The following is a 288358-nucleotide window of genomic DNA, read 5'->3' as shown; positions in this document are numbered from 1 at the left end:
CGTAGCTCTCCTCTGGACTTTTTCAAGCTTCTCCATGTCCTTCCTGAATTGCAGAGCCCAGAATTGGATATGGTATTCCAGCTGAAACCTCACCAAGGCTGAGTAAAGTGGGAGGATGACTTTCTGGGTCTTGCTTGAGATGCACTGGTAGATGCAGTGCCAGAGTTTTGTTGTATTGGTAGCTCACATTCATCTTGTGGTCAATCTTGACCCCCAAGTCTCGTTCAGTCATGGTGCTAGCAAGTGTAACACTGCCGAGCCTATAAGTGTGGTGTGCAGTTTTTTCCTCCTGAGGTGGAGCACCTTGCATTTCTCAGTGTTGAATGCCATCAGGTTTTGAGCCGCCCACCTTGTAAGCCTGTCAAGGTCAGCCAGGATCGCCAGCCTGTCATCTAGGGTCACACGTCCCCATAGTTTGATATCGTCAGTGAACTTAGCCAGTCTGCTTCTGACACGAGCATCCAGATCATTTATAAATACATGGAAGAGTACAGGTCTGAGAATGGAGGCCTGGGGGAACGCCACTGGTCACCATGTGCCATGTTGACTATCACTCTCTGGGTCCATCCATGGAGCCAGCCCCCTGGCCATCGGACCATAAGATTGTCAAAACTGCAGTTCCACAATTTTTCCATGAGAACATCATGGAACACCAGGTCAAATGCTTTCTTGAAGCCAGAAATATAATGTCCACCTCTTCTCCTTTGTACAGGTGATGCATCACCTAGTCATAGAAGGAAATGAGATGGGTCAAGCAAGACCAACCTGCAACAAAGCCACGTTGACTCTCTCTCATGATGTCGCCTTTTGATGGGTATTCCTTTGCCCTTTCCCTGGTGATCCTGCATCTTGTCAGGCAGGGTGATCCTCTTGGGCTGATGAAAGACTGATGCAAAATAGTTGTTAAGGAGACTGGCTTTTTCCTGGATATTAGTTATCAGCTGGCCCATTTGATTTTGCAAGGGTCCAATGTTGCCCTTGTTTTTTTTCCCCCGACTTCCCACATACCTAAAGAAGGACTTTTTATTGTTCTTGATTTGTGTAGCTAGTTTGAGCTCGGTTTCAGCCTTGGCTTTCCTGCTTTGCTTCCTATAGGTGTGGGCAAGTGCTGAATACTCCTCCTTGGTGGCATTTCCCATCTTCCATCCTTTACAAGTTTCTGTTTTTAGTTACAGGAGGCCCATTTGTTCCCTATTGAGCCAAGGGGGGCACCCAGCCCTTTTGCTACTTTTTCCTTGGGCTGGAATGGACTTACCTTGTGCTTCAAGGATCACGTTCTTGAGGAGTGCAACTTGTCATGGACTCCTCTCTCTGTCAGATTATGGCCTCTCAGGGCCTCAACAACTAGCATCCTGAGCTTGTGAAAGGCGGCTTGCCTAAAGTCAAGGACTTCCACATTGCTGACTCACCAGCTTTGTGGTATATAGAGAAAGTGATCAGCTCGTGGTCACTGTCACCCAGCTTCCCTTCAATTCTCAGGTCACTCACTAGATCGTCCCCTTTGGCCAGTACCAGGTCCAGCAGCGCTTTGCCTCTTGTCGGCCTGTAGACTTCTTGAGACAAATAGAGCTCATCGATGCAAAGAAGCATTGTGACCGATCGGATTTGGCCAAGTGCTCTTCCCATGAGATGTCAGCATAGTTGAAGTTGCCCATGATAACCATGAAGTGAAAGCATGCAGCCTCAGCCAGTTCCCTAGCAAATTCATGGTCGAGTTCTTGCTCCTGATTAGGAAGTCTGTAGTAGACTGCTACTGTTATGTCCCGTTCACCAGGTTCCCACCATATTTTTACCCAGAGGGGTCTCAAATGGCCCTCTGCCGGTAGGGAAGTGTATTGCTCCTTCACATAGAGCTGTACCCCCACCCTTCCTTGCAACATCATTGCTCCTGTACAAGCCACAGCCATCTATACCTATTGTCCAGTCATAGGTGGAGTCCCACCAGGTCTCTGTTATCCCTATGAGATAGTATTCATTTCTGTTTAGCAGAAGGGCCAGTTCCTCCTGTTTGTTGCCTAGGCTTCTGGCATTTGTGTATAGGCAAGTGAGCTTGCCATCGGAGGTCCTACGCTTCCCTGCACTCCAAGAAGAGCTGTGCTAATTAAAAATGCCTGACTGTGATGTGTATCAGCATCCCCATGCTGAAGAAATGATGGCGGGACACTCTGAACAAAAGCTCATTCAAGGACACGTTAATTCCCGTACTCCAGCAGACTTGATTAATTGAATCTGCTCCAACGTCCTGGATTTCCAGTGCATTGGAGCAGGCTCCCTGCACATACATAGCAGCCCTGCGTGGTTTAGGTTAATCTACTTCCGAAGTGGAATTAGGCAGTAAAAAAAAAAAAAAAGCTCCCCTAGTGAAGAGACAATGTCCAGGGAATACCTAGTGCATTTCGAATTCACTTCTTAGCTTAGTTCATCATAGTTTCACCTGAGATACAAGACCTGAGACCTTGGGCAAGTCTCTGTATGGCTTAGACAGAGTCTGGATTAATGTCTGTAAAGGGCTTTGAGATACTCAAGTGAAAAATGTTACTTAAAAAAGTACAGCACATTCTTGTTACTTCACATGCTAAATTCACCTCAACTTGGTGGCAGTTGCTGGGCAGTGGCGGGGGGACAATGACTTTCCTGGCACTTCCCAGCTCAGGCAGTCACCAAAATGTGTTCTTGGTACTGACACCACTGCTTCCCAAAGAAACACGGGGATAAAATAGCTATCACATTATAACAGGAGATCAACTGCTACCCAAGATGCACGCAGCAAACTAAAAATATAGTTTGTGCCTTTCTACCATCAGGAAATGTATGTATTTAAATTAGCTCATTCTCCAAATAAATGCAAAATCACTAAAAGGCCTAACATGACCATTTTTAGAGATGGCTTCTCAAATTATGGCTGCCATTTGAGAGAGAAAGAGAAGGAAAAAAAAAACAAACCACACAAAACAAACCCTGAGACTCACAAGTGGTGATAATACACAGAATTTTTTTTTTTTACTTTTTTAAAGACACCCTTCACTAGCTCCTTTGGCCTGTAGCGGACCTTACACTAAGATACTATTACCTGGTTAATCACATTCTCTGAAGAAGTAACCTAGCCACACATTAATGGTGTGATAAAACAAGGAACAAGCCACAAAGTCATTACACAAAATGTGTAATAAAACTTTGTGGCTGGTTCCTCACGCATGGCCAGCCACCAGGTGTTCAGAGCCAGGGGCTCTGGCGTGCCTCCGAGGCTGCGAGCAGCAGCTGATCAGGGCAGCCTCAGGTGCACATTGGAGCCAAAGACCCCTGGCAGACGTTCAGTTAAAGGCATGACGGGATCTGATCCACAATCCCTCCCCCCATCCCATAATTGTGCCTCCTGCTGCGTATGCATAGCATAGCAGGAGGCACAATAGCCGAGATGGGACATCAGATCCCACTGCACCTTTACCTGAATGTCTATCAGTGGCCTTTGTTTCACTCCAATAAGAGAAAAGCTTGCAGACGAGGAGAGATTTTTATGGGTCTGTCCGGCAGTTGCCCATCACTCTGACCTTTATTCTTTTTTTCCTCGTGGCCAGAGGACGTGGCTTTGAGACCTGTGTTAAGTTTAAAAAGGCTAGACTCTGAAAACACAGGTCAGTCAGATTTTTTCTTTCCTGATGCAGATAAATGGAGCACTTTGCAGCATATTGTGTAGAGCGGCAGATCTCAAACCTTTTTAGACCCGAGGCACCCTTCACTAGGCTTGAGACATTCCTCAGAAAATGCCAGCTCTCAAAATTTCACTCATTGTTTTGGCTACAGAAAAAAAATAGAGCGATTCTGCTGCTGCAAAGACTTCAGAAAGACCACAATGGAGTCGAATGTTTTTGAGGTTATGGATTCCTCCCTGGTTCATCTTGTGAATCACGTTTGCAAATAACAGTGCTAACATTGCATGGCACGCTTGAAAGGATCTTTGGGTACACCGGCGCGCCACAGCACCCTGGTTGAGAGTCACTGGTGTAGCGCGTCTGTATTGGGGTGAAAAACGAACAAACAAACAGACCAACAAACCCACAACATCCTCAGTCTCCAACACTGGAGGCAGCACTATGGAGACTTACCCAAACCAGCTCACTCTCTATGTGCTAATTCCAGAACCAGAGGCCAACAGCTGCGTTAGTACAGGGTTGTACCCGAGCAAATTAACTCTTCTGAGCAAAGCCTATTAGCCTGGGACTAGAGCCATGCTAACACAGCCAGACTGGTTCCAGTTCTGCAGGTAGGGCCTTCACAGCTAGCTCAGGGTATCTTTGAGCAGGAATTGTGCCCGTAGATAATATTCTTTAGGCAGAGTGACGTGATTGCCTAGACAACTTCATTGTGCTAATGAGAAGACTGATTACTGCTCTGGCATACCGGAGACAGCTGCCACATACATACAGGGGGAAAAAATTCTTGCAGTCCCCAGTCTGGCAAACCTATCACCGACCTCAATGCGAGTTTTGCAGAAATAAAGTTTACAATGATTTGACCCATAGTTTTTAAGGCAGTTTGGGACCCCTTACAACTAGAGCGTGCTGAGAATAAAAATCATTAATAGGTAAATATTTTCCAGCCCACTTACTCTTTCACTCCTACAACTCTACATTTCTGGGTGCATTTCTGCCCCAACCGTCTCTGACCGCACGGTGGGTGGTAGGTCTAGAGCTGACACTCCAGCTGGTGCAGTCTTCATGTTTTTTCCTTAATGATTCTTCCCAATCCCCAAACACTTCCAAACAGCTACACTGGCAGAAAATCTCCCGTCAGAATATGCTGCGTCTCCACTAGACTTCTCTGCAGACCCAACCATACCTGTTGTCAGAGGGGCTCTGTAGCATAGGCAAGCGCTACGCTTACTTGGCTAGTCACGCTACCACCTTCAGTCCAGCTGAACCAATGCATCTACCATTGCTTCCCCACAGCATAAAAGAGCACCAGCTCATCCAAACATCCTAGCCCCAGTCAAAGCACATTGCATTAGAAATTTACCCAACAGGCATATTGCAGCTTTTTTTTTTGCCTAGTCAAAAACAGCCATACTGTATGTAAGACTGAAGAATCCAGTGGACAGGAAGAACTAGCTATGTGATATAAAACCATTTAAAACTCCTGCCTTTTCATTTGCTGGGTAGTTCCCACAGCTGTTTCAGTCAACACCCCGCGAATTAGTCATCCTGATCCACCCCCTCTTCTCCCCACTTCATTACCCATTGCAACCTAACCAGGTGCAGTCCGACAGCTCTGGAGTCACTCATCTGCACAAGTGCAGCCATATGTTTGAGCTGGAAGCTGGGTCGCTACCAACTGTTCAGAAGGCGCATGTACTCGCCACATTCGCACACACATGGGACATTAGGTCACATAAGAGTGGCAGAAACATCTGGGATTTCTGAGCAAGCAGGAAAAAAAATAGATCTGTCAGCCTGAAACAACACTTTACTGCACTCCTGTGGCTCTGTGTACAAAGCCTTGTAAAACCTCCGTCAGGGCTACTTCAAGGGTCAGACAGTATTGCTGGAAGGGGCAGGGGAAGGGAGCGGGGAGGGTGGAAAGAGGGGACCGAAGAGCCTGCAGATCCCTTTCCTGAATCTGACTAATCTGAGGAGAGGGCAGTTTTGCATTCAAATGATCATAATTTGCCATCAGCCAGGAGGGCCTAAGGGCTCTGCAAATATTTTGGTTTTCGTGGGACTTCTCAAGCTTGTGTGTCAGGAGCAATGCAAGAGCGAGAACCTGGAAATGGAAGATTTGGATTTAACTGACTGCAAAGATGTAACAGGTGACAAGGCAAGCTTCCCACCCTCATCTCATCAGCATACGGGAGCCCGTTCGGAGGAGTGTTTACACTACGCATTTTCTCTTTAAAAGCTCTGCGGGAGGGAAGCAGAACAGTGGGAAGTCTTGAAGAGGGGGCAAAAAGAAATGACCTCTTCTTGCCTTGGTCTGCTTAGCCCATGCAACCCTCTCCTTCGCAGCAACCACTTCCAACAAGGATGCTAATTCTCTCTCGTGGGGGTGGTAGCATTTATGATGTGGTGCCCTGACCCTTGAGAGCGCCAGCCAGCAAACAGAGCCAACTTTTAGCTCCTACTGACCAGGGCTACATTTGAAGTACCAAAACAGAGGTGAAACGTTTGCTATTAGTGCCAGTTCCCTAATCTAGCAAACTTTCAAAACTTCCCTTAGAACAGGGGCTAACATCTTAACATGGGAGCTACCTTGCAGTCATCTTTTCTGTGATCACGCATCCCACACCTCATTTCTTCCCTTCCTGATCTCAGAACGTTCTCATGGAAGCTATAGTAACCGCTTAAACAGGGAAGTAGCATTAGGAGGGTAATTAATTTATTTTTAGCTGCCTTTTAATTAAACTGAGCAGCTGGAAGAAGACAAGCATCCAGTACCATGTGACCAGCCCGTTCTCCACTGACCAGATTTTGGAGCCTTTTTGTTCTAGCCTGTCCAAGCTTGTTTGTTTTTAAAACTGAAATAATCAATGGATAGGTACTAACTAGCACCAAAGGGAGGGTGCAAGGGAGAAAGCATCTGAAAAGTTGTTGCACACCAGTCACTCTGTAGTATTAACAAATACTAGAGACACAGCAACAAACTACTCTAACAAGAATATCGGCATTTCTCTCCTCGCGTAACACAGCACAGCTTCGAGAAAGCAGCGAGTGCCTGCTATGGAAAGCAGAAGCAAGGGAGGGGGGAGAGGTTCAGTATGATTATTCAATTTTTAGCCACGCGAACGTCTAGTTTCCATACATACATCAGTGGTTTTCAAAAAGGGACCATTCCGACTCAGACAAAATACATGTAGAGCATATCTTTGCTGGCATAAGGGATGGCTTTAACACATCTATCTTTCATTCTTACCACCCAAGGCCTTCTCAAAGCATGTATTGCTTCCTTATCTTTGTTGCAAAAGTTTTCCCAAGACCTGGGTATAAATGGACATTTTGTGTGTATGCGTTTGCATTACCTTCACATGCGCTATATAGAAGGTGCATACACACACACAGGTACCAAAGACAACAGGAATGTAAATATGTTTTAAGCCTAATTATGGAAAGTACTTTGGCAAGAGGCAAACAGGGACACAAAGTACTATTTAGATTCTTCAAGCTATGGCCTCCATTCAATACACAATCAACAATATTTAGACAGTATGGTCTAGTTCCTTCCTTCACAAGGTAACTTCCTGAGTCTGGCAGGCCTCAAGCTTGCAATAAAATGACCTTATGTTTAAGGACAGTGTCAAATTAAATAAACGGCTAAAGGAAAAGTTTGATCTCTGTCTCGGCATATGCACAGTTGTTTCACTGGTTCCCTTCTGCTTTGTCTTTAGGGTACAGGCAGCTTTTCTCCACTTGAACTGAACTGAAAAGTTACTGAAGCAAATCTTACAGTGCTACCTTGGCAGTACACCAGAAGTGTAAGATCACTCCCTGATCCTGCTGGCCTGCACAACACGCGGAGAAATCACTATGCAGAACAGACTGACAGGAGCTGCACGACGTGCTGGAAATAAAGCTGAAGAACGGATGACACTGCTAACCTCGCGCATTTCTACTGACAAATCAAGCAGCATCCTGGAGTACCGGTTGTCCCCGGTCCCCGGCCTCCCGAGTTCCTCAGGCAACAGCTTTTCTACAACACGACTCCACGTTGATGCTCTGAGCTGCTCCAGCTCAGCTAGCCCGATTCTCTTGTTCACCATTCGGAGTCCCCCCGTTCCAATCTGCTACCTGTAACATTTGGTGCCAGACCCCGTGGCACACCGGCTTCCAAAAGTCTGGCTCTACACCCAAATAAAAGCCTTTTCATTGACACTCAACATTTCTGTGCAGCGATTCAAAGACCTTATTTTCACATCTGACAGAGCTCCCACCTGAATAAATTCATTTTAAGTCCCACTTTTCCATTGGTGGATTATGAAATGTTGGGAGGTCTGCTGCCTCTATGCCTCAATGGATGCTGCAGCCAGGTACCAAAAGGCAATGAACTACACATGACCCGTAATGCTAGTGGTACACACAATCATCACCACTACACAGCATTGCAGGGTACTCACCCAGTCAGCCGCAGGCCTTTGCATTTTGATTGGTAGGGTGGCACATGCAGTGAAATTATGAGTTCAGCAACAACGATCATCCCACGGTTGCCACAGGAAGGATGAAAAAAAGAGGAAACTGATAATTTATATTATAAGTGGAACTCCAGTAGGAGAATAGCCAGCTGAAAATAAAACCAGTAAGGTAACAAACACCTCTTCCTGATCGCAACCTCTTCCCCCCTTTCCCCTCCTGTTCGCATTCTTTTGAAAACAAACTCCTCTGCTTCACCCAAAGTTTGCTCATGCCACGGCTGGAATTTGCACATTAAAATGCTCTGTTATCATGCATGGCTTCCATTGTACTGCATTATAAACTACTGACCAGCCCAAGTTACAAATGCTCCATCAGCTGCAACCTCTTCCAGCCACAAAGTTCAGGTTCAAATTTCTAATTTAGACTTTTGTCTGCTATAGACCAGAATTCCACTGCACTCGAAAATTATATAATGTGCTTGTGTTATACTGCACAGACTACATACGCTCCAAGTACGTATGTCAGTAAACTGATCAGAAGATCTTGCAAACATTAACAAATGCTGCCACTGCTATTTGAAAAAAAGAGCTCCAGCAATTAGTTCTGGGCAGCAGTACTGAAAGTTAGTGGTCTGAAAAACTTAGTCTAATAGAAACAGATTCCCTGGGTAAACCTAGGGATAGAAGTAATCTGGAGAGCTAAATTGGGGTGGGATTACTGGACATATGAGAATATTATCCTTTGTTCCATACCCCATAGGCATCACTGAAGCTGTAGAAAGGACTGAATATAGAGAGTAATTAATCACTTGTGCAAGAGGCAGGGAAGAGCTTAGAGCATAGGTGGTAAGCCAGGAAATGCATGGAAGGAAGGAACTACTGTAATGCTATGTCTGAGCTGCATCCCTGTTGAGTTCAGAGCCGCTGAGGAGGAAGCAAGCCCCACTCGTTCACCACATGTTCTACATGCACCCAAACCCAGTAATTAGGCAATATAAATGGCTTACAGGCCCTGTGCACAGCCCCTACCACTGCTCTCAGTTTTTCCATCCTGGGAGAGCCTGAAAACAGCAACAGTGCAACACCCCCAGCTGTCTATACTACCTAATCATGCAGCTTGGGTGCACACAGAGTGGAAGCAAATAGACAGGACTTATTATCCATGGCTGTGGCCTCACATTTGCCCAGGAGGCAGTGGAGACACAGCCTAAGAGTACACCTACATGGAATAATGCAGAGTGTTGGAAACCTCAGAACTAGCACTATGACCACAACAGTACACCAAGGCTAGCACTGGTGGTAGCGTGCAGGGAAAAGTAAGGGCCATGCTCAGCAAGGGAAACCCGGGCAAAGCTATGTACGCAGCTGAAAGGGAGAGACCTACAATTTAAACTTTACGCCTTCAGGGTCCCAATTCAGCAATGAAAATATAAGCACGTCCACTACTGTCACGCGAAGTCAACAGGACTTCCACACGTGCTCAAGTGAACGTGGGCTGCAAACCTGAAAGCAGTGGGAGTTTTGGATGCGAATCATCAGTGAGTCATTGTTGTTTACTTGTACCATGGAAACAGCAGACTTAAAAATAAAGTAAATCGCCTGGAATATGTAGAAGGGACACGTTACTACAGAGCATCCCCTGGCTGAGGGTCAACAAGGAAAACAACCGTCCGAGCCATGCAGGAACCCAGGGCGATGCATCGTGTTAGGAAGCACGTTAGGTAACGTGATGTCAAACATGACTAAACACATTACGTAAAGAAGGACGAGTCATGTTTCAAAGCCACGTGAGCTGATCATGCTTTGCCCCAGAGTCTGAAAAAAAATGAAGCTTTGTATAAGCCTCTTTCCTCATACAACTGAAGAGGGGTCTCCAAGCCCACCGAGCATCTTCCTGGCTGGAAGGAAACATGCTCAGGTTCACTCTGTCCACACAGGGAAATTTCAAGCTGTTAAAATAAATAGGGGCATTTGGCAGAGATGGTTGCAGCCAGAGTTTTTCCGTATAGCAATGCTTTCACAGTAATGCAGGGCCAGAGGCACTAGGTGGCAAAAAAGGCCAACAGGTCCTTGCTACTTACCTTCTGGAAAGGACTCAGAGGTCTATAAATTTTCAAGTGGCTCCCTCCCTACGGTAGTATTCATTAATAGCCACAGCCTGACGATCACAGTGTAATGTTTCCAGTGAGTATCTGGATGGAAGTCGCAAAATTAGAAAGGAAAGAAAAGAAGTTTTTTTTTAAAAAAACAAACAAACAGTAATTTAATAAATAGCTAAACTACAGACTGCATCTCAGCCACTTAGATTTTTCTGTACTTTTTCCTTTGTGGTAATTGCAGCACAATAAAGAACTAAAATAAACAGCGATCAAAAAAAGTGGATAAAATGGCCTGTATTCCAGATGAGAAACATCTGCAGTTAGAACAATGTAAGCTTTCTTTCCTTCCTTCCTCAGCAATTATTTGGACATCGCCACACTGTCACAGGTAAAACGACCCGCTCCCAGCCTCCCCCGTCTCTTCACAAATAAAGCCGGTATTTGGGGGGTGGGAAGGAGCAAGTCAATGAAGAGTAGTGGCTTAATATGAGAAAAACAAACACACATCAGGATTTGTTTCCATGCCTGAAGTTGAGCAGTAGAGGACACTCATTTGTTTTTGGTTAAAACTTTCCAAGTGGATGCAAAGAAACCAAAAATACTTCAGAATTTTAAAATATGCTGCTCCTTTTCTTTTTTCCATGCACTAAAATGGAAGAGTCAATGACGGGGTTAGACCCATGTATTCACTGTTTAGTTGTAGCACCACACCCAATAGCAGAAAGGAAAAAAGGGGAAAAAAAAGAGAAAGAAAGCATGCCATTAATTATAGGAAGTTCTGCTGCCATCACAGTAATATACTATTATCTGCTTTCAATAAAGTCTTAGAAAGAAACTGATATTCAGCTTAACAAAACACATTCAGAAATGGATCCCAAAACAAATCCACATCTACCTACAAGGAGATGTATATCACCTACGACTGCTCCAGATAGGGCGCAATCAGAAAGAAAAGTTTAAGAGAGAACGTGATGGAAGCTGCACTATTACTTGAGTCCTGCTATTATAGATGGCTTCTGCTCTGCACTGATGGAGTACAGCTAGGGCTCACAATACTATAATTATCTGGAGGTAGAAAGACCAGTATGAATCACCTTGACCTCACTTCTTGGACTCTACTGGAATTTTAAAAAGTGCACTGGTCATGGGTAACTTCCTCAAAGTCGCACGGAAATCCTGTGGCAAAATCAGAAATAGAAATGCAGAATTCCAGACTGGTCATAATGTTTCTTTAACCACGTGCACACGCTTGCAGTCCTATTCATTCATAAAACATTGCTGTCGTTATTGTTGGTGCTGCTATTTGCTTCTGTACCGTGACCTAGCTCCTGGTTGGCAGAAAGTATCAAAACAGCTGCTTGTTTTGAGCAGAAGCAAACATGAAAAATTAGTTTATTAAAAATGTTTTATAAGATCACACAAATTCAAATCTCTCAGGTAAAAAGAACTACTGTGAACAAAACAGCATAAAGGACTCTTTTTTTTTTTTCTTAATGTCAACAAAAAATTGAGACATGCACATGACTTTAGTCTGTGGTTACCTGATTGGGTTTTTTGAGCCTCTTTTTTTTTTTTTTTTTTTTTTTAATGCAGCCCTGGCAAAGCAAACAGCTGAAGAGTCCTCCTTGTGCTTTGATCCTCCCTGTGGAGAAAAAACCATGAAGTGTTTGTTAAAAATCCTAATCCGATTTAAACCTGCTTTTGAATGAGCTAGGGGAGGAAGCGCTGGCTACTGATCTCCCACCCAGCAGTATTTCAAAAGCTGTGTCAGTCTGGTTTTCAAAGGCAGGTATTCTGTTTACATGCGACTGGGACTTAGGCCAAAAACCCAGTCATCCCCCTGGTAAAAAATTGTTCAAAACAGTCAACAGTTTTATTCTTTTTTTAGGGTCCCTTTCCCGAGGAAAGCAGAGGTGGGAACAATAAAGCCTGTTGGGGTAAGCTGAACACTCCTTGCTCAAGGGATGAGTGAGATGTTTTGCTTGACCCTAGAAAGCCTTCCTGGTAATGAAGCTGTTCTCAACTCTGATCCTGGGGTGCCCAGGCTCAAGGTGCCTGCTCCACTAACTCAGCTCATCACCTGACGGCATTTTCTCTCTTAATTCAACCACCCCACTTTGCAGCAAGGCAACCTAGTCCCATACTAGGCGGGTGGTAGAATTGTAGCTCTGAGCCCTTCCCCTTCCCCGTACTCCATGCAGAAGGTAAAACAGGTGAATGGACCCTTAAAACAGAGGCATATCATGGGGTATAGTCACTGTATAGGATCAGACATCCCTATATTTAAGCTAGTTTTGCAACCTTTTGAAAGAGATAACATTGTTCATATTGCCAATATCTGGTCAAGTCCCGACCTTGCTGCTGTGTTGACTTATATGTATAGACTAGTTCTTGTTCCAGCCAAATAAAAAATGGATAACAGTTTTTGCACTATTTAGCAAGCTGTAAAAGCCCAGCCAGCCTGCTGCTATGGTCAAGCTGACCACATGCACAGTTATAATAATTCACGATGAATATTCATTTAGTTATATATACGTATAGATACATCAGGTTCTGGAAAAAGGAGTAGTAACATGATTGAAGTGGTTACAAGACAAGGGGCTGCTAGCAACAACACTGTATTGCATTACATCTAAAATAGACACCGAAATCTATTTTGGACGTAAAGGATGATGTTCTATATAGAAGAATGAAGAAAACCGGGTGGGTTTTTTTTTAAATTGATGTAATTTTCCCAAGCATTTTGTGACATCTTCATTCACAGAGGCCAGGTGTTAACAGAAGGGGGTGATGCCTCCAAGTAGCAGTTAATAGCAGGAAGGGTTGGAATTAACCAATTCACACCTACTGTCCTGGAGGCCTTACTTTGCCAGGTGCTGACTGCTGGAAACAGCTGTGATCAAATTACAATTTGTAAATCTTTTTCTAGGTGATGAAGGAAGCAAACGGTGATCTTGGGAAAACAAGACAGCACAACCATTTATCCTAGAGGGCAACTCTGACTTCATTGTTCATTCCTATTGTATTCGGTGATGGATGCCTGCAAATAGAACAGCCCAGAAGTCAGTAGTTCCTACCAACTGTGCTCTTTCCAAACAAACTGGGGACAGGTTATTTTGAGGTTTATGGAAACAAAGTGAACAAAAGCAACATCTACCTAGAGAAAAACAGCCCCCAGATATGTCTTTATCAGCCCTCATAAGCCCATTTCAGTGTTGATAGTTGCCCCAGTACAACAACATTTGATCCTGACTCCTAGGACTCTTCATAGTTTCATAGTTTCATAGTAGCTAGAGTCGGAAGGGACCTAGGTAGATCATCTAGTCCGACCCCCTGCCTTAGCAGGAAAGAGCACCGGGGTCAGATGACCCCGGCAAGGTGCTCATCTAACTTCCTTTTAAAAATCCCCAGGCTAGGAGCCTGCACCACTTCCCCTGGAAGCTGGTTCCAGGCCCTAGCCGCCCTGACTGTGAAGTAGCGCCTCCTAATATCTAATCTAAACTTACCCTCCGCCAGTTTGTGACCGTTATTCCTGGTCACTCCTGGCAGCGCACGGGGGAACAGGGACTCCCCCAATACCTGCTGATCCCCCCTGACCAGTTTGTAGCAGGCCACAAGGTCCCCCCTTAACCTTCTCTTGTGGAGGCTAAACAGGTTCAGGTCCCGTAGCCTCTCCTCATAAGGCCTGCCCTGCTGACCCCTGATCATACGAGTGGCCCTCCTCTGAACTCTTTCCATATTGTCCACGTCCCTCTTGAAGTGTGGCGCCCAGAACTGGACGCAGTACTCCAGCTGCGGCCTGACCAGTGCCGCATAGAGGGGGAGGATCACCTCCCTGGACCTGCTCGAGATGCATCTGTGGATGCATGACAGGGTACGATTGGCCTTCTTGACTGCCTCCCCACACTGCCAGCCCATGTTCATCGTGGAGTCAATGACGACTCCAAGATCCTTTTCCGTCTCCGTGCTGGCAAGAGGGGAGTTCCCCAACCTGTAAGTGTGGTGCCGGTTCTTCCTCCCCATGTGCAACACCTTGCACTTATCAGTGTTAAACCCCATCCTATTCTCATCCACCCACCGTTGCAACCTGTCAAGGTCAGTTTGTAGCCTATTGCACCCTTCTAGTGCACCCACATCCCCCCACATCTTAGTGTCATCAGCAAACTTGAACAGGGTGCTTTCTACCCCCTCATCCAAGTCACTGATGAAGATGTTGAACAGTGCAGGCCCGAGGACCGAGCCCTGCGGAACCCCACTGCCCACGTCCTTCCAGGTCGAGAAGAACCCATCCACTACCACCCTCTGGGTGCGGCCCTCCAACCAGTTGGCGACCCATTTGACCGTGTGGGCATCGACACCACAGTCTCCCAGCTTTTTGATGAGGACAGGGTGAGAGACAGTGTCGAAAGCCTTCCGGAAGTCCAAAAAGACTACATCCACAGCAACCCCTGCGTCTAATGATTTGGTGACCTGATCGTAAAAGGCCACCAGGTTGGTCTGACAAGACCTGCCACTGATGAACCCATGTTGGTTGCCCCTGAGCATGCATTCCCCCGCAAGGCCCTCCTGGATGTGTGCCAGGATAATTTTTTCAAAGAGCTTACCCGGGATTGAGGTCAGACTAACTGGCCTGTAATTTCCCGGGTCCTCTTTTTTTCCCTTTTTGAAGATAGGGACCACATTGGCCCTCTTCCAGTCCTCCGGCACCTCGCCAGAGCACCACGAGTGCTCATAGAGCCGTGCCAGGGGTCCCGCAATGACCTCGGCCAGTTCCTGTAGAACCCTAGGGTGAAGATCGTCCGGACCAGCGGACTTGAACACGTCCAGCCTCTCCAGAAGTACCCTAACTAACTCCTCGCTAACCCCTGGCCCAGGCGTGCCTCTCTCGGGGCCCGAGGGGGGCCCAGCAGGGAGGTGGCTGAACTGGTCCCTACTTAGGAAGACAGAGGCAAAGAAATCGTTAAATATGTTAGCTTTGTCATCTGGCGTGATGACTAAGTTGCCCATCGTGTCCTGCAGGGGCCCCACATTACCCGGGACCCTCTTTTTACCCCCTATGTATTTGAAGAAGGACTTCTTATTGTCCTTAATCCGGGAAGCTAGTCCTATCTCCAACTCTGCCTTGGCCCTCCTGACTGCCCCCCTGCATCCTCGGGCGACTATAACATAGTCCTTCTTGGCGATGACCCCATCTCTCCATTGGGTATATGCCTCCCTTTTAGCAAAGAGACATTCCCGGATGCTCTTAGTGAGCCATGGGGGTTTATGTGCCCTCCTGCTCCCTTTGACCCTTGTTGGGATTACCTCCCTTTGGGCATGGAGGATCGTCTCCTTAAGGAGCAACCACTCACCTTCGACATCTGATTCCCTTCCCCTCTGGGTCCTCAGCGCTTCCCCAACGATCCTCCTTAGCTTGTTGAAGTCAGCCCTCCTAAAGTCTAGGGCTGTTGCCTTGCTGCAGCCCTTTGCCACCTTACGCTGGATGGTGAATTCATTTCATTTCGAGAAACAGTGATATTTAGTGGTTAAGGAACATGAAAGAGTGAGAAGAGTCAGTCAGTCTAGTCCTGACTGTTACAAACTTCCTGGGTGGTCATGAAACAAGTCATGCCTCACTTGACCCATCCAAACACGTGCCTACATACATTGGTGATGGGGATGTGGGAAGTGAAGGGATACTATCATTTTTTACTGGCAAGACAATGAAACAGAGGTCAGATAAATCACTGTGGGGAAAAGGTTCATGCGCACCTAAAGGGTGCATCTTCTGCCACTTCTTTATCAACTGACAACAATCACAAACCTTTGTGTACGGTACAGGCAGGTAGAGAACCAGTTCATATAAGTGCTGGATTTAAAACAGAATCCTAGATAAAATAGGCCAAATTTCAGGGCACAGTGTTTAGACTCTATAGAGGTACTAGATCTAATGCACATTACCTAAAGCACATTAACTGAACATGTAGACGCACCCTATTCCTTGTAAATATTTTAAACTAAACCAGAAGAAACAAGAACCCTGCTTGCTCATGATAAAAGGCAATACAAAAATATATTAATATGTTAAATGGTTTGGCTGAAGCATTATATAACATATCCAAGGACTTCCCTCTTTTTATATAGCTTTTCTTGGAAAGCCAGGTCAAAAGCCTTTGGATCTTGGAACTCAAGCCCTAGTTTAATTCCTCGCAACACAGCAACTCTATAAAGTGTTCTGCATCCTAAGGAGGGTCAACGCTTGGTGAGAACACCTAGCTACCACCTGGTAGCTAAATAAATAGCACCAGCGCTCAGAATTAAAAAAAAACATTGGGAGAGTTTCCAAGCAGTCTCAAGGTGATCAACAGCTAAAAAACTACTCATCTTAAATCACTTGTGGTTTCTATGTAACCCTACACTGTTTCTAACAAAATCAGTATTACCACGTGTATATAATTTACTCTTATTTTAACAGTATAGCATTAGAATTAAGTTTATTAGAATTTAGTTTAATTAGAATTATTTTAACAGTATAGCATTAGAATTAGTGTGCGCCACTACAGTATGTCCCATAATAACCTTGTTATTGGACGGTATTTTAAAATAACTTGATAAAGCACATTGGGTCTGGAGGGCACGCGGGTGAGGTGGGAGAAGAGCAAGAGGAAGAAACAAACATAATCCCAATGTTCTTCAAGAGGCATTTAAAAACAATTTTACAGGAAACTAGTGCCATATTTTCATAATACAATATATTTCACCCCATCACAATAGACTTCTGAACCACACACTTAAATTTCTTTCAGTAGTTCTTCTTCCTCTTCAGTTCTAAATATCTGTTTTGGGGTCAACCAGAAGTGTCAGTGATTTGTATAACTACAGCTGTCTCTTGGCGGGGGGGGGGGGCGGGGGGTTAGCATTTACTGAAAAATGCAGGTTGGCTACTCAGTGTAGTAACCATCTTAATCCGGAATTTTTGGAATTAATAATAATAATTGTTACTGTAGACCTAAATCAAGACTCAAGAGACTCATGTGTGCTAGGTGCTGTACATAAATAAAGAAAATCTTGGCCTTGGAGAGCTTACAAAGGATTACAGACACAAGAACATCAAGAGCACTGAGATCCAAGCCATCTTTATACTGAAACAAAACGAAATCCTGACCCAGACCTCTATAAACATTGGGCATGTTTGGGCCAGGAGCTAAATTATACAGCTCAGATATCTATAGTCTTGTGAAACTGTTTCTCAGTATATGTTCCATAAAAGAAGTCCTAGAGGCACAGTTTTCACCATGAGAACGAAAGGCGCTATATACAGTGGGATCAAAAACATGCTCTCACTAGGATTACAGAACAGTTGACGTGGCAGAAGCCGATACGCGTTGTTTTTGCTGTAACTTATGGTTTAAAAACCCAACTACAGAGTAGCCCAGAGGAAGTAAGGCTCTGACCCTGCTAAATCAATTTAACTCCTCACACAGGTAAGTCACCATGTGCATTTGCAGAATTACAGTGCTAGTGAGTAGCACAGTTTTGGGGAGAAAGTTTGTCCAACAGCATGGTTCCCGGGGAAAAAAATCCCTCTTCACAGGGATCAAGGAAACCATACGTGTTCCATCACAGCTGTAGCTATCATGTTACTGGTCCCAGTGTGAACAAGGCTTAGAAGTCTGTCATAGCTTGACAGCTCATCGCCATTGTATTATAAATAACTTTCAAAGGCAGGATTGGAGACGGGAACCAAAAAAACATCTCCCCCCGCCCTTGCTCAGAACAATCTTTTCAAAAGCAAAATGACCTTTTCTTCAGTAGGATGTGCACGCATAGCAAGAATGTCATTTGTTAAGGAAGCAATCCCTTTTCAAACAATTCCCGTGCACACGCCCCCTCTGCAAGTCAAAAATCTCTGCTTTACATCACACCCAAGAGCTTTTAAATGACATCTCCTTTTTCCGGGATGGAAAAATCACAGTCAGCATTTGTATATAAATATTATTATACAGTTTGGATCTACAAGCCAGGAAACAGAGCGTGCTGCATGACAATGCGCTAAGAATTCCTGGCTGTATTTTTTTGTTTGTTTGTTTGTTGGGGGAGGGGGGGGGTTAAGATGGGAAAAACCAGAACTATTTGTACAGCAAGTTCACTGTCACACATGACATCCTGCTTACAGCAGCCTGCAGTTCAGACAACAAAAGGGGAGGGAGGGGGAGAGGAAAAACCAAAGATACAGAACAAAGCAAAAAAAACCCCCAAAAAACAGTACTGCTGCTTATACTCTTCAGTATGACAAATTAACTCAAGACAATGCAAATGTTCAGTCCCAGCCAGTGGGGTTGGATAGGTCCTCTCCTCCCACCTCTTGCTGGTAGAGAATGTTCTGCGAATCGTGATGTTTTAATCAGGAGTGTCAGTCATTTCAATTTGTTTAAAAATGATGCAGATGAAGAGTCCATATCCAGCTGCATTCATTGTAAAGTAATCTCTCTCAAGAATAGAGGTACATTGTCCTGAACTACAGGCCTGTACTTAGCCTGTGGCTAAAACCAAGTGTGGCATCAGAGTAATATGTGAAAAATCTTCTTTCTACTTATAAGAGTGGTGCTTAGCAGTCACAGTCCCCTTAGTGACTCACAATAGCATTGGGGGATTCAGAACTTAAAGTCCTTTATCAGGAGACTTTAATCTTCCCTTGCAGGAAGACAGCTGATATGCCAGTACTGTGGGTCTTTTCCCCTCTCTAAATGACAAATGAAACAGCCAGAAGCTGCAAGCTCTTGCTTCCCCCTGTCCAAAAAAAGATAATAGGATTAGAGAGAACTATTTCATCTAATTCTATCTAGTCCTCCCATCTCATATAATTATACTTTTTACCAAATTACTAGAAATTCGTCAACATGTCCTGCTGTAGCGTCCTAGCCATCCATAGATAATGGCTTGCTTTTGAAAGCCACCTATATGTATATGAGCTCACTATCCTATTTAACAATGAAAACAAAACACTTTGGGGGGGGGCGGAGGGGGGAGAAAATGACAGATTACAAATCTGACCAAGTCCCTGGTACCTTGAAAGCCTCCATGTGAAATAAATTCTACCCAGAAATCTTGAGGGTACAAGAGGCAGAATTGTCCAGAAACATCTGTGTAGCCATTTGAAGCCTGGTAACAAAGCTAGAAGATTCACTCCCTGCTCAGGGTTGGCAATACCTTGCCCTGATTGTGTTAAGGGACAGAGCAGCCAGGCTGAGAACAGTGGAAAATGAGGGCTCCAGTGCTGCTAAATGCAATAATCCACATGGGACTCCAACCAGGAAGAAGGCACTCAGGGAGGACTATGGTCATTTGAGAGACTGAGACTTGTGACGTCCATCGTAATCCTAACAAAAGCAAAGTGGATGTAACCATCTGCAATGCGTTAATAAGAGTGTATTGGACTACCAACGAGAGCCAGAGACCTAAAATACTACAAGCAGTGCTCTTTTAAAAGATAAGCCTGCCATGTATTGGACCCTGCTCTTGGTCTTAACTGAACAAAACAGTAAAGCTCCCGTTGGTTTCTTTGATAGGATGAGAACCCATACGCCTTCCGCTTCTCTATTAGCAGCTCAAATCAAGCGCTAGCTGGTACAGCCCAGAAACTATTATAACTGGCAGCCATAAGAGATCTATGCAAAATTAAATTTGGATGGCAGAGGAGGAAGAAAGAAGAGTCTGTCCCACTTTATAGATTTCATAGACGTTAGGGCTGGAAGGAACCTCAGAAGATCATCAAGTCCAGTCCCCTGCCCCAGGGGCAGGAAGTCAGCTGGTGTCAAAGGACCCCAGCAAGATAAACATCCAAATGAGTCTTAAAGGAGTCCAGAGTGGGTGCTTGCACCACCTCTGGAGGCAGTCTGTTCCAAGTCTTGGGGGCTCGGACGGTAAAGAAGTTCTTCCTTATGTCCAGCCTGAAATGGTCTTGGAGGAGTTTGTGACCATTTGACCTTGTCATCCCTTGGGGCGCTCTGATGAACAGGCATTCCCCCAGACCGATGTATACCCCTTGTATATTTATAGGCAGCAGGGCTGTGCAAAACAGCACCATTCTGCTTCAACAGAACAGTGTTTCATTTTTAATTTAGTTTCGACTTGAAACCACTGTTCCGTTTTGTTTCGTCAAAGCAGTTTTGCTGTTCCAATGCTGTTTTGACCATAGGCTATAATGGGGAAGCTCAAAACAGCCTATAAGTCATTTCTGGCCTGCCTTAGATGAAACCTGCAGGAAAGGTAGCCCCTTCTGAGGGGATGAAGCCTGCCAAATGTCAAGGAGATAGGTGCAGGGGTTTCAGGGAAACTGTACCTCAAAGTCTTGAAAGCAAAAAACTCGTGTGATGTGCGTGTGTTAAGGCATTGCAGGGTCAAAACTGCAGGCTTGTTAGCCCCTGCTGAGGCCACAAAGCTGCCAAGTTTCAAGGAGATCGGTGCAGGGGTTTAGGGGAAACTACACCTCAAGCCGCAGACAAGCAAAACTCATGACATGGGTGAGACTGTGTGTGTTAAGGCGCAGCAGGGTGAAAGCTGCAGGGATGGTAGCCCCTGTTGAGGCCACAAAGCCTGCCAGCTGTCAAGGAGGTGTGTGCAGGGCTTCTGGGTTCTGGGGCCCTGCATCTCTAGCCACTGACAGGCGAAACTCATGACACGGGTGGGTGACACTGTGCGTGTGTTAAGATGCATCCTCACTCACCTGACACCAAGGCAGAAAGCAGGGCAGCTCAAACAATGCTGCCTTTTATATAGTTTTTCCATCGCTCCCCCAGAGCTCTGGGATTGGAAGAGACCTCAGGGAAGAGTGACAGCCATTGGCCAGCTACACAGTCAATAACGAGAGCAGTCCTTCCCCCTCCACCCTCTCTCTCCTTACTTTAGTTTCTGTTTCCCTGCAGGCAAGCCCAGCTTGAGCGTCGAAATTTTTGAAATGTTTCGACTTGCCTCATTTCATTTCAAGGCCGTTTCAAAGCTCTCTGCTTCGCGCTCAAAACGAGTAGAAACGAAACCGCCGGCAAAATTTCTCAGAGCCCTAACAGGCAGCCACCGGGTCCACCCCGAGCCTGCGCTTTTCCAGGCTGAAGAGTCCCATGGGTCTCAGCCTCTCATCACAAGGCCTGTTCTCCTGCCCTCTGATCACACGCGTGGCTCTCCTCTGGACTCTTTCAGGCTTCTCCACATCCTTTTTAAATTGTGGAGCCCAGAATTGGATGCAGTACTCCAGCTGCAGCCTCACCAAGGCCGAGTACAGCAGGAGGATGACATCCTGGGATCTGTAGACAGCCATCTCATTCGTTCCTTACTGGCATTCTTAGCAATGACTGCATGGGGTTGAAGGAATCAACCACGACCACTCTTTATGGCTACTGAAGAGTACTCCGTGGGGAAGCTGATGGCCTGAGTAGCCCTGAGACATGCTCTCAGCATAGAGGACTAGGCTTCTAAGTCTGCAAAGGACAGCATGTTTCACAGCAATGGTTTTTAGGGGTGCTTTTTATTTTTAAGCTTGAAGACAAATTGGTAGGGGGAAGGCAGCATTTGCTTGAATGTATATGTCTAAGCAGGGTGGAGTCAGAAGCTCTGTATGTTGAGAAATCTAATTTCTCCTTAAAAAGTTTAAATGAAATTTACCCTCCTCTGCCTCCTTTATTTCTGCAGTAAATAGTCACTTATTAGCAATCACTCTTCATAACACCCAGAGAGAAGGTGGTTTCTAACAATGAGATGGGAGGTGCTGCAGAAGTGACCCTTTCCACTACAGTAAGCATTACTAAAAGGTCAGAAAATGCCTGCGTGAAATTAGTGCACCATAACGGGTTGAAATCCTGTATTTAAAGTGTCAAGCCTGGGTAATTGGGCAACTGGGTGATTGTGAAGTGTGCCTGAAAGCTTGTCTAACATTTCTCCCAACTATATGGTTGGTCCAATCAGAGATACTGCAAACAAACCTTACTTCTTGCTACTTTCCCAGAAGTCATTCCAAGTGACTGATGTCAATACTTTCTTGAAGACCATTCAGGAGACTCCTGATCCCAAATTTCCTTTAATTAAGCAGACAGTAGCGATAGCCATGCCTCCAGCCAAACATGCAACATTGGACAAGATCACAGCCTTCTGGGCAGAATGGCCAAAAGCAGCGGCATGCTTCAGAGTAAATGTCCACTGGCATTGCAGTATAGGCTCAAACAAATATGGATAAGACATTAAGCAACCAAAACCTTTTCCATGACATATCAAACCCCAATGGATACAACACAGCGTAAGTCTAGCTAATCCTCTCACAGAGAAAGACACCACCAGGCAACCACGATTCTCCCTTGTTAGACATTACACAGCAAACTTATTACTTTATACTAGACAAGAGATCAGCCTTCGCCTCACCAAAAATAATAATAATAATAATAGTAATCAGTTGATTTTAGTTAGGTGTCACATGAGACCCAGTGTAAAAGTAGTGTTGGAAAAGAATGCATTCTAGGACATACTGAACAAAACAGAGAGCTCCTGCACAATTCACAGAAAAGAAGGATGCTAATTAGAAAAGTGTTTCTGAGCTAAACGTCCACTACAGTGTGGTTAGAGAATACTGTATCCAATAGCAACTGCGGGGGAAGTTCTAGGTAAACAGACTTTCATTACCCACAGTGGAATTTAACCAGGATTCAAAAGTTAGCAGCAACACTCCTACTCTTATGAAAAGAATCCCAAGTTACTTCATGAATGTGAACAAGCAGGACCGCCGCTGTAAAGCTTTGTCTGAATGTTTTTCCCTCTAGAGAAACTTCCCAGTCCTTTGGAGAAGGGATTGCTGTATCTGTACAGGCTAAGTACATACCATTTCTTTATATGCCCAGTGCCCAGCACCACAGAGCTTTAGTCCCAGGGCTCCAGATCCCAGCACAATAGGTCTATTTACCACTACACACACTCAACGGATTGATCGCCGAGCAAAACACAAAGGCAACGAACACACGTGCATCAGTCAGTCACATTAACGCACACGCACATTCTTCCAAGTCCAAACACCACTTTTCTATTTCAGAGGAAGGCTACTGCTTGCCCGGCATGCTGAATATACCGTCTCCAGCAGAGACCGAGACCTTTGCTTCAGAGAATGGCTCGAACTGACGCCAACTAGAAACAGGCAGGGACAATTTTGCAGAGCTGCACAGCTACGGCTGCCTTCCCGACCCACGCAGGCAAGGTGGAGAGACCGCTACAACTGCGCTGTAGGTGGATGGTTATGAAGCTTATCCAGCCCCCACGTCTCCAGCTACCTAACCTAATGCCCAGCGACTTCCACACGTGAACCACGTCATGTAAAGCTGCATTCCTTTGGCAAGCTAAATTTACCAGCCAATACTTTAATCAAATAACTCCCTTTGTTTTAATGGAAGATGGTGGTAAAAGGAAGTGTTTATTGATTTTCGCTATCCCCTTAAAAAGCTCCTCAATTAAGTCCTCTATAAAACTCTTTTCCAACACAGAGCCCCACCTTTTGTCCTCACTTGTTTAGTGTAAATCTCTGCAGACCTGATAGTCTAGTAGTCATTAGGTCCAGGAAATGGGGCTCCTTTGAACAGCCGCAGGCAGTTGGAGACACGGTGTCAGCTAAGAGCCCTTCCACTCATTTCCTCGCTCCTGTTCGGGTCCTCAGTCCCACCGACAACCGCTCCACGTCCCCTCACCACCAATGTCCACTGCTCTGTGGTGTCTCCCAATACCTGCCGCTCCATTTTATTTAGGAAGCTCAGGGCAAGTGGCATCAGAGAATGGAAACACTAAGATAAAGTTTCCATTTTTATTGATTTTTCTGGGCCAAAACTCTGCTTGGTTATGAAAAACTACAACAGCAGATGTCCCCCAGAAACAGTTTTTTAAACGAACCAGAACAATAAAAGGTTCAGTGAGCAGACTTCAACTCGCTCTCCAATTCTGCAGCACCAATACACTCAGTAAATGCTAGCCCCAATGGTAAGCGTGGGGGCACTCTCCACTACTAGTTTCTTTCCTTTCTGGTGGACAGCTCTTCCGCACAACTCCAGTTCTGCCGACCAAACAACAAGTTGGACTTATTCAAACAATAGTCCCCTGAATTTGAGGAAGACACTGAAATCCAGATCCTAAAGCCAATCCTTCCCAAGGGATTTACAACTAAAAAAACCATTTGTGCTTGGTTATGTGTTCTCCTTAACAGCTCTTTCTGACCCCCGCTCAAAAAGCACAGAAAGCCAACAGAACTTGGCCATGTAGACAAGACCCAAGAGAAATAGGTTTGTTCTGTGCCAGCAATCCTTAACCATGGTGCTGTGGCACCCTGAAGTGCCTTGAGGTCCTTTAAAAGGGTGCCATGCAATAATAGCTGCGCTAACCCCTGCACGCGAGTCACAAGACAAAAGCAAGGATTCCAAAAAGCAATGTTTTTGACATCAGGGATTTTCTCCCAGGTTCTTTGCAACAGAATAGTTATACAACTTTTTCCCATAGTCAAAAAATGGGTGAAAGATAAGAGCTGGCATTTTCCAAGGGGTGCCTTGAGTCTAAAAAGGTTGAAAGCCACTGTCCTATTCAGCAAAGGAAAAAACTAAGGAGACAGAAGCAAAGGGGGTGGTTTCAGGTGGGACAGGAATCTATTGCTTCCATTGATAAGGGAGAACAGAACAAGACATAAACCACAGCAGGAAAAACATGCTTTCAGCAATAAGAAAAATGTTTTAACCCTAAGAACATTTTGCCAACAGGGACTACAGAATCACCAATGCTGGAAATATTCAAGGCCAGCCTAGAAATCCATCTGTTAGTGATGGTTCACGAATAATTAAATCAGTCCTAATCTAATAGGACGGGACAGGTTTGATGGCCCACTGGAGATAAAACTGGAGACATCTTTGGGTTGGGAGGATGCATCTTTCATTGCTTCCTGTAGAGAGGTTTGCCTTGCTCGTATTTTCCCTTTCACCTTGATGTCAGCATTGCATCCAATTATCCAACAGTTTTCACCGACGGAGATGCAGAGCCGAGTGCTTTCTACACACAAAATGGCACAGATTTGCATAATGATTTCATGCACATTTGACCTCACTTTTTTTCTAAATGCAAAGATAGACACTGGATTGTCTCCCTCTGTGCCTTCCATTTACAATCCGTCTTGTGCTCCTGGGCTTTTCCCCCACGTTCTCAGAAAAAAAACATTTAATATATTGAAATGTTAATATAAAAGAGCACGTTAACGTATTCAAGTAAAACAGAAGTTAGTCAAGTTGTCTTATTCTTCATAATCTTATTCTTTGCGTTGAAGCCTTTACGTTTTTCTAGTCAAGAGGATGGCACAGAATTAGCGACTGTATAACAGAACCTGCACCACATTTCTCAAAACGCTGTCACTTTTTGTTTAGTGGGAACCAATATTCTCTTTCAATAACTGCATTAACATCTATTGTACCTTGGAGCAGGATCAGCTAACGAACAGGTGTCCACTGCAAACTATTTTCCTTCAGATCTGCAAGTCACTCGTGCCAAGTTTACTGACAACCCATGCACACATATAGCAGTAGTGTGTAGACCCTCATCAAGATCGCGCCAGTTAAGAATCAATTTACCAAAGCTTGGGTTAAAAGCAAACATGTTCAGTATTTTGCCCCTCCCTTTGCACAACAAGATTCCCCATGGTTCAAGCAAACTCCTGGGGGAGCCTGTGGGATGTCGGCAGAGTAAAGAGGCTGCTGGATGAGGCCCAGGAGCACTTTAATGCAATTCAGATTGACAACATGGTTTTCTTTTTTCAAAACCAAAACAAGAGCAGAGGCTGTAGAAGGTAGCAGAGCTGGGCCTGGTGGAGAAGCGGAGAGATCCGCCATCGACTGGGTCAGACCACCTTGCCCAGTCTGCTGCATCACACAGGGGCAGAGAGATGTCGACAGGGTTTGTTTTCTTCCCCCCACTTTTCCTCTCCCACCTGCAGCCTCCGGCATTTCAGGCCTTCATGCAAAGAAAAAAAAAGCCCTGGCACCTTAGCAGAAGCAGGAGAATAAAAAGCAAGCTCTCTGAGAAAGCAGACGAGGAGTGAGAGACTCCTGTGGAAGCTGGCTGCCTCCTCTGCCTGTGCTGGCTATTTTGGAGAGAGGGAGAAAATTAGTCAGGAAAAGATGGAAGTGTCAGCCCACGCTGAGGCTGTACAAGCAGGCATGGATGCTGCACCAAGGAAGGAGCCCCACTAGGTTTCTCCGACCCAAGGAAGTGGAGGAATGAGGGTGAGGTGACCAGGCTAACAGCTCACCCTGCAGAGGCACAATCTCACCCCCTGGGTCACTGGGCTGGGGGCAAACTCCCAGGTGGCCTAGGATCACACGTGGATAGATGGGAAGAGGGGAGGGCTGAGAGTAAGGTTGCCAACTCTGACTGAAGCTATGTCCAGAGATTCCCCCCCACCAACATGATGTCAGGTCATTAATAGGGGTGCACCAAAAGGGAGTTTTTGGGCTGATACCAATGGCAGATTTTTAACGAGTCATATCAGTCACTAACAATCCAATTGCTAATCTGAAGCCAGGCAGCTTGGAGAGTAGCATCTGGCTGGTAAGTCTGTTGTGGGAGAAGGGACAAGGGGGGAGGGAAAGGACATGGCAGGGGATACAGATTGAGGCCCCCCCGTGGTGAGGGAGGGAGTGAGGCTGAGGCAGGGGCAGGCACTGCACAGCCAGGGCAGAGTGCAGGACGGAGCCACAAGCAGCTCATCCAGGGTGTCCGGGGGGCACTACACACACCCTGGGAGATCATGACGGGGGGCGCGTGCCCCCAGATCTGCACACAGGGTGAGGGCAAGCTGCTGCTGTAGGTGGGGGCCATAAGCAGCATTGAGCTACTCCTGGCAGGGAGGCTGGACTGCACTGCACTGCACTGCACTCAGGGTGGGCAGTGGCGGCACTGGGAAGAGGGGAAAGGGGGCAGCTTGCAGCCACCCCAAAATTCACTGTAGCCCCCCTCCCAGTGCCACCACCGCCCACCCCAAGTGCAGCCCCAGCCCAACCCCCCAGCCAGGAAGAGCCCAGCCCCACCCTGCAGCAGCAGCCTACCCTTGCCCTGCATGCAGATCCATGGGTACACCCTCCTGGGGTGCATGCAGCAGTGGGAGCTGCTCCCCCCCCCCCCACCCCTCAGACAAGCTGCTCGCAGCTGTCCCATGCCCTGCCCTGGCTATACAGCGCCTGCCCCTGCCCTCTCTTCCTCCCACCCCCACTGCTGGTGCCTTGGTCTGCCCCCACCCCCCAAACACCTCGAGGCATTTGTCAGCAACATTATCGACCACATCAGCCAAAAAAGCTGATTGCCAATACTGTCAATTTTCCTTATATCAGTGCTGATCTGATATGGGACTGATGTATCTATGCACCTCTAGTCGTTAACTGTACTGTTCAACCCATTCACAATATCAATCTCCCAGATTGCTTTCAATTGTCACTGGGAGATCGATGCTGATTCCAGTAGACTCCTGGCCAATCCAGGAGGGTTGGCAACCCTAGCTGGGAGTCACTACCCAGGGCAAGAAAGAGAGATCAAAAGTAGATCGCAGTCATGGAGACCGAACAAGTCTAAGCCCCTGGAGCTCAGCTTTCTCCACTGGGTACAAGGAGGAGAGGCTGTTTCACACAAGGTCACATTGGCCTCCCACAACCCCCTCCCAAAGTTATGGACACGGGAGGAAAACAAAGCAGGACTTGCCATTGCCACCTTTCTGCAAAGAGGGTGGGGATTGGCTGGCTGCTGTTGCCCAATGCTTTCCATCAGCAGGGAGCCAGCAGCACAGGCCCTAACTAACCAGGAGGTGGACAGACACATTCAGCAGGAAACATGAATGTGGACTAACCCCCTTCCCAGCATTCAAACAACTGCGCCAGTGGAACTCCCCTTTTCTGCATCATCTTAGGGCCCTGCTACATGTTCAAATTAAAGCTGGTTAGAAATGAGCCATAGAGTTATTGCACATGTTCAAGCACTAACCTTGTAGCTGGTTGGCTCTTTTACAGCTGGAAGGACATTCTTATTGCATGATCATCACTGCATGCATGTAGTTGGTCTAAATTTACTGACTGGGAGATTCACCAGTTAGTTGCATAATATATGTAACATGTAGCAGGAACCTTATTTACAGCTTCCGATTAACCCATTATCCCACAACATGAGACCCTGATCTCTCTCTCGCCCTGTTTTTATAGCACCCTCCACAGTCCATTTTAAAAAAAACAACACTTGTTCAAACAGGAAAAATTTAACATCATGTTATTACAGCCCAGGAAGGAGGCATGGCTTAAACTTGCACTTAATAGCTCCCAGTTCTGCAAGACTGTTAACGAACGTGAACCATATTTCCAATACCAAATGAAGGCACCCATTAAGTTCACACCTGCACACTCCCACTTGGCAAACTGCGGAGCATGGAAGCTGGCTCCTAGCAAAATCCTCAGAAATGCAACAAAGAAATGCAATGGTGGCAAGTAAACCTTTTTTTTTTTTTTTAAATTATGAATTAGCAGCCCTACCCAATTGTTCCAAATTGATTTTCCACTGCAAAGGATTTCTAAAACTGAGAAACTGATATTGAATGGCAGGGGAGAGAGACACTTCCACAAATATCTTTCAATAAATCAAACTGCATTCTAGTAAAAAAGGAGCTACATTTGACAGTTATTTCTGAATGTTGATGTAGACACAAGATTTACTGTGGATGTTGATCTGTAATAATCGGTCATCTCAGCCTAACTAGCTTATGCGTACTGTAACAGGCATGGACTTCTAACAGCTGTGATCTCAGCATTTGTTACAGGGATGAAAACTTCTGAGTTTTATCTGGTTATATGCTCCTCCACCCCACCCGCCAAGGTGTAATCTGATTAGCACTGGGTTGGGGACTGCCTGAGAGTTAAGGGCTTGCTTTACTGTTAACTAAATTAGATTCCTTCTAAACAAGTTCTGCAGTAAAATGTTCTTTCCCCTTTGGAAAAAAGTTAAGGAATTTCTGGGCAAAATTTAATGGGACATAACTTTTAATAAAGGGTGCAGTATTTTTCCATCTCGCTGTCAACAGTTTGCTGGTCTTTTTATGAACTAAAGGAGGAAGGGGAAGGAGAGCAAAAAAAATAATAGCTCTTGTACTTTTCAAGACTTTTCATCAGTCCACAGGTTATTTACTTGTACAGCAATATGAATGCCAAAAGGGTAGTAAAAGGCTGTTTTATATTTGCTCTTTTTGTTACAAGTTCCGCTCATGATGTTATGTTTGTCAGAGAAAAGACTTTCCCCCTCTAGAAACACAGGATTTTTCCTTCCTAAGTTGCAAGTAAAAGGACACAGATCTAACGAAGGACTGATTGTGGCCACCAGTTGAAAATACCCAATTCTATTGCGCAATGCTGTCTCTTTTTTAATGTATTTAAAAGAAAATCCGTAGCCATTTCATGAATTTACTAATCTATTTCTTTAAAAAACAACCCCACAGGTATTGCAAGCAAATCCATCAACTTTACTACGTGTTTCCTTACCCAGGGCTTATCTACATGAAGAATAGCCCGTGCTCACTAGGTCCCTACTAATCTACACCATGGCCATATCTACCCACTAGGCAATGTTGCCACCAGGACTTTCAGCTGCCTCACAGATACCGACCATGCTGTACTGCCAGAGCGCACGCACGCTTGGCAGGTGTCACCAGCGGCAAAAACAGCCGCTATTGTCATATTGCAGAAGGGTGTGGGCCTACTGGCACCTGTAGGTCCACACAGGAAGTTGTGGGGGTCACTGGCTTACCTCAGATTTGCATGCAGATGCACATGCAAGAGACAACTTCTTTCGCTCAAACTTGATCAGGTAGACAGGGCCAAAGAGACCCTTGGTGCAGCTAAAATCAATCCACTTTGGAAGTAGATTAACATAAGCAGCACAAAGGCAGTCTTAACAAGCGTGTCCATGCTGAGAATTGGCACAGAGTATCTATCAGGCACTACGTTCACTTCCTCGCTGTTTCAAACCAGCTTCCCTGCAAGCTCCCAGTGTAGACGACCCTTAAGCAGTTAACTCTGTGAACTCTTTGGGACAGGTACCATCTTTTTCGTCTGCCTGGGTACAGCAACTTGTACCCCCTATTGTAGACTGGGACCATTACAGTAGTAGACAGCATCCCTCCTCATGTCTTTGCATTTGTTAATTTAGTTGCTACAAATGTTTAAGTCACACGAGAACACCTGGGAATTCAGCCCAGGAATTTAGCTTGTAAGCCGAATTGTGTTTCTGGAGATTACCGACTTGAACAGTAAATAAATAGTTGGTGGGGGGGGGGAAGAGTCCCCAAAATAGAGTCATTGAGATGATTGAGACCATTCAAAATAGACTGTGATTTCTCAGTAACCTACCTACCAAGAGTCAAGTCCTGGAAGTTTTTAGTAACCATAGTGCTTTCTATGGATGCTGAACAGATCCAAGTTCAGGCTTGGATTTACCATCAACATCTGAATTTAGGGAAGATCGATTTAAGGGTCAAACTGGCAACACAATGCAGCCCCTCAGCCAGAAAGAGCTAGAGGGTCTTGTCTGCATCCAGCAGTATCCATAAAGATGTCCTTCCATTCATTTCAGCCAAGTAACATCTCTTCTCTACAAGGGACACTAGCTAAGTACAAATCACTAATGTCACAGTGCAGGTAGAGTCCTTCATCTGCAAGGATGACCCCGCACGCGGCTGCCGGCAGCGGAAGCCAAAAGCCAGCAGCCAACCCACCGTGGCCCGGTGGTTGGGAACCTCTGGTCTGGATGGACCAAACTAGGGGCAGGGGGGGAAAAGAGACAAATTTGGGGGCTACCATTTGAGCTCATTGGGAACCAGTTACAGAGCTTCCAGGAAAGTGAACTATTTTTAAAAACAAGCCATTGGCAAAATATATTGAAATTACTGTGAGACCTATTCAGATCGACATATTTACAGGCAATTGGCTAATCTCTTTTGCCAATTAACTTAGAAGTAGGGGGAAGGGAATATGCAGGAGTGCTGAATCTCTCTCACCCTCATAATACTGGCAATATTTTTAAAAGCAGAAGCAGGAAGACAGCCTGCTCAGGTAGGACTTCTAAGATACCAGACAAACCAAATATCTCTCCTAACACCTACAGTTATAATGTCTCCTCCTACAAACCGCAGCCTAGACGGGTAACTTCATACCCATGAAGAATCCTAGCTCTGCCTCCACTTGGGCCAATTCCAGCTGAATAAATGAGCCCAGAGAGTAAAGCTCTTCACGTGATCTTGTAACTGTATGGCCTTTAACGTTATTTGGGGCTCTGAATACAGAGACCTCATTCTGCTCGGTGCCGTGGCAGACGCATGAGGGAATCCATGCCAATGTTTGGAAGCTGGTTGATTTGAACACATAAATAATGGTAAGAGGGAAGCTGGGTTGCTGTCACGCTCTCCTTAGTGGGCAGGAACAGGTTAGGTCTGCTGCTGAATTTCCAGTTGACCTCTGTGAAAATGGTTTTTACTCTCCTGCTTTTGACAAGACGGACACAAAGTGGAAGGAGACAGAGGACAATAAAAGGCAGAGGAAGATGCAGCGCGTGTTGATGTTCTCAGGACACCAGGCAGCTGGGCAGTCATGGAGGGAAGCTGTGGTCTGGCAGGTCAGCCACAACAGCTGGTGCTCTCTAGACCCTGGCAGGTTTCCCAGTCCGAGATCCGATTTGCCTGAGCAGGTCTCTCCCCTTCGCGTTCCCAGGCTGGACAGAGATGCTCATCTCAGCCCACTGCACTGCTGCCATGCAGTGCAGTTGGTGTCAGTAAAAAGCTGCTAGAAGGAAGATAGCAAGAGAGGGGAAAAAACAATGGGGAAAAAAACATAAAGAAGGGAAGGCAAAGCTTGATTTCACGTGCATCAGGCTGGGGTCGTTGCTGGCAATAGCCAGGAGTCCTCATGGTTGAGCTGGTCTGGAAGTCTTGATGGCTGAGGTTCAGAGGCCAGGCAGCCTTTTCTGGGAACGGCCCCCGGGCTCTGCTTCAACATTTGGGTTCCTAAAAATACCCTTTATGGGAAGGACAAACACAAAAACCAGAAAACAAAAAAACCCCACAACTCCAAAATGGGAGGCCAGTAGATGGGACAGCCCCAGCCCCTCAAGACCCTGGTCACCAATCAAGAACAATCTAAGGACACCTATTCGTTTCTTCATTTCTTATTTTATCCTCTTGGTTATGTGTCATAACCTTAAGTCCTTGAGCTACAGGGAAAGTCCTTCTAGATGGGGCTAATATAGTCAGCTTGCTGTTCATGCCCCTTCTATAAACAAGCATTATAAAAGGCAAGCGTAACATTTGATGAACTTTCACTTACTTCCCACAATGACACTGTCAAGGAGGGCAATCTGTAGGCCCCCCAGCCCTCTCCTCAACTATCTAAAATTACTCAGGTGCTTAAGTGCTGGCAGAACCAGATCAATTGTTACGGAAAGCTATGAAGTGCAAAATAAACCCCAAGCAAAAGCTGGGCAACTGCACGGAGGATAATGCTGGGTTATGTTTATACACTAAACTGCATATTATTTTGACTATCAGCACAAGGCCGTGACCTATGGCAGGGATCACATGAAACCAAGGCAAGATGACATGTGCTTTGGAAAGGTTTCCCGTTGCTATAAATGTCTCTCCTGGCAGAGAGCCTCCATCCATCCAGAGAACATGAACATAAAGCTGTGCTGTCCCAGCCTGTGTGTGTAAAATGCAAGCCCTTTGAGCAGGGAAAGGGACACTTGCTTACTTAGTACCATTCCCCACTGCATGGCATTGTGTACAGTTGAGCTTGGGTTGTTTTTCAAAAGCCACCAGGAAGAAACTAGGAACGTGTCCTACAACGCAAATTCCTGCTTCCTCCCATCAGCTGGGTTTTCTGGGGGCAGAGATTCCCCATCCTTGAAGCAACTCCAGTGCAACCAAACCCACACTCCACATTGATTAAGACTCAGGCTTAAAACAGAGCAGGTTTCCATTGTCAGGTATGGCAACAGAGTACTAACTACTGCAAGGGAAGGAAGGAAATGAAGCACAGTTGGTGTTAATTATGCAAAATACGATGTGATTTATCGGATGTGAGTAATGCAAGGATGCGAACAACAGGTGCCTGATAAGGAGGAGGAAACCCAGCACTTCCATGTAGGCAGTGGAGGTGGACAAATGTTGTCTCTCCATTTGCATTGGAGAGATAACATTACTGAGTCACCTCAAAGTGGTTTAGGCTTCATTTCAGGGATGTTTGCAAAGTGTTTTAAGAGCTTCAGATAGGCAGGAGAAGGACTATTGTTACTTCATGACCCCCATGTTATATGTAACCCCTTACCTCCATGCCATGCTACAAGCAGTTGAGAGGGTGCCCATCAGAGCCCATAAGAACTGACAAGCTAATGGATCCTCTGCTGTAAAACTTGGAGGCCCCAACTCCCCATCCACCCTTCACAACTGCCCATGCAGGATGCTGCTCCTACCCAAACCTGTCTGGAGAGAGTATGGGTGGAGACTCCTCACCACGCAAGAATAAATCTGGGAATCGCAGGTTCTAGATCAACAAGTTCTGTGATCTGAAGAGGACGGCACGAGAGAAGGGGTGCCAGACAGAGGCAGCCCTACATCGGCCCACACGCCCACGCGAGTCTCGGCGGTACATTTGTTCAAGCCGAAGAGCTCCATCCAGTCCTACTTCCATGCAGCCGTGACCGCCCGTCTTCTCTCCATATCTATCTGGAGCTGTGGCTGCAGGCTCCAGATCTGTCCATGTGCCAACCTGGCAGGCAGCATTTCATCTCTGCCTCCTGAACAGGCTTCCTGCTGATCATTTTCCCAGCCATAACAGACCTATTATAGTAACTCTTGCTAGCGATGCACGACTACTCTTAACAAGACATTAGCAAACAGACTCTGACATGGGTATGACCAATACATACGATTAGACACACACAGTTAAGTATCTCCAGTTTCACCTATTCCATTCCTGGCTTGAATCACAGGAGCTAGGCAGAGAAAGAGCCTGCTATGGGCTGCAGTGCTCTGCAGCAGAAACGTACTCTCCAGGTGTACAGCTCGGCTTTCAGCAAAAGAGGAGACCACGACCATGTGTTATGGGCCAGAAGCCAGGACGCAAGATGCCTGTAGGAGTTGGGCCATAACATACCACCATCCACTTTCCTAATTTTAATGGAAAGTTTCCATTCTGTATTTTCCCTTCACATAGCATGTTTGGAAAGAGTTAAGTAAAAAGAAACAAGTTTTCAGGATTACATTTGCAACAGATGGCAGAACTGCCCATATGGGCATCTTTTGGTTACCAAAACCAAGACCAGGTTTATTGAAAAAGCTCTTTGCATACTGTTATTGGAGCCCACAGGCACTGAAATGATGCAAGCAAATTCAGGACTGCATACACAATTTGCTCCTTGGATGCTTGGCAGCCCACATACTCCATGTGCACACTAAATCAGCAGAATACCACATACAAAAACTTCCATGAAGGGGCTCAAAACAGAGGCAGGACCCCAACAGGCTAACTCCACACATACATCATGGATTTAACTTAAAGATACAAAGCAAGTAGCCAGAATTTTTCCTGTTGGCTACACATCTGACATGGCTCAGCAGAACAAGTTATGCATTCCCGGGTGAGCTGCACTTTCACTTACTAAACTGCCTTCATATTTGCCTTTTTCAGATGGTAGATTAGGAACTATGCATTTCCTAAAACCACCTACTTTTGGCCAAAGCCCACACACCCTTTTTGGAGGCCTGCCAGCCCACATTCTCACAACACGCAGATTTGGAGATCCACGTTAGAAAACCAGCCGTTCCAAAGCGAACAGCAAAGGAGACTACTGTCTGCTCCTGCAACACTCAGCTTAATCCAAATTCTCCTGGCCCAGAGTCTGGCTACAGAAGGGAGCGGGGAGGGAGGAAGGAAGTGTCTGAACGGACTGACCTCTCTGAACATTAACAAGCATATGGCTTGGTTTACGCGTATGCCTAAGATCTTTAACATGGATTCGGTGCTTATGAAAGGTGTGGGCTGGAGATCAAACAACAGGCAACAATAGCATTAGCTTCCTACACCTGTGCTGCCACTGCCTCCACCACGGTGACACGGGCACGTGTCTGCAGGCCCCAGATCACTAAACATGTTTCGCATACAAGATGGAGCAGGGAGATTCCTCACCCAGGATCCTGTCCCTGGCAATGACCAGTGCCAGCTGTTTCACAAGGAAGTAAAGGAAAGCCCACAGTAGGAAGTTTTCCTGCCACGTCCCTCTAGTCAGGATTGGATAGCGCCCTGGAAAGGGGGGTTATCTCCCTGCCAAGTCCTTTAGTACGTCCTGCACTCATTTTGGCTATCCTTGCATTCATGTGAACGCCTAGTCCCTTTTTAAATCATATTAAGCTACTGGCCTCAGTGGTAGCCAGCAAAAGCCACTGCCCAAGGTAACGGTGGCATTTCCTCCCATCAGTTTACAGGTATGCCACCTTTCATTTTTGTTGAGGGAGCAGGTAAGAAGCATCAAATATCTGAAGGGTGGTTATGAAGAAGATGAAGATAGACCGTTCCTGGTGGCTTCAGGGAACAGGACAAGAAGCAATGGTTTTAAGCTGCAGCAAGGGAAGTTTAAGCTGGAGATTAGGAAGAACTTTCTCAATGTGAGGGCAGTTAAGTATTGGAACAGGCTACCCAGAGGGGTTGTGGACTACCCCTCCTTAGTCAGGGACGATCCTGCCTTGAGCAAGCAGCTAGACTAGATAACCTCCAGACACTGTTCCTTCTAGCCCTACTTTTCTCTGATTCGATAATCTCCAGACACTCAGGCCACACGACCAAAACCTACAGGACAGGCTGTGCTGACGCCGCAGTGTGGATCAGTGGTTCCCAACTTTCTTATGCTGCAGACTGGCAAGCTATCCAATTTACATATTTAAGTTTAATTTGTGTATTTAAATTTAATTTACATGTTTAAATTTAATTTTTATGTCGGGGGCAGAGGAAGAGAGGTTGTGAGGATCGGATCGGGTTGGGGCACCACAGCCACAGGCTGCAGGGGACCCTGCAGGGGTGGGGGCTGCGCAGGCGGTGGGCCAGGGGACCCAGCTGGGGCTGCCGGAGAAGGAGCTCTGCTGCCTTTCCTAGGAGCAAGCAGCAGGGCAGCCTCCCAGCCCCGGGCATTTCCTCACCCGCGCTCCCCAGCTCCCAGCCACAGGCAGGGCTGGGGGGTCCTGCCTGGCCTGGTGTGGTTATGGCAGTGGGTATATGGAGCCAGCTGCCACCTAGCTTTAACCCTTCACATGACTGCCAGCAGTGGAAGCCAAAACCCAGCAGCCAACCTGCCGTGGCCCGGTGGTTGGGAACCTCTGGTCTGGATGGACTGGCCGGGGGGGGAAGACTCATTTGGGGGCTACTATTTGAGCTGCTTGGGAAGGACAGCCATGGTGGTGTTGATGGTGGGTTGTAAAAAGCAGTGCCTACACAGTACATTTGTTTAGCCTTTTAAAACTCCTGACTAAGACTGATGTTTTTCAGATTGACCATGTCACAGGAAACTAGGATTTCAACTTAAAAGCATAAACGAATGGACTGGGTAGACGTACTGCTGTTCAGTGCATGGAGCACTAACATTTTGACTGTTCAAAGGCCAAACTGTTCTTCGTGAACACAAGCAGGTTTAAAAAAAGAAAAAAAGGTAGATCATCTTCACAATACCCTCACAATATAGCAGGACCAATGGGATGATTATGAAATGCTGGTATGTGTCCTATAATAATCTGTCTATTCACTGCTGATATAACCAAGCTTTTTCTCCATTTGGCAACCTCCGTGATGGCCTCCATTGCCATATGGTTTTGGGCAGAGAAGCTTGATGCCAGAAGCCTGCTCAAATGAGACTCAGCAGACTCCACCTTGCTTGAAAACACGTTAGCTACAGCTCCTCCGCCCGAGCCCAACCTTCGCGTACTGGCACATGATGCTTGAATTCTTCTGCATATGCTCCATGCAGTTCTGTCTCTCAAACACACAACCTAGAGAAAGGAACCGGCCAGATGGGCATTTGACGTTTGAACACACCCACTCCACTGGCCGGGAATACGTGCAGCTGCTCAGGCACTTCCTCCTTGACTGTGTGACAGCGCTGTCAGAAACGTGGACCCTTAGTGTGCCTCCCTCACACAAGTGTAGGAGTACCTGTACTTGGCACTTGCCTGAGGATCTCTCTCACTGTGCTGTACAAACATTAACCAGTAATCACTAGTGATCCCAGAAATTAAATCTTTACTTAAAGCTGGGCACAAACTGTCCATTTCAAATAGCATCTTGTAGTCTGTTGTAAGGATCAGGATTAGGAAAAGTAATCCTAAACAGTACTAACAATACTCGAAACTGCATCACCCTTGGGAACAGAAGCAGCAATAGTTCTAGTGTCACGACTGAGCCCTGTGTGATACTTGAACAGGAGGAGGGTCACATTTCTTCACTCGCATCAGGATTGGAGATAAGAATCTGAACACCTCTGAGGATGTGCAAAAGTCCAGGTGAGTTGTGTCCCCCAGTACTCAGCTCTGTGAATTCGCCCCAGAATCTCAGAAGGCAGCCCCAAGTGACCGAGCACTCGCTCAATATCTGCTCTTCTACCTTCAGTTTCCAAACTGAAACGATCAATCTTGCACTAGGTTTCACAAGTTCTGTTATTTCTACCGGAAGGGAGCTCCCCGACAAAACAGGCCCTGCCTCAGCGATGTGCAATATCCAGAAACACTAAGCGGGGTCAACAGCCACTGTGCAAGAAGACAAGTGAGAGAGAAAATGGACGAAATGTGCACAGAGCTGATACTGCTTCAATTAGGGGCCACTCATACGAGGCACCAGTCTGATGAGAGGCTCCTGCAGAAGCCACTTTCTAAGCGTGCCGGCAAATACAGAAACAGGGAAGGAAGCAGAGAAGCAAATGAATAAATGGAATTAACAACAAAACAAAAACCCGACTAGTTTTTCCACAACCCTAACCCCTGACAAAATCCCAGCTGGCATCAAGCCTCATCTCTAGGGGCTTCTCCCTAAAGCCCGCGGCCAGTCCTTTGCTTCATTTGTGTACGCTGGTGGCCCTCGCAGTTTTGCCTCTCCGGGGTGCCATTGCCAAGGCCTTCAGCCAGGATTAGCGCTGGCAGCGCCGAGCCCGCAGTGATGCCGTTGCGCTTCCCGGGTACCCAGGCAGCCCCTGGGCACCTGTGCCGCCCTCCCTTTGCACGCGCTGCAGCCGCGGAAGGCGGGGTCGGGCTCAGAAACGCCTCGTGCGACATCGCAGCCCCACGAGGGACCGAGACCGGGGCCGCAGCTGCCACCGCGGCACTTGGGCGGCTCGCAGCAGGCCACAGCCAGCCCCGGGCTCCTGCCGCCTCCCCTCCCACCCCCCACTCGCCAGTGTCCTCTCCCCCCACGTCACGCGACAGCGAGCCCAGACCCGCCCCCCCGGAGCTGCCTGTCGCTCGTGCCCGCAGGCACGTCCCGGGGGCAGCCGGAGCCTGCGGGGTCCTGCGGGGGCGGAGGCGGCGAGCCGTGCGGTCCCGCGTGGGGCAGCCCCGGGGGGAGGGCGCGGTGCCAGCCCTTACTGCGTGGCGGGGGGTGTGCGTGCACGTGCACGCGCCCTGGCACCACCCAGAGCACGAGTGAGTGGCGCCCCCGCGGGCACACGCCGCGGCACGGCGCCTTACCTCGGGCCCGGCTGGGGACGGTGCGCGCGCAGCTGCCGCCTGCCTCCATTCATAAAAAGCCGCAGCCGGCTCCAACCTTCGCAGCCCGCGACGCGCTCCTTTCCGGCCCCCCATTCATAAAAAGCGAGCGGAGCATGCGCCCTGCGGTAGCGGTGCCCACCCATTCATAGAGTCGGGCGGCCGCGCATGCGCAGAGGGGGGTCCCTACCCTCCCATTCATAAAATAGCCATTTTCCCAGGCAGCGGCGGCTGCAACAGCGGAGCGAGGCGGGCGGGAGGGGGTAGCGGCCGCGGCTGACAGCGCAGCGCAGCGCAGCGCAGCGCAGCGCTCGGCTCCTGCCTGCCCTCGCGCCTCGCGCTGCGGTGGGATTAAGTCGCCCGGTGAGACATGGTCTCGGCTCAATTCCTGCGAGTAAGTGCGGAGCGCGGCGGGCGGGGGCCGCGGAGACCCGCGGGGACTGAGTCCTGCCCGGGGGAGTGCGGGGTCCCTGCTGCCCCGGCACGGCCCCGCCTCGGCACTAGTGAGCAGCAACGCACGTATACACACACACATGTATGTGTGCATATTATATATAGATACACACACACACGTATATCTAAATATACACACACATCTGTGTGTGTTTGTGTGTGTGTATAGATAGATTTTATATAGATATAGATCCCACTCCATGTATGTATCTGTCTAGATTATATCGACCTCTCTGTCTCTGTATATAAAATCTATACGTCTATCTATCTGGATATAGATAGTCTATATATCTGTGTGTGTGTGTGTGTTTCTGATCAATAGTGCTGGAAGGGGTTCGTGTGTACGTGTGTTGGCTCTCTGAAGGCTGCGTGTGCAGTTCTGTCCACGTACATGTGTGTGTGTGTCTGCCCACACGCATGTTTGTATCTGGGATCTACCTATGTATCTCTGTGGCCTTTCGTTATCTAAAGCGGGATTTGCATTCAGGGAAAGAGCAAGAAAGGTCCTGGTTCCTGCAGGATTTGCACTGGCGTTGCTGCTGGTCTCGGCTGAACTCCTGTCCCTGCTCCCCAGCTGCCTTTGGTGCCTGTGCAGGACAGGCGGTTTTTGTCAAGCCAGGGTTTGGGGGGCTGTGGTAGAAATGGCTGGGTGCTGTGGGTGCGGAGTCGTTTTCTCTGTCCCTCGCCGCCCTCATGCTTCCTACACCAAAAGGAGATAAATTCAGGCTCCCCCAGCTTTACCATTTAAGAGCAGCACATACTTCTTCTTTGGCATCTGAGGACAGCTCTTATGTATTTCTTCTCCCCACCAAGCCCTCTCTCCCTCTCGTTAATGTTAAATGGATCCGGAGCTGTCTCCATAATAGGACACTTCAGAGCTGAGTCCCGGGAGCGTCGGATCTTGCTGCATGACCTTTGCTCCTTAGCATTTTATTTCATGCAACTGTCCTGCAATTCCATTTTCCTTTACTTTTTGCTTCATTTGTGCTCTGTTCTGCTCCCCCTACGCCATCCCTTGTGCTGCTGTGGGGTTGTGTTGCTTCAGTTTTTCTTGGATGGGGCTGTGATTTCAAACTGTGGATCATTAATAAAGCCTTGTGTGTAGAATCATGTACTGATAGACAGATATAATGCATGTTACATGGATGGAGCAGAATTGCGTCTTAGGTGCCCTTCATCAACTGCGTAGCAGGGAGAAGCTCAGATTTTTTTTCTTCCGTGGTACCAGTTCTAGCATCATAGGAGAAAGACGAGACTAGAGACTACGTGTTCTGAAAATTCGTTATCAGAGAGGAAATGGAAAAACCAGAAAGGGACCTCTGCACAGAGGTCTAAGCAGAGAGCAGGATTGGAAATGCAGACCTTGGAAATGGCAGTGCAAACAGGAATGAGCATTAATCATGGGAGAAAGGGCTTCGTTCTTTCTTTCTCCTCAAGTGTTCAAAAATAATTTATTGCATTGGCTGCCTGTTCTGCAATATAATCCACCCCCCCACCCCTCCCAAAGGGTCTGATTTCTTAATTTAAATATATTATATGGCCAAACTGCTTCTTTTTTTTTTTTCTTTTTTCTTTTAAGGAAGATAGAAGGAAAACACTCATGAATTACCCAGAGTAGCCAATATCCATTTTTCATTCTTTAGAACTTCTTGTACTGCCCTTATTCCAAAGCAGACTGAGGCTACAGTATGCTAAAAATCAGCTCACAGTCTCCATTCATCTTCCATGATTTGAAGCTGTACATGTTCAATGTTAAGCCCTCCCCCCCCCACCCTGATATGGAGTCAAACAATAAAGCTGCAATTTGTGCACTGAATTGCAATGATCTTGATGACTAGCTTCCCCTTCTCCATATAAAAATGAATGATAGAGGGAGGATTGGTTGTTCTCTGTTACTGGAACCCTACTGTGGATGTCTCATTGATAAATGTGCCATTTTGCACAGGCTGCTGTGTTCTGTTGATAGAAGGGACTCTGTGTTGGTATTGCAAAATAAAAAGGACCATTTCTGAAAGCTGCAGTCCTTTCTTGGAAATTCCTTGTGAGGTGCATTCAGGGAGAAAATGATTTGTTTACCTCTTGAAGCAGAAGCTTTTTATATAAAACTATAATTGATTCCCAAATCAGGTTGGGAAATATTTCTTAAAAAATCATCCCCCATCTTCCAACAAAATGGCATTGACCTCCCTTTTACTCCCATTGCAATGATGTTTAGTTCACTGTATCTCGTTCTTCCAATGTTAACACAAATAGCAGAAAACTCATTAAACATGTTGACTTTCCAAATATGCAGCTTTCCAAGTTCAGCCTTAGTATCTAAAGCTGCCTCTCTCTAGGCAAACAACTGGAGGAATAGCTGTGTTTGACATTTTTTTTTTTTTTTTTTTAGAGATCTAATGCAGTACAATTTCCTACACTTAGCATAAAGCCTTCTCAATGATTGAGCAGCACTAGCATTAGCTTAAAAGAGCTGATTTAGAGATTTCTTATTTAATTCTCTGACCTTAAAATAAATACTGCCGTACAGGGGCAAAACCATAAAAAGCAGAGGAGCTACTGAAGAGGAATTGTAAACCCTAGAGACCAGGAAATTCACGATGCGAATCACTTGCACTGCAGGAAGGGGCAGCTGGACAGGGGCAGCTTTTGGGATGGTTGCAGGTTAATTTTTCCAGCTTTTGACTTTCAGAACCACTGGCACAGATCTAATGCCTCATCTGCAAGAGGCAGGTTTTCCCCACAAAGCTTTCCAGGTTTTTGGGGTGTTTTTTTTGGGGGGGGGAGGTGTTCCCCCCCTTCCAATTCTTCTTGGCGAAAACTTCAGCTATGCTCATATGGCCAAGGGAGGAACATTCATCTGTCTTCTTCATTTCAATAAGATTGAAAGGGTGGTAGGCATTGTATAGAAATGGGAAAAGTCTGTAGGGGGGGGTTTCCTCCTTCATTAATGGGATTTTTTGGTTTATTTTTGTTCTGTTTTAATGTTTTGTTTAGCTTTTTAATCAAATCCATCTCAATGAAGTTTACAGGTATAAAGATACCATTCATAAACCTTTTCGTGTAAATGCGCACACACTAGAGGGTCCTCTTTTAATTTGGTTGAGGACATCCTTCGTTCTAACCAAAGGCAAGGTTGGGATTTGTTCAGCCATCATTCAGCCGTTCCCTTTTGCTGAGATTCAGATCAAACCAGTTCTTCATCCTCCAGCTTTGCTGCCTAGGCAGGCTTAGTTTGTGGTCTCCTTGCAGTAGATGTAGTGAGCAATATTTACCATTCAGAATTGTTTTTGTGCTGTCTACCCTCAGTTCGGGTGTGAATAAGACTACTATTCCTGCATATCCCAGATCACTTTGTATATCTCTTCAATTAACCCCCATATTTTTCCCCACTCTTCACAAAAAGGATTCATTTACTTTGCCCTTTCTATATTTCCCCCCCAGCTGCCCCATCACAGGCCAAGCAGATAATCCAGCTTCGTTTTTAGCCCATATTCCAGGTATTTCAGTCTCTTTTTTTTTTTCTTTCTTCCCTCCCCCTGACTAACGTTGGAGCTATGTAGTCGAGCAGTGGTAAATCTCGGCATTCATTGTTGCTCTGACACCATGGTTATGGTTATGCTCTTGTTGTGCGTGGATGTAAAGATCGGTGAGTCTACAGCTATGGTTGGCCGGGGGGGTTTCTAGATGAATTTCCCTCTACACCATGGTATGACAAACCAGAGAAAAAGAAGGCTACGGTCCTGAGCCCTTCGAGCATAATGCCATATTAGAATGGCAACTACCTTGATAAGGATTCACCATGGGCTCTTACAGTCTACACTTTCTACACATTTTCCTTGATTTTTTTTTTTTGTCAGGGTTTGGACTATTAATCTGTGTTTAGACTTTGCTCTTGAGCTGGAGTTTCTGCTCTCATTGTCCTCCTGTTGCCTTATCTCAAGTTCGCTGACTGTGCCTCAAGAAGAACGAGCACAATTTCAGTGACAGACCGGGTGTGCCAAGGTTCTCTGGTGCTAACAACAGAAGCAATTTGGGTTCCAAAAGTATTTTTCAAATGAGCTTGTAACATGGCCCAGACTTTCTTGTTGGAAGAAAAGGCCTTGCATTCCTATGTGGAGAGCCCAAAAACCCAATAGCTTCTTGCTGGGAATCTGACAAAGCATAATCTAGTGGCTAGATGACAGGACAGGGAATTGGAAAATCTCTGGTTTCTGCTCCAAACACACTTCCCCACTGCATCATCTTGAGGCCAGTCTCTTTCTTTGAAATCACAGTAAGATAAGGATGCTGTTGCAGAGTGGCCAAGTGCAACATCTCCATACCTCGGGGAGTTAGGGATCGTGATGCCTGTAAAGTACTCTGAAATCCTTGAAGGGAGGATCCTACAGAAATTGGAGCTCGCTGTTTATTATGCTCGGAGGGTTGCTACAGGTTATGCTGAAAGGCAGAGAGACGGACCTTGGTCTGCACTAGGCTCCACCCCATTTGGATACTGCCATAAAATGAAAGCCTAGGAAAGGAGCATTTGAAGAGTGAGCAGAGTTCAATGCTGTGAGGATCTTTTGAGTTTCAAAGGAAGCCTTTGCTGTGGGTCAGCACGTAGCCAGAGTTTGAGTCTGGGTCCAGGTACTTGATATGAACAGAGCACTGTCTAAAGATGGTAGCGAGGGTGGAGTGAGCCATGGCAGCATCACGCCCCCGTGCCACACAACAGCCCGGTATCCTGGGAAAGAACCCGTTTGCCTGAGAGGCACCAGCGGAAACCTCCAAGTGACAAGGTGAGTGACCACAGCAAAGTCCCACTCCACGTACCTGTGCAGAAGGCTGAAGACTTGCTGCTGTCTCTGAGACCCCTTATGAAGAATTCTTCCTTTTTATACAGCATAATCTGAATTAAAAGCACTAATTGTAACCCCCCAAATCAATACTTGATACTGACATGGCAGAGAGCTCTGAGTGCCTAACTGCATTACTGCTTTGATCCAGATGGTGATAAATGTATTACTGAATAAGCTCACAACATGTTTAGGGTTTCTCTTTTTAGACTGTATTGATTTAAGGGCAGGATATTTGCATGTTAACAACTGAACCTTGCAAAAAGTGGCCTAGATGCAGCAGTGCTGCGTTGGGCTTGAGCAGCTGCCACTTTTTTGTTGATTTTATAGGATATGTGAGCACTTGGCATCCTTCAGAATAGAAACATTTCAGTTTTGAATGTATAGATGCATTTCTGGGCCATAGTAAATGGGTAGTGGAGACTAGGCTCTTTGTCCAGCACTTGTTTTCAGTATCTTGTTATTCCTACATGCCTGTTACATAAACGTAAGCTAGTGGGTATTAGCTGAATAAGACACTGTATCAAACTGTATATCAGCACTGTATTAAACAATGCAAAGACCATTTTGTTTCCCCCCACAAGCAGAAGAGAAAATTGCCTGACATCTAGAAAATGAAAAATAATTTAATAGGTGTTAAACAAATAGGATTGTATAGAAGGTTGCCCTAAACCTACAGAATTGAATAGAGAATAAGTTTTTTACTGTAGGTTTTTGTGACTTGCCTACAGCCTTCTATAGGAAGACTGTAACTTCTAAATTCTATAAATACATATAATTATTGCAAAAAATTCTGTAGGACTTTTCCATGAGGAAATCCAAGAAAGCTTCCAAGTTTGAATGGGTACTGCAAGAAATGCTATACCATGCTCCATTTTAAAATGATGTTTTACAAACCCTAAAATTTTAGAAAACTATTTTGCTGCACAGTAAGAGTTCAGATACTGGGAAGACCATATATATAAAAAAAAAAAATATCTCTTATCTAGGTGGAGAAATTCAATGTAGTTGTTGTGGTTCAGTTTTGTGGAACTAACATTAACTAACCACAAGGTTAATACTTGGGAAGAGCTTCATATTATGGCCGACTTCTGCTTTTAAAAAAAAAAAAAGTTACAGATCTGTGATGTGGCTATTCATCAAATTTTAAAAGTTTTACGTATCCATATAAAGATGACTTTTTTTTTTTTACTTCTCTGGCTCACGGGAGCTTTCGGTTGACCTGCAGAAGCCAATTTAAATTCAAAGGTTCAACTAATTTTGGGACTATTTTCATTAGATCATTCTCCTGTTGAGTTCAGAAAAAAGCCTGTGGAGTCGGACCTGGTAAGTCTATGCCTGGTTTACTGGCATAGGTACGTCTGCATTGATTATTGATAAAGTATTAACTAATTTTATGCAAGAAGCATTTGCACAGCAGTCCTGAATCAGAACTCGCATGAAATCTTCACCTAGAATTGCATCAGCACCTTAAGAGATGCTGTGGATTTGAAGGCACCCATGCAGCACAATGGGAATACCAGCATACCTCAATGACACACTTGCTTAAGCACCACAGCATCAAGGCCTGAAGGCGGGCCAGTCACTTAATCAGAATGTGAATAGAACCAGCAAGGCACCACTTTGTCTGGGGCTGGCTATATATTAGGTATGCTGTACAGAGAATTAAGTTTAACTTGATACTGTAATTTTTTTATCGAATTATTTTACTGCCTAGTGAACAGAAGTCTTCACAGAGCATCCATCTTACCTTACTATTTCCTCTCTCCTCTCTCCCTTTTTTAAAATACATCACTTTCATGTTTTGCATTACAAGTCAACAGATTTTTCTTTTTTCCTACAACATGCTGGGCCTTCTGCATTCATGTTCATCTTACACAGGCTAATCAACGTGAGTTGTGCATTCTTTTCTGAATACTCAACTGGCTCGGATACCATCTGGAAGAGAGCTATGTAAGCTGCAAGTTGTTTCCTCACTCTAGACACAAAGCGGGGGAGAGTCCTCTCTCTCCTTTTTACGATCGCATCAATCCCTTCCCTGCAGATGAACTGCAGGGTGGGCACCTGCAAAACTGTACATGGTTGTCTAGAAGGCACTTTAACAATATGCAGGGCTGGGCAGGAAAAGAATGAGTGAAATTGGTGTTTGTTAGCAGTGCCCAAAAGATAGCCCTGGATCTAGGAATCTGAGTTTGCAAGAGTCTGACCAGTCCTCTGCAGCTGGTCAATAGGAACCAGCAGAAATGTTCCTTTTTCTCATCACATTTTTAACATTTTCTGACCAATGCTATCTCGGCCTCAAGTAACCAAGAGTGCTTCAAAGGCCAGAATCAAAACGCATCAGTTCAAAAAGCAGCAAAACCTGAGCTGTCCAACGGCACTGACTCATGCATACATCCTCCCCTGTCTAGAGCTGCTTCGCTGCCTCGACACAGTGACCAGCTCCAAGCGATCTATGCTCTGTGCTGAATTAGGTCATCTTAACATTTGAATCCCTGGAGTGACTTGAGGCACAGTTGGCTGCTCAACATGGGCAGAACAGGCTAATTTTAGGAGCGGGGGGGGGGGGGCTGCCTGTGAAACACTGCAGCAGTTCACCCAACAGCAGCTTTGCTTTTCCTTTCAAGGTCTTGATTTTTGCCAAATAGACCTTCTGATTAGAGATGTAGTTACAGCAGAGAGAGCACTTTCTAGGATGCCATCATTTCAAACCATGCATTCTGGTGACTTCCTAGCAGGTGCCCCGAATGGATAATCCATCTTTCTTGGGAAGGAGGAGATGTATTTCTCAGCTCTTTAGCAGAGAACTTGATGCCTCCACATGCTTCCAGTGGCTAAACCCTACATTATATTGACTTGTTACGCAAGATGCCTTTCTTACTTCGCCCCACCACGCTTCTTGGAGCCTTTCATCTCTGTTAATGCCACCTCTAGCTCCAAGTGTAGTTGTTTTGCTTCCCAGAAATAAAACCAAATGGGGAGGGAGGGAGGGGGGAGTTGTGATGGTTGTGGTAGGCTCCCAGTTAAGATGATAAGAGCTCAGAATGTGCCCACGAAGGCAGAAATGAGCTGACTGAAACTGTAGGAAGAAAAACTCCCTCGTGTTGTCTTGATCTGGGTCAAGAAGGTCCATGGATCAAGTCCTGAGCCTAATCTTGGACTCGTATCTCAGTGCTATCCTGTTCTGTATACAGGGGATTGGGTGAAATGTATTGAAGATCCTTCTCGGACCCCCTCCAGGCACTGTCAAAGGCTAGTCATCAAATCTCGTGACAGAACTTGAGTGTCCCGTGCATCTCTTACTCTTCTAATTGCTCTACCTACAAGCAGCTTGTCATCCACAAGGAAGCTGTGCATAACAGCTGGCAAGTCAGAGGCCTGTTTTTCTTTCTCATGGCCCAGTTATTAAAAGATAAGGAGGACTTTAGCTGCCAGCCCTCAGTACCATAGCTGGTAGAGCGCATGCTGGTGAACCAAGCAGGTGAACCAACACAAGCTAAAATTAGCGGATCATAAAATGTCATTGTCATCGCCGGTGATTTTAAATGGTGGTAACCTCCTTGCAGATTGAATGCCACCCAGGTCCATGTCTAGTTAGTCCTTATAGAAGTTCAGTCTTCTACTACTGAAAGGTTTGGTGAGCAGGTGGCCACAGATCATGCAGCAGAATCCTTTGGGGAAATGCCATAGAGATCTCATAAAATGGACTTTGTTCTAAACTTGCTCGAGTGACAACAATTGATAAGACACCAGTTCAGCTAGTACGTTTCTAAAGAATCAGGAGACAAACTAACTCAAACACTAAAAGAGGGTAGGAGATGGATCTGTAGCATGTTTAGGATTAGGAGCTGGGATGTTTGGGTTTACCTTGGCTTTACTGACCAACCTCTGCATGCTTCCATTTCCCCGCCTGCCGGACTTGTCTATCATGGGGCAAGTGATTCGAGGGCATCTGGAAAACGCTCTGCATTGTTGTTTTCAGCCTTGATCATCTTGAAATGTCCAGGAAAGCCACATTAAAAATGTATTCTGACCGCCATAATCATCTCTTTTAATGCTACCTTCTAATGCCTGCCTGCACATGAGCTACTTCTGGGAGTAACACTTGCCGTACCGGCTACAGGCATTACGCCCCGGAAATTGATACTAATTCAGGGGAACACCTTGAATACAACTGGTATTATCGCTAGTTCTGCACAACCATCTCTGATTGGCAGAGCCCATAAGACCAGACTTAAACACCAAAGACGCAGTATGCACTCACTCTTTCCCAAAAAGCATCCTGCTGTTTGCCCTTTGTTAGAGAGTTGCTTTTCCTTGATGTGGTGTGTACACATGCACTGACTTCAGTGGCGCAGGTTCAGGCCTCTAGTTTGCAAAGTGTTTAATGTTCCTCTGGGATTGAAAGGTGCTATATAAATAGAAAAATCATAATTTTACTAACCCTGATGCTGTTTGCACAGAGGGTTGTTAGACACAGCCTACAGGATAAATATGATCCCCCCTTCATCATGTATATTGACACACAAAACACATTAAAATAATGATAATCTGTGGGCCCCACTTAAACCTGCTGTGACTTGAGACAATGCCACTGACTTGTACTAAAAGACGGCTGGGGGCTGAATCAACTCCTGCCAGTTTCTGGAAGCTATAGGTGTACATGCTTTAGCTTACTAAAAGAAAATACAGGCGTGCGACAAACATGCCACTGACGGCGAGATAGGAAGAGACGTAGGCCTGCAGAATTCCACCCCGCTTATACTGGTCCATCAACACTCGGCTGGTCAGTGGTGCTGAAATGCCCAGCTTCCACAAACAAAAGTGCTGCATCTCTCCCCATCAAGCTTTCTAAAAATCCTAGTTTAATCCCAGTTAAAACCCCTGACAGTCACGGAGCTGAACATGTTGTATAATATTGAATTCTTACTTGCAGGTAGCACTTTATAGAACACAATACTGAACTCTAGCAGACAAAATAAAATACCAGTTTTTTTCCTTATTCCCCTAATTACTGGTTATCGCAGCTAAATTTTAACAAACATAGTCCGTTTCAAGCATTTGGTATGTGAGCATTTTATTGCTGGTTCCACAATGTTGGAGGTAAGAACAGGAGTAGGGAATATTCCTTTTTTACTTTCTCTTTCTTTAAAAGAGCACAATTGTCGATTTCTTTACTCTTTTGGCAAATAATTAAGGAAAAGTAACTAGAGACTTGTTGAATGACAAAGGACAGTAGCCTAATGACTAAGCTGCCAATAAGGACCTGCATTATTCTTAGTGGAGAAAGCATTTTTTGTCTTGTTTCTTGTCTTTCAAGCATAACAGCCAACATGTTATACTAATGCATCAGAAAAGGCATAGGCAGACAAGGTTCTTTGGGTAAATGTGATATCTTTTATTAGACCAACTAAATAGTTGGAGAACCTTTTGTTTGCAAGCTTTCAGGCACAAACACCCTTCTTCAGGCATAGGTGGAGTCTGCTGGTGTTTTATGTTGTCCTGGACTGGAGACAGAAGTTGCACATAAACTGGTTTAAACCTGTAACAGAAGAGAAGCTCAGTGCACATAAACCTGGTTCAGGCATTTTGAAACTGGTTTAAGATAAACCTGGTTCAATGTAGTATCAGACTTAACTGATTTAGGTCAAACCAGTTTATGAAACTTGTGTCCCAGACCCCTTCCAGTTCAAGTTAAATCTGAGTCTCCCAGCATGCTCTTGCAGCCCTGGCCTGAGCTGTGAGGTCCCTTCCAGCCCTAAACTTCTGTGAATGTGAGTGAGTGCTATCTGATCCAGAGAGCAGGGCTGGCCCTGCCCTCTGATGCCTAGCTGGAGCAGTGAGGGCTGCTCAGTGGGCTCCCCAGGCAAACCCCTGCTGGGGTCTAGGACCAAGGAGGGGAGTTAAACTTCTCTTCCCCTGAGTATGGAGCCGCCTGCCCTGCCTACTTAGTGCTGGCTGTGACTGTGGATTACAAATCCCAGAGACACCTTGAAGCTGGAAAAGGAAGCGATGAGCAACCCTGCAGAGTCCTGTTTGTTGCGAGTCTGGACTGCAAATCCCAGAGATGTGAGGGGCAGCAGAAAGAGGAAGCGAACACACTGCCCATGTTGGCTATGTGCCAGAGGAGCCATCCTCTAGCACCCCCCCAGCTTTTGGCTTGAGCCACTGCAGGCATGTAGCTGCATTTCCTGAATCCAAAGCGACTGTCTGTTCATTTGCTTATTAGTTCAGTCTTTTGCAGTTTAGACTAACCTGCAAAGACTGAGTCAGTTAAGCCTTGGGCTTTTTGATTGTCTGTACTTAGCCCTGGAGAACCTTGTCTGCCTATGTCCTTAAACCGACATGGCTACAACCAACGCTTCAGAAAAGGCATGTACTGTTCTAACACTAATTGGTGTTCTGGAGTCCAGTTTCACTGCAAAAGCCCTATCCTGCAAGATGCTGAGCGCCTTTTTTGAAGTGCTTAGAGCAGCATCTTCTTCCTCTGATTTCAGGATAGGTTTGAGTGTTCAGTGCTTCAGAATCCAAGTTCAAGTTCTCGGTCAAGAGAATGACTGATTGTTACAACAGCGCTTCATCATCGCTTTAAGACAGATAACTATAGCTTTAAAAAGTTTCTCCTACACAGCTGCTGCTTGTGTATTCATTAGTATTAAAATCAGTGAATGTTTTAATTAATGGGAAATAGTTTGGTAATTGCTGATAGTGTGAATACTTCACACAGTAGTTTTACTTCTAGGATAGTGTTTTGCATGGTTCCGATAGCTTAGTTTAATGTACTTTCCATATGCACAACTTCTACTGACTTCTATCCTCTCCCCCTGACCTTTTGCAGTAAAGGCCAAATAACCTTTTCACACTTTTTTCTAAGCGAATCTTTTCTTCTTAAAGGGAGGGCTTATACAGCTCACTGCTTCCTTTCTGGACTTCAGAAGGCCCCCCTCTCTTTCTACTCCCTCTCAAGTTTTAGTTGCTGCTTTTAACTGATCTCAAATATAATTAATAACTAATATAAAGGTCACTCAAGGAGGAAATGGCACATCTTCTAGAAAACAATATGCACTTTCTAAATTTGAACCGCGTAGTTTCCGTTCTTTGATTTAAGTTTAGTTACTTCCTGTGGTTTCCTGTCCTACACTACAGTTGAGTCTTTGGCCTGACTCCAGTATGAATTGCACTCTTTCAATGAAATTAGAAACTGTAGCAATAGAGGGCTTAGCTGGCCTCACTAGTAAACAGCATTTGTACTAAATATCATTCATGGTGTTTGAAGATTGCTTGGTTACTTGGGTGACATGATGTCTGATCACATTTTCAGTGTCTCGCTGCAGCAGGCTTTACCTGTAGGCATGATCTACCTGTACTTTGCATCCGTGAAATGGTTGTTGGAGCTGTAGGGTATGGCTGGTATAGTGAAGGCATACCCAAGCTAGTTCTCCATTAACAATTAGCACAGGTACCAGTAGCAGTGTAACTACAGAAGGCTGCAAAACCTGCCTTACAAGCTAGGTAATTTACTCGCACAGAGCTGTGCATTTCCACAGCTAGACTGCTACCAGTATCTGAACCAGGCAGTTCTGTCTACGCTGCGATCAGTGATTAGGGTAAACTCAGGCTAGACATCAGGAGGCGCTACTTCACGGTCAGGGCGGCTAGGATCTGGAACCAACTTCCAAGGGAAGTGGTGCTGGCTCCTGCCCTGGGGATCTTTAAGACAAGGCTGGACAATCACCTTGCTGGGGTCGTTTGACCCCAGTACTCTTTCCTGCCATGGCAGGGGGTCAGACTCGATGATCTGCTCAGGTCCCTTCCGACCCTACTAACTATGAAATGCCGTGACTGTGGCTGAAACACCCTTTGCCTGTTTAAAGGTCTTCTTTTCCCTCAAAGAAGATACTGCCTCTAACACAGTATCTATCTAAAGGAGGAAAATTTGGCTCAGACTATTTAAGATGACATTTGGGGACTTTATAGGAGATACCTGGGCTCCAGAATCCAAACTGGTCAGATGCTTCCTTTTCCACTTGTCTGCTCCAAACTCACACCATCCATCTCATCAAGGGAACAGTGGAGCTGGGGGGGTTCAGGTGTGCATGGGAAGAAGGGAGGTTAATGTACCCAGAACTGCAGGTGGCATTTGTGGAGAAAGGAGAATTAAGCACTAGAGATTTTCTGTGGAAAGTGTGTGGGGAGGGAGGCAGAAGAATAGTGAGCTGTCCCGAAGGGCCAGGAACCTGAAACCATCTAAGGATTCAGATTTTGCCAGGCAGCTTTTGGGCGAGCAGCAGCAGGTCGTACTCTAAGGCACAAAGAGTAAAAGCCTCTCTGGCATTTTAAACTTTCCCTTTGGTAGGGTCTCCATGGCCCATTCCCCACCCTTTGCACAGCAGCAGTATCTTAGCCAATTAGGTTGATCCAAGGCACAATTATTGCTAATTGAAAATTTTTCCCACCCTGATATCTGCTGGTTTGGCAGCATCGTTCCTGATGACCTTTCACAATGGCACTGCACTTCAGGTCTGCGGGAGCCATGCTATGTGAACTACATATGGCTGGACCTTGGATTTTGGGGTGTGGTTGGGAGAGGCAGAACTTGGCAACGTCTGCGTTCTGCAACGTCGTCATCTAAGAAGCTACTGCAACTCTCCTGCAGGAAATAATTCTGCTGCTGTCATTAGCTGGCTTGGACCTCTGCCCTGCCCATAAGCCATTCACAGGGAGAGAGATTAGCAGGCAAAGGACTGCCATGACAGCAAGGGTGCACCTTACGGGTGCTAGGTACAATCTACCCTTTAAAGACACGATTGCAAAGGGCAGATGCGCTCAGATCTGTGGATCAGCCTGAATGCCCCATACCAGCTCCACTGGGGCCGAACACTGCTGCTCTGAGTTTGTGCTCAGGGAGCCTGGTAACCCAGCACAACCCAAACTCTTGTGGACCAGCTGTTTTGCCAGTTGAAGCTGTGGCTCTCCTAGCAATTGCTCACATTTGGAGTCAGGGGGTGGAGACTGAGGACTGGTGAGAAAAATAGGTCAGTAACTTTTTGGAGTAGCTTATTTACTAGACGAAGCCTAATTGAACACAGACGGGTAATTCAAGTCGGCACTGCTTGAATCCACTGCTTTTCCTCCCAGCCCAACTATCACTGAGGGACGAAGGCTAGTACAGCTTGGCAAGGCTAGCCGCGGTTGGGAAGAGCTGGGCCAGGATTAGGGGGAGTAGAACAGGGCTACAGGACAATGTAAGCATCTGGCCTTTTTATACAAGAGCAAGTGCTTTATCTCCCCTTGCCCCACACTTTGGGCTATAACCCCTTCCATGCAATGGCAGCTTTGGCAATGAGTGACTGCAAGCACCCAGTTAACTTGGGGACGTGCCCCTTTTCTTCCTTCTCTCTTTCAGGACACGTAAGAGCAGTTTTCCCTACTAGCAAAGACCAGCCTGACCAATGGAGCCCCGGATTCCCCACAACATCACGGTGGTTCCCAACTCTGTCATGGTCCAGCCGCTGCTAGATGGTCGGATCCCCTATGGGAGGCTGCAGCACCCGCTCACCATCCTACCAATTGACCAAATGAAGACGATTCACATTGAGAACGACTACACTGACAATCCCACCCTCGCCCAGCTGGCCACACAGAAGCGCCCCCGAGGGCCCCATGAACCCACGCTGATCAGCCAGCACCTGCAGAGGTGCGAGCAGGATGTCACCCACCCCTGGATCTCTTTCAGTGGACGGCCCAGCTCCATCAGTAGCAGCAGCAGCACATCTTCAGACCAGAGGCTCTTGGATCACATGGCGCCAGCTCCTGTGGCAGACCAGTCTTCTCCAAGAGCAGTCCGGATACAGCCCAAGGTGATCAACTGCAAACCCTTGGATCTGAAGGGACCCATGTCTCAGGAACTTGACAAGCACTTTTTACTGTGCGAAGCCTGTGGGAAATGCAAGTGCAAGGAGTGTGCCCTACCCAGGACTCTGCCTTCTTGCTGGGTGTGTAACCAGGAATGCCTCTGCTCCGCACAGAACCTGGTCAATTATTCCACGTGCATGTGTCTGGTGAAGGGTGTCTTCTACCACTGCACCAACGAGGATGACGAGGGCACCTGTGCAGACCACCCTTGCTCCTGCTCCCACTCGAACTGCTGTGCCCGCTGGTCTTTCATGAGTGCCCTCTCTCTGGTCCTGCCCTGCTTGCTCTGCTACCTGCCAGCAACAGGCTGTGTGAAACTCTCCCAGAAATGCTACGACCAAGTGAGTCGGCCGGGATGCAGATGTAAAAACACAAACAGCGTCATTTGCAAGTCGGTGCCGGATGGCAAAACAAGCAGGCCAGAAAAGCCTTTCTGATCACTTGGGAAGCTGGGGAGAGTGGAAGAGACACCAGGGAGTGGGTTTCTTACAACCTGTGTTCTGAGGATAACATCTAGCTTTTTGCCTTCAGAGAAAGCAGAAGTAACTATTTCCACAAACTGAAGCACTTTGGGTTATTCAGGGTTTCGGAACTGGTGAGCTACAGCTTTGACAGATGGGCCAAAGGAGAATTCTTAACGTTTTACAGAGCGAAGGCCGAAAATGTGCACGTGCCATGAAGTACAGCTGCTTGAAAACTTTTTACTGTCTACTTCAGCGTGCTGACTGCTCAGGGTGCCTGCGCACCGCGAGAATCATTAACTGTGAGCTCGACAGGCACATCGGCAGAAGCAATATTCATTCTCATTCACCGAAGGAGATTTGGATTCACAGTACGATGGGTTTTTTTTCCCTTTCAACTCTGAGTTGTTACCAGCAGCTTGTTAAAGGTGAAGGGTTGATGTTTCCCCCTCCCCCGCCCTCCATTTGACACTTAAAAAGGGCCAGTTGAGTCCAAGATAAATGCTTTAGAACAGGTTTTCGTGCCCCTTTTTAAGAATGGGTTTCCAAACTTTTTATTAAAGACCATTAGTATTTCAGTATATTTCTATTCGCACCCTACCTGGCCATGTTCAGGCTGACTCCCGCCCCCCCCCCCCCCCCCCCCCCCCAGCCCCCTCAAAACTGAAATTGGTGCAATGCAACCTCCCCCCCCCCCACAAGTATAGGCACTGCGATAATGTTCTAATGTCAATTCCTCTTGAAATTCAGACTTAATAAGAAAATGAATGTTGGTTTTGCCAGTAAGCCCAACTTTGTAGCCTCAGATGTCATGTTTAGAGGATTTTTTAAAATGTATTTTTATATCCACACAGAAACCTAACACCATTCCTAAGAAGCTTTGCATGAACCTTACTTCCCCAGCTTGAGTTCTTGCTCAGCGAGACTGTCGGCATTTATTAGAGCTTTTCAACTTATCTCTTCTCCCCTCCTCTCTAAAACTAGGAGGGTTTAAAAAACTGAGCACAATATACATATACATATGTTTTTAAAATGATATATTAGTCCAACAGTCTCTCTCTCTCATGGAACAAGCTGTTCAGATCTACTTTTCCGATAAATATTAAGGAAACTATGGTTTGGTGTTTTGTTTATTTGGGTTGGGGGGAGGGGTTGTTGTGGGTTTTTTGGCAGAATAATATCTGCTTGAAGCATTTCCCTCCCCTATTTCTATTGCTGCTGCCCGTTTTTTTTTTTCTCCCCATTATGTACAATAGTGTGGCTTTGTAAATATATAGAGAGGAGGATTTTTTTGTTGGTGGTTTTTTGTTTTTTAATAAAGTCTATTTTAGTGTTAACAAGTTATAGGGGACAAGCTTGGGGAGGGGAGGGGAGGCATATTTATGAAAACTTGCCCGTGGAGTTCAGTAGCTAGATGAAACGGGCTGTGTCTGTGCACTCATAAGGGCCAGCTCCACACTTCCATAAGATGCAGTAACCCCTTTCTCTTGACAACTGCAAGGTGCTAAATGAAATGTGTGTCCTAACATGCAACAAATCAAATGGGTAGAAAGGTACTTGTTGCATGTTGAAAGCCTATCCAGGCCTCAGTTTGGTTGTTTTTCTTTGGTGGGGGTTCCCCTTCCCTTTTTAATTAAAGGAAATGTACTAGGTAGATGCCCAGCAATGACACACACATGCCATCTTTAATTAGATAAGCAATAAGCCCATGTAGCATTTTCCAGGAATCATATTTGCTTGGTTGTTGTCTTACAATTGTCGTGTATAAAGGTTGGGGGGGGCGGGCGGGAAATTGTATTGATTAGAGTTGTTTTGTTTTGTTTTTTACTTAAGAATTCATTTCATAGCAGGTGACTGGTTTTAGTTGAGTTTTAATTATAGATATTTATCGTGCAGGAATCTTTTAAAAGAAAAACCATCGTCCTTTTATATTTATAACACTTTCTGGCTTGTATATGGTAAATCATAGAAAAAAGGGATACTGTATCCATTACCAGTTCCTGATGCCTGTAGCTTACCTTCACCACAATCACATGGGGACAGGGGAAGGAGAAAAGGCTGTATACAGTCTTGCACAAATCTGAGGAAACCATATAAAGGGGGGGAAAAAATCATCCCAAGCTGGTTGAGTATACAGGGCATTGTATTTAAGAAGTCAATAAAATATCATCTTCAAGTATAAATAGGCTTGGAGATGCAGCAACAAGCACAGAGGTGAGCAACAACCCTTTCTTTCTACCTGTGAACATACACAGTGTCCAGATGGTCTCCACCTATACATTTTCCCTTCTATCCCACATCCTCTATTTAGTGCATAATACTGCAAATTTGCAATAGCAGATTCTATTTGTTGGCTGCATATTACTGAAACGTGGTCTCCACTGTGCCAGTCTGTTGGTGTACATACACACAGGTGATTCTGCCCCCCTCTGCTGTCTTCTTACAAAGGTGGCTTCCTTTGGCTTTCATTGTACATGCTTGTAAACACCTATTTCTTTGTAGGTTTCTGTTTTAATATCTAAATCGGGCTGTGATGTACGCAGATCCCACGCTGGAAAACTCTGAAGCGTTAGTGGATATGTCCATGCCGTGGTAAACATAGCAGAATGAATCTCCTTGTGTTCTTCAGGCCCCTGGTGCAGCAGTCGGCTGGCCTGTTTCGCCAGCTCTTTGCCCGAGGCATAGCAACAAAGTTGTTGAGTTTCTTGTGTAGCATTCAAAAGATTCTGGGTTAGACCAGTTGAGAAGAGCCTTGACAACATGACACTATTCCTTTTGATGCCTTTGGCTGCTCTGCTGACTGAGGATATCTTTTGCCAGCCAACAACCTACTTGTTTTCTCCCATTTCTTTTCTTTTTTTCTTTCTCTACCCCACTCACTCTTTAAGGTACTTTGACCTCATGCTGCTCCCGGGATGTACAAAGTGTAAAGAGATAGTGCAAGATGGTGTTAAGTTGGGCCAAAGCTGGAGCCGTGCCTTCCCTGTCATGTAGTGGTAACATACCCCAACATGCTGCACGATCTTTGTAAGCTAAGTCTCCCTCTCCAGCTGGAACACGGCTGCTGGCTGTGCTGCAAGTGAGCCCAGTTTGGTGTGGGGGCTGCTCTCCCGTCGCTCCTGTGCCCTGCCACAGTGCACACTGCTGCTGCCCTAGCACGAGTAGAAGGAATAAGGCCACTGAGATCACTAGCCTGGCTTTGCACATCCCTGAAAGGGGATCCACTTCTTTTTCTGGATCCCCCTCATACCCAGTGCAACAGAAGAAAGCATTCCTCCAGAGGCGTGCAACTCCACTGGCCTGAACAGGGCTGTGAGGGGGAGAGCAGGGGCAGGACTTGGCACAACACTTGCTTTATGGCCTTTCAGAAGCGGCTTCTCATCACTTCTGCAAAAGCAATTTCTCATTTATTTCTTCAGTACAGGCTTATCTACAGGGGAAGGCCAAGGATGGTGGGACCAGAGAATGACTTAATGGTACAGTAGTTACCCTGCACTGACTCTGTGGACGCTCCTCGTGCACGTTAAGTGCAGCATCATCAACTCCACATCCAAGCGACCTTCCATTCAACCCAGATGCAGAGACAGCCCAGGGAGGGGAGTGTAGTGTAGCTACTGTACCATAAAATTAATCCCTGAGCATTTTATCATCTTCTCCTGTAGGCAAGCTCAGGCTCTCTTCTGCACTGGGCATGTGTATGTATGTGTGTGTGTGATATATATTCACACGTGCCCAGTGCAGAAGAGAGCCTGAGCTTGCCTACAGGAGAAGATGATAAAATGCTCAGGGATTAATTTTATGGTACAGTGTATATGTATGGTGTGTGTATATACATGGGTTGTTGTTGTTGTTGTTGTTGTTGTTTTTTCCCTTTCATGCTCTGGAAAGCTGTTTAAGGTTTCCCTCTACCCTTCTCCCCCTGCCCCCATCACACACTGAGAAGTTACCACAGAAGTTTTCCTTTGTATAGAATATTTATTTTGAAGCTCTATTTTAATAGTATTTATTTTAGAAAGTCTACTATTGTAAGAGTTCTTCTGTTTGTGAAGAAAAACAAGTACTGATGAATGTACTGATCTAGAAATATATATAAATATATATATATATATATAAAAAATATATATTGTTAAATATACAAATGGTGGTTGTGGTTTCTTTAAAAGACAGATGCGTGCAATATTTTTAGCAATTATTCCAGAAACAGCTGCTAATTTGCCTCCTAGGCCCCAGCTCACAGGGGTTAAGTACCAGGCTTACTATTTAGACAAGAATTCACTACAGTGGATGATCCTGCTTTCTGGCTGGACACTGTAGCTACAAAAACAGAAAGTTCAAGGAGAGCCCTGGCCTGAAACCATCCAAAGGCTGAAATAAAGCAGAAGCTGCCAAGTTGTTTTTCCTCTAGCAGCTTCTTATTGTTGTTAGCAAACAAATCCACCCCATGCACATACTCTCATTAGATCACTCTGTCAACACAGATCTCGGAAGAGAATGGGAAAGACTACAGCCACTACCATTTTGTGAGCAAGGAGGAGAGTAGAGAATTTGGGATTTACTGGATTAACTTCCTTTCCTCTCCCCCTATTCATTTTGCTTGGCCAAGAACTTGTTCTGCCATGGCTGTTTCTTGCACATAAATGAACCTAAGGCTAAGTCATGTTACTGTCCGGATCACAGTATTATTATTTTTTTAAATTGAAATTGCTTTGTACTTCTAGGCCAAGGAAGCAGTTGCAACTGAAATCAGTGGTTTCAAATTAGGCTTCATCTGTCTAAAACTATTAAAAAGAACCAGGGGTTTATTCTATATATCCAGTCCCTAAATGCCTTCTGCAGGCAAGGACCCTAGTTGTCTCTGGGGATCTTACTACTTAAGCACTGATATGAGAGAGACAAGTAGGAACCACAGTCCATTACCCACCATAAATGTCAAACAACATCTATGGTTTGCATCCCAGGCACTTTACTGATGCTTCAGCAAAGCATCGGTCATGGTGCCTATTAATGGAAATCCTTCCATTGCCATACTGGAGAAACTGGTTCCCAGGAGAGGGATCAAATGCTTTGCTCTGCTCTTTGGGAAGAAATGGCAAAAACAGCCTAACCATGTACAACTGCCACCTTGGGACAGTGCCAATCACAACAGTAGCAGCAGGGATGCAGTCATATTGACGCTTTTACCTTTAATGTTCTGGGTTGATCATACCCCAAGGGGCATTTGGACACTGAAGGCATCGTGCAAGCTAAGGGTAGAGCCATTTGATTTAGGCGATTTTCCTCCTTCGTGGGCATTCACGTTTAAAATATTTGAGTAATGAGAGAGAGCAAATCCTTCTCCTGGGCTGTGCATAAGCCAGAAAGGATTGTTTTCCTTCTTTTAAAAGAAGGATAAAAAGTAACCCCAAAAACAATGTTAGGAACCAAAAAATAAAATTAAAAAATCAAGCTCTTGTTAATCGCAGCTGTATCTTTAGTATAGAAAAGCTGACTCCACTTCTATACTAAGGATACAGCCGCCTGTCTGCACCCTGAGGTGCAGAAAGACTTTGCTGACATGCATGTTGACAGAGTGGCCTCTCTTACCACCCCAGTCTGCTCTCCCGTGCTGTTCTCCTCCTTATTTCAAATGTAGCCTGGGCCTTTGAACCAGAACAATTATGCATTGAGTTGACTTTAAAATGTACAGTCATGACTGACCAGATTAACATGAGCAGACAACTGTGCGACAGAGAGGGAAGTCAGGGAAAAAGCCAGCTGGGCTCTCCCCCCTCGCCTCTTTGCCCCTCCCCCCAACTGTTTTAAAGTTTATTCATCCAAACTTTAATAAAACAATATGTAAGTGGCCCGAGGCAGGTGCAATTTTCATAATTTATGGGTCTCCGAGACAGGAAGAACACTTCAGGTTTTATTGTGTTTTGCCCGATAAATGGCATTCCAATTGTCTGCATGTTATTCTTGCAGGCTCTGCTGTCTGGCAGGAACACAAGGCCTTTCGGAGCCCACCTGTGCCTGCCAGCCTCAGGCAGGGGATAATTATGAATACATCTGTATGTGTTAAGCAGGAGATGATTGAAAAACTCTTCTCATTTCCACATGTCATTAGAAGGCACTTCCTGTATTGACACCTATATTAACACTCAACAGCTACAGGCTTGAAATAAACTCCCCTTCCTCTCCCTTCAGATTCTTGCCCTTTTATAGTCTCCCTTCCCTCTCTACACAGACGGCTGTTTTCCCTTCCCTTTTGCGTGGATCTCTGGATCCCAGTTCCAGCGTACACCAGAATGGCTCTTGCCCCTTTTCACACGCGCATTTATATACACGGGGCTCTGTTGTACAATACACACAGCTGCTTTCAGACTCCACCATCTTTAGCCACCAGTCTGGTCCGACAAACAGCCAAAGTACAGATCATTTACCAGACGGGTGGAAACCCGTGGGGAAGTTGTGCTGCAGTGGTCATGGGACCATAGGGATGTAGGGAGCAGCATATTCTTACCTATCCTGCCGCTGGTCCAACCCTGATCTAGAGCAGTTGCCAGCCGGCTGCGGGTGTTTAGGCGCTTGGCTCTCTTCATGGGTTTTCGAGCGTTATGGAGGATCTGAGTGAGGAACAACGCACGCCGAGAGGCTGTTCTCTGGGGAAAGAGTTGAGCACAGAACGCCATTGCGTTCTAAATTATTGTCTTTGTGTAATCGCTGTGGATTAGCTTGGCAGAAACAGGACCAACAGCACGCAAGCTTCCCACGTGCAGATCTGGCTGTGGCATCAAGCCTGGTCCTGTGTCCCTCTGGCTTAGTCTCAAGCAAAAGTTTGCTCATCGTATGAAATCTATAAGGGAAAATGTATAATCTGGATGGGGGGGTGATTCAGCACACAGTGCCGCACATGTCCTAGAGGTTTCCACAGACATTATGGTTCAATCACAATTATGGCCCTATGCCCAAGAGGGCCCAAATGCCAAGGAAAGGCTCAGCCTGCAGAAATGCCCTGGGGGATACTGTACTGCTCCTGAGAAACCGCCGAAAAGAACTTGCAGTACCTTTGCAAATTCATGGGAAAAAAGTCCTGACTCAAGAGGAGGATATGGTCATGTAGTCTCATGTCAAACATCATAGAGCATACAGCACAGCTGCAAAGGGGAGAGTAATTATTCATTTGCACCTCTGCAGATCTTCAAGAAGGGACGTGTCATTTCCTATGATTTTATTCATATTTTTCGAAGAAAGTAAAAGGAGCAAAAACATTCCTCTGCTAAGTGCAAACATGGGAACTGCTGAGTAAAATAACTAGGTTTTCACCACAGGTTTCCTCACATGAGGTTTTAGATGTGGAAAACAACACTATAAATATCAGAGAAGGCCGTGTGGTCTAGAAGGGAAAGCCTGGGGCCGAGTGGAGCCAGCACTCTCAGCTGCCAGTCTCAACTTTATCACCGACTCACTCCAGGACTCCAGGCAAGCAACACACTGTACCCAAAGTCCCTCCGCTGTACCAAGGAGGATAACACCGGCCTCCCTCCCTCTCTGGGATAACAAGGTTAAAATTGTTCCCATTTGTAAAGCACAATGAAAATGATCAGTGCTGCAAAACAGCCTCTGCAGAGTCAATGAAGAAATCTACAGTTGATGTCTGAATAGCTTACCCCATCAGGACCAGCAGTCCCATCCTGTCATGCAGGCAACTGTGGTTTCACTGAAAAGGAAAGGCTCTTTCCATCCCTACTGCTCCATCAGCCTGACCTTCAGCCATGAGCAGTGATTTTTGGAAGAGGTACGTGCCCCCCATTAACCTCACCTGTGCAGTTCAGAGGCAGCGTGCGCCACCTGGCTCGGACCAGCAGCTCCACCGCAGAAGCAGGATGCTCCCGGGGAACAAAGGCACCGACTTAGGACGTTCCTGACTCCAGCATGAAACTAGTTCCCCACAGAACCACCCCTGGCCAGAAACAAGAGGGATGCACAATGTCCAGCAGTGGACTTGGATTCAGTACAAACTTTTAAGAAAACCATCAATCCCACCTCTTGAATTCAGCCCCTTTTTTAAAAAAACTAAGAGAAGCTTTGACCTTAACAAAAATCTAACTACCTCTCTTTTGCCGGGGGGGGGAAGAAATCTGAGATCTGTCATCTTTCCTCCAAAAGAAAGCCCCACTTCTCCTCCTCCCAGATCAAACACCTCTAGAGCTAAGTGCCCTTGCATGAATGCTGAGCAATGACGACAAGATCAAAATGCGTGTGAGAGACTTTAGGAGATGGATTCAACACTTTGCCCACAGCTGCTTCATCCCAATCTCCCTTCATTGTAACATGACTTAGCCTAGAGTTGTTTTCAGTGCTTTCTTGGGAAAGATGATGAACATGATAAACAATGTCATGAATTCATGAGGCCAGAATGACAACATTACTATACAAATCCCATACAAGGAAAGTCTTGGTACTGCTCAAGACAAAACCACATGCAAAGGAAGGTCTGTATCATTATTTCCATTTTAGAAACAGAGAAACTGAGACACAAACATTTTTTGGAAGACTATTTGTATGGACACTGGCTTTCCTAAAGGCATCATAAGGAGGCACTGTCTGCTTGATAAAGTCTATACCATTTCCTAGATAACCAATATCATATTTAGATTATTAAAAATGGAAGGGATTGTAAAGATCCAATTTGATTTTCAGCATGCACATTGTTTATTCACACCGGCTATTTAGCTCAGTGAAGGAGTTTGTCGACTCCCTACATTGATAAAAAAGATCAAGTCTATATGATCTAATGGCCCCTTCTGTCCTTGGGTCTGGGGTGGGAAATCTATTAATTAAATTTAAACTTGTTATATTTAACATATTTTGGAGAGTGAAATTTGATTAAATCAGGATTCTCAGCAGGACGTAGGAATACAGATCAATTAGAACATTGGGCGTCACTGGAGTAACGTATAACTGTTAAAGCAAGCAAGCTAAGATTTGGGACTTAAGTTGCATATATTTACTTTCACTGTTGCAAATTTTTGCAGCACCTTAAAGAACTTGACCTTTATTTTACACTAGGCTTGATCAAAACTCAGCTGAAAGGGTTTCTCTAGTGGATAATACAAGAACAACTTGCAAACAACTCATGTTGAAAAGGAAAACACAGCTGAATGTTCTCAGCCCAGACAGACTACATAAATCTGAATTTCAGTTAAGCATATTGAGGTCATCTTCATAGTACTTTTAAAATATTAATTTAACATCCACATCCCAAGTGGAAACTAGCCAACAAAATCTTGCTGATACTATGGGGTAGATGTTAGCATGATAATGTTTCCATCAAAATTAGTATCCATTTTTAAGACCTTTTCATGAATAACCAAGGGGACATCAAAAGCTGGATGAATAATGGATTTTGCAACTCAGTTGTGATTCCAAAAAAATAAAGACATGATTTGCTTTGGGGCAAACAAAAAAAAAAGCCCCAAATTTTCTGTGAATCAAGATGTCAAACAAAATTATTTGCGCACATGCACACACACATATATGCACCCAAAATGAAAGGAGTCATTTGGCAGTCTTCCATTTGGTGAGCAATTTCTGCTCTGTTTATATTGAAACTTGATAAGAAATTCAGGGTTAGGTCCTCCTTTGCCTTGGAAAAGTTATTTTAAAGGCTGCACATTGACATTCATATCTTCCTGCTGGTACCGAGAATTTTCTTTCGTTCACCTCTCAAACTTCCAGGTAGCAAACCAAGGACAAGGTCCCCAAAATGAGGGCTGTGTACAGAGCTGTGACACAAGAAGCTTTGAACTAGTTTGGTTTCCGCTTCATAACAGGGAACTGAAGCTGTAGAAACTGGAATTCCTAAGTCACCACCTCCCTTATAAATCATTTCTAGTCAAGCTAGCGAATGCCCAGAGACATGTGGGATGGAGTGACATCTGGGGTGACGAGAGGGTGACTACGCCCCTTGTGTGAGAAGTAGGCTTTACTACTTGCACAATTCAAGGCCAATACATGGTGGCCATGAGAAAAGCCAAGGTTTTCTTTTTTTGGTTTTTTTTTTTTTTTACGAGCCAGACAAATGGTTCAGATAAAGATAAATTGCCTTTGCATTTTGTTTTACTTCCTAATGATGACAACCTCCTGTGCAACACACTGAATCACTCCGCTCTTCCCCTGAGAGTCACAAAACTTTACAGATCTCAGTTAAAGTTGAGAGCAACAGCTTCCACTCCAGGGGCACCTGTGTTTGCATACGAAGAAATGCTTCCTTTTCAGAAGGTACAGGGGAGGAAAAAAGTCAGTCAAGATAAAGTATTTCAAAAGGGAAAATACAGGCCATAAACAGATATCATCTTTGGAGCATCTTTGGCAAATGCTTTTTGCTTTACTGTCATTTACAGATGTCACTGGGGCTGTTGTCCCACGGGGTCAGGTCCCTGCCACTCCTGGGGCTTCAGGGAACCAAATTTGTGGGCAGATGTGCAAATTCCCCAGATTGGAGATGTGCCCTTGAGTCAGGGTGCGGCAGCCTGACACGCACACTGCAGAAATGCCCTGCACTGTGGGAATTCCTGTGGCACACAGTAAGCAGACACCTTCCCATTTAGGGCGTCAGAAGCCGTGACTTTGGTCACAGCAACATTTCTGGGCGCTTGGAGAGCAATAAGGGGGTAGGACATCTTGTTTCCTCGCAACTTGTGCCATAATAAGAATTCCCATGGGGGCACAAGAGCAACGTCTGCTTGTACCCTTGGTTCTCGTGTTTAGTTTTCTGTACTGTTACTTCCATGCGTGGTCTGGGACAAGTGATGATAGAAAAGTTTGTACGCTAAGTATATAAAAGAGCAGAATTACTCTAGGAAGAGACCACAAGTTGCATCACAATGGAAAGGAAGAGTCAAAAATCTACCTTTTTCACTATCATAAATGTTCTGGATACCCTCAGACCCAAGGTTTCAAAGATTAGACTCTTGAGTCTTAGTTTCCTTACTTTCCAGGTGTTCAGCTACACTGTGCCACAGATAAAACCATCTTTTCATAAAGCTACTATATAGTCCTTTTTGCAATATAGCAGGGCCTGATCAATGTGTTCAATGGGCTTTGGATAAGGTCTTTGGTTTGGTTCCCAGTTTCAAGATTACTGAATTTATTTCACATATGTCACTAAGCAATCATCAGCTTGTAATGACCTTTCAGTGACTTCTGACCGGAGCTTCCAGGCACAATAGGTTCTATAATTCATAACTCATGTGCTGAGCCAGCCAGACAGCCAGAATAGTATGTTCACTTTCTCAGTAGCAGAAGATGGACTAGAAAGTGTACTAGGACTCACTTGGATGTTGCCCAGCTCACTTAAAGTAAATTTGCCAAGTCTGTCTCCTCTACTGCACAGTTGTAATGCAATCACTATTTACTTTGGAGGTCATCTACAGGCTCCCCAAGTACAGAGACCCCATAACCAACTGCCAATGCGCTGCCAAGAGTAGCACTGTGAACAATACCAACTTCCCCCTGGTTTTGTCCACCAAACTCTTGGCACAGTGGCTTATCTATTCACTGATAAAGGGTTTCAGTGTAACACCTGACATTTCACATCCAGGTTTTGGAAATGTGTCTTATTCAGATGGGCCTCCACATGCTCCCCCCACCCACCGAACCAGCATGCTCTCCAAATTCCTGGCAGCGCTCACATGAGTGCTGTCCATAAACCAAAAGACTGAGACTTCACACTGAATCTTTTCCATGCACACTGGCCAGTAGCTTTATCATTAGTGGAGTCACTTCTCCATCATGCAGAACAATCTCTCTCATTCACCACAGATTCTTCACTTTGCCTCTAAATAACACAGCATTTCCCATTATTATAATCAGTGCCAGAGAGCTGGGGTGCAGAGCACCACAGGGTGCTGCTGGCACCCCCCCCCAATCCGTGCACAGAACTAGTCCCCTGCCCCAGCTATGCTTATAAATCCAAACAGTCTCCAAGACACCCTTTGCATCCAACTAGAGGTGTTAAACCAGATCCTAATCTGGTATAGCTTCCCTTCAATTAAGCCATGCCAATTTACACCTACTGAAGAGCCAGCCCATTCTGTCAAACTAGAATTCTTAGTTAGAAAGCATCTCACTTACAATAAAAATTAGTTATCCAAGGCATTACCACAGCCTTTGCAGTATCTCCCATCCTGAGCAGAGCACAAACACTGCAGTGAAAGTCAAACGCTGGGGTACAATTAGCACTGATTTTTTTTATGGCATCCACCACATTTAAAATATCAGACAAAAAAATTTTTTTTAAATATTAAGATGATGAAATCAAGTACTGAAAACTAGAGAATGCCAGGTTAGCAGAGAATTAAGATTCATTATAGCTAATCAACAGGACTGAGATCTTTAATTCAACAGTGCAGTTCCTAATGTCGGCAAGTCTTTACTGAGCATGTATGGACCAAGATTGTCAGAGCCTTATTGCTTGGTCAAAGTCTTTCATGGAATGAGAAAACTCAATTTCTCATCATCATCCACTCATACTCTTTTTTCTCCTAAATTTCAAGTCCTTAGTCCAAGCCTGGAGGGACTAGAGCTTCCCAAGAAAAAAGGCTGAATCGCTATACATAAAACAAACACAGATAAGAAAGAAAAACATAGATATCTTTCTGCCTATTCTTGAAAATGGCAGGTCCATTTCAACAGAAAACGTTTAAGATAAATTCAACCCAATGAAGACACCTGACATGGAAAAAAAAGTGTTTGCCAAAACGCAAACAGTTTGGATAACATTTACATCAACCAAGAAAAGCATAGTCTTCTCATAGAAAGTATTCAGCAACATTAACTATAGATGGCACTGCCTAGGTTGCCTATAATACAGAGAAGAATTCACAAAGAACTTGATTTACTGCTAAAAAAAAAAAAAAAAAAAAAAAATCAAACAAAATGGAAGCCCATCATTCTTACTGAATTGGAAGCAGGGAGGGAAAGGGTTCAAGGCAGCTTTGTTTTCTGACTGCTCTTTAGCACTGCAGTTTTCATCCCCATGCTTCTCCCTTTCAAGGTATAAATAGAAATGCATGCATAAAGAAACCCTAATGAATAAATCATAAACCAACTTCCACTGAGCTCTAGGTATATTTGTGATAATGTTATATGATTACATAACTACTTTTTCCTAATCAAAAACATTATATTTTTCTTGCAGCATAGAACTGGGACATTCTGCATCACGTCCCTTGCTTTTAATTCTCCCATTTAAGTGTCCATATCTGTATAGAACAAAAAATACTTCTCATGCACTGTAGTCACAGGCACACAGAGCTGCTCAGTAGTAAAAGGTCAATGGTTAAATTTCATCTTCCCAACAAAGCCCTCTTTGAAATGGGTTCAAAAGATATAAACATCCAGTATTCCTTGTCATAGTGTTTTGTTACAAGGAGTTTGCAATACTGTAGTACCACTGGTCCTGCATTTCATATTGCAACAGCCAAATCCAAAGCCCATGGAAATCAACATAAAAATTTAATTTGATTTAAATAAGCTTTGGATCAGGCCTTTGAGTATTGCCTAGCACATGCCAACTCTGCTTGCATTACAGTCAACAGTAACATGAACATGTTGCATTACAGTCAACAGACATCCATGAACTCCAACAAACACAGGGTTAGGTCAATGCTGAGAGGTCTGAAAATCTCACGATACTTATATGCGAAGGAAAAGCATTACTAGAGCAAGAATAAATGTATATATTTAATTTACAAAGTCTGATAGAGATTTCCATATTTGAAGGAGGAGAATTATTGTTCTGTTTTAACCCCACTATTATTGCTATTCAATTACAAAGACAATAAAAGATCGGTGTCTAGACAATGAATATATTCCTAGACTCAGTTCCAACTGTTGTAAAATGACATATTATGACCCAAATTTTCCAACTAGTGTCCACAGTTCAGAGATTCTGATTTCCCACAACTTCCATAGACTTGAAGAGGTGCAGGTGGCCTCTAAATATCAGAGCATTTGTATTTAGGGACCTTGATATATTTGATACATGCAACAGAGGGGGTTTCTCAAATCCTAAGCCAACATGAAAAGTCTTCAGGATTAAGACCAGTTATTACCCTTCCAGTTTTATAAATTACTTATAAAAACTAGGATAGTGATTTCATTTGCAGCACCAGAAAGTATCATCTATAGACCTGGCTCAATTTAAGAACATGGGCTTAAGAAAGTGAAACTAGTGCAGGGGTCCATCCTAAAGCCATGCTCAACCAATAGCCTGAATGTCACCTTTTCCTGGTACTTTACCTTCCAGCTGATATAAGAATGTGCTTAGAAAGCTGTGTCCAACTGTGAATGGGAAATGGGGAGGTATAACAAGGACAGAGAAGGATCATTGGGGTCCAAGTTAAAAAGACTAAGAAAGACCCCATGCTGCTGGGAAATGACAGAGCTTTGCTTTATATCCCAATGAAGCAAATGGAAAATGCTGGTTAAGATTCCAGCGAGGCAGTAACATATTTGAACAATCCCTTGGCCACCTCCTTTTCAAAAGTAGCTCGGCTGGATGTTGTAAACTGCAAAAGGAAGCCCAGAGTCACAAACAATTGTAGGAACCTGACAACACCAAGTTCCTGTGGATTCCATGGGAAGTGCAGTTTTTAACCACTCCAACCTGTCTGTCTGAGGGGAAGTGGGCAATAAATAGCCGCCTAGTTGTTATCAAGAGGATGCGAGTTATTTATAAAAATTCTTGGGCTTTTTGAACTCTGTTTAAAGAAGCAATATCCTTCTTAGGTAATTAGGGACTAAGATGCTAAAGCAAACAATTACTCAGGCACCGTTGGGAAATTTTTAAGATTCATCAGGTTACAGCAACAGACAAGCAAAGGCTAGAAACCTCTGGTCTGTAGCAGCTGCTGTCTCGTATATAAATCCGTGACCAGTCCCTGGACAACTGAGAACTGGTCTCAGCATACACGTGAACCATCAACCTGCTATTGCCAAATGCATGGCTGCCCCTTAGTTAGTTCATGCAAAATATTTTACTTGTATAGGATGCTTTTCCTTCTCAAAGACTCAATATCCAACATGGTTAACAGTAGCAATCTTGGGGACTGGGTAAGCAGCACACCACTGTGAAGAAGGAATATTTGGCTTAAGGTACCATGTAAAAAACAGACTTACAGACCTGGTTATTGCCAGTAGGTCTTTAATGTCCCCACAGAGCAATGAGTTTTAGGATCCCCTCTCATCCCTTCTATATGCAAGAGGCATTCAAAAAAAAACAGGAAGGCTCTCTGCCGTTTTTACTGGGAGAATAGTAATGTCTGTGTCACACAGAAGCAAAGCCCAAGCCAGGCATCAAGTGCAAAAGTGGAAGAATGCTTTTCAGGAAGATCAGCCCTGCAACGAGGCACATAAGCATTAGAATGAGGAAAACCAAGATCTCCAAATCCCTTAGTTGTTCAGTCCACCCTTTTATAGTGAGTGGGGAACCAAAGCTTGGAGTTTGCACTTTTAAACCCTCAGATGGAAGGCACTATGGGCCCAGATCCTGAGCTATCAGAAACTTAGTGTGGTGCCACTAACCTCAGTGGAGCTGCTCAGCTTTATGCCAGCAGAGGCTCAGCCCAAGTAGTGCGAGGTCATGAAACTGCTGTCAGGCATCGAGAAAACATTTAACCTTGCTCCCGTTCACTGTCCCATGATCAGCGGGTCAGGATGTGGTGCAAGACCAAAACCTAAATGGCTTCCATCGCCTGCTTTTTTTATTTTTAAACGTACAAGGATCAGCCATAAGGCAGACAACAACATTTCTCCTGTGTGGGAGCCACACACAACGATGTCCTGACAAAATGATGGCATGGTCTAAAATACACAAACATGCTCAAAAAGAAGGAAAACCATGAAATTCAGGATAACAAACAACAAAGAGAAACACATACATAGAATCTGTTAGCATTTGTGAGTCACCAAGACCTTCCTGTCTCATCTTATAAATTGTGGGAATCCACACAGTGGTATGTCCTCCCTTTAAACCACCGAGGTGCTATTTTCTTCACATACCAAGCGCCTGGGGTGAAATGCGGGGGAGGGCACCTTTTGCAGGGGGGGGCAGAAAAAAGAGATTTTTTTTTTCCAAAGTGGGAAACCAAATCGGAAGAGCAATTGCTGCAAGGCGCATAAACAGAGGCAACTGCACAAGCCATCTCGATGAGATCATTGACTGTTCTGGCTGAGTACTGTTTTCCAGCAGAGGACTTAACAATGGAATGGATATGAAATGCCAGGAAAACGTTTAGAGTACTTTGGATGCAAATTCTTTGTTAATGTCTATTCTTTACGATTAACAAATGATTACCCCACCAAGGACACCATTTTTGTTTCCTTATTGGTTACGTTACAGAAAATCCCTAGAATGCTTAACAGAACAGCATGACTTTTCTACTCTGGTTAGGTTCCTCTGCCTTGTCCATCATCAACAGGCTAGGAAGCAAAACCCTGCCTCTACATTCCTAGGATGAAATCTTGGCTTCATTGAAGTCAACAGTTTTGTCAGGCTTCAACAGGATCGAAGTTTCCCTCTCACATTTCTGGTGAAGTTTCATAGTTTCTAGGGTCGGAAGGGACCTGGACAGGTCGTCAAGTCTGAACCCCTGCCCTGGGCAGGAACGAGTCCTGGGATCATAATACCCCAGCCAGATATCTATCCAACCTCCTCTTGAAGACCCCCAAGGTAGGGGAGAGCACCACCTCCCTTGGGAGCCCATTCCAGAGCCTGGCAGCCCTAACCATGAAGTAATGCTTCCTGATATCAAGCCTGAACCTGCTCTCAATCAGTCTGTGGCCATTATTCCTTGTTATCCCAGGTGGTGCCTGGGGAAACAGAGCCTCACCTATTTTCCACTGGTCCCCCCTGGTGAGTTTATAGATCAACCAGATCCCCTCTCAGCCTTCTCTTGCGGAGGCTGAATAGATTTAGGCCCTTTAGTCTATTTTCGTAGGGCCTGGCCTGCTGCCCCCTGTTCAGAGTCTCTACAATGCTCCCCCACCATCCCTGTGGGTCCTGTCCTAGCACCCCCGTCTCATTGTAGAGTCGAGAGGCTTGCCTGGTTGGGTGCACAAGAACCTGTGCAAATATTTTCTTCCATGTTGATCCCTTCCCTCCCAGACACATTTTGCTGGCATTTTCAGTTCATTTTGAATATATCGAAATACAGGGAGTGAAATTAAGTTTAAAGAAACCCACAAAGAGACACACTTGTATGTTTTCATGTTAAAGCTTCCCAAAATACAGAACTTCGGATGGTTTCCAGAAAGAAACAATAAATTGTCCAGGTTTGTGCAAAACAAGGTCAACATTTGAGAGTCTGATCCAAGTTTCTAATAAAAACTCTACACCAAGCTTGTTTATATACTTAGATCCTTCAGGGCCAAAGATGAGTGCAGATGAAAACCTCTAAAAATTACACCAAAAGCTAAAAATAATAATGGAGCCAAATATTCGAGCTTCAAGAAAAGAGTTCATAACTCATGAAACTTGGATACTACAAAGATAGGCGTTACAGAAAAAACGAGATTGAATGGAGCCCAAACTCAAACCAGCTTGATCATCACATTAACATCTAATGGGGGAAAAAGGCTGACTCCAAAATCAAACATTTGTGAAGCTGAAAGGATGGTTTCAAAATCTGACTAAGAGATGGTACCCGGATTCAAATCACAGCAGTCTCAGTGTCCTAAGGCAGCAATTTAATAATGTCCCATTGGGAAGGAAACACAGGGCTCCAGTATAAATACAGGGCCAGATGCCAAGTGCTGAGCCAATCTGATGAGAAGGCAACATGAATTGCAGATGGTCAGAATCTATCAGGATTACACAAGAACAGTAGTAAAGGGAAAGGGCTTTTATATAGGGATGTGTGGTACTTTTTCAAACTGAAGGAGGTAGCATGAAGGTGAGGAGAGAGAAATCAGTAGTTGCTGTATTTAATACCATCCCTCCGTTTAAAAATTCCCATTCACCTACCATGCAGTCAGTTAAAAAAAAGAAAAGAAAATGCTTTTCCTGCTGCCTCTGGGTTTCTTGGTTTGCATGCTATGAGTGTTAGAAACAAAATACTGTAATAATCATCATATAAAAAGAAGGGCTCCCCCAAAAATTACATATTCTGGAGGAAATGGAGGAATTGAAAACCCTGAAACACCAACCATAAGTGATATAATGCTATGTTTGCTCTAGCTTGGGGACATGCTTCAGCAGCGCCTTTCAGCACCAATAACGTCTCACTCTCTTTCCACGAGTGGAGCAGTCATCAGAGCACGCAGCACAGCCTAGTGCTCCAGCTCAGATGTCTAGATGAGAGACAGCAGGTTGTAGCAATGACAGGGCCCCTGTTCCTGAATGTGATTCACCCAGCAGCTGCAAGTGCTGGCCAGAAAGAAGATTTGGATTCAACGCTGGCGACACGGGGGCAGCTGGAAAAATCAAGGTCCTGATCCTCCTATGTCTGTTGCTAACATGTGTCATCACTACCTGGCTCCACTGTTCTCTGCTGGTCATTTTCTATGGGCAAGTGCAGCACCAGATGCAAACCAATGGAGAATCAAGGCCAAGGCCAACCTGTGCCCTGCAACTGACTCACTGGATGACCTCTATCAAGTCACCTCACCTCTCTGCTTCAACATCCTCTTTTTAAAATAGGAGTGCTAATACTGATCCATCTCAGGTTCAGCAAAGTTCATATTCATAGAATGCTCCAGCCCCAGGGAAAATGGCAAAAGGTCTTCTCAAGCCTGCCAGCCCATGCGGTTCATGTGGTTATTGCATGCCAATGTCTGTAGCACAGGGGACAGTGATATGACTGGCGACAACTCTCCATCTCCGACTTCTATCAAAGGCTGGTTATTTGAAATTCAGATGTGTTGAATGAAGCAGCTTTTGGCACACACCCCGAGTCGGGCTGAAACTCATACCAGTGGAGCTATTGTGAGATGCCTTTACTGTTCTGCCATCAGGCCCCGGGTTGATCAATGCTAAAAGCATTTTGATGCTATAGCTGCATAAGTATACTAGGCTGGTAATATACTTCCAATATGAACCCAGCTTAGAATAGTAAAAGCATCATTTTCCCAGTACAACAGAACCCATGCACAAGGTTTTCAAGGGTGTTTTTTTTGCTGACCCAACCATGTTTCTCACAGATCCCATTCTTGTCCCTCTATGCCAACAGCCATTCATACTATAAACCCAGCCTGAATAGCAACTCAATCATCTTTTTCCTCCTCCCCCATCTTACCTGCTTCCCTCAGTCTTCTGTTCCATTCACATTAGTTACACAACCTTCCCACATGCCGCTCTATCAAAGGCAACCACAAAGTTATGTTTTCGCTCGATCTGAGCCTTCAAGAGGCCGAGAAGCGATCACATGCCTTCCCTGAAAGAGGCAGCCAGCTCCATAGTGTCCCATGAGATGGAGAAGAGCTCACAAGAATATTTGTAGGTAGGCCTCCAATGCACCTGAAGCAGACTCCACACTCCCTACTCATTCATATGTCCCTTTCAGAGTATAAACAAGTTATTCAAACAGTCTTCAGTGGAGAAGCACTTCAAAAATTACCCGTCTACTTACGAAGCTCATCAGGGTATACTGCACACCACAGAGACTTCTGGTCCTCTTTAATTTCTGTGTTCATGGTTTTCTTTCCATACTCTTACAGATGAGTAAGCAAAATATCGTTTGTGGGTTTTGTTGTTTCAATAAAGCACATAGAAGACTGTTTGAATAGTGCTGTTAAGTGCAGTCTACGAAGTCAACAACCTGTTGTAACCAACAATTTCTGGGCATGATCAGTATTGGGACACAGTGGCTGATGCTTTAAATTAATCCCAGCTGCTATGGCACGCTCAGCAGTATTCGACAGAGACATCTTTGGAGTGGAAGGAGAAAGACTTAACAGGCACCAAAGTCCAAAACAAGTTGTTATCCTGTTTGTAGCTCCTGCTCTTAACACACTCCCTCTGCCTTTGATGTTTCCTTTACTACTATCAGTAGAAATCTTACTTCCAGTCTCCCTATTCTCTTTTGTCACATGTATGGTTTGTGTCCATGTATCCCCCTCGCCCTACTCCAATGCCTTTATTTCAAGTAGTAAGGGAATAATGGTTTACAATATTCTTAACTTTTCCGTTTTCATGCAGCCCGCAAGGTAGTTGTAATCATTCATACTTCTTCTCTTCCTGTTAAAGTGAGGCACTGTACGAGAAGTAACCAGTCAAGGACATATCCTCAAGCAAGACATTCCATATAGTGTTGCAGTTCATATTTCAAGTTCTGCCTGCTCTGGACAAAGAATATTTCCGCAAGCAAAGGGTGGGGGGGGAATTAAAGTGTCAGTGCAAAACTGCATTGTAAGAGGTAAAGTTCTTATATGATTTTGTTCCTCTCATTTTCAAGCATATCTAATAATTTGTTCTATTGCACTTAACATTGACGAAGTGTATTTTGTCTCTGCCTGAAAACCATTTCTGAAATGCTTAGCACATCCCAAATGAAGCAATGATCTTTCTCTCTCTCTTTTTTTTTTTTTTAAAGCAGGCCTCTGAGGACACAACATGTACTTGACACAGTTCACTTTGTCTAACCTCCTTAAAAACATGTTAGACAATGCAATTTTTTTCCAGCATTGAGTCCCACCTGTACTCTACTGCCAGACAATGGGAAAAGCAATCTTAGCCAAAATTAAGGTTAAATATGGTTCCCTGCACACAAGGGTAGGACTGATTTACTTTTTCTTCATGATAAACATAACCATTGCCTCCGTTTCCTCTTGGTGACTGGACAGTCTGGCCCTCCAGCAGGGCCTATCACAGGGGGGCCAGGAGGGCCATTTGGCCCGGGCCTCTCATTCACAGAGGGCCTCAAATTTAGACTTTTGATGTTATCTCCAAATGAGGTTATACATACAGACACAGAGATACACTGACAGGATTGAAAGAAGATGTTCATCATACAACTTTAACCTTGTGACCCATTACCAGGCCACACCACCTGTGGTGCACTATGAATTAATATTTTTTTTTAATATACCAGGAGCCTCAAAAAATGGAAGTGGCCCAGGCCTCTCTCGACCTCTGAGAGGGCCTGTCCTCCAGCTAAGCCAAAAAGCTTCTCCCTTTTTCCCTGCAGCACCTACTCACGGGTCTTTGAACTCCTGCCGTCCATGGTATTCTTCAGTCAACAGCTTCCTAGTCCGTAACACCAGCAATTCCTCAAAACACTACCACTTTCCTCATCCCTGTTTCGATTCTTCTAGAGCTGTACCCAGACTTTTTCAAAGCCCCATCCAGGCACTTTAGATCCAGATCTTTTTAGTCATAAAGGACCATAATTAATGTTTTCTCTCTCTCTCATAGCCCCCATGTTACTGGAAAATGAGGAAGTACTATTATATCCCTGTCCCCTTTCCCAGCACCTACTACCACCCATCTACTGTTACCAGCTCAACTTCTAACACCAAGCAAGAGTCCATGGAAGGAGACATTTTTAATTGCTTTATACCAGAGATAAAATGTGGAGACCCAGCAGCAGAATCCCACAATATTGTTGCAATTACAGAAAAATGAAGAAAGCCTGTTTTGTCTGTGTATGAATTCAGATTCATGTCAAAGCTCATCCAGCTGGAAACATGCAAACGTGTCCTATACTTTGCAGGTTCTTACCATTGTCATATATGCAGCTGATAACCCTATCCTGCTGTGGAATGAAATCCTGTGCAACTTAAAGCAGGCCTATTTGTGCTTTTAGCCTCTCTGACAAGATTTTCCTCATAGCGAAGAACCACATCAGATAAGTCCAGATAATGAAGCATAACGTTGGCTGGTATATGCTTCATGAATAATTGGAAAGCGTGCACACACTTCAAATCTCAGTGCATCTTCCAAATTGACGTACTGAAAGCAGCACTGTGCTATACAGTGCTAAACATGAGCCATCTCTGCTAAGACTTCTAGTTTGTATCATCATTATGCCTGAGGATGGTTTTTGCCATGCATTTCATTCATCCATCTCTGTTCCTCTGTTCATTAGTTTTTCACTGACACGTATTAGAGTGCACATTCACTGCTATACAGATGTACCAAACACCAGAACAGCCTGGAATATCTTCCAGCTGTCCCTTTACAACATTAACCTAATACTACTCTAATTCTTTGGTGCATCTCTACTCAGGATCACATCAGTAGCTGTTCTTCTTGATCCCTATACAATACCACCCACACGTTCCTGAACGATCCACTTCGATTTTTAGCTTCAGCTCCATGGCTTTGCTACTCCACTCCGTGAAGATACCCTGCACTTATCCCTGTAGGTACAAATATGCACAAGATTTTTAGAGTTGGAAATATAAATTCTTCTCTCATCTCCATATCGGGTACTGAGCAGGGAGCCCCAGTAGAGCTCAGTTGCACCTCAGGCAGATAACCTTTAAAGGTGAAGGGATAATCGAGTCTTCCTGGCCCTTTCAATGCTTAGCGAAGGCGTTGGCACCCAAACAAGTTATTATGAGGTAAAACAGGGCAGGGATTTATAGTGTATCAGCTACTCTACAAAAGCAGGCCAATAAAATCAAAATTAACCCATAGTAGCTTTCCATGGGATAAGGGAGTATGAATAGGACAGAGCACCATGTATGTCACCGCTGGAAATAAGTTCAGCCAGCCCGAGACTATCATTTTCGGCAGACAAATGCATGACAAAATTAGGGCTGGGACCACTGAAGACAGCAAGAGAAGATACAGCTAGGTTAGATTTCAAACAAAAATTCCTACTGTAGGAACACTAGATATTTCTGTATTGAATGGTCATGAATTTCTCCATATTATGGGAAGCTGAGATGGTTTGGGCATGTCAGCAGGACCAGTCCCAGATGTCTGCCAATGTAACTATTACTAAACAGGATGCCAGCTGGAGCAGAAGGGCAGACGGACCCAGAGAGGGCTGGCTTGACGAATATGAACAAGATTGTAACCAAGGCCACCCTGACCACCAAGGGAACAGAGATTGCTGCCTGGGGCAGGAAGCTGTATCATCTGCTGTTTAAGAGTCACACTCTCCCCAGCACAGCTGTCATTTGGGTCTGAATACATTAAACCCACCTTAAAAAAAAATAAAGGCTCATCATTGTCATCAAGAGAGTTTCCATTAGGCCAAGTGCTTCACTCATAGGACTTAAGAAAAAAAAGAAAGAAAGAAAGAAAAAAAAAGTCCATCAAACTGCCTGGCATCAGATGCACTGCCACTGCATTAGTGTCAGGAGACCCCCAGTCATTAATCTAAATCCCGTTGCACTGGGTGATGTACAAACACAAAGCAAATATATGTGCCAAAAGGGACTGTTCAGCCAACACCTTGGTTTGGGTGTTGTTAGTTCTTGTTCATTTTCAGATGCCCCAATTTTACTTCAAGTTCTTTGTTTCCTCCTTGTAACATCAAAGCCAACAACTACTTACTCCTCCCTGAATACACTGTAGGCATAGGAAAGGTGGGGATACCAGGGTGCCATAGTAATAAAAATACATGACAAGAACCTGATCAGAACCAAGAAAGTCAACCTCCATTTTGTACCAATGTAAGTGACTGCGTATAATGCCGAGCACTGGTGGTCCAGCCCTGTTGCATTTAATTGGAGATTTTATCTCAGTGGGACAAGTTAAGAAAGCTGAGTTCTCAGGAACATGAAAACTTCCAGGAAGATCAACATTTTACACCCAGGCCACTTGATACAGAACAACTGGGTCTGATTTTAGATATGAAATATACAGTATATACATGCCAGCATGGTAGAGAGAATCTGTAGCAGAAATGAGAATCCAGCCCTCTATCTACACAAATAAACTGTCCAGCTGCTTTAATTGCGTTATACTTGGCAAACGATCAGTGGTCACATGGGCACGGCAGTAGCTTATAAAGATACTATCAGCTTTATGCTGGCTACCAATTATTAGGGAATTTTACTGGAACATCTGCATCTCCCCAGATGCATCAGGGACATATTTCAAATGAAACCAAAGTAGTTTCTTGGGAGGTTCGTATGTAGGACAGGCTGCTCTATTTCGGTATGAATTCATGGCTGCAAACACACCATGTGGCATATCAGGAATATACACGTTTCCCGGGGAAATTGTATGCTGGTGTAACACCATTTTGAGGCCACTTAAGTTACAACAACAGAAAATTTTGCCCAATATTATAAGCAGTTTTCCAACAAGGCAAACATACATGTAAGCACATGCAGCCCCTGCATGCTACAGCATCCGTATTTTGACTGTCAGACCCAGTTCCTCTTAGCTGATATCCCCTAGCCAAAATTCCTGACCACCTTTGAAAGTAACTGGTTGATTAAATGCTCTTTTGCATCATAACTCAGAAAAGACTTAGCACACCCAGTCTGAGGCATTGTAAGTGCTTTTTTAGAGGCAACGGGCCTGCTCACATGTCAAGTTATACACACACTTAAGTGTTTTTCTGGATGAGGTCATAAAAATCTGAGCCAGAACCCATGAAATCCAATGAAAAGCCTCTCCAGTATTCATTAAGGACTATTATGTTAAGATTTCACAGTGGAGGTACTGAGAGGGAAAAAAGGAAGTTTTATGTAAAGTACATTCTATTAAAAAAGCAGTTACATCAAAATAGATGCAATATGTCCAGACAGAAGTGCCGCACACAACTAGGTAGGGCAAGTTTCAAAACAGTTGGCCCAGCTTGCATTGAATTACGTCACTGGGGACATAGAGTCTAGGAGACTTTAATTTGAAAAGCATTACAGCATCCAACAAGACATTTCCAGTTTGCTGGATATCCTCTAGTTTGTTACTCTGTTTCATTATGTAAAACTTTTACCAATAAAGAACAAGTCTCTACAATAATAGAAGTCTGAAAAGGACTAACAGCCAAGTGTACCAGCTCTCCCTCTTCCTGACCGTAGTACTACTGTAACAAAGAATACAATTTGCTTATTTTATAAAAGAAAAATTAAAACAGGACTTTTTACGAAGTGAATTAAATTTGTAGTGTTTGGGTAACCATGATATCTGTGACGAATACTGATGGGCTCTATAAAAATACAAAATAGATAAGTTTTCAGAGATGGCAAAACAGAAATCCAGAGAAGTAATATAACTTGCTTAAAGTCAGGCAGTAAGCTAATGACAAAGCTGAAAACAGTGCCCAGGGGTTCTGGTTCCAAAGCCCCAGCTCCAACATCTAGACAACTCCAAAATACAGAGGAGCTTCACAATCGTTAAAAGACGCTTAACAAATTCTAAACAAATGCGTACAAGTGAAACTCTTTTGAATCCTGAACTGCCTGAAATCTAACAGGCTGATAATAAGGCTGGCTAAATATTAGACTATCAAAACATTATGTAGTGCTTTGCCTTCACCTTCAGTATAAGAAAGCATCCCAAACGGTGTTGTTATACCATACCATTATTGCTCTATACACTTCTGGAGCCTCTCTAGATTTGTATGTCTATCGCCAGAGTACCTGTGCGACAGGCTTCTCACAAATGGCTGTATAATACAAAGGAGAACAAATCCACTCTGGGAAAAGTGGTAGGTATATGCATGATTTGATATGTTGATGCAAAACCAAAATGTAAGGGCGTAAGTGAACAGAAAACACAATAGTGTGAATAAGGAGGGGCCACAGAGTGAATGCGAAGTGTTACAAAACCCAATCCCACTGCTAATGAGAGCAGAGGTAATCCAGAACAGAGGCTTCCTACTAATGATGGATGTGAATTTGTAACTGTGGAGAGCTCCTTGTTCCTTTTTTCTGCCTTCCCAAGCAGCAACAGTGGGAAACTGAGCAGTGAAAGGGGCACAAACTGGCACTGGCAAGTACAGAAAACAGATCATTTCCCTTTCATATACAGCCAACACAGAGCAGAGATTGCAAAGGAATAATCCTGAGCCCTCCTCCACTCCCGACCCTACTTTCCTACATAGCAAGCTTCTCACCTTTATGCAGCTTAATACTTTACTCTTGCAAAAAATTATTCTTTTCTATTTAACTCAGTTGAAATACGACTCCTTTCAAAAGAACACTGGACCCCTCTTCTAGGAAAGCCAGGTTTTTCATAGCACCATTTCTCCCTAAGCAGAGATTCTCCCAGACAAGAAACACAATTAATCCATTTCAAGTCACTGGAAGACTGTGTGACACCTACTCTATTTGAACAAATGCTAGAGCAAGGAAAATTCCCTTAGGCTTAGGTGAAAATTTACACAGACACTGGGTTTTGAACTGCAGTGGATGTAATTCAGTGTGTGGAAAAAACACAGGAAAGAGAAGAAAACAATGCAAAGAAATGACAGCAGGTGAAACACAAGCAAGGGGATGAGTCTGAGCCCAGGAAGAGGTGTTTCTTTTATTGTTGCCATCTTGGCCAACACACTGGGGATTAAACCAAGGCCCTCCTCAGAGCTAAAACCCCAACCTGGACCACTACATTCATAGGCTTCATATGCTCTGCGAGTCAAGCACAGAGACCTGCAAGTACATTTACCAGTGGCATACCCTTGTACAGCTGAGCCCTCCTTGAGGGCATAAACACAATCACTTTGGTCAGCAATTGGGGCCCAAATAGGCGCTCTGCAGCAAAGCCCTTAAAATGCTCTTGTCTTCATTGCCTATTCTTGGCCAGAAAGAAACAGTGGGATGACTGAAGAAGTCATAGCTCAGGTCTCATACTGTGGTTTTGGCTAGCCAGGGTCAAACTATCTGCTGCCAGGCAATTCTGCTCATTTGTCATTGGTTCTCCAGTGCAGAGTTGTTTTAACAGTACACGTGTAGAAGAAGGGAAGTCCCAGAGCTGAACACTCCAGGGGGTCTCGGCCTCTAACTCCTCACTGTCAGAAGTCTGGAGATTACTGAAAAACATGAGTGATGCCTTAACTGGAATTACCTTTAGTGCTTTAATTTGATACCTGTAGTAAGCACCACAGATGTCATTTGGTATTGCACATTTTATGGAAGCAGCTCCTACATGGGTAACATAGAACAAATATGACAGAGGGCTTCCCCTCTTTCTCCCCCCACCTGCCATTTTGTCTTCCCCACTCCCCTGCCCCCTCTGATCATACCATGCCTACCAAGTGCCTAACACAACTTTCTTCCACACGTCTACCAAATCCCTTAGCCTTTGAGCCCCTTCCAAAATGTGCTTCCTGCAGAAACTCAGCTGGATTCCCTCCTAATAATTAACATGTTTGCATAACCAAAACTGGATCCTTCTATTCACTCCCCTTACAAGTATGTTAATTACTGAATAATGAAACAAACCTTTTTGCCCAACTAGGGATGGATCTGCATATGGGGAAGTTCAGGACAGGACAGGAATTCTGAGGTCTTCCTTGCTGCAAAGAAGAAATAGGTCAATGAACCAGCCCACTAATATACAGGCAGGGGACAGATAAAGCAAGCCTCAGTCACAAAGTTGCAGAAGTGTCCAACAAGGTGCTATGGCTACCCAGCTTGTAAAAAAATTGTTTCCTGCTTATTTGGTTTCTTCCCGTCACCCAGCAGACCCCATTGCCGATAATCCTATAAGAAACAAAGGTGAGACGCACCTTGCTTAGATTTCTAGCCCCTCTCTAGTCTGGGATGAAAAGCACTTTAATTTCATGTAGAGGAGACTTTTCCCGTCTGTTATGAGTATTAGCCTTACCAGAAACTACTGTGGTCTTCACTGAGGTTCCAAAACACCTTTTTAAATTATTAGAGCATAATGCTTCTCTTGTTCTTCTCTCAGTCACAGCCAGAGACAACAGTGCTGTCGACAGATACAGTACAAGGCAAGCTGCTTTTATACATTTGCTTATTTTATATTTTATATGAAGCTATAGGAATACACACCTGTTCTTTAAAAGATGGATAGTGACTGCATTGTTGCACAACACGTTCAAGGTTGCCAGACACTTAAGCCAAGGTTTTGAACTTATATGTTATTTCCAGGTTATTGGGAGCTTCTTACATCAAACCCCAGAGACCTGACATCCAAGTAGCTACCTATGGGCTCTTCTGGTCATGTCTGTACTGCACTGACAACCCTCTGGCATTCATGAAACTTCCCGAGGTCTCTGCTGGGATTTACTGACTCAGTGAAAATATCTAGTACAGATTCTACAGGATCTGTCTCTTTTTTGCTTGTTCCAAGGCTCTGAGCAATAGTGGGGAGTGGAGGGATGCAGGATGCCAGATGAGCTGGATAACTTCAGAACATTAATAAGGATAGAAGGGAGTCAGCACATTACTGTGATACACAATACTGCAACCTTGGCTGAGAGCTATAACAAATGATTAGTACCAGCTAGGACATGGATAGCTTCCTTGCACAAGGCATTTCATTTCCCTTGAAAACAAAGAACACTCCTCTACATCAGGTGTCAGGGAATCTTGTTTTCCTTGCCCAGTACAACCACACAACCTTTTTCTTTTACATTTTTGCCTGATGACTTGCATGACAAGCCTAATAAAAGCTTAAACAAATAACCCAAAACACACAGAATGCAAGACTGTTTTACATTAACTTCCAAAGCACTTTGCTGACCATAGGAAGAAATTATAATAAAATATTAGAACAAAAATAAACCACGTATGGAAAGAAAAACAAAATATAAAAAGGCCCTCTTAAAAATGGTTCAGTACTATTGAGCTCATAACAACACACTGAATCATTGTGCAGGGCACTTGCCTGCTCCCAAAGAATACTTAGCTAATGAAGTTTTTCTCTCTTAAAAGACCATATTTTACCAAGCTGCTGCTGCTTCTCACAGGCATTATCAATGTGCAAAAGCCACTTGACTGAAAAAACAAAACAAAAAAACCCCCCAAAAAACAACCCTTAACTAAGTTATCCTTTGAGGGAGAGTTTTTCTGGCACTAGTCACCAATATTTGGAACTGGGTTTCTATGGTTTTATGGGAACCTTTCACTCTAGTCATATTGAAATCCAATCAGCTCCTAAGAGCAGGATAAAAGATTTTGCATTTGCAGACTGAACAAATCCAAAACTAGTGTCCATTGATAGATTCCAAGTCAAGGACGAGCCATCACTGGAAAGGTGTTTGGAGGTATTTTGGAGACTGTCAAGGACAGAGATAGCCCCATGTATTTGGGGATATCAAACCCTTCTCGCTTAAGAAGATACCCTCCAAGATTAAATGGAAGGCAATTTTGGTCCTTGGACATGGTGTAGTGTTGGGAATGGACACTGTAAATTGGAAAGGATGAACTGGGTTTTCTTAAAACTGTGAATTCCATGCTGGAGATGGGATGAACTACCCTGGACAAATGCTGCCAGATGGCTCTATGCTTACAGCACTAGACTGGGGTTTGAGAGACTGGATATCTAACTTCCCCTCCAAAACTCACTTGCTCTGTGACCTTGGGCTAGTCACTTTAAATTCCCCATGCCTTGATTTTCCACCTGTAAGCTGGGGGAAATAGCCTTGCCCCACCCAACATCGCCCAGAAACCCTGGCAATGGAGGCTCCACACATACCTAGACAGCAGAAAATAGTGAAGTGAGCCTCCCCTGCCCGAGTTCAGCTTATTCTTGCTTGCCCCATCCTCCTCTCTTACGGAAAGGAGGAAAGTGCAGCCAGAAGCATAATCACTTAAAATAATTTGTTGAATAACTGCTTGTGTGAAAGCAGCAGCTCACAGCTCCATTCAGGATGGGGGAGCGCAGATGGGCTGAACGGGGTAGACAGAGACCACCCTGTCTAGGATGTCTTCAGATTTACAGTCTGCAAAGAGCATGGTGCGATGCTCCCGAGTTAGCTGGGGTGAAATAATCCTCTTAAAGAAAAACAAAAAAAGTTAAGGCAAGGAAGGGGGATGCAAGAACCACCAACTCTCAACTCAGTGCAAGAGAGGATTTTCTAGAGATTTTTCTTGGCAAGACCTGGTCAATATTTCACTTCCTGGCTGATTGAGGGAAAGCCTCCCCAGGGGGACACTTAAGGCTTCAGGGACTGTGCATCCTATTTCATTTCCTGCCTTCGAGCCTCATGAGACTCCAGCCTTGTCAGCAGAGCACAAAGTTTATTCAGAGAGACACGCTTTAAAAAACTATATTGTAACAAGGAAAACAAATAATTGGAACAGTTTTAAACTCAAATTCCCCCCACCCCAAGCTAATTATAATCTTCCTGAGGGGACTTACAGGCTCTTTGTTGACTCATGCCTCCAACGGAGTTTGGAAGTAAGCAATGAAAATTTAACACCACAATATACATCACAGGCTAGAGATGGATACAGATTCTTATGCAGATGGCAAGAGTCCTTCACAGAGAAGGGAGCAGATTGAAAATGTAACCTTTCAAATTCTGATTGTGCTGCGCAGCTGCCAAAAAGAAATACCAGCAGGAATAGAAAAATGTTTCCACTTATTTTACTAGGGCTTGTGCCATCAGCCCAAAACCTGGAACTGGGGTGGGGAGAAGGGAATTCCTCCTAGAAATAAGAATAGGTGTTTGGACAATTCACTTGCTCATTACATAAACTTTGATTAAAAGCACTTACAGAACTGTTTGCACCCTGACCAGCCTGATGCAGGGCATCCCAATGTCATTACGGCAAATCAGTTTAATATATGGAAAGCGGCCCCCCACTCTGCAATGCATAAATGAAAAACTAAACTTTAAACCACTTCCTCGGCCTAGTAACAATACACAGAGGAATTTCCACAGATCCCGAGGCTGTCATAACTTCCACGTCTAGACTTGGAAAAAGAAATCCCGGGACATTCCTTCGTTGTTCCAGCTCACTCCCTGCTTGATCTATTTTTCTTCAACTGAGTCAATGAAAGGATTCCAATTTCCCCTGGAAAAAAGCCTAAACTGGTAACAAACAGCCAGTTTGCTTTCCTGATTTTAACGGATTGTTTTTGAGCTGAATCAAAACCTGATGTTTTGTTTTGGTCACAGCGATTTAATGCTTAAACAGTACTGTGGCCAGGGAAAACACAAAAGGGGTGAAAGATGCCTTTATGCTCTATCCCTGTCCTATAAACAGAGCATGGCAATGCTTCTTTTTATTTCATTGTGACTCTTTTGGATCTCAAAAGCAGACTGCAAGATTTCCCTCCAACTGTGCTGTGCCTTAATCTGTACCCAATAGCCCTCAGCATACTCTAATTCATGGGCCACATTCGAGCAGCAGAATTCATCTGCTGTCACCTGCTTCTGTTCACATAACAGCGCAACAATCCTAGCTTCCGTGGAGGTATGCTATTCGGAAAGAGTTCAGGCATTTTGACTCCAATAAGCATTTTGTCTACTTTGAAAGTGTTACTTTCTCTCTCCCGTCCAGTGTTTCTCTCTTCCTCGTGCAATTTGCATCATCCTCTCCCCTTGGTTATCTTTCCCTCTTACATGCCTACGCATATCACTTGGCTCTTCTTTTCCTTCCTCCCCTAAGTCTTCCTCCCTCACAGAGAGCTGGTGGCTCCATTGCCACTAGTGTTTGTGTTCAAAGAAGCCAGCTGCCACAGTGGAGACTTACCAGCTGGCTCATCCTCTTTTCCAGCTACTCTTACAGGTCTCCAAGCTCTTCTCTGAAACAACAGATCTGGGAGCCTGTACCAATAAATGAAAAGGAGGCCAGCATCTTCAGGGAGCTGCCTGCTCATATGACTACCTATGGTTTGGGAGCCAGTAGTCTATTGTGTAAGGAGCCCAGTAGTCTATCAGCTGATCAAGGGCTGTTAACGCTGCAGGGACCAGCATGCTGATGGCCAGTGGGTATATTACATCATAATCCCATGCTAGCATGCAGTGCTAGTTTCCTTGAGGCTCCATCTCTCCCATTACTTCTGATACAATCCTGCAAGGAAAAACTCCCAGTTCTTGGACTTCCACAAATGCCATCAACATTGTTCCTATACTCAAAACAATAATATATGGAAGTTCTTAGATAGCCTCTACTTTACTGTAGCAATTTATATACATGCACACCTGCTAGGGAAACCTAGGCAGAGATAGACAGCCAGCTGTTTAACAATATTAAAACACCTAAATCCTATCAAAAGTATAGTTCTATTGATTTCAGTTGGATTTAGGTGCTTATTAACATCTGGCCCCAAGAGACTTCTCCTGGGTTACACAGCTAGGGAGTGTAAGAACTAAGCTTTAATTAGAAACCAGAAAACCCACAAGCCATTGAACCAGAAACCAAACCACAAACTAAATAGCAAAACCAAAAGAATATCTAGTGCCTCCAGTATAAGGAAATGTCTCAACTTCAGTCAGGAAGAAAGAGAGACACGAACCTTGAACTTGAAGAGGAAGGACTGAGTTCCTGTTGTTCAACTGGAGTAATGAATTTCATATACTTCGAGAGAGAGGCCAAGAGAGGAAGTGGGTGTTTTTCATGTAAAAAGTCAGCAGCAACTCAGCGCTGCAGTAGACATTAGTGGCTGCCTTTCTGGGGAAGAAGCCACCATCCAGATAACGCATATACTTATTATAGTTGATTAAAGTTGAACACTGAGAGGCCCTTGCTATTTTGGGTCATTAAAATTCTCATTGCTTTATTCAGAAGCACATTCTTGTTAACTCCAATCTCCTGACGAAAATCCCTATTCATACCTGCCGACGTAATATCCCATTACATTATTAGTAACATGAGATTCTATTCCTCCTGTCCCAAACAGTTGCTGTCCTGCTTTGTGCTGTAGAAAAGCTGCTGTGTACTACTCTAGATATACTTTCCTTGCAGCAGCAGATAGAAGGACACCAGTGTAGCCATCCTGGTGCTATGGATGTTATAAGCCTCAGTTCAGATTTAAAATGTTTTGAGATTCCTGGATAAAAGGTACTATACAAATTGGGAGAGGGAGGGATAATCATAGTCACTGTTAAAACAAACATCCCCCAGCTCCAACTATTACATTCATTTCATCCAGCTGGATTTTACAAATCTGCTGCTGAATAGCGTTAACTTGGGAACTAATAGCAAGAGCCTCCAAAATTGGAGTTTGGCCTAAAGTAGGCAGCTGATCTCTTGGACATTTGGGTCCTGGATCATCCAAGTCTTTAAAGATAGTCTCTGAGACAGGAACCCAGAAGTGATCAGGAAGCAAGTACCAAGGCTTGGAGTGCAGATGTAATGTGTTTTCAGGCACTTGCCCCTTGCTGATACTAAGCAAGTAGCTGGAGTCCCCAGGTAGACCACATGATTGTGTTCTGGAGGAGACCAAGATGTGGGCGACTGTTAGGGAGAACAACGGCAACTTTCTGGCTGGCTATGCAATGTGAAAGCAAGTACAGATTCCTGCTGCAACTCAGCATCCCCCCAAAAAACCAACAAATCAAAGAGGAGCCTGGGCCTGAGAGCTATTGTGAAAAGAGTCTAGAATATGTCCTAAATGCTTGCTCAAGGCTTCTCCTACCAATAGTTTTCACTTGTGTCTTGCCCTCATTGAGCTACAGCCAATTGTCATTTATTCAGCTCCTCATTCAGTTACAGAAAGGGCGAGTGAAGAAAGACTGCAGAATTGGAGGAAAAGAGATGTACAGGCATGTCTATATTGCTAGCTTACTCTGGCAGGTGGCATCCTGAAGCATATCACTACTTTGGGCAGCTCCTATTTTGGTAGCAAGGTTGCTGCATTCACATGGCACTGCAAGTTGTACAATTGGCTCTGACCAGTAAGTTAGCAACATAGATACAAATGCCATGGGTAACACTACAGTTCAAACATCATAGCCTTTCCTCAGGGCTTTTCTGAACTCACTGTTTCAATATGAAAGTAGAGGGGATCCCAGCACATGAATTCCCAATTTCACTCTGATGAAATGCTTCCATTTAGTTTTGCAGCGAGGCCACCAATATTCCCAAGCCCAGGCTGCCACCAGCTGCTGATAAGACCCATGCTGATTTCCTTCTAGTGACAAAATCATCAACCACCCCGGTACCACGGCAGATTAACAAGGGTGGAGGAAATCGCTGGAATCCAAGGGTTGTTAGATGCTTAGTGGAATTTTCTGCTCTATGATTTAGCTGAAGCAGAGACCTCTGTCTCTTTGGTAAAATCTTATCACACAGGAGCTCATTAGCCAGGAATTCTTCGTGCTGTTTATTTTCCATTTGTCCATATGTTCCCCACAAATCCAGCCTCGCCTCCGTTTTAAGTTTATACTTAGAAGCTGTAATTGGAGCAGATGAACAAAGGCTTGAAGGAAGGCAGAAGCAACACAAATGGAAACAAACTTGCCATATGTTTCAGATTCCTTCCTTCCCCAAGAAGTGGGATCCTGTGAAATACTCCAATGTTTTGATCATGTCATTGTGAAATAAGAAATTGCTCCAGGAAAATTCATTCTAAATCACTCAAGAGTGACTGGAAAACAGGTTTCATGGCAGAGTGCAACTGGCTTCACTTTTGATCGGGGCCATAGAAGTGATGGGTTAGAACGGCCAGGTAGCAGTGAAGAGCTGGCGTGTGGTCTTCACACCAGGAGTACGGAGCAGCTACATTGCCTGGTCTACAGAAGCGCTCAGCATGGTAACGTGGCTAATTCAGCCCTGGGACATTTCACAGATGTACGTCAGGGAAGAATCTGGCTTTGCATATCAAGGCCACTAGACCAACACTTACTACTCAGTGTGCACAATGCCTTTGTGAGATGGATAAGAAAGTATGATCTGCTTTGCATGTAAACTGAAGGAGTGAGGTAGCACCTGTCCAGTGCCGTTCGCCGTATTGTTAGCAGAACCAGCATTAGAGCACAGGACTTCTGGATGCCCCTGAGTGTGCTCACTCCTCTACATCGTACTGGCTTCCACATATAAAGCCAAGGAAGGCTCTGTGCCTGTGATACGTCTGTCATCTCCAAAGGCAACAAGGGACAAGGCTTTCAAGAGTGGTCTGTGACTCTGCATGTCCCAGTTTCAAGGCACCTGATTTTGGATACTTTGTGAATGGCTTTCAGAAGTGCTCAAAAGTCACAGCTCCTGGGGGAAATCAGTTGCAGCTGAGAGATCATCAGCACCTCTCAAACTCAGGAGCAAGGTACTTTTGACGCTCAGCCCTGCAACTGATCCACATTGTGTGAATGACAGGAGTAAGACAAAGGTAGCTCTGAGCCATCTTTCCATCTTCCCCAATCCTAAACCAGCCTTGTGTGTAAGTCAGCATCACCTGGGAACTCTTCTTGAATGCAGCAAGCCCTCAGTGGCCCAAGATCATTCCACCAAGATTGCCAGACTGTGATGAACTTGAGTCTCCTGGCAGCCCAGCACACCCACAGTACAATGTGCTGTACTGCCCCACTATTATCCTCAGTTATTGCAACTCTACACCAGTAGGTTAGAAGAATCCTTGCTAGCTCCTTTGTTGTGTAAGAGCAGCATACAGCAGTGAGCAAGAAAGGCCAAGGATCTGCCCCAGTATCGGTCTGGGCATTCAAAAGAGAGAGGCCAAAAGTGGGAGAGCTCCTCTGGAATACTGGACACGTATCCAGAGGTTAAATGTGGAAATACCCCTTTTTTTCTAGCTGAAGACAAATTCTAATTTAATTCCACCACTAACTAGTATAAATGCACCGGAACAGCAGCATGCGGTGTAGCTTACTAAATATGTAATGGTTACCATATTTACTTGTGTGGTCATGTTTTCTATGGGTAGAAATTTGACATATATATTCCCAATGTTCTTGGAAATGCCACGTATCCAACATACTACCCTTCCAGTGCATTACACTGATTTAATATCTGATAGATGGGTCGCACCTCATCCTGGTGAGAGAAACTTGCTCTATCAGTCTAAGAAAACAGGAGCCCTTAACTTGGTCTTAATCCCAGGCCTCAGAGATTCTCTACACACTCAGTTCTCTCCACTTCCACTCCCAACCCTCTTCCTTCCAACTCCTTTCTTAGTGCTTAGAGCAGAGGACTTTCCAGGACATATATTCAAACCCAGTGCTACTCATTAGTTAGGTGGATGCTGCTGATTGATGCAATTGATTTCCTTCGGGCTAAATGTGTTTTCTAGGCAACATCCCCAGCACCCCCTGGCTTACAGAAGAAGAGTCAGTCTTATATTAGGGCCTAGTGTTTGAAATCAGGCAAAAGAAATTCACCCAAATGGCCCTGCCTGTGAAAGAACAGTGGTCAAAGGTACTAGGCTTGGAAAGATCAACTGTGGTCCTTTGTACTAAGGAATTACCTTCTTGCTCATGCGAACAGGGAAAAGGCTACTGTAACCATACTAAGGAGTCATGCTTCCACCTTCTCATTGATCAAGGGGCTGTATCAGGAGCAAAGTTCACTAGCTTCTTATCTAGACAGATACCCTCCTGCATGCTGTTTTCAGACAGGCCTGGAGGGCACACTGCCAACTCAACTATCTTTCACCCGCAGAGGGTGACACTAATTTTATTAAGACTAGGAATTAAAATCAGTTTGGGTTAAAACGGGCAGAAGCTTCTCAGAGAGCATCCTTATTTCAGTTCATGGGTGGTTTATTCTATTATAATTGAGAACAGATTTAAACTCAACCAAAACAAATCAGTCAGAATCTGAAATAGTCCTTTGCCCCAGTTAAATGAAACCAGGATGAGTCTATACGTAGACAAGAACTTATTCTTCTCTTTAGCGACACAGAAATTGCAAACACAATGTGTTTTGGGCCAGCAATTGGATACTATAAGGAGTGGTAAAAAAATGCTAACAATAGTATACAGTTCAAGTGGCACAGGAGCTTCTGGTAGTATGGAGAAGATGGCATTTACATTACGGTTAGCATTTCTCTCTCCTCTTCAGCTTGTAACAGCAGTGATAGACCATAAGATTAATGTGAGGAAAAAACTGCAGCCACAGCAAATAGAAGTGACTCATGCCTGACTGATGTTCTTAACTTCTAAACTGAAATAGTAATTTTCTACTGGACTAGATTACAAATATTTTTCATATTGCTGAGATTGTGGTACAGAACTACTCAGCATGGCCCACTTTCAGGGCTCCAGAGATCATCTGTGTTTCATAAATGAATACACCCAGCAACCAGGTTAATCCAAATTCTACCTCAACAATGCATCAGAAAACACAAGCTAGAAAAAAAAACGGGGAAAACAAAAAAGCCCCGACAAAACCCTACGGGGAGATTTCAAAAGCAACAGAATCATCCAAACCACCAAACAACTGCAGGCTTATAGAAATCATCTGAATGTATGAAATTAATTAAAGGGAAAGACTAAAAGCAGACTAAATACTGGAAATCAGGAACTGGAGCCCAACTCACATCATGATCGGAAAGGGAACTTCCCAATTTGATTGCAGAAAGCAATTTACTTCAATTAGTAGGGACATAAACAGAGTGATTGCTTAATAGAAGTATTGCATTTTCAAAAAAAAAAAAAAAGAGCTGCCTTAATTGCATCCCTTCACTTGGTGTTTGCAGAACTTTAAAATATACTTCTGTGTGAGGAAAGTAGGATTAACCGTTTGATTGTCACTCACAGCAAAGTGGCATGAGCATAGCATGACACCTGCACAGTCATTTGGATCATGTGATCTGTTTTACAAAATGAAGCATGGAAATAAGGGGTTAGGAAAGAGCCATCAGAAAGAACTGTGTACCCTTAAACTGTACAACGCAATCCATCAGATACTGTCAGCTGTTCATGATCTCTGTTTAAAATATGTATGAGGTAATTCACAGTAAATTCAGGAAGTTTGGGCCTATAAAATGCTCTTTCCTCTAGATTTCCAGCTGGAGAGTGTTTGGGTAATGGATCATGCTTGTGTGATAAAGCACTTGCTGCAAAACAGGCAACAATAGAGCAGCCAAAAACAGTCAGTTTATGCTGCCTGCCTCATGCACCCTCACGTCCACTTCACTTTTCTTTTTGCCAATTTCCATCTCTGGAGTTTGTACCAGAAGGTTTTTGGAACCCACTCCAGCTTCTCAGATTTACAAACTCAAAAGGCAGTGACATGGTCCCAGTGATTTAGGAGCTTTGTCCCAAACAAACTGTAATCAGGAGGGGAAAAATCACAGTGAAATGAACACAAGCACAAAAAAGAGTACACATTATAGTAAAAAAACAGTGCGAACAACTTACCAAAAGCAGGCAAAGCAAGAGTCAGAGCCAAAAGGGGAAGGTCTTTGCTACAATCTTTTTTTAAGGTAAACTATAGTTCTTCCCTGAAAAGTGGGTCTTCTTACAGTGACACAAGAGTCTCAAGTTTGTCTCTTACTACCCCCATACCTAGCGTACTCAACTTGTCATTAACTATCAGCCAAGCAAACCCCTTCTAGCAAACCAAGCTAGGATTTGGGCTCCTCTTTCTGCATCTCCAAGAAAAGGAAAAAAAAAAAGCCTTCTCAGTGACTTCGTCAAATGAAGCTCCCACCTGCACCTGTGCAGCCAAGCTGGGGGTTTAGGCAGATGTAACCAATGACTTGATTCGGAGAGGTTGGAGACAAGGGACCTGCATAAGTGAGGGTCTAATTTGGCTAATGTAAGAAAAGAACCCAGCATAATTTTCAGATCCCACAGGGAGGCTATAAGGTTCTTGACTGAAAAGGATGAGGACCCTCCTTGTGCCAGGCCTCCACTTCTTTGGAATGAACCCAGTGAAGTCAATAGCGGGAGGAATTTTATCTATTTATTATTGAAGTCTCAGTTTCGCCTCTCTCAGTTCTGTCAAGCTTTTCTCTCCTCTTCCCCCAGGCCCCTGCCCCTGTTTTCTGTCCAAAGGCTCAGGCTCCTCACCAAATTCCACAAACAAGAGGCAGTATCAAAACCCTGTCTGTCAGCGCGGAGCAGCTGCACAGATCCACGGCCCTGCTGATCCAGCTGCAGAAGGCAACCCATGTCAGAGACTGCGGGGAGAGGAAGGTGGTTTCCCCTGGTCTCCTCTCTCAGTTTCCAGTGAGATTTTTCTCCGTTGTGCTATGGCAACTGGACAAGTCACTTAGGGTAAAATCCAATAAAGGACTTAAGTGTATGCAGTAGACCTTAGGCAGAACGTAAGTACTTAAATCCCAAACTGCAATCCTGAAAAATCCCCCTCAGCTGCCACCTAATCCTGGACTCCACAGCCCCAGCACCTTTGGACCCTAAAGCTTCCCTGGTGCCTAACATCCCGCTTCTTGGCATGCTCAGAAGCATCTGGGAGTCACAGGCTATGCGCTGTAGAGCCCTCTTGCCCCTGAGGGATAGCCAAACTAGGTGCTCATCTGCCTTGGTCCATGGAGGAACTCCATCTAGAGGCCTGCTCACAGCCCAGCTAATGCACAGGGAAAGGACTGGCCTCCACGCAAAAGGGAGGGGGCAGGGAGCTGCTTTCTTCTAAACTATGAGTGAAGCCATCAGTATTCCCTTTCATTTACAGTCACCTAGTGGTTAGAGCACTTGCTGCACATGTCAGAGACTGCCATTCGGTTCTTTCTGCTGTTTGGGGGAGATGTGAATCCGCAGGTTTCCATGCCACGGTCACTGGATGAAATATGCAGCCTGGAACCCGGGCCTCCCTCTAAGAGGTGTAAAGAGCACCACAATAGCCTGTGCCCTGGTGGGTAGAGCATTCACCAGGGAGATGGGTTAAACATCAGCATCAAGACAGAGGAGCACAGGTTAGGGAGCTCGGCACCTACATTTTTGTAGTTAAAAGTGATGCTTGTTAACTTAGAAATGTAGATGTTGCCCCAAGGTTTCTAGCAAGCGGCCAAAGCAGCTTTTGCAGTCTAGTGTTCAGGCACCCTGCCCTATTGAAAGCCCAGCTATAAACCACTGACTGGAAGGAAATCAACCAGCAGGTGGTCCTGGAAGCTCTTGGATGCTATTACACATAATAGTAATAGTTACACAGAGCTCTGTCCACTTGCTCATAAAAATTGTTAAGAGTCCAGCTCGCCACTAACAGTTGAACTACTAAGCAACTATAAAAAGCTGACTTACTGGTTCCATTCACAACTTTTTTCCCTAGCGGTGCTCCTGGACGTCTTGGAGAGTTGGGCCTCAGTATATCCTGGTAGGTACCATTTCTAGCATAAGCCATCAGGGAAAGGCTCAAGACAACATACCAAAGAAAATGAGGGCATGACATCACTCATTCTAATCCATAGCTACCAGTTCAAACCACATTCAACCCTGGTCCAAGCCACAGACCAGCTTGGCAATACCACTGTCCTCTTATTGTTACATAAACGTTTCAGTGAAATACATTCAAAATCATCTTGAACAAATTTTAAAGGCCAACAAAAAATGACGTTAACACCAGGCCAGTTGTTTGGGCTGGTGATGCTGTGTTGGAGTAGAAGGACTGGTCAGCACAGAGATTTCATAGACATTAGGGCTGGAAGGGACCTCGGGAGATCATCGAGTCCAGCCCCCTGCCCAAAGGGCAGGAAGTCAGCTGGGGTCATAGGATGCTGAGATATTCATATGGAAGCCAGAGGCCACTGATGCAGAGCTCACTAGGCTCCACAGCTTGTGGACTGCAACCATGACGTGGTAGGGAGACTTGTGTGAGACCAATGACCTTGAGAGCAATGCTGTCTGGAGTTTTGCATTCCTGTAGGGTCACCCATGGCAGCAAACTCAAGAGCGAAGTTCCCAGACTAATAGTGATCCAAAAATAAAAATAAAATTTCTCAGAGGCGGAGCAGGCAGATGAAGAATGCTTCACAGTGGCTGCCAGGGCACTGAAGGCTACAGCAAAATAGAAGGATGAAGGCTACGGCAAAATAGGAACCTCCCTCCAATCTTCTAGGTTTTCCTTGCCATTGGATTAAGGTCTTCTTCCCACAAAGCACAGTGTTGTTGCTGATGTGCAAAAGCATCCCCATGTTACAAGAAGACATGTCCTCTTGTTTTCATACTGAGGGACTGCCAACAATGATGACAGCTTTCCAGTTTCCTGGGAGCACTGGAGAGGCTTCACACCCACTCGCAGGCAGAGCCTCGAAGTGGTGAGCTGACTCGGCAGAACCCAGCTATAGTCAGCAAGGTCTTCACAGGCGGGAGGGTTTCTCACAACATGAGCAAGATAGAAAACAGAAGATACCAGAGACTGGGGCTCATTCTAGTTGGCTGACCACACTAAGCACAGTATCCTGGCTGCAATATGCATAGAAACCTTTTTTTCCTATACTGTTTGCAACATTATAGGACTCTTGTCTGCCTGCTATCCCCCCAAACATGAACAACTCCTTTCCTTCAGAGGCTACCAGAACTTGCAGGGCCAAACTAGCAGGGTCAGCTCATGCTTGGTCATCTTGCAGCTTAGTGCTAAATGCATAACTCAGCTAGGAGTGGGGCTTATACTGCTGTCATGCCCTCCACACTGCTTCCAGTGGCAGAGCACAGGTGCCAATTACTGCCAGTTTTACCAGCTGCAAACACGAGAGTCATGCTCAAGCACTTGCTGACAATCAGTGAAATTTCTAATCAGGCTAGAACCATTCATCTTCCCCATCCACTGCTTCAGGTGACAGAACCAGACTCCCTGAAACCAGAGGCGAGTATTAAAAAGATTGATAGTATTTTAGCATGTAAAAAGTTGATATCCTTGGCTAAATGTTCCCACAAAGGGCATTACCCTGTTCCATTAATAACGGCAAGTCAATCAAATCAAATACAATCAAAGTATGATTATTTCAAATGCTCAGAAGACACCCAACTTGATGACTAGACCTATGATTACAAAGTCCTTTTATTTTCTGTATCATCTCCTGTGCAAACCCTGCAGAGTTTAATCTGCTCTACTTACTGAAGCAAAATATTAGATAAAAGGAGAGAAGAACTAAATATAAGATCCTATTCTACCAGAGGCATCTAAGGGTTTCCCTTAGATACCTGTCTGTTGGGCTTTCCTCCTGACCACAGCTCCATTATCAACAAAATGAGGCCCAACCACTTGCTCCCACTGAGTCCAATGGAAACCAGCAATTAGAACAGAAGATGACCCTGAGCCAGCCTGAGACGTACTAAGACACTGTGACCTGGGAATCAGCAGATGGGACTGCTGCCCCACATTTAAGGGAGCTGTAAGAAACTGTCCAAAAGAAAGGCAAATGCAAGCCAGCCTAGGAATCTGAATGCTCTAGGCAGGGACACACTTCCACCAGGTACTATTCAGGAAAAGGGCATAAAAGTGGAAGAAACACAGCTTGGATAGAGGAGAGTAAAAGCCTATGAAAAAGGACAGAGAAAGAAGCCTAGACCCAGCCTAAATAACAGAGGAGTTAAACCTAAAGGCTGAGCGTTTGAGTGAGAATGCAGGCAGAAAAGGGTTTGAATTCCCTCTGCTGTCAAGGAGCGGGTACATAAACAGATTGCATCAAAAGCACCTGACTTCAACACCAGCTTCTCCTAATAGGAGTGACCTCCAAGACCCTGAATTTTAGCTAGGGAACCTAAGGGGGCATTACTGAGTATGGATTTCAGACAATACAGAGTTCTAACAACAAACAAGGAACTTCCCCTAAACGGTGTCTCATGCACAAGTCACAAGCGTTTAATGGGGATTTCAGCTTCCAGAGTCCCCATGACAAATAGCAGCAGCACATTCATTAGTATTTGTTAGTTGTGTTGTTGCAGCACCCAGGAGCCCCAGTCCTGGACCAGAACCCCTCTGTTCCAGGAGCTGCTCATTTCTGTCCCCAGAAGTGGTTAAAGGGAGAAATGACCATCTCCATCTTTAAACATCATAGGCCATGCTTTCATCCTACATCCACCTGCTCCTCTAGCTGGCATTCTCAAGAAAGGTAAATAGGGCTAGTTACCCTGTCTGCACAGGCCAGTGAATCAGGATGTGGAACAATTTCACTTGTTTACATCAGTGATTTTCAGTCAAGGTTCCCTGGCACCCTCAGGTGCCTTGGGATCCTTTGAAAGGTGCCGTGGAGTGCCGTGCAATGTTAGCACTGTTAGGTATGCAAACACAAATCAGAAGATAAAGCCAGAGATTTTGAATGGGAATCCATAGCGTTAAAAATATTCTGACTTCTTGTGGGCTTTCTGAGTTTCTGCATCAGAAGAATTGCTCTAGTATTTTTCTAAAATTAAAAAATGAGAAAAAACTAAAAGCTGGCATTTTCCAAGCGGGGACTCAAGCCAAACGAGGGGCAGCCTTGAGTCTCAAAAAGGCTGAGAACCACTGGCTTATGCAAACCATGGTCCTGCATCAAACTATATTCCTACCTTTTGGGAGGAGGTTAGTGTCAATGTCTTCTTGCAGTCCATGTGCTCAGGTACTTGCATGACCACACTTGGATGACAAGTGGGAGAGGCCCATATGGTCATCATTACACCCTTAAGAGCAGGGGTACCCAACCAGCAGCACAGGTGCCACAAGCGACATGGGCACCTTCTGCAGGGCATGCAGCAGATCAGAGAGAGGACAGGCAGCACAGTGGCAGATAGGACAGGCAGCAGAAAGTAAAGCAGGAAATTGGGCAGGGAGCAGAAACAGAGCAGCAGATCAAACAGGGAGCACGGGGCAGGGAGCAAAAAGCAGAGCTGCATCTTCATCAGGGAGCATGGGGCATGGGGCAGAGCAGAAGATGGGGCAGGGAGCACAAAGTAGGAAACAGGAAGAAGAGCAGCAGATGAGACAGACAAAGGGGATCGGAGCAGGACTTAGGAAGGGTGCAGGGCCAATTTGTAGCACACTGGCCCAAAGGGTTTCCCCCCTGCTCTAGAAGTGGACAGGGGCATAAAGCAAGATAGATCCCAAGAACACAGGACTGAGAAGAGTTACCCAGGGCCTTTAATCCAGTCTCTTGTATTCACAGGTAACTACATTTTAAAAGGGCCCACAGGAACCTCTACTCTCCCACACCACAGCCACAGGGCAGCCTAAGAAACCCCCCTGCAATGCACCACAGGTAAAGAACTAAAGAGCAGGAAGGGGAACAGTACTGCCAATGCCCTGTTGCCAATGCAGCAACAGGAAATTAGTTAGGTTAAAATATGCTCAGGCAAAGGCAAAGTAGTACAACAGGGAGCACTGGGGCAAAGCGCTCACAGCCTCCGACAGGAACAAGACCTGGTCCCAAGTGATTAAATGTAAACATATCATTAGAGGAGCTAGTCCTTTATAACTCCTTGCCTCAGACTGGCCCAGGGCAGTGGCTGCTGCTGAGTTTGTTTGCACAGATTGCTCCAGCTCAGCTGATCTCTAGCACTGGTAAAGTAGGCAGCCTGCATGCTGCTGTGGGGTCTGTGTGGGATACAGGAAGGCCTGGGGGACTGGCTACTTGCTGTTTGTTATGGGGTGAAAAGGAAGCTCTAAGTGGTCTTCTGTCCTCTATTAACAGCAGGATGGAGTCAGGATGGAGCCAGCAGGCTGCAAAGTCAGCCTTGTTTTTTAAACACACATGGCAGGGCCAAGCCTTTTAACCCTCCAATACCCCTTGGTTCCTTGAATAAGAAAACAGTAGCCTTTGGTCTAGAAGCTCAACAGCTGGGTGTAACTCAGGGCATTTCTCTGCTAGTACAGAAACAAACAAGAGATAAGATTATAATGCGATAGAAGGAGCCACCCTTGCATTGGGGGGTTATTAAAGGCAGGCAGTCTGGACTGTATGTCATGCTGTGTACTCTGATCTCTTCTCATACTGGACAATTATCTCAGAAACAAAGCCACACAAGACCGTAATCTCATGACAGGGTCAATCATGCATCCGACTGTCAGGAGAGCATGCTATGCTCTATAATAGCATTTCTCTGGTTTCAGATCACCAGTGCTTTGCGCCAAGTACATGGATGAAAGCACAGCAGTGAGCCACGATGTTTCTTCTACCACATCAGTTTTACCTTCAGGGAAAAGGGCATGGTTTGGGTTGTACAAGTCATTGGGCTCAGGAGAGGCAGCCAGGTTCTGCAGGTCAGGAGAGATGATATTGTCTCCCCGCCTGGCACCGACTCACTGGGCAAACTTCATTGCTTTGTGCTTTGGCATCTTCAGCTGTGGAGTGGAAATAATTCAGTTGACCCACTTGATTAACGGTGTAGTATCAAGAAGCAGACTCACTCTGCCTAATTTGGAAAGCCTGAGTAGGCACAGCTCCTAGAGCATCACATAACCAGCTCAGCTCAGGCACAGAGTCCACGGTGAGAAGAGGAACCAGGAGAGAGAGAGAGTGAGGGATAGAAATTCCAACCATGATGCATGAGCAGTCTGAGAGTTGGTGTTTCCTGGCCAAAAGTCATATGGCCTGCCCTCACTCTCTTCCAGGGCAAGAAGCAACATCCCTCCAGCCGCAACACATGGTTAGGATGCAATTTTGCACTTCAGCATTAACAAACCATTCTTGTCTTCAGGATGGCAGCAACCAAGGGACTGGCAGTCACAGGGTAGGACTATGTCTTGCCTGCGCAACTTTTGTCAGCTCCTAGCTGCTGTTGTTGCTGTGAGAGCACTGGGATGCTTCCATGAACAATGCACTCTCTCATTGCAAGGGTTTCTCCCAGCTGAAGACCTGGCACACGGGGGTAGAGCTTTGGGCTTACAGCTGCCAACATGGCCGTGTTGCTGGAGCGCATGTTCATGGGCTTTTGCTGGCAGCATTTGATCAGACAGGGCAGGTGTCACCTGGGTGGTGGCTGTACTCAGGTTGTAGAAAGGCTGGATTTTGTCAACATACATCAAAATGTGTGCATGGAGGTTACGGACCAGCGGCAACAGGTGAATTCTGTTGACAAGCAGTGCGAGCCAGGGCTTGGGCAACTCCCGTTCCACTCAAAGGCAGCAAGCAGCACACTGGTCACGTGTCTAACTTGGACGGACTGGTCAGCAGATGGGAGTTTAGCTGACTCCACGCCAAGAGATCTCTGCTTCTCTCATTAGCGGGGATTCTCAGCCTGATACTAAAGGGTAATATTATACTTTCCTGAGCTAAAAACCTGCAGATACAGATGGGAAGCCCACCAGGCCGTGAGCGCAGCTTCCCAGACATAGATATAGTTCCCCGATTCCTGTCAGGTGGATCCTTGTCAGGGTCTGGGCCCTCCACAGTAACGGCTGCCCCATCCACATCCTTGGCTCCCTCTAATGCCACGCTGCTGCTGCCTGCTTTTCCTGCTCCTCATTATACAAGGAGGTGCCAAGTGCAGTGCTCATTAAAATAGTTCCAAGAAATAGTCGATTTTACCCAGGCCCTGAAGAGTGCATACTGCACATGGCAGCAGTTCCCTCAGGCCCCAGCTCCCAGGCCTGGACATTGCCATGCAACCAGGGAGAACAAGACACCTCTGGGCTCCCCAGCCACCCCGTGCTCATGAGTGCACAGGGGAGAAAGGGAGCATTGGCCTGCTGCTCTGAGCACATCACGAGCCTCTTCACCCACCAGCCCAGGCTATTACCCGAGTCCAGAAAGGCTCAATCCTCAATTTTTTGCTGACACAGCTTTCACTGGCTTCAGGGAAAGCAGAGCGTTTTTAGCCCTCATTGCACATTTCCATGGAGAATTAACAGCCCCTATAAGCAAAGGCCTGCACTGCTTGGTGAGCTGAGGAAGTCCAGCAAAGCAGGGAACAGCACCAAAGCATACAGGACTGGAGCATAGCTTTTGTTTTGCTTTTCTGGCTGCTTCTCATGCTATTAGCATTAGGAAATGATTAACTTTATCACAAAAGCAGCCTGTCTCTCCTAGACATTTCAGAAACATGGTAAGTTTCCTGCTTGCCAGGGAGATACACAGTACCTGCGGATCCCACGGCTGGCTCCTTTCTGGCACTGGATTCTTTAGTGCTGGCAGAGGACTGTTATTATTTTTGTTTCTTTGACATCTGCAACAGGAAAGGCGGCTTTTTGTTATTATTCCTTTTAAGCACACAAGCTGAGCCAATCTCTCTAGTGAGGATTTTGCACTCGTGACCAAGGTGCTCAAAGATCAAGGGCCTGATCCAAAGAGATGACTGATTTCAGTGAGCCCAATCCTGCATCTCTGCCTTTTGTAGGAACTGCAGATTTTTAGCCCCATTCAGGATCAGCCCAAAAAATTAACGTTTTCGAACAAGTGATTACATACGTTATTCTGAGTGGACTGGATTTCCCATGGTGATGATTCTAATATTATGTCTGAAGGAGTACACAGTACCTTGCAGACATCACAGTCCTGCTCACAACCAACAGGCAAATTATTCAGTGTGTGACGTTATCAAACCATCTGAGAATAGTTTGGGAGTGGGGTGTGGGGTAAGAGGCTGAGGGGAGATGCAACTTTGCAGGGGAAAGACATTGGCAAAGCTGCTTTGATGAAAAGAAGCAGCAGAGTCCAAAAGGTTGCAACCTCTTGCCTATTGAATATGGTACATTTTAATCCAGCAGTGGGCAGGTATGGGAGTGGGATCAGAGAATGGCTAAGGCGGGGAAGGCCGAATGGAAGAAGGGAAAGCATTTGAAAGAATAAGTCACTAGCAGCATAAGAGGAAGGGACTATTCCAAACATGGTGGCATGAGGAAGAGAGACGAGCAAGACTTAAGTACAGAAACTAAACAATGCTGAGCTTATTAAGGCATTGGGGGGTGGGTACTGTTTCTTTCTCAGCCTCTTTAAGGCAAATCCTATGTTCCACCGCAGATTTTTTTCCCCTCTGACATAGAGGTGCAAAAAGGCAGACAGGAAAGCCCAGGAAATACACAGCTTTCCCTATGACATCATTTTGCCCAGGGCCACAAGCGACAGCCATACCTGGGCAGGACGTCACTGCTTCCAAACCTGGCCAAGCTCATTCTGGGTTCAGTGTTCTCTACTGGTAGTCTCCAGTGTGAAGCTGGGTTTGCATTTCTTTCAAGAGCAACTCATCCTTTCTGGTTACAGAACAGGGTTCTGACATGTCACCTTCCTAAAGCCGAGACCATTCTCAAGAGAAGGACTGTTCCCTTCCACAGGTCTAGCAGCAGTGACTGCATGAACATAGAAGTCAGAAAGAGCTCTAAAACCAAGGATGTTAAATGGATAAACACGGTGCATAGTTTCTGTTAGCCTAAGCAGTAATCCTACCACAAAAGAACTTTTCAGTGCTCTTGATAGAAGACTGAATTTTCTGAGCTTTCCACTTTGTCATGGATTTTTTCAAAGCAGGAGTGCTCAACCCCTGGCCCACCAGCCAGATCCAGCCCGCCGGGTTCCCCGTGGGTTTGAAAATTTGGCAGTGGGAAAGCAGTAGCAGCTAACTGCCATTCCTGCTGCCATATTTACAAACCTAGGGGAACCCTCCAAGCCAGATAGCATAGCCCTGCACGCTAGTTGAACAGGCAGTGCAAATCCGGCTGGTGTGGGGCACTGCAGGGCAAAGTGGGGGGGGGGGTGCAGGGAGAAGGAGGGTACAGAGTGGCACAGGGCCAAGCAGAAGCAGCATGGGGCCTGATCCTGACATGCAGAGCCTGATCTGACCTGCAAACTGGCCCCATGCCACTTATCCAGCCTGCAGGGCCAAAAGATTGGGCACCACTTGTTTAAACCAAAGAAAAAAGATAGCATTTCCAGAGCTGCCTTCTGTTACTTCTTTTCTCTTTACACTGCCCAAACTTCCATCCTGACTGCTGGTCTCTTTGCCCTGTCCTTGTCCCCATGCTTCCTTTTTTCCTTGTAGCATAACTTTTCCATGAAGCCTTTTAATGATTTGCTTCCCAGGATGTGTCCAGAAATCCAAGTTGACATCACTGCCAAGCAGGTCTTGCCTATTGAGTTAGGCTAAGTTACACGGAACAGGAACCTTGAAGTCTTCTGAATTTACCTAATTCCTCCAGGTGAAGTCAGTGAAGTAGTGCCAAGGGACTGCCTGGTCACTACTGCATTGTGTATTTTGCACAGTACAGAGCAGTCAGCGCCTAGCAAATAAGTTCCATAGCTTGATATCCACTAACCCTAATGATTCTCAAGGGGAAAAACCAGATCTCTTGTCCCATTGCCAACAAGCCCCTTAAACCTTTTTTTTAGAATGGAGGTAATTGGGTTGGACATAGGTCAGTGGCAGAGTGCAACCTTCTGGCAGTTAAATGAGATTAGAGGTTCACCTCAGCAGCCTCTGTTTCTTTGTCTGTCATAATTTGTTAAGCCTTAGTCTTAAGTAGCTGAGGCAGTAAAGAGCTGCAGATAAACACCAGCAAGCACCAAAAGGTGGAGAATTCATAAAGAGACTAGATAATGAAGTTTTCTGCTCCTTATCTTGGGAGGGAGCCGTACAAAGAGGTGAACTGCTTGGAATGGACCCGGGCTGCAGATGGCATTAGCCACCTTAGTTTCTCTCACTTCACTCCAAGGGTTTTAGGTTGAGATGCTACCGGTTTGGAAAGCCTGCTGCTGTATGCAGGCTGTGATTCAGGCTGCCAGGCTTTTTTATGCCCCTAAAATGGGGTTGCTGCAGTTAAAGTGAAGCCTTTTTGCTTCTCACTAGACTGAAGAGCAAGTGTCCATAGATTCATAGGTGTAGGGTCGGAAGGGACCTTGCAGATCTTCTAGTCCGACTCCCTGCCCTGGGCAGGAGAGAAAACTGGGCTCACATGACCCCAGCTAGATAATAGTCAAGCCTCCTCTTAAAAACCTCCAAAATCAACACAAAAATTAACCTTGTGGGAAGATTTCTCTCGTCTCTATCCAGGAAAATCCTGATGTTTCTCAGTGGGTGAAACAAAGGCCTGTGTATGACTATTAGTAATGCTTATTCAAGTGGTGCCTAAAAGCTGAAAAGGAACAGGGCACCATTGTGCAAGGCACTGTACACAGAGGAGTAGACAGCTCCTGCCCCAAAGATCTGACAGTGTTAATAACTATAGCAAGGCCTCTCCAGAGGATTCAGGAAAGCCATGGCCTTTTCCTTGGCTTTGTCTTCACTGAGCCTTCTTTTCCTAAAGAAAGTTGCTCAGCTGTGCTCTCTTTGGTGATGGCAGTGGTGGAAAATCTTGTTGTAACCAACCTTAACAGCAACTGGCATTCTAAATACAGTCATCTCCATTGTTTTCCATAGCAGGACCACCACAGGACCCCTCGCCCCATCTAATACTTAGCAATATGCAAAGGACAGGGAAGACATGACCTTATTACACAACAAACCAGATGAGACTCCCCTACACATTAACTCTATGGAAAGGAGAAAATGGTGGCAACCCTATGTTTTAAACCAGCCTGAAGACATGGTGGTTATGAAGCCAGCACTCTGACTACATTGATGTGCTACTGTTATTGCTAACAGTGAAGTGTCATGGCCGTTGTAAATATAATCAGTATACAGTAATTGTCAGATTTCTCCATTTCCTCACAGGGCTATTAATTAAGCAAACACTAGGCTGGGTCTATTGTTTTCATGCTTTGTTCTTTTATTCTCTACTCTAACTTCACAAGCGTTCAAACTCATGACCTTTTGTTTCAATTTATGTAAGACAACCATGTTGTATAAGTACCACAAATGGGAAGTCCGTGAGCTTTGCTGCTTTCAGCTGGCCATGCTGATAGTCACAATGCAATTGTTTTTACAAACTATCTTCAGCTCAAAAGTGTACCACTGACCCCAGCAATTTACACACATTCACAGTCAATGTACACAGAAAAGGCAAGTCCAAAAGTTGCAAAGGTACACTCTTAGCTTTGCACACTTAGCCATGTCTAGACTTTGCACAATATGGTTCAGACTCCTGCCAACCAGGGGCCTAAGCTGGTACCTGGCTCCTATAACTGGTCCAAGACACTTTTTGCTGACCAACTGCCCTGGCCAGATGTGTGAAATCACTCTGGCTAGCTGTCTGGCTGCCTGTCTTCTGAGCTCTAGGAAATGCTGGAGTACACTGCCTCATGTACCACTCAGTTATGTCTCTCTCAGGTATGACAGGGCAGCTGTCATGTCAGTCTATTAATTCCTGAAAAACTCTTTGAGGTCTGCAACTGGAAGATGCTATGGAGTCAGGGTTATATCAATTCAGCCCCTGAATATGTTTGAAGATCAGCAGGAACTTAAACTTCCCCAACACTATTCATTGCTACATCGCTGCATTAAAGCATACAAGTAATAAGGGGGTTTTGGCAACATCCTTTTATTGGGCCAACTGTGCACTTGGGAGAGGTGTCAAAGAAGCTTTTTGGGCACCAGAAGAAAGGCACCTTGTACCTGAAAGCTAATCTAACACCTCTCCCAACTACAATCGATCCAATAAAGGACACTGCTAAAACCCCCTTGCTTCTCCCACGCTGCCTGCACCATTACAGCTACAACTCTCCAACCCTCCATTAAACCATGACATTCTTCCCTGTCCCTGCATTACTCAGCCCAAAGGAATCTCAAATTCAGACACATTTACATTGTAATAGAACGTGTTTCCTGTCACATGCTGTCCCTGTACAATAGGTTTGGCATTAAACCCTCCCCAATTTGCTGCTGACAGCGGGATTGTCAGTAACACTGCACTCAAGTCCAATTGCAGCAGTTGCTCACTGCTGTCCCGGGATTCACTTTCTAACACATTCAAACATATGTTTTTAAGTAATGCTGTTTGTGGTCTCTCTACTTTCTTATCACTCCTGTGACCTTTGCTTGTTACAGATTAGTGGCTGGAGCCAGTTGGATTTGTTTGATTTTTGTTGATGGTTATTAGGAAAAGGAAGTGCCAGAAGGGATTTTGACCTTGAGTTTAAACCCATTCCCGATTACAGCCACTGGGCCTTTAATTACAGATCTCTAGCTGCTTTGGTCTGAAAAAGGGCTGGTCCAAGACGGATTTCTTTTTATCATTCTCCAAATCTTCGGCACACACAGGAATGTTTTGTCTCTGCATTGTGTTATTGTAAACTCAGGGGATGTTCAGTTAATATAGCCTTTGCCTGCTAAATACAGGGTAGGTTAGCAAGAATGAGCATGAGATGGATTGAAAGAAGTATACTAACAAATTCAACCATATAAGTATGAACTTGAGCTTCCAGTCTAACCCAGCTGTGATCAGCCCAAGGCTGAGTGAAGGCAGCCAAAGGTGTTTTAACCCACATTTATACTCCTTTGACCCTATCGCCCGCTGCCCCAATGGGCTGCTACTGCAGCTGGACACCAGCAATACTCCGTCATGCCTGTACACCAGACACTGGGCAAAGAGTCCACCAACCCTGTGGGAAATTCCAAACTTTTGGCTTTATAGCAGCATATTCAGTGGGGCACAGGACCAGTCATGATCTTACAAAGCAAACACACACACTCACAAGAGAGGGGGCTTCTTCACCAAGCTAAGATCTCAACTTCTCCCAAGTTCAAGAGATTTTGGAGGGGGGGTTGTATCAAGGATACCCTTGCCCTCTTCTTCAGACATGACACTGAGGTGTTATTTACAGGGAGTACAAGTTGGGGTGCCCTCCCTGCTTTGATCCAGCTTCTATCTGATTTCTCAGCATCTCTCCCTGTGGGATCCAAACTTGCTCACCTGACCAGGAGGTGAAGGAGTGACCGGCACTGAGGTGCTAGTCACCAGGTGAGCGCTTCATCCCAGCTCACCCCCTCCGTCGTACAGCAAATTACATCGAGTGGGTTTGTCAGCAGCTCCCTTCCAGCTGAAGGCAAAAGTTGTAACACTGAGAATTAATCCCTCCCGGGCCTGCACAGACGGAGGGGGCCAGAGTTAGATTAATGATAGAGCTGCAGTCCAGGGGATTACAAGAAGCAGAGCTCTCAGAGCTCAATTGTGGGGCAGAGTCGTAGTTTCCAAAACATATCCTCATTAGTTCACTTCCTGACTAGAGAGATGCACAGAGAAACACATGCAGACCGAGAGCAAGCACATCTGGAGAACAGAGGCCCTCTTCCTCTTCCCAGGCCCCATCCAACTGGCGCTGTAAAACTGGAGGTGCTTCCCCCTCCCCATCCCACACAACTCCAGCTGTGCTTAAGCATAAACAAGAGATTTCATTACTTAAATTAGGGCTGGTTCCCAGGGCCAGCACTGACTATTTTGCCACCCTGGGCAAAATAAATGCTGCTGCTTCCTCCTTGACACACAGAGCTAACTGCAGTGACCTGTCAGGTGCCACTGAGCGCTGGCTAGCTCTAGAAATGCCACCCCAAGCAACTGCCCGATTAGTCCAACCATCTTCCTGCCAACCTGAATGGGCACTGCATCAGACCCTCTAGCAGGTAAGGCCAGAGGATAAAATCACAGCTAGGCCATTTGGCAAAGCTAAAATATAGCATCCTTTACAATCAAGACAGTCCTGCATTAGCTTATGCCACATTTGGTACCATAGCTCTTTTGCTATGATGACCTTGGATTCCTAAACAGAAGTAGAGAAGACAATCACTAACAGAGAAATGTAGGGCTCCCCCATTAAAGGACCCTCCACTAATTTCCTTTCAATGTAAGGAAAGCACTTTTCACATAGCTAGGACAAAATCTCCAATGCTCACTCAGAGCATAATTTCATCCCTGCTCCGTAACAGCATCAGTCTTAACACTGTGTTGCTTTCTTTGATATCGCTTCCTCATAAAGTGAAAATTTTACATCAGTCCAAATGTTTCCCACCTTTAATATCATAGAAAAGAACAAGACTCAGAATAGAACATACCTCAGTCATAATATATGAAATTTTAAAAGGGCATGAAGTTTAGCTAACGTATATGGCTTATATGTGCATGGGAAAATGATAATAAGCTTAAAATGTCTATACTGAAAGACAGCTACATGGCTACCTTTAAAACAGGCATTCTGACTAAGTTTCTCCAGGGTAATGTATCCTTGGCCTCTATCCACTCTTAATCAGACACATGGGGTCTCCTACGCTGAAGCAGTAACACTAATCCAATCCTGGAGATTAGTCAGACTAATGTGAAAGATGTCATCACAAGAAGGCCCCAACGCTGCACTGGATCAATGAGACAGCTTCTGCGAGTAAGGATTACCTGTGGAGGTAAGAACAGATCATTCATAATGCAGTTCAAACAGCACAAAGTAAATAATGGTTAAGAAAGTCTACAGATTCAAGATCCCATGAGAAAATAACCCAAGCACCTACAAACGGTGGGATAGCAATGAAATATGTATTCCCACAAGCTCCTAATGATAGGACAATCCCATCACATACGATTACAATTGCTAATGCTTCTCCCCTTCCTTCAGAGCTGTGCTGCCCATTATCAGCACTGGCTCTCTCAATGCCATGGTTAGGTAATTGTTAACACAGTCCAAGTATTATAGTAATTCATATAAAGCAAGAGAATCCACTATCATGAACATACCTTGCTTTGAAAAGGCTAGTACCTCATTGACTTCTCTCTCTTGACACCAAGATACCATAGGAATTGGTGCTCTATACCTACCTGAGATAGAGAAAAGGCATAAAGGGACCGCTATAGGCTGAGAAATAAAAAGTGTTTTTGAAGTGTTATGTTCCCACCCTGTGTAATTCCCACCATGTCACATATTACATCATATACTTGAACATCTAAATGTACTTGTCAGGGTCTGTATCAGTCGCTTGCTCTCTGCCCTTCACTCCATTTGAACTATGGTGATGGGTTAGTCCATTTGACTGGCCCACAAGTTATTAATCAGTGTCACGGACCTCAAGCAATGCCCTAGTTCTGCAATGGAGTCCCGGGCTTTTGTTTTAAAGTTTAAATAAAAACAGCTCTAGCAACATCAGGTTTAGTAACAGTAGTTTTGTTTAGTTAAAAGAAAATGTAAATTTGGGCTCGTTGCTGCTTCTGTACGAGCCAGGGCCAGAGCATGCCCTGCCCAGCTGAGGCCACAGGCACACTCCAGATGTGGAAGCTTTTCAGTTAGGCTTCTCCAGAGATGTCCTACCTAAAATGTATAGCCAGACTAAGGGCTCTCCAGAGGGAACATCTCCCTTCCACCAGGCACGTCTATTAATTCAAAGGAAAACAGCACCATTTCAACTCCATGCATCCCTGAGAGCCGATGTCCTACCTTGCTGCATAACCACTCATCACAAACAGCCCAACAGCTGTTTTGTCATAAATCCTTCTTTCCCCTCCCATGCACTATTTGAAACCACAGGTGTATCGGACAATTTAACTGTTTGTTCACTGGAAGAGGGCACACTTTAGCAGCCAGCATTTTTTTTTTTTTTTTTTCCTTTTGCAGGGAGTAGCATGAAGTGTTACACACATATCAAACTATGTAGGGGAAGGTCAGCCAATATCATCCAACTATACCTGCTCCTTGGAGAATTCATTGTGGCAGAAAACTCATGCAGTTAGGAAACAAAAGCTATGGACCAAACTCTGTATCCTTACTCAAGCAAAACTCATGTTGATGTCAAGACTTTTATTCTATGTATACTGTACTCTGCACCCTTTGGAGTCTATGGGAAAAAACCCGGACCACCAACTTTGACATATATCTGTTGTCAGGAATAAGGTAGTAGAAGGAAGCAGAGAGATCAGTATTTGGGATCACAGAACCCAAATTGTAGGAACAGTTTGGCGAGAACTTCCATCACCTTCCGAACATGTTAGGGACTTGCACATGATGCAGTGTTGTTAGAACTGTACCAATCCCAGAGTTTGAATCTTTGAGAATGGAGACAGTCCCATCCACTTGCCTTACCAAGGGTCTGAAACCACCAGAGATCAGTCCAAAATAACCCCATGGTTTTAAACCAAGTTAAAGTATATCAGCACAGGACTATGAGTTTACTCAGTGCCATCTGAATGCTCATTAAGTGGTAGATCTGAATCAGTGAAATTCATGATTTCCATGCATGTATCTCTCATACCCTAGTGCTTTAAGAAACTCCCTATTAAACCTGAGAGATTACAGCTGTGGAGTTGAATGCCAGACTAGCTAAAGAAATGCTCCATGTTCCATAGGGATTCTAGCTATGCCAAAGTCCAAGCTCAACTGAGTGCCATGAAAGAGCAACTCCATGCTACAGACATGATTTGTGGGCAGCTAACACTCATTACAAGTGCAGTCCCAGGCAGTCATCTTATTTTCTTTGTGCACCTTCCCACATTGACCATTTGAGCTAATTAGTCTCCAGTGACTATAAGCATGTTCTCAAAAATACCACAGCTGTGTAGTTAAGTAAACCAACCTTGCTCCCCTGGCTGCATGACAGAGATTGACTCCAGCAGCACTGAAGCCACATCCCCGGGACACATTTGAAATTTCAAACTTTGCAGTGGCGTAGGAAGGTAAACTCATGTGACTGATGAATATGTGCGAATAAACATGGTCTCAGATAAGGCACTGATACCATGTGCTTGTACTTCCTCCAGGTCTATTTAAACATCGATAGAGCCTGACAAACAAAAGCGCTTTTGTGCATCTACAGTTACCAGAGCCTGGGGTTTTTGGTTTTTGTTTTCACACTGTCCAGCTTCGTGCTCAGCAAAAGCAGACTGCCATTGTGTCCATTATCCCACCTTGTGCTTGCACACGTAGAGGTCACCACATCACTAAGACTGAAGACTCCACCCCAGCAGGAGGAGACATTCTTCTTACTAACCATCTTCTGCCCATTCTCGATTCTGCAGGAAATGGGACAGGACTGTATGGCCTGCCCCAGTCCACCTGGCTTCTTCTCCAGCATAGAAGGCAGCCCTATGAGGTCCTCCTGATCGCCACTGGGGGACTAGTTTTGAGAAAGGAGTGAGAGCCAGAACTGGGCAGATTATCCAGCTATCTCCATTCATAAAGGAGACTCGAGAATGAGGGCTGAAGGACAGCTGAACTCCAAATAGAACCACGTTGTAAAATCCTCCTGAAGAGACTTTGCATTTTCCTCTTGGTAAGCATAGTTCTAAGCCTCAATAAAGCTTGACCAGGATTTCAATTACCTGGGTTATCTTTGTGTATTTGCCTCCAGTGGACATATGAAAATGACTGCTGTCCTCTGGAGAAGCCCCTAATTATTTCCTGTATCCTTTTTTCCATTATGCTTTCCCAAGTACTATAAACGTTATTTTGAGGCTGGAGGCATTTCTTTGTTTCCAGCTGGCTGTAATTTCACATCAGGCAGCAAAAACAGAAGCAGATGTGAAATATTTTATACATATATATGAAGAACCAGCAAGACAACTATAGCATGGAAGTTCAACCATCTTAACATTTTTGAATTTGCTTACCAATTGTGTGACCTATTCTACAGTTGCTGCAGACCCTTCTCTTCCACTGACTATACAGACAGTACATCTCAGGAAGCGTAGAGAGCCACATACGACAAGAGCCTACAGTAGAAGCAGATGTAATAAATAAGGAGGCAGAAATGTTTCATAACACTAAATTCTGCTTACCCCAGTTTTGTTCAGTTTCTACTTTTAAGAAACTCACAAGAGTAAAATAGCCCTGGTACATTTTTTTTAAGTATACTTTCTTTTATCATAAGACATACTGATGAGGGGACAACTCTACTCCAAGTAGAACTTGAAAGAAGTTTTATTCCTGCCTAAATCGGTAATAACTAATCTTTCCTGAAATATATAAAAATAGAATTCATACAATTGTACTTCTTGTTCTGTAAAAGTGGATACAATTATTTTCCACATGAAAAAAGGGTATGCATTGGAAGGAAAACCACTGCTTCCTTATTATGCAAGTTTTTTGGAGACATTTATTATAAGTGATTTTTAATATCTTTTAAATCATGAGAATATTTTAAGACACTAATGCCGTTTTTAAAACAGTAGATGTTGAGGCACATGCAGCTGTCCACCTATGTAATTCTATCTACATAATCAGATAGTGAGATGAACACTTTGTTTGCATAATGAATTTGCACCCAGTTAGCATACACATACACAAAATGATGAAAAATACATGCTCAAAAAAACAGGTTTTTTAGATATCCAAATGCAAATGAAACAGCTAGCTTTCAATCTGTACTTGCTATATCGTATATGGAATGCCATTAAAAAAGCCACATATTATCAGCATTTTCACACAGAAATGTCTGATATAAATAGGAAAAAATGTTTTAAATCTATGCAGTAACAGACATAAATTGTAATTACCTAAGGAAAATTGTGCAAAAGCAACAAGTTCTGGCTCCAAACTAAAAACTTAGGTACCTCCTACAGTCCAACAAAAATAGCAAGCCTGAGAATTTCATCTTAAACCTATTACTCTAAAGAGAACATGCTTGACTTGGTCATTTCAAAGCACCAGAACTAGTTTAGCATGAGGATTAAGTAATAAAGTTGTAAGAAACAATTATAGCCTGCACCTACTTTCCTGTTAGGTAAAAGAGAAGAGTTGACATTTGTTGCTTGTTCTGAAAAAAGGCCCAAGAAACCATTGATTTGTTACTATGTACAGCTGCTATGGTTAAGATAATCTTATTAACCAGACAAGTCAAAGGAGATGAAAAGTAAGGAGACTTCTACTAGGGGGATAATGGAGAATGCAAAATTAATGCACAAACCAGTATTGCCAGGAATGAGTTATGCAGTTTATGACAAAAGGGAACCCAGCGATGGAGTATCTGCAGAAGGCAGGCATGTTTGTTAGTGCTCACATTGCTACTACTAAATATAATTTAAATTTTTGATACAGTAATACCTGCAATATTAGCTGTTTCTATCACAATTTTTGTAATACAGGTAGGCCAAAGGGAACTTGTGTATATTGGTAAATTGCTAAGCAGCAAATACTAAAAGGAAGAACAGTCCTGTTCATTTCTTGGGCAGTCAACATACTCAAAACAGTATTTTATGAAGGAACTACCCTGAATGAACTTAATGACCTTTTCCTGTTCCCAACATTGCTAAGTGTTTTTATATAATGAGTAATGTGTCACCAATAAAACTCAGCCTTGTAAATACATCATATTCAAAGAGTTTTTAAAAAGGCTCTTTAATTTGACTGCTACTAGATTTGGCTTATTGTATGTATTTTCTGTAACACATTTGTTTATCTTTCCCTCTAATTAAACTGTACTGTGCTCCAAATATGAAGCAATAAAAAAACTAGGTGTTATTCAAGCCTATTTCATGATGTAATGAGATGGCAGCAAGGCCCACATACTCTCTAGATATGATCTAAAATACAGAAGAGCTAGACACATTAAACTACCATAGACTAAACTGCTGTTTAACTTTTCCCAACTAAGTTATAGGCCTATATCTGTGATATACATCTCCTGCATGCCCTCAAATTCCACTGACCTCGAGGGCACATGGCACTTCACAGAATCAATGCCAAGGTGGTCTTAAGTGATCATGCTATGTGATATTATAAAATAGGCCAAGACACAGTGAATTACTTACATGAAGGCGGCCAATAAAAACAAGTGAAAGTCATTGGTATTGTGGTGGCCAAAATGTAATGAATTCAACTTTGAGACATCTTGCAAGTAGAGAGGCCTTTGGGTGAAAGCAGAGAAACCTATGAAAGGTTATTCTTTTTCTTTTCTTTTTTTAAAGAACTAATAGTTCGTCAACCACTTCTTGGAAACATAACTGTTAAAAAACAAACTCAGCTGGACTGAAAGGAGGAAAGAAAATTTCAAGCTTTTTAAGCAACTGGGAGGTCTCTCACGAACTTGTTTCACTTCTCAGCTTTAATCCTCTTTATTTCATGCGAAAGCTATGGACAATTAGCACCAACCTTTTCATGTGAAGCTGAACTCCTATTAGAATAGGATGAAAGGACACAGGGACAGATTTCATACAGTCTCCCCCATGACAGTCCTCCATTCTTTGTAGACAGATTTAATTTCCTCCAACACATGGTGTTCTCTCTCTCACCCCTCATCCCCTGCTTTTCCTTTCCTCTTGGGAACCGGAAATAAGACATCAAGGAACAATTTTCTAAAATAGCTGGAAAAAGAAAACTCCAAGCACAGCTTGTAAATGGTTGCAAAGAAAACAGTGAATCATACAAACATTTCTAATATTTGGACCAAACAGGAATTACTTTTCTTCAGCATTGCCTGGTCTTTTTGTATAAAGGCTCATGATGGAAATATTAAACCTATTACCTTATTAAAGATGTGCAGTGAAATAATCTTTTGGTCAGAGCAGAGAACTGAGCCAGGAAATCCTGAATCTAATCCCATCTCTGCCAAAAACTCACTGTGCAACCTTAAACATGTTAGTCTCTTGTTTCTTAACCTGCAACGTGGCATGGGCAACACTTGGTCATTTTAATCCTACAATGAACTGTTAGATAAATGCAAAGCACCAACAACCATAAGGAAAGGCCCGGAAATCTCCAAAATAAAAATCCTAGTTTCACCTTCAAGCAGAACAGTTTGGTTCCTGAATGGAACAGACTGGGCCAAGGAAATAAATTAGACCTCTTGAGAGACTAAACAGTAGAGATTGGCCCAAACACCAACACCCTCAGACTCGCGAAGTCTGGAGTGGTGTTTTGTGGCTGAGGTCCATCAGTACTAAATGATACACATTGGTTTTATTTCAAGAACTTTGCAATTAAAATATCATGGAAGACAAAAAAAAAAGTATTTTAGGCGCTAGATACAAAGCTGAAGAAGTTCCTACTGAGACAGAGATTATGTACATTTTTTTCAAGCAACCTTCAACAGCTCCAATTAAAGGTTGCCCACAGTTTCACCCTTTGAGATTACATTAAAAACTGGATATAAGGAGAAATCTCCTATTGGAAATCACAAGATTTAACCCGCCATTTGTGCAAGTAAACTCACACTCTTACTCTGGACACTTCAATAGGTTTCTAAAAGCTGGATGCCATTGGAATCCATTTTAATGGAAGGACTAATTAAAAAGATTTACAAAATAAGGCCTAATTCCTACAATCACTGAAATTCACAATCTCAATTATAGGACCATCCCTACCAGCATCACCAAGACTAGGGGGAAAAAAAAGGTCATGTCTAAGGCATTTTAAAGTCTCTTCTAAAATTGGTAAAATAAGACTAAAGTAGTTGCATTTGGGAAAAATATACTAAAACTTTATGTATATTAATCCCTCTCCTGGAAACAGCAAAATGGATGTCTTCATAGAGAGAGTCTGAGATATTAAAAATACACTTTTACAATGACTACAGAGTCATTTAAATTGTACTGTGACTTCAAACTGACATTTTAAGAATGGTAGCAGCTCTCTGCAAATTAAAGGAACTCAGCTTCAACAGGCGGATCAAATACCATTGTCAGAACCTCACTGATACGATTCTTTCAAACAGCTCAGGAAATGACCACAGGAAGAGAGGATGTGACACCTTTCTGGAAAAAACCGCAACTCTATGCCAGGTGACAATTGTAAACACAGCTTCCTACAACATCCTCTTTTTCAATGCATCTTTGTAAGAGGGAGAAAGATGTTTCATATTTCTGATCAAGACTGCAATTTTTGTTCTAGTATAATGTTTTCAAAGGGGGGGGGGGGGTGCAAATTTTTAAAGAAATATCATTCCTTATATAGCCTTTAGTACAGGCAATTACACTGGCATAGATTTCTTGTACCAGTAAAGCTTAGTCCAGTTCCCACAAAATCTGCCTGCTGTTTGAACCTGTCCAGGTCTTTAGAGTATTAGGAGAGTCCTGGTTGGCAAATTGTAGGTTAGGAAAACAAAAGGCATTTGGTGAATGAAAATTATCACCTGATTCTATGTGGTATGAAATGGTTTAACTCTCATGAAAGCTAAACTGTTTCTCATTTGAGCTTGAAATTTGGAGAAGTTGGCTTGCCTAGTTTTAAAAAAAAGTCCAAACAATTCACCCATTTTTACAGAACATCCCTCTGCCTACCACATAATGAAATTCCTTGAAAAAAGCAGTCAGAATTACTATTTGAGAATAATAATTGAACTGTGGGTATCTGATAAGTCTTTAAGACACCAAACAGAAATAGGAATGCCAAATATTCCAGTAGTCTGAATGCACAAGACCAAATAAGGTCCAAATGCCAAGAGAATAAACATAAGGCTAATCTACCAAGTTTGGGCAAATGTGATTTAGAGTTCTCCAATGCTACAGATTTTGCTTTACAGCATAAACCTAATAATTCTCCCTGTGCAGTCCTATTCCTATTTAAAAAGGAAGTCTGTATATAACCTCCATAGATATTTGCCAGTCCAAATGCTTATTTGTCAAGCCTGTACAGTTTTGAAGTTCTGCTGTGCACCAAGATTATGAATAAATCATTTTGCAAACAGATGAAGAGGTTATACATTCAAAACTAACCAAACAATTTAAGATTGTTCACACAATCACTTGTTTCTAAGCTGCCAGAAATATTGGTTAAACTGGTCATTGCCTGAAGGACTTGATAATGGGTTATATAATGAGAGAAAAACACCTTGAACTGAAGAACAGATGAGATTTGCATTAAACTTTCTTCTACAGAAAATTTCAAATATCCAAATCAGTCACAAATCAGTCTGGAAGACATTAAACAGGCTGCCTGTATAATCAATAGCCCTATGCTGATTAAATTTACATTCTAAATTAAAAACTGACCTACAACATTCGCTACATAAGTGACATTTATTAATGTTCTGCTGTATTTACACTTTTATCACAGTAAAACTCCAAGGTGAATTACCACTTGGCTGAAAGCACAAAAGTGCACATTAAGTCTACACTTATAATGCATCATAGTTTCTGCTAACACAAATTATAAAAGCAACAATTACAGGTATGTTAAGAATCATCTCAAAAGTCCCAAGCCAACTGAGATAGAAGAGAGAAGAGGGGAGAGAGAGAAGAGAACCTTTGTTTTGCAAGGTCAGATGTCTTTTATTTTTTTTTATACAAAGTTGCATTGTTATCTTTGAGCTTTACATTACCCATGTGCACTGTGAAAATCCTGATATAGTCCCAAGTGTATGCAGTATGAAAGTAATATATACCCCAAGGGTTCAAATAAAGAGTATTAACTCCCCCGCCCCCCACCAAATTAATACTTCCGCCACCTTCAAAATAATATTCTTTCATATTAATCATGCCTTAATAATCTGTATTATATATGCTGCCTTTACTTTCAGGCATAGACAGAACAGGTTATTTTCAATTTAAACAGCAGATAGATATTATGTGCAGAAATGCAGTCATAATAAAACCATCTTCTAAACTTTTGAGAACACCCCTTCAAAACCGTCAGCATTATACATATTATACACTAAAATATCAGATTCTGAATTCATTTTTTAAGATGGAGAACAAAATAAACCAAGACTGCCCCCTACTGACTACAGGAGCATGGTTCATGCTATTCAAATGACTACAAATACTATAAGGCTTTATTAGCACATCACAGACTTGATTGCAATAGCTTTTTCAAACATTAGCCACTAATGATTCAATGATTACAGAATTCTGCATTAATTATTAAAATTTTACACCTAGAAACAAATAGAAAGAAATGCTTTTCTTTTTCAACAGTACTTTTATTTATTTATTTTAAAGCGGATGATTATTTTTTCTTCTGTGTTCAGAGTCTTGATTCACTTCCTGCAGGTGTCCTGTTATTCTTGCGGGAGAACTCATATCTTAATGCAGGAAGATATTTGCCAGAAAACATCTGTCAGAGAAGGATATTGAATATTGAAACTATAGTTAGACTGCTATTTTAGATTAGAGAAGGATGTAACTCACAAAAAGGTGCAGGATGTCTGAAGACATACGAAATGCAGTTCAGCATTAGTTATGCAATTACAGCAATGGCACAATTACACAGTAGTTTTATGCACATTTACAAATGTAAAGCGTTCATACCCTTTGGAACATTAAGCAACAGAAAAAAAAATAGAGCAATGGGCCAGAGTCTGTTCTCACTTATGCTGGCATAAATCCACAATAATGCCAGTCAAGTAACTCGAGTTAAACTATTTGCACTTGAAAAATGGAACAGACTTTGAATACAATGCTTGGTGTGCCCTATACTCATCCCTATCCTTACTTCTATCATCTTAGCTCCCAGAAGCCCTAGTCAGAAAACAGGATACCACTGCACAAACACAGAACAGAAAGCTCTTCTAAGCTCAAATGCAGGGAACGTGGAAAAGCCAACCTTATGAAATTCTCCATCTTGGTAACACTGGCTGGAAAGTTTTACATCCCTGACAGTATAAAACTAGTGCACTTACCACATAGCTAATGCTTTCTGCTTAGACACTGCTTTACTCAGCCAATTTCATGCCATTGCATACAAGAATGATTTCCAGCAGTGATAATGTCAACCATTTAAGTAGCAAATGCCCAAGCTTTGAGCTAGGTTAATTTAATCACAAACTACTTTTGGCTTTTTATAAAGCATTCCCCTATTCCACATCTCCTTTTAAACCAAAAAAAATCACCAACATAACAGTGACAAGTTTCCAGATGTGCTGTACACTTCCAGTGCTCCCCTAAAATGAAGCGGGTTTTATGCAAGAATAAGTCTACTCATTTATTCTTTTTAAGCAGTGGTTCTCAACCATTTTAGACTCGAGGCACCCCTCAGAACATGCCAGCTTTTAAAGTCCACATACTTGTCCACTTGAACTTCTGTATGATGATACTTGATGCATCTGTTCTGTAAGTTTGAGCCAAGCTTTTAAATTTGTTTTTTCTTTTATAGTTTCCCCTCATTCCCTCTTTTTGTAATATCAATTAGTAAACACATGTTTGCAGAAGAGCCCATCATCAAGTTTAAATAATATAATTTTAAAAGGAACTGCTCATTAAGGAAAGGTAAACACAGAGGATGTCTGGTTCCCATAATGTGTGGGAAGTGGACTTTCAAGAGAAGTCTAATAAGTAACATTTTCCTTTAGTCACTGGTCAGTATTTCTCACAGCAATCGACTCAAATGAAAGTAGATCATATACAATTAACATGAGCAATTTCAGAAAGTGACACAGACAACTGAAGATCTGACGTTTGTTTCAAAAAGCCACCTTTTCCAATCAGACGTGCATGTACACGCAGAGAGCTCAGTGCCATATGGGTATTCACTGCAAAGCATGGGAAAAAGAAAAGAAAGAATGGAATGAGGCTCGATCAAGGTAGGTATTTCAGGGAAGGCCAAAGAATCCCTTGCTTTTTCCAATGCAGCAGAAAGAGTTGGTTTCCATTTCTACCTGGAACTGATTACATTCATGCTATAATAATTCACAGAAGCATACAATGCAGTCAGCAGAGCTGCCTCCCAAATTGGCTCCTACCACTGAGGGCAAACCAGCTCTAGCCCATCCTTAAGAGAACATTTTGGAGAACAATGAAGGAGGTCTGGGGAGAGGAAAAAGCATGGAAATAGTTTCTCTATTGCTTAAATTATCAGATGAAGGTGTGTGTAACCTATGTATTATTTCTTGTTATTTTTACTGGGTGAAGAGCAATTAACTATTACTGTTAATTACACTGTTCTACAAGTAACACCATGTGTCCTAGAGTTTTTGCATAGGTGCTTTTTAATTTTTTTTAAAAAAATCAAAACAAGTAAGCCAAAAAGACAAAAGTTTAACACAAGCCTCTCAACCCAATATTTGAGGGCCAGATCATGAGTCTATTTGAAGACAGAATGCTTTAAGGCACAAGGAAGTGTCAAAGCCTTAGTTTTTGTGAATGACTAGTGGTTTTAGCTGTGCAAATTGAGACATTTTTTAAAGACTTGACTTTTCTGAAAGTGCTGAAGTCACATTTTGAAAATCAAGGCCCTCTAAAAAGTCTCTAGTGGGGCACCCAAAAATCAATGCAGCCAAAAAAAACCCTATGTAATCAAAACTCATTTCAGGATTCAGGTCTTAAATCTTGTGCAATCAAGGAATCAAGTAGTTCCCATAAGAAATGAGGAGTTACTTTTAGGAAAGAAACAACTAATTTGTTCAGAAAGAAGAACGGAACACAAGTTGCTGTAAGTACAGAAGTCTTTACTGATCACATTTCATCTATGTAGCTCTTCAGCTGATGGCAAGCAAGCCCTTCTGTAACTCTGTGAATTTCAAATGCTACACTGGGAAGAGGACAAATGAAAAATTACAGTATAGAAATTCTTTTTTTTTGCTTTTTGCAGACTGACTTTTCTTCCATGGTCATGTAAATTCCCCTTGAATATAACCCTAAAGCCATGAGAGTTTTAAAGTTCTTTATTAAATGTTTAATGTTCTTAATTTACGCCATTCCTAGCAAAAGGAAAATGGGACAGGAAAGCAAGTCTTAGTTGAGGGGGCTAAATCTAACTGATTGCAAATTTTGTTTTTCTGCTCCTGTCTCAACTATGACTGCTTCAGGCCTGTCCTAAGGAAATCTAGCATTGTGCTAATACTTTAAAAGGGATCATCACCAGGGATCCGGATATTCTGTTTCCCATGTAAAAACATGGAAAATCTGGATTTTCCCCACAGAAGTGGGAAACCATGGGTTTCCCCTTGCAGGCTGGTACAGTTCCAGCCTTTAAGGGGCTGCTCAGGGCTGGGGGAGCAGGGGAGGACGACTGGAGGTAGGGGGTGCTGCATGTGTGTGCACATGCACACACATGTCCAGAAATACAGCCAGGCTGAATGGCAGGAGCAGCCCCTGTAGCTGGATAAAAATAAGTCTATGGGATGGGTGGAGGTTGGAGGGCCAGGACTCGGGAACCATCCAGGCATTCTATTAGTGATGTGTCGGATGGGCATGGGGGGGGAACCTGCACAAACAGTGAAGCGTGGGGCTACAGCCCGGCTGGATTGGCACCAAGCATGAGCCACCTCCGCAGCCCAGTGGGCAGGACCTTGCATGGGAGGGCAGAGCACAGCAAGGAGGTTCAGTGCTGTCGCCACCACCACCACAAGCTATGCGGCAGCCACACTGCCAAAGTGAGATGCTCCCTGCCCGGCCGGCAACTCTATGCTGCTGCCACCACCTCTGCTGCAGCCAGGTGGGCGGGGGGGCCTCACCACGGCAGCTCAGCTGGTATGGGGTCCTGGCAGCAGCAGCACTGAGTCTCTCCACTCCACTCCACTCCGCCATTGTGCACCAGGTCCTACCCGCTGAGCTGCAAAGGCTCCCAGGAGGAAGGCAGCAGGGTGGGGAGCCCACATCTTCCCTCCAGCCAGATTGTGGGGTAGGCTGGGTGTTTGCACTCTTCCCTCTGCTCTGGCAACAGCAGCTACCACCTCCCATGTCCAGCAGCCCAGGCTCAGGCACTGCTAGCTGACTGCAGCTGGTGCCTGCGGAGCAGGAAGCAGGGAGCGGGCAAGATGCAGCTGCCTTGTCCCATAGCCCTGGGGAACCCCTCTGGCAGGGCTGCGGGGCAGGGCTGCAGGTCAGGAGTAAGGGGGAACTGCAAAGATGGGGGCTGTGGGTCAGGAGTGAGAGGCACCGGCAGGGCTGGGAGAGGCAGGGGACTGTGGGTGAGGAGTGAGAGATTTTGGGGTTCTTAAATCAGAGAATTCTGGATTTTTATCAGAAAAAAACAGGATCTCTTATCACATACCACTCAAGCGCCAAAGAAACCTCATGCTTACAGATATTTCCTTCCCCTCATAGAGGGAAAGTTAATTCAAACCATTATCTATTAGGAGGAGGAAATGTACCAGAAAGAGGCAACCACTTAAGCTTCCTTCATTAAAGTCCCACAAAAATCCAAAAAAAAGGGCAAGAAAAAGGTAGCTTGTTCATGTGCAACCCACAAGCAGGGGAATTTTGCACCTTAAAGAAAGACCTTAAGTACTCAGGGTATTACAATATGTTACAGGCACGCAAGAGCAATTTCCAAGAAAAAGGAATATGTGTAGGTCGAGTTTCTCCCAAAACTTGGCAGAAAATTTGAGCAATATAGAAAATCCACACAAATTACTGTTTCTGGGACATAAGCCAAAGACACTGGTACATACCTTTGCTTTGGCTACGTCTGTGACCTTAACTGATGTTAAGGATATGCCACATGTTTCACACAAGTACTAGTTAAATGATACATCCTTCAGGGTACACAAGGAAACCAAGCAATGGGATCTGCTCAAGTACTCCAAATCCTGGATTTACAAGACTCTAAAATTCTCTATATTAAATCCTGAAACAGATATTTGATTTTTTATGGTATGTCAAATAGGATACTTGCTCTGCTGCCACAAGGAAGCTAGACCTAGAAGCATGTAGTGTATGCAAAACACAAAAAGTAAACTATCCCCCACTTCCTTATTCTATGAAATCGCAGCAGAAAATACCTTCCCTGAAGAAGGTGCCTGATAAAGAGGGGGGAAAAGATTTACCTTTAGTAAATAAAGAGAACTCTGGTCCTTGGAAGAGTAGAAAATGTATCTGGCATCTTCCGAACCTTTGCATAATTAATAAATCCTCTGAGAAACAGCAGAAAGCCTAAAAGGAAAAAATGTTTTTGTTCAATTAAACTAAATCTATGCAATTTCCAAAATTACTGCAACTATTATTACTAATACTGCTAGAAAAATGTAATTTTAAAAACTTCAAAGCATCCAGAAGTCAGCTAAAGAAATTTTAACTCTTGATCAGGACATTTTTTTTTATAATCAAGTCAATCTAGAAAAGATAATTCCATGGGAGAATAATATTTTTTATGAAACTGAGTTATGTATTTTGAAAGTTTTTAATTATGCCACTAAATATTTGGTACCAGCTGAAAAATGTACAAAACAAGCAGAAACATATTTCATATTTTAATATATGTTTAAAGTTCTACAAATGAAAAGTGCTATATAAGAAGTATCTACTATGTTTTGGCTTCAGAATTATGCTGTATGAATTACCTTGAAAATAGGGGTGTTGGATTAAAATATTATAATCAGAAACCCTGCTACTGAGCAATTTGCCAAGGAGAAATGTCCAGGAGGATCCAGGGCCAGATCCCAGAGCCTCATAGATTGTAGGGGACTGAGGAAGGGAAGGACCAAGGTCAATTAAAGAACTATCACAAGATGACAGCCCTCAAAAAGGCCAATTCTAGGGTATACTTTCAGTACAGACAGAGAAGTACTAGTATATTTGCACAAGGCACTGTACAGTGGTTTCTGTACAAGGCACTGTTTTTTCTTACTTTCTTCCTATGGCAATGCAGTATTTTGAAGTTTTAAAATCAAGTGGTTTGAGGCTGTGGTATGTGAGAGGGGCTAAGTGGACATACTGTCAGCCTCTTGGCAAACAAAGACAATCATACAATAAATGTTTATTAAGGACTCCACTCAATGGCCTGAGAAACCCCTACCAGCCCCTAGGTTCCTAATAAAGAGGCACTATGTGTTTCTGCTAAAAATGGTGACATAGAATTTTCAACTTTATCCATCTTTCAGAAAAGAACCATAGAGTTTTGTACCCAAATTACTTTAAAGTCAGATTACTGTTATGTGAAAGAAAGATTACACAGTATTATTTATTTGTTCAACAGGAAATGCCACTACGTTTTTTATATGTTTTAATGACTTCCCATGTCATTAGAATTAACTTTTTTTCTGCTTCTGTTCAGGAAGAGTTAGTCTAGTGATATTTCTAAAGTTCTTGAGACCATCTGATGAAAACACGTGGTTCTAAGTAATATCGCTTTACCTCCTTTGCATGCAACAAATGACATTTCCACTAGATGGCAACACATGCACCCCAAGAATTCAGGAAAATGTGTCTTGGGTAAACATTTTAAAAGCCAAGAAAAATCAGCTGCTAAATAGCTGGGCAAAAAGGTGCAGCAGAATTGTGCTGCACACATATGGGGGTTCTTTGGGTGGTCTCTTGAGACACTGGGAGGCTAAGATGGTCATTTGTAGAAGTTTAACAGGCAGTCCTCAACTTACACTGTTTTGAGTTGCAACATTTCGCACTTGCAACATTTATAAATTGACACCCTGTTTCAATTTTAGGACCTCAGTTTTGACTTTACAACACTTAATCCAATGCAACACCATGCTAGCGAACAAGTTCGCTGCGTCACTCATCTCCCTGGAGAACATCTGTCCAAACTTCCTTGGACACTTTTTTAAGAAAGCAGACATGACTCCAGAAACACCTGCAGCCAAGACTCCTGAGAAGACTCCAGCCAAGAACCCGTCAAATAGTCCAACCAAGAGCCTTTCAAAAAGTCCAGCAAAGTCACCTCAAAGAAGTCCTTCCAAATCAATATGATTGCTATTTACAATATAAATACATTAATGTAGCTCTATTACTCATCTATAATTGATCGCATACAAAATTCTGGGGTATTTTTAGTGAAAACAGAGTATTGGGCCTTGGTTCAGGAACCAATCCCCCATTTATAACATTGTTTCTTCTGAGAAAATTGGTTCTGAGTTACAATGCTTTGACTTAAGAAGCTGTTTTCAGGAACCAATTGTGTCGTAAATCTGATAACTGCCTATATTATCATTTTATCCCATCATGTAAGTATAGGGAGAGAGTAGCCACAGAGTTAAAGAACAAAACTGCTCAGTGTGTTACACCTCTAGAGGCTTGTTTAAAAAGAAGGGTTACAGCTGGACACTTTGAAATAGATTTCTGATTGATACGCAGATGACAGATATTTCAGTGCTGCAAAGTTTGTCATCTTTAGAGGGTTAATGCATCTAAAAGGTCCTCCCCCACAGGTCCTTATGATGGTCCCAAGACTATGACTCCAAATGTGATTGGTTCAATAACCTATATTTCTTGCTTTTAAGTCACTTATAAGAGTTTCTCCTGTAAGTTGTAGTACAGACTGACATCTGGCAGCTGTTAGATCAATTCCAGGCAGTTCTGCTGATCTTTAATACTTTTTTTACTTTGTAGAGGTATTCTTTCCCATACTTACCTTCTTGAAGGCAGCAGAAGAATGTAGATGTTCACATGCACCAACCTAGAAGATTTGCACTACCAGAATGAAATTAGTTATAAAAGGTAACTTTTTGATTTCATTCCGCTAGGCATTTAACAACCAGGAAAGTAATATCACATTTTGCTTAAATGTAGAACATTGTAAGAACTTACCTAGCACAAGGAAAACCCACCAAAGCCAGTACTGACCATCAAAGTAACCAGGGAAATAGGTGGAGAACTACAAAAGGAAAAAAAATTAAAAGTACTTGATGCTTTCTGGGTCAATCCTAGTTCTACTGATATCTGTGGGTACCTAGATCATGGCCTTTATGGAGAAGAATAAGTGGGATTTGTAAGGTTTGCCTCAGAAATGGGATGTAAACACTGTTCCAGGAATGAGCTGAAGTGAAGCGTTTTCATTTTACAGCCCTTCCCCACAAATGCCACATCCAAAGGTACAACTGGATGCCTGAATGTCGTGGGTGGCAGCACTATAGCTGCTTCTATTTTTGCACCTCCTGCACGCCCCTCAGAGTCAACATCTGGCCCTGGTGCCCCAATCACCCCTCCCCCTTTATTACGCTCATGGCCAAACCAACTGCTCTGACAATGGAGAAGCAAGCAGATCTCTGGCACCTATCTCCACCAATCCTAAAACAAGCTTATAAGGGATGACAGTACTGAACAACTGAGCTTTCCACTCTTTTGCTGATTATCAGCCTCTGCAAATTTTGCAAACAATATACAAAACCAATGAGGCTGAAGTAAGGCCATGAAGTAAAGTAAAAAGAATATTCAGACAGGAAGATCTCCAACTGGGAAAACTGTTTCCTATTAAATAAGACATGCCCTTGGCACTGACTTTATTATAGCATCAAATTTCATTATTTTGTCAGTAGTAAATTTAATTTGATCTTTTTCCATTTTTTTGAAGTTTGTATCATGCAAATGATAAACTCAGTATTAATCAAATCCCCAGTTAAGGCTGACTGTCCTTATCATTTCCTTTTCATATTCCAGTAAATAGCATATAGGACCACTGTTACAAAGATGCCTGAAAAATTTAAGTGTTGTACAATGGCACAAGTTAATTAAATACCCTGTTGGCAATACCTCACTCCTAGCACAAGCAGATTAAGGATGAAGTGACAGCCTTACACTGAACCCTTTTGCTTCTACTGATGTGCTGGTAAGTCTTTAATTTATTTGGGTTTTATAGAATAGGCTCCTTTTGCATGTCTATGTGCCATTTTTCCCAACACATCAGCATCTCACAGGCTCCACACAAGAAGTATTTGCCACGGCAAAAATGGGTTTTACACGTTCAGAAAAAATACAGGATTAGCATTACATATTTCTTTTAGCCTATACTTCTCTTCTGTGAGAAGCAATGATTTATGTGTGTGAAAGCTTTAACTGGACCAGATGCCTGGTTTGGATACTAACAGACAAGCTTTCAAATGCAATTCATTCTTCTTCAGGAACCTGAAGCTTATCTAAGTCTATTCCAACAAGGCAATTGGTCCAATAAAAGATATCACACACCAAAATCCTTGGCTCTCACATTTCCTGGACCATCACATCTACATCATTCCAGCACTGTGTGCAACTTCCTTGGCTATGTTATTTTCAAGATTATTTTCTCACTACAAAAAAGTAGAGGGTCACACACTTTATTACTTATGTATGTTGAGTTATAGGACCAGCTGAGTCCCCAGTACCAGCTGGCCCACACAACCAGGTCTCTTTTTTCAACCGCACTTCACAGCTTGGTTTACATGGGCAAAGAAACATGCATTCCTCTAGTAAACTGCTGTGTATGAAATATGGAAAGAGCAGCAGAGGGCATCAGAGAGCTCATTCTGTCTGTAGCAAGAAATGGTTGTTCAGTGGGCCTGACGAGAGTCAGGCCTTCTTGATTTTCCAATTTTCCTGAAATGAATAGGGCTCTATCTATTGATGCCTAGAACACTGCTTACTGTAGTCATATTTTGCACAAGCTATTTTTTTCTAATGGGAGAAGGATGTGTTTACAAGGTTGGGAACTGTCAGTAACATATCTGTGATAAATGAGGATGATCTACCAACAAGGTTAATCCTAGTATCTGACTGAATAACAGGACAGTGCCACAACACAAGCATGAACTGTAACAAGTGCCACACTGGGAAGCTCTAGCTCCCCTTCTCATGGCAGACTCCTATTGGTTCTATAGCAGGATGTTTATGGTTTGGGATAAGGCCAACACAAATAAGCAAAAAGGTGGACAGAGGCCCTGAGGAAGGTGATACATCGTGCATACAGTAGCCCCCAAACCTTAGGTAGGAAGCAAGAGGCTGCTGCTGCTCACACAATCTACTGGCTGCTGGGGGAAAGGAGAGGTGGTCACAGACACATGCCCTCCCCCACACCCCAAGGGTTGGGCTAGGACATAATGCAATCATTCCTCAACCCCTGCTTCACACCTAGCACAAAACCCAATCACTCCGGCTTTACAAAGGATGGAAAAATTTTGCCCTTAATGAATAAGCCACCTCATTGTGAATGGAGATGAGCCATTATTAAGTAATGTACCAATACACTAAGTACTTAGGTACATGCCTGAACATTTTTTTCCACTGTCTAACTTACCCTGACAATAAGGATCCACTTAATGAGAGAGAGACCAAACCCTGAAATGGCTCCATATCGTCCTGCAGCTGAAGTGGTCAAACAGAAAGACAAGAAAAAGCCAATCCAGTTGAAGAGGAATGCCACTGAAAAAGCAAAAGGTAAAACCATGGTCAAAGTCTTTTTATATTTTAGGTTAATACCCATAAAATAAATTCTTATTCCTTTAAAAAGCTGCTAACATTGAACTCTAGTCCCAAGTGCATAGCATTTCTCCAAACAATGTGTTGCACAATAATGAAGAGTTGGTTCTCTCTCTCTCTCTCCCTCCCTCTCTGTCCTCCCTGCCCCCATCAGGAATTCTTCACAAATCTTTAACCGCAGATTTAATAGCTGATCTCCATACATTCTCTTCCCTCAGTCCCCCATTTTCCCCTTTAAACTTAGCTTAAGTTCCTTCTAGAGTAAGACAGTTTTGCTATTTTATATTTTTTAAATTTTAGAAGGAGCTAGTTTGTTTAATGTTAACCCACTGCTGGCTAAATTCTAAATTTGTAGTATTTCAAACTGAAAGCAAGGGTTCATTTTATATATATATCTCTTTAAATAAGGCAAGCCCATATATAACCTCAGCAATAAATACATAAATAAATAATTGATTTTAGTTAAAGGCAGGCAGGGTCTTTGGAGCTCTTTCAATAGCTTGCTCAGCAGCATAAGTGGGTGAACAGCAGGAGGAATCCTGGTCATTAAATCAGATAGGGTTAGGAATGATGCCTTCCACAGCTACTTACAGGGGAGGAGAAAAACCAAAATTTAGCAGCCACATGGTGCAGTACAGAGCAAAAATGCTTGGCCAGCATCCCTCTTTCACTGTTATGGTTCTGTAGCTAAAATTTTCAGCTTGTATTAAAATGGTTATACACGACAAAGGCTGGTATGATAAAGATGATAATGAAAAATGAAGAGATATGCCTCTACCTCGTAAAGATGAACAGCTCCTCACAATATATCAATAGGTTTAATAAGCAAAAGAAAATCAAGTTCAAAGAGAAAAAGAAAAGAAGGAAAGCTTGGATTTGTAATGAAACCCTGGACGAACCTGGAGAGAGTTTAATGTGCCTGATTTCTCTCCTGGGAGGATGAGAAATCCTTCACATCCCTTCCCCCATCCCAGAAAAAGAGCATATCTAGTTTTTCCTGTAGCTATGAAAATGGAAATGTTAACATATTTTTGCTACACAGGACCTTTCATTGAGAATATGGCCAAGACTGCACAGGTACTTACTGAAGAAAGTTAACATGAAAATTCCATCATTTCCTATCCTCAGCTGATCAGTATCATCAAAATCATCCCGTGCCACAAAGTCATCCTCCTACAATGAAATTGAGAAAGGGGTGAGGGGAAGTCAAGTTTAATTTGATCTACGTCACACAACAAGCCTGAGCTTAGGAGCTTACACAGGCTTCACAGCAAATGGTCATGAAATAGAGTTCTCAAACAGTAATGTGCCTTGTACAGTGCAAGGGCACAAAACGCTAACTTCCCATTTAAGAATTCCCTAGGCACAATGACATTTCTGCATCTTTAAGACATCAGGTACATGGGAGAGGCAATTTCCAAAAGTAATACAGGACATGACATATTGACTTGTCAGGCTTGAGACTTTTGCAGATAGCCAAAACAAAGACACTTCCAATATCAACTATAAACCTCCCTTCCTGATCTAATATTTTCCCTCAAGGCTTAGATCAGGGGTCAGCAACCCCGGGCACATGTGCCAAGCATGGCGCACAAGGCCATTTTGCTCAGCATACCACTGCCAGCCCGGGCTCTAAGCAGCTGCTGCCAGCCACAGAGCCCAGGCTGCTCCCTGGGAGGCTGCAAGCCCTGCTGCAAGCAGACTGGGCTCCGTGTGCCAGATGCAACTACGAGGCTGCAAGCAGCTGCTCCGGGCTCCGGCATGTTGGCACGCCAGCACCTTCTAAGGTAAACATTGTGTTTTTTTCGGCACTCCGGCCAAAAAAATGTTGCCTACCCCGGGCTTAGATAATCTCAGTGAAAACTGGAAGAAGAGAAAAAAAAAATGGCAGATACTAGACATCTGATGCTGGTAATTTATTAACAAAGGCTAACTGGGGTAGAGAAGCATTGGGGACAACAACAAAGGAGGAAGAAGAAATCTATCCTGTCAGACAGTGGGTTTTATTATCCTCAGACCAGAAGGGCTGACCTCCAAAAAGATCAGTAAATGGTAGGAATGAGGAGTTAACTAACCCGAGAGGGGGCAAAAAGTTGGACTATGACCTCTTACTTTTCAAGTTTTGTCCTTATGTGGTTGCGGGAGAAAAAACATGGCTGACAGATTTACAAAGTGAGCCTTGACCTCTAAGACTCTGCCAACTCAGCTCTACTCCCCGTGTTATAACAACACTAGCACCTGAGCTCCAGGAACTCCCTTAAAAGTTTAGGTGCTTTGAGATCCCTCATGGGAGGTATTATGGAAGTGCAAATTATGATCAAGTCTTAAACAATAAGCCTGCAGGCATGAACATTGCGACTATACCCGAGTCCCACATTAATCCAAATGGCATATATCAGTTTTACTAAAAAATGTTACATCATGCCAGCTGGTCAGATAAAAAACTATTTGAAAAATACCTTGGCCCCTTTTGAGGAAATGCTATGGTGGCACGCACCAAAAAATAAATAAATAAATAAAATCAAGAGTTTTGATTAACAAGGTATTTAGGTTTATTTAGATGCAACAAGTTCTCAGAAAAGACTTTTAGGAACATGCAGGTAAACAAGTCAACTTACTCGTCCAGGAACCAAAGGAATGGTAGCTTCAGCCTTAGTTCTCTCTGCTTCATCATAACTAGGCAGTGTTGTAGCCACATTATAAGAAGGGGGCTTGGGAAAGCCCGACTCATCTTTGTAGTCAAAATATGCTACAGAAAAGAAGAAGAAAAAACCCCCTCACATTAACATAGGATACAACATGCCTCCAACTGCTGATTTGAGGAAAGCCACCACCAGCAAAAATAGCATGTAGAAGACCATACCCTTAAAAATTACCATTTTGTAGTGAAACACTAGTTTAATGTCACATGTATTAGAAACTGAAAAATGCCATCATAAAAGTAGCAAAACAAATGTAAGCAGTATGCTAAGAATTTTAGAGGGTGAAGGGATTTCACTCTAGAGAAAAATCAGCAGGATAGTCCTCTTGAAGCAGGAAGACTGAAAAGAAAGCTGAAACCATGTTAAACACATCCCTGCCACACACATATTCTTGAACTTTTTCTGAGAAAATACAGTGGTTCTTCAACTGGAAAGGAACAATATAGAAAGCACCAATTTAACTGGGTCTACCTACGCTCTCTAAGACAACACAGCTAACACATACATTCCAATAAGAGACATAGAAACTTTTACATTTTCAAACTTCAAATTGTTCCAAGCCCTCTGAAGTCCTTCAAGCTAAAGGCAATCAATTTGTCAGAAAGGGGCCCAGTTTGCTTTCTGAGGGGTGAAAAAGATAGTGGAATAAAGTCAAGTGTGCTATAACTGTGTCCTGTTCTCTCAGACCTGTTGAAGAGTTAGACCATTCAGGGCACCTTTATGGGTATAGCACTGAATATAGTATGTTTTATAGATTCTCTAGGAAGCACCACTCAGAAGCATGGCAGATAGCATTGAATAACCTCTCCCCAGAGTGTGCTGGTTGCTTGCAAGATCTGTGACCCTGGACATCTCCATTTCCATCAAATTAACAATTTCTGCACAGGGAGGAAGAACGCAGACCACCCACTCCTCTGACCTATCTGGCAGACTGCAAAAGGTAGGTCTTTCAGGAAGACAGCTGAATTTGGGGATTACAAAAGCATAGCAAGATTGAAAACCAAATTTGCTCCAGAGACTGCCAGGTTGAGAAGGGACTGCAGAAAGGCTGTATATACATGTCAATGGGTTCCTTTTTGTATTTGCAAGGAGTAACTTCACCGCATAATTACCCTTAGCTAAGGTTTTTTTTAAATGTTTATTCGCTCTCTTGAATTGAGATGGCAACAAAGGGCTACAAGGACAGGGCTGTTATTTCCTTCCAATAGCCTTCAGTTTTCTTGTGAGTTTTTCTGTATTGCTTCTATGCAGCCATTATTATTTGATTTACAAGTTTGATTTGCATTTTCTGCAAAGAAAATGTTGCTGAGAGGAATGAAGATTTTGGTTATCATCAGCACAGAAGCAAACGCTCCTCTGAGAACTATTCATTTTTACTTGGTATGATCATGCAGATGAGAAGGGTACATTATAAGCTGATTTAGTCCATCTTAATCCTCTTTATTACTGAGAAACTATGATAGATGTAATCAGAACTAGAGCCATAATTAATCTAATAATACAATGGAACCATTCAGTAACTTCAGGAAGTGCAAAATATGGGTGCAAATTATGGCACCTTTTTCAAGGTGCTGAAATCTAGAAAGCCATAGATGGTTTGGGACTTTGTTACCTTAGAGATGGCCTTTCTACTTGTTTTCAAACATGACAGCACACAGATCCCTTGATGGGTAGTCAAAGAGAGGCACTCTCAATGGCCTATATTTGAATGTGGAAAACACTCAGAAGGGGGATGAAAAAGGTCTGACAGCTTGAAAGATTATAAATGGAAGTTTCATTTTATCAACTTGATCTGAAAAATATGTTTTTGTTTTCAACTTTTCCAGGGTCTCAATCTGTTTTATTCATTATATGCTCATTATATGCTCAGTTAGCACAGAATATACACAGGATAAGCAAAATCAGGTAAGTATGGCCTTACTCCTAACATGATTCTTGCATTATGTAGAGCAGTAACTGCCATAAAGTTATCTGAGATGAGCTCTTTTCCACATCATCAGTTCCAGCCATTTCCTTTTCCATGACTGCAGACAAAAGGTATTTAAAACACTGTACCATATTCAAGCATTTGTATACTCATTAAAAAACATAATTTAGCATTATAACCAACAAAGGAGCTCTGAGGACAAAAATAGTAAAGATACCTCAGGTAGAAGGAACAAGCCCTGTTCAAATGTCAGATCATTAGAGACAGACCACAACTCCTCACAGCACTCAAATGTTACCCTCCTTCTCTACACTGGGAGCTCTGTGAAATGTAAACTGAGCACCACTTTACGAGGATGACATCAGACAACTGCCACCAAAGTACGTTTTATTCCAAACCACAAGTAACTATGATCTGTTTCGATCCAGTCTCATCCCTCTACTCTTAGTTAAGCAAGGAGAGAGTACCTTCCCATAAAACAAACAAACAAGGGCATAAGAAATAAGAGAATGAATAAAAACACCTATTCCCTAGTTGCTGGCTTTACCTGCATTCTCTGCAGAAATGCTGCTGTAGGGTGGAGGGGCATCATTCACAGCTGGTGCAGTCTCACTAGGCTCCTCCTCATTCTGCAACTGAACAGAAGTAGTATTTACAATTTAACAGGGCTGAAAACACAGACAAGAAAAGTAAATGCACCCCCCTCCCATAAGCATTGATATACCTCATCCAGACATAACAGCACTGGGTGACATTCCAGCTGCTAAATTACACCTGCATGTCCATACAGCTCTTACCAAACTACTGCACAGCATCCTGTAACACCATTTGAAAATGTACGTAACAAACTTTGTTCCAGTTAAAATTAGTCTACATGGTAAGTCCCTTTACACATAGGTTCCACAGCACGGGTGCTTCTGGTTCCCACTTCCTCTGCACCAGCTAGCTGCAAACAGCAGCTGCATCAAAAAGGAGGAAATGGCAGGACAGACTCAACAGAGCACTCCGTGGCTCACTGTGGCTGTACTAAGAAAACTTGTGTTCAGGCAAGTTACCCAAAATAGGCTGCCTGCCTGTCAGTCATGCAGTGGAGGAGGAGCAGCAGCAGCAGCCAGGGGCAAGATTTGTCTACACCTTCTGCTGTGGATTGGTGCTTCCTACATACAGGCCATGTCTACACAAGACACTGACTGCGCAGTAGCTTGTTACTACTGTGCAGTCAGCATTACCTAAAAGCCATGCAGTGACCCTAATGCTTTAGTCCTTATGTATGCAAGTACTAAATGACTGCGTGGTAACAACTATAAAGTCACCATCTCGTGTAGATGCAGCCAGGGAGTATAAGCAGCCACAACGTTTATCTAATGCTCAATGTCTAGCTTGCATTAAGTTCAGATACAAACATATTCTTTGATCAAGCAAGCTGACGACACTGGTTTACAAGCATTCAACACAGAATGTATTAGACCAAACTATATGCATCCATTAGCCATCATCTACTTTGTTCTTCCCACTGACATCACTGAAGCAACACAGAAAATGTGTATTTACATAGAAAACCAATTCCAAAACATTGCTTTGGGACTGAACCACTTGCCTTGATCCACAGCTATTCTTTCCTTCTCTCATCGTAATTAAGTGACAACAACACTCCAAATAGCAATTCCTTTTTTAACATCTTCAACTACCCTCCATACATATTAATGCTAATATCCCTGAAGCTGCCTGTGACATTTTCTTCTTTTTCTCTACTGAGACACTTATGACCTCTTTTCAAGATTCAAGTACTTCCCAAGTATTAAAAAGCCCTTTTTCTTCCCAGCTCAGCCTGCAGAACTAGCAGTTTTATTTCTTTTTTTTTTTTGGTTGGGGTTTCTTTCTTCATTTGCAAATTCTTTACCAGGAAAAATTCAAGTCTCTGCTTTAGATGAAGGTTCAGTTTTATTAAAGAGACATCTGTGTCTTGTGTTCAACATACGGTTTATTTTTGTTAGACTTAAGATCAAAAAATCTAACTGCTTCATGTCCTTCCTGAAGCCAAACCCGAATTATGAAGGACTGAATTTTCAGGTAAGGTACATGTGCAATTGTTGCAAGTATGCACATGTCTAGGTCATTTGGAAAGTCAGGCTGTAAGCAGGCTGGCTGTCTTGCTGGCTGTCTTCTCCAGGTGGGTATCGCTCCCCAAGGAGCATCTCAGCCAGTTCTCCCAAATAAGACACAACAAGCAAACACACAAAACCAAATCCTGCTGCCCTGTCCTGGGCACTAGTAGGAAAGGAGCCCTTCCCAGCACAACAGCCTGGCCTTTCTTTGTATCAAGCTATTTTGCTCACAAAATCTCCTAGGATTTTTTTAAAGCTCCTAGCAGGACAGTCACTGGCTATCCAAATGCCCCCACCTTTCTCACCAAGGCTGACCAATCCCTCTGAAAGAGGCAGACCACCCTGTTACACAGGACTTGGAAGCTTGTTAGAAAATAAATTGAGCTAGGTTTGTTATTATGGTTAAGTGGAAACCTGTTTGACTAATTCAGGTATGCAACTGCCATGTCTGCGCATACAAAACAGGTGAATATGAATGGAAATAGCTAATTAGGCACAATAGTTCTACCAAGGACTTCAAACCTGCATGCTCGATGCGAATTTGTGATCTACGAGCCTTCTAAAACTACTACTGACCGGTTTGACATAGTGGCTTTTAACCTTTTCATTAAGCCTCCAATTTCAGGTCCCCCTCCAACTTTGCCAGATGTCACTTTTGCCACCTACTGAGATTCTCCTTGGTTTAACCACAGGAAAAGGACATGGTAGTTGCAACTCTCAGGTTGCAAAGTCCTGGTCTTACACATGATGGACACGAATAATTTCTCTTAAAAAGAGAAGGCAGTGAAGTAGTCAGGGTCCAAAATTTGACCTCCAGTTTATAAATAAAGGGCTTTTCCCACCTCTCCTGTTCCAGACAGCAAGGAGGAAGGATACAAATTTAGTATCAAATTTAAAACACTTTATCCCAGTAGAATTTAACCCACAACCTCCAGCTGCAAGAAAGTAATCCTATTCCTTCAAAGTATATGCTGAGGCAAGGTGTGCAGGATACCTGACTGATAGCTACAGCTGTGCTAGTCACACAAAGCACAGCTAGATCAATAGGACAGCAGCAGCCAATGCTACTGTAACACTATATGCCTGTTTATTGCAAATCAATGTTTTAAATCAAAGGCAAATCATCTAACTCATCATCTGTGCTCACCAGTACCCAATCTGCACACACAAACTAGATATTTGTGAGCACAAATGTGGGGAAATCCTTTTGACAAGCTGACACCATAAAATTTCCCTGTACACCTACAACGTAGGGGCAAGAATACAAACGTAGTTTCCTAAAGCTATGTCTATTCTTAAAAGTATCTTCCAAGACCATAACGCTGATTAAGGAGATAACATCTTTTTTTAAACCAGCAAAAAACCTACTGCACATACATACCAGGAAAGAAGCATTTTTTCTGGTATTGTCTAATTTATACAGGGGATGTGTATATGCTATACTAACAAAACAACTCCTAACTAGCATTAACGTAGCATCAGACATTTTCTGCATAGATCTGGCTTTCATTATCTGGAACTACCTGCTTGCCTCTTATAAGAGCATAGAGAAGCTTTGTTACTGTCAGACAGTAAATACCTATGCTGCATTTGAGTGAATATGCTGAATTGAATGATTTGGCTTTAACCATGAAATTGATGAAAAACAACTATGTGTAGCTAGAACAGAACAATCATAATACAACTAATAATAAAAGATAAGCAATATCCAGATGTTAGGTGGGAAACAAAAAATTGTTAAAAGAACTCTCAAGACTGGAGAGTACAGTCCTTCTTGAACAGGAGTGGGCAATTATTCCCCCCGGGGGAGGGCTGCTTAACAACTTTTGGTGAGCTGTCAAGAGCCAGAAGGGTAGCCCCACCCCACAACAGGTGCCCTACCCTCAAATTGCCATCTTGGGACCAGAAAGTCCTATCCCCTAACCCCCTAACCTTTCCCACTAGAATTTTCTCCCCATGTCCCCAGAAGTACTCCATTGGGGGAGGGGCGAGGGGGGGGGAATGCCATCTTGGAGCCAGAAAAAAAAATCATATTCTAAAAATCAAATGTCTACTATAATATTTTAATTTTATTTCAAAAAATATTTTTGTCCTGATTTGTGTGTGCCTTCATTTTACATATAAAGGTGACTGCATAATAGCTCAAAATAATCTTACTCTTGTATATTGTGGGGGGGTGAGTATGGAGTGTGTGTGTATGGAGTTAGTGAAGGGGTGTGGAGGTGGGGTTTGTTGGGGCCCTCGTAAAAGGGTGTGGACATGTGAATGGGGTGTGGGAGGATGGGTGTAGAGTGTGTGTGTGGGTGCAGGGTTTGTAGGCAGATGTGGGCCCCCATGGTACACAGACCCCGCAATCAGCAGCAGGCCCTTTGGGTGCTCATGGTCCACAACAGACAGAGCCCCCCAGCAGCATTGGGCTCCAGCTGAATCTCAGGAGCTGCATGTGACAGCATGGAATCAGCCCAGCCTACTGGCACAAGCCTGCAGACCAGACCAGGCACATGGGGCTCCTGGCACTGCAGGCAAGAGCTGTTCGCCATTGAGTCAGGCTGGGCTGGCTCTGTGCCTCCATGTGGCACTTCCAGCACTCTAGCAGGGAGCCACACATGGAGGCATGGAGCCAGCCTGCACTGATGGTATGCGACTCCCCCAGCTCCTGATTCACGTGCCATCAGGCCAGGTGGTCTTTGTGCCACGTGTGGCTCCCAGCTGTCCTTCCAGGAGCTACATGCCATTGGGCTGGCCAGGCTGGTTCCATACCTGCAGGTGCAGCTCCCTGTTGGCATGCTGGAAGCCCCACGTGGAGGCACAGAGCCAGCCTGGCCCAGACCAAGGATGTGTGGCCCCCACCTGCAGTGCCAGGAGCTCCATGTGCTGGCACAGAACCAACCTGGTGTGGTCTGAAGGCATGCACCAGCAAGCCAGGCCAGTTCTGTGCTGCCATGTGCAGTTCCCAGGACTCAGCAAGAGCTGTGCACCTCTGGGGGCTCTGCCTACCGCAGGCCATAAGCGCCCCGACAGCCCACCACCTGCTGCTGCTGCCACCGCTGCCAGGGGCTGTACACCATTGGGGACAGAGGGAGGAGTGTGGTGAGGGGGCCTACACCCATCCAAAAACCCCACACCCACCCCCCACTGCAGGCAGGAGCTCTCCTCCCCACTCACCAGCTGTCCAGTCCATGCCATTGCACTTGGTGCCTCCACATGGGGTTCCCAGCTGGAGTGAAAGGAGTCCCACAGAGATGGAGACACAGAGCCCGCCCAGCCCAATGGCATGCAACGTCTGAAAGCCCATGCCTCCCATCAGCTTTCAGAGGGCCAGCCAAGGGCTGGTAATAACTGTTTTTTGGAAGGGTCCTGCGGACTGGACAGAATGGCCTGGTGCGCTGGATCTAGCCCCTGGGCCATATTTTTCCCACCCCTGTTCTACAGTCTAACTCAAAACCAGAACAAACTCCAGTTCTAATTGCTACACTGTGTTCCACCCCAAAAATGTCAAAAATACCATCAAGAAAAGCCTCCTGTTAAAAACACAACTGCAGCAACTGGAGGAAAACAAGCTATTAAAATACTACTATCAGTCTAAGCATCAGTTGTTAGGACAAGGAGAAACGATCTGGATGCAAGGAACGATGCGTGTAGTTTTGCCATAAAAAATCTGAACTTGAAGAGCAGTTGGGCCTGAGAGACGTCAAAAAAAGGAGATAGTGATTAGACTACTGCTGTACAAATTCAACAACAACTTGGACAAAAAGAGAGCGTCATAGAGAACAAGTCTGTCAAGTGCAGAGCTAAATCTTGACTCAGGCTCTTCTGGCTCCACTTTCTATGAAAAATTGGCCCAACTTCAAGCCCTGAAAGGCTTTCCATGTCAGATACCTAGACTGCAATCTGCAAACCCTAGAGATATGTACACAAATTATTTCCCAGCAGATTAAGGACATTAACAGCAAAGGGAAGAGTCCTGCACCCTACACACACGGGCTCATGTTGCACTACCTGGTCCCTAATAGTGGAAGGAGGCATCCCACTGCATCTTTAATGATACAAGAAAAGAGAAAGGGTGGTGGGAGGTAAGAAAGGAAACGGATTTGAAAGATGAAGGGGAAATAAAAGCAATGAATAAAAGATAATACTGAAGAATGAAAAATAAAGTGCCTCAAATGAAAAATTATTCCTACAAACATGTTTTAAAGAAGAAAGGTAAGCCGGACCTAACGTTCATTTTAACCATGTCAATGCACATAACGAAACAAATTACAGGTATTTTGCCCACTCTGGGCATTTTGAAACCGAGCTATACTTTAGATGACTTCAAGGCCCTACACTGCATGTGCTTACATGAAACAGATTTTCCTTCTAATGCACAAAATACACAGAAATTTCTCACAGCCCTTCTAATGATTCCAGGCATCTAAAATGTAACAAAATGCTCATTAGTAAGGGAGTAAGCATTGGTGTGGCAGAAAGAATGAATCATCAGGTATCATGTGACCCAACACTGCCAGAACTGCACTAGCCTTGCATTTTCCAGCTAAAATGGTGCAGACATCTGGTACACACAATTAAGAATGCTTTATTTGCCCTTGCAAATGGTTTTCCTTTTGGGGTTCTGAAAGAATATTAGACAGAACAAGAGAAATCTAATTAATGCACAATTTGAATGAAGTCAGAAGGCAGCAAAGGCCATTTCACATGCATATCTGAATTAAGCATTGTGTTTTTCCTTTGACTCACTGATGGATTTTAGTTTGCAAAAACTAGCTCCTTTTTGTTGTATTAGAGGAAAAAGTCTTGAGTGAAAAGTTAACAGATCCTTGGTTACTTAAATATTAGAGCAGTAGCATGTCCTGAGGTTAGACTATATGATGCGACCCAGAAATATTCTGATCCCAGTGAAGCCAGGAAGTCACCACAGGCCCCAAGTAAGACACTCACTTTGTGCCTCAGTTTCACCTTCAGAAAAAGTAGTACAACCACATTTACATGCCAACCCTCACCAGGGCTGAGAATTTTAAATATCTGTAAAATTACTGAAATCTTTGAGTGGGAATTTCTCTATAGAAATGTGAAATATTGTAATAGCTAATATTTTCATTCTTGTAATCTTTCAAAAATGGTTATTAGAGTTTATAATATGGTATTGTGTCTGTCCAATAACATGCTTACTCTCTAAATCTAAGTTATCCACAGATCTCATGCTAACCTCTCAAGTGTTCAAAAATTCATAACCCCACATACTAACTAGCCTGGTTAGATGTGTTTATACTCAATCAAGGATAAAAATCTATAAAACTTTACTCTGTTCAACAATATGGTAAGATTATTGGTTAAATACATTACAAAAGCTATCAGATTTCCTCCAAAATTCTAATCCTTAAATTCTGTATTTTGAAAACATAATCTCTAACAAGAAAGGAAGCCTGCAATCAGTCTAGCTTCAGGTTTGCACAGTAGTAAAACCTGAACTGATTAGAAAACTATGACAAGTGGAACAGAAAGGTCCAAAATAATATCCACTGTCGAATGAGGCGTGCATACCGCACAGACTCAGGGCAGCCCTAGGAAAATGCCAACTCTTACTTTTCATTTGTTTTTTGACTACAGAAAAATACTGGAGCAGTTCTCCTGTTGCAAAGAACTCAGAAACACCACAGCGGTTCAGAATGTTTCTGACACTACAATTTACTATTTGAAATTGCTGGGTTTATGTTGTGAATCATGTTTGAACACCAAACAGTGCTAACGTGTGCATGGTACCCTGTAGCACCCCTGAAAGGATCTCCAGGCACCTCAGGGTGCCGTGGCATCCTGGTTGAGAATCACTGTACTAGCTACATTCCACTTTCAGTTGCATCTCTGATCTGACTAACAAGACAATGTGACAGAGTTCAACAAGCTCTGTGGCAACTGTTCCTAGAGTTAAACTAACACAGAGGCCAAAACTGATTTACACTCCAGCACTCAAGGTCATCCCCACAACAAGATTAGGGAGTAGGACAGCAAGAGATACAGATGCTATTTTCAGCTTCCAAAGGGAAATTGTAAGCTAAGGGGAAGGAAAACAAAGATTAAGTTATAAAATACTTTGACTGTGAATTACTTAAAACAAACAGAATTCTACCATTTTTGAAGGAGCAGATTCTTTAAATTATACTTTATTTTGATAGATGAAATGAAGTTGATGCTGATGGCTGCCAGATGAGAACTACCATAATGATCCCTGGGCAGCAAGGCCAGGCTCAAAAAGGCGGGGGAAAGAGGTGTGGGTCAGGGGAGGCAGCATGGTAAAATGCCCAAAACAGGCCTCTGGGAGCCAGGACTCCTGGGTTCACTTCAGAGCTGGCTCTAGGAGGCAAATGGGAGAGCTTCTGGGACCCCCCTGTTATGTGTCTGCAGGAGGCCAAGACAACCACCACAGGAACTGGGGTGACTTGTAGATATTATGGCAAAGCCCTCCTCAATACTGGTAAGCATTAAATCAGGCCTCAGTGCCTGGAAAACTCATGAGAGCTCTGATTCCCTAAACTATGATCCTAAAAATCACTTAATACAGACACGTCCTGTTACTACTTTGAATAATCCTTGGGTTATGTACAGTAGTAAAGTTAAGCATATGAAAATAATTTTGCAGGATTGAGGCCTCAGATATCTTCCGATTATTTTTTAAACTGAAATAGCCACATTAAGTTTTTTAACATAAAGTTGCCAACCTGCAAAGGAGCCTCCAGTCAATACTGAATGCCACATTTAAAACTTTCAGAGCTAGGTACATTAGCTATTAGCAATAATCTGCTGTGAATCTGTTTGCTGTTTCCTACAATATCTAATGAGTTTTTGGAGGACTGAATTACTACAATGCTTTTCCATCAAGAGACTTCAGAGACTGGAAAATTTAGCAGAGACATTAGTTCACAAGCATATCTACTCATCTGGTGTTAGGTAAGGTAGGCTTAACAGTCCTATCTTCACAGGTGTTAATTGTGGTGTTGATACTGAATACTTTTCCACCATGGAAACATGTATACAACTTCTGGTATGCAAAGGCAGAAGAGATGAAGAATCCCATAGTGACAAGATGTAAAAAGCCTTAAACTGCAGATAATCCTCATCAGATCTTACTTATGTGTTACTATGGTAATATAGCGAGCTCTCGGGTTTCTAAAAGACAAACATGGAAGATGCTGACTATATAAGAATCAATATAAAGCTCTATTTTTCTATCCCCTAATAACTTTGGCTTGAAGTAAAATATGACATTAAACTGCCATGTCTATCTCGAAGGTAAAGAAAATTGTTTTCAAAAACACTAAAGAGGAAAAAAAAGTTAATCAACCTGGATTACCGTTCATTTAGATACTCCCCTCATTTGAAATGCTCTGGTCCCTGTATTTCAAAAATCTGCTTGTTAATTACTCTCTGAATTTGTTGCTATATCGACTGGAAAGGTTACAAGAAAAAAAGGTTTAATGAAGCAAAATTGCTGACTACTTCTATTGTCAACAGTCTGATGGCAAATTTTGTGCCCACTGATTTTAATAGGAATTATGAGCCCAAGCTTACTTCCACTAACATAACTGAAAGTTTTTGCACTAACTTCAATAGGAATAAAATTGTGTACTCAGAGCTGCTCCTCAGAGCTGTTCCTGCAGCCAGATCCATGCAGGAGCCAACCCACAGACAGCTGACTTCAGGTTCAAGGCCTCACTGGCCCTTTCTTGACAGAAAAACAGTGTTTTCTTCAACACAGTTAGCTCCACAGAACTGAAAAGCTTATTAAGTCACAGGGTAACACATTTCAGTGTTACCCTATATGTTAAGGCAGGCTAGGAAGGCTGGTTGACTATGTTATCTTGACTGAATTCAAAGCCTGAAACAGACATATCTGATGCCCATCAATATAAATCCTAGGTGTAAGGGTAGCTTATCTTTTACTGGCTGGTAGTTATAGCCTACATGGGGAAACTTTGTGGTATAATCACCTGTGTGGACACACACATTCCTAAGCGTCTGCACAAGGAGCTGCACTGACGTAACTCTTATGTGTAGACAAGTCCTTAGAAAAATAAACCTATAACTACAAGATGACTGTGAGCAGAGACCTTCCTCCAGCTGTTTGCCGTCTTAGTGCAGAAGAACCAGAGTTTCAGTAGAGCATGTGGATATGAAGTAGTTCCCCTGAGGTAGCAGGAAGCAAGGACTTACCACATGTCAGCTGTTCCATGAAAACTGTCAGTACACATACTTAATACAGAGGCAGATGAAAGTTAATCACAGTAGCTTAGCCCTCTTTCACCTCCCGCAAGGTACACTTGGGCAGTTATTCTGAAGCAGCTAACATGCAATAAACTCCTTCCCCTTTCCCTAATTCAATACGCACACAGCCTTACAGAGAGCAGCCACACCAAAGCTGACAGAACAGGCCATGTTTAACACTGTAACTGGAGTCCTACTCCAAAGCTAATTTCCAGGTGTGGGACAGAAACCAAGGGTGCCAGGCTCAGGTTCCTCATCTCCCAAGGTTCGGGCTCCTTTTCTCCCACTCCCCTCTCCTAGGGCTTTGCACCCTTTGCAGCACGCTGCAAGCCAGGCAGGCAGCACTGATTTCCCTTCCATTCCCCCCACCTGTGGAGGGGCTAGGCTCAGCCATGTCACAAATAGCAGGTGGAGGAGAAGCCCCCAACACACCCCACCCATATGCACCCACACCCCCTCACACACCTCATCTCACACACCCCACCATACCCACACCCCACATCCACCCACACTCCCAACCTCACCACTACCTAGAGGGTAGGTTTAGGTTAGCTATCAGGAGGTGCTACTTCACGGTCAGGGCAGCTAGGTTCTGGAACCAACTTCCAAGAGAAGTGGTGCAGGCTCCTACCCTGGGGGTTTTTAGGAGGAGGTTAGATGAACACCTTGCTGGGGTCATTTGACCCCAGTACTCTTTCCTGCCATGGCAGGGGGTTGGACTAGATGATCTGCTCAGGTCCCTTCTGACCCTAGAAACTATGAAACTATGAACCACACCGCCCACACCCACACAGATACCCAAGCCACACCTCCATACGCCTCAACCACACACCCCACATCCACACACATATACCCATACCCCACACACCTACACCCTCACAACACCCCATTCCACCATACCCACACATATATCCAACTGTCCCACACATCCCACACACATCCATATCCACCCCACACACACACCCCTCCATACACACACTGCACACCCTACCATACCCACACCTGACACACACCCCACATACACCCTCTAACCCTCCACACACACAATATACAAGCAACCCCACCCCCCAAAGAGGTACTTCCTGGGCAAGGGAAAAGACTTCCAGTGGCAAAGTTAAGAGTTAGGAGTGGGACTTCCAGTCAAAAATTGGCAACCAGGGGCAGGGCTACCCTCATGGCCCTCAATGCCTCATCAAAACTCATTAAGCAGCCCTCCAGCCAAAATAATTACCCACTCCTAACATACACCTTCACCAACCAGGTCTGGGGAAAAATACTGCTGAAGGAGTGTGTACCCACTATTTCCTACATGGGTTTAAGCTCTACCTTGAAGACACGCATTGTATGTAAGCAAACAACTTGAGATCTCACTCAATCGCTGAAAAAAAAAGTATAACCTCAGCTTCAATTACACACAGGGCTTTAATAAGCTTTTTAAAAGCCTCATCCTTTTCCTAGTGGGCACATTTACTGTTCCTCAGCTTGTGGTTTGAGAAAAGCCTCTGCTGCATTGAACTCAGGACCCTGGGGAACAAGCTCAAGTGGTACTAAACTAGGGGTAGGCAACCTCCAGCTCACGTGCCAGAGTGTGACACACAAAGGCAGTTTGTTTGGTGCACACACCTCCAGGGGAGATGACAGGGAAGTGGCCAGGGCTGTGCTGACACAACAAAAATCAGGCCCTTTGCAGCTCCCCACCATCTGCTCCTGACACACCAACATCTTACAAGCTGAGGTTGCAAGTGTTTTTGGCACTCTGCCTAAAAATATTAACAATATTTGCTCTAAACCACCTTTGCACCCTCTTTGTCCTGAACCACTTCGGAGGCTAGAGGCTGGTCTGAATTACAGCAGCTTTCTGAGCCTGCCTCAAGGGTAGGGAATTCATGGCGGAAGTGGGTTGCAGGGAGGCTCCTTTAATCTTGCAGGTTCCCCTGCACTACCAGTTGACAGAGGCTCTGGCTTGGCTGCAGCCCCATGCCCCCCTGTAGGCACAGAAACCTTTGGAGTGCAGCCTACTTCTGGGGGGGGGGCTCACTGCACACATGCCCCCGTCTGCTCCACTACCTATGCCTCACCCCCTCCACCCCTCCTGCCCCACCACCACACTCCCCACTTCCTCACACATAGGGGGGTAAGGGTCTGGGGGCAGAGGGCAGTGGGTCAGGAGTGGGTCAGGGGCACCAGCAGGGCAGGGGGCTGTGGCTTGGGAACAAGGGGCAATAGCAGGGGCAGGACACAGGCATATCAAGGCTGCTCAGCACCACAAAGCAATGTGAGAAGGACAGCTGCAGCTGGACCCATGTGAAAGAGGCAGAAGAAGCTCCAATTTTCCATGATAAAAAAACAAAATCAAATGCCAAAATATATAGGTATTTTGTATTTATTTTATTATAATGATTGAGGCTCTGGTAGGTTTCCAAATTGCTTTAAAATGGTAAATTTATCAATAAAACATTGTGTTCAACTGATACCTATATATATATATAGTGGCATTTCATTTTAATCACAGAAAACCACAAATTTTGGGTCTTAATCAGAATTTGGGAGAAAATAAATTTAAACTCAAAATTTGAGATTTTTAAACAGAGAAAACTAGGACCCCTGCTCATAAGGGAACCTGAGGTCAGCCTTCAGAGCTCCTGCAGTCAGCCATTTCTCACTGCTCCAGTGCATACCCCTCAGTCTAACAGGGCTGGGCTGAGGCTGGGGATTTCATTCTGAACCGTCTGCTCAGAACCCATCAAAAACTACAGCAGATCTTTAACTCAGTGAGGAAACAATAAGACCAAAGCAGAATACCCTCTGATTACAAGCTGGTTTTGATCAATTTCTCTGGTAACTGGACCAATCACAGGGGTTAAAGATTCCAAAAGGTGAGCTTTAGGAAACAAATCACATGCAGTAAATATTACTTTTATCTTCTACTTACTGGGGACTGACTTCAGTTCAGAACTGTCACTGACACAAGGCTCCCTGTAGGCACAGAAGCCTGCTAACACAATTCACAATGCAGGATGGGTGTTGGCACAGAGAACACATTTCTTTTCTATCCCAAATTTCCACCATTCATCTCTGTTGTCCTTAGGCTTCCTAGATGCGCATCTTTTTCCTGAAACACCAAAAATCTGAAGACAAAGTCCACCACATGCAGGCCATGCTCCTGCAGATACTTTACATACATTCTACTACTGACTATGGGAGTGCTGCTGGCACAAAGGAAAAATCAGCACATACACAAACGTCTGCAGAAGCAGGCTTAAGTCACCGTACTGTACATGGATAATAGATATGTTTAGCCAAATATGGGCCAACCAGTTATTCAGAACTCCTAATACACAATTTACTAACTGAAATTCAGGGGAAGAAAAAAAATCTAAAAGCAGAATTTCCAGCCTGTCACAACCGTGTAACCTAAAAGTTACGCTGGGTGATTCAAATGCACAAGTCTATCCTGAAGGCTACTTTCTGATGGTACAAACCATCAGTCCACTAGTTCCTGAAATTAAACATATTCTCTGTGGTTATGAATTCAAACCATTTTCTTTTCATAGTAATAAGGGACTCATATATATTAGCTGTTGTCATCACAAGGCATAGCAACATATGATAAAACAGATTTAAACCTGACACATTCCCTGTTAGAAAATAACTCCCCCACCCCCTCATCCTTTCTACATATAAATGTCAACTGTGCATCTTTATTTTCAAAGCATGCACTTTTGAAACAAGACGGGCCACAGCACATAGCACACTCATCAGTCTAGCAGGAATACGATTCAAGAATGCTGAGATGCCATTTAAAAAAAAGAACAAGAAATCAACTGATTGAAAAACAGATCATCTATGGATTTCTGGCTTGCATTTTCCCTTGAGATACACTGCTCCACTGACAACTGCTCTCAAAGAAGCTATAGCATGCCAGTACGTTCATGTTACTTCATTTGCCATGTTTACGTGGCACAGCAATAAACCCTTGGGGCACGGAGTATTTTTCTAATCTCCAAAGTACTTCACAAAATTACAGCCCTGGAAGAAGAAGAAGAAGAACAGCAACAATACCCCTGTTCTGCTGAGCACGCCCAGCTCTGCTTAGACAGGAGGGGTCACCACATGAGGATGACAATGATGATGGCTTCACCGGATACTGCTCCTGCCCAAAAACTGTGGGTCATGAACTCTTTTCTCTGCAATACACCCAAACTCTCCCCAGCCAGCCTTGTTTGGAGGTTACCATTTTTAAGTACTTGGAGACCCTCCCGTCGCAAAATGCAATGGTTTGTTAAAGGAGCCTGGGATTTCTGGCAATGTAAAATCTCTGAGAAGAAAATAATGTCTGACAGATTTAACACAGCTATTCAGGGCAGAAAATATTTTAAAAAACAACAAACAAAACTAACCACCCCCTTCCCCCCTCCCCCAATTCCAATGTCAAATCTCCAAGTAGAAAACAACATTTAACACATTTAACACAAATGTTCAGAGCAGAAAATATTAAAAACAAAATAAAACTAACCCCCCCCAACCCCAATGTAAAATCTCAGAGTACAAAGCAACGTCTGACAGATTTAACACAGACGTTCAGGGCAGAAAATATTTTAAAAACAAAACAAAAAAATAAACAAACCACCCCCCCATCCCGATGTAAAATCTGAGTAGATAACAACGCCCGACATATTTAATACAAATGTTCAGGGCAGAAAATATTTTAAAAAACAAAATTAATCCCCCCAGGTCTGAACAGACTCGTGTCTCCCTAAAGCCCGACCCAGGGCGCAGGGAAACCCGGAGAAGTGCTTTCCCCTCCGCCAAGCCCTCCGCAGTCCGCACCGCCCCGGGCCCGGGCCCGGGCCTTGGCCCAGTGGCGGCGGCGCGGCCCGGCCTGGCCCGGGGCAAAGGCTGCGCCGCTTCTCTGCCCCCTCAGAAAACTCTGGGGAAAAAAATATAAACATCTCGCATGTCTCGGGGGGTGACCAGGCCCCGGCCCCGGCCGCCTCCGAGGCCCGGGACAGGCGGGCAGGAGAGGGCCGGGCCGGGCCTAGGCCGCGCGCTCACCTGCTGGTACCGGCCGCTGCCGGGTTCGGCGGCCGCCGCCGCCATGGCGCAGCGCGGAAGCGGGCGGGAGACGGTGCGGGTGTGGACGGCTCGGCTGGGCCCGGCGGGCGCTGCTGAGGCGGCGGTGGCGCAGCGCCTCCTCCCTGCTCCCGCCTCCTCCGCCGCCGCCGCTCCCCGCCCCCTCGAGCCCGCGCCCCGCTCCTCCGGCCGGGGGCGCCGCTGGCATGTCGCCTGGGCCCCCTCAGCGCCCGCACCGCATTGCCAGGGCCCTGGGGCGCGGAGACCGGGGGCTGCGAGGGACCCCCAACATCTCCCGCCTGAAACGCCTCGTCCAGTCTCTCAGCCCAAATCCATGGTGCCGAAGCCACAGGACTCGCAACACACGGCTACCCCCCGGCAGAGGTTGTTCGAAACCTGCCCCAGATCCCAAGAGGGAAGCCAAGCCTGCATCAGGATCCTTGCACTTCCCAAACGTTTCCTCAGCGTGACCCCCGTTTCCTCAGCACGGACCCTCGCTCCCAACCCACAGTCCCTGTCGGCCAGTGTCACAGCCCCATTCCCCGCAGTTTGGGGAACCGCGGCATTAGAGGATCATCTCTGCCACGGCTCGTGACTGGGGCTTGAGGTGACTCCAGAGGAGGGCAGCCATCATGAAGGACAGTCTGGTTGTCCTCTGTTGATATGAAACCAGATGCCTTGATGTCCTCTGTGTTTCTCTTGAAGACAATTGGTTGGTTCTTGAAGAGAAACATAGAGGGCGTAAAGGCATCCGGCTTTCTGCTACTCTGTCCTCTATCGATACGAAACTGGAACGTCCTCTGTGATGGCCGCCCTGCCTAAGAGTCCCAGCCTGATTTCTTTCCTTTCCCTTCCTTTCTTTCCTGCTTGAAGGACAAGACGCTTTACCTCATAATGGGCCACCATTTGGTTGAGGTTTTGGCACCACTGGAGTCAATTGGCAGCCAGCTATAGAGGAAGGCAACCCCCCCCAGTCCGTACCAGTTTGACCATGAGATAAACTTCCTTCTGACCCCACGTGTGGTGATCGACTCAGAAGGGCACGAACCTCTGAGATTCAAGTCCCAGCAGGACCATTGATACAGCCCAGCCAGCCTTAGCTGCAACCAGCCTCCAATGCTTCTGAGGGAGGCATAATAAGAAAAACACCCTAATAGATGCAGTAGTAGAAGGGGAAACCCATTCCTTCCTGGACCCATGTGGCACCCACCAAAGCCCAGAAGTATGGGAGATGCCCCTAGCAGAGCACAGGAATTGCTACTCTGATATCCCTGACCAATGCTTGTCCAACTGCTTCTTAAATACCTCCAACAATGGAGAGTCCACAACTTTCCTAAGCAGTTTGTTCCCCTGCCCCCCTGTTCTAACAGTGAAGAAATGTTCCCTTATATCCAATCTAAACCTACTTTGCTGCAATTTCAAGCCATTGGTCTGCATCCTGGTCTCCGCAGCAAGACAGAAAAGGTGTTTTCCTTCCTTTATGGCAGCCCTTCAGATATTCAAAGACTTCTAGCATCTCTTAAGCTCCTTTCCTGCAAGCTGAACATGCCTACTTTCTTCAACCTCTCCTCGTATGACTTGTCTTCCAAGCCCTTTATCATTTTTGTTGCCCACTTCTAGACCCCACCTAACATCTTCGTGTTCTTTTTGAAATGTGGAGCCCAAAACTGCACACAATGAGGCCTAACCAATGCCAAGCAGAGAAGCACTATCACCTCCCATGTCTTGCATTGAACGACTCTACTACTACATCCCAGAACTGCATTCACCTTTTGTGTAGCCCAAGGTCACACAGGAAGTATGTGGCAAGCAGAAAAAATTTGACCCGGGGGTCCTACAAATCCTAAACTAGTGCCCCAATCTAACTACATGGTGTCAAGATCTAATGTGAACGTGTAGCCCCGGGGATTTGAAATTTCAGGTTGGTTCTGTGCCTACTGATTTATCTTGTTCCTCACAGGAACGAGCTTTTTTATACTAAACTTCAGTGGTCTCTGGGACGGAGGGAAACGGAGAAGATACATAGGATGCCATAAAAATGCAGGAGGAAGGGAAATTTTGTGCAGGAACGTCAAGCAAACCCTAAGACCTACAAAATGAACAGTGGACTGTAAGATATGCACAGAGCAGAGAGGGAAATCAGTTCTTAAGGTTTTATCTGAAATAAAACAATAAACTACATCAAATTCCACCTTCTCCACTTTGAAAATGATATTACATGCAGGTGTTAATTATTCAATTTCACTTGAAGACTAGACTCCAGAGCAGTTTTGTCCCTAAAACTGTTATGGCAGTGGTGCTAAGGACATGCGTGTTACGAAACACTCAGATATAAATATGCACTAGGACATGCTGCGTGGTATGTGGTAGAGACTCCATCCAGCAACTGTATGCAGGTAGTTAGGGGAACCATCTGTGTTAGAGCAGTGAGGGGCAACCTTTCAGGCAGACTTGCCCCAAGGTAAGGCCCACTCCCTCCCCATGTCCCACTCCACTCCAATCCCCTTCTCCTGCCCTGTGTTCTGATCTGCTTTCTGCTCCTTCCCTATCAACCACCGTTCTCCCTGCTCCCTCCCTGATCCACCTTGTGTCATTTGTGGCACGTGTGTCGCAGGCTAGCCACCCCTCCTATAGCACTCTCCTACGTATGGCTAGGCAAAGCTTTCGGAAAGTACTTTCATGTTGCCAGAGCAGTCAAAAATAATAATAAAGTGAAACAAAGTGTAGGAGCCCTGGCTCACGGGTGGCGGACACGGAGCAGGTGTTCATATGAAATCTCAGAAGGCTAATAGCAGAATAGGGTTAACATCCAAGAGGGACACATTTCAAGACAGCTGCCTCTTGGTCCTTCAGTCTGGTCTATGCCCAGTTTTCTTAGAGCTTTAACTACACTTGTAACTAAACTGATACAACCACATCCATTGGTAGTGCTGTTATGCACACATATGCATGTTACTTCAGTTTGTATATCACCACAAGCTGACAAGAGGCAGGCACCATACTGCACTACAGTGATGGCTGAACAGAAATGTTGGCCAACTTCTGCAGAAAGTGCCATGAGATCTTTAATATCCACATGGAGCAGATGGTATCTCAGATTCAGCCTCATCCAAAAGACCCACTCCTAGGAGACCACATGGAGTTACAGGCTTGTTTTGCGTTAAGAGTTTTTTGCAATTATATAACTATGCCAATGTAAGACCCAGTTTACATTGATGCAGTACATCTTTGCTCAGGTTTTGCGTCAGTTTACCTACATCAGTGTGGGTGGACTGATACAAAAAGCCATACTGCAGACAACATCTAAACATATCTGCTTACAAAAGAAGGAAGGCTGAATCAGTCCTGCTGGGATATTCAGACTTGTTGAACTAAAGCATTAAAAGAGTTTAGATCTGAGGCTTTGACCGTAATAATTAAGCTTTTCCAATTTAATTAGTAGGGAAACTGATACATAGAAAACTTGACCAAGTGACTTAACTAAGATCACAATATGAGTCTATAGCAGAGTCAGTGCCTCCAGAAGTCCAGCAGCTGGGAGCCCCCATACTGCCTGGTTTCACCTTTCTGCAAGATTCAGTTTCCACTTAAGACAGTCTCACGGTGACATGCATGGATTTACTTGTGCACCAAGATGGGATTATACCCCTAAGTATAGCCTTATCCACAGTGACAGTTAGCTACCGACTGATTGACTTTGACATCTCAGAGACTAACAGAAGCAGCAATCTGTACAGTTGTCCAGAAATGATACTGAGCAGTGTCCTGAAAAATTGTGAACAGCCCATTGGTTCTAGGGCATCTTTGAGCACGCTGGAAAGCCACATCACAGCTGCTTCCTGCTTGTTTAATTTGCTTGCTCAGGTAGAGAACTAGGTGGCTAAGGAGGGAAGATGTTGTGATTAGAATATATGACTGGTTCTGAATTGATTTCCCCTATGGCTTTAGGCAAGTCACTTTACCACTGTGTCTCTGCTTGTTTTCCACTCTTTAAAATGTCTTTTCATCTAAAAGACAAAAAAACTTTCACTTTTAAAAAAACATTTTTTAGTCTTTTTAGGCTTTTGTGTATCATGTGTTATGAAAAAGTTAAGTACTGTATAATAGAACTGCAGAGTCATCTAAAATTGTAACAGTCTTTAAACACCCGCTTATTTATCAGAACCAGAAAAAAAAAAAGCTTTCACTTTAATTAAGTAAATAACTACTGAACTCTGGGGAGTAAATAAAACAAAACATTACTGCAAACTTTACCAAGAGGGTTATTTAAGCTAAGCTTCATAATGAATGACTTAAGCAATATATGTAATATGGCCAAATTATTATGAGTTTAAAATCATAAATTACATCTGAAATCATATCTCTTATAGTTAAAAACAAACCACTACCCTTTCAGTGATATGTGACACTTTCTAGAAAGAAGCCAAGACAAAATGTTCATATACTCTAGATCTATACAAGACTTAATATTTGAGAGGTTGGTTCCTTGTAGCTCAACCACATGCAAATACAGAGCATGCGGTAGTCTAAAAAAAACAGTGAAACAGACAGTTGCCATCACGTTCAGGTTGCCAGAGTGAAACTTTGGTACGGGGCCAATCCAAAGCTGACTGGAATCCATGGAAACTCCCCTCGGCTGCGGTGCGCACAAAAGCTCAGCACAGAACGCTGTGGTCATTGCTACTGCAGGCTGATTAGGATATCTCTTTTTATATCCACATGTTGTCTACAGTCTTGTAGCGGCATGCTCTTTGCTTGACATTGCCGTTGCTAACTTAAGGGAGCTCCCAGGTACTACCACAGCACAAAGAAGGCAAAGTACAAAATAACAACAGGGTTTGGAGAAATCTCCATAATGCCTCTTTTCCAAGGCCATAAACTTCCCTATGCAATGAAATGCAACACAGTATCCTAGCCCGGATGTGTTTGTTTAGAATTAAAATGAAAAATTCTGTCCTTTCTTGGGTTTCATAAGACAGTAAACCAAAACGTAGACTTACAAGGGTTTAATGTCTTCTAATACATAATGTGATGTAAATAATGGTTGCATGGTAAAATAACCACAGTCACTCTTTTCTCTGGCTATGGATCCTTGAAATAAATTAAATGTAATGAAAAGACGTTCTTTCCAACAGACACCATGGCAAAGGATCCCTTGTAGCACAACAGCCAAAGAAAACAGAATTAACAAACAGAATAGCTGTGCATGGCTCTGCCTTAGATGAGGTGCTTATGTTTGTTTACTTATTGAGACTGGGGTTTATTACTGCCACACAAAGCTCTGAACTATAATTTCTGCATAAGGTGTCATATATTGAAAGACAAAGGCAGAAAAAACAAAGCTGTCTCTGGTTTTGACATTAGGAAGTAGAGGTAAAAAAATCAACAATGATATTTTCCAATCTGCTTAGGGTTTGATAATGTTCCAAAGGCAGCTACATTATTAATTCTCCGGTGAACAACTCTGGTATTGTAAAGGCTGATTCTCTTATTCCTATTCTATCTGAGACCTCAGTCGCATCCAATTAAAACCCTATGATCAAGCCTGAAAATATTTGGGGTGAACTAATAAAAGATGGTTAACGTACCATCAGGTATGTTGCTCCAAAGAAAACTGATGAGGAAAATTTGTTCTACTGTCAAAAAGTACAGAAAGAAAAATGTAAAAGTACAGAATAGCTGTCACTTGTAGCCAACCTCAACACACTCCTTGGCCATCAGTTCTAATTGGCAACTAATTCAGATTAAACCGATATCAAGGAATATTTAATAATGGCCAGTACGGATTTCTGATGCTGTTCAGTATCTTGGCCTCTTTGACTCAGTACCATAGAATAACTTTCTGTTGGTGCATAGTTTTAAATCAGCACAGTAAACTATAAGATTATTCTGAGGCTAAGTTACTATATTGGTTCAGGTCTTGCTGATTCTCTCCTGCCCACACTTGGTGCAGAAAAACAAAGAATCAGAGGAGATCACAAGGCTGTTCAGTAAGGCATGAACCCTAATTGTTTCACAAATAACATGGCCTAACTGGACCTCCAACTTCTTGCCATTCTCTTAAGTACATTACATTGTAACTCCTACGAACATGTTTGGCCTACTGGTCTGCTGTTCCATTACACCACCCGGAAAAGAAGCCACTTTTATGCCTCATGAACTTTGGTGGAGAGCAGGCTTCCCAGGATGGTAGATACTGGCGCAGGATTATTGGGACATATTTTAGATTTCACTGCTTTTCTCACTGTTTTCAGTTCTAAATTGTCATAATAAAAGCCACTCTGTCAATGCTGGAGAGGCTGATTTGCTATAATGAGAAAGACTTACACAACTGAGGCATTAGCAAGCACAATCTCGTATTGACTTATAACTCATACATTGTACTGTCCATTGTTAATTTGTGCATGTAATTAAGGCTCAGTAAGCCCTGAACTAGTGAGGAAGAGGGGAGATGAGAGTATCAGTGGTGCCAAGATGGCAAGGAAGGAAGTATTGTGAGTATTTTTCTACTCTCACTGTAGTCACTCATTGACTTCAACTGGGGCAGAATAAGGGCTTACATATCTTAAGAAGTAGTGGCTTTAATGTCCCTGTAGCCAACCAGGGAAGAAAGCTAAAAAGCAGTTCTCACAACTCCTTTATAAAGGTCTAAGCCAGTGATTCTCAAACAAGTTACCATGGCATGCTGGGGTACCTTGACATCATTTCAAGGGTGCCACAGGGTACCATAAATGTTAGTATTATTAGGGCATGTCTACATGTTGCCCTATGGCAACATAAAGATGTGCTACATTGCTGTACAGAATGCTACAGCAACATAGTGATCACGTGTATCTACACGTGATTGTCAGCTACATCGCCATAGTGGGGCACTCCCTGAATACAGTGCACCACTATGGTGACATAGCAGAATATTTTATCTGTGCACCATATGCACAGCACAGTACCCGCCCATATTGCACCATGCTTTAGCACTTCCAAAAAAGAAGTACTACAGCACAGCACCGTAGCAACATCGCCATATGGTGTACTGGAATAGCCATGTCTCTAATCACAGACATGTGATTTAGTTTGAAGGGGAGAGGGGCTTGTGGAGGGGACAAAGTCCCACCAGTGTAAATGCACCTTAGTAGAATTATTTGTACTTCTTACACAGGCCTAACTTTCCCAGGCTGAAGTACCTATATACCTGTACAAACTGCATTCACACTAATGGATTGTGCTATTTTAACTGTCTCAGTACTATGAAAGCTGCACAATGAACATTTCAGCGCAGAGCAGAGGTGGCCAAACCACAGCTTGTGAACTGCTTATGACTCCTAGGCAGTTTAAATGTCGCCCCTGAGGAAAAAGTTGTAGTCCAAGAGAAAAATATTTCTTCTGTTTTACTTTTTTTTTGTTATTATTATCAGAAGCTGTTGAAAGACAAATTATTATATGAGCTGAATTGCTGAGTGTGGATCACTGACTCTGTGAGATGTGCATCTTGAAAGTTTTGTGTCTGGTGCCACTCAGCAGTACCCAGATGGTATTTTGAAGGATTAGGAAATGTAGCCAGTGCCGGCACAGAACAGGGTATAAATGCTGGCCATATGTTGGATCAAACTAGTGAATTTCATTGCCTGCCCTGGCAAGGCTACTGAGTGTTGTTATTTGTATAGTGGGAAAATGTTGGAAGGAAAGATAGTTATGTGATTAAGGCACTGTAGACTAGGAAGATCTGGGTTTGTTTTCTGGCTCTGCCACAATTTCCCCTTATAACCTCAGGCAAGACACCTAATGTCATGCAAACAAATTCATCAGCATTTGTGCAGCATTCAGATACTGTGATAATGAAGGTCAGTTAACAAACTAAAGCAATAATAATGCCTAATGTCTGAGCTCTGGATGTAGCAGAGGTTATGCCTGCTGTATCTGTCACTGTTGCCCAAGACTGGCACCCAGGCTCTGTTGGCAAAAGCCAGGCAGTGAATCAGGCTCTTAGAGTGAAGTAGTTCTGTGTTCTCCTTCATTATTCTTCTGCTGTAGGCACTTTTGTTCTTTTTTTAAAACCAGGCTTGAGAAGGGAAGTGGGTCATGCCAGAGTAGAGCGCAGTGACAGATGGTAAATGTGAAAGAAGCTATCTCGACTAAGAGATCTGAAAAAGGGCCACCATGGCTGTTGGTTTTACAGTAATTACATCACAAAATTCAACCCAGGTAAACAACAAACACCCCTCCCCCCCCCCCCTTCTCCAGCAGCTCCTCCAGGGGAGGATCCTGGTCTCAGTGCTGCTGAAGACAACACCAAGAGAAAGAAAAATTCACAGCTTATTAGAATCACTTGTTTAAAATTCAGCTGCTCTGAGAAGTAGGGCTGTTTGCTCCCCGCCATCTGGTAGCTGAGCAAAGAAGGAAAATCAGCTCATGCAGGTACAGTCAATTTGTTTAATATTTAAATCATTGTCAACAATATAGGAACATAATGAAACACATAAACAATTATAACTGCAAACATATTGCATTATAAATAAAAATATAGCGCATCCCAGCTGTGAATCTTATTTAACATACATCATTCAGTCGTACATGGTATATGGGAGCAGGAGAGGTGGAGAGAGCTGGGCAGCCGTCATAACAGATGTACGTGCCTGACTCCCTTGATGGGGATTTTTTTCCCTCCTGCTTTGCTTTTCACTGGAGCCGCCCATTGCCACTGCACTGTAAAGTACAGTAGTCAAAATGTCTGCTGTAAGCATGTGGTCAGTCATAACCATTAGGAAGTACTCAGAACATTTTTTGTGGGACTCGAGGAGTTGCCCCAGGTGTCCTTGGCAAATTCCAGTTCAGTACTCTGCGCTAGGTCTGTTCATCCTAGTCTTGCCTTTTGCCTGGATAAAGTGAGATCAGTCTTCAAGCACAGCAGTGTCCCATTAACCGCACCTGAGAGGAGCAAGGGGGGCAGTGTAACAAAAGACTGTGCAGCTATAGATCTCGGCAACCACCAAGAACTTGACAGTGATCTAGCCACAGGGGAAAGGGTAAGCCAGCTGCTTCCACACAAGGGGCCTATGCTGTCTCTCTCCCAATTGATTCTTATGCCGCCTGTGTCCTCTCTATTTGCTTTTTAGAAATCTCAGAGACCTCACCACGCTGCCATAGTAACGGCATGAGATGTGAGATCTGATGAGGGTTAGCTGCAGTCTAGAGGTTCCTGTACATTGTTATTGTAAGGGCTATTCATCAATTGGCCTTTGCACACAAGGACTTGCATGTGTGCCTCAGTAAATGATATTTCTTATTACTGATCCTGACGAAGCAGAAACGTGCTGGATTTTCCTTCAGATGAGGAATATCTAAAAAGAGTAACCAGAGACTGAAGACTCTTCTTTCTGACTAGTCAACCAGAACTAGCTGACCTAAAAATCACCACTGCTCTCTCAGTTCAGCACTTTGGGGGCAGTAATTGAGAACTGAAAAGAGCTGGTCCCAGGTCTCAGCTCCTATGCAGTAATGCATGGTAACCTGAGCCTAGGGATTCTTGGAAATTGACAGGTACATCATTAAACTGGTGCAACGGTGAAAGTTAAAAGATGACAAGATTTGTCATGCAGAGCCTGGCAGATGTATTGGCCATTACATCTACATTTCACTAGGTAAGAGGCAGCATGCAGGTGGGGCGGGACAGCTTATCTGTCATTGCCCAGACAGTGCCCACAGCACTGGCTTGAAGTTTTGTACCTAACACTACAGGCATTTACATGTTAAAGAACTATCTATGTCTGCAGGTTCCTATGCGAATGTATTCCTTTTCATCTTCAACATGAAACGCTGCAGTGCCTGATGTCTCCGACAAGCTGGAATGCGAAATGTTTGCAACAAGATGTAGAAGTGCCCCACTCTCACCCAGTTCCCAGCATCCCAAATTGTACAAGAGCCTAGCCCATGCTCCTGTACCATGGATATGGGGGATGATGCAGGTGCAAGGAAGCTGCAGCAGGGGTATTAAATGCAAGTGAGGCCTTTGTCTCTCTGTCCCTGGTCGCTTGCTGAAAGCTGCAAAGGGTTTCACCAATGGTTGTGACCAAGTGGTCTGAGCTGCATTGCTCTTGTTTTTAAATCTCCATTGTGCTTGAAGTTTAAACCAGCCCTGAGGAAGGGGCCTTCAGCTGATTTAGTTCACCCTTCCTAGCCAGTGTTTTGATGAGCCTCATTCACACAACCCTAAAGCAGCTCTATACCTCTAGTGAACTGCCTCTAGGCCCCAGAGTCCTGTGCTCCTTCTCTCTGGGTCTCAGTTTACATATCTGCAAAGTGGAGATAACATACTGAGCAGTATATATCTCAGTTCAAATTAATTGGGAAACAATTTCATGTAAACTCGGAAGGCTCTGGAGAATTGCTAGCAGACTCCTTTGACAGGCAAACCTTGTATGCTCCTTGTATGCTCTTGGAAACAGAGACTGAGAAGTTGCACATATACTGATTTATCAGCAGGGAACCTGGTTTGCTCTGATTTAAAAAAATCCCCAATTTTCAGTTAAAAATAAGTAACCCCCAAATCCACATTTTTTCCAGGATTAAAATGAAATACCACTATACACACACACACACACACACACACACACACACACATTGGTGTTTCATTTAAATTGCGGAAAAATGTGGATTTGGGGTTATTATTTTTAACCAAAAATTGGGGTTTTTTTAAATCACAGAAAACCAGGATCCCTGTTTATCAGTTTGCTTGGAGTAATGAATTTGCCTGCCTCCTGCTTGTTTATGAGCCACGTGAAAGGACTAAAATAACTGAAATGGGGAGGAGGTTAGAACAGCCAGACATTAAATCTAGAGAGGAAATTTAGTTCTCCAGAGTCTAACGTTCTGCTTCTGAGGTCTGGCGTCTGTCTAATGGAAAAGCATTACACCCAACACACACAATCGACTCTAAGCAGGCACATCATGCATTATTTCATAATAACAATGCAGAAAAGAGAAGCCCTGCTGAGATGCATCATTGGAATAGCATCCATTTCTGCGAACACAGCATGTTAGAAATGGAGGTAACTAGAAGCATATGGCCAGGAAGCTGAATCAGGCCAGAATCTGTCTCCTCCTCAACCCTTGGTTATCTATTGATGCAGCAGCAACTAAGAGGGGAGCACTACCAGGGCAGTAGCCCCAGGCATCAACTTTATGTGTGATTTGGGAGGGCACAAAAATAGTTGCTGTCACAGTGAGGCATAACGGTCTACATCTACTAAAAACATTTCTACTGCACCCCTTATAACAGCATCTGTGCACTGAACAAGAAAAAGTGATTCTAAACCTTTTTAGACTCCAGGGAGCTCTTCTTCGGGTCAAGGCACCCCTAAATAGACTCGAGGCACCCCTCAGAGAGTGCCAGCTCTTATTTTTCACTGTTTTTTGTTTACAGAAAAGAAATAGAGCAATTATTTTGTTGCAAAAAAAATCAGGAAAACCACAACAGGTCAGAAGGTTTCTAACACTATGGATTCTTACTTGAAATCTCTGGGTTCATCTTGTGAACCATGTTTGTACACCCAGTAACACAGGCTGGGGCACCCTGGTTGAGAATCAGTGACCTACTCTGTTTTCTTGTGGCCTCTCTATTGTCCCCTGCTGTCCCTGTCAAGCAGTGCAAATACTATCTACTGACCTCAATGAGTAATATGAAGTCTTAAGGCAGGCCCATGTTTGGTTGTGCTTACATTTCCTGAAGTTTTACTTACAGTATGAAAGTCACAGAACACAAGCTGTAAACCACACACTTTTTATACAAAATGTATAGCAGCTCAAAGCCTAACTGCAAACTATGCCAAATGGCTCTAGAAGGTACACTGTGAGTAAGTATATTGTATTTTAACTGAGAAAAACCCTGCAACCAGACCCCCATCATTCTGGTTAAGAGCAGGAACAAGTCAGCTGAGTTATATCAAAAGATCTCCCTGAAATCAGGCACTATGCAAACCTGTTATTTGCACTGGAATAACACTCATAGCCCCTGTCAAGCTTGAGGTTTACTGTTCAGAGTACTAAAAATAAAAGCTATTTACTTAATATGAGAGAACTGAGAAGAAGCAAGTCTGGGCTGGGCAAAATGAGGTTGCATTTAATATGCAACAGTATGATGTCACTAATTTCCTGTTAATTTATTAGACATATGAAAGTATGAAGAACTTATAATAATTATCAAGTAGCTTTAGGGAAGAGCAGATCAGATCCCAAGAATAACATCTAATCTCATGAAGTAAGTCACTTCACAGTGCTTTCAGAAAAACGAGTTGGAGCAAGTGTATTCAAGAGAAGAAAACTGTTTGTTCCTGCCCCTGAGACACTGCTCCTGGCTTCACTTGACAAAAGGCTTGGTTGCTGAGATACCATACAATTGCTGAACAGCTGAGTCAGACAGACCATCACAATGAAATATACCCTCTAAAAAAAGCAGTGGAGGGGAAAGGATAAAGAAAATGTAGGTCTTGTTGGTCTTTTAATAGAGGAAGAAATGTCACTGGTTCCAAAAAAGCTTTGGTCCTTTAGTATATTTCTAAAATAGCTTGAAATCATGATTTTCTAAAGAGGAATGTAATAAAACATAAAACATCTCTCCAGTTTCACCATTTCCCTTGATTTTTTAATATACCTTTAACATCCTAGTTAATATAATTTCAGAGAGAACTGAAACTAAAATTACTCCTACTACTATAAATCCCGACGCTGCAAATTTTCCAGGAGACTAATCATGTGAACACAGCTAAGCACATGCATAAATGTTTGCAAGAACAGAGGTTCGCTATCACTTTTGGTAAGTTCTGCATCTAACTTTTTGTCCTTAGGAACAACCTCCCAAAGGAAGAGGGGAAGTGTACTTTAAAGCAGTGGTTCACAACCTTTTTTCTACCAGGGCCCATTCGTAAACATCAGTGGCCAGACCCGACCCACGTGTGGGGCGGAGGGTGGGTATGTGGGGTGGGTAGGGCATGGGGGGGCCCCAAGCAACCCTTCACAGGCTGGAACTGGTTTCTCCATCTTTCTCCTTTAAAGGAGAATCCATTTTTAAAGCTTGTTTGTGACCCTTTCATATATTCTTGCAATACACTTTTGGGTCATGAATTGATTTACTTTGTAATTGTAATTGAATTACTGTGATAGAATTGTTTCTTTACCTGGTTTTCATATCAAAGATCATAGTATGGCTTTTGAGAAAGAAGTGAAGAGTTCACGAGCAATTTAAAAAAAAAAGAAAATATCATACATTTTTCCAATGACAAGGTAACTTAGTGAGTGCCAGCAGTGTGAGATTAACTGCTTGAATAATTTCATTTTAGCCATTGCAGTTTCAGTTGTGTCAGCACTTTTGTTATATCCCCAGATTTGTCACACAAGGGTTTGTAACTGAGCTTTGAAAGTTTGCTCTAAACTGAAACTTGTCACAGCCACTCTTTGCCACAAAACTGAAAAGTGCATGTAATTGACCTAATAGGAGGAACTCAGGGGGATGATTTGGACATTTATTCTGACTGGTTCAAAGTACCTCTCTTTTCAGTTCACTGTAAAAAGGCTACTAGCTCCTTGAGCCAAATGCAGAGGAAAAAAGATATAATTTTGCAAAGGCTGCAATTTCAAAACCTGCATACTCACATGGGGGAGGACATTTTTGAACACTCAAGTCTCTGGGTTTGTGGATGGAATATCAAGGAAATATTTGTATGGGACAAAGATAAGTGCCTTTAAAGTAGGGACAGGAATAAAAGACATGTTACATGATTATTGCAAGTTAAAATAAAATGTAACTGTAAAAAGATATAAAGGGTAACACAATCTTATGTCAAGCTGAAGTGCCTTTTTTTCTTTTGAAAGAGGATTTCTTTCGTTTGAGGAATCTGTTGGTATCACATTGACACACCCCTGGAAGGCAATCACCCTGAGGAAGAAGCACTGCAGTTATCGAACAACATTTAGCAGTGATACACAACAGCAAAAGGGATCTGCAGGGTGAATTCAGGTAGAGAAGGACTTCACTCAGTCAAAGTCTACCCAGGACTCCACAGTTTACACCAAAGGAGATGTCAGAAAGCTTTAGTAACTAAATATCTTTGCATCCCAGTCTCTGAGCCTCCCATTGCTTCCTGAAGCACAACCGTTTAAACTGAGGCCTCGCTCTGCCCCAAACACCATCTACTGAAAGTTCTTCAGTTAGTGAGCACATCCTTCTGAAGCGCTGAGCATATTTCTTACACCATATTCATAATACTAGTAGCGACCCATCCTGATCCCAGTATCAGGATAACAGCATGAGTAGAGCTTTGATGTGCTGCCCCAAATACCCCTCAGAGTTGTTATAATGGATTACATCAAGCTTGGGACAAAACATTTATATTATTTGCATTTTTTTTTTGAGGGTACAGTTCATGGTTAGATTGTGACCATAAACACGCAACCATCACCATCAAAGAAGGCCACATCCCTTACCCCCAAATCATTTTCTCACACAGGCACCTAGAAATGGGACCTGGTCAGCCTCTTTGAGCTGCTTGGTCTGAGACATATTGATTTCACAGAGCTGCTGGAAAGATATTTGTGGTTGAGATGAAAGAGGTGGGGAAGAGAGAGAAGACTCCACATGAGCACTTCAGGTACTGGCCTGGGATGTAATACACTCTGCTTCATTTGAAGGGCTGGGGGCCAGGGTTACCATATAGCAGGAGGACTTTCCAGTCAGCTCTGACCAAATGAAAGGATCATTATGCCCCTTTATAAATCCAAGGTGCATCCACCCATTAGTACTATGGCCAGTTCTGGTTCCATCACCTCACAAAGGAGACAGAAAACCTAGAGAAAATCCAGAGAAGGGCAACAAGGATGATTATTTGTATGGAGGGGCTTCCGCAGGAGGAGAGAGAGACTAAAGAGCCCAGGTCTATTCAGTTCAGAAAATAGATGCTTGAGGGGGGGACATGATAAAGGTTTCCAAAATAATAAACAGTGAAGAGTAAGTAAATGGGGATTAATTATTTACTCCCTCTCACAGTATAAGAACTAGGGGGTCACAAAATGAAACGAGCAGGTCCTGAGTTTCAAACTAACAAAATTAAGTTCTTTTTCACACAGTGCCTCATTAAAGTGTGGCGCTCATTGCCACCAGCTGTGACGGAAGCTGATAGTTTAGCTAGATTCAAAAAGGGATTGGATGAATTCTTGGAGGAAAGGGATATCAGTAGCTATTGGTCATGGGAGTTCGAGATACGGACTCTGAATTAGAACTTCCTAAACCTTAAATGCTGGAAGCTGCAAGTGGGAGAGGAACAGTGGGGTAAAAACCCGTCATATCCAGTTCACTCTCCCCTTCAGCATCCACCCTCTGCCTCTGTGTGACACCAGCCTTGGGGTTCAACAGCGATTCGAGGTTTCTTGTGTGAGACTTAACCACCCAATCTGTACACGGTGTACCCCTGGTGCTTCAGGGCATACACCACGTCCATGGTCTTGCTCTTGATGTGCTTGGTGTAGTGACGGCATCACGGGTGTCATTCTCTAGGAAAACTTTCAGCACCCCATGGGTCTCCTCATAGATGAGCCCTGAGATGCACTTCACGTCCCCTTGGCAGGCCTGGTGACAGGTGTCAGGCTTGGCAATGCTCTGGATAGTGTATCACTTTGCAGTGCTTCTTGGTGCCTCCTTTCCCCAGCCCCTTCCTGCCCTTTCCACAGCCATCTTCAGCCAAGTTCTTTAGAGTCTGATACTGGGCAAGATGGACTGAGGGTCTGGCCTAGTTCATGGCAGTTCTCATGTTCTCACATAGGCGGAGAAGGACCAACTACAGACAGACAGTCATTGACACACAGAAAATGAGGGCTGGAAAGGACCTCAGGAGCTCACATGTAGTCCAACCACCTGCTCAAAGCAGGACCATCCCCAGCTAGATCATCCCACCCAAGGCTTTGCCTAGTTGGAGTCTTACCCTCCAAGGATGGAGCTTCCATCACCTCTCTAGGCAACCTGTTCCAGTGCTTCACCACCCCCCTAGTGGGAAAGTTTTTCCTAATATCCAACTTAACCCTCTTTTGCTGCAACTTGAGACCCTTGCTCCTTATTCTGTCATCTGCCACCACTGAGAACAGACCAGCTCTATCCTCTTTTGAACCCCCCTTCAGGTACTTGAAGGCTGCTATTAAATCCCCTCTCAGTCTTTTCTTCTGCAAACTAAATAAACCCTGTTTCCTCACCCTCTTCTCATAATTCATGTACCCCAGCCCCCGAACCATTTTTGGTGCTCTCTGCTGGACTCGCTCCAACTTGTCCACATCCTTTCTGTAGTGGGGCGGCCCAAAACTGGATACAGTGCTCCAGATGTGGCCTCACCAGTGCTGCATAGAGGGGAAGAATCACTTCCCTCAATCTGCTGGCAACACTCCTACCAGTGCAGCTCAGTACGCCGTTAGCTTTCTTGGCAACAAGGGCACACTGGTGGCTCATGTTCAGCTTATCATCCTCTGCAGCCCTCAGGTCCTTTTCTGTAGAGCTGCTGCTTAGCCAGTCAGTCCCCAGCCTGTACTGGTGCATGGGATTGTTCTGTCCTAAGTGCAGACTTTACACTTGTCCTTGCTGGACCTCCTGAGACTTCCTTTGGTCCAGGCCTCCAATTTGTCTAGGTCACTCTGAATCCTAGCCCTACCCTCCAGTGTATCTACTACTCCTCCCAGGTTGGTGTCACCTGCAAACCAGCTGAGGGCGCACTCTATACCATCTTCCAGGTTGTTGATGAAGAAATTGAACAAAACCAGCCCCAGGACCGACCCCTGGGGCACTGCACTTGATACTGGCTGCCAGCTGGACATTGATCACCCATTGAGCCCAACACTCCAGCCAGCTTCCTATCCACCTTACAGCCCAGTCATCCAACCCATACTTCCTCAGCTTGCCTGCAAGACTGCTGTGGGAGACGGTATCAAAAGCCTTGCTAAAGTCAGCCCAGCTGAGGCTTTGTCTAGTCAGGATCTTAGAAACCTCCAAGGACGGAGATGCCACCATTTCTCTGCGTAACCTGGGCCAGTGCTTTACTATCCCCCTAGTGAGAAAGCTTTTCCTGCTACCTAACTTCCCTGGCTGCAACTTGAGTCCACTGCTCCTGGTCCTGTCATCTACCCCAGCTGAGACCAGTCTCCCTCCAGCATCTTTGGGAGCCCCTTCCAATACCTGAAGGCTGTTATTCAACCTGCTCCCAGCCCTCTCTTCTCCGGCCTAAATGAGCCTGGCTCCCTTAGCCTCTCCTCACCAGCCCTGTCCCCCAGCCCTCCCACCACTCTCCTTGCCCTTGGCTGGAGTTTGTTCCTTTATTCCCAGGTCCTTTTTCAAAGCTCATCGTGACACAATTAAAGGTGGCTCGGAACGAATGAGATGTGCTGAAGAACGAGCATTTCATCAGAAAAGTATATTTAGTAGTAAAAATGTAAAAAATATCATGTATGAAGCATGGGGTGTTATGTTGTAGCCTCGCTGGTCTAAGGACATAGGTAGACAAGGGCAAATCTGATCATCTTTTATTAGACCAACTCAAACACAGGTTTCCCTCACTTTATGCAGGTTCTTTATGTGCGGATTCACTCTTATGCAATGACCCTTTTTATACCCAAAATTGGTTATGGGTGAGGTAAATTCACTCTTATGCGATCGGTGAGGCAGAAGCTGGCAGTAGCTGTGCAAGGGACATGCACCAAAATAATCTCCAGTGTGGATCTGTGCCCCTCGCTCCTTGTCTGCGACACGCGTTTCTGCAGTCGCCATCCTCATTATGGGAGTGCCCTGTGCTTGTGTGCACCACTGCTGTCGGCGAGCACCAAAATTGTCGTGTAAAAGCGGTAGAAATAGGTCTGGGGGTCAGCAGAGTCGAGGTCCATCGGTTACATTGTGAAGGGGAGACCGGTAGTTGTTACACATACACCCGAAAGCTGCAAAGAAACATCTTCCCAACAACTGCCGCTGGTCTAATGAAAGACGCCAGCTTTACCCAAAGAGCCTTGTCCGCCTGCGCATGACGCCCGGCGCCCTGAACAGGGAGCTGGCAGTAGGCCCCAAACCCGCTGGGGTTTGCGCGCGCAGCTTCCCCGTGAGGCGCTGGGCCGCGGGCAGGGCTCCCTGTGCGGGGCGGGGCGGGCCCCGCTGCCGACTCAGCCGGGACGGTCACGTGACCGGGGTGGAGCGAGCGCAGGTAAGGGGGTGCGGGTGCCCCAGGGCTTGTTCCGGTGCTGCGGTTTCCCGCCGCCCCGCTGGGGACCCGGTTCGGCCCGGCCTTGCAGCAGGCCGGGAGGGAAGTGGAGCTAGACTTGGCCCCTGGCGCTCTCCTCAGGCCTCGCACTGCAGGCTGCCAGGCGCGACCTGTCTCGTGTCCCAGCCGGGCTTCGCTGCTAGCCCGCGCTGATCATCTCGCAGGGCAGGCGAGGCCTGCTCCTCCCCTGTGCAGGGACCTTGGAGGCGGAGTGGGGGCAGACCCCAGCGGTCTCTCCTGCGCAGAGCAGGGGGCTGGACCTGATTGCACAAGGTCCTTTCCAGCCCTGAACGCCTGTGACCCTGCCAGAGGACAGAGCCCTTGCCAAGGCACGGACCCTGCAACTCCTCTGGTCTTAGGAGGGGAACGACGGATTCATCTCCCACGTCTCACTTGCCACCGCCCTGCACAAATCACCCGGTGAGCCCGTGCTCTGTTTGTTGCCCGGCGCTTTTAAAGCACTGTGTCTATTCGTGTTGCTTCCCTTGGTAGTTTCGGTACCTGCCTGGTGGGCTTAGAGTCGTTTGCTGATTATTTCACAGTTGAATACAGATAACGCGTCCACCTTGGATCGTTCCCGCTGGCACGTCTTGTGGTAAGAGGTGGAACAAGAATGTGACTGTGCAAAAAAACTGGCCAGGGTTATATCAAGTTCTTGGTACCTTTGTCAACGCAGAACTGAATCGCGTTACAGTTTCCTTATTCAAACGCACAGGTGACCATGAAACTCATCATTCTGGAAAACTATGGACAGACCAGCGAGTGGGCTGCAAAGTTCATTAGGAATCGAATCGTTCAGTTTAGCCCTGGTCCAGACAAATACTTCACTCTTGGACTTCCGACAGGTAAGACCAGAAGTAGAGGGAACAATATGGACTCTCTTCAACTTGCAAACTTGTTTTAGCACTGATGAACGTATGAGCCAGTCGCATAGTTTTTGGGGACTCGGAATCAGAAGAACTAGTCACTCATGCTGCCCGTGGGATACTTGGGAGCTAAAGGTGCAGATTGGTACGCATAGTTGCTTCTCGTTTCTTTTACACTCAGCAGTAAATGTTATCATCTTAAGAGCAGCTTTGGTCAGACACTGACAACTTCACTTTCTCCCTGGGAAGTAGATGAATACTGATTCCTCCCCTGCAACCAGTCTGAGACCTAGAGGCAATATGATTTTGTGTGTTTACTTGCAAAGCTCAGTGAAGTGCACTGAGTCTGCTGCTCCTCAGCGAGGTTCTGCTCCGAGCAGGATTTTGAACAGATGAATTTGCACTGTGTGTTTGTGCAAGAGAGGGCCAGTGTTCTGCAATAAAAGAGCTCGGTCTTTAGTAATGAAACCCTCTACAGAACTGAATTACTGATCAGTTTTAAACAACTGGGTGGCCCTTGGCACTGTGGAAACATTAATTCCTTTATTTTGATTTGTCCTTGTATCTATCCTAGGAAGCACCCCATTAGGGTGCTACAAAAAGCTGATTGAATATTACAAGAATGGAGACCTGTCCTTCAAGTATGTGAAAACCTTTAATATGGATGAATATGTAGGTGAGTCACCAATTCCATGACATGGGGCCAGGGTGCAGGGAAGGGCACAAGCAACCTTTTTTCCCTGCTTTGTCTCCCCCTCCCCCCAACTTTGCGATAGATGAAATGTAGATATTTCTGGCTTGTTTCATTTACTACACTGTTAAACTCTTTGTAGAAAAAGCAGTGGCAGATAATCTAGAGAGGAGGGAAATAAGCACAGTGTCCCTTTGAGTTGGTTTCTTGGCAGCCACCTGGCTGACTTTGCCTTGTCACACCTTGCTGTCTGAACTCTGTAACTTGCTAATAGCAGTGCCATAACCAGTGCAGGGCAATCAGGGCAGCTACCCTGGGCATGGACCTAGTTTGTCCAGTAAAAGCTATCGCCCGAAGTAGTCCTTGTCTCGCACAACTTCTGGACCATCACAGCTACAATTACCACTCTTCACTATTGCTTAACTTGTAAATCATCTCCCATAGCCTGTCTTTCAGAGATACTGAAGATGTCCACTGCTGCTGCTATTCACTGTAGCAAAGAATACCTTCTTCAATAGGATTCTCTGATTTGCTGATCCTGAAACTTGCACAATACAGCTATAAACATTCAGATAGGGAGGCTGTATAAGCACTCATCACTACAGGCTACAGATAGAAAATATGGCTGATGGGGACCTCAGGAGGCCATCTGGTCAAGGTGGGATCATTCCCATCTAAACCACCTCATCTAAGTGTTAATGTAATTGGAGCTATATAGAATATACTAAAAGGCCATTAAGTTACTGTCTGTTGTATCTGTTGGATATGCTTGTTTGTTTTGTGTGAGTTTCAGCACAACCTGGGTACGGCGAAGCACCTGATGACAACAGAAACAAGAGCACAGAATACGAGTAGTACAAATTAACAAACTGCACCATTTTCCTCCAAATATGTGGGCCACCATAGCTTTAAATCTTGCTATGTCAATAAAGGAATCCTTTCCAAAATGCTGCTTTCAAAAGGTGTTCCATTCTGCACATCCTTGTTTTAGTCCTGATTTCTTCCAGTCAGGGAAATAAAAGCTGGTGCAACTTTCTTGCTATTTTGCTAGCTCGGAAGAAATATTGTAATTAGTAATTGATTGAGAAAGGCAGGGCCTCCAGCTAGAATGTCCTTTAGACTTACTGATAGGCTCCTGTTTTGCTAGATAGGGATTGCCTTGTTTATGAGGTTGTGGTGCAATACCCACTTCTTGTATGCAGCATGCAGAGACCATTGGACAGATACTCTGGTTATTGAGGTAGCTAGTATGAGTGCTAAATATGTACGCTGTGGCTGCTCTTTGTGCAAAAGCAGTTAGACAAGGCCACAATTCCTGGTTTGAGTACTTAAAGAACCTGCATATTTTTGTATGAGCAGTCTTCAACAAAGCAGCCTATAGCCCCATAAGCAGCCTATATAGGAAGTCTTTAACTCTCAGGGGAGTCTCAAAAAATCAGACTAGCTAGTCTCTTAGTCATTGCTTCCCAGGCTTTTGGCATAGTGGTAAAAGTCTCTTACTCATGCTAGTTTAGCGCACAGCTGTAAAGAAAATAACCAGTTACACTTGTGCATCTGCTTTTTTGGAGAAGAAGCTGTTCCATGATAGTATAATACCCCAACCAAAGCACAAGAATGATTTGGCTCTCCCTAGCAGTGGGATCTTATTTGAACCATGCATTATTTTTAATGCAAAACTCAAGGAAATGCAAGAAGCCCATGAAAGAGTGAGAAAGAGAAGAAGTAGCTGGCATCTTGTTTGTAATCAAAAACACTGCAAGTCCATGCATAGTTAGGTACCTTTCTTACAGCATAGATGTATATACCTCTCCCATCTTCACTTATTTGCCACTTTCAGGTCTCAATCCTGGAAACTGCTCCATACAGGGCACAGAGGTCACAGAGCTTTTAAATGGACGCAACTAACTGCCAATGCAGAACAGCCTGCAGGATTGGGACTTTGGATTGTACAGTATCCAGTTATGGCACCTGTCTTGATTGGGGTCTGCAGACACAACTGTAATATACGAATAACAAACATCTCTGTTCTCTAGGTCTTCCAAGGGATCACCCAGAAAGTTATCACTCCTTTATGTGGAATAACTTTTTCAAGCATATTGACATCTCTCCAGAAAATACCCACATCCTGGATGGAAATGCAGCTGACCTACAAGCAGAGTGTGACGCTTTTGAGGGAAAAATTAAAGCAGCTGGAGGGATCAGATTGTTTATTGGAGGTGAAAATCTGAAGGAATAATGAATCCTTACTAGTTGGAGGGAATGCAGCCTGCTTCTACCATAGTTCTAGTTAGCTCTCTGGGGAATTCCTTTTTTAAAGCAACTTACTAGGCTCCTAGGAAGTCAAGTTGTACGTCCACCTCTCCACTAACAGTACGTTACCTATTTCCATTCCCTCTTATTACTGGGAACAGGGTGCTGGGACAGTGGAAACTAACAGAAATCTTGCTACAGTCAGCTTGCCTTTGACAACTAACTTTCTCATTACTTTTATTGCCCCTCAAATGTGCGGGAGTCTGGTTCTGCCCCTCCTGTCTTGCATGGGAATTCTGCCCTTAATTTTTTTCTAAGCTTTTTATGGTGAATGTGCTCCTTTCTTGTATATCTACAAGTATTAATGTCTTTCTAATAAGATTGAGGTGGATTCTGCTTCCTACTGTAAGTGTTTAAACCAGTGACCTAGCTTTTTAAACTGTTTCTAACACAGGTATTGGCCCAGATGGCCATATTGCCTTCAATGAGCCTGGCTCAAGTCTGGTATCCAGGACCAGAGTGAAGACACTGGCTATGGACACCATATTGGCTAATGCAAGATTTTTTGATGGAGACCTCTCCAAAGTCCCCACAATGGCTCTGACAGTTGGAGTAGGCACAGTCATGGATGCCAAAGAGGTTGGATAAAAATAGTCGCTTAATATAGTGTCCTCAAGCAGCAATATTTCCTGATAGCCGAGCTCTGCCCAAAGTTATTCTTTGTCTTAACACTTACTTTAATGTAGCCATTCAATACAGCTGCACTAAGAACATCCTCTAGGACCTCCCAGTTGAGAAGCTCACAAAACAGTGTGAGAACTAACTCACCTAGTGCTCTACTAGCAAAGCATGTGAGCCAGGGGACGGTGGGTGTTTTGAATGTATTGGTATATCTGTACCTCATAATGGTTAGGTCATACCCCCAGCTTGTTCTTGCATAAAAACCAGGAGTTCAAAGGACCAGATCCATTAATTCTAAAATGGTGAGGCAGGCCATGGTTTCTCTGAGGCAAATGAAGCAGGGATAACAAAAAAATTATTCTTGCCCCAGCTGACATATGCATCTACTATGTTTTGAATGCAGATGCACACAGCTGTGTGTTCTTTCACCTGTATGTTGCGGAGCCTAACAAAAGAACTCCTGTGTCTTGGAATTCAGGTGATGATTCTGATCACGGGAGCCCATAAAGCCTTTGCTCTCTACAAAGCCATTGAGGAGGGGGTGAACCACATGTGGACAGTCTCAGCCTTTCAGCAGCATCCCAACACTGTCTTTGTGTGTGATGAGGATGCCACGCTAGAACTCAAAGTTAAAACAGTGAAATACTTTAAAGGTGAGTAATTGGCCAGATGGAGCTGTCTCTTCGGCTAGCTTTTAAATGTTTAAGTGGCACGTTTTGCCACAGGCAAAGGGAGAAGAAGTTATTTGGGGAGCTGAGCATGCACATGGCCTCCCCCAAGCAGGTAAATTTGTGGGGGTATAGGAGGGAGGGGGAAGGGTCGGAGGGGTGCAGATTGAGCCCCAGTAGTGAGAGGGGGAGCGGGGCACAGGCAGGACTCAATCACCCAAGCCCCTGCTTCTGCCTGTGCTAGACTCTGTGCTGGGCTCTTCCCAGCAGGGGGCTGGGTCAGGCCACAAGTGGTGGCAGTGTTGCTGGGGTGGGGGGGAGGTTTTACAGGGGCTATGGCAAAATTTGAGGTGGCTGCAGCCCCCCCGTAGGTCCCCTCCAGAGGAACTGCTGCCCACCCAGAATGCAACATAACCCAGCCCCACCTCATGAAGCAGCCCTCGCAGCTGCAGCCCATCCAATGCAGATCTGGGGGTGTGCACCCTGCCCCTCCCCCGTGGTGTGCATGGCAGCAGAAGTCAAATTTCCCCTGGACGAGCCACTTGCAGCTCAGTCCTGTGCTCTGCCCCTGTCATGCAGCCTCAGCCCTTCTTCCTTCGCTGTGCATGCACCCCTCCCCACCTTTGCTGCAGCTGCCAGAAGCCCATGGCCAGGCTGCCTTGCAGCCCTACTACTGCCCTGTGTTTGTGGTGGGGGCTAGGCCCTGTTAGCCCCCACTTCCTTCTGCTGCCTGTGCATTAGAAAATCTTTCCTGCTGAATAGGTTCTCCTTTTGAGGAAGAAGCCGTCAGATAAATCTTGTGTTCCGTGTTTACTTTTTAAAGTGAACTAAAATCGTCAGAGGAACACTTTAAATGTTCCACTTTAGTGTTTTGAACCCTAGTGCTGGGCTAGTATATGAGAACAAGTGGTGCTGCTTAGAAACCATAAGCAAGACCAATCAACCCGGCTTAGTTATTTGAATGAAATGCCACCTGTTTTTGGGTTTTTTTTCTGCCTGTGGTAGAAAGTGCCACATTAGTGCAGAATTTTTAAAATATGAAGCTGGTAATTCCCATTGCTAAGACTTCCCAATAAAGGTTTTTTTTGGTTTATTGCTTAGAAAGGTGCATGGGGGCAGGAATACAATTTTAGTAATGGCTGTATTTTCACCAACGTGCCTTAATTCAATGCATTTTACCCATACTAAATGTTTCCTTTTATTTTATGTGCCAGGTTTAATGCTTGTTCATAACAAACTAGTGGAGCCCCTATATAGTATGAAGGAGACAGGAGCAGAAAGAAGCCAGTCTAAGAAGCCATACAGTGATTAGTTTCTTGTGATCCAGGGCACACCAACAGGCTCTTCTCTGGGACACCAGCTGGGGGGCAGGAGGAGTTGCTACACACACTCATGTTGGCTCTTAAATTAACAAAAAAAAAAGGTGTACTTGCTTTTCCCCCATCTCCTGCTAGGCAGATGGATGCTGACTATATGGCATTTTATTAAGCACATGACTGGACCCTCTGTATTGCGTACTAGCAATTTCCAATACTAACTTAATTCTCTAATGAGAGAGTCAGTTGTGAACAAGGTATTAATCTATATAGCAACTAAATAGGGCATCTCTCATATCAAATATGAAGATATGCAAAAAGCTGATTATGTAAATTAAATAAGTCTATCACTGCCTTTTTTTTAAATTTTCCCATAATGCTTCTTCCTGACCTCAGTGAATTTGTACTGGCCCCTGCTGGAGGCTGCCAGTAAGTAACCTTCCTCAAAACATGCACCTGTTTAGTTTTTACTAATAAGTCCTACTCCTGGGAGGGATTGGACGCTTTGGGTTTCCTTTTTTCCTCAGTAAAGCAAAAACCCTGACAAACTGGCTCTCAAATCATCTTGCTAAGTAGTAGTTACTGAATAGGTAAATAATAACTTACTTATATCTGTAACAACTACTACTGTTTTATGGGTAGAGTTTAAAACACACAAACACTAAATCCCAACATTATAATGTCCCAAGGGTTATGTTGCTGTTTTATGATGGCTTAGAAATGTTTATATTTAAAAAGGGATTAGACATTCCTTAAGGAAAGGAATAGCAGTAGCTATTGAGCATGCTGGTTAAGGATATAGCCCCTGAATTAGGACTCCCTATACCTTTTTAAATGCTGGGAGTTGCAAGTGGGAAAGGAACAGTGGGAGGGAAAAACCCCAGTCATACCCACTTCACTCTTGCTTTCTGCATCCATTCTTTGCCACTGTGTGCCACAGGATGCTGGGTAAGTTGGAACCAGTCTGAGCCAGTAAATGGCAATGCTCACGTTCTTACATGTATGGATGGTGTTGTCCTTCCTCCATGTTGCTTAATACTCAGGTATGTCGGTGTGGGGCCTGAGACCAGACATTGCCTCTTCCCTTTCCTTACATCATGTTGGTGTATCCTGTTGTCCTTATGTGGAAAACTCTACAGCCAACAAATCCAACTCATGTTAGCCCCCTAACCACACTTGGTGATAAGCAGACCTCAATCAAGACTTCATGTTGTGGATCAGAACCAGGAATAAAGTCCTGTTACTTTTTTTTTTGTAGCTCGTACAGGGGCTTGTGCCAAACCACTGTAGGGAAAAGTTGGTGGCAAGACTTTCCTTGAGCAATATATTTTGTTTACATTGAAATTCATGAACTTTTCATTCAAAATGTAACTTTCTACATTAAATCTAGTATTTTTTCCAAATAAAGAGTCATCTTGACTATTCACAACTTCTAATATTCTAGCCAAAAAGTGACTTTCTTTTTGCAAAGCCCATGGAAATCCAATACTGTCAGAAAAAGCAGATTAATTTCCAACCAAAAAAAGGAGGAAAGAAACAGTATGACTTAATTGACTCCTGGAAACACATGAGAAAGTAGTAGTGAAGGTAAAATTTTATGAAAAATAATTGTGAGATTCAGGTGCCAAAATCTTAGAGAATGAGAGATGCCATTTTGAAAATTGCAGTAGCTCTAGATTTTTTTTCTTGAAAAGTTTTGAATTGATAACACAGCACAAATGCATTTATTCAGTGCCTGGAGGAAGTGATAGCCTTGGCCCTATGAACAGTTAGTCTACTGCAGTGGTGCTCACAATAGTGGTCCCACAGGCCACGTAAATGGCACAAGGCCAATTTATAACTGGATCACAGCTGGGCAGGGGTGGTAGAGGGGCCCAGCCCATTGGTCTCCCCCCAGGATTTGTGGAGAGCCCTGCAGGCTGGATGACAGTGCCAGGGGCTGGATCTGGCCTACAGGCCAGGGCTTGAGCACTCCAGGTCTACTAACTATTTCTGTAGGTTTAAAAAGATTGTAAGAATAGACATGGAAAGATGCATGTAATTGGGGCTGACTTTTCATATTGGCTTCCAGTTTAAGGGAGTATATTTACAATTCAAGTGAAAAATTCCACTTTCAAAAAAATGCAAATTCAGGCCATGAGGACTAATGCCAAAAAAGTTAGAACTCCTGCAGAAAATGTGTGTTTTGCTTTAAACATAACTAGATCTACCCATAATCTACCCAGGAGCTGTGAGTATTTTTCTTTAACTACTAAGCAGCTGTAATTACTTCAGCTTCTATAACTTGCCTATAACCAGGGAAAGACTGTAGAACTCACAAGGTATAGGTCAAGTATGTAAAAGCCAACAACTGTTCCCAAAGCATGACTATCAAAGATTATGGCAAGTGCTCTGAGCTGCTGAATATCACAAACCCGTACATGGCAATGGAACATGAATGCCTCTGATGTGAAGTCTGTAACAAAACAGGGCTCAGCTGCAGGCCCTACAACTAAAAGGAACAAATATTAGCATGAGTAATTACAGATCTACTTTTAAATAATATTTATTAATCTTTATCTCACATTCATCTTTATAATAGATACTGATTTACATGTTTCTTACAAAGTTCAGGGAACAGGGCTCTTGACTGCTTAAAAAGGAAGAAGTACCAGCAATGTTGCTTTATCCTTGTGGCTGTCTCAGCAAAAATTCTTTACAAAGCTAACCCTTATGCAGTGCACTGCAGTAGGAAGTAGAACAGGGCTATCTACCTGGAAGCCCGTGGGCAAGTCAGGGCTATCCCTGCAAATGGAAGGGGGGCTGCCTGGGAGGCTGGACAGCCCTGAAATAGAATATCCTTATCCACTTTTTTACATAACCATTCCTTAAAACAGCTGGTATGCAATAGGGTGGTTTTTCTCAATATCTCAATTCCAAAGAAGCATTTCAGAGACTGTGCTTACATTCATCCAGTTGAATTAGTCTGAATGCTTAATTGGTGTGTGTTTAACATGCATCAGAGCTAGCGAACGGCATATCCAAACAGACATCTTTTCTTAGAATTCTGAAGTGAGAGCCCCCCCTTCCCCAACACTGGTTTTAGGAACAAGTGAAAGGCAAGGAGCCCCTTTCCTGAGATCTGGAATGTCCCATAGCCAGTGCAAGTGTGAACTTCACCTTTATACATATGGTCACTAGACACATGAATCAGCCTGACGCACTGTTAAATATGTTACATGATCACAGTGGTCATCCAGAAAAAGAGTATTGTTCTGTTCCACCTGGTGACTTTTGTACCCTGTATTCACCCTATACCAGATGTGAACATGACAACAACCACAATTACGGTCTTAAAGTGATTTTAGTGCACGTGAAAGGTGCCAGAAGTACAAATTATACACAATATTAGCAAAAAGCAAACTCACCCTGCATACACTCCCCTGGCCTCATCCAAGGCAACCATGGCCCATTTCCACGTGATAAGGAATTTGTCCTGTGTCTTCCATATCTTTGATCTCTCAAGTCTGCCAGCTATGATGGCTAGTTGTGCAACAGAAATATTTGTCCTCTAAGAAGTGAGCTAAAAACACTGCTCAGTTTGGCCAAGTACATCTGAGTAAAGATTTATTTACTGACAACAAAAGCTGGATGTGAACTGCTCCTCTCAAGGCTCTGCAGCATTACCAAGCACCTGGGCTTCTCTCATTTTAAACACAGAATATGAGCACAATATTTTCTGTCCATCTTGTACATAAAAAGCAGTTCTGACAGTGTAGTGGTTTCTTCCAATCATTGCTTTCTTGCTTCAGAGACTTCTGCTGAAGCTCTGGCAGCAGCAGATTTATTTATCCGGCAGCTTAACGCCATTTTGACGTGTAATAACAGCATGAGCAAGTGATCTAGTTCAGAAGCAGAGCTGATAGTACTCAAGCCATTTATCTAGGCATGTTCTTTAGACAGAAGTATTTACCATAACATTTTCTTCACTAACATTATATTAGACTTTGGGACGGAAAAACAGGCAGTCCTCAGTCAGCTGAAAGGTTCAACTTACTGCTGACTGTACATCTGTAAAAATTCAGTTCAGCATAAGTTTGCTTTATTTAATCACCTCACAAATATTTGGTTAAAAAAACTGCACTGAATTTCACAGACTGGGCAAATTCTATCAGCTGCTTCAGTATTCATCATTATGCAAATAACCAAACAAATAAGTTAATATACTATAGCAATATGGAGATTAATTAATGAACCAACCCAAATATGCAGTAACTGGCTGTAACTTTTCTACAGAGATTCAGCAAAAATTAAGGTAACTAGATCTACTGAAGGGAGGAAAAACCGCTCCCAAATTCCCCATCACAAGTAAGCTGCAGCAGCACCAGAGCAGTGGATTACTAGACATGAATCAATCTGGATCCAGGTCAGGGGATACTAGGGAAGCAACTGCCAATTTCTGCAGACAGGAAAAAATTCCTGTGCTGTATTTTAATAAGCCTTTCTCTGATGGGCATGAGCAGCGTCACTGAAGAGCTCCAGAGACAAAACATCCAGCCCTTCTCAGGTACAGGACAGTGCTGCAAAGCATTCAGGCTGGAATCCAAAGACCCTTACGAGGCTGGATCCCCCAAATAAACTTCCAGAAATCTTTCCAGAAAGTGTTTCAGAGAAAGGGGTGCATCACAATATGTAGAGTTTCCTACACCGTTTTAAAATTTTTGGCTATTAGTTTGTTCACTTTGTTTAGCACTGGACATGAACATAAGGGCCTTAAAGCATCAGAGGTCTTCCGTTTCTGGAAACGGCCTGTGAATTGTTGTGTATGCATCCTGCAGCGAGTGTTTCACTCTTCTATCACGTAAGCAAGCCGAAAAGCAAACAAGCTTAACGAAAAAAAATGGAAACATCCATTTCTGGTTTCTTCAGCTCTTAGTATTAGAGGATGCAATTAATCTTCATCTTCAGCATCTTCACCATGCATACCTTGAAACAACCTGTGAAGCAGCCAAGAATCTGTATTAGGAAGTAGTAAATGTCAATCTAAATTTGAAGCTACAAGTTAAACTTGCCAATTCTGTATTTTCAGGAAAATGCACATACTGCAACCCTTAACGTTAATTCAAATAAAATATTTTGCACTTACCTAACCTCTTACATTGTAAGTTCTTAACAAGCTTTACAACACTGAGTCTCCAAACACGAGTAAATGTTATTAATGATCAACAAGGATCCTGGTTTTCTCTGTTTAAAAACTGCAAATTCTCTGATAAACCCCCCTAAAGAGGTATGATTAAAATGAAATGCCATTATAGGTATCACTTGAACAATGTTTTATCGGCACTGTGGCAGGGCACGACCTAGGGGTGCCGTGAACTTCCCTAGCGCCCCCTACTTAGCGTGCCAAATCAGGCTTAAATGCACCCTCTATCTCGCCTACCATGTCTTTGATGGTAATATGTTAAAGGGAGGCTGCCCTTCTAACCCTCCTTGGCACGGTGCCTTGATGCATCTGGGCTCTGTCTAGTTACCCGCCTGTGCCCTCGTGGGCGCCTCCTGCTTTCTCCTGCGGCTCCTGCCCGCACCGGGGCCTCGCCTCGCAATTCCCCACCCACAACGGGGCCTCGCCTCGCAATTCCTGCAATCGAGGCTAAGGTGGCCGTAGCCATGCCTGGCCCCCAGACCCCTTTCCCGGGTCTCATGCCCCCTGGGCTCCTCACCATTGAGGCTCAGGTGGCTGCAGCCGTGCCTGGCCTCCAGACCCCCTTTCCAGGTCTTGCACCCCACTGGGGCTTCTCGCCTGCGCCCACACTGGGCTCCTCCCGATACTGCCCACACTGGGGCCGGGGTCGGGACACCCCAAAATGCAGCGCCCTCTCCGGTGCCAGGAACCCCCCCCACTACTGGGGAGCTCCCGTGAGGCCTCCTCCACCCCTACAGCCTCACCCGGTCCTCCGGTCTTATAAAACAACCAAAACAGAAAACTCACACCCCTGTGTTCCAACATAAATTCCAAGCCAAACGGGCTAACCTTCCTTCATATCCCTGCTAGGGTTTCCTTCACCCAGTATCCTCACACCGCAACTGCTCGGGCCATCCAGCTTCCCTGCTATGTTTGCCCTGCTTGCTCCAGCCCTGCTTGCTCCAACAGACCTCCACCTTCCTTGGCTGCCAGAGGGGAACTGACCTTCCCTCAGCCTGGCTGTTTATATAGGCCAGGCCCTGCCCCCTTCTGGTCAGCTGACCCAACTGGTTGTCTCGGCAACCCGCACCTGTGCTGCCCTGGTGACTGGCAGCTGAGCCCACATTACTGCTTGTCAGTAGCAGGCACCTTAGTGCCCCGCTACAGGCACATTTATACTTCTAAAGCAATTTGGAAGCCTACCAGTGCCTCAATCACTATAGTATAATAAATTCTAAGTATCTATAAATTTTGGTATTTGATTTTAGACTTTTATCATGGAAAAAAAAAAAAAAAAATCAAAGCTCTCCTGCCCCCTTAACTCACCAGGACACAGATCCAGGCCCCTCACCTGCAGGCCACAGCCCCCCACCCCTGCTGGTGCCCCTCACTCCCCACTCACAGTCCCTCAGCCCTGCTGGTGCCTCTCACTCCCCACCCACAGCCCCTCAGCCCTGCTGGTGCCTCTCACTCCCCACTCACAACCTCCCTCGCCCCCCACAGCCCTGCTGGAGGGAGCCCCCAACTGCCAGTGCTATGGGGTCAGGGACCTGGGTCTGCAGCTCCCTGCTGCAGTGCCTGAGCCCAGCTGCCATCTGTGGGAGATAGTGGCTGCTGTGACCCCAACGGGGAGTAGATCCCAGCTTCCCCTCCCCATGGGCAGCCAGAGTGGAGCCAGAGTGGAGGGTGGGGGGGGGAAACAGGATGGGTACAGGCTCGGGGCTCCCCACCCTGCTGTCCTTCCTCCAAGGCCTCCACAGCCCTGTGGGTGGGATCTGGTACAGCAGGATAGAGCAGGGGCAGGTGGGGAAGCTCAGTACTGCTGCTGGGAGCCCCACGCTTCCCTGGTAAAGTAACTGGTGCCTACCCAGCAGCAGTGAGGGGCACACCTCCGCGCTGCCACCCCCACTGCTGCTGGGCAGGTGGGGTGGGCTTTGCCAGGATGGCATGGGACTTGGAGCGGCAAGGAGCTTCCTCGACTGGCCCTGCTCTACCCTGCTGCACTGTGACCCACCAACAGGGCAACGGAGGCCCTGGGGGGAAGGCAGCAGGGCAGGGAGCCCAAGCCCACAGGAGGCAGCCTGCACCCATTCCCACCCCACACCATGCACAGATGTGGACAGCATGTGCGCCCCCCGCCCAGAGTGCACGCAGCAGGGAGCCAGCCCCACCCCCACCAGATGAAGCACCCATGACCCAATCCCAGTTCCTGCCCAGGCCCTGCAGGGAAGCATTCTCAAGTGAAATAAATAGTAGGCTCTGTTGGGTTGAATAAGGCACCTACATGCTCTAGTGAAGGACCTGTGACACTTGCAGGAAGATTTGGGATTGGAATATATTTGCAAAGAATTCTCTGATCATGCTTAATTAGCAAGAAATCCCCTTATAAAAAATACAAGCTTTCAACTTACTGCTGTCACGCCTGTCTCACCTGTTCCTCTCACATCTGCCCAAGCAGTAATGGTCTCCCCATGCACCATCCTAAAGCTGAAACATTCACTGAAGAAAAGTCTGCGGTTCCAAAAATCCAGAGCCACCTTCCCACCTCAGCCCTTACCCCATACTCAACACAACAACAGAGAACCCTTTAGGAAAGCAGTTTGTTAAAAATTAATTTCTGCCTCTGAATCAGCAGCAGAGAAAAGTGCATCTGCAATCAGCTGGCAGATTTCCCACCATATTAAAAATCCCTCAAAGAATTTTCCATATTTCAAACCATATCTGAACACATTTCATTCTTTTCCAACCTCTCAGAATTTTTCCTCCCACTAGTACACACAGACTGTAACACAGACTTTTCCAGTGCAAGAAAATAAAAAATTAATTGGGGGTGAAAGGTAGTAGGAAAGAAGCTACACAAATGTAAGCTGCATTAGATTCGAGAGCATGTACTTTGAATACGTACCGGTTAAAGCATGGAGAGGATGGATCATGAAAGTGCTTATATGGGTTCCCCCTAGACAAAGACCCCAGACAAATCCAGCAGAAGTACTGCCTACAGCCATTGCACGTCATCTTGTTACAACCATCTAGTTTCTGTTGAGGAACAAGAAAAACAGGGATAAGAATCAAACAGATCACAGTGTAATCTCACAACCTGCAAACCTGCCCATCACACCAACAATCAAAATGTGCAAAAAATGACACAGAAGCATCTATTTTCAGAAATGGAGTGGAGTACCTGTATTGTATTTGGTTGCATGCTGCACAACCGGCCGTACTTAACTACAAAAAAAATGTATTTTAAATACAAAAAAAAGAGTGTTTTAAAGCCAAGCTGTCTAACTGGTGGCTGGTCAATCGGCTGCATGTAGCTCTCAAAGGGGTAGTGACGTGATGGAGAGGGGTGTGGGGGGCATCTGTCACATGGCATGATGGGCAGAGCCTATGCAGTTTAGCATACAGGCCACTTTGAAACTGGACAGCTGTTTTAAAGATTGCTTTTCTAATGTGTGAAAGGAAGAACCCAGTTTATTCAAAAGAAAAATGACCGTTTTCAGTTATAACATGCAACAATACAACACCCCACACAACTCATCGCCAGCAGGGTTTAAAATCTTAAATTTTTACATCAACAACACACCCTTACCCACCTGAGCTACCAAAGCAATTACTCACTACATCCTCTAGCCACTTAAGGGAAACATAGCAGAAATTTCCCAACAGATTAGACAAATGTTCTAGAAAACAGCAAAATAGGCCGAGGACTCCCAATCCACTTTCTGATTCTGGGGCGGGAGCGTCAGATGCTGATTGGAGACAGACAACCAAAATAACTACAGATTTGGCATGTTCAACCTGCAAGGAATGTTAAGAAACTCTCCGAGTTGATTCTGCTATAGTTCCCATTCTGCTTCAAGTGACCCTGCAAAACCTGTTTGTAACTTACCGGCAAAATGGGAGACTAATACGCGACTCCTGGTTAGAGTTGAGTTATGAGGCTTTAAATAATAAAAAGGTTTTACTATATGGGAATGTAATCAGCAAATCAACACAGAAAAGATTTAAATTTCTCATGTCTCAGTCTCAAGACAGGACACTTTTGTACAATTTGAGGGTATTTTGTGACTGGAGCATGTTTCTCTGTCTACAACACACTGTCTGCAAAATCCAGTACTTTGTCCTCCCTTGACCCTGATTTAAAAAAAAAAAAAACGAGCCAGCTGTGGAGGAATTTGTTTACTGTAATGCCAGCTGCTCTGACTGACAAAAATAGTGAATATAAATTCTTGCAAGCAGAGATACAATCAACATGGTAAAAATTATTCATTGCTGGTGAATGACTAGATAGTGACACTGCAGCATTCTTTTGCTTTTCTATTAAACACACTCAGAACTGTCTTTTCCCTGAAGCATTTATTAGCAATTACCCTGAGGACTAACGGTGAATCCATTTAGTAACTAAAGAAAGATGCTTGTAAGTAGTATAAGAACAGTACAGAAGTCTGTGGCACATATGAGACTCAAATACCAATGCCAATCAAGGTTTTTAGCAGTGGAACAATGAATATAGATAGTAGCCAGCAGTATTATCATGAAATACCCACTGCTCTGGAGGCACCACCTCCATTATATGCAATGTAGACAGAATAGTGGAAATTCTTGACACACAACAACAGATTTACAGCCTTTGTTACTCTGAGTCTCACAAACCAATCTTTAATATTCTGACTCCCATTAGAAATTACCTGAATAACTTAAGACAGTACAGTTGAGAGCAAACTGGGATTCTTCAGTTTGCCCGGGGAAACTCACCTCTATATGAGTACCACAACAAGGACAGCATTTTGAATTCTTGTCTAGCCATTTTCTACTTTCCATCTCCTCCAGGGCTTTCTGAATCACCCTCTTGCCATAGCGCTGTTCTAAAAATCTTTGTGTGGTCTCATCTGCTTCTAGGTATTCGTTACGTAACTCCGTTAGCTTCTCTAGGAAGAGAAACAGAGCAACTGAAAAGACCCCTTTGCCTTTTATGCACGGTACTGTATTAAGTCCAATTGTCTAATGTATTTTTTAAAGAAACCAATACAACCACAGATAGCCTATAACACTTTCACACAGAGAATGCAAGTACGGTTTGCCAATGGACATAAGTGATCAGTTCAGATTTACAGATGCCCCTGCATGCTTAAAAAGATGAGCCAAGCACACTGGAGACATAAACCAGGAGGCTTCAAAGACCTCAGTGATCAAGAGGATTCCAATAGCCCTGAGAGGAAAAAAAATAAAGGAACAGCCACCCAGAAGTTTCATCTTGCTTGCTGACCCACATGTAGTCTACAGTCTCTCAAATTATAAGTCTATAAACTTGAGCATGTTGAACAAGATGTTCCTTTCACCTGCACAACATATAGCAGTAATTAAAAGCAATCAAATTCTCAAGATGCTGAAGGAACAGAATAAAGAGTAATACTGAAAATCTTGCAATGCCAGGATATAAATCAATGGGGTTCACACAATGCTGCATTCTGGTCCCTTTATCCCACAAAACTAGAACTGAAATAGAAGGTGTTTAAAGACAAATGACAAAACTGGTTACATTCACGGAAAAGGTTTCATATGAAGTGATAAGTGAACAGACACATTTTGTCTCCTCCCTAAGTCAGACAGAAGTGGACATGACAACGTTATAGAAATAAATAGTAGAAAGACGCTTCCTTTCACCACTTTTCATAACAACAAGAGGAGAGTCTATTAGAATAAAAACAGGTAGCAAATATAAAAATGACACAAGGAAAAGGCTTTCTAAACAACACATTTCTCATGACCGAGAACCCCATTAAATACCAGGATTAAAAAAATGGAATCAAAACAAATGGAAACTTGTATGAAGAAGGCAAGAACATCCTGGGTTACCTTAGTATAGGTTTTAAAGTATTTTTAATATCAAAATACTTCATTCCCTAGAACTAAACTCCTCAGTTATTGGAAAAAGCTTTCTGTGGGCAGATTCTCTCATAAATGCTCACCTTGAAGATCTGTTATAGTTTCCTCTGGCGCTAAGCAACTGTGGGGACAGGATACATTCACATGTTCATTTCTATGCACTATATTTCCCCCAGATAATCAGTAATCAATTTTGTATTAAAGAAAACAACCCTAAACCATGAGGATCCAGTAACTAGATTATTATACTGCAATAAACACTTTCCCCCTGCAACTTCTTCATTTTACTGCAGCACGGCAGGAGCAAGGTTTTCAACTCTGTAAATTGCCAGTATCAAGGGAAGTCCAAGAATTCCACTCCCACCATCAGATACTGAAGGCTGTATCAGTGCAAATGTTTCCTACTGTGGAAGGTGTAAGAAGGAGAAAAAAAAATATTCCCTGTATTTATTTATCCATTCATGATATAAACTGTAACATTGGGCTCAACTTACAAACAAGTGACACTCACCTGCAGTGACTTTACATGGAGATACTCCATGGTAAGTCATTTTGCAGAGGGTGCAGAAGGCATAGTTGCAACTGGAACATATGCCCATGGTGCAACTAGGCTCCTGCATCACAGGAGTCTGACAGCATGGGCGAGGGCAATACACCACGTCTGCCATCAAGTCCAAGCTGGACTGCAGAAGCAGGCGGTCATAGCGTGCAAACAACTGCTCTTCAACCAGTTCTTTAACCTAAGCACGGAACAAAACATCATAGCATGCATTCATTCAGAATTTCGGTTACTATTACAATAAAAACACTTTAAAGAAATGAGTACCAGCAGCTAGTTCAAATATGCTTTGATGCATTTTAAAATATTACTTTCCCTTAAGTCAGCTTATGGCAGCAATATAAGGAGAGGTAAGGTATGGAAGTTACTAATGAAGGTATGTAGTTAAATCTGCAGTTTCTGGGGATAAGTGCTTTGAAGATTCACTGGCAATTCAGGCCACTGGCACTGGCAAATCTATAGGGTACTTACACACATGCAGAGAGTCTGCTCTGTCACACTGGAAATCCAGCGTGTTGGAGGAGACTCAATTAATTGAGTCTGTTTGAGCATGTAAATTGATGTGCGCTGGCAGTCTTGTGCGTCAGCACTGTGAAAATGGTGGCAATGTGCTTTGAACTAAAACACGTTCAATGTTTTAAAGAGTTCAAATTGCACCGGTACCATTTTCTCAGTGCTGACACACGATGCACTGCTGATGCATCTGTTTCCAACGCAGCACCCAGAACTTTTAATTAGTGTCACTTGCTAAATAAAAGTGCCTGATGCTGCATCAGGAGCATGTATAAAAATGCCCATCGTGAAAACAATCTGTGCTAGTGACATCTTATGAAACCAATTCCCCGGCTGAGACATCTGATGCTAGTTACGGTGCCAGATGAACTCAGATTCTAAGCACACTATTCTAACTCCGATAGTTACACATTGCCTCCAGGGGAAAAGAACCCTGTGCGCTTTAATGAATATACTTTGCGTGAATATCTGTGAGTCTGAACTTTTATTAGCAGGTTAAAGGGGTGCAGGAACCGATTAAATGGGGCTAATATTACCTGACCAGGAGTAGCAACAGAAGAACACTTTGGTTCTGGACAGTTGAGGCAATGGACCTGACCATCCCGGATCTGAATTTCAAAGTAGTCCTTCATGCAGGCTTTGCAGTAGACATGGCTGCAGTCCATGAAGTACATACATTCAGCACCTAGCTTCTCACAAAAGCAGATACTGCACAAGTGTATCTTACTGTTAAAACATTTTTTCCGTTGGGCCTGATCAAAGTCTACGATTTCCATAATCAGATTTGACAGAGATTCCACATCCTGTACAGCTCTTTTATCGAGAATTTCTTCTTCAGCTATTGTGGTGCCTGCTGCGCCACAACTATCTAGCTCAGCATTTGGAGGCATCAATGATGTCCTGTGTTGCCCATTTCCTTGGTGGCACATTTTTAGCTCGTATGGGGAGACAATGTTCAGATAACTTAGTGTTTCTTCCTTGAGAAACTGCGTCCATGCAAATAAGACCACACAACCTCGATTCTCCTCCCACAAATTGTCCAAGTGTTTGCAGAGAGCACTGAGCTAGAAGAGAAGTTCAGAAACTGAATGAAGAAACGCATCTTCCAACATCTTCTCATTCATCCTAGTAAAGTTTGCGCCTTTCCTGTGGTGTTCTTTTATGGAAATTTCCGATTTCAAATTTAAGCCACAAAATAAACTAATTCAGTACAGTATTCAGGAGGAAATATAGGAAAGCAACCACTCTCATCTGGTAACTTTCTAATTGACAAAGCATAAATCCACAATCTGCCATAACATGAAAAACTAAGGTGCGTTATAAAGACGCTAGGAAATAAAAGTGATGGGAAATTTATAAATAAAAATCACATGATGCAATAATTAATGCTGTTCTATAAACTGTACCATATGAAACTAGTATTTCCTTCAAGGTGAACTAGCTAAATTAAGAACTGAAAAAAAAAACAAAACCTTTTGCCTTTTTTTGATATTTAAAGAAATTCTGAAGTTTTTTTTCAATTTATTTTTTCTGCTCATTTTTCCCCTGTGAAATATCAAGAAATTATATATCTTATCTTCCTTATTTTTTGTGAGACCTCTTTGGTCTCAGATAAAGGGCTGAAAATTCATGTGGGTTCTATCTGTTGATTCTTAAATGTAACCTCCCTTTCATGTTTTTGCTTATATCTATGTAAATCATATAGATGATAGACTGTAAAAAATGGGGCTTTACAGAGTTTGATTTAAAAAAAAAAAAAATCACCCTCTATCTCAATCAGGTTTAACTTCCTTAGTAGTCTGCATTATTAATTCTCCATTTGTCCAAGGATTCTTCCAAGAAAAATAAGGACAGGACAAGCCTTTCATTCATATTTACAGAACTTACATCTTGCATGCCTCTCTTGTACATTACAAAGCAGCAAAAAAGTACTATTTTCCTCCAGTTTTATGCAGCATGTCTAACTAATAAATTAAAGAGTAGTGTAATCACAAGAACTCATCTATTTTCTGGCAAACATTTTTGTACCACTTAGTTAATACTACAGTAATAGTCTGGATCTAGTCATTTTGGGTTACAGGTGGAGGTTGCTATTTTTGGCAAAGAAAAAACAGATGAATTATGGATATTTAAACTTAGAAATCCAAAGTTTGGACTGTAATGAAAAAAAAAAAATCTGCACCATTGTTCCGGCTGGACCAAATATAAAATATTCAGAACATTCAGCCAATTATTTCCCCCCAATTTGAAAAGTAATGTTTTATCCTGTGACTTATTCCCATGCTGGTGTTTTAAACATCCAAAACTTAGTGCAGCAGATAAATATATGTACTAATTCATAAAGTACTCACCTTTTCCACTTTCATTATCAAACAAACCAAATTTTAATAGAGTGGACCCATTTACTTGGGACCAGAAACTTCACCTCCCAATATGCACTGCTGTGTGACATGCAGCGAAATTTTAACACTGGGTCCTAGTTCTTTTAGCGGTGAAGTCTTAGTGGTGAATAGGGAACAAGGTTTAAATTTAGTTAAACATTCACCTGCTTGCCCTTCCTCTAACTCACTGGTTCTCAACCTTTTTCCGAGGGGTGCCGTCAGTCTAAAATGCCAGATCTTACTTTTCCCTTTTTTTTTTTTGACTACAGAAAATATTAGATCATTTCTTTGGCTTTAAACAACTCAGAAAGACCACAACAGGTCAGAATGTTTTTGACATTAGTTTTCTATTTGAAATCTCTGGGTTTATCCTGTGAATCACATTTCCACATCTAACAGTGCTAACATTGTGTGGCAGCTTCAAAAAGATCTCAAGGAACCCCAGGGTGCCATATCACCTTGGTTGAGAATCACTGCTCTAGCTGCAATTGTAATGTGTTGGCACACTTTGAATGCAGTCTGAATTTCTGACCCATTCATAACCCTCAATTTCTCTTTTCCAAATTACACTATCGAGTGGCTGCTTCTAGAGCGTAACAGCTCATGCTACAATTGCCAAATGTTAATTCAGACAATAGCCGCTGCAGTTTCAGCAAGAGTCAAGTTAATCCAGCTGTGATCACCTCACCTGAGTGCACATTTCACAAGGTGGTAAATCAGGCATGTTATCTGAAGGCTGTTTGCTTTGAAAACCTGATCTATAGAAATAAACTGCTTTTCCAGTTTCCTCCCTAACATTATAGAAATATCGGAAAAAGCAGACTATGTTAACTTTAATAACTCAAAGTTTGATGAAGAAAAAAATCCACATAAATTGCATGTTTCTCTTACTAAGTTCTCCACTGCTCAAGAATAAACTCCAGTTGAACAAGGCTATTAAAATTGTGAGCAAAATAGTTCAATTAAATATGCAATATGCAGCAAAACTGTTAGTGCAGTGCCTGGCTTTATTTAAAAAACAGTTTTGTTCTTTATAAAAATGCTGTTTTCTACTATGTATTTCAGAGCAGGACGAGAGTTTTTTGGGGAAAATGGATCACAAAGGCCTTCTTATAGGGTAGAAACCACTTGAGTCTTGTGACGTGATACACACCTGGTTCCAAGATACAGGTTGTATTTTACAGTATGATAGGCACCTACAAGAATACCTACCCTATAGCACATGATATACAAGCACAGTGTAAGAGATTTCAAATCAGTGTGCATAGGTCACTTTAAAAAATGACTGTGGAACAGATTTTCAAAAGCATTTAAGTGCCTAGAGATTTAGACAAGCAGCTAATGGGATTTATGAAATTGCCTAATGCATGTTAAGTGCTTCACTGTCACTGAAAACAAGAGGAACAAGGCAGAAATGATTCAAAAGTTCCTATTAGGCTCCCATCTTTTAATACCTTTAAACTGTAGCACTGTGGGGCTGAAGCTCCATTTTCAAAGTGACTCTTGTATCATTTTTATGAAAAAAGTGCAAACCAAATATGTGACATATAATTAACAAGCTGTTTTCTGGTTTTCCAGTCCAACAGCTCAGGTCCAAAAAGCTCAGGTACTTGTACACTCTGCTTACATGCAGAGAGAGAAAAAGCAGCAGAGATTGTTTGCTGCTAGCTCATAAGGCAGTTAGCTTGCACAGATAGGCAGTAGCAACTATACATCTCTGCTTGTGTTGTTTCTATTTGTTCTTAGCCTGGATATCTCTCGTTCTCTTGCTGACATCAACTGTATTTTCCAGAAGATATTTATTAAGCTTTATTGGCACATTTTGTGAAAGGTTCTCCAATTTTTCCCCACTGCTGGGGGCATATCCACCACAATGAGGATGGGAATACATTAGTTTGCCTGTTCTCAAGTAGTTGCTTTCTCTCAGCCTCTGGCACTCTCATGCAAGTCATGATAAGTGTATGATAAGTGTATATTCTACCTCAAAACATTGTTTCTCCATCTGAACCTGGATTAATCTGGGTTTTAAAAACATGAATTTAGTTTCCAGTTCCTTCACTACCTATCATTAAACTGTTCATAATAAGCATGTTTCATGTTCTTGAAACCTGAAAGTAGCGTTAAAAAGATGTAATGCCAAACCTGTGTCCGAGAGAGCCACTTGCCGCTGAGCGTGAACACAGGTGGGGAGGCTGAAGGGTAGTCTGGTGGAAGTTCAAAATTCAACACAAGTGGAGGCAGAAAACAAATTGTATACTCAAACCCATTGTGCAGGAGCCTCTCATTAGGACTGCCTGAAACAAAGACAATTGATTGAAGCAATTTGAGAGACAGCAAGAGAATTATGATTAGGATTTTGCAGCCTGATTAAGCATAACTGCTTGATATGGTCCCCAAGACTTCTCTTTTCATTTGGTGAATTTATTGTTTAACTCAGACTATACCCATTCTTAACACAGAAAAATTTCATAGAGCTGTATGCTTGAGGCTGGATCGGTGAATACTATCTACGTTAACACTGCGACCTGTCAGGTAAATGAGAAACCAGAGCATTTGGAAAGACAAATCCTCAAGAAGAATTTTAAGAAGATAACTAACCTTCCTCTCAATATTAAGGTTTACTCTGGGCTACTTGAGAAAGAGCCCATTCATGTTTCAGACAACTTCAAGAGAACAGTGTTTCTACACATCAGGGCTGAGGATTTTGTGTTTCATTGTGCAATTTTTGGCAAACAACAACAAGTAAATTAAAGCAGAGGCAGTTATCTGATGGGTTTGGTAATACCCCCTCATGGTCTGGGAAACATAAAAGAACACAGAGTCTAAAACGCAGGGAGATTAGTTTCAAAGTTATCCCACCAAATATAAAGATTTATACCTGTTTCCACATTTGGACCGTACAAATAGGAAACTGAATTAATAGATATGGGAACTAATGATGCACAAATAAACAACCTGAAGAAATAGAGAATAATAATTTTGAATAATCTGGCATATTTGGTAATGCTCAGTCTTACTTGTAACAACAGTAAGCAACATTTTTCCCCCCAGGAAGTGTCATTTTTAAGAAAGACGAAGTCCTTTAATTTAATATTTCAAGTTTCTTGAAGCCTCAGATGGAAGGGACTACTGAAACAAAGTGTTACAAATGTACACTAAATAAAAATGAAAACACTTATAAACCTAATTATAGTTTGTTTCAAGGGGCCTCAATGATGTGAATAGTCAATTTGCATAAAAGTATGCACACCTCAAAATAGAAAAAGCTTTGGAAACACTGCAGAACTTTCCTTAGGAAGTCATTTGGAAAAGTTATTAAAAATTCCATAAACACCACCAACTACACATAAAATTTAGAAGTCACTCTTACTCAGCTTCTGTTTTTAATAAGTGATCGGAAAATAATTAAGTCATACCACGGTAAGAATGGGTGAAACCTTCTACAGCGGTAATGTATGAGAAATTACTCACCATTACAAAGATAAAGACTCCCCTTTGATCCCTTCAGCTGACCCTAGGCCTCTCTCAGCAGTGCCTCGTTTCTTTTCCCTTTCCCTATCCTTCAGATTAAAATGAAATTAGTCCTTCCTATTTAGTATCCCTGCTCTCTGCAAGTCCCATCTGACGTAAGAGGCTGTAGCCTAAGAAAGCTCATGCCTCACCGAACAAGTTAGTTATAAAATCCCACCCTGTCCTGCCTTCTGCCTAACTTTAGACTAAAACAGTTACCTACCTCTCAAAACCAAAGAATGTTTGGGTAGCTCTTTTTTGAACATATATCTTGGAAAAAAACAGACTGTTTTAAGAACGTCTATTTCACAATAATGCAAAACATTTGAACTCACCTCTCACAAATATCTTGAAATTTGGGGGCAACTCCAAACAGATTTTAGTTTCTCCTCCTTGGCCAGACTCTGCTCTCTTGAACTCATCTTCATCATAAATACTAGCCAAAGCCAGCAGCTCATCCTCCTGAGCTTCTTTGTCTTCTGAAGACATTTAAATTTTCTGCAGACATAAGAACCCATTTCAAATAATCAGCAAGAACTAAACAGGCTATTCAAGTAGTCCATTAGGAGGATACATCTCAGGTTATTAAACTTAGATTTTAAAGAATAATAGACTGCATCAAAACAATGAAAGCTAAGATTATACTTTTCCCACAGCTTAAAGCTATTGCATACGCTCCATCATTTTCCATCACAGGCTCCATCACAGTTATTAAGTTATAAAAAAGGGACATGGAGTTGGAGCTAGGAGTCCAGTTGGGACTCCATTAGAAAAGTTGCCTCCACCTGGTACCCTCTACCAGGGTGTAATCCTTGTCCTGGGCCTGATTAAACCGTGGGGCTCCTCCTGGGCTAGATGTATAAGCAGCAGGTCCAGTAGTAGCTGCCATTAAGTCCAATGGTGGCAAGGGAGCCAGACAGCAGCAGATCAAGTGACTGTATTGTGAGCAGGGCTGCATCAGCACAGCCCTCACTCACCCTCCTGCAACCAACAGCCATCCCCAGAGGGCTCTCTAGGCTTCAAATTCTGAGGCAGGTCATGTTCTTCCCTAACCACAGCACCAGCCTTACGGTAGCCCACTGGTGGCCCAGCAGACTAGACAGGTCACACGTTTGATACTCCTGCCATATACAAAATACTGTTACCCTCCTTGAGAAAAGGGATGTGGAATGAGAATGACAACTTAAATCACTATTTGTGGCCCTGTTCATTCTTCAAGGATGAAGAGAGTGGAATTTTAAATTTTCCACTAATGGAGAGATGCATTTTTCTTTTACCATAGGAAAATGCCTCTCTCCATTAAAGGAAAATTTTAAATATTGGGCTAATGAAGAAAAAAAACAATATGGCTTCTCTAGCTTCTCTGTACTTCCTAGGCATATTTGTTACTTGCATAAAGAACCCAAATCAAACAACTCCCCTGATTTAGTGTACTATTGTACATTGCTTCATTTTACTTATTTTTTGTATCACTGCACACACTATGCTCTGCTTTAATTTTTTTGAAGTGGTAGAATGTCTCATCTCATTGTATGTTTTTAGCAAAACCCACAAATTACATAATGCTATTCTTATATTACATGCAATGTTATCATCCTTTTTACTGTACCTTTTTAGTGAAAGCTGTAAATTAAACTACTGCTACTAAGTTTACAAAAAGTTATATTTTTTCATATTATGAACATCAGAAACCAAACCTTTAAAAAAATGTAAGTGATGTAGGAGGAAAGAAAATACAATACTAATCATATCTAGATAGCACTTTATTAGGCATGAGGTAGAAACTTGACTGAAGAAAGTAAAACAAGGGGTAAAAAGTAACAGCATCAGTCAATAGGCCCAGCATGCCCCACAAGGTACTTTTTAGAATGATTTCTAGGGGCGCACTGACAGACTTTTGGGGCTGATACTGATGGCCGATTTTTAATGAGCCATATTGGCTGATACCGATCCGATTGCTAATATGAAGGTCCAGCTGGTAAGTCTGTTGTGGGGGGTAGGGGTGAGGAAAGGTGAATGGGGGGGTACAGATTGAGGCCCCCACAGTGAGGGAGGGAGTGGAGCTGGGGCTGGGGCAGGCACTGCACAGCTAGGGCAGGGCTTGGGATGGAGGCAAGAACAGCTCATCCACAGGGTACAGGGGGCAGCTCCCACTGCTGCATGTACCCCAGGAGGGCATGGGGGGGCTTGTGCCCCTGGATCTGCGTGCAGGGCAAGGGTGGGCTGTTGCTGAAGGCTGGGGTGGTGCCAGGTTCTTCCTAGAGGGGTTTGAGCCGAGCTGTGCTCAGGGTGGGAGGTGGTGGTGGTGCTGGGAGGGGGGCTGCAGCCACCCCAAAATTCATCATAGCCCCCTCCCCCTTCCTCCCAGCACCACCGCTGCCCACCCCGAGCATAGCCCAGCCCAGCCCAGCCCCCCCACCCGGAAGAGCTCAGCACCAGCCCCTGCCCCAGCCCACAGTGGCAGCCTGCCTTCACCCTCCACCTAGAGCCGGGAGCACACACCCCCATGGCCTCCTGGGGTGCAATCAGCGGTGGAAGCCATCCCCCATGCACCTCCTGGACAAGCTGTGGCTCCGCTCCACCCTGGCTGAGCAGCACCTGCCCCAGACTTGCTCCCTCCCTCATCACAGGGGCCTCAATCTGCACCCCACCCCCTTCCCTTACAATAGACTCACAGGCCAGACCCGGCTCTTCTCCACGTTGCTGGGCTGTGCTCCTGGATGCCTGCATACCACACTGCAGTTGCATGCATGCACAGGGAATTTATTGGCCACATCAGCCAAAAAAAGCTGATGGCCAATACGGTCAGTTTTCCTTATAGTAGTGTCGATCCAATATGGGACCAATGTATCAGTGTACTTCTAACGATTTCAAATTACCTACCACCTATGGATCCAAACAGCTATCACACAACTTGCCTGTACTAGTTCAACATTGGATTGAAGTGAGCTGTTTTTTAAAGCTTTTGCAATCTTTATTACCTTTTCAGTTGTAGTTTCAAACCAGCAGCAACTGAAGTTACAGGTTCTGGTCAGTGAACCAGCACAGCCACGTCAGTAAAGCCAGGCCACCAACCCTACTCATTCCTGAAAGGACTGGATGTCACAAATTTTTTCCATTAGGAAGCAAGGAGACCACAGGTTCTGTTGTCAGGGTATACATGGCGATGAAGCCCAAGATGTGTTGACTGCCTGTAACAAAACATTAAAAGGATAAAACACCACCCTCTCTGTGTTTGCCTCTGCTTGTCAAGAGTTTCATTTCAGGGAGTTCTGGCAAACACCACCTTTGATCCAGAGAACTGTTAAAGATCTAGTGTCACTTGTCTCCATTACACACTTCAGCACTGATCCCACCACTGGATCAGTTAGCTTAGATCAGTGGTTCTCAACTTTTTTTCAGGATTTGAGGCAGACCTCATTTGATGCGAGGCACTGCTGTGTAACTTCTGTGACTTGAGCACCATTCCACTGCAAAAACATGTATTTATTATGGTGCTTCCCTCCTTGCAGAGGGGCCAGGCTGTGGCCAGGCAGGGAGGGGCAAGGAAATCAGCACAGGCTCAGACAACTGCACGTCCCAGCCCCCGGGGTTGAGAATTACTGACCTAGACACACAGGTCTGAGAAGAGCCCACAAAGTCAAGATCGCTCTGTACTTGTGATCCACCTACTTAAGAACAAAAGAATTGCCACTGACTGGGTCCATCTTGCCCAGTCTCCTGGGTCACTACTCATAGGTTCATAGATGTTAGGGTCAGAAGGGACCTGGGCAGATCATCAAGTCTGACCCCCAGCCCTGGACAGGAATGAATACTGGGCTCATATGACCCCTGGTAAGTTTAAGCTCATATGACCCCAGCTAGGTAGTTATCTAGCCTCCTTTTAAAGACCCCTAAGGTAGGAGCCAGCACCATTTCCCTTGGAAGCTGGTTCCAGATCCTGGCCGCCCTGACTGAAGCAGTGCCTCCTGATGTCTCGCCTGAACTCCCCGCACCTTTCTGTCTACACACTCCGCATCCAAAACCCCAAGTCCCAGGACCTCCTGGCCAACCCCCTCCTGCCCTTGCCAAGCGAATGATCTAACTCACCAGAAGGAAGGTGACCCCCCCGGGACTGCCAGGCTGCCTTCCTATCCCACACAATCCCGTCTCCGGGCAGAGTATCACTGGGCAGCGCCCCTGGCTCCTCGGACTCATCTGAGGGCCAGCCCTCTCCACTCAGTGTCCCCCCTTGACGCACTACTTTTAACCCGACCCCCCGCTCCTGTTCCTGTTTTGTTATCATTGCCACTAGCCTCCCTCTTTCAGGTGGGGGCTTATTTTCCCCAGGTGGGTGACCTCCTAAAGCGGTGAGCAGACCTGGGTCACGAATCCCCACGTTTCTGTCTACACGCTCTCCTGTCCCGGGACCTCCTGGTCAACCTGCGCCCGCTCCCGCCCCGCCAAGCCAAGTATGCCCCTGCCCGGCAGCAGGCTCTGGCCAGGGGGCCACCCAGGACTTCCCGTCCGTGTCCGGGCAGAGAATCACCGGGCTGGGCCCCGCTCTGAACCTCACTCCCGGCCCTTGTGTCCCAACAAATGACTCTGGCTCTCTCAGGGCCCCTCCTCAGCTCGGGGAGTGGCTGGTTGTCCTCGCGGGCCTGACCCAGAAGCGGGGGGAGCCGAGCCCCAAGGGAAAGTGCACGGGGCCTGGCCTCCCCGCGGCTCTAGAGGCAGGGCCGACCCCCAACCCCGCGGCCTGCACCCCGCAGCTCCCCGGGCCGGGCCGGGTGCCCGCCAGCGCTCACCTAGGCCGCTCTGCTCCGCGCAGGCACCGCTATTGCCCCCTGTAGGGCGGAGGCGGCGCTGCTCGACTCGGCTCGGCTTGCCGGCTCCTCCCGCGGGGGCGGGGCAAAGCGCAGCCCCGCCCCCTCCTGGGTAGCCCGGCCCCCGCGCGGACACGTGCTGAGCCAGCTGCGGGCGGGAGGGGCGGAGGGGTTCGCCCGTGTGCGGCTTTTCCTTTTCCCCTTAGTCACACACTGGTAGGAAGTGAGGGGTGGAAGGGACCTCCGGAGGTCATAACCCGCTGCTCAAGGCGGGACCAGGCAAGGCTTTGTCTTCACGTCTCCGAGGACGGAGCTTCCACCACCTCGCTGGGGAGCCTGTGCCAGCGTTTCACCCTCTTAGTGAGAACACGCGTCCTCCTCACTAACCTCAACTCCCCCTGCTGCAGCTGGAGACCCTTGCTCCTTCTTCTGTCATCTGCCACCGCTGAGAACAGTCCAGCTCCATCCTCTTTTGAACCCCACTTCAGGTAGGTGAAGCCTGCGATTAAGCCCTCCTGTGTCCTCTTCTCTCGACTAAATAAACCCAGTTCCCTCAGTTTTTGTCACAAGTCATGTCTCCCAGCCCCCTCATCATTTTTGGTGCCCTTCACTGGGCTGCCTCCAATTTGTCCACATCCTTTCTGTAGTGGGGGCCCCAAAACTGAACGCAGGTCACTTCCCTTGACCTACTTGGAACACACCTACGAATGCAGCCCAGTCGTACGCCGTTAGCCTTTGTGGCAACAAGGGCATGCTGCTGGCTCAGGTTCAGCTTGTTTCCACTGTGACCTCCTAGTCCTTTTCGGCAGAGCTGCTGCTTAGTCTGTCAGCCCCCAGTCTGTACCGGGGCATGGGATTGTCCTGTCCTAAGTGCAGGACTTTGCACTTGTCCTTGGCTTCCCGGTTCCTTTTGACTCAATCCTCCAATTTGTCTAGGTCACTCTGAATCCTACCCTCCAGCATATCTACTACTCCCCCCAACTTAGTGTCATCTGCAAACTTGCTGAGGGTGCACCACATCCCATCTTCCAAGTCGGTGATGAAGACATTGAACAAAACTGGCCCCAGTACTGACCCCTGGGGTGCTCTATTTGATACCAGCTGCCAACAAAACTTTCTTAGCTTGCCTGTGAAAGTGCGGTAGGAGACCATATCAAAAGCCCTGCTAAAAATCAAGGTATACCAAATGACTAGTGCTCTGGATGCAGGGAGACATGCATCTCATCCTAGAAGGCAGTCAGGTTGGTCAGGCATGACTTGCCCTTTGGTGACTCCATGCTGCCTGTTCTTGATCACCTTCTTCTTCTCCTCCTCCAAGTGCTTAGAAGTGGATTCCTAGAGGACCTGCTCCATAATTTTTCTAGGGACTGAGGTGAGGCTGACTGGTCAAATGAGGTTCAAGCCTTAAAAAAAAGTAATGTACAACTGTATATATTTAATTACTGGGGGAACAAGGCAGGCACTGGTGAAAGTAGTTCTGCCACTGCATATATAGTATTTAGTATATGAATGATGGCAGAGCTACTCTCACCTGTGCCTTGTACAACTGCATATTTAATTACTAGCAGCAGGGTGTTTTGAAGTCCCAGCAGGGAGAAATTGAAGTACTGATCCAAATACTTATGCTCAACAAAATTAAAAAAAAAAATGGCTGGATGTGTAAGATTTGAAACCAAAATTATTTTAGCTTTAATTATATTCTTACTTTCCAAGTTCACCTTTAGTCTAGCAGTTTTAAAATAGCAGTTCACACACCTACTGGGGCTTGAGCACTATGGCCAGTTAACCTTAAGCTGCAACTACTGATGGAAGAACTTGGTCCACTTGGAACATTTCAGCTTTCCCCACCTGCAGCTGTACCATAGAGCATAGTTTCTCAACCTGTGGTACATGTACCCCTGGGGGTACATGAGACACAGGCAGGGGGTACATGGGTACCCCAACACTTTTGCCCTCTTTTCCTCTCAACACTATGCCAAAAAATTTGGTGTGCCACATATTGCACAGCGCTTTAAATTCCCCAGTAATAATTTGGTTCAGCCTTCCTAGTTTTGGCCTACATCACCCTAGCCCATGTACATACTTGAGTTGTGCACCCTGGTGTAAAAGGTGGCAACTCTATCTGCACCAGATCAGATGTATCATATCACAGCCTTATATACACAGCTCTTCTTCCAACATATGGCGCACAGTCTGTAAATATAAAATCCCCTGGAAAATTGAGTGCTGGGGTACTTATTAAAACTTTCAGAAGTTAGGGGGTACTTGCTACTTAAGCGGTTGAGAAACACTGCCATAGAGCAGCTGCAGTTCTACAGTTCCCTAAAAATACAGGTTTTACCTTGTCTAGTATAGTGTTGGTTGTTCAGGGCTTGTCTTACAATGCACAGTGAGGTCCAATTAGGCCTTTTGGATGCAACTGAAGTAAAATGTCTGTCAGTATTTCTGGATTTGGTTGAAGTTGGCAATCAGTATGATTTCCCTGTACCTGCCCCCCTTCAAGTCACAACTTTCCTCAAGAGATCAAACAAAATGCTTCACAGGAGTTTAAGGCTACGGGAACAGATAGGTTTGATAATGCGTATTAAACTTCAGGACTCAGTTAAAAGCAAAAAAAAAAAAAAAAAAAAGCATTAAACTCTGTGCACATCTTCTGCCCTCTCCTCCCAAAAAAGCTACATGCAACTCCTTCCCTTCCCCTCCCTCCCCTCCTTGGAAGCAAAACATCAAAATGCTGCTTGCTTGTTGGAGGCAAATTAAACTACAGCTTTATGGATTATTGCTGTTGAGGCTGCCTGTAAAGAAATGCCATATTTAAGCAGTTTAATTGGCCCATAGTAGAGCACCTCATCTTAAGAGGCCCACACATTCAAAATAAGGAACTCTATTTTAAAGGAGACTGAAAAAAGCTGACATGTGGCTTAAGCTCGAAAGTAACCTTTTTATTAGGTTGTACTAATGCATTTGATTCTGTGTCTAACTAGAGGGCAGATAAATATGGCGATTGTTTCATAGTTTCTGGGGTCGGAAGGGACCCGAGTAGGTCATCTAGTCCGACCCCCCGCCATGGCAGGAAACAATACTGGGGTCAAACAACCCCAGCAAGGTGTTCATCCAACCTCCTCTTAAAAACCCCAGGGTAGGAGCCAGGACCACCTCTCTTGGAAGTTGGTTCCAGATCCTAGCTGCCCTGACCATGAAGTAGTGCTTCCTGATTGTGTCAGAAGCCAGCACTAATCTCACTGAAAGATGCTATGGAAGAAATAACAGAACTGGCAGATAGCTACAGCTGTTACAGAAGTGATTGAAGCAGAATGGTGAGACTGGGTCAGAAATGTGCATTTAGAGCTGGACATAAACATTTCACAAACATTCTTGGTACTTGTTGGATAACAGCTGCAAAGAGAGTTTAAGTATGGGGAAGGGTGCTGTAAATACCAAGTATGTCCAGGTAGTTGTTTCCAACTTATAATGCAATAGCTTTCACACAACAAAACTGGTATAGGAAGTATTGTTTAAAACAGGAAGTTACCAAATTTACTTTGAGTTAAACGATGTTTGTTATAGGATGCCCCTATAAAAGTGATGCAAGTCAATCATGATAGAAGCACTTTTTCACTCTTTTCAGAAGGACAAAACCATAATGCTTGTCCTTAAAAATGCTTCTAGATAGAACAAAAAAGTGGCATGTACTCAGCTCACACACCAACTACATGTTACTTCAAACATGACCACTACAGTAAGTTGAACAGAGGCTATGTTTCCTTAGCAGTTAGTCCCAGATACAAAGCTACAGCTGTTTCCTTGATGGTAAAACAAGTTTTAAAAGGTTCATTCAGTAAAATGCAGTGCATTTATTTCTTGCAATAGCTATATTGGAGTTTTAACTTTCGAACTGAACACATACAAATGTGTACAGCTTTGACAATTATTGATACTAGAAACAAGGAAGTCATTGTGTAGAGTTCATAGGGAGAAAAGAGAGAATAAATTTATCTTTTTTGTTGGAAGTTAACGAAGCCAAGCAGTTTAAATTAAAGGCCTTATGAAAGTAGCATATCCCTTAAAAAAAAGAAGGAGGTTAGCAACTAGTCAGAATCATCCATCAATGTATGCAGCCAGAGTCTAAGGTCTCATTCTCTCTACAAGCAATGAATGCAACTACACACAAAAGTTTCCATTTTATCTAGATAACTGGTGAGAATTTACTATTATATACACACTTGCATATGTAACAGCAGGTTGGCTGGAAACTGCTACATCTCACAAATTTGATTTTTGGTTCACTCAACCCAGACTGCAGTGTTGGCATCAGCTGGAAAAGAAATGCAGTTTCTGAGGAATGCATTGCGACTGGTATACAGAATACCCTCACCATTGGCTTCATTTATCTTACATATTTGTCAAATGCATAACTACAGACATGAAGCGAGTAGAACCCACATGAGAAACATCACCATTGTGTTAATGAGAAACAAGGACCAAATTCAAGTATTATTTCAGTTTGTTTATATTCCTCCACGCTCTAGGAGAGCTAAAAATCCTTCTGCCATTTCTTTGTAGTCTTCAACATATTAATGGAGACTTACAACATTTGTTCCTGTTATCCACAATAGAAATTTAGTGGTAAGTCAAAGGCTTAGTTTCCTCCGTCTCTCTGCTTTAAAAACAAGACAGACTCATCAGCATGAACATGATAGAGGGCCTGCTAATGGCTGTTTCATTAAGTCTAGTAATGAATTACCAGGTATTTCTAAATACAATCATTATGGCAAGATACAACTTGACTGAGCAGCTAACTAACTAAGCATTCTGACTTGACACATTGATCAACCCTCTCCAAAAGTTACTACAAGAAAGCTGAAGTATTCACTTGCTCCAATTTGTATTCAGAACAGACGAAGTTGACAACTTAAAGCTTTATTGTAGTTTGTAATATAAACAAGTGCTGAAATTCAGTCAATGTCCATTTCAGGAAGTTTCTTTTCTGTAGGTGTTGGGGCAGCTGCATTGGTGGTCTGTTCCGTAGCCTGGGACCCATTGTTGGCATCTCCCTGGCCTTCTACTGGTCCATTCTGTTCAGCCGGTTTTTGCTCCTCTTTTGGGGGTTCAACCTTGGGTTTTGGTTTTGTGACTATAGGATTGCAGAAACTTATCAACTCCTATAACAGAAAGAAAAATAAGATATCAAAGCTCATACCAACAATTATACCTTAGCTCATTGCTCAAATTAAACTAACTATACAAGGTGGATACCAATAAATTGAAGATAGGTTATGTAGGTTGTTTTGCTTTAAAATGGTACTGTCCATCTACTGAGAATTTTCTAGTTGCAGAAAGATTTCATCCTTAAAAGCACTAAAAGGCTAAAAGGTAAAGAAACACTGGTAACCAAGACAAAGTCTTCACAACAATAATTTATTTCTTCTTTTACTGCAATGTCATTTACTCACTTTCGTTTTAGCTTGGATGTCTTTAGCCTTTATAACTGGGTCTAAAGTAAGACTTCTCTTGTTCTGAAGATTGAGCTTGTTGTTCATCCATTCCATGGCTTCATTTGCATTCTTTTCTACTTTTGCTATATCTTCTACATCTAAATGGTCATATTGTTCATCCTAAAGGAAAAAAAAAAAAAGATTACAATACATTTTACAGCAACCCTATTTAACTATTTAGGCTAGTAACTTGTTTGTTCTTCATCTAAATCTTATCCCTCTGCTGCACTGTTTGTGCATTTGCCTTAATGTTCACACACTAACCTATGCAGCTCGCTGTACATTTATCAATATGGTCAAACTGAAAGGTGCTTTCTCTTCAAATGGAGGGACAAGCATCCAGAACCCTGCCTCCCCCGAAACAAGCACTCTCCTCAAGAATGCCAGCATTTATCCCAGAATTATGGTTGTCTTCATGAGAAACCCAGGTGAAGTTAATTCCTGCCACCATTCCCCAGCCAAAAGGGTGCAGGTTTGTTAGCTATTTCTACTTCGTCTCTACATTAAAAAGGGAAGGGGTTGGGACAGGACAACATTTGTATAATATTTCCTTACAGAAAGTGGGAAGATACCTTTGCTTTGAATGCATGAACAGCTTTCATGTATTGTTGTATTTGCTTTCCAAGGTCCTCAAATGCTTTTGGTCTTTCTTCAGATTCTTGAAACCTTGCCTGAATAGGCTGACCCAAAGCCTGAAATGAAACACAGGAAAGTTTGAGAAAAAAATTAAAGAGAAGTTACAGCATTATATAGGATCTAGAGGAATTTCTTGATGCCATACTGGATGATACTAAGAATAAAATGTTGTAGTCATGATGATACATAAATTGAGGCAAGGATTTCTGAGGGTGATACCATTTATTGGACCAACTGTATAGCTGGGATAGAGTTAGATGAGCTTTTTGAATGCATGGCATTAGAGACATGTCATGCACTCAAAAGCTTATCTAACCATCCCAACTATGCAACTGGCCCAATAAATTCTATCATCACCCTAAAAAAAATCCTTGCCTCACATTGATGACAGAGAAATTTCTAAACCATTTTAAAAGTTAAGACCTCTCCAACGCTATAAAAAAATGAGAGTCAGTTCATAATATTGGCCATACCACATATTGCTATTCTTTTTAGCTTTTCAGAAGTCATCATTTTATGTGCTTTTACTGAAAGTGTAATCATTAAGTACTGACAATCTGATCACAGGCAAAAGTTGACGCCAACTTCAATATGGGGAAAGCTTGTTACTTTGATTCACCTCAAATCACTTATTGAAAGATTCTCTGCAGCTGCTTTTTAAAAAGAAGAAGTTTAAGACTAGAGGAAGATAGATGTTCGTCTGCCTTTCCTCCTGATCCTGGCTAGGACTGCGTCTCTTCTAGAGGCTATACCCCACATGTTGAGTATCAGTTACTTACTGCATCCTTTACCATTGTTACAAAATATAAATATATAAAAACATCCTGAGACTGGGGGGAGGGAGGAAAGAATGGAAATCAAATCAGGACAGCTTAAGCCAGATTTGGAAGCTCTAGCATAAATATCCAATTAGTTTTTGATATTTAAAAACATTTAACATTATACACTCTTTTATCAGTTACATAAAGCTTTCTGTTCACTATTCTAGCTAGAGATATTAAAGCATCATCTACTGCCAGTACAGAACCTTTACTTGCCAGGTAGCATTTTCTTCTAGTCTCCAAAGTATCTATCCATAACCTTGATTTATAAACATTATTTTCCTGTTAGAAGTACTGTTACCTTTCAAAAGCAAGTAGCATTTCCCATGTCTATTCTTCCTTTCCTAAGAAACTTTTGATGAAAAAGCCCACACGCTGCAATACTCGGACCACCAGAAGCATTTATCTCATTTTCATCTCAATGAAAAAAAGAGGACTTCCACTGCTGATTTAAGGTGTTTTCTAAGGTTTGGAGGTAGCCCTACGTACCAGCTCATCTAAGTTCAAACAACACCTACTCTGTAGGCCAGTGCGGGCACATCCAGTTGAGCATGCCAGTGCAGTCTGTGGCACCTCAAAACCAGGGCCCGATTAACCGTTTAGTAGGCCCTAGGCAAACAAACTTGTGGGCCCCCAGCTGAAGATAAAATTTTTACATTACTTTTTTTTTTCCCCCCAGTCAATTATAATATGTAAAATAAACAAAAAACTGGGACTCTTCTTCATTTAGGGCCCTAGGCATATGCCTAGTTTGCCTATGCATTAATTCGGCCCTACTCAAAACTGCTTGTAGTGCAGCAAAGTTTCTTACAGGAAACTACTGATACAAAAAAACAAAACAAAACAAAACAAAACAAAACAAAACAAAAAAGGTGTGGTGCACACTCCAGGAGCATGTGCCAGAGCTCCACTCGTATTACATGTCCCCTGGCTCTTCCAGTACACTGGGTGCCAGGGGGAGCAGGGAAACAGGAGTTTCCCTGAAGTGGGGCATTTTGCCCTGCAGCAAACCCAATGTTCAGGGGTGCACACAACAGCAAAAAGCAGCAGCACAAGTTTGTGCTGCAGCAGATGCACACCCCTATGAGATTTGAAGGTTTCACTTAGTGGACAATCCCTTACCTTCAGTTCTGTTAGTTTATCAATGTAAACCTGTTTGGGTTGGTCTTCCCCATCTTCATACAGCCAGTTTTCTGTGTCTTCCAGTTTCAGAGTAAAACTATTTCGATCCTAACAACAAAAACATTGCAGAATACTGAATTCCCAGAAGTCATTCATTTGTATACAATATTACCTGTATATACTCTGCAAAGAAAAAACTGAAACTTAAAACAGATTAAGAATATTCCTGAAACAGCTGATGAAAAAGAACAATTTTGTGAGTTCTAACAAACTGTGGAATTTGGATATTTTAGACCTAGACAAATTGGAGGACTGGGCCAAAAGGAATCTTATGAGGTTCACAACAAGGATAAGTGCAAGTCCTGCACTTAGGACAGAATAATCCCATCTACCAATACCGGCTGGGCACTGACAGGGTGGGCAGCAGCTCTGCAGAAAAGGACCTGGGGGTTACAGTGGACAATAAGCTGAATGAGCCAGTGTGCTCTTGTTACAAAGAAAGCAAAAAGACATACTGGGCTGCATTGGTAGGCATGTTGCTAATAGGTCCAGGGAAGAGATTCTTCCCCTTTATTCAGCACTAGTGAGTACATCTGGAGTACTGTGTTCAGTTCAGGGCCCCCCCCCACTACAAGAAGTATGTGGACAAATTAAGAGAGTCCAGTGGAGGGCGACAAAAATGGTCAGGGGGCTGGAGGACATGACTTATGAGGAAAGACTGGGGAACTGGACTTGGTTAGTCTAGAGAAAAGAGAAGCATAATACCAGTCTTCAACTGCCTGCCAGGTGGCTCCAAAGAGAATGGAGCTGGACTGTTCTCAGTGGTGGCAGATGACAGAACAAGGAGCAATTGTCTCAAGTTGCAGCAAGGGAAGTTTAGGCTAGATATTAAGAATGTTCTCACTAAAAAGGGTAATAAAACATTCAAACAGTTTTTCCAGATAGGTGGAAGCTCCGTCCTTGAGGGTTTTCAAAACCCAGCTAGACAAAGCTTTGGCTGGGCTGATCTAGTTGGGGCTACCTCCTGCTCAAAGCAGGACCAAACTAGACATGACCTCCCGAGGTCCCTTCCAACCCTCATTTTCTATGATATTGTATGAAGTGTAGGCAAACAGTAGAAAGTCATTCTATCAAGGCCAACTGCACTACAGACTTGTTTCAATTGTTTATGTCTATACTACACTGGCAAAGAGTATTAGTTCCCCCAACTAAATAAGTTATAGAACCTAAAGTACATTTTTATATTAGGGGTTTAATTTCATTTCTTTGTCTATATAGTAATTGAAATAAAGAGAGACTGTGTTGCAGAACATTCTACTATAGGCCTGGCTTTAGTACAACTGGCTCCAAATGGCCTATACGCCTAATACAGTAAGTGAGAAGGAATAAGATTTCACACATCTGAAGATGGATTATAAATTTAAGAATTGCTCAATTCACAGCATTAATATAGTCTAATCAGAGGAGGGGGAGAAAAAAAGTGGCAAAAGGTATACAACCCACCAAGGAATGCTTCCAATACTCACTCTCTGGATTTAACTTCCAGAGTTTCATTCCCAGAGGAGAAAGAACCCTGATGATGCTTCTAATTAACCAAAATGATATTTATCAAGTTATCACGGTACACCACAGATTTGTGCATGGGACAGATGCAAGCTGCCCTCCAGGGGCACAGGGCTCTCTGTTCTGCTGCCTTTGTCCCAGGAGCCCCACACCCACCTGGCAGCACAAGGCACAACCTCCTGCCCCCACTGCTGCCAGGTGGGCAGTGGACACGCAGCCACTGCAAGGCTCCCTGGGCAAAGGCAGCAAGGTGGAAAGCCCCGAGACCACTGTGGGCAGCCTGCATCTGCCCTGTGCACAAATCTGTGGTGTACCATGATAATTTGCTAATTATCATTTGGTTAATTAGCAGCAGCATCAGGGCTCTCTCCCCTATGGGAATGAAAGACTGCAAGTTAAGTCCAGAGGGTGAGAATTGGGAGCATTCCTTGGTGGGTGTGCTGTCCCCTCCCAGATGTGTGGGGCACATGCTGCCTGCCCCATACCTCCCCCATGGGGTGCACGCAGTAGCAGGGAACTACCCTCCCCCACACCCTCTAGATGAGCCTTCCCTGGCTCCATCCTGCTTCCCACCCTGGGTCCTATGCACTGCCCTCACTGAGCAGCACCCCCAGCCACAGCCCTACTTCCTTCCTCCCTTCAGGGATCTCAATCTACACCCCCCCACCCCGCCCACACTCCTTCCCTTCCCCACACTGCTTCTCCTCCACAGACTTACCTGCAGGGAGCTACTCTCAACACTGCCTAGCTGTACTTCTGGCCCTGTGCAAGTGTGTAGCCATGTACATGCACACAGCATCCCCTGCATCTCACTCCTGGCAGCCCTAAGAACCCCTAGCAGGCTAGAATGCTGCCTGCCTGCAAGGGGAAACCCACCGTTTCCCAAGGGAAGCCAGGCACCTGGGGGCCCTGGCCAAAATTCATAATTATGAATAAACATTAAATCTGCTATAACAGACAAAAAAAGCCAACAGCTGATAATGTAAATTTCCCTTTTTATCAGTGCCAATCTGATAGGCAACCAACACATCAGTGCACCTGTAATATTAGATCCCAAGTAATTAGTTAATTTGTCTGTACTTACATCTTCACAAACAAATTTCTCATAAATGCCACAGAGTTTGTCTCGCATGTCATACACGTATTCTTCTACTGCATTCTTGGCATCATTCCGCTCCTTCTCCAACTTATCCTGCATGATCATTTTACCCTGCAGGGGAAAAAAAAAAAAAAGGGAAAAAAATTAAATCTGTTACTCACTTCCTTATAAGGTCAACTGCTTTATTAAGTTTAGCTGTTAAAACATGCAACAACTACTATCTGGTTGGAAAAATCTTGACTTTCTCTGGGTCCAAAGCTGAGACCAATCATAATTTAAAAAAACAGTAATATTTAAGGCCACAGAGAATAATAATTTTAGTACAGAAAGTCCAACATTATCTCTCTTAAAGTAAGAATTTGATTTCTACAACAAGCTCATCTGTCCATGATCAACAGGTCATGGAAAAAAGCAGATGACACCAACAAGGTGTGAAGTCCTAACCTGGCACTTCAATCAAGATGACTTACTACTTTACATATGGGTTTCTTTAGCAGCAGCTTGCTTCCCAAGATGACTACTCCTGATTAGGGATGCCCTTAGAAGGAATTAAGTCTCTAGGAAGCCTTCTCTTGTTGAAGTTGCTAACTAGGGTGTTGTTCCATCTGTCCATTTTGTTCATTTAAAATGGATATCTTTTTATGGCTTTAAAATATTCTAGAAAGAACTGCAGAGAAATACTAAGCACCTTTAGTTTGAAAAGGTGCATTTTCTGCTTTGTCATCATGCTGTTTCTTCTATAAAGGAAGGATGACTTTAACCATAGCATCCAATTAAATTAGCGGCATTATCCAGCCCAAATGGGCTCCCCCCTGGGTCTGAAAATTTGGTGGTGGAGAAGCAGTGGTGGCAACTACTGATCCCCTGATGCCCAATTTCCAGACCTGCAGGAAGCCCTGCAAGACAGATAATAAGGCCCTGCATGCAGGGCCTAAACCCAGGGAGGTGGCTTGTGACTCAGTCCAGCCCACTGACAGGTCATATGCCCTTCATCCAAGCTCCAGGGCCAAAAGGTAGAGCACCACTGATTTATAAAAGGTGCAAATCTACCCTGCCTTCTACAATACAGATGATCCATCATACAGTAGTGTAAGGAATCCAGTAAAAAGATAGTGGCTATTTTATACCATGATCTTTTAAACAGTTAATTTCTCACAGTTCCTTTCCTTGTAAAGAGTTGTTCTTTGAGGTGAACAACCTTTATTAATCAAATTTTAATGGCTCCCTAGATGCTACTTGACTCAGGAAGTAAGAAATCAACTTAATAAAAATGTGCAAACACACCCTGTTAATGGCAGCAAGAGATGCTCAAAGAGGAGTTGGACCCCTGTAGAGTCCAACTCTTATCTACTTTCTATCAATGCAACATGCTTTTTTAGGCCTTTAAAAGTACTAACCTTGTGTGACACAAAGGAGGTGCTCAGGAAAGCCACAACCATCCGTGTCACACCTCAGTTGTGGGTTCTACAACTTCTGTCATGTTGCCTACGTTTTGGTTCACAAGGCGATACATTTTAAATTCCATCCGATTTGTACAACATGCTGAAGTAAACAACAGTTCCTGCCCTTGATAGTGGCTATTTTATACCATGGTCTAAAAGGGCTAAAAAACTTGCTAAAGTTTGTCCTTTGTGGAGAAAGTCAGTCATATCGTTTCTTTTTTACTTGTCATATGAACATGAGCCGGCAGCGCAGCGGTGTAGCCAATAGGGCAAACATATTCTGCATCTCCGGCAAAGCCAAGGAGGCGATTCTTGCACTCAACACTGGTGAGATCGCAGCTGGAGTACTGTGTCCAGTTCTGGGTGCCACACTTCAACAAGGATGTGGACAAGCTCGAGAGTCCAAAGAAGAGCAACCCATACGAGCAGAGTCTTAAAAGGCAAGCCATACAAGGAAAGGCTGAGGGATCTGGGACTCTTCAACCCAAGGAAAAGAAGGCTGAGAGGGGACAGGATAGCAGCTTACTGCTACATTAGGGGAGTACAGAGGGCTCGGTGAGCAATTATTCACCAGGGCACCCAAAGGGAAAACCAGAAGAAATGGTCACAAGCTCCTGGAAGACTGATTCAGGCTCAACATTAGGAAAAACTTCTTCACAGTCAGGGTGTTCAGATGGTGGAATAAGCTCCCTCCAGAGGTGGTGCAATCATCTACCCTGGAAATCTTAAAGAGCAGACTAGACAGTTACCTTGCTGGGGTCACTTGATTCCAGCAAGGTGACTTCCCTGCTTGGTACAGGAGGCTGGACCCAATGATCTTCTGAGGTCCCTGCCAGCCTTACAACCTATGAATATCGCTTACCCTACCATCCCACTTTGTCATTTCCCAGTTGGAACAGAGTATGCCTCATGACCAGCTGTCTGGATCAATTTGTGGGTAGAGGCAGAAATATGATTCAGTTATTTACCTCGTTTTCAATGTATAAATTCAGCATGTCCTTTCCAATCTGCCACACCAACTGATTCTCAATGGGAAGGTCCACTGTAGTAGTCTTTACTTTAGCCTTCTTTGCTTGAGGTGGCTGATCCACCTTCTTATCTTTTGAGTCAGCCTGAGATGTCTGCATTAAAAGAAAGGAAAAAAACAAAACACAGTCACTACAAGGGACACTTATTCAAGTCATAATTGTATTATGTTTTCCTTTCACCGTCTTTACCTACACCTTGTTAATCTTTCAGTCCCACTTCATTCTTTTAATGAAATTCTGAGACACAGTCCCAAAAGTTAACAGCTCTCCAGTTTGGCAAAAAGTGAAATTCTAGGGCAAGTTGTCTTAAACATGAAGGCTAAGTAGGCTCAAAATAGAATATAACCAAAATGCTGCTTTTATTTGAGTTCAGTTTTCTAACTACCAACCCCCACAATTTTTGGTTTGCTCTTTTTAACCAAAACCGTGTACTAGCCATGAGGTTAGAGCCTGGTTTGGCAGCTATGCAACCTGTAGAACAGAAGCAGGTAATTATTTCAGCTGGAGGGCTGCTTAAGCCATGGAGGACCCCACTCCTTGACATGCAGCCCACCCCCAGTTGCCATCTTGGGACCAGAAGGCCTACCCCCTAGCCTTTGCCAGTAGAAGGCCCCAGAAATACTCCTTTTGGGAAGGGGGTTTGCCTTCTTGGAACCAGAAAAAACAAACATACTAACACATTAAAAATCAAACATCCACAATAACATTTTAATTTTATTAAAAAAAAGTTTGTCCTGATCTGTGTTTGCACTGTGTATGGTGATGGCATAATAGCTCAAAATGCAGTCTTACTCTTGCATACTGCAGGGTGTGCAGAAGGGGAGGTGGCTGGGGGTGTGGATGTGGGTGTGTGTAATAGTGAGCAGGGCTCCCCACAGATGTGTGCAGGTGCAAGTTTGGGAGATGTGGGGAGGGTGTGGTTATGGGGTGTGCATGGGAGCCCCCCCAGTCAGCACTTGCCCTTGCCCTGCAATAGCCCAGAGCCCATGCACCTTGCAGCGCCTCCCCACCACTACCAACAGCATGCAACCCCAGCTTGCCCCACACCCGTTCGGCACTGCTTGGCCGTGATGTGTACTGCCATCCCCTGGGCACACAGCAGGGCTGGGGCCGCCCTTCCAGTTGCTGCCGCCTCTCCGTGTCCCACAGTACCAGTGGGTACCCACACACACAGCCCTGACCCGGTGCACCCCATGCCTGCTGTGGACTCACCCATCCAGACTGAGCAGCAACAGCAACAGCAGCACTGGGCAGAAACTGGGAAAAGCGGCCTCCCCCCCCCATTGTCAGGTAGTTCTTGGTGCAGCCCCTTGAATCCATGCTGCACCAAGCTGCCCTGCATCACCACCACCTCTGGGCTGCCCTGCACTGTCACCACTGCCACACTGGGCAGCCCAGAGGCAGCAGTGACAGTGGTGGAGCAGCAAGGTAGCTCAGTGGGGTGCATGCTCTGGGGGCTGCACCAAGAACTACCCAGTGGTGGTGAGGGGGAGGAGCCACTTTTCCCTTGTGCTGAGCAACAGCTACTGCCTGGCAGCCACTGCTGCTGCTCAGCCCAGGAGAGTCTGGAGCAGGCACAGGACGCTCCAGTCAGGGCTGCGCGCACAGGTTTCCACCGATACCACAAGGCTGGGACTAGTGGCAGCAGCAGCTGGAAGGAGCCACCGCTGCCTGGGCTGTGTGGACAGGCACCCCAGCTGCAGAGCCACTGCAGTTCCTTTATGTGCCCCAAGGGTGGCAGGACATGCCACAGCTGGGTGGTATCTGTTCCCAACAGCAATCAGTCCCTCAAAACTGTGAGTGTGCATGCATTAAGCTGGTGAACTAGTTCTCGCCAGCATAGCAGCACCCTGCTTTTATTCTTGCTCCACAGTGCAATAACTGTAGCATTACTCTTCAAGTAATTAGTTGAGGGAGTCAATTGACTTAACAGTTCTTTGCTCTTTACCCCACAGGGGTTATCAATAGTCTCTTCATTTTAAATGATTTACTAAGCAAGCTAAGCTTTCTTAGGGCAATATTACTGTCTACTAGCTACTCCTGGTCTCTCCTATTTTATGCCCCTGGACACAGTTTAGCTCTTTTCAGAATCACAGATCTATCACTGGGGACCAGTCTTCAGTAGCTGTTAGAGTTTCAGCTTTTGTTAAGCAGGAGGAGGAGGGCAAGTCAACTGAAAGTTAGGCTCTGCTCCTGCTCTATGCAGTCATAACTGGGGAAAAAAATTATTTATTCTGACTTCCCAAAAAACAAGGTGTGTATTATATTCTACTATATGCTGTATGTGAAAAAAAACACAGTAAATACCTCCATTTCTTCAGATTCTGTCTTATTTTCAGTTTGTGCTTGTTGTTGTTCTTCAGTCTTTTGTTGTTCTTCCTGATCAATTTGCATTTTCTGAAATCAGAATTATTTTAGTAAAATGCCAACTGTGACTAATTTTCTTACGTATCTGGAAACCTACCTGAACGGCCTCTGGAAGAACACATGGATTTTTGGGGAATCATTTACCACTATATTTGACAAAGAGAAAGAACATGCCTCCAAGGGCAAGATGGTCCTGTCTCTATATCTTGCTTTTATATATGGAATATTTAATACAGGACTCCATAAGCCTCCAAAGGCTAGTGGTTTGGCATCCCATTCAGTTTCTCAAAGTCAGAGGAAACTTCTCTATCAGGCCTATCAGTAAGACCCCTATCAATATGCATAGCACAACATTTTGGTATCAAAAGTAGTCTGAACTCTGGCAACAGGTACCATAGAATTAGCTGCTGAAGTGGAATATACCATGGCTACAGAAGTACTATGTATTGCGGCTCTGAGTACTAACGTACTACAGCTGGGCTCAGTACCAGTACAGTGCATTCTCTGGAGAGTTTTCCCATCTTGGAGTACCACACCCACAAGTGTCAAAGCTCAACTCGTTACCCTTAGTAACACACTGTAGACTGGGATACAAGTAACAGAAGCACCAAGCAGCACTTAAGGGGGTCTTTTCTTAACTGTTTAAGACTACTAATTTTAATAAGCTCACCAAATTAATTTTGCAAGTAGTTTTGAAATTTAGTTTAGGAGATACTCTTGAAAGGGCATTGGCCCATTTCACTGTTTTGTCCCTCATCTTTTCTCTGCCACACCTTCCAGGAGGGTGGGACAGGGACTGCATTAATATTGATGCAAAACTGGGGACTAACATACACCAGCCTATGTCCTTCCCCAGCATGCTTAGGTACTCGGTCCAAGCACAAGCATCTCTAAGGTTCACTAATCTTTACATAGTGTTGGCATTTATCAAGACACTGTTTGAGCACTCAGCTGCTCCACAGCACAGCTGCTTCACTGTTCTTAGCCTACAGTGAGAGCTAGGCCAGGACATTTTATCCTGTGAAGCAGCAACACAGTTAAGGTCAGCCCCATTTAGCTTTCACTTGAACACAAAACATCTACTACTGCAAATTCTCACCCCCTATAATTACAAGCATACAAACAGTTACTGCTGTAAGGGGTTGTTCCAGAGAGGCTGTCTATGGCACAAGATCAGAATATAGTCCGCTTTAAAATATGTTATTGTGTGTATATGCACACAGAATAAATAGATCTTACTAGCTTCCCTATATTTAGCAATATTCTTCAATCCTAACCTGTATTACCATAAAAGTATGAGCTTCTCCTAAACAGACTTAAGTAATATCATTTTTAAGTGATGCATATATATATATATATATATATATTTTTTTTTTTTAAGAACAATACATTCACTTGTAACGTAACCTAGCTTCAGAAGCCACAGATTAACAAAATCCAAAAAACTATCACATTTTAATTAATAGATCTACAAAATATTCCAATATCTGCAAAAGGATACAGATCTTCACATTAAAATCGCAAAAATTAAAATGCACTAGCCCTGGCTTCTATTAAAATATGGACCGAGTTGAGTTAACAGGTTTCTAGGAGACCTTCATAGCCATAAAAATGCATTACCTCTTCCTCTTTAGCATGCTGGTCTGTTTCCATGGGCTCTTCATTCTCATCAGATTTGTGAACTTCCACTAAAGATGCACTGGAAACACTGAAGATACCATGGATGTTTACTCTGACTTTGACTTTCACTTTTGAACTGGATCCATCTGTCTGTGGTGTGACCTTCTGGACCAAGAAGTGAGCTAAAATCCCAGGAAAAAAAACCAAACAGGATAATTTAATATGAAAGTGAACACTACCAAATCTGAACTCAGTTTCATAAGTGGCACCAGAAAATATTATTGGGGGGAAGGGGTGCAGAGCGTGCCTGCCTGACCCCACCCCTCCTTCCCACAGGGCTGTTCGAGTCAGCACATGCTGGTACTGTGCACATGACAGTGGAGTGTGGTGGGGACACTGTGCAGCTGCTGTTGCCAGCCCAGTTTGTGGGGGAGATAAGCCCTGTTAACCCTGGCTTTTGGCTGCCTATATCCTAACTACTGATGATTTTGCTTGCTTTGACTCGTCACAAAAGGATATTTACTGAAGAAGTTAGCCTTATATCCTGGATACACTTTAAAACCTCAGAAGTTTGGCACCAAGATGGCTGTGGGTTAGTTTAATAAACCACATTCAGCCTTGCCCAGCTATTAGACTTTACATATTTTTTGATGCCCACATTTCTCCTCCATTAACTGGTGAAAAATTTAAAGGTTTTCTCCTCCAGTCACATCAGTTTAAAGTCATAACCCTGTTCATACAAAACACTTAAAGCCAAGACATCAGGTCTTAACAAATTGGTTGTCAATACTAAAGCTGTTGCAGTGGGATGGGAAAAGCCCAATCTAAAGGATCAGAAGGAAGGCTCAAAAGTACTTTAGAAAATATATAAACTTAAAGAATAAGTGAAGGAGTTCTTAAAGAATAAGTGAAGGAGTTCTTAAAGAATAAGTGAAGGAGTTCTTATTTCTCCTTCCTTTCTTAAATACCTATAGCAGGGTCTGGGTAAGGGAGTTCCTTGGGAGAACTGTAGTAAGCTTCCAGAGTGAAAGGCTCCTTTCTGTAGAATGTGAGGACCTTGGAGAATGGAGCTGGATGATTCTTGGGAAAGACCTCACAATCACTAGGAAAAATAAATAAAAATCATCACTAATACACAGATATTACAAAGTAAGGGAAATACAGCAATTCAGAAGTGCTGAAGTTAGAGTGATAAAAAAAGTTTCCTAGAAAAAACAAACAAACAAAAACACACCTTTACTTTGACCACATTACAAAAGAGCTCTAATTAGCAATGATACAAATGAAGACTGCACACCCACAGAAAGCCAAAGCATTGAGCATGATAAATTAGAGAACTACTTACTTCTCATTGTTTTCATGAGTCGAAGTTTCGGTATTTGAACTTTTGAGATGGCACTTTTAGAATAAGCAGATTTAGAATAACCTGCTTTAAAGTTTAGCAGCTTTCATAGGCATGCAAATACTTTTGGTAACACTAAATCTTACCTTATCCCTTCCTCTGCTGGTGAATTCCATCGTAAGGAAATAGGATACGGTACTAAGTCTGTGATAGAAAACTCTCTCACTTTGAAAGCCGGAGACAAAATAGCACACTATAAAAACAGCAAAAAAGTCAAATTGTAAAATATGAAGTTATCTATAACAAGTTATGTTGCTTCTTTAGGTATGGTAAATGACTAAGCTACTTAACGTTTAAGTTGACTCCAAGTTAAGGCACTTAAAGTCAGTGAGTTTATTTATATTTTGACTGTCATGCATCACCACAACAGGTAAGCATATTTGTATGAAACCAGACTTTGTGTATAACTCAATTTCAAGCCCATTTGTTAATTTTTCTGATTCTAGTCATTATTTATCCACTATATTTTTAGTGTCATGATAGGGGTAAAAAAGACGATTAGTGAGGACAAACCACCAGAGTTACTGAGTACCATAAACAAACAGTGCTTTGAGAACAGGTACACTATACAAGTGGCAAAAAGATTAAATACAGAGTCAGTAGTTTAAATTACTAAAGGAAAGCAAAATGGCTGAGACTATTTTTAAAGATATGTTAGCATTCAAAGTTAGAAATCATCAAGAATTTGCTTCTAGCTAGGGATGAGCAGTGACTTCAGATCTGTAATTCTAGCAATATTAACATTGCTTGCTGGCTGAACGTGCACATACTTTTCGTTTACCATAACTTAAAGTCAGGCTGTTATCTCAATTCTAACCTAAACAAAAGTTTTACTCACACACTGGTGCAACTAAAAGACATTTTTTTCCCCTATAAAATCTTAACTTATCTTTTACAGACCTGCTTGTTAACTTTCTGTTAAACAAAACAGCACAAACAATTGCTAGGAGGTACCACTGATTATTTTATTTTTTATGTCATTTTTCCCCCCCAAAAGTGCCCAGGGTAGCTTACAACAAAGACAAATGAAAGAAATTGAGTGTCACATTTATAATAAAAACTGGTTTCATAAATTGCTGGACTAGAATCCCTCTCCAACTCTAGGCAACCATGGTCATCTTTTGGTTGCACTGTTTCCCTTATGCCAGACTGATAGTTCAACCTACAGAAGCTGTTTAAGGAACAAACCATTCTCTACTACATTGCTGCTTCTGTTGGTATACTTAGTTGCTAGAAGTAAGTTGAACTTTGGGAGGACCAAAGTCTCCTACTGCTTGATACTGATCTCTCATGCCTTTAGGCTCAACTATTCTATACTTAAAATTATCATAGGCCTTTATAGCACATGGGCATTGTTTCTTACCTGCAGTGCACAGCCTCGAGCAACAGCCTCATCTGCATTCAATGTTGTACTGATTTCTTTACCAAAAAATTTACTGATCTTCTCCTTTACAGCAGGGATTCTTGTAGCGCCACCAATTATTTCTACTGCATATATATCCTCTTTCTTTAACTCTAGAAAAATTACATATATTGGTGTAGGCTTTTCCATCACAACAAAGCTCTTAAATGGGCAGAAATAAGTTTAAACAAGATACTACTAAATAAATTATGCTTTCTAGAGATTTTACTGGAAATTTTGTTACATGCACACAGTTATCCATCCTATTTACCCTGGTATTTTGTCAGATTTTTATGCAACTTCAAATTGCAACTAAATGAAGTCTGCCAAATTAAGACACTTATATTTGGCATACATCTAAAGAGAACGATACCCACGGATATTTTCTCCTTTGTGCGCACCATTAGACACTGCAGCCAACAGAATATTTGTATACTTACTGGCTTGTTCCAAAACACTGCGAAGAGGTGGTTCTACTCTAGCCAGAAGACCGTCACACATCTCTAAAAATTCACTCCTGTTGGAAGAGATCATAACTGATATTTTCGTTTCCAACAAATGACGAAGCACATTTTATATTTGCAGAAAGATGCAAATTTAACATTTTGTAACAACATATATTTCAAAGTGTTCCTCTGCTACAGAGCTAGCAGAGGAGGTGTACGCAACATTAATTTTTACATTGATAGATAAAAGCTGAACATTCTGCAAAATGTAATTTGGAACACCTTCCAAATTACAGCAACAGAGAACCAGGCATTTTAGTTTACACTTTTAAGAGACGGCCCATTCTCAAGAGATACTTAGGCTTCCTTAACTCCTCCTAAAAATCAGACATCTTTTATGTTAGGATGTTGCCCAGAACCTCTGGTCAGTATTGCAGTCCCAGTGTACTAGGGGCACTACTGGCACACAATCCCTGCCTTATATTACATTACAACTGTTTGTTTCTAACAAGTATTTTGTGTTTGCTGCAGTGAACATGCATACGATTTGAAATACTGAACTGAAATTGAAACACTAATCCGAAAAGCCTCTCTTTTATTGCACCTACTGTTGAACAGAAGTTAGAACTGAAGTCTGAACAGCATGCTATTAAGTTGTTCAAGTGATCACGTGACCTTAACAGTAGTTACAAAATCTATGAAAGTCAGTTTACACTATTCCCTCTTCCACCCTACAAAATGCCACTATTGCCATTTGCAAACTAGCACCTGCTATTTCTTGACAGCCTCGCCATCTTTATTTTTATTGGCAACTAAAAAGGTAATAGGTTTAGTACTACCAAATTTCAGTGTTCTACAAATTGCCATCTTAGTAATTCAAGTCTTCTAGCACTTGCTCATCTCAAAAGTAAATCTTGCTTTGAGGTATACCATGCAGGACTACAGGATAACTCGCTATTTAAACTGTGACCTTTCAAAACTGGCAATCCCCCACACCCCCATGAAAAAAAAAAAATTGGACATTAGTAAACTTTGGCTCCCAGTTGCTGATAAGTACTCTGGTGCCAACAGCTTACATACATAACCTAAAAATAGCAAAGGACACACATTTGTATTATTGCCTTTTGCACTTTTTTTTGGAACTCAGACTTTCTAGAGAGGAAACTGAAAATACCTGTTCATCGTTCCAGAAACATCTATGTCATTCATGAAGCATTCAATGTTCATTGGGAGGTCAGAAGCATTAGCACTCATCAGCTTCTTCAATTTCTCACATTCCTGATGCAACCGCAACAACGGACGAATCTTTGTCTTGATGTCAAGTTTGTATTTCTTCCCAAACTCTTCACAAAAATAGCCAACCAACATCTCATCAAATTTCCTTCCACCAAGTGTGGCGTCAAATGCCGTGGCAAGAACCTAGAAGCAGCAGCCAACAATTTCAACAAAGATTGAACATAACTAACTTAAAAAAAAAACTACTTCAAAGCCTATGGATAACTACATTTCAAACAATATCGTTGCCTGAACACGCAGATTAGTTTGACATCAAGATTCTGTCTAGAGGTATCACACCTGGCTGCTCCAACACAGTTCTTTCTTTGTAGTAATGGTAGGAACAAAACCAGAATCCAACAGTGCCCAGTTTTATTCTGCACTTGCCACCACTGGTGGGGAAAATGCCTCGTGTTGGAGCAGCACGGTTACAGCTTTCTGCTACTAGAAGAAAAAAGAACCAAGTATTAGCCTTTTATTCCTGCCCCTCAAAATCCCAATTCTTTAACTGGTCTGCCTCCCATTTGCAAATTCATTCCATGTTGTTCTGGTATACTTCACAAGAAGAAACAAAGCTATTTTTTCCATATGTGTCACTAAGAATACAACAGCATTACCTAGCTGGTGTACTCATAGGGATGAATCTGGTCTTTCACCCTAGCCAGGACTGTAAAAATGGGTAACACTTTAGTTACCATGCAACGCAGCTGGTCAGATTCTTAAGCAAGTCGTATCGTATCTGTTTACATCAGTTACCTGCTACTGAACACCCCAGAATGGAGTAGCCTGTTATAGCAAAAGAACTGTGTAATGGTTTAACAGTTACATTAGTTTTCTGTAGCCACAGAGCAAATCCACTCACTTCCAACCATATGTACAGACAGACTCCTGTGCAAGAGCATGGAAATAAAAAGTTTCAGTATCCACAAATATCAAAAGGCAACTCAATCTCATCATGTGTTCGTACGGTGAAACAAGCAGCTAGAGCAACAGGGACATGTTCCCTCAAAGATCATTGCCTTTCCGTTGCAGAATAACTTAGTGTCAGCTTCAAGTCTAATACTAGACTTGGGGTGACTGCTATTCCAAACAGCACAGAAACATCATTTGGAAAAAAACTTAGCAACACAAAGAATATTGGTGGAGACAGTTACAATAACTCATACTCTGACTTAGTTACTAGGAAGGTTTTCAACCTCTCCCCATAACCTTTACTACAGGTGAGTCATAACTCCATTTAATATTTGGTATGTCATGAGGGTGCAATACCAAGCTAAAAATAAACTCATTTGTCCTCTTCATGCTTTCCTCTAGCAGAAGAGTGCTCATTTCATTCATTTACAGCCTCATATCTACAAAATCCTTCATTTCCAATGTGTCTGAATTAAAGATAATTTTACAGAAAAAACTACTTTATCACCTGCATATGCACATACACCTCACCCCAGTCTAAAGAGGCCTCCTCCCTCAGTTTCTACCAGATTAATTCCAGTTTTAAGAGTTCCTTCATGGTCATAGCTTATTGACTTAATATTCACTCTGCTCTGACCCAGACTCACAGGAAGAGTGAATTTTGGTGCTGCATCATTTTACATTCAAATCTAACTTATTTGAATGTAATGAGACTTCCGAGTCTCAGTGCCTTCCAAGTCTATTCTGTAGTCAGTGTAGAAAATAAATGTATGGGCCCTATCCAGCTCTTCAGGTTTGTACTTATTAGCAGCTTCCCTTAAATGCGTACTATTCCTGGTGTTTCACACTGTTAATATAACCAAGTATTTTCATAAAATGAATCTGATCCTGAAGCACGTTGCAGCCTTCTAATTACATACATAACTCACTGAAATTCCAGAGTACATTCCAAAGTCTTTAGCTTAGTTTTCAGTTCTCAAGGCATTAATCTAACTGAGCTCCCATGACAATACACTCTTGTTTATTCAGCTAAAAGGAAGAATATGGATTGCAAAAGTGTGCCTGCTACAGGAAAGTTACAGCATTTAACCGTTCTATCTTATGGCAAAAAGGCCTTTTAGTATCTTACTAGAGGAAACTTAAACACACGGACAACTGTGCTTCAACAAGCAAGTAAGTGTAACTCAAGCAGCTTCCTTTGCTTGCTTAACTCTCATTCACACTTAATACAGTGCTCACAGGAAATTAAAAAACTGAAGTCCTTATGAGAATCAGATTAGGCAAACTTACTAGTAACTATCCAGTAATTCCTACTCCGATACTTGTGACCAAATTTGAGCATTTTTCAGAAATACAGCACATGTTAAGATTAAGATAGCCCAATACTGTAAAAAAGTTCATTATTTTTACACCCTTCAAAAGAAGTTTAAGGAATCAGGATTCAACAATTATGTGAAATCAACGCAATAGATTTCTTTCTAGTTGGAAAGACAGAACTTTAAAGTCTAAACTGTGCTATCTGTACACACTTGGGGTTAAGACAAGTCTCAGTTATTGTTTCCCATAAATATAACATGGAATTTTTTACTATTAAATGGATTCATAAGATTGTTTACTTTAAGTTTTCCTTTGTTGAACGCGCATACTGAAACTTGATATGCAGAATGTCCCATATCCACAAATACAACATTTCTTGGCTTCTCTTCTAAGGCAGGCAGGTCTTGCTTATAGATTCCATATGCGAGGGCAACTAGACAGAGAGAGACAAATCAACACACTATACACCACAGTAACTCAACTCAACACAATTTGGGTGTAGTTTTCTTAAGCCTGCATTTATTGAAGCAATGGCTATATTAAAACCCTGATAATTCTCAAGGTTTGAATAAGATTATATCTAGATCCTTTCCTAATCACCTAGAAGGGTAATAGTATGAAAGGGCACTTATAAAAATATAGCGTTATTCTTCCAAAGTAGTCATATAAAATAAGATGTTCTTACAATTATGTATTAAAATACAATTAATAGCTTCTATGGTCCTTTATCTCCAGATGATTTTGAGGTAACCCAGGAACTTCTGTGAGCCACCAGTATCAGTTTTAGAGTTCATTTGAGTTAACCGTCACTATTCCCTGCCCATAAGGACAACGTCAGGGGATGAAGTTTCAGAGCCTTAACTGTAATAGTTAAAGGGAACAAAATTACCTGCAGTAGTTTCATTTATTAATTTCAGGCAATTAAGGCCAGCAATCTGCGTAGCATCCATCACCGATCTCCTCTCTGCATCCGTATAGAAACATGGAACCTGCAAGAATTGTACATGGCTGAGAAATCCAATTTAGAAGAGAAATCCTACACTGAACAACCAGAAAAAAAAATGTTTAAAATATCTGGTACTAAGGCCAAAGGATGTTTTTACTTTGAGTAGTTCTTTCATGTCTGAAACTTGTTTTGAAGTGTTCCAAGTGAGGAAAAGCAAGCATTTTGTGGAACAAAGAAATGCTTGGCTTGTTTACTTAAAAAGACCCTCTCTTGTCTTTCATTCACTGATTTTAGTCAACACAGAGTGCAAACACTTACAGCAGCAGTCTGTGATATATTCTAATGTTAGCAGAATGAGCTAGAGAGAAAGATGCAAGTCAGAGTCAGTTCAACAGAGAAAGCAAGAACACTGAGTATTCTAGTCTTGTCACCAGACTTCAGTCGAACTACAGAGCCAAGTTTAGTATAAAAACTAAGTTTACCATCAACTACTTACAGAAACAACACAGTCAAGTACAGGCTTCTTAAGTGCATTCTCTGCAGTTTCTTTTAGTTTAGTGAGAAGCATTCCCATTATCTGCTCAACAGTGAAATTCCTTTCTTCTTCCATGTACATAACCTTTATGGAAAAAGACATGTTTAAGGAATAAGCTACATGAACAATGCTCAAATGGAACAACCTGGCATGAACCTGCCAAAGAAATATAAGCGGTGTTTAATGAGGGTGACCAAAAGTCCTGGTAGTTGAGAATTAATGGGCATTCCAGAAATGCAGGGCCACGGGGCAGTCTGGGCAAGAGTTGGAACGGCGTGAAGCATCTTGCAGGTGTGCAGGCAACTACCGCAGTGTCCCAAGTTACCCAGATGATATAGAAACCCTGGATATAGTCAGCCTCTCTTTAACCAAAACAAGCCTAACAACAAAAGCATATTTCTTCAATTTTACTGCCCACCAACACTGAACTGTCCTGCTTTCGCCATGCAACTATCGAAGGACAAATTAAGGACAGTTTTAAATTTCATACAAGCTGACATTCGAGAACTTGAGAGATTCTAGTAGTCAATTTGAAAAAGGATAATTATACAAATGAGGGATCTCAGGTACAGTTTTTCAGGGTCCAAAATGCTGGAGAAAATACACAGTGCTGTTCAAAGGAATAGGCTTAAAAGCCCCACCGTATATTCTAAATTAAAATAATTCAAATCACTATTGAATAGATTTTGTAAAACACATAAAAGTCTGAAATACTCCACTTATCTCCTCTTTCTGGGCTGCAACTGAAAACCTCAGTAGTAAGTCCTGTATTCTGTACTCCCTTCTCCCAAACTCACCATGGAGTGCAAAAAAAGGTGCCACTGCAACAGAGTAGTTTTCTTAAAGGCAGAATTTAAAAAATGCCACTAACAGAGTTTAAATCAAGGATAAGTAGACCGCAAGTGAAAGAAAGTAATCCAGGTTTTAATTCCTGTATGGACACGTTTGTCCAATGGTTTGTTAGTCAGAAACATCTGCTCCAAGCGAGAAATCAAGAGTTCAGGTTCTAGGCAAAGAAGAAAATTTGCATAGATCTTTACATTATTTACAGTCCTAGTCAATTTGCCTGTTGACAGTCAGTTTGTCTATTGTTCTCAAGTTATGAAAGAAATATTCAGGTTCACTTCAGAAGGCAGTTTTAAGTTAAGGAATAGGCTTAAAGTAATTGTTGCTTTGAATTTTAGTTCTTCAGAGAGATCTCAAACTAAATTGACCCTCAATTCACCAGTAAAGATTTTCCCCATTCACAAAGGTAGAAGAGGTACCAATACAAAGGTTACAAAAATAGATAAATGGTAAAATCACCACCACTGCCTTCCCCCATGAATCTTTTCTAAGTGTATCCGACTCACCTTGATGCCAGCTGAGCCTGTTGGCAGCTGAACAAGTTCATAGGCAAGGTTGGCTTTTTCAGTTTGAACAAAGGGATCTGAGAATGCACGGCCATGAAATCTTTTAAAGCCTTGTACTGTGTTCTTTGCATTTGAAATAACCTAAATAGGGGGAAAGATCATTAATACAAAGTGGCAGGGGACCTTCTAAATTTCAAACAAAAAGTAAGAAAACTACATGTTTGTTAGTCTTCCCTGCCAGATTTTGTAATTTGTATTTTCAGTCACGACAAGGCAGCAGCTAAGACAGCCAAAATGTAAACAGACTCTGATCTCCCAAATTATTCTTGCAGGAATTTTGGGTCTTTTTCAAATTCTAGCATGGACTCTGCATGTCTGGTCAGCTTTCCTTTGCTACTGAAAGAATCGTGAAGAACTGGAGAGGAATACATTTAAAAATACTGAGGGGAAAAAAAACTGGTAGGGGACTGCAAGTTAGGCAGCTATTGTACCAGGTAGATGGTATACTTCAACTCCAACCTGATTTTAATGACTGCCTTTAAAAAGCAACTTGGTTTTAATTTCTAGGAATCCAGTGATCCAAGGTCAAATTTCATATTAACCGTTTCCTGTACCAGTGATGCACCTACAAAACAGTAAAATCTTAGAGAAACAGGTCAAGCACATGCAGAAGGAGAAATTCCAGCAAGATGTTTACATTCAACTCAAGACCAAGAGAAATACAGGTTTCCCCTGCTGGTTCTCTATGTGCAAATTCACTCTTATGCGATGACCCTTTTTATACCAAAAATTTGTCACATGCAGTATATAAATTTACTCTTAGGCAATCAGTGCAGTGGAAGCCCACAGTCAGCTTCTTTGTGCAGTACGGAGTGATACGTAAAGTCTCCTGTGTGGATCTGTGCTCCTCGCTCTTTGTCTGCAATATGCGTTTCTGTAGTTGTTACCCCTGTCATGATAGCGTCCTGTATTTGTGTGTACTGTCTGCTGTTGGCGAGTACCAAAATTGTTTTGTAAAAGTGGTAGAAACGGGTCTGGGGGTCAGTACAGTGGAGGTCTTGGAACATATTCCTATTTGTTACACTGTAAAGTGGATTCCCTGTATGTGAATTTGAGTTATGTGCTGTTTTCCAGGAATGCATGTACAGCATAAAGCAAGGTAAACCTATAATAATAATAATAATAATAATAATAATAATAATAATAATATCAAACAAATAAAGGGTTACAAGTACACCATGTTTGTGTCTCAACATCTTCAGGATTCTAGACATTAAGGCTCCATCCAGACAGGCACAGACGTGCAGTATGCGGCACCACAGACCTGTCTGCAGCACCAGACACTGCACTTGCGGGCATTCCCCACACTGCTACCTTGCAGAGTAGGTGGGTTTTTTTATGCGGGGAGATCCCAGGGTCAAATAAACCCATGCCAAAAGAAAAGTGGGACAGCATACGTGGCAGCAGCATATATCACCCAAAACCAGACCCTAGCCAGCTGAAGCCACCCACCAGCTGATGGCCAGGCTTCATGCCACAGCTGCAGCCCCAGGAGGGCCCCAAGACCCTGGGTAAGGCTGCTGAGGCCAGACTGCCACACATGCAGCACAAACGAAAACTTGCCTTACCCCTAACCTGAACTCTCAATTCAACTCTCGGCGAACTCAGTTCAGGTCTAACTGTTCCAATGAAATGATAATATATATGCAAACAATGTTAAAAAGAAAGCCACTTAGTTTGAAGAATCAGGCACTCAAGCAAGTTACGCAAACCAATTTTTATATGTGCCCTACAAGATTAACTGTGCACTCAAACCTGTGCACCTGATCCATGAAACCTGGGATCGGATGGAAAGAACAGCCTGAAATCATGTTAATAAAACTTACAAGGTACCCAATCCACTAGTAACTGTGAATCTAGTATTTCACTTTGACCAACAGGATTTTCATCATCAAGCACTTAAGGGGGAAGTTATACCTTTTACTATGAAAGTAATAAACTCTTAATCCCCTACCCAAAATAATGACAGATTATATTAGCATTAAAGACTGAATAGCTAAATAAAAATTTAACATACAACGACTAGGATTTCAGTTAAAAATAAGTAAGTGTTTGTATGCATCTTCATATATGAGAAGATACTAACCACCAATACAAAAGTAATGTGTTTTAGTAGCTTTGCTTTGGTTAAGGTAATTCTTGAACATAAAATCCTTACTTGGCTTTTAGCTGCAGCTCCAATTGAACGATTCTTGGGTCCAAAGGATATACAGGATCTACAATAAGAAGGGTTTCCATTGAAATAAGATTGCTTTTGACACAAGCAGCTCCCTTCCCCATCACTTTTAAAGATCAGAACCATCCAAAACAGTCATATTAGCCCTGTAGAACTGAACATGCCACCGAGGCTCTAGAGTAGTATTTTAAAAACTACAGTACTCAATGGAGTTTTGTTACAAGACAGCAATACCCATCTAGAGCCACCACAGGATTCCCTAAAATGTTAATATGCTGGATTGGTGGCAAAGGGAAGAGACCCAGAATAGTGGTGCACCAATATACTGGTTGGCTTTGGGATAGGCACCAATAAAAGAAGAAACTACATTATTGGCTATTGGCTTTTTTGGTTGTTGTAGCCGATAATTTTGGCCATGTTCCTGGAGCAACCTGGCAAGCCTCGTCTAGTCCCTGTGCTCCACTGCCAGCCCGAGCCCACAGCAGACTACAGGTCCCTGCAAGCAGCACGAGACGGAGGAGGCGCCAGGGAGCAGTCACAGGGCACTACACTGAGCAACAAAGGGACTGTTACCAGCTCCTGCTGCTGTTGCCACTGCCATGGCAACATTGTATATGCAGCAGGGGCCCAAGTGCTGGGGCTGCTACACAGATGTCAGGCTGCATGCAGGTGGAGTAAGGCACTGTGCGAGGGACACTGCGCTCCACCAGGCATCAGGTGCCCTTGCTGAGGCAGTGGCATGCTTTGGGGCTTCAAACTCCTGGTGCTGCTGTCCACATGAGGGTCTGTCCCACCCACCTGGGACAGCAGCACGGGCCATGTGGGAAGCAGGGCTGTGGGTAGGAGCCATGGGTGAGGGGCAGCGTGTGGGAATAAGGTAATCACTGCCTTCCTCACTGAGGGCCAAAGCAGGGTTATGTCAGTAGTTTTAAATGCCTTGCACTATTACTAAATATTGGTTATTGAATTGACATCGGCTCATATGGTTGGTTAATCATCAGCTATAAGCATCAGCCAAAAAAAGGTCTTTATTGGTACACCCATAACCCAAAAGACTTACTTTTCTTAAACACCAATGTATTAAAAGGATTAACTGCTCATTGTAATATTTGCAATTTAAGATCTAAACATCAACCTCCTTACTTAATAGGAGCCCATAATCTAGAAGCAACTTCTATTTGCATATTTGTTAACAAGAGCAAGTTATACAACTTTACTAAAAGGTTACCAGGAAAGTGACGTGGCAAAGGAAGTTATCACACTCAAGAGAATTAATTGTTAGCCATTAATATAGATGATCCTGTAACACCTCAGGTGTCCTCAACTGATTAACAGAAAGAAAAAAAAAAACTTCCAGTCCCCACCACTCCCATGAAAACTTGTCTACAGTTCTAAGAATCTACAGTCGGCCACCTTCATTCGCACATCTTGCCCCTCACTAGAATTGTAAAACTTTAAATTTGAGCGTGGAAAGGGTACAGGCAGGGAGAGGAATAAAGCATAAAGAAAAGGCCCACAACAAATGAAGACATTAAAGGTTTGAATTATGGAAAGCCAAATAGCAACCCTTAACGTAAAAACATTCCAATGGCCACTAGTTCTACAGGAGACAGAAGGCCCCACTGCTTAAATAAGCAGAGTTCTTACAGATCATTAATCCTCCTTATTTTTTGCATGGTAAACTGTAGAAACCTCACAAAATTAAATGCACATAAAAATAAAATTAAACATTATTCCATATTGTTCCTTCAAGCCAACTTCTCTATATTGTTACTTGCTTTTGTGAAATAAGGCCTCTGCCTCTCCAAGTAGTTTTGGATTTTTATATTATTGATAAGCATCTTTAAATAGCATAATAGTTACTTATCCAGAAGTAATAGGCAAAGGGTTTTTTTTTGTTTGTTTGGTTTTTTTTAAATAAAAGTGTCTGTCCTACAGAAAATGAAAGTCAGGCTTCCAAAATACCCTATTATGATGAACTAACTTGCCACACAGGAACAATACATAATAGCAGAAAGGAAATCTGCAGTGGCATGTGTTGATCTTACTTACAGACAGAGGAAGTTAGTCATGTTAGTCTGAAGTCATGCAGAACACAGGGTAGATGTGTACCTTATAGGCTAACTAAATCAAAGCAGCGGCTTTCTTAAGCAGATGCTGCATCGTTGTTTTATAGCTATTTTGATGCATTACCTAGTTAACGGGTAAGTGCTGATCATACACTTATACTTCAATGTAACAAAACTAGGAAGGGATCAGTTTATAAATATATCTTTAATCAAACAACTATGTAAGGGCTTGATCAATAAAAAGCATCCATGTTCTGCACCACTGAAACGTTGAAGTCAATAACCCTCATGACAGAAGTGACAGAAAAATAATTAAAGTCTGCTGAATACTTGCCAAGAGAACAAATCTCAAATCTACTTTACCTACAGAAAAAAAGTACATCAGCACCAAAAGCATAAGCCTCTTCACCACAGTAGAGGCTGATTAGCCCCCACCTATGCCCAGAGTGCCACTCCAATTGGCTTCCTCTGTTTGACCTGCCATTCTGCTTTCTGCTCCCTGCCCCGTCTCCTCAATCTGCAGCTTGCCACACACACAGAGGCCGCCTAGCCAATAGTTTGGCAACTCCTGCCCATTTTGATATACTTATCTACAAACTGAGCTTCTGAGACATTTTTCTAACCATGCCTTGGTTAACAACGTAGTATGTTTGCTTGCAGATTTCAAAACCCCTGTAAAATGCTAAGAAACAAAAGGGTCTCTTTATTATTATTTCTATTTGAATGAATGGTTAGTTTTTTCAGGTGCTCTGGGCACATGGAGCTGTTTCTTAACAGAACACAAATTTGGTGAAAACTAAAATTTAACAAACAGTGATCCATTTTAATAGAAGAAAATATAAATCACAGCTTAAACCCATTAGAAATGTAGTCAAAAGCTTGAAAACAGGATTCCCGCAAAATTAGCTCTGAACTACCATAATACAATTGAACAAAGTAATAACCAAATCCTTTTGGTATATCACAGAAGTTTCCACATTTTGAATTATACTCATCCTCCCTTGCCACATGACAAAAGGGAAGAATCCACTTCAGAGGAATCATCCTATTTACATACAGAAATTGCAACACTCTTACAAACTTAGTTTCTTAATCCACTTAGTTCATTTCATCTTCCTTGTACATTTATCAAAGAAATACAAAAATCAAGCTAAATTTATACCCATCACTCCAGCTACTTTAAGACTGCCCAAATTCAAAGCTGAGAATACTTATGTAGGACCAGCTCCTGTTTTGGAGTAATATGTACAGATCTCAAAATTTAATGCAAACTTAGTAGGAACTAAGAAGTGTAGATCAGAGGGCAGATATTTGACCACACATCACCTGCTTCCTTTAAACCACATTCATGTGCATGTAGTCAAAAGGATTTATGCTGCTGAAATTATAGATATATAGATCGATCTCCATCTCCATACAGTAGCGATTTTCCCATCAAGAATGACTGGGAGGGCAGGCAGGGATGGAACACTGCCACCCACCACCCTGCACCTCTGCCACCTCCCAGGAACAAGGGGGGAAGCTTGCACACTCTGCATCCAGCCACAGCACCTGCCACTCCCCCCACCCGGGGACACTAACAGCACAGGGCGATCCACCCCCAACAGCAGCACTCCATCCCCACCCATCATTCTCAGTGGATTGCCCATCAAGAATTGCAGGGGGGGGGCGGGGGGTGAAGAAGCATAGCCAACCACCACCCTGTGCCACCGCCGCTGCCTCCCAGGGGCAGAGGAGAGGGGGGAAAGCTTGCGCAGGGTGGCTGCCACCCACCCCGTGCTGCTGTTGCTCTGCATCCATGTGTGCGCCACCCCCCCACCCCACGTCTGGCCCCGCACCACACCCCCTCCCTGGAAAGCAGTGGTAGTGCAGGGTGGTGGGCGATGCTGCTCCTTCCCCACCTGCCCTGCCCATCATTCTTGATGAAGCACTGGCTGGAGCCACACCCCACTTCACCAAAAGCATTAGTGACATGCACACAGACAGATGGACTAAGTCCTTTTTTATATATATAAAATCTCAATATAGCCACTGCAAAGCATGTAATATTATACCCACCAGTGGCACCAGGTTGTATTAAACATCAGGAGAATCTCAGTATACACAGAGTCCAAAGGGCCCTAAAATTAATGCGATTTTCTACACCTTGGTATTATTTTGGAGTATGCAACTTGACACCTTACCACAGCCTGATTGTCATGAAATGCTAGTTACCTACACTGAGGAGATAGGGGGGAGACAAAGAGTCACTTTTTTAGTTAATAAATGTCAATACTTAAGTTTCTAAAGTTTGTTTGCAGACTTTGGTTTAAGAGTACTTAACATTACACATTCTATATTGTAATTAGCACCACTATACTGCTAAATCACTACAAGCATCTCGAGTTTTATGGAAAAATGGAGTACTGGAGAACAAAGTTTAAGATTCCAATAACCTTAACACAAATCCAGAATGGGTTTATATTTAAGCATCTCCTAACAGTTGTGATAATTGAAGATGCACTGCAGTCCACATATGGAAATGGAAAACTGCTTATTTCCATCTCTTAGAACTGAAATAGAAGGTTTTCTGAAGCTTGGAAACTATTCCTGCAGTTAACCAGTATTTTTTATCTCCAACCTGTTTAATGCATGAAAGACCTTGTTGTGAGCCTTCAGCCTGAATTAAATTGAATTCAGTGAGCCGTGTTAACAAGTACCCAAGTCTATTTTTAAATTACTTCTTAAAAGTTTTTAAAAACTTGGTTATCCCCTGATTCTATTTAACACTAGCTTTAATATTCTTTAAAACACAATAGTTCTCTGCACTTAATGAGAAAACCTCTTCTCTATTCCTTCCTTAAGCAGTGGCAGAAATATAACATCACTCCCTCAAGAAAGGTGATGGATGCCATATTCTAGTTCTCTTTACTATCTGAAAGAAAAGATTACATAAAAATGGACAAATGAAATTGCCAGGTACTTTTCCTTTGGATGGGTTCTATGCAAAGCAAATTGGTACACGCCTGTATTCAAATGAATAACCATTTAACCCTAAAACATTAGTGCTCAACCCATCTGGTCCACAGGCTGGATCCAGAGTATGGAGCCAAGTCACCTGGCCCAGAGGGATAGATTTTCTTGGCCAATACTGATAGCTGGTTATTAACCAACCTTATCAGTGACAGTATCAGTTGTTGCAGTTCCTAGAGCCACAGCCACTCCTTCTACCACCAAATTTCCAGCCACACAGGCCAAGTGATATGGTTCCACCCTTTGGATCCAGCTCATGGACCAACCCTGCACCACTTGTCCAACTCAAGGGGCTTCCCCTAAGTCCAGAATTTTGGCAGTAGGAGAAGAGGTAGTAGCATTAGTCACTGCAGTTCCAGAAGCCACAGCAGCTAACACAGCCATCACTTATCAGGCTGCAAGTTTCCAGGCCCTTTGTGAGGCCTGTATCCTAGATAATACTGCTCTTGACCAGATCTAGCCCACAGGTTACATCTTACATTGCATTGCTGCGGTATGCTAAGACAGCGGTTCCCAACCTTTTTATACTGCAGACCAGCAAACTGATTTACACATTTAAATTTAATTTAGATATTTAAATTTGATTTTTAGGGGGTGAGGGTTGGGGCACTGCAGCCACAGGTACTGGGGGACTCTGCAGGCAAGAGAGCTGCCCAGGCAGTAATCCAGTGGACCCAGGGAGAAGGGGCTCTGCTGCCTTTCCTAAGAGCAAGCAGCAGAGCCACCTCCCCGCCGCGGGCATTTCCCTGCCCCTCGATCCTAGCCACAGGTGGAGCTGGGGGTACTGCCTGAACCAGCACGGGCCCTGGTACCTGGTATGTGGGCAGCACCTTGCTGGGTGTGGCCATGGCAGTGGGAGCGGAACAAGGAGCATGTAGCCAGCTGCCTCCCTCTCTCCCAGAGAAGTCCTGCCACCCAGCTTTAATCCCGCACACAACTGCTGGGGGCGGAAGCCTCCACCCAGCAGCCAGGCCATGGCCCAGTGGTTGGCAACCTTTGTGCCAAGAGGCTGCAGTGCTGCTTTTTTTTTTTTTTTTTTTTTTTTTTTTTATAAAAAGGCAGCTTCTTGCTTGAGACCATCCAAGGAGATTTGTTATAATAGATCAGCATTTCTCAGCCTGTGGGTTGGCAACCCCAAAGGGGGTAAAACAAGCACATGGGAAAGGGTCACAAAACAACTTTAAAACTGGATTATCCTTTAAAGGAGAAAAATGTGGCTTTTCCCTCGCAGGCTGGCAGACTTTGGCAGGGTGGGGGAGCTCTGCCCCTCACACTGAAGTCTGGTGGCAGGAACCGAGGGAGTGGGTCAAGACTGGCTGCAGGGTTACAGACAGTCTTTCTCATCCACTCTTGGCCCCAAGGCCAGGCTGCTGGACCCTCAGTTTTCCACCTCAGCTGCCCGTCAATGGGGACGGAAGCAGCCCGCTGGGCCCTGCGGGCGCACCGGGACCCCGCTAGGGGCGCGCCACCCACCCCAGCCGCTTCCGGGCCTGGAGAGCAGAGGTCTAGTCCCCACGTGATCGCTCGGGGCACTCCCCAGTCTGCTCCACGCTGCTACCCGGTGCCGGGAACCGGTCCCTAGGGGCGGGGGGCCTGGACTAGGCCACCTGTCACTCGCTCCCGGGATCCTCGCACGCGCTCCCCACACACACCGCGTGCCAGGTCGAGGCCCGGTCCCCCCCTCGCCCTCCACTCACGGCGTGCAGCGGTCGCTGTACTCGTTGGCGATGGTCTCGATACCCCCGGCGCGGGCTACGGCGACGTAGCAGCCCTGGAAGCCCAGATCGATGCCCACCACCGACATGCTGCGGGCGGGGCGGGCGCGCTGAGGCGAGGCGGGACGGGGTGGAGTGGAGCGGAACGGAGCGGGGCGCAGGCAGCGCCTCCCTAAGCGGACGCAGCCGACTCGGCCGGTTTAAATGAGCAGCGGCGGCTCCAGCGGCTCCTCGCGGGAGGGAGGGGGAGTTCTCGAAAGATCCCGTCCCGTCGGGTCGGGGCGGCAGGCCAAGGAATGAGCTCTCGCGAGATTTCTCACAGGCGCTGACTCATTGGCTCGCGCTCTTTTAGCCCCGCCCCCCCCAGCTGCAGTAGTGGAATGCTGGGGAGACGAGAAACTGCCCCCTGGGATCGCCTTGCGCGGCGCCGAGCCAAGCTGCTGCTGCGCATGCTCAAGCCTCAACTGATTGGACGGAGCTCAAGAGGCTCCGCCCTCTGCTGACGCCACTCTACCGCCCCCCAGCAGTGTCGCCCCAGGTGTACCGTAATTATCCTAGTTGTAGAGTCGCTTCACCCCTTTTAGGCTGTAGCCTCAATAATAGTCAAAGCTTTCAAAATGTACCATAGGCAAGCAAGTTTTTTTGTGGGGTAAGTCTGGTATCTTTTATTAAACCAACTCAAGTAGTTGGAAAAAAATCTTGGCAAGCTGTGGCATGCACGCATCCTTCCTCAGGCTGAGGAAGTCTGTGCTCTTCTTTTTGAGGCAGCGAATTGATGCAGCAAAACCCACATCACTCCCTGGGAGTCTTCACTGACTCTTGGGTTTGTTTGGGTTTCTTTGTTTTTTAATTTAAATTTTCCATATTCCAAGTCAAATTAGCCATAACAAATTCCAAATGCAAGAATCAGTCCAGAACCATAAGTGGCCCTTCTACCAGCAAACAGCTGACTTGTGGGTGCTGGGGGGTTGGTTTTTTATATATAATTTGTATCCAAGGCCAAATTCTCCAAAACGAAGTCAAAATCTGCCCACACCTGGGGCTTCAAATGTTTCCAAAACCTTCGGCGGGCATCCTGCGTGCAGGCTCAAGCCCGGAGGCTGGAGGTTCGGATGCCCGAGTTCTGCTTGCCCTCAGCTGGAAGGCCCTTGGAGCAAGCAAGGGAGGAGACTCCTATTTCCAGAAACTGGGCTTAAAGCTGCTGCACCTCGGTGGCTCCTGAACTGCACCAGAAGAGCAGTTCTCCTGCGAAGCGGTTCAGGAAAACTGCCTTCATGGACTTTTTTCTTCCTTTTTTTTTTTTTTTAAAAGAAATGTTTCGTGTTCCAAGCCAAATCAAGTCCAAATCCATGAGTCAATCCAGAACATAAATGGCCCACAACTGGCAAACATCCTCCACCCCCACCAGGAGCTTCAGATATTTCCAAAGTTTTTTGGCGGGCCTCCTATGTGCAGACCGATGCCCAGAATCTTGGGGTTCAGTTTCACCTGCCCTCAGCTATATGGCTGCAGGAGCAATCTAGGGAGGAGCCTCCCGTTTCCATAAAGTGGGCTTTAAGCCCAAACACCTCATTGAGTACTGACCCACGCCAGAAGAACGGTTGTCCCTGGGAGCGCTTAAGGGAAACTGCCTTTATAGACCCAGATACTTGGTGTTTCCCCTGTCAGGTAAGTCTTCTTGGACATAGGTGTGCTCCTGGCACTTCCTTACGACGGCTTGCCTCGAAATAAGGCAATACTTCAACTTTGATGACTCAGCTCTCACTCACTGGGAACTTGCAGTGAGCAATATAAAGTAAATTTATATACTTATTTGCATAATTTTTTCAGTGTATGATACTTTTTTTCAGAAAATACAATAATTTTGAGCTTCCAATACAGTAATTTCACATTTAAGACCAGGCTACATTACTCAGTGCATTACTGGGGAACCTAGTGACTGTGCCCTGCCCCTTCCTCAGACCATGCCTCAGTGTTGCCAGCTGTCTAATCATTATTTGTACAATAATTTTAACCCTTGTACAATGTACAGTTAAAAAGAGTAAAAGTGTTCAAAGTGTATGATCATTTTTAAAGCAGCTGATTGATACAACATATACAAACCCAAATCACTCTCAGGAAGATCTAACTGACTTTTAGGCTTGCTGCCAATACTGTCTTACGATTGCTTGCCTCAAAATAAAGGAATGTTTTCACTTTCTTACTCACTTATTAGTGACTTACAGAGAGCAATATAAAGTATTGCATACTTATTTGCAGACTTATTTGCATATTTTTCAGCATACAATAATTTTTCAGCAGATAAGATAATTTTTACCTTCCAATACGATAATTTCATATTTAAGACCAGGCAACTCTGCCGCACTTGGCCCTCCACACAAGTGAGGGGTGGGACGGAGGTCTCTGCATGCAGCCTTGGTCCCTCCATGATTGCTTCAGAGCCCCAGGCACTGCTCCCTGAAACACTGGGGGCCGAGAAGTAACACGGTGTAAATCCAGAGTCACCCTGTGTGTAGACAAAACAGAATGTGGCCAATCTGGATTCCTCAGGTTGCTGTTTCCTAGAGCCTTGGATCAGGGGCAGAATCCTTCAGGCCAAAAATACCCTCTTGGCCTGACGAGCCCCAGGAGCGCTGTGCTGCCAGAATCCGAGCACACCTCAGGCATCTGCCCGCAATAAACGTTTCTGCCCAAGAGAATTACTTCAAGCTTCAGATCTCATTGGCTAGGACCTCAAAGTCCTGCTGTTTTTAAAAACAGTTATTATTGGCTTCTCTCTGGTTTTTCCTTGGCTTTGGCGGCTAGATTTTCAAATCTGTGGTTTGAAAACCCCCACACTTCTGTATTTGTGGGTGAGAAACATATTTCTTAACCAGAAAATAACTCGGCCCATGTAATACTCTGCTTTAGAAGCTGGAAGAAGAACCCCTGTGCCAAATTTTTGAGTTGGTAACACCGTACAGAGCCTTTCTACAGCCTTGTGTCTTTTGACTCCTTAGGATTCCTGTTTTCGTCATTGTCTTTTCTGACACAAAGGCCAGAAGCTGCTTTCTATTATTATGATAATAATTAGGTTAAATACAAACTCCAATTTCTATGTAATTATCTGACGGCATGAGATGGGGCTTTGAGAGAGACACCAGTTATTGTAAGATGCAATAAAATAATGAGCATCCAAGTTAATTCCCATTAGTGGTAGCCCTCCACTGGAAAGTGTACCTTGCAAGTGCACCTCAATAAAGGTTGAGTGTGCATCCCTGGATTGGAGAGTGAACTGCTTGCTCCAGTGCGAGAGGAGGAGGGAAAGGTTGCTTCCCAGTGAACGGAGAAAGATGATCGGGGAAAAAGGATAGGTAGAAAGTAGGGAGGAGTTCAGTTTGCTCATTTGTCACATAAACACAACCTTACTGTGATGCATTGCTTACAAGATATTGTAACTCATGAAGTGTTATAACTCAATTAAGTTTGAAGTGGGCTTTTTTATTCTGAGAGGAAAAATGCTACGGTAAGCAAATGTTGTGTGTTATAACCAGAGAGTTTCCATTTCCCAGCTTCTGTATTGACATCACTGCTCACCATATTTTAATGATAGTTGTAACACATGTCAGAGAAATTCAATATTTAAACCAGGAAGGACTCTTGCCTCAAAGACTGTTGAGAAGCCTTAGCTCTGAGCGTTTATAATTCCTTGTAATAAGTTCAGCCACACACTTTGGCAGCTGTAGGTGGGCTGGGAATTGCATCATAGTGCTAAGGGAAAAATACTAATGAATGTTTAATCTCAGATATCCATGGGTGTACTGAGCTACATCCAGGAACAAAGCTGCCCCCTCAGACTCTGTGTAGTGGATAGTATACTTACCAGTTTCAATTAAAAGCAAAAATACCACAGCATTCTTTGTTTCCCCCGCTTTCATTTTCAACATGAGAGTTGCTGTTAGCAAGGGGATTGTGGCACAATGACAAGCATACGTCAGAGGGGTTTTTATACCAATGTACTTGAAGCTATTATAGCCTCCCAACACCTGTCCCAACATGTGACTTGCTTACCCTCGTCTAGGATATCTTGGAATTCAGCCAGAGCTAAGCAATGAAAGAAGCAGATGCTGCGTATAAAGAAAGATAACCCAGAAAGCCAAACAAAAAGGACAAATAAACTGATGGAAAAAGCCAAAACAACCCCAAATCAACTTTAATTTTAATTAAGTTTCCCTCCTATTCTACAACCTTTTTCTTTTTCTTTTGTGGGAAATTGATGTCCAAAATGTTTGAAGGCTAGAATAAATATTATACATTCTGTATGAAAATAACCATGATTTAATACATGTTGGTTGCACATGATATGACTTTTTACAGAACTCTTGTAATTTATGGCATTTTGGTCAACCAACTGTAAAACTGAATAGCAGTGCTGTAATTGTGATAATTCAGTGAGGCAGTGGAAGCTAATGGATTGTATTTGAAATGTAGAGACATTTATGCCTGGAATTGATGATATGGTAAAGATGATTATGTCCATTTTACAGATTGGCAAAGAGAGGTTAAAAACAACATTTGTCATAGCTCTCTGGATTTGAGGGTGGAAGGCACAGTCTGATCTCCTGTGTCACAAAGGCCATAGAACCAAATTAATTCCCGCTTCAAGTCAAATAGAGTTGAACCAGAGAATATCTTTTAGAACAACATCCAGCACTGATTTAAACATGTCTACTTGTGGATAATCCACCATAGCCCTCTGTAAATTATTTCCTTGGTTTATTATTCCCACTGATAAACACTTGCACTTTATTTCTTGCTTGACTATGGCCAGTTTCAACTTCTAGCCATTGGATCTTATTACACCATTGTCTATAAAGCATGAAGATAATCTATTACCAAATATCTATTATCTGTATAGGAGATTATAAATGGGTATCACATCCCTTCTGTTTGGCTGAGCTGCTTGAGTGTTTCATATAAGATATATATTTTGCCATCCTTTAATCATTCTAATGGCTTTTACTGTAACTTTTCCCAGGTATTCACCATCCTTCTGAAGTGTGAGCATCAGAAATAAACACAGCATTACAGCAGCTGCCACACTAATACCAAATACAGAGGTAATATTATTTCTGTACTCTTCACTCTAGTACAAGTAGCTCAAGGATGCTTTTGGCCATAGCTATGGCCCTGCCTCCTATGCCAGGGACTTGGAAAGGGAAGGCATATGGTTGTTATGGAAGCTCTAGCCATCCAGGGATTGTGATATTACATCCCTTATATTTGTGGTATTTTTTTTTTTGCTAAGATCTAGCCAATTTTTCTTTTATGATACCATAATTACCCAACAGGAACACAAAATAATCAAGAATTGACCTCCCTGTGGTTTTGTTCCCCACTTTATACTCTGGAGAATAGCTGATTCTGTATATTCTTCCTTGATTGTCTATCCCTTTGCATATCATTTTGTTTATTTTCTCTAATTCCTGGTGCCTCATTAAACCGCACTAGCTACTGCTTCTTCTATGTACTCTGCTTTTCCAGAGAAATCATAAGGCCAGATTCATCTTTTTAAGCACGGGTTGTTTTGGGGAAAGCTGGGCCAGAGGAGATATGCAACACCGGTGCATCAGCAGTACCACTCAGCAGGTGGCAATACCATTGTCCCTTCTTCCAGGTGTTTCACTATAGGGACACAGCTTAAAGTTCCAGCCCTGGTTTCAGAGGTTGGCAGAGGCTTCCTGGGAGATATGTTTTGGCTAACCTACTTCAGGTCTTTCCCATTACTGGTTTAGACTGATTTGGCTGGCTCTGGGCCCCTAAGCAGAGTGAACATGGTGGATGATGGATGACACATACCATTCCACTCCATTCAGGGTCATTTTTCCAGCCCTCCAGGTACTGGTAAGGAGAAAATCTAGCCCACAGTCTGTTTTTCCTCTTCTTAGTAGTGTTAGAGTGACATTATAGCCATGAATTATGCAAGAGGCAAGGATTTTTCAGGGTGACATCTTCTATTGGACCAACTGCATAGTTGGGATGGTGTTAGACAATTTATGAATGCAATTTACAAAGACATTCTTCTCTGTCCCAACTATGCAGTTGGTCCAATAAAAGATATAACCCTAAGAAATCCTTGTCTTTTTCTTCTTCTTATCTCCTACTCTTCCCTCTCCCAGATCTTTTCTCTTATACCTCTGGTTTATGTACCATGTGATTCAAAAGAGTATTACACCTAAATTCATTTGCAGGAAAAAACAGTGAGTGATCTGAATATATTTCTGCTTTTAGCTAGATCCATGTGTAAAAGCCATTGCACCTAACTATAGCGTCACCGTTTGCTGAAGACATAGTTTGTCCCACTCAGGAAGTCTGCTATCAGCTGATGTACTGCCAAGTAGCAAATGAAAAAAGGGTACTTACGCATGGTGGGAGGTGAGAAACTTGTATTGGTTAACATTATTGTTGCTATTTTGAATAATCTAGTGTGGTAATGCTGTATGGATATGAGATGTCCATCATTCAAAAGCACAGCACAGGGAGCACTGCAAGATCAGTGGAATGGTACAGACGACCACAGGGCAGGTGGAATACTACAACAACAGCCCCTCAGTATGCAGGGAACAACACTAGAAATGGAAGACAAGTCAGGATGAAATTAAATCAATAAAACTAGGTAGCAGACAGTAGCTGATCATTTTGAATCTGTACTGAATAAATGTACTTAAACTCTTCATGCTTCTTCGTGTTTAATTACAAAAACCTGGACTGTAAAGAAACATTAGCTCAAATGTCTTACGTTATCAGATGTTTAGAGTGCCTGTCTCATTCACTCATATTCTGACTATGAATAATTGGTAATGTTGTTTTGATTGGCATATAGGTATCCCATACTGCTGCTCAAAGATGTTTTTAAAAAAGCAGCCTGGGAGAATGCATAGGGGCCAACAGAGCACTCCCCAGCCCCTCTATTCGCAGCAATACTTTCCTAGAATTGAGTGTTCTGCGTAGGGATATAAGAGGCATGTAAGAGAAAGCACCTCTACCAACCTTATTCCACAAGCTTAGTAAATGTTGTGAATAGCACCCGGAGCAGAGTAGTCTAAGATATGACTTGTGGGCATGGTGTAGTTATGTAGTCCACATGGCATACTGGTATTCAGAATCTGCTGAACCTACAATTTTATTAAAAATATGAAAGGGGAAGATTTGGATCTAACTAATTTCAGTGATTTTTGTTGTAAAACCACAGATATGAGGGTACTTTCTCTACAGTAATATTCATAGTTTCATAGTTAGTAGGGTCGGAAGGGACCTGAGCAGATCATCGAGTCTGACCCCCTGCCGTGGCAGGAAAGAGTACTGGGGTCAAATGACCCCAGCAAGGTGATTGTCAAGCCTCCTCTTAAAGACCCCGAGGGTAGGAGCCAGCACCACTTCGCTTGGAAGTTGGTTCCAGATCCTAGCTGCCCTGACTGTGAAGCAGCGCCTCCTGATGTCTAATATTAATATTAGATTAGAGGCGATGTCTAATATTATTAGGGGCCCTGTGGAAAGGCACTGGAAAACTAGTGATCATCGAGCCTTATGTCCTGGTGTAGGCCTTCATCCTCATTTGGGATAGCTGGAGTGAACAGCATTCAAGGGAATCTTGCTCAAAGTTTGCCTTATATCCCTGACTGCACCAGCTGTTTCAAGCGATTTCCCATGCAATTGAGAGGTTTTGTTTCTGGAAAAGGAGTAAATTGACAGGAAAAACCAAGCCATAACTTGAATTAAATTGATAATAAAGGTCAGAGGGCATATCTACACGTGCCCCTACAGTGCTGTTGTTCCTGCATTTAGGAAGTACTAAATGACAGCACAGTAACAGCTGTTACTGTGCCATGCCAGTGGTGCACGGTTATTTTTAGGCACTATGGCAAGGGAATGCGTCACTGTGGCAACATAGCTGCAGTGCCACAGTTTGTGCTCACCAATGCTCCGGCACCATAGCGTGTTGCTACGGTGATGTAGCATCTCGTGTAGACACACCCAGAATCTGGCCCAAGGTTTCTACTTTGGGAAAAAAAACACTTTCCAAACAAAGAATAAACTGATGGTGTTGGCTGCCTAAGTCTGTAGACAGCCTGAAACAATTACTCCAAGATGTGTGAACTTTCTTGCCAAAAATTTCTCTCATGGGAGAGATCTAAAGCCTTGTATGCTCTGCATGTGAGCATGAATATCTTAATTGTTAATATAAGCAGCGACAAGAGAAAGGGGTTTGGAGGGAAACCTAAGGGTTGGGAGCTCTAGGCTGCTTCATGGAAAGAAATGAAGGGAGGAAAGACACAAAGTAAAGAAGAGCAAGAGAAACAGAGAAAAGAAGCTGGAGAGAAACACCAGCTATTTCTCCTTCCATGTGATGCTCAGTACAATGGTAAGGTATTAAATAAATAACATATAGCAAGCATAACTAAAAGCATGGTTACAATATAGGGGGCCTGTCATGCTCTTAACTTCTGTGCAAAGCTCTCTTTGACATCAGTGAGGATTCTGCTCTGGATGAGAGCTATATGGAGCCCTACATTTTTACCATGGCTCACACACCAACGTAATGATTTGTTTTGTGTCTAAAACTCCCTTTGAGGGGAAACTGCCCTAAAAATATTACCACAATGTTTGACTTTGCACAATCATGTACACTTTTTAATCCCTCCATAGGTTAACTGTCAATTATTAGCTCTTGTTAATTTTTTACTGAGCTAACTCTTGAGCTGTGCTAAGCACTTAAAGCTCCCTGTGGCAGAGAGCTTGGTGCCTCTGCTGCCTTAAGAGAAGGCAGGCTACAGGAAAAGAAGGCTGCAGGTGAGGCAAAGAGGCATCAAGGGAGCTACATGACCTAAAGGGGCTAGGTTTGCAGGATATAAGCCCAGGGCTGAGCTGGGCAGGTAGAGAAGAGCTCCTGAGCAGAAGGGCTGCAGTAGGCTCCTGACTAATGCTTGAGCTGGAGTAGACAAGACTGGTAGTTTAGGGATTGAGACTGTAGGGGTGTGGAGCGGGCCTGGGAGTAGGGCCAGGGCCTGAGGAATAGGATTTAAGGCCAAGGAATAGTGCCACAGCCAGTTAGGACTGGAGAGCCCATAGCCCAGAAGGGGCACAGTAAACTGGACTTCAACTGGGTTGGATCTGGGGTCAAGGACCTGTAGCTTGGGAGGGGCAAAATCTGTTGGAGGTAATGAGGCCTGAGCCCTGGAGGGGCAGAAAATGCTGGCCTGACCCCAAGGGAGATTGAGATTGCTCCAGACACAGATACAAGAGGGGCCTGGACAGTTAAAGGCACTGGGGCCGGAAGCTCCAATAATGGTGGAGACCGTTCCAGGTTCAGAGGCCCGTATTGACCGGAGTTGACACTGAAGCTGAAGGCCCATGGACGTGAGATTGAGGACTGAGGGCCTCAATGAGAGATTGACTGGATAGGACAGGGGCTTAATGGCCCATGATGAGCCAGTGATTATTAACACCTGCAAAGGCTGGGCATGGCTAGAAGGGGAGATGAGGAGACCAGGTGATTAGCCATTAAGGCAAAGAGTAGTGACACCTGTGTTCAAGAATAAGCTATCTAGCTTGGGGAGCTCTGGGGCAGCCTCCCTTTTGAGCTGAAGGGGAAATTGCCCAAAGAACGTAAAGATGACCAGGGCTCAGGGGGGCCCCAGGGATGTCATGACCACCCCTGAGACAGTACCCTGTTACACTCCTATTGATTTCAGTGGATTTGTCCTATTAAACATGAGTATTATTTGTTTATTTAGTACATCTAGTTTGTCTGTTGCCTTGGTATACATACTTTTGCAGCACTGGAGAGCTGTGCCAAACAGCCAACATGTTTCTTGCCTTGGAGATTTGCTCCAGGGGTAAAAACTGAAATAGTACTAGCGAAACAGGACTGTACTGTGGTACACAGACTTTTTTCACCTGAAGTGTCTCAGTCACCTGTGTCTTCTGCAGCCAGAGAGTGAAAGAGTTCTGCGTATTTCAGGCACAGTGAAAGAAGATAGAGAGTCAAATTAAAAACATAAGAAATGCCTGCTGGGCCAGATCAATGGTCCATGTAACCCAGTGTCCTGTCATCGACACTGGCAGAAGTGAGTGGTACAGAAGGAGAACATTAAACCAGATACATCTAGAGCAAGGGTGGGCAAAATGGCCTATCTGGCTGGGAGCCAGACTCCATTTCCCAGCAGCCCCTGCCCACACTGCTGCAGCTAGCTTCCATGGAGACCCCAGCAGCAGCAGCAAGTGACAGGGTGGGGCCAGGGTTTCCATGGTGACTAGCCCCAGCTGCGCTGGCAGAGCACGCGGCTGGGCGGGGAGCTGCTCTGGGGCTGGTGCTGGTGCTGAGATCTTGCAGTAATGACAGCATGGCCAGGAGCTGGAGCAGAGCTGTGATCTGCTGCCTGCATGCCCCTGCTCAGGCTATGTGGGCAGTGGATCACAGCTCTGCTCCTGGCTCTGGACCACTCTGTCACCGCTGCAAGATCCCAGCCCCAGAATAGCTTCCTGCCCAGCTGCGCACCCTGCCAGTGCTGCTGGGGCTGGTCTCTGTGGAAACCCTGGCCCCACCATGTCACAGCTCCGCTGCTCATGGGGTCTCTATGGAAACTGGTTGCAGTGATGTTGGCAAGGGCTGCTGGGAAATGGAGTCTGGCATGGATCCAGTCTGGCCCATGGGTTCCACTTTGCCTGCCCCTGATCTAGAGCAGTGGTCTCCAAACTTTTTTGATTGCGTGCCTCTATCAGTAAAAAATTATTGAGCACGCACCCCAATATATGTATATTTATTTATTTATAAATTATATACATGTACTACTCAGCGTAACACTGTACAAAGTTTGGAGCCCACTGTACACTGTATTACTGTACCTCCGCGTTGTGGAACTCCCACTCTTCCCTCAGGATACCTCGCATACCGTACGTGACACGTGACTGTCTGACATACGGACCGAGTGAGGAAATCGGTGTCAATCTGTATATTAAATATTAGTAAAGCTTAATTTTTCTTATTTTTTTAGATAAAAAATAAATATAAATAGAAGTTCTAATATTTTCTTCCCTCACCTCACTTTGGAGACCACTTATCTAGAGTGATCAATCCCTTATTCAGTACCATATATTGCTGGCATCGACCATCATAGGTTTAGAGATGCCAGAGGAAATGTTTCCAACTATTATGATCAGTAGCCAAACACAAAAGAGCTTTATGTGATCCTTGGAGAAATATTAGATGTACAAATCCTCCTTGGTGAATTCTGCAGCAAAAAAAAAGGTGGTGGGGTTTGGCATCTTCTGAGTTCTTCATGGGAGAATGGGGACTCCTTGCAAATTCTAAGTTTTTCTTGGTTCCATCACGTGTTCAATATTTGTTAGCATTTTAGGATTAGATTCAACATCAACTCCAACAGTTCTGTCTATCATGGAAGACACAGCAGGCCCTGCAGTTTTGCAAAAATGGAATTTAGTGATGGTTACACATTCTGTCATGGTACTGAAGACTGAGCATGTAGTGTATTGAGTACTGTACTGGCCTTCAGACAGTAATCGCATTAAACATAGGCACAACATAGTGAAAGAGGGCTGCTCTTCTTTCTCAGTCTGTTATTAACCTGAACACAGGGAGTGATCTATTTTAATTTTGGTATACATGGTACTACAGTATGTTTCTAGTTAGCGAAATTAATACCAAGCCAGAGTGTAATATTGTGCTTGGTGCAAAGTATACAATACAGCTTTGGCAAGAGAGGATCATTTGTACACATGGAATCTGGAAACATTTTACAAAATTAAATAAGCAGAGGGCTTGGCCTGCTTATTCTGAAATCAATGGCAAATGTCCTGTTGATTTCAATGGGATCATGAGCAAGCCAATAATTTATAGTCATTAATTTTAGTAAATGGAAGACAGCAGTACAGGCAAATGGAAAAGGCATGAAGTTATACAAGACTTGAAAAGAGATAGTTAATGAGTAAGGGAGATACCTGAAAGCTATACTCCATTTTAAAGGCTGACCTGGTTAAATGAGCCTTAAAATCTCTTGAGTACTTGATTATTTGTACTGCGGTAATGTCCAAGAGTCCCCAGCCAAGACAGAGGTTCCTTTGTGTACAGACACAAAGGATTGTCTAGAAAAGAATCAAAGGGTTTTTGGTTAAGAAGTTATACAAAATATTTAAATATTGTGTTGATGGTCCTGGGTATGACTGTGAACTACATCCAACTGGAGGGCTTGATGGCAAGGTGGTGGGGCTAGTCATGGCAGAGCAGTTTCTATGAATACCACAATATTGCAACCTCCAAAGTAAAGCAAGTATAAGGCACTTCAAAACCTTGCCCCCACTGCCTTGTGGGTACTCCTTGGTTGGAGAAAGACACCACCCTGGCAGAAACGTGACCTGTGAGGCAGTCAGGAGCAGCTCTAATCTGTTGCCATGTCGGAAACTACAACCATCGAGGTACTGAACATCTAGCCTTTGGACTCTGACTCAGCGGTCTAAATGGGAATTGGTAGGTCTTGGGCAGCCTCCACTCCTCCATGCTCTTTCCTAGGGGTACACACTGAAAGTCATGTTGTCATGGTCGCATAGACCTCTTGAGCGTAGACTGTGATCCAGAGGATTAACGGATGCCAAGTAATCGTGTTGATGTAGCAAGATATATTTTAATACATTAGCTGATGAAGGCATACCCCAAAGCAGAGGGACAGAAAATGACCTATCTGAGGTCAAGTAGCAGCACGTCTAGGAATAGAAGTCAGGTGAAACTCTGTACCCAAATACCATTATTTTTCACATATTCTGTACATGTAAATTAGCAAAAGCTTAGCAGGGGAGTCCAGGGCCTCTGGAAACTGAGTAGATCCCTCTTCCTGAAAGAGGTGCATAGCTGGTATAATGAATCAATAAACACCACTATCTCCTTCTGTGCCTTACTTCTGTGAGGGAGGAATTATGAAGTAGGCATTGATTTGGAGTAAAATATTTCAGTTTATCACAATTTTGCTACTAGAAAATGTAGATACAAATGGAGGGGGAGGTTTTCTTCATTTGAGGCACATGTAGTACATATTTCCATTTACTCATAAAATGTGAATGATGTGCATGTTTCCAGATGCTTAAAGGAGAACGTGAACTATTCACTCTTGTAAAAATGTTATTTCAAAGAGGGTTACTGTCCAGCTGTCTGGACATGATAATGATGAAAGTTTAACCCGCCCTTGGGTTAGTTTATGTATTTTTAAAAATGTCCTGCACTTTGCATTCATGACCTTACCTTGTTTGCTTGGTTATACCTGCTCTGCCTTTGTTTCCCATTCTCTGAGCACTATAATATAGGCAAAGCTCCCACCTGCATGATTCTAGTGCATAGAGCACTAGGCTGGGACTTGGGGAAACCTGGGTTCTGTTATGCTTTTGCCATTGGCTTTCTGGACGAATCACTTCCCGAGATGTGCTTCAGTGTCCCCTTTCTACAATGGGAATAATGCTGCCGACCCTTTTTTTTAAAGCACTTCGAGATCTACTGATAGAAAAGAACTTGGTCTTACAGTTATCCAGGAATCAGTTTGGCTACAATTCCTCCTTTCATTTCAGCCGCAAAAAGTATTTAAAGTGTATTTATTTTTTAATTGACAAAGAAATCTGGACCTCTGAGAAGTGCAGTTTATGTCTGAGTCAATTATTTTATGTTACTAAATAGGGAAAAAGTTTTTAGAGTACCATATGGAAGCAGAGTGGTATCAAAGTAAATTACAGCCAGGCCTTATTTCTTGGCTGATTGCTGCACATATCCGTAATCCTCTCATTTTGTGATTAACTAGGAAGTATAATTCTGTCATGGGATCAAATCATTCCAGAGAAGCTGGAGCATGATAAATCAAAACTGCATAAGCTCTGCTATGCTAGAAACGTTGGAGAAAAGTATGCCCATTTGTCACTGCCATAGGCAGGATGCCTAACACATTTTCACATATTTCACTGCATTGATGCAATTATTATTGACACAGGGATGTATGGCAAAGAGAAATGCCATTGTATATTAAGAAATAATCAAGTTCACCCCTGGTGCAAGCAAACACCATTTTAGTTAAAGGAAAACTTAATCTCCCTGGGCCTCTCTTCTCATGGAAATACAACTGATTTTACTCCGATACACCCCACTGATTTAAATTCATAATCAACTTATGCCTGTAAGACTTATGCAGTCCTGCTGTGGACCTATTAGACTGTATTTGTTGCTTGGAAACAAAGAACTGGACAATCTGAATGTTTGATTCCGGTCCCTGAGATGTCAGGTAATCATGGAATAAATTGCAGTCCAAAGGGGTTAATACAAACTAAGCCCGTAAGCAGACCAAAAAAAGTTTAGGATCAAAAACAACAAATCCTGCGATATGGCACAGGGAGAGAAGAGGAGAGACCAGCTAATGCTGGATCTGGGTGGAGGGAAGGGGTGGCGGGGAGAGTACAGCGGTGCACAGTTGCACCCCTCTTTGATTCCTGGTCTACCCAAAGTTTAAACCTAACTGCCTGGCAGTGCCAGGAGCATTTCTGTTCAGACAGCACTGAGGGACTCACTTGACTTCAAGGCTCATTACAATCCACCTGATTCCTTCTAAACTTCATTCTGCAGGTATTAATGCAGGTATTAATGCCCTCTCTCCTTTTTTAAGGGTCTTATGTGTTCCACTAGTTAAGCTACTATTTCTTTTGCAATTCTACTGTCTGGTAGCTGCTCCTGGTAGCTCCTATTTCACAGCCCTGCAGTGTTTTTTTTAACTCTAACTGGAAACATTACCTCAAGTGTGGAAATATCAACTCCATTAACTCAGGTGTAGAAATAACTTTCAGTCAGGAACTGGATACACAGTCAGGATTCTCAAAAAGGCTTGATTTTCTTTCATGAATTGGAAAAAGATGCACATTTACTTCAAACGACTACAGAACTAAAGAAACATCTTTTGGGTATATTTTGCCTGGTTGTGTTTTTAATACATACTGTAGCAAATAACGTATAGCAAATTAATGCACATTACAGTAAAGTTATACTTATTTTTGCTTCAATCTTTAGATAATACAGCCCTAGGCCTCTAGCATATTAGTAAAGCTTTTAGTTTCTGTACCTGGATACAGATGTGTTGTGTTATATGTGATGATGCACTGCATCAGCTGCAGCCCCCTTTTCAAAATCCTAGATCCATCCATGCTGGCTGGTCACACCGCAGTTGCTTCTGTTGCAAACTGTGTATCAGTAAGCAATTCAGACATTTCAACCCAGAGGTCTAGCTCCTGCTCTTATGTGTAATCATTTCAGATAAGCAAAAAGGCAGGGTATTTTCTGTTCTGTTTTGCCACATGCAAAGAATAACCAATAATTTAATTATAGACTGTGAAAAAGACCAAAAACAAAAAAAGAAAAATAAAGTCTTCATGCAAAAAATTGGGCTTTCATCTGTCCTGTAGCAGACTGTTTGAACACAGATCTGCAGCTTCTGTTGACAGACATTCTTAGAAATGTAAAAGTAAAATCAGAAATTAAATCATAAAAGTTTAATAACTACACAGTGTTGCCAAGCTTTGGATGATTTGGTATTGTTTTTATCAGCCGATTATTATATTCAGGAATATGTAAGATGGAGGCTGTATTAGAAACTTGATTAAATAATTGCTTAAATAATTTTCAGAAAACCCTATAGACTGAAACTCATGGATATTTCTGGCAAAGGGGATGATTTACTTCTAATTACTTATATATTGGATGCCATCTCATTTGCTTTGAAGTTGCAAGTAGTTAATCTGTACAAGGATATTAGCAGGCATTGCAAAGAACTTCTGTTGATACTCTGTGAACAAAGAAAAAGCAGAAAACCTACACATCTGACTTAGTCCATGAATGTAATTGTGAAATTACTGTCCAGTCTACCAGTCTCCAAAGGAGAAGAATGGTCTTGTCCTTCATCCACTAGATCAGAATTTAGGAGATCTAGGCTTAGTCTGTCCATGCCTTGGCTTGCCTTCAGTAAAACAAATGCAGTACCCATTCCTTTCTCCTTACTTTTACCTATCTTTTTCTCTTTCAACTGTTCATTGGGAAAGAGTCTCTGTCTTGCAAAGTACAGCACCCAGCACAATGAAATCCTGATGTCTTTTGGGACCTCTAGATGGTACTGTAATACAATTAGTAAATAATAGTAATAACAGCATCAACTATGATATGTATATTCAGGGGATGGTCCTGAATGTATACACATAATCAAGGTTCACTCTACAATGATTATAAACTGACAGTTTGTTACATACATTTTTATGAAGTGATAAGGAGCAAGGGTCCTTTACAGAGCTGTTTAGTGCTGTGCTACATCCCGTATCAGTGGCTCTTATAGCTGCAAGATACAATACTGTATTCCCTGCTAATTGTTCATAATTGAAAATTGTACAAAATACTTTGTTTTAATAATAATTTTATATTACTGGCCTTAATGTTGTCAGTTAAATTATAGGTGATTTGCTCATGATGATAGAGAGAGGTGGAAGAAGAGGTGTCCAATGTACTAGAGAATATTAATCATAGCAGACAAAAAAATAATGTTTTAAAAGTGTGTGTGTATATCCATATAAATTAAATCTCTTATTCTGGAGGCCAGATCGTGGGGGTTGGTAGCTCACCCGTGTCAAAAATGTAAATTACAGTCTACAAGAAAAGAAAGCAGATGGAAACGATGGTCTGAAAGCTTTTGAAGTTGGAACAGGCAGTGATGCAAAAACCATAAAGTGAATATGATGATGATTATGACAAAAGATTATAAAAAAAATCATTAATCTTCTGCTGTGAAGCTGGGTTCAACTAGTGTGTGTGTGTATGTCCAGAGCATACATTTGTTTTTAATATTGAGCCAAATCTTGGAGCCCCTACTGTTGGCATAGTTGAGTTTCCACTAAAACCAATGGAAATCCTCCCATTGACTTTAAATGGAGATGCAATAGGCCCTTATACTTTCTTCAGTCCTCACTCAGGCAAAATTCCCACTCACTCACTAGTAACGTTGTGGGCACTTGACTTGTTAAACGTTATGAATGTCTTATCTTGGAGAGTTACAATGGACCTCTCTAACAAGGTTCTTTATTTTACATTTAGATGTGAAAGGCTGCAAATCTTCAGTCATTCCTTAGAACATAATCTGGATGCTCTAGAATTAAATGTTTACAAACTTTACATGATCAGACCTATTATATATCCTTAATTGCTACTGACCTCAGCTGCAAAACCTATGTTAATACTCCTGTTGGGATTTTCACAAATCATTGCCTAGCTAGCAGATTAAGTGGTTCCTCCATCTCCCATAGTCTGCATAGTTATAACCTTGTCTGTTTAAACAGAAATATTTACATACTGAAAAATATGTCTCTATTCTATATATCAGTTCCAGCCTGAGTTCCCCAGACTCTGTTTACTGTGGCATGCCCTACAATTCATTAATGCAGGCCACTTATGAAAATGAATATGTTCTTAAAATAAATAATAGCTAATATCAGTCACAGATAGTCTTTGTGCTGTTATAAATAGTTGTTGCATATCATCTAGTGTATGGTTCATAGTGCTATTCCTGGACCACCAAACACCAATGGATCCTGCAATCTCGTGCACTCAGACTATTAGGAATATAATGTATCTCAGAACTTTAACCTGACTCATACTGTGTATAACGCAGTTCTCAAAGCATTCCAGCCCTCTGTGGTAAGAAAGATTACGTGGGAACCTTTTTCACCCAGTGCAAGCATCCCAAGAATTTGTAGGGAGAGAAATAGTGTAAACATACTTTACCCTTTTACTCCGCTTCCTGTAAATCTTCATGCTGAAAGAGGTTTTTTAAAAATTGTTAACTAGGTTATCACATCTGATGAAGTTTAAAGACTGGATCAGAAAAAGAAGACAGAAAAAGAAGGAAAGAAAATACAGAAAAACTATGTACAGTGGTGTGTATTATAACAACGACCTCTAGAGTACACGAGTATTCGGGAGGTGTTCATTGTACTTCTTAATGTTTTCTTGTTGTATATCGTAATTGTGTGAGATAAGGCTAATTGCACCAAATAAAGCACCCCAGAGTAGCAGATTGTAGTCCCTTCCTGTAGAGATCTGTTATTTTCTATCACAAATGAAACCAATTAAACTACACCCTGCTTTCCCTCAAGTCTTCACTTCTTCTGTAAATAGAAGTGGTATCTTCCACTGGTTGGCTTAGAGCAGTGGTTCTCAACCTTTTTCCTACCGGGACCCATTTGCAAAGATCCATGACTTGTCCCAATCTATACCCCCCTGCTGGTGCCTGACCCCCAGTCCCATGCACCCCTAGGCCATCCTGGGGTCCTTCACTCCTCACCTGCAGCTCCCTGTCCTCCCCATCCCTGATGGAGGGGTCCCCAGCTGCCATCCCACTTGGGCTGTGGTGGCTCTGGCTGACGAGGGTGGCAGTAGAGCAAGCCTGGCCCTGGCATGGGCTGGAGGGAGGAGGAGAACAGGCCTGCGGCATCCCCCTGCCCTGGGCTGGCATTGGCACACCACACCAGGCAGCCTGATCGTGGCCCCTCCTTCCCCCCAAGCAGCATCGCCTGGCTGCCCTGTGCCTTCAGGCATGGACACCAGCCCCAGTGCTGCCAGCCTGACCACACAGCTCTCCCCTACCCACTTCCTGCAGCGGAAGAGGCAGGTACCTTCCTGCCGTCACTTTGCCCTGCTGCAGCTCACAACTCTTTGAAATATTCTTGTGACCCATTTTTGGGTCACGACCCACGGTTAAGAAACTCTTGCTTAGAGAACCTCATTCAGGCTCTTTCTCTAATCCTGGGACTATCCCCTGTAACTAAAAGTTGTTTGATGCTTTTTTATCTGAGGAGCAGGTGATTGCTGGCTTTCACATGCTCCCTGATAACACCCAGCAGCTAATCAAACTCAAGGTGGGCTAAGACCTTCTCTGGTAAGAGTCCACTCCTTATGACATTTGGCTTTTCTGTGACCCACTGATCAGTGAACAGACACACAGGAAAGGAAGAATTATACTATTTCAGTGAAATGGTCTCTTCCTGTTCAGTGATTACTGTCCAGAATAAAATCTGACAGAAAAATGATAAAGGCTAAAAACACCCATTCACTAGTACAAGAACACTTTTTGCAGCATAGCCACTCTCTCTCTGACTTCATAGTCCTAGTGCACAGGGAGACTAACACAATCCCTTCGGAAATGGGCCCTTCAGAAAATGGGGGAGGAAAATGTAATTTTACTGGACATTTTCTTTTACAAGAACCTATAGATGTAAACTCCCTTAAGACTGTTCTGTGAACAGGGAAAATCCTGCTTTCTATTAGGGATGTGTGAAATTTCACCACCAGTTTTGTTTCGACACTGTTTCAACTGGTTTTAAGGGTGAATCAGCAAAGTCAAAATGAAACAGATATCATCGAAACAGCCTCAAAAACAAAACGAGGCAAGTCAAAATGTTTCACCATTTCGACACTGTTTTGACATTTTGCCCATAGGCTATAATGGGGAAGGTTGAAACAGCCTGTAACTTTGTCATTTCTGGCCTGATTTGGATGAAACTTGCAGGAACGGTAGCGTCTGCTGAGGCAACAAAGCCTGTTAAGTTTCAAGGAGATCAGTGCAGGGGTTTGGGGGAAACTGTACCTCAAGCTGCGGACAAGCAAAACTCGTGACATGGGTGACACTGTGTGTGTTAAGGCGCAGCAGGGTGAAAGCTGCAGGGGTGGTGGCCGCTGCTGAGGCCACGAAGCCTGCCAGCTGTCAAGGAGATGGGTGCAGGGGGGTCCTGAGGCTCTGCACCCCCAGCTGCTGACAGGCAAAACTCGTGACGTGTGCTTGTGCAACTAACTGTGTCTGTCTTGGGGCAGAGTAGGGTGAAAACTGCAGGCCTGCTAGGCCCTGCTGCAGCCATGAAGCCTGCCATAGTACCTCACAGTTGTTTAATGAACTTATTCTCACAACGCTCCTGTGAATTGGGAAGTGTAATTACTCCATTTTACAGGCCATTAGCTGGGCTCAGGGAGGCTAAGGAACCTGACCACGCTTGCTCTGGAAGAACTGTTTCAAAGCCATATCTCCTAAGACTTAGGCTCCAGACACTCATAGATTCATAGATTGTAAGGCTGGAAGGGACCTTGGAAGATCATCGGGTCCAGCCCCCTGCACCAAGCAGGAAAGATAACTGGGGGTCAGGTGACCCCAGCAAGGTGACTGTCCAGTCTCCTCTTGAAGATTTCTGGGGTAGGCAATTGCACAACCTTTGGAAGGAGCTTATTCACAGTGTGGACACTCTAGTTGTGAAGTAGTTTTTCCTAATATTGAGCCTGAAATGAGCCTGAAGCGATCTTCCAGGAGTTTGTGACCATTACTCCTAGTTTTCCCCAAGGGTGCCCTGGTGAACTGTTGTTCACCGAGCCCTAGATGTACGCTTCTGATGTAGCAGTAAGCTGCTACCAAGTTCCCTCTCGGCCTTCTCTTTTTCAGGCTGAAGAGTCCCAGGTCCCTCAGCCTTTCCTCATATGGCTTGCCATGCAAGTATCTGATCATATGGATGGCCCTTCTCCGGACTCTCTCAAGCTATACCACATCCTTGTTGAAGTGAGGTGCCTAGTACTGGACGCAGTACTCTAGCTGCGGTCTCACCAATGCCGAGTAGAGCAGGAGAATCACTTCTTTGCATGGTTTTGCTGGAGATGCATCGATTGATGCATGCCAGCGTATTGTTGGCCCTGCTGGCTACATCTTCGCACTGGTGGCTTATATTCATACTGTGGTCAGTTATTACCCTCAGGTCTTGGTGACAAGTGATGGAGGATCTTCAGTCCTGCTGCCTGATGAGCGGCAGCAGTTGCACAAGCACCCATGTCTGAGTTTTGCCTGTCAGCAGCTAGGGTGCAGGGCCCCAGAGCCCTCCTGCACGTATCTCCTTGACAGCTGCCTGGCTTTGTGGCCTCAGCAGGGCCTAGCAGGCCTGCAGCACTTTAACACGCAGTGTCACCGATGTCACAAGTTTTGCTTGTCCTCAGCATGAGGTGCAGATTCCCCCAAGCCCCTGCACCTATCTCCTTGAAACTTGGCAGGCTCTGTGGCCCCAGCAGGGGCTACCATCCCTGCAGCTTTCACCGCCCCCACGGCTTAACACACACAATATGAGTTTTGCTTTCAAGATTTTGGGGTGCAGTTTCCCCAATCCCCCTGCATCTACCTCCATGGAACTTAGCAGGCTTCATGCCCTCAGAAGGGGCTACTATTCCTGCAAGTTTCATCCAAATCAGGCCAGAAATGACAAAGTTATAGACTGTTTCGACCTTCCCCATTATATTCTATGGGCAAAACATTGAAATGGTTGAAACAGTGAAACTGTTTCGACGGAAGGGAATGGAACAGCTGTTTTGAATCGAAACAAAATTCGAAACGGAATGCTGTTCCACTGAAACGTCGAAATGCTGGTCAAATTGGAACGGCACCGTTTCGCACAGCCCTACTTTCTAGCTATGGGCGTATGAGCCTGCAGGCAGCCTGATTTCACTGCGTGGGTGGGGCAGGATGCGAGATGCCAACATAAGGGTACTATATATTTCAGAGCTGTGCTCCACAGGCCTATCTTCTTTACCAGAGGGCTCAGAGTTGAGTGTTGCTGTCAGGGCCTGTTCACAGCCATTACATAAGCAGAATCAATCTTCACACACGTATGTAGGGAAGACAGAGCAAGACTGTAGAATGCCTGCTGCTACTTGGTGATGTAAGGTGGGAAAAATGACTTCCCTCTTTCAAACCCCTTGAAAGTTCCCACTTCATAGCCCTTGTACTTCACTGGTTGACAGGTTGAAAGATTTAGTTCAATAAACCTCCCAGCTGAAGTGAGGGAACCATCTCTAGGTGACTTGAGGAGAGTTTGGTCACTATGCCTAGTCCATATAGTCGCTGTGATAGCTTCCATCAAGCATTCAAAATGCTACAGTGGTTTCTGCTGAGTGCACAGCTGTCCCGTAGGGATTCATTTCACAATGCAACCAGGTATCCATCCATCAAAAGGTAATAGCTTTCACTTACTACCATTCTGGGCCATATTTGAATGAAGGAGCAACAGCTGGAAGTTTCCAGATACAGTTATGTGAGAGGCAAAGACTTTGTGGGGGTAATATCTTTTATTGGACCAACTGTATGGTTGGGATAATGTTAGACAAGCTTTAAACTGCAAGACATTCTTCATCATGTCTGAGTAAAGAAACAAGCAGGGGCAATGTGTAGGGGGTGCACATGCACCCCCAGTGCATGGTGGTTCACTCTCTACCCCTGGTCAGTGCTCGTCACCCCTCCTGCCACCAACAGTGCCGGTGACATCTGCCAGAGCTCCAGCTTACCGCTGCCACACTCCCATCGCCGCCACCACACTCCTGCCTCTGCCACCAAGACCCCCCAGCTGCCGGGGGGCACACGTTGCTCATGGAAGCAAGCCCAGTGATGAATAAATTGCATGTCCTATAATTCTTGGACCATTACATCTACAGCTTCACTACAACACTGCTGGATACAGTTATCAAGTCCAAAGTCCACCTACATGATCTTTTTCATTTAGTGCAATTTGCTGCCTTTATTCTGGAACAAAAATGCTGTGGGCTCATTTCAAACCAGTTTAATACACTCCAGTGCTACATTTAGTGATGTGAGCTTCCACAAACTGCCAAAATGACATCCTTGCTACGTCAACATGCTTCTCCCTCCAGCAGATGTTTTTGATCTGTTGACACACAAAGATACTTAATGTTCACTGAAATGTGAGCTGAGGGTCTAAAAATATCACTGAGTTATATAGGCCAAGGCTTGGAACACTCATCACACAGGCACTTACTAAGGAAACAGTTAGAATGACAACAATATGTTTCCATGGGAACATTACACCAATTATACCCCCCGTGGAAAAGGTTATGATAGCATCATGTTCATAGACAGTGAAGATAGGATTTAAAACATAAAGGGCAATATTCAAAATGAAAAGTCCAAGTGTATAAAATGCGACGTTATTTCTCAACTAGAAACACTGGTTTTTCCTTTTTAAGTCATCCTGTGCTTTGTTAGTTAACATTTCCAATTCCTTGCATCTGAAATTCTGTTATAAACCCATATTTAAACACCTAATTAATCTAGGCTGATTTTTAAAGGCGTGAAACCTGTTTATTTAAAACGGAATTGTGGGTGTGTTTTTATTTAGATTATAACATTTTGGGGACAGGAATTACTGTTTTTAATGCGTTTAGTACAGTGCCTAATATAATGAAGTGCCAAATCATTTTAGTCCTGAAAATGCTGTTGCAATATAAAACTTAAATAATAATCATAATGTTAGGGAATATGTTTAAATTATTGTTTCATCTTTTTTTTTTTCAAAAAGCTTTCTCCACCAGATGGCACTACACAAAAAAGATCATCAAGCAACCAGGCATGAGTTTCTGAGCATAGGCACTGCTCGGAAACAGGAAATGTGGTTTGACACCACTTCTAAGAAATGAGGAAATGAGGAAAACACCGTGTCATGAGGGTGTTTCAGAAAGCAATGGCAATTTCAAAATAAAATCATTTTGTGTGCAATAATTATTTACTAGACCACATCATTCCTGTACATACTCATAAACAATGGGTACATTTGACAATGCCACCAGCAATGTTTCCTGCTGCTGTATCAGTGTTTTCCAATGAGTGGGATGGTTTTATGAATTTAAAAAAAAAAAAATGGTTTTATTTGGAAATTCCCATTACTTTATGAAACATCCACATAGTTTTCTATTATGATAGAAAGGAGAGAACAAGTAGCTGCTGATGAGCTGACATTAGCCAACCATATTAGCACTTCTCTGGAGGTCTCCATTTGTAATTTTATGGTTTGGAGTTAGCAAGATTAAGCATTTCACTGTTGCTCTTTTTAAGAGAAACATCCAGCTACCACATGCTGGGATTGTAGACAAAGCTTCACAGCTTGAGAAGATTTCTACTACTCTTTCCTATTTTTGGACTACTAGAGTTAAGCAGGAAAAGACACATATATTTGCTTTCTCTCTTATTCATCTCTATCATTAATTCCAGTATCCTTTATACAGGCTGGTAACCTCTATGCTGGGTCAACTCTTCTCTCTCTTAATCTCGTCACAAGTTATTATTCTCTACTGTCTATGTGGTGACATCTGCAAAATGAGTTTTCTCAGTCTCAGTCCAAATCCCAAGGAACAGATGCCCTCATCATGAAAATCACAACTGCAGTTGGCGCTGGAAGATGACAGCCCCTCAGACTGGGTGCCTCCCAGGCTGTGATGAAAAACCTGCACTGCTGCTGTTCATGATGTTCTAGGTCAGTGATTCTCAGCCAGGATACTGCAGCACCTTGGGCTACCTTGAGAGCCTTTGAAGGGTGTCACAGGATGCTACACTATGTTAGCACTGCTAAATGTGCAAACATGATTCACAACCTAAACCCAGAGATTTAAAATACTGTAGTGCATGAGTGACTGGTGTCTCCTGAGTCTGGGGGGGCACCAGTTCTCCGATGGGGTGGGGGGAAGTGGCGATTGCCAACTGGGGGGTCCCCCAGTGGCCAATCCCTGACCAGGGGGGTTCCCCCAATGACTGATCACCGAGCCAGTGGCAAAACCTGAGGTGTACTTCCAGTTTCATGGCTGGTGCTTCCAGGGGATATATGGCTGATCTGAGGGGGTGCATGTGCACCCGCATGCACCCCCTACTTGTTGCCAGTGCTGTAGTGTTAAAGCATTCTGACCTATTCTGGGCTTTCTGAGTTCTTTGTATCAGAAACAAATTGCTCTATTATTTTTCTGTAGTCAAAAAATGAGTGAAAACTAAGGGCTAGCATTTTCCAGGTGGTGCCTTGAACCTAACAAGGGGTGCTTTGAGTCTAAAAAAGTTGAGAATCACTGTTCTAGATCTATGGATAAACAGAACTCTCTAGTGTCTAGGCCCTTATTCATAGAAAATTAGGATTAGACGGACCCTCAGGAGGACAACTAGTCCAACCTTCTGCCCAAAACAGGAGTATCTCCAACTATATCATCCCAGCCAAGGCTTGTCTACCTGGGACTTAAAAACCTCCAAGGATGGAGATTTTACAGCTTCTCTGGATAACCTGTTCCAATGCTTTACTACCCTTCCTGTGAGAAAATTCTTCCTAATATCTAACCTAAACTTCCCTTGCTGCAACTTGAGACCTTTGCTCCTTGTTCTGTCATATGCCACCGCTGAGAACAATTTAGCTCCCTTTTCTTTTGAACCGCCCTTCAGGCTGCTGTTAAATCTCCTCTCTGCATTCTCTTCTCCAGGCTAAATAAGCCCAGTTCTGTCAGCCTCTGTTCATAAGTCATATGCCCCAATCCCCTAACCATTTTTGTTGCCCTCCACTAGACTCTCTCCTTTTCGTCTACATTGGCTCTGTAGTGGGGGGCCCAAATCTGGACACAGTACTCCAGATGTGGCCTCACCAGTGCTGAATAGAGAGGAATAATCATGTCCCTCAGTCTGCTGGGCAATGCTTCTGCTAATGCAGCCTAATATGCCATTAGCCTTCTTGGAAACAAGGGCACACTATGGCTCATATTCAGCTTTTTGTCCACTGTAACCCCCATATCTTTTTCTGCAGACCTGCTGGTTAGCCAGTCAGTTCCCAGCCTGTATTGGTTCAAGGGATTGTTCTGTCCTAAAGCCAGGACTTTGCCCTTGTCCTTATTGAACCTCATGAGATTTCTTTTAGTCCAGTCCTCCAATTTGTCTAGGTCTCTCTGAATCCTAGCCCTACCCTCCAGTGTATCTACTACTCTCCATAGCTTGGTATCATCTGCAAACTTGCTGAGGGTGCACTTCATCCTGTCTTCCAGGTCTTTGATGAAGATACAGCCACAGGACTGACCCCTGGGGCACTCTCCTTGATACTGGCTGCCAACTAGACATCAAGCCTTTGATTACTACTCTTTGAGCACAACAATCCAGCCAGTTTTCTATTCACCTTACAGTCCATTCATCCAATATGTATTTCCTTAGCTGTTGTGAGAGTGTTGTGAGAGACTAGGAAAAACCTTGCTAAAGTCAAGGTATATCATATCCACCGCTCTTCCCATATCCACAGAGCCAGTCATCTCATTGCAGAAGGGAATCAGGTTGGTCAGGCATGACTTGCCCTTGGTGAATCCCTGCTGACTGTTCCTCATCACCTTCTCCTCCTCCAAGTGCTTAGAAATGGATTCTCCGAGGATCTGCTGCATGATTTTTCAAGGGACTGAGGTTAGGCTGGCTGGTTTGTAGTTCCTTGAATCTTCCTTCTTCACTTTCTTAAATATAGGCACTATGTTTGCCCTTTTCCAGTTGTAACAGGAGCTTGAGTGGAAGCCCCATTACTGGATATACCCAAGACACGGGTAAATGAGAGAGCTGGGGCACAGCAGTGGAGGGTTAGTACACCAGGGAAAGATGAGGGTGATTATAGCCACCGCCACACTTACAAGGTGGAGCAAGAAAACCAGCACTTGCACTTGGGGCACCAGAGGGGAGCGGAGTGGCCATGGGGCGCAGTGGAACAGTGGAAGAAACCTCGATCAGAGGAACAACAGATCCGTGGGAAGCCGGTGAGACAGGGGACACTTACCCGGAGGAGCGTGGATGGTTCGGGTGGCTGGCAAGACACATGGGAGGCAGGGAGCCCTGGCCCAGGAAAGCCCCAGAGACAAGCAATCCCAGCGAATGGGACAGCAGGGTAACTGCTGCGATCGGGGAAGAATCAGAAGAAGATGGCAATTAGCAGAGCAGCAGAACAGCCGCTTCCATGTTAACAAGGCAATTGGAGCGGTTACCTAAGTTGTAGCAGCACTCAATAAAGATTAACATCTGGGTGATTAACTTCTGGGTGGTCTGCTCTGCCTCACCCACCCCCTTAGGGGTTAACATCCAATCCATTTCTCCCATCTTAAAAGTCGTGGCAGACGAGTCCTGAGGGAAGCAAGAGTGGAAAGCAGACACATGCCTACACCAGTCATCCAGGATCTCTTCCAGTTGCCATGGGTTTTCAAAGATAATAGCCAGTGGCTTTGCAGTCACGTTGGCCAACTCCCTCAGCAACCTCGGGTGCACTGTGTCTGGTCCCATCGACTTGTACATCTCCAGCTTTTCTAAATAAACCCATGCCTGTTCTTTTGCCACTGTTGACCTCTCATCTTCTCCCCAAACTGTGCACTAGTCTGGGAGCTGACCTCACCTGTGAAGACTGAGGTGAAAAAAGCATTGAGTTCTTTAGCCTTTTTCACATGTACACTGACCTTCCTCCTGTTGCTGACATACTCGTAGGAACCCTTTTTGTTACACTTCATGTCTCTTCCCACTACAACTCTAGTTGCACTTTGACCTTCCTGATTTCATCCGTGCATGCCTCAGCAGTACTTATACCCCTCCCTAGTTGTTTGTCATAATTTCCACTTCTCGCAAGCTTCCTTTTTGTGTTTTAGCTCACTGAAGAGTTCCCTGATAAACCAGACTGGTCTTTTGCCATACTTGCTACTAGTTTTTCTTTGGATTGGGATGGTTTGTTTCTGTGCTCTCAGTAAGGTTTCTTTAAAATACAACCAGCTCTCCTGGACTCCTTTCCCCTTCAGACTGGCCTTCCAGGGGATCCTGCCCATCAGTTCCCTGAACAAGTCAAAATCTGATTTTCTGAAGTCCAGATTCCTTGCTTTCACAAGCAATAAATTTGCATTAAAAAGGGCAGGGAGTAGGAATGCTAAAGCACAAGATGGTGCCCACTGCCTGTTCTGCTTGATGAAATAATACAGAGCTACTCAGTGTTCATATGATTGGCAGTTAATGATATTTTTGGGGGGGGGGGTTTCCACTCTGGGCAGACAACACCTCTGCTACAAAGCATAGAAAGTAATTTTCTTGCCCAGCACATTTAGAAATAGGTTAATTATACTGCAGCTTTAAATAGAAGCCTAACATGCTAAGGCAGGAATTATGGTATGTGCACACTTCATTGAGTAGAAGCTGCTCCCTGGAGCCATCCTCCACCCTGGAGAATTCGGAGTACTGTGCCATGACGCTGCACATTCAGTTGGGAGCTTGGATGATACTTTAAGTCATACTCTGCTTGCATGTCAATCAGTGTATGAGCACATTATAAAAACAAAGTGCTATTTTTATTTCAAGAAGTAAGTCAAGCCTCAGGCACCTGCAAATCTGGAAGCCTTCAGATTTTCCTACAGGTTTCCTCAGATTTCCTTGAAATCAGGAAGGATTTCAAGTAGATAGTCCTACTAGAAGTTTAATGTTCATAGAAAGTAAAAATGCACAGCACTTTGGTAGTGTATATTATACACTATATAGTATAGTATAGTATATTATATAGTATTTTGGTACATGACTGTCTGGTACAGATCCTGTACCTTTTAATTAGAGGCCCTCTCTACCCTGGCAACTTTAGGGTAATCAAGCACAGGTGCATTAGTACTAGTGTTATATCAGTGCTAGGAATAATCAGAGTGTTAATACAGATAGAATTCAGACATCTTTATCAGTGTATTATTTTGACTTACTCTGTGCAAGGTTAGGTGACAGTGGTGAAAAGGGGCAGCAGAAAAACAGTTTACTGTAAATCCAAGGCTATTACAATGATACATTCTGAGTGACCTTGCTTTCTTGGAGAAGCTTCTCAGATCCAGAACCTCCTTGAGATGGGAAGTTCTCCTTTCTTACTTTTACCATCAGCAGCGAGGTGTTGCCAAAAAGACTTAGAAAACAAGCCTAAACACTAGATACTGGCAGTAGGACCAATAAGCAAGCACTAGATGCTACAGAAGGCAATCCTGAATGAAGTATCATACATTCGGTATCACTTAAGATGCATGACTCATATGGGAGTAATCACAGAGTAACATAAGGCATCACCCAGACAGGGAGAGCAATTAAATGCCATGAGGAAGAAAGATAAAGCAGCAGGTATAATATGACAGGTAGGGAAACAGTAACCAGGCATGAGACACTACAATTAAAATGTTTGGGGCTGAGAGCTGCCATTATATTCTACGAGTCACATAGTAATTAGCATTGATAAACTGGAGATGTTTATGTCTAACAACATCTCTTACTAGTTTATCTGCTGTATGAAATGTTTAATTGGTTGTGATGATATCAAGCTGTTATCATTAGTATTATTAATAAGGCACATATTTGTGTGACTGCTTGGCAGGAAGTCCTGTCACTCACATTTACTAGATGTAGTCTGGGCCTGATTCTGTGACATGTGAAATGCCTTTAACTCCTGCTGACTGAAATAAGAGTGAAGGGTGCTCAGTAACCCGTAAGATCAAGCCACATGTGCTAAGTTTACCAGAACAGAAATATAACTAAGGAAAATGCTGGAACAGTTGAATGAATTAAGCAGAAATAGAGTTTCTAATAGAGCATTTAGATGTGGGTACAGAAACAGTGTAGCATATTGATACATTACACGTTCATATTTCTGCATCTTGCTCAAGTACAATCTACAAAATACTTTAAAATGTGAAGTTGCAAATTAAGCATACTATTAGTCAGTTACTAGCTGTTTCCTCTTACTGCTGAATTCAGTTTCTCCTTTTCCCATTGTCGTCAGCAAAACCTCACATTTGAGAATGATCACACCCAGGGGTCAAGTAAAGTGTTGTAGATGAGTCCATTGATGGCTAAGGCCGATCCTAGAGCCACAGACTCTCTGGCAAACACCACACATGGTGGTTAAAGGGAGAGGCGGACCATGGATTTCTCTGTCTTGTTTCCTTTCCTTCCGTTTCCATCATTTTTCTGCCTTCAGGGTGAGATGATTTTCCTCAAAGTAAGATGTGCCTTCTTTCACAAGGTGCTGCCATGTAGCCCTGTCCTGATCTAGTTTTTCCCAATTTGTGGTGTCAATACCACACTTCTTAATGTCCGCCTTGAGGGTGTCCTTAAAGTGTTTCCTCTGGCCCCTGCATGTCCTTTGTCCTTGGATAGCACTTGGAAAGATAGCAGTTGTTTTGGTAAACATACATCAGGCATGCACACACAATATCTTATCCATCGCAACTGACGTTGAATAATCAGCTCTTCCATACTGACGGTGGTAGTGTTGGTGAGTACACTGACGTTTATACGATGTTTATGTCCCTACCAGATTCATGGTAGAAGTGGTCTGCGCTGCGACTCCTTTAATCTTGCAAGTATCCCCATGTGCCCCCTGCTGCTGATTCCTGGAGGGGTCCCACTTACGGCTCACTCCTGATCAGCAGGGAAGTGAAAACCGTGGTTTTAAACATGTCACCGTTTTTGCCTCCCTGCCTGTCAGCAGCAAGCAGCAGGGCCGCTGCAGTCCCTTGGCCAATCAGTGGTGGGATGCAAGACCAGCTCCATATTTAAAACCACAGTTTTTGCCTCACCGCTGATCTGGAGTGAGCCACAATTGGGGCCCCTTCATCAAGCATCAAGCAGGAAGGCTTGACAGGGGAAACCTGAAAGATTAAAGGAGCTGCAGTGCAGCCCATTTCTAATGTGAATTCAGTGGGGCCCTAGCAATGATCCTCCCTCTATATGCCAAGGATCTTCTGGAGGTAGCACTAGTGATGGCATTCTAGGCTTTTCAGGTGGTCCCTTTAGGTCACCCAACCTTCGCAGCTATGCTTTTGGCATGGAGGCAAGAGAGATTGAAAAGGTTCTCATCCATTCTGTACTCAATGACCCTAATGACCTAAGAGCAACAGTGTTGGGAGTCCAGTATTTCTGGTAGGGTCACCCATGGCACTAAGGTCAAAGGTCAGGTATCAGATGAAGAGCAGACCACCGCAACACAAAGACCTCAATGGTGGAGCAGCTGGATGCGGAAGACATATTTCTCAACAGCTGTGAAGGTCCATGAAATTCTGCAATAGAGGAGTAACAGAGGAGTAACCTCAGTTGTCTTGGATCCCCTTGCCACTGCAAGGTTTCTCCTTTGCCAAGATTGATGTGGTTGTCGTTGTGCAATGGCACCTCACATAAAACATGTCATGTGCAGTCTTCTCCCAAGGGTGCAACATGTACTAAAATTGCCCTCCACAGACTACCACCTTGACAGAGTGGAGAGGCTTGCGTGTACTGGTGGCCATCCCCTTTCCCCATTCCCCTGCTGGGATATGCCCACCTGTTGTATTTTGTCTTGGAGCAGAAACTCTAGTATTTCTTGGGTGAATACCACCAAAGCATTTGTAAGGCTATTTTCAACCCCCCATATAAATACATAATTAACATGTACATATATGTACATAATTAACACATTTCTAAGAATTATATGAACACATATTTCAGTAGATACAATTAGTATATAAACACATAGAATAAGTGACATTGATCATGTTATATAGATGATCTTTTTTAATTAAAAGTCTGGATGTGAATTACTCCTAGGATACTGGTATTAAAGTTGTCTTATATAGCATTATAAAAACAATCTTTTTAGACGTTTTAAATTCAATTTCTAATGTCACCTGAACCTTTTATCTCACGAGACAGCAATGTTTTCCAAAAAGACAATTTCAAGGCAAATGTAGGGAGCCAGATTCTCTGTTTCATGAAAGTTGAGAGAAGGGCAACTTTAACCTGTGTCAGCTAGCATTGGTTCCCAAAAGACTGCTTGCCAGCTGAGCACAATTGGAAAGGGGTGAACTCCTGCTCTCCATCTCTCCGTGTCTCCTATCCTGTGCCAGAGGCTATATGGAGGCAGTGTGAGAGCCAGGAGTGCCAGCTGCTGCCTGAATAGCTGAAGAATAATCCACTCCCTGGGCCACATGAAGTGGAGCAAAGAATGTTCCTTGTGATTCCCAGGCAAAACAGCATTGTATTTATTTACAAACCATTACAGAACTTGGTTTATACAAGGACATATGCCATATTGGTACTTAATAGCTTCACTCTTTCCAAAGATTATATATGTTAGTGAACCATGATCACCGCTTCATATTTAAGTCTGAGTTTATCTTTTCTGTTGAAGTGATGTATTCTTTTCTGTTACTGAGATGTATAAAATTGGGCCTGATACCAATTAAGAACTGTAATAATTGGAAAAGATACAAGTAAATACCCGAATTGTGAAGGAGTGAAATGAGTCCTTTCTGAAAGATGGGGACTATCTAATATATCTTTGGATCTGACATACCACTTCAGACTTTCCATGTGGTTACATCTCCTTGAGAGCTCAGGTACATGCTTGCTTATAATTCTTATTAACTACTTATGTGAAGAAACTAGGGTGCAGTCTGTATCAAATTGGTATACTTACATTTGTAATGGACTGTAATGTTGTAGCATGAACTACAGTTACCATAAGGCTGTTGGGGAAGAAAGGAAGCAGAGGAGAGCTAGGACTGCAGTGAAACAGCTTGGCAAGGCAGCAGCTGGAGAGACTCATGGCAGAGACTAAAAGCAGTAGCAGAGCTGAATCTGCAAGCCACCACAGCCAGGCTCAGGAGTAGAGCTTGGGTAGACAGTAGTGTTCTGTGGGAGCAAAGACTGGTTTGCAGCTCCCTCTGGAGTTGAGGGTCTAAAGCAGGGGTTGGCAATCCCTGGCACGTGTGCCAGAGCATGACACATGAAGGCATTTTGCTTGGCATGTGCACCTCGGGGGCAGACAGCAGGGAAGGGGCCGGAGCTGCACTGCCACAACAAGGATCAGGCCCCTTGCAGCTGCCCCACTGTCAGCCTGGAGATGCATATCCATCCACCACCAGCAATAAGCTGGACTGGGGTTCTGCAGACCTCAGTGCAACAGCTTGCAACTTTGTGGTTGCCTGCTGCAAGCAGCTCAGGCTCCATGGTGTGTGGCAGGAGCCTGCTCAGAACCCGGACTGGCTGTGGCAAGCAGCTGGGAGGCTGCCAGTTGCTGCACAGAGGTCTGTGGAGCCCCGGCGTGGCTTGTTGCTAGCGGTGGGTACATGCATGCCTCCAGATGGACAGCAGGGCAAGGGATGGGGCTGTGAGGCCACAACTAGGATCAGGCCCCTCACACCTCCCTTGCTGCCTGTCTCTGGTATGCCAACATCTATACAAGTTGAAGTTGGGGTCTTTTTGGCATACTTCCCAAAAATGTTGCTGACCCCTGGTCTAAAATTTCTTCAGCTTATATACAATGTTGTGAATGTTCCCTATCTGTTGCCTTGCTATCTGCCCCTGAATGGTTTCATGGCTAAGTCACTGTTTGTTACCTGTTATGTATATCCTGAATATTTACCTTAATGTGTATCCACCTGTGCTTTTCGCCATCTCTTTAGCCCATTGGCCTGTGACCCTGACCCCCAGCATCACCAAAAAAAACCCCTGAGAACCCTTTGTTTTGGCTTCCTGTATCAATTTCTGGGGCTCTGGAGTTCAGTACACAGTCAAGCTTTTGTCAATACCTCAAGTCATTCCTAAGTGGTGGGTGGCATGTGACATCAGAAGCAACTCAAACCATATCTTTCTCTCCATCTCATTTATCTTGTGTGATTCTATCAGTTGAGTTTCATTATAGAAAAGGCTTGTATGTGTTAAGAGATCTTAGTGGATTCTCTTCACACACAAACAGAAGGCAAGAGATTGGCTCAGGTACTTGCATAAAACTTTCCATTTGTTTACATATAACTTAAAATACAACCAATCTAAGAAAACCTTGTAAATGCAGGACGAGTTTTTTTTTGGTCTGAAATATAATATGTGAGTCTGAGTGTACTTGTACACCAATCACTGATAGCTATAAAGCCTGGTAGGATTAAAAAACCCTATGGGTATAAACAAACCTAATTTAATACAAAAAATGTTATCTCCATCAATATATAAAAAGGCAAGCAAGCTCTCAGTTCAAAATGTTCAATGGTCAGCTCCATGTTCTGCAAACTCCTTAAAGTGTCCTTGATCCACCAATAACAAATCTTACAGCAAAAGGAATGAGTCTGAAAGTGCTTGGTTGCATAAGTAATAGTTTGCAGGGCTGTGTTCTTTTGTTGGGGATTTTTTTTGACGATGTATGGAAACTCTTGCTGCGTCACCATTGGTGTGCTGAATGGCTCACGCAAATCCATTTGGTAACACCCTGTAGATCCTATAATTGTGATTCAGTTTCAAAGTCATCTGAGATTGCAAGTCATTTTCCTTTCTGTTCAGAGTTAATTTCCTTGTTCTCCATGATCAAAGTAGGTGTTATAAGCACTGTATGGAGATGCTTATGAGAGTAAAAACTATTTTTTCTTGACTGACATTTTTTTGACTTGTTAAAACACATTTTTTCTCCTCATGCATACAAACGTTGACACTTGAGTCCAAAGAGAGTTCACAGCATCCTTTAAAAAAGTTAACTAAAGATATACTTTTTAAATAACAAAAAAGAAAAGGATTTGAGATTAAACAGGCCCCTTGTTAGCACCAGCCCTATGGATCGTGCCGTAATAATCTGCTGAAACAGAACAAATCTCTTTCAGAATATTTTTGACCACCTCCAATATTGTACAGTTTTGGCCCTAAAGCTGAGCAAAGCCCTGCCACTGCGCGCAGCTGCAGGGGAGCAGTGGAGACTTTACAGGTCTGACCACGAAGATGCAGGTTTGGTGTCTTTCTTAGGTGCATGCAGCCTGCACCAGACCTCCGCTACCTCACACAGCTTTGGGGGAAAGGGACTCAAGTCCTGTTTGGATCTCAGATCCCATTTTTGCTTTTCAGAGCAGCTAAAGTCCTCCCCGCTCCTCTTATTCCATGACAAATTCTTACAAGTTTTGACCTTGAGTCAAAAAGACACTGTAATGCGACTGCTGGCATGATACAGATGGGTACAGATATGAAGTGCAAACATCTAGACCTCTTGGTTCAGCAATGCTACCAATGATAGTTGGTACCAGACCAGTGATATACAGAATGCTACTTTTGCGATTCCCTAGTTGGTCTACTACGAGGCATCATTGCTGTACCAAGAAGTCTAGATGTTTGCATTGCCTTTTGTCTCAGACCAACACAGCTACCAACCCAAATTCATCCCCGGTACAGATCCAGCAAGTACTTGGCCTCAAACCCCTGCTGTAACACAGCCACAGGAGCAACCTCGGCCTCTGGGGGCAGTTCCCCCTGAAACTAAGTATGACGTCACCGTGACGTCATGCCGGCGCTGGCTGTCCCCGCCTCGGGTGGGGGCTTGTGTCAGCTCCGCCCCCAGGCCAACATGGCGGCGGGGAGGAGTAGAGAGGAGGCGGGGACGGGCCCGGCGCGCAGCCCTTCTAGCCCGCTGGCGGCTCGCGCTCGGTGGCAGCCGCCCGGCCGTCCCCCAATGGGGACGGAGGAGGAGGGCGGAATTGCCCGGCATGCCGCGCGCCGGGCCCATCACTTCCCGCCCAGGGGCTAAGATGGCGACTCCCATGCACCGACTCATCGCTCGGCGGCAGGCGTGAGTGCGCCGGGCAGGGATGGGGCCTGAGGGGTGGCGGGATCCCCCGGGTCGAGGGTTTCACCCCGACCCTCTGTGCCTCGGGGCGGGGGTGGTGAAGGCGGTCCCGGTGCCTGGTGCTGACACGTCAGACCTGGGGAAGGAGTGGGTTCAGGTGACGCCCGGTCTGGCTCTGAGGTGTCCCCCCATCACTTTATTCCCCCTCCGCCCCTTTTAAAGTATCCTGCTTGTTTGTTTGGACACAAGCATCAGCCCTGGATGGTGGTGGCTGACGACCAGGCTGCTCAGGGCTGAAATCCGAGGAAGTGTCAGTCAGGTTAGGATTGTGCAGCTTGTTGCTAAGGTCAAGGGGATAATTAAGGTCCAAGAGGGAGGCCTTGATGAGGGTTTGGTGCTCCCGCCCTTCCTGACAGGACGCACCTGACGTGCCCATGGTTTGCCAAGCCTGTGCTGGGGATGTCAGACACACTCCTGTTTTCATATTGACAAGGGTTTCTGAGGCTGAGACTTTTTTATTGGACTGACGGGGTTCCCACCAAGTCGAAAAAGGCACCTTGCACTCCTTAGAGAAGCACAAAGTTTAAACGTCCACTGAAAATCATGTCGGTTATGTTGCAGTACCTTGCTCACAGTAGCATACAGGTTTCCCTTGCCAACCACAGTTTTGACTATCCATGCGTAATGTGCTATATACCATTTTGGCTACCATGGTATACAGTTTTGAGTAACTGCAGTTTTCCATGGCTGTGCATCAGCCTGCTGCCTGCCATTTTCCCATAACCCTTTTGTCTTGTCAGCCATGGGAACTTTCAGAAACCCAACCCCAGCAGTTGGTGAAGGAAACCTGCATTTCAAAATGGTTTTGGCCTTTGCTAAAGGAAAAAGAAGTAGAAAAGCCAAACTTTGGCTATGTAAATAGAGGAAATGTATCAAAATGCACATAGGATTTCACTGTAGTGTTTAGGAGTCCATTCCTGGCAGGTCACTTTTATATATTTTTGGTGTCATAGGGTCTGGATAGTGTGATAGCATTTAGTGTGTTTGCATCTCATTGTTATGTTTACATTTGGATTTCTCCCACTTCCTTCTTTTAACTGGAAAATTATAATTCTTAACTGTCTCTGTAATAGTTATCTTAATTTCCTTTTTATTTTTGGCTTGGGACATAGTTTCTTTCCTTCAACTCATCCTTTCACATGCTGTTCGTGAGTGCTTTTTGTATTGTGCTTTGTGTCTTCCCAGTTTTCATTTAGTTTGTGGTTGTTGATCTAGTGCTTGGTAAGAGTTTTGCTAGGTCTTCTGCACTTTTGTGAGAGCTTTTTACTGTTAGGGCTGTGTTTAGAAATGTGTATGGCTGTCTTACTATGTTTGATCAGTCCTTCTCAGCAATTAGTATATTGCTCTTAAGTCTTGGTCCTATAGTTGCATAGTGTGTGGAATTCTCTCTGGATCAGAAGATGAGTGGCCTTGAAAGATGGCATATTACTATGTTGACATTTGATTACATTACCTTGTCCTCTAGTGAATACAGATATGTGCTGGTTTGACACTTGACACCAAAAGTTGAATATTTGTGTTTGTATGTAGCTTGAGAGGCCAGATCCTTCTAATTCTGCTCTTGTAGCGTAATTGTGGCAGAAGCAGAAGTCTGTAGCCACTAGAAACTTCTTAGTATTTCGGTGTTGATTTGTTGCAACTCTTTCCCTTGTAACGCTTCTAAACCAGCACGAATAGATGCTTTATAATCGGTTTGTTCTATTAGTAGCTAATGATACCCTGTGGATAGTTGCTTAAACTACTTATTTAAAAAACAAACAAACCCTACCTTCTCTAAGTAAAAACTGGGACGTAGTTCGTCACAAAGTAATCCTAGAAACTGACAGTTTCTTTTGGGTACCATGTGTAACTGGTTACACTCAAAATGACGAGTAAGGTGTAAAAGCTTTTTGGTTGTATGGAGAAAGAAGAGACGCAAAGAAATTACAACGAGGTATTTGAAGACACCTGCAACTTTTACCCCTTTTGAAATATGTACTAAAAATGTGTTCACAGCTAATCTAATGTTTGAAATGCTTGATACTTTTATGTCTGCTTAGTGAATGGCATTAATTCAGATAGATTTAAGGGTGCTTTCAAATACTGAAAGCTGTTTTCTAACTCTTATACTTAACATTTTGAAACATGATAGATTTAATGGCAATTTGAGTGTGTGTATTTAGCATCTAAACTAAGGAAGTTTGAATGATTTTGACAGTGTGAGAACTGTTCTGTAGAGACCCAAGCCAACTGCCAGCTGTTATATTTGCTTCTGAGGTAAAAATACCATGTTAATTTAGAGAGGATTTTTTTTCTTTCCCTTGGTGGAGGTGAAACAAATAAAAGGCACCAAAACTTAGAATCACAGAATCATAGAAAATTAGGGTTGGAAGGGACCTCAGGAGGTCATCAAGTCCAACCCACTGCTCAAAGCAGGACCAACCCCAACTAGATCATCCCAGCCAAGGCTTTGTCTATCTGGGTCTTAAAAACCTCCAAGGGTAGAGAGTCCACAACCTTTACAGGTAACCTGTTCCAGTGTTTTACTACCCCCTAGTGAGAAAGTTTGTCCTGATAATCTTAACCTAAACTTCCTTTACTGTAACTTGAGACTATTCCTCCTTGTTCTGTCATCTGCCACCACTGAAAATAGTCCAGCTCCATCCTCTTTTGAACTACCCTTTAGGTAGTTAAAGGCTGCTATTAAATTTCCACTTAATCTTGTCTTCTCTAGACTAAATAAACCCAGTTCCCTCAGTCTTTTCTCAGAAGTCATATCCCTCAGCCCCCTCACCATTTTTGTTGCCATCCGCTGAACTCTTTCCAATTTGTCCGTGTCCTTTCTGTAGTGGGGGGCCCAAAACTGGACACAGTACTCCAGATGTGGCCTTGCCAGTGCAGAATAGAGGGGAAGAATCACTTCCCTTGTTGTGCTGGCTAGACTGCTACCAATGTAGCCCAATATGCCTTGAGCCTTCTTGGCAACCAGGGCATGCTGTTGGCTTATATTGAGTTTGTCTATTGTGACCCCCTCCTCCCTGCCCCCCCCCCCCCGGTACTTCTCTGCAGAGCTGCTGCTTAGCCAGTCGGTCCCCAGCCTGTCCTGGTGTATGAGATTGCTCTGTCCTAAGTGCAGGACTTTACCCTTGTCCTTATTGAACCTCAGTTGTTCTTATCCTCCAATTTGTCTAGGACTCTCTGAATCCTAACCCTAATCTCCAGCATATCTACTACTCACCCCAACTTATCCTATGTTTTTTTCATATCTTGTTATTTATTTATTTTTAGTTTTGTTAAAATACTGCCAGAAGTTGCAGATGTGCTGCATGCCTAATATCATGCCAAAGCCTGACTGTTATGAGTTGTGGGTGCTTGCCAGTTTTTGGAAGTAGACCCTACACATGCATATCTGGAAAAGTTTTCCTTTCCTAGAAACCCACTGGAGGATTTGTCTAATACAAACTTTTGACCTTTCCTTTGTGGTTATACTTTCACAAATGAAAACAAAACTAGGAGTGCACCAATAAAGATTTTTTTGGCCAATTTATTAGCCAGCCATATTAGCCGGTTACTGATCCAATAGCTGATATGCAGCCTGGCAGCATGGAGACCAGAGTCTGGCTGGTAAGTCTGTGGGGGAAAGGGGTGGTATGGGTAGGGCAGATTGAGGCCCCCACAGTGAGGAAGTGGAGCGGGGCAGTGAGGCCCTGCCCAGCCAAGGTGTGGGACGGAGCTGCAGGTGGCTCATCTGGGGGTGTGGGAGGGGTGGGAAGGGGTGCAGCTCTCCACTGCTGTGCACACCACTGGGGGAAGCATGGGGGGCATGTGCCCCCCAGATTTGTGCACAGGGCAAGGGTGGGCTGCCAACTGTGGGCTTAGGGCCATGGGCTGCACTGGCCTTTTCCCAGTAGGGGGCTGGTCTGGGGCTGCACTTGCGGTGGGCGGTGGTGTTGGCTCTGGGAGGAAAACACAGTTGGGGAGGTACGGGGGACTTTGGGGTGGCTGTAGCCCACCCTGTAGCCTCCATCCTCCACCCTGCCACAGCTGGGCAATGCCTACCCCTGCCCTAGCCCCAATCCCTCCTTCACTGGGGGGGGCCTCGATCTGGGACCCATTTCTGAGACTTAGCAGCTGGATGCTACTCTCCACACTTCCTGGCTATGTGCGTGCTGTGGCTGTGCGTATGCACACGGTGTTTATTGGTGACAGTATTGGCTATGCTGGCCAAAGAAAGCTGACCGCTGATTAATGTCATTTTTTCTTGTATTGGTGCTGATCTGATACAGACTGATATATCGATTTACCTCTTTAAAAAAAAAACCAAAAAACCAACCCCTCCCAACCCCCCACAAACAACAAAAACCAAACAAAACCCCCCAAATAACCAAAAACATTTGCAGCTTTGATTCAGTGTTATTCTGCTTTGCTGAAGGGATAAATTTTGATTATAAAAACAAAAAAATTAGAATCCATCATTTATCTTAAATCCTTCTAAAATGAATTTATTGTGAACTCTCAAGGCCTAAACCTCTTGTACTATATTGAAATAACTTAAATAAAGATATGCTTCATCAATGTTAATGTTAATGTAATGTTACTAACTCTTTGCTTAGTAAATCAGTCAGTTTTAAAAGAAAAAAAATACCTGTACATCCTACAAATCTAGGGTCAATTTTTAAATAATAAAACAGCATTTTTAAAAATTGGTTGTTTATACTTTTAATTCAGTTTCCATCCAAATGCAGCTTAACACATCACCTGCCTTTAAAAAGTTAGTAAATGAGATATAGGAGTTTAGGCTGTAGCTGTGTTGGTCTAAGGGCATAGGCAGACAAGGTTCTTTGGGTCAATCTGATATCTTCTATTAGACCAACTTAAATAGTTTGGAAAAACAAAAACCCGCTGTATTCATCCCCTCTCGCCGCCCCCGCCTCAGCCTGTCTTGCCCACTGACTCCTCAGTTTATATCTTCACTGACTGCCTGTCTTGCTGTAGACTAGCCTCTGGCCTCTACTATTCCTTCCATCCAGGAAGAGCACACACCAACTGCAGAGACTTCCTCAGCCTGACAAGGGGGTTTTTAAATCCGAAAACTTGCTAAAATTTTTTTTCCAACTATTTATGTTGGTCTAATAAAAGATACCAGATTCACCCAAAGAACCTTGTCTGCCTAAATGAGATATGGCATTCACTATTTTCAGCCATAATAAAAACGTAAATACTTGGAACCTGACTAAAAGTATATTGAGCATTATAAGGAACAGTAACGTAGTGAATGTTTCATATTCATGTAGTGTATCTTTTATGTTAGCAAAAAGAGTTACACCTTAAGTGCAAAGACTATAGTAGTAGGCAACTGTTGATCCTCTGGATTATGGTGTACATGTAAGAAGCCCTAGTCAGATACCTGATGAATCCATTTTGTTGCAGCCACTCCCAGTTCGAGAGTGACACTGTTATAAGTTTCACAGATCCATATGTTGTCTAAGCCAGTGCTTCTCAAAGTGGTGATCTGCAGCGAGTTGCCAGGAGAGAAAGAGAGATATTTTCAGAAGTGTAACATTGATATGTCATAGCGCCACAGTTTATACGTTCCAACGCTCCAGGTGACATCACATCGTGCGAGGTGAGGGAAGAGAAAGAAACAGCCAGTTGCGCATTTGTGTAGAGCTGTTGCACGCAGTTGCTGCCACTGGGTGAACTGGGCACTGGTCCCTGGCCCACTGGAAAAAAAAATTGCTGGTCCACCACATCAGATAGTTTGAGAAGCACTGGTCTAAGCCACTTCATGTTGAGCTGCAGCCAGTGCTAGATGTTCACTCCAGATTGGACGGAGTTCTGCTCCTCCCAGCTTTCTGCATTGATGCTGAATGACTTCATGTCATTTTTGCACACACATGGTGGCACTGCCATAGAGGGCAACCCTGCTTTCTAGAGCCATCTTGAATCTCCTTGTACAAAATATTCTTGCGGATATTGTTCTCTCATTCACCTAATATGGCTGATCGACAGCAACCTTTGCTTCTTGATTGTGGTTTCCAAGTGTGTCAGTCATGTTAGCTCCAGCACCTCTGTGGTTGGTATTCTGTCTTCTCACTTTATTTTCAGGATCTTACCTGAAAATATCAACCAATGACAATGAAGTCTTCCATATTAAAATAACTATAAAGTACAAATAAAAAGCAGGATTAAAATGACTTTAAACCAAGTATGTCTGCTTGATTTAAAACAGTCCACCATTTTGTTTTGCGTTGTAAGAAAACCAAATTGCTGTTATCTTCCATTTAAAATATATATGCAGTGGAAATCTGTCCCTAGAATAGTGGCTGAGAGAGGTTTTTTAAAACAAAATGGCTTTTTGTCAAAATCAAAATCTTTTGTGAGAACGCATCAGTTTTAAAGGGTTTCTTAGTCTCAGCAGATGAAGACTGGGGCAAAGACCCAATGTAGAGGTCATATTTTCATATGTTGTTAACCATTCTGTGCTTGGGCTGAAAGCCTGCCTCCGCTATGCTCTAAGTCTGCCTCCAAGTGTGTGTGTGCCCCATGCACATGTACACTGACTCGCCATCAATATTTTCTGGCTACTTGAAGGCCAGAGAGCAACTGGAAAAGCCACTCTTTAAAATAGTAGGGTTTTGCTCTTCAGCATTTCTTTCCTGACTTGTGTGGTTATTAAGCCATTTCATTTTTACATAATGTTCAAAATGGGCCATGAGCTCAATGAGAAACTATACCAGACTCTTCTGTGCAAGTGATGCCTATAAATGCAGCTGTTAAACTCCATCTGGAAAAGTCTCTGATGCTTACCTTTGTTGAAACACTTTCTAAAAGGTAAATTGATAGGTTGGAGCATAATTTCTAAAACAAAACACCTTTGCCAGCTGTTTTCTTATCTGTCATCATGGTCCTTCACAGGCATCATCTGTGAGAATTCCTTCCAAGCATTCCTCTTCCGTCATTCGCTTGTTGGTGGACAAACATGAGTAGTCCATTTGTTCCTAGTTTACTCATCATGGTATGTCCATAGATTTGATTAGCTCTGCCAGTTGAGCTAATTGCAGTAAGACTGTCAGTGCCACTCATTTCCAGCATCTAAGCCCAGGCAGATTTTCAGGTTCTCTCTGGAGAGTATGGATTCCTGGCAAGGTTGCAGATGTTCCCTGCAAACAACTGTGCACTCCCTCTTTGAATCTAACGCTTTCCTGTCCTGTTGTAGGACCTGGTTATGAAGTGAGAAGCAGTTCTTCTCTGTCTCAGTCTCTTGCTCAAAGTGCTGGGCTTCAGTTTTATCTCAGTGGCCTTCCCTAGTGGTCAGAAGGGAGCTGATGCAGCAAAATAAGTCCTCTCTTTACTAACCTTGATGCAGGGCAAGCAGCCGTATCGAAGAATTGGGCAGGCAGTATTCCAGTCCTCACTACCCATTAGTATTTGTACCATGTGTGTTGTTGTGGAATTCAAGTGCTTTAACCTTCTCCTGAGTGTTAGGGAGAGCTCTTTGAATGTGCTGGGATATCTCACCGCCAGAGTGATTTATTATGACCTTGTATTCAGATTTGCATTGTAACATTAACAAAGCACTATTTACTCCATAAGCTATTTTAGGGACTGACAGTAAAATATTTCTTGACTATTTAGTGTATCACTTAAGCACTGGCTGTACTTTGTAGCTAAGAACGCTAGTTTCATCTTTATAAAAAGTTGTCTTATCTGGAAGCATGTTAGCAGCCTAGGGGGAGATTGCCTAGTCAAGTGCAGTCTCCCTGGGCATTCTCTTGAGGGAGTCTGGATGAATTTTGTTCTTTGTCCAAGCTTTCTTTTGGGACATGAGTGGGAGAGAGAAACTTTTAAAAACCTTTCAGAAGCCCTTGACTCCTCTTCAACCTACTTATTAAGAGTACTTGTTCCCAGTTGAAATTAAAGTTAATTGTTTGCCGTTAATTGCAAGTTTTAGTTGTTCCCCACTGAATCTCAGTCAGCACCATTTTTCAAGGCTATGATATGAAATAGGAAATTTAGCCTAGAGTGTGGTGGATGTTATGTGCAAGACTGCTATTAAAAATGTGACAGAAGTGGGAGTCTTAAGTGATGACAAAGGCCAATGGAAACACAATTCTTAATTTGCCTCGAATGGCAACATTCAGTTCATTGCCAAACTGAAATGTTCGTCAGTACTAACAGCTCTTCACTGTCTCTGGATGTTAACTGTGCATTTAGGAATGTGCCTCTTTGCAGCACAAGCCAGTTAACTTCAGAAGCTCTGAATGGCCTGAGCTTTCAGAGCGAGTTTCATAGATTTCATAGACGTTTGGGCTGGAAGGGACCCTGGAGGATCATCGAGTCCAGCTCCCTGCCCCAGGGGCAGGAAGTCAGCAGGGATCATAGGATTCCAGCAAGATAAACATCCAAATGTGTCTTGAAGGCTTTCAAAGTGAGTGCTTAAACCGCCTCCGGCAGCAGTCTATTCCAGACCTTGGGGGCTCAGGCAGTAAAGAAGTTCTTTCTTATGTCCAGCCTGAATCGGTCGTGGTGGAGTTTGTGACTGTTTGATCTTGTCATCCCTTGGGGGTGCTCTGGTGAACAGACGTTTCCCCAGATCCTTATGAGCACCCCTGATAAACTTAGAGGTGGCCACCAGATCACCCCTGAGCCTGCGCTTTTCCAGGTTTCTATGGAAAGAAGAATGATAAAATTAAGAGTTTGTACAGTAAGCTAAGTAGAAGACTGGATGTTAGGAAGTTCTGAATTTTAATCCTGACTTTGGCAGTGACTCTTGTTATGACCTTGTCTGAATCACTTAACCTCATGGCTTCACTTTCCTCACATGTAAAATGAGGGAAGTCCTTACAGGCATTTAGAGAAGGTTGATGTGGTCTCAAAGTGCTGTAAAAACAGTTTTTCTTGAAGTAAATGACAGAATCAGAGGAAAAATAAAATGGCATAAATTTTACATGCCTTTGTGTGTCAGTGGAAACCAGAGGCAACTTCCTTCTGTTGGATGACTGTGACATATAGATTTCTGTAACCCATGTTAACCTGAAAAGGAAGTCTTTATTCCTCTGTAAATTCTAGCAAACTATTGCAAAACTGTACTGGTTTTGCAAAACTGTACTGGTTGAACTTATTGGTACTTTATGCTCCTTCCCAAGTGGGTTAGTGTGCTCTAGAGCAATATTTCTCAACCTGTGGGTTGCAACCCAAAGGTGGGTTGCAAGAATATTTTAAAGGCTTGTGAGCAAGTGCCAGAAAAATGCACAAAAGCTCAGGTTTCCCCGTGCAGGCTGGAACGCTGCCAGCCTGCACGGGGCTGCTTGGGGCATGGCCAGTATGCAACCAGGCAGGGTTGTTGGAGCAGCCCCAGCAGCCAGATGAAGGTAAGTGTATGAGGAGTGGGGGTTGAAGGATTGGGGAGTGCCAGGGTGGGGAATGGGCAGTGTTTGCATGTGTGCATATGTGGAGTGGATGGGTGTGGAGGGGGGCAGGTGCCTGATGGCACTGGGGAAAGGTGGCTGGGTGCGAAGGCTGGGACGAGGTGCTGTGGGTTGAGCACCAGCAAGGCCTGGGGGCGTGGACCAAGCCATTGATTTTTGCAAATGGGTCCCAGAATGAAAAGGGTTGAGAACCACTGCTCTAGTGCACAAGAAAAAACTGTATGCACAAGAAAGCAGAAATGGGGTCAGGCTTGGGATAGAAAGACTGAAATGTTACCTTGAATCTGCCATGCTGTAACTGCACTTCTGTGATGAAAGCCACTAATTGTCAGTTGACATAGTAGGATCTCTCCCACAAGGAACATAGTGTCCTATTTAGTCTGACTGTTAAATCCCAGGGCTTGGGAATTAAGTTTCCTAAAACACTGCAACAAACTGAATCACTGTATTGGCAGTTTTTTGATTGCTTGCCTGAAGAAAACTGAAGAGACATGTACCCACTGTTAAGCCCTAACAAGAAGATGCACAACTCACGTTGATCTTATCATGTATCCATGTTTCCAGCACTTGGTCCAGGAATGCAAATTGTGATGCCAGAAATAATGTTGAGGATTTGTTTTTAATAAAGTCAATCTGTGTTCGTTGGCTGTAACTGAAGAGTTGCTTCATTTTTCTGGTTTCATCAGTCTTTTTAAAACATGTGGATGGTAATTTCTGAAGGGGATGGGGTGTTTTGGCATTTAGGAATGACTGAGAAAGAGGTCAGCCAGTCTGAATTACTGAATTAAAATGTGACCCACGTGCAGTGTGCCAGGGTGTCACCCAAGTGACAGGTGCATTTTTGCTTTTATTTTGACAGAAAGGGTGTTGTTTTGCTCAGGATCTGGAGAAGAAAAGACCCTGATCCTGCAAGTGGCTGTACGCTGGCATGTGCCCTTGCCTATCTAGAGTCTCAGCAGAATTCAGGCGTGTTCTGATTTGAACCATGTCCAGGAGCCAGTAACAACAAGCAGACATTTGAAGTTTAGATTAACAGGAGTGATATATGTTCTTAAGAACTAATATGTTGAAATACACTAACTTTAAATAGTGCTTGACTCCAAACCTACACTTAAGCAATTCTGCATTTTTATAGGGAGGCAAATAAGCAGCATGTGAGATGTCAGAAATGTTTGGAATTTGGCCATTGGACCTATGAATGTACAGGAAAAAGAAAATATTTGCATAGACCATCACGGACAGCACAATTAGCGAAAACTCTCAAAGAAAAAGAAAATCGACTGTTACTGCAGCAAAGGTAAGGTCAGCTAAACAAAAAGCTTGCAGTGCATTGTATATGGTGTGTGTCTAGGCAAGATTGAGGCCTGGTATTTTTTTTGTTTTTGTTTTTTGTGTTGTTTTGTGTTGGTTGTCTTCAGTCTGCACGCCTAACTCATTGGTTTGTTTTTATGTTGAAGGGTGAGGGATATACTTACCTATATCCACAGTTTATTTTGCAGCTTCTCCCTGTCTTAATGTAGGCCAATAATGCAATTAAACAACGGGAGAGGATGAGAGTGCAGTTAAAATGAGGAATTGGGTCTCTATAGCAGAGCAGTGTTTTATAAGCTAAGAGAACAACTTGCTGTACTTTTTTTTTTTTTTGTGGTGTAGAGGCAGCCATCATAATTAGAGACCCGTTCAGCAATTCTTTCTTTCATTTTTATGCTTTAACCGTAAATGAGCATAATTCAAAACATGGGTTTTCCATATTCAGTGATGAAGAATAAAAGATGAGCAGGTGAACAAGATCTGGATTAACATGTACTGTCAGTTCCTTATCCCTAAAAATATCAGTGGTACATCTCTTTGGATTAAGAGACCTGTTTGCAGCTTTGCCACCTGAGATACCTGGACTGGTGCCACCTACAACTAAGCAAAAAAAAATCATACTAGGCTTTGGTTTTTATTTCAAGTGCCCTATAGATGGATAGAATTCCTTCTTCTGATTTGATTCTCTCAGCTAGCAGAATTAAGTATTTGAACAATTTGTGTTTTATCAAAGTAATATAAAAGGACAGACCATATCATTTTATGCTGACCATCTTTTGTCAGTGGTTTCATTGCAGCTTGAGTTCAACTTTGCTATCAGTAGCAGTAGTTGTGGGGGGTGGAGAGGACAGACATTAACACTGGGAAGGACTAAAGCCTGTTAAATATTGTGTTGTACAGACTTGTTTTAAGTAACAAAATGCTTAATATTGTCAGCCAACTGGAACCCAAATTCTTTAATGCATTCTCATTCTAATTCCACCTTCCCTTTATCACTTGGTTATGAGTTTCTGAATCTTTTTCTTTTGGGGCTGAAACTTTCCATGCCAAGTTCTCTACATGAAGGTAAAGCTTAAGTTTAAGCAAACATGGTGCGGTTTTTTTTTTTAAATAATCTTCCTTATCACAACAAATTTTCTCAACTTTTTAAAAGATTTTAGGTGGGAATAATTTGGGGCTGGAGAGGTTTAATTTGGAATGAAGGTGATCCTTGATGAGATTAACCTTTTTGTGTTCTAGTAATTGGTTTTGATGTAGCAATTTAGGAGTTTGAAAATTATAGGTGGCAAAATCACAGTGACTTTTCAAATCTAGCGCTTCTTAAATAATTCTTTCTTGTTCGTGGAGAAAAGAGGATGGATGTGGTCTGAGAAACTTATACTTTCCTTTTTGAAAAAGGAATTAGACAGGAGTGCTTAATTCAGCATGCAGAATGTCTTATTTCTGTTGTGATAAAGTGCATGCAAAAATTGGGAGTATTCTTTTGGCTTTTAATTAAACATGCACATGTACACAGGGGCCCAATTGGAGCAGTTGTGTCATCTGGAACGTTCTCAACTCTTGACACACGATAGTCTTGGTTATTAAATAGCCAAATCTATGCAATCTGTTCCTACAGAGGCAAACAAGTCCAGTTGTCTGAGGTGGGCTGACATCATGAAACAGTGTTTTCACCCTGATTCTGCTAGTGAGAGAATAATTATTGGTTTAGGTGGAAGGTGTGGGATTTGAAAAAAGAACTTTCAAAACTCAGTAATTCTATTCATGTAGTCTTCTGGGACAAAAAGATCATGCACTTTCGTGTTAAGTTTACTACAGTTTGAGGCAGCATTTAAACATGTTTCCTGGCTGCTATCTCTTCAGCATATCAAGTAATGCAGAATAGAAGGTTTGGAAGATGGAAGTGAATTGAGGCTGAAAATGTAAATATGGTTAAACATTGGCAGAAGTGTTGTGAGTAAAATGAGAATGGAAGAATTGAAAAGTTGTTTTTTTTTTTTCTTTTTACTAGGAAGAGTAAATGTTTCTAAAAGACCAAATTGTTTATAACCTGTATTGGAATGTGCTTTGTTCACCATATTGTGAAGCTGAGACATCTCACACTTTTATCTACATCCTGGGCATACACATACTGACTTCTTTATTGGCAAACAGTATCACAACTACTGAACAATGAAGAGGCTTTACAGGTTTTAGGCTGATCACTTTCAAGTTTTGTGCAGCTTCATGTGACATTATATGCAAGCTAATTAATTTATTTGCATTTTTGTAATCAGTCTACATAACTTGTACTCCAGCTGCATATGAAGGAAGGAGTATGAATTTGGTGCTCATGACAAGCTGATGGAATTAGAAGTCTAGGTGCATCTACAAATCTGAAGTAGGAGAAGCATCTCACAGATGTCACCCACCAGCTTGCCTCTGTGGAGAACTTCATCTTGGAGCTGCAGAAGCAGTTCACTGTCCATGACTTCTGAATTTCTTTGTTGTGTCTGTCACTTGGCGCATAATATAATCATCTTGTAATGTGGAAGCTGGACATATGACACCTCAAATTTATCTTGTATAGGGGCCACTAACTAACTGCAAGTGGGGAATGTTTTTTTTAATCCCTACTGTATCCACTGGGTTTGCACTGATTTCCTACAGTTAAAAGATCTCTGAAACTAATAGTAAAACCTGGAAGCATCCAGTCCTTCAAGTGCTAAAGTTATGTTTTCAAGTCTGAAGCTTGTTTTTTTTCTGTAAAGATAAAGTTGTTAAATAAAGTTCTGATGTTTTTCAAATTGCATAGGCAGAGTTGTCTTTGCCTGCACTTAAAAGCAATCTCTGCCACTCCAGGCCAATAGTATTTCCTCCATCCTCTCATTGAAGGGACAATTCACATGAAAATCTAGGCATTAACACAACATTCAAATGCATCTCCAAATCCAGGGTTCAGGGTTTTTTTCAATAAAAAATTTGCCACAGCTGTCCCAGGGGCTGGCACTAATTTACAAATATTTTTTCTTCTCGGGCCTCAACTAAGTTTGATCCCCAACTTTCCAAGCCTCACCCCAAACTTCTACTTTAGTTGGAGGAGTAAACTTGTGGCAAGAAAACTTGCTCCTCTCCTGAGGAGCAGTGTTTAGAGGTGGCTAGGAGTGGGGAAGACAGCTGGCTTATCATTAGGTTAAACAATTACTTTGAAGAAAAAACTTAAACTGGTTTAGGTGCAACTTCCGCCCCTAGCCATAATGCCCCTGGCTCTGGGAGTGGTAGAATATGATACACCAGAATGTTGCCATGTGAAATGATGGATCTGTCTGGGTCATCTAAAGAAATGGAGCCTCTATCTGGATTGAAAAACAACCTTTTCCCTCTTGTGTTACAGGACTTTTCACGTTTCCATGGAGGCACTAGACTTGTAAATCTTTGTATGCTAACTGCTAAAGAGGGACAGAGATGCATTCTCTGTTAGGATGGGTTAAACCATCTTATGTCATTGAGTCCACTTCTTCTGAAGGGTAATCTGGGTACTAATTCCAGCTCTGTTCAGCTTCTCAGTTTATCTCTAAAAAAGGATGTAGATGTACATCATCTAAAGTAGGGCTCTTGGGTCTGGATCAGTTCACTTGTGAAGTATACAAGGAATAATATCATTCACTAGAAGAGGTAGGTTATGACTTGTTGGTTTTTGACTTGTACAGCTCAGTGTATCTTCCCTTAGGCTACAGAAGACTGGATGAGGGAAACGCTTATATCCAGAAACATCATGTTTTAACCCTTGTGGGAATGAGTGAGCCTGTAAAATGCCCAAGTGTATTGCATGAAGTGTGACATTAGGCACTCTACATTTCTTTTTCATGTTATTATTGGTAGCAGGAATATGGTTTTTGAGGAGGCATGTCTATTAAAATATAGCACTAGTTGCATTGAAAAAAAGAAAGGGGAAGAAGCATGCTTTTGCAATCTCTATGGACAAGTTCTAAGTAAAAACCTTACATGTTCATCTTTTAAGTGATATGTGAGCAACTGGATTGTAAAGAGTTTTTTTTTCCTTGTATTTTGATTTTTCATACTACTGAGCCTTGAGTTCTGTTTTTTAAAGGATATAATTCATGTTCCAGAAAGACCTGAAGTACATGTGTATAAGCCCCAAAGAGGTCAATGGGATATTAGGCATTTTTAAATAAAGCACATGCTTAAGTGTTTTCTAACCAGGAATGAGTTTGCTTACATGCATAAATGCTTTGCTGAACGGAAGCTTTGGTGCTGTCCTGCTGTTGGCAGCGTGACAAAATGGAGTGCTCATGGCCAACTTGGCCCACAATTGATATTTTTTTGTTAAAAGGATTTTCGAATAGTAAGAACAATCAGAATATCTTCATGGGATATTTATAACACCAAAGGAAAGTGTTTGTTAAAGAAGCTTTCCTTTAGAATCCAAGCTTTCTATCTTTGTGAATGCATGAGAACCTGAAAGGGAAATGGCTAGAAACCATGAGTAAAAATGGACTAGTTTGTCTTTAGATTGACACTGGTCACTGTATTTGTGTTGAAAACTAAATTTGATTTTTTTTTTTTAATTTTGTTTTTAAAAAAAATATAAAGTATTGCTAATATAAGTAAAATTAATTTTTGCCCACTTTCTTTTGTCAAAATGACAGTGTTCTTTAAAAATAGAGAGGGGGGCATCTAAAATATGACACATTTAACACAAAAGGTAAAATGCCAACTGAGAGCAGATATAATGGCCAAAGTTCAGTTGGAATCATTACAACACATTGCTCACCTTTTTCTTTTCAGTGGGATGATGATTTTCTAGTATAAACCTTGGCTCCACTGTACATTTATCTACTTAATCTTAATCTTGATTAATGGCATTAATCAAAGCCATTGTTTTTCCCCCTTTCAATTAGCACTGGAGAAAGTACTGCAGAAAGGAAGAACAAGAAAAAAAGGTATGTGGGGAATAATGAAAACTCTACAGTGCAGTGCCTAATCTTGCACTGACTCTTGTGATAAGTTATTTGGAAGAGGGGGTGTTGGAAATTGAAATAAAAATTATAGGATTTTATTGTGTTTAATCTCTTATAGTCCAGAAATGCATATATGTAGCATGATTTAACTTTCTCCTAATCTCCAAACTTCAGTTCTTTGTCCCCAGTTGTTCTTCTCCGTACCCTTCCCTTAAATAGTGAAAATATTCCTTTCTTTGGCTGGGCAGGTATTAAGTATGTTTCAAGTAACTAAAAAATGGTGCTGGAGGAAGAGAGAGATAACCATGGGGGACCCCTGCCTGCTCTCCCAGCCCCATCAATGGCTGCCCTGCCTGGCCCTAGCTCCTGGCTCTTGGGGGGGAGGAAGCCCCGCACTCATTGGCTCCTGCTTGGGGGGAGGGGAAACAAATCCCTGCTGCCCCACACTGCCCTGTGCTGCATGGGGGGGGCTCTGCCATGAGCCCCCAGAAGCCCTGATGGCTTCTGCAGCAGCTGGTGAGTGCAGGGCTTTTTTAAGAGCTGCGGCTGGGCAGCCGTGGGGTGGGGGCTGGGAGAGCAGGCTTGGTGCTTGTGGCAGAGCCCCCCCTACAACAAAGGGCATTTGGGGGGCAACGGGGATCGTGCCCTTGCCTGGCAGGAGCCTGTGAGTGTGGGGCTTTTTTTTTTAAACTGGGAGCTGGGGCCAGGCAGGGCAGCCATTGGGGCTGGGAGAGCGGGTTGGGGTATGGGGACCTGTTTGACTTGGCAATTCAGCTGATTCATTGGCAGCCGAATCTCCAAATCGGATTTGGCTGAATTGATTTGGGACTGTGATTCAGATCACCAAATCGAATCACTGTCACCTGAATCGGCCGAATCCGAAGTGAATACTAGCCGCTTCGCACAGCCCTAATGTGATCAGGTCCAATACGCAGTATCGGAGATCTACCTAATTTAGTGCGCCTTATATAAAACGGATGCTATTGGTATGTTGTTGCAGCAGAATTACAAAATCTATTTGGAAGGCAGCAAAAGCATCACACAGCAAGGAAGAAAACTGTCATATTTAGAAATAAATATTCTAGAGCATTATGAAATAGTGCGTTTTTCACATCACCTAAGCTGTATTTGTTCCTTCCTGCTCTGAGTTAAAGGTTTGCCCCAAAAGTTGATGTCTCTTTATAAGTAATGTAACTGACTATTTCATCTGAAATCAGATAGCTGTTTCCTCTTTCTGCATTGTCCCTTAGCATCCCAGTCACGTGGACTTTAGATGTTGCTTTTAAGTACTCACCCAGTTGTCTCTGTAATTGATCCAGATTATTCAAAATACCTCATCCGCATTAAATATAATCTGAATTTCATTTCCCACAGTGGGCATCCTCCACCCCAGTATTTTTGAGTTGGAAAAAAAGATTCCAGTTGTGTGTTAAAATCTTAATGATGCATAATTGCATAATGCATGCATTCACCAAGTAAAGATACCAGCCCTCAGTAACGATGACATCCTAGTCCCAAAATGTAAACCCCCTCTTTTTTCCTGTAGTTCTGTTTTGTCATCTTAAGCATTGTCAGAATATTTAATGATATCTGGGGTGCGTGTATATATTTTCACTTTACCATTATTAAAATAGGTAAGGGATAATTGTTGAAGATGGAAACAAGAATGGGGAGGAAAAGCCTGCTTCAGGCAGAATCAGGTCTGGAAAATTTCAGCCCAAAAGGTGAATGTTTTTGAGCTTGTGTAAACATTGTGGTGCAGTTGTAGCTACAGTAGGTCTGTCTGGTGACCACTGTAGCGGGGAGAGCCTCTCATCTGTCCTTTTAATGCTTCTTGCAGGTGTAAGAGTGTGACTAGCTCCAGCAGCAGTAGCAGCATCAGTTCAGCTAGTGAGTCTTCATCAGAGAGTGAAGATTCCTCTACTACTTCTTCGTCCGATGATAGTGACAGTGATGAAAGCTCTTCCACTTCCTCATCCTCTCCATCTTCAAGTAGTTCTTCTTCTTCCTCAGACTTCGAGTCAGATTCTAGTTCCTCCAGTAGCAGCAGCACCAGCACAGACAGTAGCTCTGAGGATGAACCGCCGAAGAAGAAAAAGAAGAAATAGCGTGGTACAATTTAGGACTGTTGTTATGAATGATGACAATGTCATTTTCCAAGGAGGTTTTGAATACGTTATTGCCAAACAGTTCAACTGGTCGATATTTCTACAATTAAAAAAACTTTCTAAGTGTTTTACAAATTAGATCGTAGGACTTAAAGTTAGTAAATGGCAAGTGAGACTTACTGAAAGAGTATTTTTGTGGTCAATCCTTTCATAGGAAATTTTACTTTTTTAGTTTAAGAATCTATCAGTCAGATTTGATTATGTGAACTAAGGCCCAGTAACCCTTGTTTACATGCTGGAAAGCAAAAGCTTGTTTCAGATCATGCTGTGTACTTCATATACCAATTCTGCATTTACAGCAGTTTAATTTATGTTTTGGGAAATCTTATAAACTAGCTGGGGGAGGAAGTGGAATGACAGTTTCTAACCTCATTGGCCACAAAGTGCTAGAATATCACTACCATATCTCAAAACTGAATGCGGCGTTGCACAGAAGGTGACTTCTACCCCCTTTTTAATGAGTATATTATACTTTGCTGCTGAGCTTTTCTCAGACGGCTTTTCCTGATGTTTCAGATCAGATATTAATTGCAACATATAAAATTTTTATTACAGCTAATTTGTTGGATAAATTTGCTGTTTGTACTGTACAAAGGCTTTAGTGTTTTCAACTTTGCCTGTTTCTGAGCTCATGGAACAGTAACATTCTCGGAGACAAAGAATGTCTCTTGCACCAGCAGCATCTGAATAAGACAGGGTATGGGGGGAGGACAATAACTGTTGCTGCTTAGGAGACTCATCCTTGTGCCTTTCTTATGAATTAAATGTATGCTAATGAGAGGAGCTAGTGTGGGTTTTTTCATGACTCGCACAGCCATCTATACAAAATATCAGTCGAGGAACCTAGCAAAATGATAGGAACATAAATGAGGCACTATTTTCAAGGAGAGAGAAGAAGGTTATTTTCATTGGAGTTTGGTAAATAAGTCACCTTTAAATATAGCTCCCAAAAGGAAAATGTTTCCCTTTTACTATTTTTGCAAAAAACTGTTGTGTAGTGTAAGATTGCCAATTTGTGTTGTTGGGCACATGATGACTGGCGGTATAGTCTGCAGTATAAAATGATTGCTTGGATCTGTCCATTATTTTTAAATAAAAGTGTGTATGTATATGTAAAAATAAATAAATAAATAAAAAAAATCTAGCATGGAAGGTACAGGTTAGGCAAAAAAAAATACTGCAGGATATTTCTTGCTAGTTGTTAAATGGAACTAATTTGCTATTGTGGTAAACTAAGCAGTTGGCATTAGTCATTTAACTTGTGATGCGGTCTCCTTTTAAATTTCTTATTGACAGAGTTCCCTTTTTTTGAGAGGGGGCCCTCATGTGAAAAAAATGGTTTGGGTAAAATATAGTAATTAAACTATTTTTTATATTTTTATGGAAAAGGTAGTGTGTAGAATTTACTTTGGAATAAAATGTGCTTCTATTTAAATGTTTGAAAATATGTTGTGTGTTTTAGTCTGTAATCATTTATATGTTTTACAGAACTGGCTGCAGACTGTAAATAAAACTACCAGGAAGTTGTTTGAGTCATTCTAGAGAATGTATCATTTAAATGGAAAATTTAATAAATTATTAAAAGCTATTTGCTAAGTTTATGTTCATTTGAAAGTCCATAAGGTATAGTATATAATTAAGTTGAGGTTACTAGGGAGAATAATTTTAGAAAATGGGGGGTATTGGCAATTAGTTTTATTGTAGGCTTCATAGCCCTGTCTACTCAGCCCAAATAGACTGGCTGTCACTTGTTAGAGCAAGAGTAAATCCTCAGTAGTTCCTCAGTTAAATGGCACAGTTGGAACAGAGGCTTTACTGGAAGGATATGTAAGTTATAGCATGGAGGGAAACAAATTCAGACTTCTGGCTAACGACCTAAGAGTTGGCAGCAAGGTAGAGATGATGAGTAGGCTTGGCAGAATTTGTTTTTTATTTTTTTTTAAATAATTATTGACAAGTAATAGCAATGTTTATATTTAAGCATTTAGTTATATATTTTTTTAATTTAAATTTTCAGGATTGCACAAAATTAACTGCGTTTAACTGAGTGCCATGAGCAACGTAATTAGTGTAGAGCTGCCACCAGCTGAGCAGCAGAGCTGCCATCAGTCCTGGCTCTGCTCATCCACAGCTCCCTTGTCCACTTTGTTACTTCCTCTTCTTTTGTTCCCAGTCCCCTGGGATTCATGGGAATTGCAGTCCAAACTGCAGTCAACAGGGGTCTGTAGGACTGCTCCCTGTGTCAACACATACTCCATCAGCCATAATTTTTCTTATGTCCACTTTCTATATATTTTGATTATTAATGATGGAAATATTTTTTGCCGGTCTGAGCATGAGGTGAAATCGACATTTATCAACGTTTACCAATGTAAAGATAGAATCCTGCCAAACCTAATAACTAGGGAAGTAGAGGGAGGTTATGGAGCTGCTGAGGAGGCTAGGGCAAGAGGCTGGGTGATCCCGTGGAGTGTGTGGTGAGAGAAGTGGTTTGGTTGCTTGTCTGTTGTGGGATAAAGATAATATCTCTTGCTTTATAAGGGATGGTCTAGGTATCCTGCCTCCTGAGATGCTTTCATGTCCTACATTTTTATGATTTTCTGATCTTAATGGCTTTATGACAAATCAAAGCTGATTTTTTTTTTTTTTTGAAGGTTGCTAGTACAGAGACCTGCAATCAGTTCTTCAGTACAAAAGGCACAGCTGATGATTTACTTTAGTGTATATACAGCCTGCCTGTGTGCTGATGCCTTGGAGTGTTCACAGCACTAAATCAATTAGACTCACTGTAGTGGGACTGGATAAGATCAGAATGAAAATGGCGTTGAGTTGCGTCTAACTACCCGAATTGGTGTTACCAACAGTGGGAATTAAAAAAAAAAAAAAAAAAAAAAAAAGTAAATGTCCCAGATCTAAACAAGGTCACTGACATATTTTGTATTGGAACCTGCTGTCAAGTCACAGATGCTTTAACAGGTCCTGAGTCTGTAGCTAGTTTAATGATAAGTGTGTGTGTGTGTGTGTATACACACGTACATGTACATGCAGGTGTGCATATCCATTTCTTTCACACTATTTTTGCCATTCTTTGTGCAAATAGGTTGGCTTTCTTTTTCTTTGGCAAAAGGAGGAATCTTTCTTTCTTTTTTTTATCAAACCTCTTGGATTTCCTGGACAACTACAAACACTGTGCAAAGGTCACAGGCTTGGTCTTATAGCTCTGTTCTTTAGCATCCTTCTTCAATCAAAGGACAGCTAACAAACCTGTCCATTTAAGATGGTCTCAGCAGGTGATACAATTGCTAACAAGGTATGGAAAGCCAGATTTAACTTGTGGTCTGCTGTTCCCTGTAGTGGGACTTTAAGGAGACAGCATGCTATTTCTTGGTACCTTACATTGTCCAATATCAATCAAA

General features: G+C 43.6%; 6 protein-coding genes, 1 long non-coding RNA gene and 3 pseudogenes across 14 annotated transcripts in view; 5 read left to right on the top strand and 5 right to left on the bottom strand.

Moving 5' to 3' along the window:
* Positions 1-39083, bottom strand: part of LOC149856258 (uncharacterized) — a 198231-nt pseudogene extending 159148 nt beyond the window's left edge. The window contains exons 1-4 of the transcript XR_016438376.1: positions 38984-39083; positions 11757-11857; positions 10198-10308; positions 8102-8117 (exon numbers count right to left, since the gene is read on the bottom strand). The product of XR_016438376.1 is annotated as an uncharacterized LOC149856258 (transcript). The remainder of the gene's footprint in view (positions 1-8101; positions 8118-10197; positions 10309-11756; positions 11858-38983) is intronic.
* Positions 39084-39237: 154 nt separating this feature from the next.
* Positions 39238-58821, top strand: SPRY4 (sprouty RTK signaling antagonist 4). Of its 2 annotated transcripts, none has more exons than XM_090020831.1 (2): positions 39238-39395; positions 53696-58821. In XM_090020831.1, exon 2 carries the CDS (start codon positions 53742-53744, stop codon positions 54639-54641), a length of 900 nt encoding a protein of 299 aa, XP_089876957.1. In that variant the 5' UTR covers positions 39238-39395; positions 53696-53741; the 3' UTR covers positions 54642-58821. The 2 variants fall into 2 exon arrangements, with proteins under 2 accessions (XP_089876957.1, XP_089876958.1); XM_090020832.1 differs by lacking the exon at positions 39238-39395 and adding an exon at positions 43583-44232.
* LOC149856257 (U4 spliceosomal RNA) lies at positions 52668-52795 on the top strand (annotated as a pseudogene).
* Positions 58822-117964: 59143 nt separating the features above from the next.
* Positions 117965-148348, bottom strand: NDFIP1 (Nedd4 family interacting protein 1). Of its 2 annotated transcripts, none has more exons than XM_090064723.1 (8): positions 148169-148348; positions 133300-133381; positions 130742-130872; positions 129209-129296; positions 127942-128066; positions 125484-125550; positions 122771-122876; positions 117965-118119 (listed from the first exon to the last, which is right to left on the bottom strand). In XM_090064723.1, exons 1-7 carry the CDS (start codon positions 148211-148213, stop codon positions 122773-122775), a joined length of 642 nt encoding a protein of 213 aa, XP_089920849.1. In that variant the 5' UTR covers positions 148214-148348; the 3' UTR covers positions 117965-118119; positions 122771-122772. The 2 variants fall into 2 exon arrangements, with proteins under 2 accessions (XP_089920849.1, XP_089920848.1); XM_090064722.1 differs by having other exon boundaries at positions 133300-133387; positions 148169-148345.
* Positions 148349-163608: 15260 nt separating this feature from the next.
* LOC149856254 (histone H4-like) lies at positions 163609-164452 on the bottom strand (annotated as a pseudogene).
* A 1792-nt stretch (positions 164453-166244) lies between these two features.
* Positions 166245-173139, top strand: GNPDA1 (glucosamine-6-phosphate deaminase 1). Of its 3 annotated transcripts, none has more exons than XM_090020902.1 (7): positions 166245-166395; positions 167168-167297; positions 167893-167994; positions 170043-170225; positions 170714-170898; positions 171419-171593; positions 172823-173139. In XM_090020902.1, exons 2-7 carry the CDS (start codon positions 167174-167176, stop codon positions 172918-172920), a joined length of 867 nt encoding a protein of 288 aa, XP_089877028.1. In that variant the 5' UTR covers positions 166245-166395; positions 167168-167173; the 3' UTR covers positions 172921-173139. The 3 variants fall into 3 exon arrangements, with proteins under 3 accessions (XP_089877028.1, XP_089877029.1, XP_089877031.1); XM_090020903.1 differs by lacking the exon at positions 166245-166395 and adding an exon at positions 166402-166872; XM_090020905.1 differs by lacking the exon at positions 166245-166395 and adding an exon at positions 166891-167047.
* A 2312-nt stretch (positions 173140-175451) lies between these two features.
* On the bottom strand, positions 175452-195824 carry RNF14 (ring finger protein 14). Of its 3 annotated transcripts, none has more exons than XM_090020900.1 (10): positions 195722-195824; positions 193916-194125; positions 191270-191432; positions 189567-189718; positions 185580-186107; positions 184483-184711; positions 182841-183013; positions 180991-181121; positions 180497-180572; positions 175452-177900 (listed from the first exon to the last, which is right to left on the bottom strand). In XM_090020900.1, the coding sequence occupies exons 3-10, from the start codon at positions 191421-191423 to the stop codon at positions 177877-177879; spliced, it is 1467 nt and encodes a 488-aa protein (XP_089877026.1). In that variant the 5' UTR covers positions 191424-191432; positions 193916-194125; positions 195722-195824; the 3' UTR covers positions 175452-177876. The 3 variants fall into 3 exon arrangements, with proteins under 3 accessions (XP_089877026.1, XP_089877025.1, XP_089877027.1); XM_090020899.1 differs by lacking the exon at positions 195722-195824 and adding an exon at positions 194542-195690; XM_090020901.1 differs by lacking the exons at positions 180497-180572; positions 195722-195824 and adding an exon at positions 194542-195688.
* A 17-nt stretch (positions 195825-195841) lies between these two features.
* On the top strand, positions 195842-249679 carry LOC149856250 (uncharacterized). Its single transcript, XR_016438389.1, has 3 exons — positions 195842-196227; positions 236569-236650; positions 249451-249679. It is a non-coding gene; the product is annotated as an uncharacterized LOC149856250 (long non-coding RNA).
* HSPA4 (heat shock protein family A (Hsp70) member 4) lies at positions 199574-231855 on the bottom strand. The gene is made up of 19 exons (XM_090064647.1): positions 231534-231855; positions 224738-224795; positions 222520-222660; positions 221129-221251; positions 220576-220675; positions 219986-220119; positions 217357-217601; positions 216177-216253; positions 215698-215849; positions 214421-214527; positions 213901-214034; positions 212933-213114; positions 211253-211342; positions 208886-209038; positions 206461-206586; positions 203814-203921; positions 201807-201926; positions 201193-201354; positions 199574-200901 (listed from the first exon to the last, which is right to left on the bottom strand). Exons 1-19 carry the CDS (start codon positions 231638-231640, stop codon positions 200695-200697), a joined length of 2526 nt encoding a protein of 841 aa, XP_089920773.1. The 5' UTR covers positions 231641-231855; the 3' UTR covers positions 199574-200694.
* A 17216-nt stretch (positions 249680-266895) lies between the features above and the next one.
* ZCCHC10 (zinc finger CCHC-type containing 10) lies at positions 266896-286530 on the top strand. The gene is made up of 4 exons (XM_090020906.1): positions 266896-267035; positions 277638-277799; positions 282715-282756; positions 284615-286530. The coding sequence occupies exons 1-4, from the start codon at positions 266953-266955 to the stop codon at positions 284880-284882; spliced, it is 555 nt and encodes a 184-aa protein (XP_089877032.1). The 5' UTR covers positions 266896-266952; the 3' UTR covers positions 284883-286530.
* Positions 286531-288358: the final 1828 nt, after the last annotated feature.

Source organism: Crocodylus siamensis, chromosome 10 (assembly GCF_052110815.1).
Source record: "Crocodylus siamensis isolate JL-2025a chromosome 10, ASM5211081v1, whole genome shotgun sequence".
NCBI classification, from domain to species: domain Eukaryota; kingdom Metazoa; phylum Chordata; order Crocodylia; family Crocodylidae; genus Crocodylus; species Crocodylus siamensis.
This window is presented reverse-complemented; position numbering and strand designations above follow the sequence as displayed.

Bases quoted from the DNA above. Each gene is read 5' to 3' on its own strand.
- SPRY4 (XM_090020831.1), top strand. From the start codon at position 53,742: ATGGAGCCCCGGATTCCCCACAACATCACGGTGGTTCCCAACTCTGTC.
- NDFIP1 (XM_090064722.1), bottom strand. From the start codon at position 148,213: ATGGCGGCGGCGGCCGCCGAACCCGGCAGCGGCCGGTACCAGCAG. The intron at 129,297-130,741 runs GTAAGTTGACTT...ATTTCATTGTAG, and splicing joins TTCCTTTGGTTCCTGGACGA to GAGGATGACTTTGTGGCACG. The intron at 125,551-127,941 runs GTAAGTTAGACA...TTCCTTTTGTAG, and splicing joins AGTGGATCCTTATTGTCAGG to TTCTCCACCTATTTCCCTGG.
- GNPDA1 (XM_090020902.1), top strand. From the start codon at position 167,174: ATGAAACTCATCATTCTGGAAAACTATGGACAGACCAGCGAGTGGGCT. The intron at 167,298-167,892 runs GTAAGACCAGAA...TATCTATCCTAG, and splicing joins CACTCTTGGACTTCCGACAG to GAAGCACCCCATTAGGGTGC. The intron at 170,899-171,418 runs GTTGGATAAAAA...CTTGGAATTCAG, and splicing joins CAGTCATGGATGCCAAAGAG to GTGATGATTCTGATCACGGG.
- RNF14 (XM_090020900.1), bottom strand. From the start codon at position 191,423: ATGTCTTCAGAAGACAAAGAAGCTCAGGAGGATGAGCTGCTGGCTTTG. The intron at 189,719-191,269 runs GTGAGTTCAAAT...TCTTTGTTTCAG, and splicing joins TTTCAAGATATTTGTGAGAG to GCAGTCCTAATGAGAGGCTC. The intron at 180,573-180,990 runs GTACGTATTCAA...TGAATGTTTCAG, and splicing joins TCCTCTCCATGCTTTAACCG to CTTTAGGATGGTGCATGGGG.
- HSPA4 (XM_090064647.1), bottom strand. From the start codon at position 231,640: ATGTCGGTGGTGGGCATCGATCTGGGCTTCCAGGGCTGCTACGTCGCC. The intron at 221,252-222,519 runs GTGAGTCGGATA...TTTTCCATAAAG, and splicing joins CAGGCTCAGCTGGCATCAAG to GTTATGTACATGGAAGAAGA. The intron at 214,035-214,420 runs GTAAGATTTAGT...TATTTTTCCTAG, and splicing joins CCAGCAGAGGAAGGGATAAG to TGATTGTGAGGTCTTTCCCA.
- ZCCHC10 (XM_090020906.1), top strand. From the start codon at position 266,953: ATGCCGCGCGCCGGGCCCATCACTTCCCGCCCAGGGGCTAAGATGGCG. The intron at 267,036-277,637 runs GTGAGTGCGCCG...GCATTTTTATAG, and splicing joins CTCATCGCTCGGCGGCAGGC to GGAGGCAAATAAGCAGCATG. The intron at 282,757-284,614 runs GTATGTGGGGAA...TGCTTCTTGCAG, and splicing joins AGGAAGAACAAGAAAAAAAG to GTGTAAGAGTGTGACTAGCT.